This window comes from Melanerpes formicivorus, unplaced genomic scaffold (genome assembly GCF_026170545.1).
Source record: "Melanerpes formicivorus ecotype bairdi unplaced genomic scaffold, bMelFor1.0.p_v2 SCAF_13, whole genome shotgun sequence".
NCBI classification, from domain to species: domain Eukaryota; kingdom Metazoa; phylum Chordata; class Aves; order Piciformes; family Picidae; genus Melanerpes; species Melanerpes formicivorus.
The window spans coordinates 1-288,358 of NW_027142365.1; the positions used below are offsets into that span (position 1 = coordinate 1).

Below are 288,358 nucleotides of genomic sequence, written 5' to 3' on the forward strand. Positions count from 1 at the left end.
ACTCCACAGAGACTCCAAAACCTCACTGAGAACCCCCCAACTCCTTCAGGACCCCCACAGATTCCCCAACTTAGATGCCCACAAAACCCCTTTGGAGGCACCCAAACCCCCCATCTGATACGCCCAGCTCCGTTTTAGGTACCCCCAGACGCTTCTAATGTCCCCAGACCCGCTGGTGGACCAGCCCAGAACCCCCTGACACTATCCCAGACCCTTTCAGGGGGCTCCACACCCCTTCTAGATGCCCACAAAACCCCTTCACACGCCAAAAGAAACCTTTACCTGCCTCCAAACCCCATTTGGGGCCCACTCAGACCCCTTAGCAGCGGGTGGCAGCAACCAAGTCTGTTGCTCTCACCAATTAAACCCTTTGGTGCTCTCAGCTCTCTGACCCTGTGTCAGTGCAAGTCCTTGTCAGCCGGTACCTTTGTCCTGATCCAGGCGGAGAGAGAACTGCCAGGAACACAGCTTCGCCGCTCCGCTTGCGGCACGCCTGCTGCCGAGGGCAGCCTCGTCCGCAGCCTGCCCGAGAGGAACACGGCCCCCGGGGCCGGGGGACAAACAAAAGCCTTCCACAAAGGAAACAAGGGAAGTCTCTTGGCCACTCTTTACGTGCCGAGTGCGATTGTCATGTGGAACACACCGCGGCATCTGGAATGAGTTTAAGTCCAGGTCTATGGCAGCACAGAGGTTCCTGGAATATCCCGGTACATCGATCCACAGGAGGTTGTCTTTCGGTCCCCAGTCTGATGCTTTGCAGCACAGCCATCACACCATTTCTCTCGAGTGCTTTGAACTGACAATTCATACAGGAGAATAAACCCAAACAGGAGTAAGCAGGTTGGAAAAGAACTTTGATCATCACCGGGCCCAGCAAGAGGACACAGTCTCAGGCTGCACCAGGGGAGGTTTAGGCTAGAGGTTAGGAAGAGGTTCTGCACAGAGAGAGTGATGGCCCATTGGAATGGGCTGCCCAGGGAGGTGGTGGAGTCACCATCTTTGGAGGTGTTCAGGAGGAGACTGGATAGGGTGCTTGGTTGCATGGTTTAGTTGATTAGGTGGTGTTGGATGATAGGTTGGACACGATGATCTTGAAGGTCTCTTCCAACTCGGTCTGGTCTATTCTTTTCTATTCCGTTCCATTCCATACCATTCCATTCCAACACCATCTAATCAACTAAACCATGGCACTGAGTGCCTCATCCAGTCTCTTTCTAAACCCTTCCAGTGATGGTGACTCCCTGGGCACCACCTCACTGAGCAGCACATTCCAAAGGCCAATCTCTCTTTCAACCTGCTCTATTCTATTCTATGAAGACCTTCTTCCTAACATCCAGCCTAAACCTCCCCTGGCACAGCTTGAGACTGTGTCCTCTTGCTCTGGTGCTGCTTGCCTGGGAGAAGAGACCAACCCCCACCTGGCTACAACCAGAACTGAGGGGACTGCAGTCTTTGCAGCTTCAGCTTTCCTTCTCTGCTACTTCTTTTTTCAGATGGATTTTTTTTCAAAGGGACTGCTGGACAGCAGAACAGGATGGATGGCCAGGCCCCAAGAGCGGTGGGGAACAGAGTTAAACCCAGCCGGTGGCCGGCCGGGCACAAGTGGTGTTCCCCAGGACACCCCTTGTGAGAGAGTGAGTCCAGAGAAGGGCCACAAAGCTGGTGAGGGGTCTGGATAACAAGTCTTATGAGGAGTGGCTGAGGGAACTGGGACTGTTTAATCTGCAGAAGAGGAAGCTGAGGGAATTATGGTGTGGTCTGGCTTCAGCTCTCAACTACTTCCACGTTGAGCAAGGACAGCTTGTACTCACAGAAGGCACTGGCTGCTTGGGTTCAAGGTTCCTGCAGAGCTCAGGCTATCTCTCTTCATTAGTGAGGTCGTCCTGTCACCTAGGCAGAGAGATGAAAATGCAGCTATGAAATTAGACCACTGGAATCGTGAGACTCGTTCTGTGTGCGACTCCAGGAGAATCCAAACCTAACCTTGGAGCTGCCCTGAAGAGCTCCTCTTTGGAAAGCTCTCGCTGCCGGGCCCCACAAACCCCACACCCTCTGTCAGCAAACCGGATGTACGAGCTGAAGGGTGTCGACAGAAACTGTACATGGACAGCTCAGGAAGATCCTGCCAGTCCCAGCACACCAGACCTGGAATGATCAAAGAAAGTCCGTTAACATCTCTCTGTGTGTCTGCTCATAGCTTGACGAGAACCCCCCAACTCCTTCAGGACCCCCCCAGATTCCCCAACTTAGATGCCCACAAAACCCCTTTGGAGGCACCCAAACCCCCCATCTCATACGCCCAGCTCCATTTTAGGTACCCCCAGACGCTTCTAATGTCCCCAGACCCGCTGGTAGACCAGCCCAGAACCCCCTGACACTATCCCAGACCCTTTCAGGGGGCTCCACACCCCTTCTAGATGCCCACAAAACCCCTTCACACGCCAAAAGAAACCTTTACCTGCCTCCAAACCCCATTTGGGGGCCACTCAGACCCCTTAGCAGCGGGTGGCAGCAACCAAGTCTGTTGCTCTCACCAATGAAACCAGGATGTTAGGAAGAAGGTCTTCATAGAATAGAATAGAGCAGGTTGAAAGAGAGATTGGCCTTTGGAATGTGCTGCCCAGGGAGGTGGTGGAGTCACCATCACTGGGAGTGTTTAGAAAGAGACTGGATGAGGCACTCAGTGCCATGGTTTAGTTGATTGGAATGGGATGGAATGGACCAGGTTGGAAGAGACCTTCAAGATCATCGTGTCCAAGCTATCATCCAACACCACCTAATCAACTAAACCATGCAACCAAGCACCCTATCCAGTCTCCTCCTGAACACCTCCAAAGATGGTGACTCCACCACCTCCCTGGGCAGCCCATTCCAATGGGCAATCACTCTCTCTGTGCAGAACCTCTTCCTAACCTCTAGCCTAAACCTCCCCTGGCACAGCCTGAGACTGTGTCCTCTTGTTCTGGTGCTGCTTGCCTGGAAGAAGAGACCAACCCCCACCTGGCTACAACCTCCCTTCAGGGAGTCGTAGAAAGCAAGAAGGTCTCCCCTGAGCCTCCTCTTCTCCAGGCTAAGCAACCCCAGCTCCCTCAGCCTCTCCTCACAGGCCTGTGCTCCAAACCCCTCCCCAGCTTTGTTGCCCTTCTCCGGACACCTTCCAGCATCTCAACGTCTTGCTTAAACGGAGGGGCCCAGAACTGGACACGGGACTCAAGGTGTGCCCTAACCAGTGCCAAGTGCAGGGGCAGAATGACCTCCCTGCTCCTGCTGGCCACTCTGATCCTGATATTGGCCAGGTTGCCAGTGGCCTTCTTGGCCACCCGTGCACGCTGCTGGTCACGACCAGAAGACAGGGATCGGAAGAGTCTTTGGCCAAGCTGTAAGCCTCTTCCTAACATCCAGCCTAAACCTCCCCTGGCACAGCTTCAGACTGTGTCCTCTTGTTCTGGTGCTGCTTGCCTGGGAGAAGAGACCAACCCCCACCCGGCTACAACCAGAACTGAGGGGACTGCAATCTTTGCAGCTTCAGCTTTCCTTCTCTGCTACTTCTTTTTTCAGATGGATTTTTTTTCCATAGCGACCACCGGGACGCTGCCCCCCTGGCGCGAGCAGAGCCGGGCTAGGGCGCAGGCGCCGGATCCATAGCGACCACCGGGACGCTGCCCCTCTGGCGCCAGCAGAGCCGGGTTAGGGCGCAGGCGCCGGATCCATAGCGACCACCGGGACGCTGCCCCTCTGGCGCCAGCAGAGCCGGGCTAGGGCGCAGGCGCCGGATCCATAGCGACACTCGAGTCAAGCTCTCCGCTCTCCGCTCTTCCCTTAAGAATTTTCGAGCATTCGGCGCAGTTAGGCTGCAGAAATTAGCTCCCACGGGGCGGCACACGCCGCGGCACGGCTGCACTGCGGCCATTACACACAGGGTTGAGCACTGAGCTCCCACGGGGCGCTATACGCCGCGGTACGGCTGCACTGCCGGCCATTACACACCGGGTGGCAGCATTGAGCTCCCCCGGGGCGGCACACGCCGCGGCACGGCTGCACTGCCGGCCATTACACACAGGGTGGCAGCATTGAGCTCCCACGGGGCCTCTGGGTACGGTTGAGGCAGCAGCCGCCACCCCCGCAGAGCCCCACCGGTCAAGCCCGGACACGCCCCCCCCCCCCCCCCCCAAAAGCCCCGCGCTGCCCCGCCGGTGGCCACCCCCCCAAGCCCCGCGCACCTCCAGCGGCTGCTATAGAGAAACCCCACAAAGCAGCAGAGACTGGCACTGACCTGGGACACAGCAGAAGAGCTGCAACCTCTACCAGCCACAACCCTGAAAGCATCTGGCGCCATGTTGTTGAGGGCGGTGCCATGCTGGGGGGTGGGGTTCAGGCTGGGGGGCGGTGACACGCTGGAGGGGGGCGGTGACACGCTGGAGGGGGGCGGTGACACGCTGGAGGGGGGCGGTGACACGCTGGAGGGGGGCGGTGACACGCTGGAGGGGGGCGGTGACAGGCTGGAGGGGGGCGGTGACACGCTGGGGGGGCGGTGACACGCTGGGGGGGGGCGGTGACACGCTGGAGGGGGGCGGTGACACGCTGGAGGGGGGCGGTGACACGCTGGAGGGGGGCGGTGACACGCTGGGAGGGGCGGTGACACGCTGGGGGGGCGGCGCCACGCTGGGGGAGGCGGTGACACGCTGGAGGGGGGCGGTGCCACGCTGAGGGGGCGGTGCCACGCTGGGGGGGCGGTGCCACGCCGGGGGGGGCGGTGCCTGCGTTGTCACCTCACTCTCAGCTTTCCATTGGGTTTTATTCCCTTCCAAGACAACACGTTGAGTTCTGAGCAGCTGAGGAGCCCTGGGGAACACCTGTACAGAAATGTTCCTCCAAGAGCTGTCAGAAAAACGTTCCTTCCGCCAGCAGGCAGCTCTGGCTTCAGAGCAAAAGCCTTCTGTGATCATTCTGTTTAGCTCAGCACCAGCTGCAGCCGTCGGTATTACCAAACTACACAGTAATGGCCTCCTCCCGGTGCCCTCCCGGTCCCAACAGTTTCCCCCCACCAAAGGACTGGCAGAGAACTGGAAGCGACTGGGAAGCAGATCCGGGCTAGGGCGCAGGCGCCGGATCCATAGCGACGCTCGACTCAAGCTCTCCGCTCTCCCCCTAAGAATTTTCGAGCATTCAGCGCAGTTAGGCTGCAGAAATTAGTTCCCCCGGGGCGGCACACGCCGCGGCACGGCTGCACTGCCGGCCAGTACACACCGGGTGGCAGCATTGAGCTCCCCCGGGGCGACACACGCCACGGCACGGCTGCACTGCCGGCCGTTACACACCGGGTGGCAGCACTGAGCACCTCCCTGGGCGTGGCCAGCAGCCGGGCCCCCACGTGGCTTTTATTTTCCAATGCTAAAAGCCTTTTAGAAGCAGAGACGGCAGACAGGGGTCGTTTCCAAAGCTTTCTTACGCACCAGTCACTCCAAGCCCTCCCTCTCCAGCTGCAAACCAGAGGTTTGCCTCCGCCTCGCCTCACCCCAGTACTTACACTTTTAAAGATAGTGTGGTGCCCTCGGAGAATTTGCAGCACTTTAGGGGGGGGCCCCCAGCCCTCGCTCACCTGCTCCTCTGCTGCAGCAGCCCCCTGCCCCACGTGGCAGAACCAGCCCACCCACAATCCCCCCACTCCCTTTGATTCGCCCCCAGAAAGGCACAAAATAAAGCAAACTGCCCAGCCAGCACCTCCTGCCTTTCACAGCAAGGACTGAACATTGCAGCTTTGGCCAAGACTATCAGCCCAAAGGAAGGCCTGGCCCCTGAGGAGCTAAATGCAAGTGAACTGTCTGACACCACCACAGTCCTGTGAATGTTGCAAAGCAGTAGTGCATGCAGTATAATAATTCGAAAGTTAAGGGCTGCTCAAGCTTTACACAAAGTATCCTATTCAGTTTTGGGTTCCACTTAACACAAAGTAAAAGTATAAAAGGTCAGAGGGAAAGCCAACTCTACCTCTGAACTACAGCAAGAAATACTGGAATCAAGGGGCCCTTTCTTCTGCTACTAATAGATGAAGAGAACATGAAAACTGATGGGCTAAACCAACAGGGCAAGATTAGAATAACTAGTAGAGAGAACGGAAGATACAAAGCTTCAACTACATCTGTTTAGCAACGACTCCTACCAGATAACTTCCATGCCATAACTTTACTGAATTCAAACAAGCCAGCTGGCGAAGCGTCTCGCTTACAGGCGGCCGACGAGGACACGCGCAGAAGGAAGAGGCGAGGGAACAAGTCCTGAGCTTTGCTGCAGGCTGTCCTGCGGCTTCCCCTACCGACTCTTTCCCGTACACCACCGCAGAATGAGTTGGGTGAATTTTGTCTCAAACCCATTAAACCCTTTGGTGGTTTCAGCTTCCCGAGGATGTGTCGGCACAAGTCCTTGTCGGGGCACCGCAAACAGGGAGAGACAAAGCTCCGAGATCCAGGAAGAGGACGGCTGAGCAGACACTTCTAAAAGAGAGAAACTTCATCAGCTGAACCTCACACTTCTCCCAGCTTTGCAACAGCAAAGAACTTTGTGAACAACACAGTGGTGCTCCTAAGGAGGTCACCAGCTTGCAAGTTACAGGAGAAATAAAAACCTTTTTATTACAGAAGCACTGGCAAAAATTTACGGACAGGAACAGCAGACGAGGAAATTCTGCGATTGAGCTAACGATAGACATCGGGCCTAGGATCTGGCTACCCTGACAAAGGATGCCAACAGGACAGAGTGAGGCCTCAGCAGCACCCCCAAAAAGCCCCACAGAGAGCCACAGGCTCTGGCCCGTGCCCCACCTACGGGCCGGCCCTCCTGGCAGCAGCGCAACACCACCTCTTCAGGAGCCCAGGGACTGACCTCAGCCCCCTAAGGGCCAGGCAAGGTTGGTTCCTGTCAGCTGCCTAAAGCAGCCTCCCCAGCCCTGCTTACAGGGACCTTGGGCTGCTGCTGGGGACAGAAGGGGGAATGGAGGGCTCCACAACTCGTCACACAGACCCCGAGTACAGGGCTGTTAAGCTGACAGGGTGCCAAGGGAACAGGCTGCCATGAAGGCAGAGACCCGGGCCCTGAACTACAGGGTGGGTCACCTTGCCGCAGCAACACGACCCAGCGGCTTCGCTGTGTCCGACGAATGAAAGGAGGAAGTCCCACAGGAACAGAAGGGAAAACCTTTTCACTGTGTGTGCCAGAGCCCTGGAGCAGGCTGCCCAGAGAGTTAGTGGAGTCTCTGGAGACATTCAAAACCTGCCCCAGGTGATCCTGCACTGGCACAGGGGTTGGACCGGATGCTATTTTGGGGTCCCTTCCAACCCCTAACACTCAGTGATTCTGTGATTAGCTATGCTGGTGACAGAGTCTCACTGAGTGCTCTTTAAAATGTTTTTCTTTTCTTTCAGCCTAGGAGTTTCATATTTAAATAGACCTTCTGCTCTGTCTTCCCCCTTCCTTCTTCCATCTTGCGTCTAAAAACTAGGAGAGCTTGATGAGGTGTATCCTGGGCGTCCCAATGTAACACATCTCAATTGCATACATGGATTTTCTAATCTTTTGCCCCATTGCTTGCACAGGGTGGATTAAGTTCATTACTTAGAGCTTGTCAGGACAGCTGTTGAAGTGTCCTGTGCAATGCAGGAGGAGTTGAATCCCATAGGAAACCACATTACTGTGCTTTGTCAGCCTGGTTATGGTCAGAAACCTCCTTCATTTTTTTTTCTCTTAAACAGATATATCACATGAGTCCCCAGAATTAATTTGCCTCTTCTCATAATTATTTCTTTAAAACTGTCTTAGAAGTGTCACTGTCCTTCCCTCTCCCTCTCTCTAGATACTGGCCTCCTGAGCCCATGGCAGACTTGCACAGAGCTACTGCGAGCACCACTCTGCACGGCCTCTGGGGGGCTTTCAAGCACAGGCACCCCTGGAGAATCCAAACCTAACCTTGCAGCTGGCCTTAGAGCTCCTCTTTGGAAAACTGTCGCTGCCAGGGCCCACAAACCCAACATCCTCTGTCAGCAATCTGGATGTAAGAGCTGAAAAGTGTCAACAGAAATTGTACTTGGACAGCTCAGGAAGATCCTTCAATGAAAGAGCTGGCTCCTCCTGAAGGGCAAGTATGAATGGAGCTCTCAAAGTACCACACTTCAGAGCCTCCTGCTTGCTAGCACTAAGACAATTGTTCATGTAGAACGACTGGCCACTCACTTCAACAAACCCCACAGAACTGGCTCCTATCAACTCTCCAGAAGACACTGCTGCACTAGCTTGGCTGCCTGACCGGCTCAGTTCAGGTGGCTTAGGATCTCACAGAGGGTACCACAAGAACTGAGGGGACTGCAGTCTTTGCAGCTTCAGCTTTCCTTCTCTGCTACTTCTTTTTTCAGATGGATTTTTTTTCAAAGGGACTGCTGGACAGCAGAACAGGATGGATGGCCAGGCCCCAAGAGCGGTGGGGAACAGAGTTAAACCCAGCCGGTGGCCGGCCGGGCACAAGTGGTGTTCCCCAGGACACCCCTTGTGAGAGAGTGAGTCCAGAGAAGGGCCACAAAGCTGGTGAGGGGTCTGGATAACAAGTCTTATGAGGAGTGGCTGAGGGAACTGGGACTGTTTAATCTGCAGAAGAGGAAGCTGAGGGAATTATGGTGTGGTCTGGCTTCAGCTCTCAACTACTTCCACGTTGAGCAAGGACAGCTTGTACTCACAGAAGGCACTGGCTGCTTGGGTTCAAGGTTCCTGTAGAGCTCAGGTCTCTGAGACTTCTGAACAGCTGTGCTTAGCCCAAAATCAGACAGTTTCACATCACCCTGGGAAAAAAAAAATCCAAGAAAAGAATTCAGAAAGATTGTGCTTGAGCAAAAGAAAAGGTTTAACCGCTGCACAGCCTCCTGAGCCCATGGCAGGCTTGCAGAGCTACTGTGAGCACCACTCTGCGCGGCCTCTGGGGGGTTTCAAGCACAGGCACTCCAGGAGACTGCAGGCACTCCACAGAGACTCCAAAACCTCACTGAGAACCCCCCAACTCCTTCAGGACCCCCACAGATTCCCCAACTTAGATGCCCACAAAACCCCTTTGGAGGCACCCAAACCCCCCATCTGATACGCCCAGCTCCGTTTTAGGTACCCCCAGACGCTTCTAATGTCCCCAGACCCGCTGGTGGACCAGCCCAGAACCCCCTGACACTATCCCAGACCCTTTCAGGGGGCTCCACACCCCTTCTAGATGCCCACAAAACCCCTTCACACGCCAAAAGAAACCTTTACCTGCCTCCAAACCCCATTTGGGGCCCACTCAGACCCCTTAGCAGCGGGTGGCAGCAACCAAGTCTGTTGCTCTCACCAATTAAACCCTTTGGTGCTCTCAGCTCTCTGACCCTGTGTCAGTGCAAGTCCTTGTCAGCCGGTACCTTTGTCCTGATCCAGGCGGAGAGAGAACTGCCAGGAACACAGCTTCGCCGCTCCGCTTGCGGCACGCCTGCTGCCGAGGGCAGCCTCGTCCGCAGCCTGCCCGAGAGGAACACGGCCCCCGGGGCCGGGGGACAAACAAAAGCCTTCCACAAAGGAAACAAGGGAAGTCTCTTGGCCACTCTTTACGTGCCGAGTGCGATTGTCATGTGGAACACACCGCGGCATCTGGAATGAGTTTAAGTCCAGGTCTATGGCAGCACAGAGGTTCCTGGAATATCCCGGTACATCGATCCACAGGAGGTTGTCTTTCGGTCCCCAGTCTGATGCTTTGCAGCACAGCCATCACACCATTTCTCTCGAGTGCTTTGAACTGACAATTCATACAGGAGAATAAACCCAAACAGGAGTAAGCAGGTTGGAAAAGAACTTTGATCATCACCGGGCCCAGCAAGAGGACACAGTCTCAGGCTGCACCAGGGGAGGTTTAGGCTAGAGGTTAGGAAGAGGTTCTGCACAGAGAGAGTGATGGCCCATTGGAATGGGCTGCCCAGGGAGGTGGTGGAGTCACCATCTTTGGAGGTGTTCAGGAGGAGACTGGATAGGGTGCTTGGTTGCATGGTTTAGTTGATTAGGTGGTGTTGGATGATAGGTTGGACACGATGATCTTGAAGGTCTCTTCCAACTCGGTCTGGTCTATTCTTTTCTATTCCGTTCCATTCCATACCATTCCATTCCAACACCATCTAATCAACTAAACCATGGCACTGAGTGCCTCATCCAGTCTCTTTCTAAACCCTTCCAGTGATGGTGACTCCCTGGGCACCACCTCACTGAGCAGCACATTCCAAAGGCCAATCTCTCTTTCAACCTGCTCTATTCTATTCTATGAAGACCTTCTTCCTAACATCCAGCCTAAACCTCCCCTGGCACAGCTTGAGACTGTGTCCTCTTGCTCTGGTGCTGCTTGCCTGGGAGAAGAGACCAACCCCCACCTGGCTACAACCAGAACTGAGGGGACTGCAGTCTTTGCAGCTTCAGCTTTCCTTCTCTGCTACTTCTTTTTTCAGATGGATTTTTTTTCAAAGGGACTGCTGGACAGCAGAACAGGATGGATGGCCAGGCCCCAAGAGCGGTGGGGAACAGAGTTAAACCCAGCCGGTGGCCGGCCGGGCACAAGTGGTGTTCCCCAGGACACCCCTTGTGAGAGAGTGAGTCCAGAGAAGGGCCACAAAGCTGGTGAGGGGTCTGGATAACAAGTCTTATGAGGAGTGGCTGAGGGAACTGGGACTGTTTAATCTGCAGAAGAGGAAGCTGAGGGAATTATGGTGTGGTCTGGCTTCAGCTCTCAACTACTTCCACGTTGAGCAAGGACAGCTTGTACTCACAGAAGGCACTGGCTGCTTGGGTTCAAGGTTCCTGCAGAGCTCAGGCTATCTCTCTTCATTAGTGAGGTCGTCCTGTCACCTAGGCAGAGAGATGAAAATGCAGCTATGAAATTAGACCACTGGAATCGTGAGACTCGTTCTGTGTGCGACTCCAGGAGAATCCAAACCTAACCTTGGAGCTGCCCTGAAGAGCTCCTCTTTGGAAAGCTCTCGCTGCCGGGCCCCACAAACCCCACACCCTCTGTCAGCAAACCGGATGTACGAGCTGAAGGGTGTCGACAGAAACTGTACATGGACAGCTCAGGAAGATCCTGCCAGTCCCAGCACACCAGACCTGGAATGATCAAAGAAAGTCCGTTAACATCTCTCTGTGTGTCTGCTCATAGCTTGACGAGAACCCCCCAACTCCTTCAGGACCCCCCCAGATTCCCCAACTTAGATGCCCACAAAACCCCTTTGGAGGCACCCAAACCCCCCATCTCATACGCCCAGCTCCATTTTAGGTACCCCCAGACGCTTCTAATGTCCCCAGACCCGCTGGTAGACCAGCCCAGAACCCCCTGACACTATCCCAGACCCTTTCAGGGGGCTCCACACCCCTTCTAGATGCCCACAAAACCCCTTCACACGCCAAAAGAAACCTTTACCTGCCTCCAAACCCCATTTGGGGGCCACTCAGACCCCTTAGCAGCGGGTGGCAGCAACCAAGTCTGTTGCTCTCACCAATGAAACCAGGATGTTAGGAAGAAGGTCTTCATAGAATAGAATAGAGCAGGTTGAAAGAGAGATTGGCCTTTGGAATGTGCTGCCCAGGGAGGTGGTGGAGTCACCATCACTGGGAGTGTTTAGAAAGAGACTGGATGAGGCACTCAGTGCCATGGTTTAGTTGATTGGAATGGGATGGAATGGACCAGGTTGGAAGAGACCTTCAAGATCATCGTGTCCAAGCTATCATCCAACACCACCTAATCAACTAAACCATGCAACCAAGCACCCTATCCAGTCTCCTCCTGAACACCTCCAAAGATGGTGACTCCACCACCTCCCTGGGCAGCCCATTCCAATGGGCAATCACTCTCTCTGTGCAGAACCTCTTCCTAACCTCTAGCCTAAACCTCCCCTGGCACAGCCTGAGACTGTGTCCTCTTGTTCTGGTGCTGCTTGCCTGGAAGAAGAGACCAACCCCCACCTGGCTACAACCTCCCTTCAGGGAGTCGTAGAAAGCAAGAAGGTCTCCCCTGAGCCTCCTCTTCTCCAGGCTAAGCAACCCCAGCTCCCTCAGCCTCTCCTCACAGGCCTGTGCTCCAAACCCCTCCCCAGCTTTGTTGCCCTTCTCCGGACACCTTCCAGCATCTCAACGTCTTGCTTAAACGGAGGGGCCCAGAACTGGACACGGGACTCAAGGTGTGCCCTAACCAGTGCCAAGTGCAGGGGCAGAATGACCTCCCTGCTCCTGCTGGCCACTCTGATCCTGATATTGGCCAGGTTGCCAGTGGCCTTCTTGGCCACCCGTGCACGCTGCTGGTCACGACCAGAAGACAGGGATCGGAAGAGTCTTTGGCCAAGCTGTAAGCCTCTTCCTAACATCCAGCCTAAACCTCCCCTGGCACAGCTTCAGACTGTGTCCTCTTGTTCTGGTGCTGCTTGCCTGGGAGAAGAGACCAACCCCCACCCGGCTACAACCAGAACTGAGGGGACTGCAATCTTTGCAGCTTCAGCTTTCCTTCTCTGCTACTTCTTTTTTCAGATGGATTTTTTTTCCATAGCGACCACCGGGACGCTGCCCCCCCTGGCGCGAGCAGAGCCGGGCTAGGGCGCAGGCGCCGGATCCATAGCGACCACCGGGACGCTGCCCCTCTGGCGCCAGCAGAGCCGGGTTAGGGCGCAGGCGCCGGATCCATAGCGACCACCGGGACGCTGCCCCTCTGGCGCCAGCAGAGCCGGGCTAGGGCGCAGGCGCCGGATCCATAGCGACACTCGAGTCAAGCTCTCCGCTCTCCGCTCTTCCCTTAAGAATTTTCGAGCATTCGGCGCAGTTAGGCTGCAGAAATTAGCTCCCACGGGGCGGCACACGCCGCGGCACGGCTGCACTGCGGCCATTACACACAGGGTTGAGCACTGAGCTCCCACGGGGCGCTATACGCCGCGGTACGGCTGCACTGCCGGCCATTACACACCGGGTGGCAGCATTGAGCTCCCCCGGGGCGGCACACGCCGCGGCACGGCTGCACTGCCGGCCATTACACACAGGGTGGCAGCATTGAGCTCCCACGGGGCCTCTGGGTACGGTTGAGGCAGCAGCCGCCACCCCCGCAGAGCCCCACCGGTCAAGCCCGGACACGCCCCCCCCCCCCCCCCCAAAAGCCCCGCGCTGCCCCGCCGGTGGCCACCCCCCCAAGCCCCGCGCACCTCCAGCGGCTGCTATAGAGAAACCCCACAAAGCAGCAGAGACTGGCACTGACCTGGGACACAGCAGAAGAGCTGCAACCTCTACCAGCCACAACCCTGAAAGCATCTGGCGCCATGTTGTTGAGGGCGGTGCCATGCTGGGGGGTGGGGTTCAGGCTGGGGGGCGGTGACACGCTGGAGGGGGGCGGTGACACGCTGGAGGGGGGCGGTGACACGCTGGAGGGGGGCGGTGACACGCTGGAGGGGGGCGGTGACACGCTGGAGGGGGGCGGTGACAGGCTGGAGGGGGGCGGTGACACGCTGGGGGGGCGGTGACACGCTGGGGGGGGCGGTGACACGCTGGAGGGGGGCGGTGACACGCTGGAGGGGGGCGGTGACACGCTGGAGGGGGGCGGTGACACGCTGGGAGGGGCGGTGACACGCTGGGGGGGCGGCGCCACGCTGGGGGAGGCGGTGACACGCTGGAGGGGGGCGGTGCCACGCTGAGGGGGCGGTGCCACGCTGGGGGGGCGGTGCCACGCCGGGGGGGGCGGTGCCTGCGTTGTCACCTCACTCTCAGCTTTCCATTGGGTTTTATTCCCTTCCAAGACAACACGTTGAGTTCTGAGCAGCTGAGGAGCCCTGGGGAACACCTGTACAGAAATGTTCCTCCAAGAGCTGTCAGAAAAACGTTCCTTCCGCCAGCAGGCAGCTCTGGCTTCAGAGCAAAAGCCTTCTGTGATCATTCTGTTTAGCTCAGCACCAGCTGCAGCCGTCGGTATTACCAAACTACACAGTAATGGCCTCCTCCCGGTGCCCTCCCGGTCCCAACAGTTTCCCCCCACCAAAGGACTGGCAGAGAACTGGAAGCGACTGGGAAGCAGATCCGGGCTAGGGCGCAGGCGCCGGATCCATAGCGACGCTCGACTCAAGCTCTCCGCTCTCCCCCTAAGAATTTTCGAGCATTCAGCGCAGTTAGGCTGCAGAAATTAGTTCCCCCGGGGCGGCACACGCCGCGGCACGGCTGCACTGCCGGCCAGTACACACCGGGTGGCAGCATTGAGCTCCCCCGGGGCGACACACGCCACGGCACGGCTGCACTGCCGGCCGTTACACACCGGGTGGCAGCACTGAGCACCTCCCTGGGCGTGGCCAGCAGCCGGGCCCCCACGTGGCTTTTATTTTCCAATGCTAAAAGCCTTTTAGAAGCAGAGACGGCAGACAGGGGTCGTTTCCAAAGCTTTCTTACGCACCAGTCACTCCAAGCCCTCCCTCTCCAGCTGCAAACCAGAGGTTTGCCTCCGCCTCGCCTCACCCCAGTACTTACACTTTTAAAGATAGTGTGGTGCCCTCGGAGAATTTGCAGCACTTTAGGGGGGGGCCCCCAGCCCTCGCTCACCTGCTCCTCTGCTGCAGCAGCCCCCTGCCCCACGTGGCAGAACCAGCCCACCCACAATCCCCCCACTCCCTTTGATTCGCCCCCAGAAAGGCACAAAATAAAGCAAACTGCCCAGCCAGCACCTCCTGCCTTTCACAGCAAGGACTGAACATTGCAGCTTTGGCCAAGACTATCAGCCCAAAGGAAGGCCTGGCCCCTGAGGAGCTAAATGCAAGTGAACTGTCTGACACCACCACAGTCCTGTGAATGTTGCAAAGCAGTAGTGCATGCAGTATAATAATTCGAAAGTTAAGGGCTGCTCAAGCTTTACACAAAGTATCCTATTCAGTTTTGGGTTCCACTTAACACAAAGTAAAAGTATAAAAGGTCAGAGGGAAAGCCAACTCTACCTCTGAACTACAGCAAGAAATACTGGAATCAAGGGGCCCTTTCTTCTGCTACTAATAGATGAAGAGAACATGAAAACTGATGGGCTAAACCAACAGGGCAAGATTAGAATAACTAGTAGAGAGAACGGAAGATACAAAGCTTCAACTACATCTGTTTAGCAACGACTCCTACCAGATAACTTCCATGCCATAACTTTACTGAATTCAAACAAGCCAGCTGGCGAAGCGTCTCGCTTACAGGCGGCCGACGAGGACACGCGCAGAAGGAAGAGGCGAGGGAACAAGTCCTGAGCTTTGCTGCAGGCTGTCCTGCGGCTTCCCCTACCGACTCTTTCCCGTACACCACCGCAGAATGAGTTGGGTGAATTTTGTCTCAAACCCATTAAACCCTTTGGTGGTTTCAGCTTCCCGAGGATGTGTCGGCACAAGTCCTTGTCGGGGCACCGCAAACAGGGAGAGACAAAGCTCCGAGATCCAGGAAGAGGACGGCTGAGCAGACACTTCTAAAAGAGAGAAACTTCATCAGCTGAACCTCACACTTCTCCCAGCTTTGCAACAGCAAAGAACTTTGTGAACAACACAGTGGTGCTCCTAAGGAGGTCACCAGCTTGCAAGTTACAGGAGAAATAAAAACCTTTTTATTACAGAAGCACTGGCAAAAATTTACGGACAGGAACAGCAGACGAGGAAATTCTGCGATTGAGCTAACGATAGACATCGGGCCTAGGATCTGGCTACCCTGACAAAGGATGCCAACAGGACAGAGTGAGGCCTCAGCAGCACCCCCAAAAAGCCCCACAGAGAGCCACAGGCTCTGGCCCGTGCCCCACCTACGGGCCGGCCCTCCTGGCAGCAGCGCAACACCACCTCTTCAGGAGCCCAGGGACTGACCTCAGCCCCCTAAGGGCCAGGCAAGGTTGGTTCCTGTCAGCTGCCTAAAGCAGCCTCCCCAGCCCTGCTTACAGGGACCTTGGGCTGCTGCTGGGGACAGAAGGGAGAATGGAGGGCTCCACAACTCGTCACACAGACCCCGAGTACAGGGCTGTTAAGCTGACAGGGTGCCAAGGGAACAGGCTGCCATGAAGGCAGAGACCCGGGCCCTGAACTACAGGGTGGGTCACCTTGCCGCAGCAACACGACCCAGCGGCTTCGCTGTGTCCGACGAATGAAAGGAGGAAGTCCCACAGGAACAGAAGGGAAAACCTTTTCACTGTGTGTGCCAGAGCCCTGGAGCAGGCTGCCCAGAGAGTTAGTGGAGTCTCTGGAGACATTCAAAACCTGCCCCAGGTGATCCTGCACTGGCACAGGGGTTGGACCGGATGCTATTTTGGGGTCCCTTCCAACCCCTAACACTCAGTGATTCTGTGATTAGCTATGCTGGTGACAGAGTCTCACTGAGTGCTCTTTAAAATGTTTTTCTTTTCTTTCAGCCTAGGAGTTTCATATTTAAATAGACCTTCTGCTCTGTCTTCCCCCTTCCTTCTTCCATCTTGCGTCTAAAAACTAGGAGAGCTTGATGAGGTGTATCCTGGGCGTCCCAATGTAACACATCTCAATTGCATACATGGATTTTCTAATCTTTTGCCCCATTGCTTGCACAGGGTGGATTAAGTTCATTACTTAGAGCTTGTCAGGACAGCTGTTGAAGTGTCCTGTGCAATGCAGGAGGAGTTGAATCCCATAGGAAACCACATTACTGTGCTTTGTCAGCCTGGTTATGGTCAGAAACCTCCTTCATTTTTTTTTCTCTTAAACAGATATATCACATGAGTCCCCAGAATTAATTTGCCTCTTCTCATAATTATTTCTTTAAAACTGTCTTAGAAGTGTCACTGTCCTTCCCTCTCCCTCTCTCTAGATACTGGCCTCCTGAGCCCATGGCAGACTTGCACAGAGCTACTGCGAGCACCACTCTGCACGGCCTCTGGGGGGCTTTCAAGCACAGGCACCCCTGGAGAATCCAAACCTAACCTTGCAGCTGGCCTTAGAGCTCCTCTTTGGAAAACTGTCGCTGCCAGGGCCCACAAACCCAACATCCTCTGTCAGCAATCTGGATGTAAGAGCTGAAAAGTGTCAACAGAAATTGTACTTGGACAGCTCAGGAAGATCCTTCAATGAAAGAGCTGGCTCCTCCTGAAGGGCAAGTATGAATGGAGCTCTCAAAGTACCACACTTCAGAGCCTCCTGCTTGCTAGCACTAAGACAATTGTTCATGTAGAACGACTGGCCACTCACTTCAACAAACCCCACAGAACTGGCTCCTATCAACTCTCCAGAAGACACTGCTGCACTAGCTTGGCTGCCTGACCGGCTCAGTTCAGGTGGCTTAGGATCTCACAGAGGGTACCACAAGAACTGAGGGGACTGCAGTCTTTGCAGCTTCAGCTTTCCTTCTCTGCTACTTCTTTTTTCAGATGGATTTTTTTTCAAAGGGACTGCTGGACAGCAGAACAGGATGGATGGCCAGGCCCCAAGAGCGGTGGGGAACAGAGTTAAACCCAGCCGGTGGCCGGCCGGGCACAAGTGGTGTTCCCCAGGACACCCCTTGTGAGAGAGTGAGTCCAGAGAAGGGCCACAAAGCTGGTGAGGGGTCTGGATAACAAGTCTTATGAGGAGTGGCTGAGGGAACTGGGACTGTTTAATCTGCAGAAGAGGAAGCTGAGGGAATTATGGTGTGGTCTGGCTTCAGCTCTCAACTACTTCCACGTTGAGCAAGGACAGCTTGTACTCACAGAAGGCACTGGCTGCTTGGGTTCAAGGTTCCTGTAGAGCTCAGGTCTCTGAGACTTCTGAACAGCTGTGCTTAGCCCAAAATCAGACAGTTTCACATCACCCTGGGAAAAAAAAAAATCCAAGAAAAGAATTCAGAAAGATTGTGCTTGAGCAAAAGAAAAGGTTTAACCGCTGCACAGCCTCCTGAGCCCATGGCAGGCTTGCAGAGCTACTGTGAGCACCACTCTGCGCGGCCTCTGGGGGGTTTCAAGCACAGGCACTCCAGGAGACTGCAGGCACTCCACAGAGACTCCAAAACCTCACTGAGAACCCCCCAACTCCTTCAGGACCCCCACAGATTCCCCAACTTAGATGCCCACAAAACCCCTTTGGAGGCACCCAAACCCCCCATCTGATACGCCCAGCTCCGTTTTAGGTACCCCCAGACGCTTCTAATGTCCCCAGACCCGCTGGTGGACCAGCCCAGAACCCCCTGACACTATCCCAGACCCTTTCAGGGGGCTCCACACCCCTTCTAGATGCCCACAAAACCCCTTCACACGCCAAAAGAAACCTTTACCTGCCTCCAAACCCCATTTGGGGCCCACTCAGACCCCTTAGCAGCGGGTGGCAGCAACCAAGTCTGTTGCTCTCACCAATTAAACCCTTTGGTGCTCTCAGCTCTCTGACCCTGTGTCAGTGCAAGTCCTTGTCAGCCGGTACCTTTGTCCTGATCCAGGCGGAGAGAGAACTGCCAGGAACACAGCTTCGCCGCTCCGCTTGCGGCACGCCTGCTGCCGAGGGCAGCCTCGTCCGCAGCCTGCCCGAGAGGAACACGGCCCCCGGGGCCGGGGGACAAACAAAAGCCTTCCACAAAGGAAACAAGGGAAGTCTCTTGGCCACTCTTTACGTGCCGAGTGCGATTGTCATGTGGAACACACCGCGGCATCTGGAATGAGTTTAAGTCCAGGTCTATGGCAGCACAGAGGTTCCTGGAATATCCCGGTACATCGATCCACAGGAGGTTGTCTTTCGGTCCCCAGTCTGATGCTTTGCAGCACAGCCATCACATCATTTCTCTCGAGTGCTTTGAACTGACAATTCATACAGGAGAATAAACCCAAACAGGAGTAAGCAGGTTGGAAAAGAACTTTGATCATCACCGGGCCCAGCAAGAGGACACAGTCTCAGGCTGCACCAGGGGAGGTTTAGGCTAGAGGTTAGGAAGAGGTTCTGCACAGAGAGAGTGATGGCCCATTGGAATGGGCTGCCCAGGGAGGTGGTGGAGTCACCATCTTTGGAGGTGTTCAGGAGGAGACTGGATAGGGTGCTTGGTTGCATGGTTTAGTTGATTAGGTGGTGTTGGATGATAGGTTGGACACGATGATCTTGAAGGTCTCTTCCAACTCGGTCTGGTCTATTCTTTTCTATTCCGTTCCATTCCATACCATTCCATTCCAACACCATCTAATCAACTAAACCATGGCACTGAGTGCCTCATCCAGTCTCTTTCTAAACCCTTCCAGTGATGGTGACTCCCTGGGCACCACCTCACTGAGCAGCACATTCCAAAGGCCAATCTCTCTTTCAACCTGCTCTATTCTATTCTATGAAGACCTTCTTCCTAACATCCAGCCTAAACCTCCCCTGGCACAGCTTGAGACTGTGTCCTCTTGCTCTGGTGCTGCTTGCCTGGGAGAAGAGACCAACCCCCACCTGGCTACAACCAGAACTGAGGGGACTGCAGTCTTTGCAGCTTCAGCTTTCCTTCTCTGCTACTTCTTTTTTCAGATGGATTTTTTTTCAAAGGGACTGCTGGACAGCAGAACAGGATGGATGGCCAGGCCCCAAGAGCGGTGGGGAACAGAGTTAAACCCAGCCGGTGGCCGGCCGGGCACAAGTGGTGTTCCCCAGGACACCCCTTGTGAGAGAGTGAGTCCAGAGAAGGGCCACAAAGCTGGTGAGGGGTCTGGATAACAAGTCTTATGAGGAGTGGCTGAGGGAACTGGGACTGTTTAATCTGCAGAAGAGGAAGCTGAGGGAATTATGGTGTGGTCTGGCTTCAGCTCTCAACTACTTCCACGTTGAGCAAGGACAGCTTGTACTCACAGAAGGCACTGGCTGCTTGGGTTCAAGGTTCCTGCAGAGCTCAGGCTATCTCTCTTCATTAGTGAGGTCGTCCTGTCACCTAGGCAGAGAGATGAAAATGCAGCTATGAAATTAGACCACTGGAATCGTGAGACTCGTTCTGTGTGCGACTCCAGGAGAATCCAAACCTAACCTTGGAGCTGCCCTGAAGAGCTCCTCTTTGGAAAGCTCTCGCTGCCGGGCCCCACAAACCCCACACCCTCTGTCAGCAAACCGGATGTACGAGCTGAAGGGTGTCGACAGAAACTGTACATGGACAGCTCAGGAAGATCCTGCCAGTCCCAGCACACCAGACCTGGAATGATCAAAGAAAGTCCGTTAACATCTCTCTGTGTGTCTGCTCATAGCTTGACGAGAACCCCCCAACTCCTTCAGGACCCCCCCAGATTCCCCAACTTAGATGCCCACAAAACCCCTTTGGAGGCACCCAAACCCCCCATCTCATACGCCCAGCTCCATTTTAGGTACCCCCAGACGCTTCTAATGTCCCCAGACCCGCTGGTAGACCAGCCCAGAACCCCCTGACACTATCCCAGACCCTTTCAGGGGGCTCCACACCCCTTCTAGATGCCCACAAAACCCCTTCACACGCCAAAAGAAACCTTTACCTGCCTCCAAACCCCATTTGGGGGCCACTCAGACCCCTTAGCAGCGGGTGGCAGCAACCAAGTCTGTTGCTCTCACCAATGAAACCAGGATGTTAGGAAGAAGGTCTTCATAGAATAGAATAGAGCAGGTTGAAAGAGAGATTGGCCTTTGGAATGTGCTGCCCAGGGAGGTGGTGGAGTCACCATCACTGGGAGTGTTTAGAAAGAGACTGGATGAGGCACTCAGTGCCATGGTTTAGTTGATTGGAATGGGATGGAATGGACCAGGTTGGAAGAGACCTTCAAGATCATCGTGTCCAAGCTATCATCCAACACCACCTAATCAACTAAACCATGCAACCAAGCACCCTATCCAGTCTCCTCCTGAACACCTCCAAAGATGGTGACTCCACCACCTCCCTGGGCAGCCCATTCCAATGGGCAATCACTCTCTCTGTGCAGAACCTCTTCCTAACCTCTAGCCTAAACCTCCCCTGGCACAGCCTGAGACTGTGTCCTCTTGTTCTGGTGCTGCTTGCCTGGAAGAAGAGACCAACCCCCACCTGGCTACAACCTCCCTTCAGGGAGTCGTAGAAAGCAAGAAGGTCTCCCCTGAGCCTCCTCTTCTCCAGGCTAAGCAACCCCAGCTCCCTCAGCCTCTCCTCACAGGCCTGTGCTCCAAACCCCTCCCCAGCTTTGTTGCCCTTCTCCGGACACCTTCCAGCAACTCAACGTCTTGCTTAAACGGAGGGGGCCCAGAACTGGACACGGGACTCAAGGTGTGCCCTAACCAGTGCCAAGTGCAGGGGCAGAATGACCTCCCTGCTCCTGCTGGCCACTCTGATCCTGATATTGGCCAGGTTGCCAGTGGCCTTCTTGGCCACCCGTGCACGCTGCTGGTCACGACCAGAAGACAGGGATCGGAAGAGTCTTTGGCCAAGCTGTAAGCCTCTTCCTAACATCCAGCCTAAACCTCCCCTGGCACAGCTTCAGACTGTGTCCTCTTGTTCTGGTGCTGCTTGCCTGGGAGAAGAGACCAACCCCCACCCGGCTACAACCAGAACTGAGGGGACTGCAATCTTTGCAGCTTCAGCTTTCCTTCTCTGCTACTTCTTTTTTCAGATGGATTTTTTTTCCATAGCGACCACCGGGACGCTGCCCCCCTGGCGCGAGCAGAGCCGGGCTAGGGCGCAGGCGCCGGATCCATAGCGACCACCGGGACGCTGCCCCTCTGGCGCCAGCAGAGCCGGGTTAGGGCGCAGGCGCCGGATCCATAGCGACCACCGGGACGCTGCCCCTCTGGCGCCAGCAGAGCCGGGCTAGGGCGCAGGCGCCGGATCCATAGCGACACTCGAGTCAAGCTCTCCGCTCTCCGCTCTTCCCTTAAGAATTTTCGAGCATTCGGCGCAGTTAGGCTGCAGAAATTAGCTCCCACGGGGCGGCACACGCCGCGGCACGGCTGCACTGCGGCCATTACACACAGGGTTGAGCACTGAGCTCCCACGGGGCGCTATACGCCGCGGTACGGCTGCACTGCCGGCCATTACACACCGGGTGGCAGCATTGAGCTCCCCCGGGGCGGCACACGCCGCGGCACGGCTGCACTGCCGGCCATTACACACAGGGTGGCAGCATTGAGCTCCCACGGGGCCTCTGGGTACGGTTGAGGCAGCAGCCGCCACCCCCCGCAGAGCCCCACCGGTCAAGCCCGGACACGCCCCCCCCCCCCCCCCCCCAAAAGCCCCGCGCTGCCCCGCCGGTGGCCACCCCCCCAAGCCCCGCGCACCTCCAGCGGCTGCTATAGAGAAACCCCACAAAGCAGCAGAGACTGGCACTGACCTGGGACACAGCAGAAGAGCTGCAACCTCTACCAGCCACAACCCTGAAAGCATCTGGCGCCATGTTGTTGAGGGCGGTGCCATGCTGGGGGGTGGGTTCAGGCTGGGGGGCGGTGACACGCTGGAGGGGGGCGGGTGACACGCTGGAGGGGGGCGGTGACACGCTGGAGGGGGGCGGTGACACGCTGGAGGGGGGCGGTGACACGCTGGAGGGGGGCGGGTGACAGTCTGGAGGGGGGCGGTGACACGCTGGGGGGGCGGTGACACGCTGGGGGGGGGCGGGTGACACGCTGGAGGGGGGCGGTGACACGCTGGAGGGGGGGCGGTGACACGCTGGAGGGGGGCGGGTGACACGCTGGGAGGGGGCGGTGACACGCTGGGGGGGGCGGCGCCACGCTGGGGGAGGCGGTGACACGCTGGAGGGGGGCGGTGCCACGCTGAGGGGGGCGGTGCCACGCTGGGGGGGGCGGTGCCACGCCGGGGGGGGCGGTGCCTGCGTTGTCACCTCACTCTCAGCTTTCCATTGGGTTTTATTCCCTTCCAAGACAACACGTTGAGTTCTGAGCAGCTGAGGAGCCCTGGGGAACACCTGTACAGAAATGTTCCTCCAAGAGCTGTCAGAAAAACGTTCCTTCCGCCAGCAGGCAGCTCTGGCTTCAGAGCAAAAGCCTTCTGTGATCATTCTGTTTAGCTCAGCACCAGCTGCAGCCGTCGGTATTACCAAACTACACAGTAATGGCCTCCTCCCGGTGCCCTCCCGGTCCCAACAGTTTCCCCCCACCAAAGGACTGGCAGAGAACTGGAAGCGACTGGGAAGCAGATCCGGGCTAGGGCGCAGGCGCCGGATCCATAGCGACGCTCGACTCAAGCTCTCCGCTCTCCCCCTAAGAATTTTCGAGCATTCAGCGCAGTTAGGCTGCAGAAATTAGTTCCCCCGGGGCGGCACACGACGGCTGCACTGCCGGCCAGTACACACCGGGTGGCAGCATTGAGCTCCCCCGGGGCGACACACGCCACGGCACGGCTGCACTGCCGGCCGTTACACACCGGGTGGCAGCACTGAGCACCTCCCTGGGCGTGGCCAGCAGCCGGGCCCCCACGTGGCTTTTATTTTCCAATGCTAAAAGCCTTTTAGAAGCAGAGACGGCAGACAGGGGTCGTTTCCAAAGCTTTCTTACGCACCAGTCACTCCAAGCCCTCCCTCTCCAGCTGCAAACCAGAGGTTTGCCTCCGCCTCGCCTCACCCCAGTACTTACACTTTTAAAGATAGTGTGGTGCCCTCGGAGAATTTGCAGCACTTTAGGGGGGGGCCCCCAGCCCTCGCTCACCTGCTCCTCTGCTGCAGCAGCCCCCTGCCCCACGTGGCAGAACCAGCCCACCCACAATCCCCCCACTCCCTTTGATTCGCCCCCAGAAAGGCACAAAATAAAGCAAACTGCCCAGCCAGCACCTCCTGCCTTTCACAGCAAGGACTGAACATTGCAGCTTTGGCCAAGACTATCAGCCCAAAGGAAGGCCTGGCCCCTGAGGAGCTAAATGCAAGTGAACTGTCTGACACCACCACAGTCCTGTGAATGTTGCAAAGCAGTAGTGCATGCAGTATAATAATTCGAAAGTTAAGGGCTGCTCAAGCTTTACACAAAGTATCCTATTCAGTTTTGGGTTCCACTTAACACAAAGTAAAAGTATAAAAGGTCAGAGGGAAAGCCAACTCTACCTCTGAACTACAGCAAGAAATACTGGAATCAAGGGGCCCTTTCTTCTGCTACTAATAGATGAAGAGAACATGAAAACTGATGGGCTAAACCAACAGGGCAAGATTAGAATAACTAGTAGAGAGAACGGAAGATACAAAGCTTCAACTACATCTGTTTAGCAACGACTCCTACCAGATAACTTCCATGCCATAACTTTACTGAATTCAAACAAGCCAGCTGGCGAAGCGTCTCGCTTACAGGCGGCCGACGAGGACACGCGCAGAAGGAAGAGGCGAGGGAACAAGTCCTGAGCTTTGCTGCAGGCTGTCCTGCGGCTTCCCCTACTGACTCTTTCCCGTACACCACCGCAGAATGAGTTGGGTGAATTTTGTCTCAAACCCATTAAACCCTTTGGTGGTTTCAGCTTCCCGAGGATGTGTCGGCACAAGTCCTTGTCGGGGCACCGCAAACAGGGAGAGACAAAGCTCCGAGATCCAGGAAGAGGACGGCTGAGCAGACACTTCTAAAAGAGAGAAACTTCATCAGCTGAACCTCACACTTCTCCCAGCTTTGCAACAGCAAAGAACTTTGTGAACAACACAGTGGTGCTCCTAAGGAGGTCACCAGCTTGCAAGTTACAGGAGAAATAAAAACCTTTTTATTACAGAAGCACTGGCAAAAATTTACGGACAGGAACAGCAGACGAGGAAATTCTGCGATTGAGCTAACGATAGACATCGGGCCTAGGATCTGGCTACCCTGACAAAGGATGCCAACAGGACAGAGTGAGGCCTCAGCAGCACCCCCAAAAAGCCCCACAGAGAGCCACAGGCTCTGGCCCGTGCCCCACCTACGGGCCGGCCCTCCTGGCAGCAGCGCAACACCACCTCTTCAGGAGCCCAGGGACTGACCTCAGCCCCCTAAGGGCCAGGCAAGGTTGGTTCCTGTCAGCTGCCTAAAGCAGCCTCCCCAGCCCTGCTTACAGGGACCTTGGGCTGCTGCTGGGGACAGAAGGGGGAATGGAGGGCTCCACAACTCGTCACACAGACCCCGAGTACAGGGCTGTTAAGCTGACAGGGTGCCAAGGGAACAGGCTGCCATGAAGGCAGAGACCCGGGCCCTGAACTACAGGGTGGGTCACCTTGCCGCAGCAACACGACCCAGCGGCTTCGCTGTGTCCGACGAATGAAAGGAGGAAGTCCCACAGGAACAGAAGGGAAAACCTTTTCACTGTGTGTGCCAGAGCCCTGGAGCAGGCTGCCCAGAGAGTTAGTGGAGTCTCTGGAGACATTCAAAACCTGCCCCAGGTGATCCTGCACTGGCACAGGGGTTGGACCGGATGCTATTTTGGGGTCCCTTCCAACCCCTAACACTCAGTGATTCTGTGATTAGCTATGCTGGTGACAGAGTCTCACTGAGTGCTCTTTAAAATGTTTTTCTTTTCTTTCAGCCTAGGAGTTTCATATTTAAATAGACCTTCTGCTCTGTCTTCCCCCTTCCTTCTTCCATCTTGCGTCTAAAAACTAGGAGAGCTTGATGAGGTGTATCCTGGGCGTCCCAATGTAACACATCTCAATTGCATACATGGATTTTCTAATCTTTTGCCCCATTGCTTGCACAGGGTGGATTAAGTTCATTACTTAGAGCTTGTCAGGACAGCTGTTGAAGTGTCCTGTGCAATGCAGGAGGAGTTGAATCCCATAGGAAACCACATTACTGTGCTTTGTCAGCCTGGTTATGGTCAGAAACCTCCTTCATTTTTTTTTCTCTTAAACAGATATATCACATGAGTCCCCAGAATTAATTTGCCTCTTCTCATAATTATTTCTTTAAAACTGTCTTAGAAGTGTCACTGTCCTTCCCTCTCCCTCTCTCTAGATACTGGCCTCCTGAGCCCATGGCAGACTTGCACAGAGCTACTGCGAGCACCACTCTGCACGGCCTCTGGGGGGCTTTCAAGCACAGGCACCCCTGGAGAATCCAAACCTAACCTTGCAGCTGGCCTTAGAGCTCCTCTTTGGAAAACTGTCGCTGCCAGGGCCCACAAACCCAACATCCTCTGTCAGCAATCTGGATGTAAGAGCTGAAAAGTGTCAACAGAAATTGTACTTGGACAGCTCAGGAAGATCCTTCAATGAAAGAGCTGGCTCCTCCTGAAGGGCAAGTATGAATGGAGCTCTCAAAGTACCACACTTCAGAGCCTCCTGCTTGCTAGCACTAAGACAATTGTTCATGTAGAACGACTGGCCACTCACTTCAACAAACCCCACAGAACTGGCTCCTATCAACTCTCCAGAAGACACTGCTGCACTAGCTTGGCTGCCTGACCGGCTCAGTTCAGGTGGCTTAGGATCTCACAGAGGGTACCACAAGAACTGAGGGGACTGCAGTCTTTGCAGCTTCAGCTTTCCTTCTCTGCTACTTCTTTTTTCAGATGGATTTTTTTTCAAAGGGACTGCTGGACAGCAGAACAGGATGGATGGCCAGGCCCCAAGAGCGGTGGGGAACAGAGTTAAACCCAGCCGGTGGCCGGCCGGGCACAAGTGGTGTTCCCCAGGACACCCCTTGTGAGAGAGTGAGTCCAGAGAAGGGCCACAAAGCTGGTGAGGGGTCTGGATAACAAGTCTTATGAGGAGTGGCTGAGGGAACTGGGACTGTTTAATCTGCAGAAGAGGAAGCTGAGGGAATTATGGTGTGGTCTGGCTTCAGCTCTCAACTACTTCCACGTTGAGCAAGGACAGCTTGTACTCACAGAAGGCACTGGCTGCTTGGGTTCAAGGTTCCTGTAGAGCTCAGGTCTCTGAGACTTCTGAACAGCTGTGCTTAGCCCAAAATCAGACAGTTTCACATCACCCTGGGAAAAAAAAAATCCAAGAAAAGAATTCAGAAAGATTGTGCTTGAGCAAAAGAAAAGGTTTAACCGCTGCACAGCCTCCTGAGCCCATGGCAGGCTTGCAGAGCTACTGTGAGCACCACTCTGCGCGGCCTCTGGGGGGTTTCAAGCACAGGCACTCCAGGAGACTGCAGGCACTCCACAGAGACTCCAAAACCTCACTGAGAACCCCCCAACTCCTTCAGGACCCCCACAGATTCCCCAACTTAGATGCCCACAAAACCCCTTTGGAGGCACCCAAACCCCCCATCTGATACGCCCAGCTCCGTTTTAGGTACCCCCAGACGCTTCTAATGTCCCCAGACCCGCTGGTGGACCAGCCCAGAACCCCCTGACACTATCCCAGACCCTTTCAGGGGGCTCCACACCCCTTCTAGATGCCCACAAAACCCCTTCACACGCCAAAAGAAACCTTTACCTGCCTCCAAACCCCATTTGGGGCCCACTCAGACCCCTTAGCAGCGGGTGGCAGCAACCAAGTCTGTTGCTCTCACCAATTAAACCCTTTGGTGCTCTCAGCTCTCTGACCCTGTGTCAGTGCAAGTCCTTGTCAGCCGGTACCTTTGTCCTGATCCAGGCGGAGAGAGAACTGCCAGGAACACAGCTTCGCCGCTCCGCTTGCGGCACGCCTGCTGCCGAGGGCAGCCTCGTCCGCAGCCTGCCCGAGAGGAACACGGCCCCCGGGGCCGGGGGACAAACAAAAGCCTTCCACAAAGGAAACAAGGGAAGTCTCTTGGCCACTCTTTACGTGCCGAGTGCGATTGTCATGTGGAACACACCGCGGCATCTGGAATGAGTTTAAGTCCAGGTCTATGGCAGCACAGAGGTTCCTGGAATATCCCGGTACATCGATCCACAGGAGGTTGTCTTTCGGTCCCCAGTCTGATGCTTTGCAGCACAGCCATCACATCATTTCTCTCGAGTGCTTTGAACTGACAATTCATACAGGAGAATAAACCCAAACAGGAGTAAGCAGGTTGGAAAAGAACTTTGATCATCACCGGGCCCAGCAAGAGGACACAGTCTCAGGCTGCACCAGGGGAGGTTTAGGCTAGAGGTTAGGAAGAGGTTCTGCACAGAGAGAGTGATGGCCCATTGGAATGGGCTGCCCAGGGAGGTGGTGGAGTCACCATCTTTGGAGGTGTTCAGGAGGAGACTGGATAGGGTGCTTGGTTGCATGGTTTAGTTGATTAGGTGGTGTTGGATGATAGGTTGGACACGATGATCTTGAAGGTCTCTTCCAACTCGGTCTGGTCTATTCTTTTCTATTCCGTTCCATTCCATACCATTCCATTCCAACACCATCTAATCAACTAAACCATGGCACTGAGTGCCTCATCCAGTCTCTTTCTAAACCCTTCCAGTGATGGTGACTCCCTGGGCACCACCTCACTGAGCAGCACATTCCAAAGGCCAATCTCTCTTTCAACCTGCTCTATTCTATTCTATGAAGACCTTCTTCCTAACATCCAGCCTAAACCTCCCCTGGCACAGCTTGAGACTGTGTCCTCTTGCTCTGGTGCTGCTTGCCTGGGAGAAGAGACCAACCCCCACCTGGCTACAACCAGAACTGAGGGGACTGCAGTCTTTGCAGCTTCAGCTTTCCTTCTCTGCTACTTCTTTTTTCAGATGGATTTTTTTTCAAAGGGACTGCTGGACAGCAGAACAGGATGGATGGCCAGGCCCCAAGAGCGGTGGGGAACAGAGTTAAACCCAGCCGGTGGCCGGCCGGGCACAAGTGGTGTTCCCCAGGACACCCCTTGTGAGAGAGTGAGTCCAGAGAAGGGCCACAAAGCTGGTGAGGGGTCTGGATAACAAGTCTTATGAGGAGTGGCTGAGGGAACTGGGACTGTTTAATCTGCAGAAGAGGAAGCTGAGGGAATTATGGTGTGGTCTGGCTTCAGCTCTCAACTACTTCCACGTTGAGCAAGGACAGCTTGTACTCACAGAAGGCACTGGCTGCTTGGGTTCAAGGTTCCTGCAGAGCTCAGGCTATCTCTCTTCATTAGTGAGGTCGTCCTGTCACCTAGGCAGAGAGATGAAAATGCAGCTATGAAATTAGACCACTGGAATCGTGAGACTCGTTCTGTGTGCGACTCCAGGAGAATCCAAACCTAACCTTGGAGCTGCCCTGAAGAGCTCCTCTTTGGAAAGCTCTCGCTGCCGGGCCCCACAAACCCCACACCCTCTGTCAGCAAACCGGATGTACGAGCTGAAGGGTGTCGACAGAAACTGTACATGGACAGCTCAGGAAGATCCTGCCAGTCCCAGCACACCAGACCTGGAATGATCAAAGAAAGTCCGTTAACATCTCTCTGTGTGTCTGCTCATAGCTTGACGAGAACCCCCCAACTCCTTCAGGACCCCCCCAGATTCCCCAACTTAGATGCCCACAAAACCCCTTTGGAGGCACCCAAACCCCCCATCTCATACGCCCAGCTCCATTTTAGGTACCCCCAGACGCTTCTAATGTCCCCAGACCCGCTGGTAGACCAGCCCAGAACCCCCTGACACTATCCCAGACCCTTTCAGGGGGCTCCACACCCCTTCTAGATGCCCACAAAACCCCTTCACACGCCAAAAGAAACCTTTACCTGCCTCCAAACCCCATTTGGGGGCCACTCAGACCCCTTAGCAGCGGGTGGCAGCAACCAAGTCTGTTGCTCTCACCAATGAAACCAGGATGTTAGGAAGAAGGTCTTCATAGAATAGAATAGAGCAGGTTGAAAGAGAGATTGGCCTTTGGAATGTGCTGCCCAGGGAGGTGGTGGAGTCACCATCACTGGGAGTGTTTAGAAAGAGACTGGATGAGGCACTCAGTGCCATGGTTTAGTTGATTGGAATGGGATGGAATGGACCAGGTTGGAAGAGACCTTCAAGATCATCGTGTCCAAGCTATCATCCAACACCACCTAATCAACTAAACCATGCAACCAAGCACCCTATCCAGTCTCCTCCTGAACACCTCCAAAGATGGTGACTCCACCACCTCCCTGGGCAGCCCATTCCAATGGGCAATCACTCTCTCTGTGCAGAACCTCTTCCTAACCTCTAGCCTAAACCTCCCCTGGCACAGCCTGAGACTGTGTCCTCTTGTTCTGGTGCTGCTTGCCTGGAAGAAGAGACCAACCCCCACCTGGCTACAACCTCCCTTCAGGGAGTCGTAGAAAGCAAGAAGGTCTCCCCTGAGCCTCCTCTTCTCCAGGCTAAGCAACCCCAGCTCCCTCAGCCTCTCCTCACAGGCCTGTGCTCCAAACCCCTCCCCAGCTTTGTTGCCCTTCTCCGGACACCTTCCAGCAACTCAACGTCTTGCTTAAACGGAGGGGCCCAGAACTGGACACGGGACTCAAGGTGTGCCCTAACCAGTGCCAAGTGCAGGGGCAGAATGACCTCCCTGCTCCTGCTGGCCACTCTGATCCTGATATTGGCCAGGTTGCCAGTGGCCTTCTTGGCCACCCGTGCACGCTGCTGGTCACGACCAGAAGACAGGGATCGGAAGAGTCTTTGGCCAAGCTGTAAGCCTCTTCCTAACATCCAGCCTAAACCTCCCCTGGCACAGCTTCAGACTGTGTCCTCTTGTTCTGGTGCTGCTTGCCTGGGAGAAGAGACCAACCCCCACCCGGCTACAACCAGAACTGAGGGGACTGCAATCTTTGCAGCTTCAGCTTTCCTTCTCTGCTACTTCTTTTTTCAGATGGATTTTTTTTCCATAGCGACCACCGGGACGCTGCCCCCCTGGCGCGAGCAGAGCCGGGCTAGGGCGCAGGCGCCGGATCCATAGCGACCACCGGGACGCTGCCCCTCTGGCGCCAGCAGAGCCGGGTTAGGGCGCAGGCGCCGGATCCATAGCGACCACCGGGACGCTGCCCCTCTGGCGCCAGCAGAGCCGGGCTAGGGCGCAGGCGCCGGATCCATAGCGACACTCGAGTCAAGCTCTCCGCTCTCCGCTCTTCCCTTAAGAATTTTCGAGCATTCGGCGCAGTTAGGCTGCAGAAATTAGCTCCCACGGGGCGGCACACGCCGCGGCACGGCTGCACTGCGGCCATTACACACAGGGTTGAGCACTGAGCTCCCACGGGGCGCTATACGCCGCGGTACGGCTGCACTGCCGGCCATTACACACCGGGTGGCAGCATTGAGCTCCCCCGGGGCGGCACACGCCGCGGCACGGCTGCACTGCCGGCCATTACACACAGGGTGGCAGCATTGAGCTCCCACGGGGCCTCTGGGTACGGTTGAGGCAGCAGCCGCCACCCCCGCAGAGCCCCACCGGTCAAGCCCGGACACGCCCCCCCCCCCCCCCCCCCCCCCCCCCCAAAAGCCCCGCGCTGCCCCGCCGGTGGCCACCCCCCCAAGCCCCGCGCACCTCCAGCGGCTGCTATAGAGAAACCCCACAAAGCAGCAGAGACTGGCACTGACCTGGGACACAGCAGAAGAGCTGCAACCTCTACCAGCCACAACCCTGAAAGCATCTGGCGCCATGTTGTTGAGGGCGGTGCCATGCTGGGGGGTGGGGTTCAGGCTGGGGGGCGGTGACACGCTGGAGGGGGGTGGTGACACGCTGGGCGGGGGCGGTGCCACGCGGGGGGGGGCGGTGCCACGCGGGGGGGGCGGTGCCACGCGGGGGGGCGGTGCCACGCGGGGGGGGGCGGTGACACGCTGGAGGGGGGCGGTGACACGCTGGGCGGGGGCGGTGACACGCTGGAGGGGGGCGGTGACACGCTGGAGGGGGGCGGTGACAGGCTGGAGGGGGGCGGTGACACGCTGGAGGGGGGGCGGTGACACGCTGGAGGGGGGCGGTGACACGCTGGAGGGGGGCGGTGACACGCTGGAGGGGGGCGGTGACACGCTGGAGGGGGGCGGTGACACGCTGGAGGGGGGCGGTGACACGCTGGGGGGGGGCGGTGACACGCTGGGGGGGCGGTGACACGCTGGGGGGGCGGTGACACGCTGGGGGGGGCGGTGACACGCTGGAGGGGGGCGGTGACACGCTGGAGGGGGGCGGTGACACGCTGGAGGGGGGCGGTGACACGCTGGAGGGGGGGCGGTGACACGCTGGAGGGGGGCGGTGACACGCTGGAGGGGGGCGGTGACACGCTGGAGGGGGGCGGTGACACGCTGGAGGGGGGCGGTGACACGCTGGAGGGGGGCGGTGACACGCTGGAGGGGGGCGGTGACACGCTGGAGGGGGGCGGTGACACGCTGGGGGAGGCGGTGACACGCTGGAGGGGGGCGGTGACACGCTGAGGGGGCGGTGCCACGCTGGGGGGGGCGGTGCCACGCCGGGGGGGGGCGGTGCCTGCGTTGTCACCTCACTCTCAGCTTTCCATTGGGTTTTATTCCCTTCCAAGACAACACGTTGAGTTCTGAGCAGCTGAGGAGCCCTGGGGAACACCTGTACAGAAATGTTCCTCCAAGAGCTGTCAGAAAAACGTTCCTTCCGCCAGCAGGCAGCTCTGGCTTCAGAGCAAAAGCCTTCTGTGATCATTCTGTTTAGCTCAGCACCAGCTGCAGCCGTCGGTATTACCAAACTACACAGTAATGGCCTCCTCCCGGTGCCCTCCCGGTCCCAACAGTTTCCCCCCACCAAAGGACTGGCAGAGAACTGGAAGCGACTGGGAAGCAGATCCGGGCTAGGGCGCAGGCGCCGGATCCATAGCGACGCTCGACTCAAGCTCTCCGCTCTCCCCCTAAGAATTTTCGAGCATTCAGCGCAGTTAGGCTGCAGAAATTAGCTCCCCCGGGGCGGCACACGCCGCGGCACGGCTGCACTGCCGGCCAGTACACACCGGGTGGCAGCATTGAGCTCCCCCGGGGCGACACACGCCACGGCAGGGCTGCACTGCCGGCCGTTACACACCGGGTGGCAGCACTGAGCACCTCCCTGGGCGTGGCCAGCAGCCGGGCCCCCACGTGGCTTTTATTTTCCAATGCTAAAAGCCTTTTAGAAGCAGAGAGGGCAGACAGGGGTCGTTTCCAAAGCTTTCTTACGCACCAGTCACTCCAAGCCCTCCCTCTCCAGCTGCAAACCAGAGGTTTGCCTCCGCCTCGCCTCACCCCAGTACTTACACTTTTAAAGATAGTGTGGTGCCCTCGGAGAATTTGCAGCACTTTAGGGGGGGGGCCCCCAGCCCTCGCTCACCTGCTCCTCTGCTGCAGCAGCCCCCTGCCCCACGTGGCAGAACCAGCCCACCCACAATCCCCCCACTCCCTTTGATTTGCCCCCAGAAAGGCACAAAATAAAGCAAACTGCCCAGCCAGCACCTCCTGCCTTTCACAGCAAGGACTGAACATTGCAGCTTTGGCCAAGACTATCAGCCCAAAGGAAGGCCTGGCCCCTGAGGAGCTAAATGCAAGTGAACTGTCTGACACCACCACAGACCTGTGAATGTTGCAAAGCAGTAGTGCATGCAGTATAATAATTCGAAAGTTAAGGGCTGCTCAAGCTTTACACAAAGTATCCTATTCAGTTTTGGGTTCCACTTAACACAAAGTAAAAGTATAAAAGGTCAGAGGGAAAGCCAACTCTACCTCTGAACTACAGCAAGAAATACTGGAATCAAGGGGCCCTTTCTTCTGCTACTAATAGATGAAGAGAACATGAAAACTGATGGGCTAAACCAACAGGGCAAGATTAGAATAACTAGTAGAGAGAACGGAAGATACAAAGCTTCAACTACATCTGTTTAGCAACGACTCCTACCAGATAACTTCCATGCCATAACTTTACTGAATTCAAACAAGCCAGCTGGCGAAGCGTCTCGCTTACAGGCGGCCGACGAGGACACGCGCAGAAGGAAGAGGCGAGGGAACAAGTCCTGAGCTTTGCTGCAGGCTGTCCTGCGGCTTCCCCTACCGACTCTTTCCCGTACACCACCGCAGAATGAGTTGGGTGAATTTTGTCTCAAACCCATTAAACCCTTTGGTGGTTTCAGCTTCCCGAGGATGTGTCGGCACAAGTCCTTGTCGGGGCACCGCAAACAGGGAGAGACAAAGCTCCGAGATCCAGGAAGAGGACGGCTGAGCAGACACTTCTAAAAGAGAGAAACTTCATCAGCTGAACCTCACACTTCTCCCAGCTTTGCAACAGCAAAGAACTTTGTGAACAACACAGTGGTGCTCCTAAGGAGGTCACCAGCTTGCAAGTTACAGGAGAAATAAAAACCTTTTTATTACAGAAGCACTGGCAAAAATTTACGGACAGGAACAGCAGACGAGGAAATTCTGCGATTGAGCTAACAATAGACATCGGGCCTAGGATCTGGCTACCCTGACAAAGGATGCCAACAGGACAGAGTGAGGCCTCAGCAGCACCCCCAAAAAGCCCCACAGAGAGCCACAGGCTCTGGCACGTGCCCCACCTACGGGCCGGCCCTCCTGGCAGCAGCGCAACACCACCTCTTCAGGAGCCCAGGGACTGACCTCAGCCCCCTAAGGGCCAGGCAAGGTTGGTTCCTGTCAGCTGCCTAAAGCAGCCTCCCCAGCCCTGCTTACAGGGACCTTGGGCTGCTGCTGGGGACAGAAGGGGGATGGAGGGCTCCACAACTCGTCACACAGGCCCCGAGTACAGGGCTGTTAAGCTGACAGGGTGCCAAGGGAACAGGCTGCCATGAAGGCACAGACCCAGGCCCTGAACTACAGGGTGGGTCACCTTGCCGCAGCAACACGACCCAGCGGCTTCGCTGTGTCCGACGAATAAAAGGAGGAAGTTCCACAGGAACAGAAGGGAAAACCTTTTCACTGTGTGTGCCAGAGCCCTGGAGCAGGCTGCCCAGAGAGTTAGTGGAGTCTCTGGAGACATTCAAAACCTGCCCCAGGTGATCCTGCACTGGCACAGGGGTTGGACCGGATGCTATTTTGGGGTCCATTCCAACCCCTAACACTCAGTGATTCTGTGATTAGCTATGCTGGTGACAGAGTCTCACTGAGTGCTCTTTAAAATGTTTTTCTTTTCTTTCAGCCTAGGAGTTTCATATTTAAATAGACCTTCTGCTCTGTCTTCCCCCTTCCTTCTTCCATCTTGCGTCTAAACACTAGGAGAGCTCGATGAGGTGTATCCTGGGCGTCCCAACGTAACACATCTCAACTGCATACATGGATTTTGTAATCTTTTGCCCCATTGCTCGCACAGGGTGGATTAAGTTCATTACTTAGAGCTCGTCAGGACAGCTGTTGAAGTGTCCTGTGCAATGCAGGAGGAGTTGAATCCCATAGGAAACCACATTACTGTGCTTTGTCAGCCTGGTTATGGTCAGAAACCTCCTTCATTTTTTTTTCTCTTAAACAGATATATCACATGAGTCCCCAGAATTAATTTGCCTCTTCTCATAATTATTTCTTTAAAACTGTCTTAGAAGTGTCTCTGTCCTTCCCTCTCTCTAGATACTGGCCTCCTGAGCCCATGGCAGACTTGCACAGAGCTACTGCGAGCACCACTCTGCACGGCCTCTGGGGGGCTTTCAAGCACAGGCACCCCAGGAGAATCCAAACCTAACCTTGCAGCTGGCCTTAGAGCTCCTCTTTGGAAAACTGTCGCTGCCAGGGCCCACAAACCAACGTCCTCTGTCGGCAAACCGGACGTAAGGGCTGAAAAGTGTCAACGGAAACCGTAATCGGATGGCCCAGGAAGATCCTGCCGGTCTGAACACACCAGACCTGGAATGCACAAAGAAACTCTGTTAACAACTGTCTGTGCGTCTGCTCATAGCTTGAGGAGTAACAGAGCAGAACCAATTCCCAAAAGGTTTTCACTGCGTTCCCAGGGCAAGTAGAGGCTTGCTCTGGCTGTAGTTAATACCTAGAAATTCCTATCAAAATCTTTGCAGCACAACAAGAAAAAAACCAAACCAACCAAACCACAAACTGCTTTATATTATTAAGTAGGAACTCGAAAGCTTACAGGAACTGTGGGGATTTTTTTATGACAAATTATTCCTTTTCTTTTTTTCAGTGAGCAATTGGGTTTCCAACAGCTCCACATTCTGACACCAAAGCACCCCGCTCCGTGTCAGGGCTTGTGGCTGAGGCCGAATACAAATCTGCAACTGGTCCTCAGGCAAAGCAGTTAAGCTCCCTGAAAAAAAAGGAAAGAAAGCAAGAGTGAGTCAACCATAAAAACAAGACCTAACCAAACCCCCAAAGCCATTTTGTCAGGAAGTCGCCTCCACTATCACCCGCCACATGCTGAAATTCCCTTCCCCTGGGGCTCCTGCTTGGCCCACAGCTGGGGAACATAAAGCAAGGCACAGCCCTGTGGGTACCTGCTGCCCTGGAGCCACCAAAACCGGAGCACCCAGTCACTACCAATCCCACAGCAGACCCAAGATACAACAGGGACTCCATAGAGACTCCAAAACCTCACTGAGAACCCCCCAACTCCTTCAGGACCCCCACAGATTCTCCAACTTAGATGCCCACAAAACCCCTTTGGTTGCACCCAAACCCCCCATCTGAAACACCCAGCTCCAATTTAGGTACCCCCAGATGCTTCCAATGTCCCCAGACCCGCTGGTGGACCAGCCCAGAACCCCCTGACACTATCCCAGACCCTTTCAGGGGGCTCCACACCCCTTCTAGATGCCCACAAAACCCCTTCACACGCCAAAAGAAACCTTTACCTGCCTCCAAACCCCACGTGGGGGCCACTTAGCAGCGGGTGGCAGCAACCAAGTCTGTTGCTCTCACCAATTAAACCCTTTGGTGCTCTCAGCTCTCTGACCCTGTGTCAGTGCAAGTCCTTGTCGGCCGGCACCTTCGTCCTGATCCAGGCGGAGAGAGAACTGCCAGGAACACAGCTTCGCCGCTCCGCTTGCGGCACGCCTGCTGCCGAGGGCAGCCTCGTCCTCAGCCTGCCCGAGAGGAACACGGCCCCCGGGGCCGGGGGACACACAAAAGCCTTCCACAAAGGAAACAAGGGAAGTCTCTTGGCCACTCATCACGTGCCGAGTGCGATTGTCATGTGGAACACACCGCGGCATCTGGAACGAGTTTAAGTCCAGGTCTATGGCAGCACAGAGGTTCCTGGAATATCCCGGTACATCGATCCACAGGAGGTTGTCTTTCGGTCCCCAGTCTGATGCTTTGCAGCACAGCCATCACACCATTTCTCTCGAGTGCTTTGAACTGACAATTCATGCAGGAGAATAAAACCAAACAGGAGTAAGCAGCTTGGAAAAGAACTTTGACCATCACCGGGCCCAACAAGAGGACACAGTCTCAGGCTGCACCAGGGGAGGTTTAGGCTAGAGGTTAGGAAGAGGTTCTGCACAGAGAGAGTGATGGCCCATTGGAATGGGCTGCCCAGGGAGGTGGTGGAGTCACCATCTTTGGAGGTGTTCAGGAGGAGACTGGATAGGGTGCTTGGTTGCATGGTTTAGTTGATTAGGTGGTGTTGGATGATAGGTTGGACACGATGATCTTGAAGGTCTCTTCCAACTCGGTCTGGTCTATTCTATTCTATTCCGTTCCATTCCATTCCAACACCATCTAATCAACTAAACCATGGCACTGAGTGCCTCATCCAGTCTCTTTCTAAACACTTCCAGTGATGGTGACTCCCTGGGCACCACCTCCCTGAGCAGCACATTCCAAAGGCCAATCTCTCTTTCAACCTGCTCTATTCTATTCTATGAAGACCTTCTTCCTAACATCCAGCCTAAACCTCCCCTGGCACAGCTTGAGACTGTGTCCTCTTGCTCTGGTGCTGCTTGCCTGGGAGAAGGGACCAACCCCCACCTGGCTACAACCAGAACTGAGGGGACTGCAATCTTTGCAGCTTCAGCTTTCCTTCTCTGCTACTTCTTTTTTCAGATGGATTTTTTTTCAAAGGGACTGCTGGACAGCAGAACAGGATGGATGGCTGGGCCCCAAGAGCGGTGGGGAACAGAGTTAAACCCAGCCGGTGGCCGGCCGGGCACAAGTGGTGTTCCCCAGGACACCCCTTGTGAGAGAGTGAGTCCAGAGAAGGGCCACAAAGCTGGTGAGGGGTCTGGATAACAAGTCTTATGAGGAGTGGCTGAGGGAACTGGGACTGTTTAATCTGCAGAAGAGGAAGCTGAGGGAATTATGGTGTGGTCTGGCTTCAGCTCTCAACTAGTTCCACGTTGAGCAAGGACAGCTTGTACTCACAGAAGGCACTGGCTGCTTGGGTTCAAGGTTCCTGCAGAGCTCAGGCTATCTCTCTTCATTAGTGAGGTCGTCCTGTCACCTAGGCAGAGAGAAGAAAATGCAGCTATGAAATTAGACCACTGGAATCGTGAGACTCGTTCTGTGTGCGACTCCAGGAGAATCCAAACCTAACCTTGGAGCTGCCCTGAAGAGCTCCTCTTTGGAAAAGTCTCGCTGCCGGGCCCCACAAACCCCACACCCTCTGTCAGCAAACCGGATGTACGAGCTGAAGAGTGTCGACAGAAACTGTACGTGGACAGCTCAGGAAGGTCCTGCCAGTCCCAGCACACCAGACCTGGAATGATCAAAGAAAGTCCGTTAACAGCTGTCTGTGTGTCTGCTCATAGCTTGAGGAGAACCCCCCAACTCCTTCAGGACCCCCCCAGATTCCCCAACTTAGATGCCCACAAAACCTCTTTGGAGGCACCCAAACCCCCCATCTGATACGCCCTGCTCCGTTTTAGGTACCCCCAGACGCTTCTAATGTCCCCAGACCCGCTGGTAGACCAGCCCAGAACCCCCTGACACTATCCCAGACCCTTTCAGGGGGCTCCACACCCCTTCTAGATGCCCACAAAACCCCTTCACACGCCAAAAGAAACCTTTACCTGCCTCCAAACCCCATTTGGGGGCCACTCAGACCCCTTAGCAGCGGGTGGCAGCAACCAAGTCTGTTGCTCTCACCAATTAAACCTGGATGTTAGGAAGAAGGTCTTCATAGAATAGAATAGAGCAGGTTGAAAGAGAGATTGGCCTTTGGAATGTGCTGCCCAGGAAGGTGGTGGAGTCACCATCACTGGAAGTGTTTAGAAAGAGACTGGATGAGGCACTCAGTGCCGTGGTTTAGTTGATTAGATGGTGTTGGAATGGAATGGACCGGACCAGGTTGGAAGAGACCTTCAAGATCATCGTGTCCAACCTATCATCCAACACCACCTAATCAACTAAACCATGCAACCAAGCACCCTATCCAGTCTCCTCCTGAACACCTCCAAAGATGGTGACTCCACCACCTCCCTGGGCAGCCCACTCCAATGGGCAATCACTCTCTCTGTGCAGAACCTCTTCCTAACCTCTAGCCTAAACCTCCCCTGGCACAGCTTGAGACTGTGTTCTCTTGTTCTGGTGCTGCTTGCCTGGAAGAAGAGACCAACCCCCACCTGGCTACAACCTCCCTTCAGGGAGTTGCAGAGAGCAAGAAGGTCTCCCCTGAGCCTCCTCTTCTCCAGGCTAAGCAACCCCAGCTCCCTCAGCCGCTCCTCACAGGCCTGTGCTCCAAACCCCTCCCCAGCTTTGTTGCCCTTCTCCGGACACCTTCCAGCAACTCAACGTCTTGCTTAAATGGAGGGGCCCAGAACTGGACACGGGACTCAAGGTGTGCCCTAACCAGTGCCAAGTGCAGGGGCAGAATGACCTCCCTGCTCCTGCTGGCCACACTGTTCCCGATATTGGCCAGGTTGCCAGTGGCCTTCTTGGCCACCCGTGCACGCTGCTGGTCACGACCAGAAGACAGGGATCAGAAGAGTCTTTGGCCAAGCTGTAAACCTCTTCCTAACATCCAGCCTAAACCTCCCCTGGCACAGCTTGAGACTGTGTCCTCTTGTTCTGGTGCTGCTTGCTTGGGAGAAGAGACCAACCCCCACCTGGCTACAACCAGAACTGAGGGGACTGCAATCTTTGCAGCTTCAGCTTTCCTTCTCTGCTACTTCTTTTTTCAGATGGATTTTTTTTCAAAGGGACTGCTGGACAGCAGAACAGGATGGATGGCTGGGCCCCAAGAGCGGTGGGGAACAGAGTTAAACCCAGCCGGTGGCCGGCCGGGCACGAGTGGTGTTCCCCAGGACACCCCTTGTGAGAGAGTGAGTCCAGAGAAGGGCCACAAAGCCGGTGAGGGGTCTGGATAACAAGCCTTATGAGGAGTGGCTGAAGGAACTGGGACTGTTTAATCTGCAGAAGAGGAAGCTGAGGAAATTAAGGTGTGGTCTGGCTTCAGCTCTCAACTAGTTCCACGTTGAGCAAGGACAGCTTGTACTCACAGAAGGCACTGGCTGCTTGGGTTCAAGGTTCCTGCAGAGCTCAGGCTATCTCTCTTCATTAGTGAGGTCGTCCTGTCACCTAGGCAGAGAGAAGAAAATGCAGCTATGAAATTAGACCACTGGAATCGTGAGACTCGTTCTGTGTGAGACTCCAGGAGAATCCAAACCTAACCTTGGAGCTGCCCTGAAGAGCTCCTCATAGCTTGAGGAGTACCAGAGCAGGAACAATTCCCAAAAGGTTTTCACTGCATTCCTAGGGCACTTGAAGGATTGCCCTGGCTGTAGTTAATACCTAGAAATTCCTCTCAAAATCTTTGCAGCACAGCAAGGAAATTGAGGGATGGGAAGGCAATATGTACTTACACGTTAGGCAAGAATTGGCTTTGCAAACTAATCTCTCTGACTGTTGGATATGCACTGAACTTCCTCGAGGCCAAATGAGGACCCCTTTATTTGGGGAAGCCTCAATGAATTGGACTTGGGGGGCATCAGACTGGGTGACTACATCTGAGAGTAACTTCCACAAGTGTCAGCATGGGAAAGATAGCTCAGAAAGCCTGGGTCCAAAGTTTGACTTAAGAAAGTATAGTATAGGAATATACTGTTGGCTGTGAGAAAGGGGGGAATTGACGAACAGAAAAGTCTCATTAACAGAACCACAGAGTTGATAAGAATTTTCCGCTTGTTAGCTGAAATGCTGGAACGCAGGGAGGGGGAGAGGGGTTGGCAGACAGCCTTTGGATAGAGAAGGAATAACAGGATTTGTCAGTGATTCACTTCTGTTAGTCTTGGACAAGATGCTCCTTTGTATACGATAAAGGACACCTGCATGATATGTGTACTTCTGCTCTTTTAGATAGATAAGCTTTGTATAGATAGGCAGCATCTGGACCTCTGTCATTATAGACAGATAACTTTTTGTATAAAAGTTTGCCCAAACCTCTCTGAAGACACACAGCTCTTTTGAAATGATCCTACCTGTGTCAGGCGCCAGAATAGAAGCACGATACAAGAGACTTACTGAGTCTCTTGTGTGTCTTTCTCTAAGTCATTATCAACGCTGTTTGCAGCACAAACCCAAACCCAAACCCACCCCGAGACACCCCCAGCTCCCACGGGAGCCTGCAGAGACCTCCCAAAGGGTCCGACGGAGGTGCCCAGCTGCCTCCCCACGACCCTTGACCCTTTCAGATGGCCCCACTAAACTTTACATATCCCCAGACCCTTTTAGGTGTCCCCAGACCTCCTCCGTCACCCCCAAAAGCCCTGCCGATGGCCCCAGACCACCTTCAGACGCCGGAAGGAACACACCTGGGAGTCCCGGGCCGGCAGCGACACCGGAAACCGCACTGCGAGCTCCCCGAATGCGCCAGCACCCCTTGCCCCGCCAAAGGACGGCGGTTCGCAGGCACCCTGGGGCACAGAACGGCGTCAGGCGCCGAATCAGGGCTCTCCGCGACCGCTCCGGCTCCAAAGCTGCTCAGCGCGGCGCCCGCCCCCAAGGCCAGAAAAGCGGGGCGCAGCCCGCGAGGAGGGCGCGTGCGCGGGACCGGACCCGCTGCGGCGCAGGCGCCGTATCCATAGCGACCACCGGGACGCTGCCCCCCTGGCGCGAGCAGAGCCGGGCTAGGGCGCAGGCGCCGGATCCATAGCGACCACCGGGACGCTGCCCCCCTGGCGCGAGCAGAGCCGGGCTGGGGCGCAGGCGCCGGATCCATAGCGACCACCGGGACGCTGCCCCTCTGGCGCCAGCAGAGCCGGGCTAGGGCGCAGGCGCCGGATCCATAGCGACCACCGGGACGCTGCCCCTCTGGCGCCAGCAGAGCCGGGCTAGGGCGCAGGCGCCGGATCCATAGCGACCACCGGAACGCTGCCCCTGTGGCGCCAGCAGAGCCGGGCTAGGGCGCAGGCGCCAGATCCATAGCGACACTCGAGTCAAGCTCTCCGCTCTCCGCTCTTCCCTTAAGAATTTTCGAGCATTCGGCGCAGTTAGGCTGCAGAAATTAGCTCCCACGGGGCGGCACACGCCGTGGCACGGCTGCACTGCGGCCATTACACACTGTGTTGAGCACTGAGCTCCCACGGGGCGCTATACGCCGCGGTACGGCTGCACTGTCGGCCATTACACACCGGGTGGCAGCATTGAGCTCCCCCGGGGCGGCACACGCCGCGGCACGGCTGCACTGCCGGCCATTACACACAGGGTGGCAGCATTGAGCTCCCACGGGGCCTCTGGGTACGGTTGAGGCAGCAGCCGCCACCCCCGCAGAGCCCCACCGGCCAAGCCCGGACACGCCCCCCCCCCCCCCCCCCAAAAGCCCCGCGCTGCCCCGCCGCTGGCCACCCCCCCAAGCCCCGCGCACCTCCAGCGGCTGCTATAGAGAAACCCCACAAAGCAGCAGAGACTGGCACTGACCTGGGACACAGCAGAAGAGCTGCAACCTCTACGAGCCACAACCCTGAAAGCATCTGGCGCCATGTTGTTGAGGGCGGTGCCATGCTGGGGGGTGGAGTTCAGGCTGGGGGGCGGTGACACGCTGGAGGGGGGCGGTGACACGCTGGGCGGGGGCGGTGCCACGCTGGGGGGCCGGTGACACGCTGGAGGGGGGCGGTGACACGCTGGAGGGGGGCGGTGACACGCTGGAGGGGGGCGGTGACACGCTGGAGGGGGGCGGTACCACGCTGGAGGGGGGCGGTGACACGCTGGAGGGGCGGTGACACGCTGGGGGGGGCGGTGCCACGCTGGGGGGGGCGGTGATACGCTGGGGGGCGGTGCCACGCTGGGGGAGGCGGTGACACGCTGAGGGGGCGGTGCCACGCTGACGGGGCGGTGCCACGCTGGGGGGGCGGTGCCACGCTGGGGGGGCGGTGACACGCCGGGGGGGCGGTGACACGCCGGGGGGGGGCGGTGCCTGCGTTGTCACCTCACTCTCAGCTTTCCATGGGTTTTATTCCCCTCCAAGACAACACGTTGAGTTCTGAGCAGCTGAGGAGCCCTGGGGAACACCTCTACAGAAATGTTCCTCCAAGAGCTGTCAGAAAAACGTTCGTTCCCCCAGCAGGCAGCTCTGGCTTCAGAGCAAAAGCCTTCTGTGATCATTCTGTTTAGCTCAGCACCAGCTGCAGCCGTCGGTATTACCAAACTACACAGTAATGGCCTCCTCCCGGTGCCCTCCCGGTCCCAACAGTTTCCTCCCACCAAAGGACTGGCAGAGAACTGGAAGCGACTGGGAAGCAGATCCGGGCTAGGGCGCAGGCACCGGATCCATAGCGACGCTCGAGTCAAGCTCTCCGCTCTCCGCTCTTCCCCTAAGAATTTTCGAGCATTCAGCGCAGTTAGGCTGCAGAAATTAGCTCCCCCGGGGCGGCACACGCCGCGGCACGGCAGCACTGCCGGCCATTACACAGAGGGTTGAGCACTGAGCTCCCACGGGGCGCTATACGCCGCGGTACGGCTGCACTGCCGGCCATTACGCACAGGGTGGCAGCATTGAGCTCCCACGGGGCGGCACACGCCGCGGTACGGCTGCACTGCCGGCCGTTACACACCGGGTGGCAGCACTGAGCACCTCCCTGGGCGTGGCCAGCAGCCGGGCCCCCACGTGGGTTTTAGTTTCCAATGCTAAAAGCCTTTTAGAAGCAGAGAGGGCAGACAGGGGTCGTTTCCAAAGCTTTCTTACGCACCAGTCACTCCAAGCTCTCCCTCTCCAGCTGCAAACCAGAGGTTTGCCTCCGCCTCGCCTCACCCCAGTACTTACACTTTTAAAGATATTCTGGTGCCCTCGGAGAATTTTCAGCACTTTAGGGGGGGACCCCAGCCCTCGCTCACCTGCTCCTCTGCTGCAGCAGCCCCCTGCCCCACGTGGCAGAACCAGCCCACCCACAATCCCCCCACTCCCTTTGATTCACCCCCAAAAAGGCACAAAATAAAGCAAACTGCCCAGCCAGCACCTCCTGCCTTTCACAGCAAGGACTGAACATTGCAGCTTTGGCCAAGACTATCAGCCCAAAGGAAGGCCTGGCCCCTGAGGAACTAAATGCAAGTGAACTATCTGACACCACCACAGTCCTGTGAATGTTGCAAAGCAGTAGTGCATGCAGTATAATAATTCGAAAGTTAAGGGCTGCTCAAGCTTTACACAAAGTATCCTATTCAGTTTTGGGTTCCACTTAACACAAAGTAAAAGTGTAAAAGGTCAGAGGGAAAGCCAACTCTACCTCTGAACTACAGCAAGAAATACTGGAATCAAGGGGCCCTTTCTTCTGCTACTAATAGATGAAGAGAACATGAAAACTGATGGGCTAAACCAACAGGGCAAGATTAGAATAACTAGTAGAGAGAACGGAAGATACAAAGTTTCAACTACATCTGTTTAGCAACGACTCCTACCAGATAACTTCCATGCCATAACTTTGCTGAATTCAAACAAGCCAGCTGGTGAAGCATCTCGCTTACAGGCGGCCGACGAGGAGACGTGCGGAAGGCAGAGGCGAGGGAACAAGTCCTGAGCTTTGCTGCAGGCTGTCCTGCGGCTTCCCCTACCGACTCTTTCCCGTACACCACCGCAGAAGGAGTTGGGTGAATTTTGTCTCAAACCCATTAAACCCTTTGGTGGTTTCAGCTTCCCGAGGATGTGTCGGCACAAGTCCTTGTCGGGGCACCGCAAACAGGGAGAGACAAAGCTCCGAGATCCAGGAAGAGGACGGCTGAGCAGACACTTCTAAAGAGAGAAACTTCATCAGCTGAACCTCACACTTCTCCCAGCTTTGCAACAGCAAAGAACTTTGTGAACAACACAGTGGTGCTCCTAAGGAGGTCACCAGCTTGCAAGTTACAGGAGAAATAAAAACCTTTTTATTACAGAAGCACTGGCAAAAATTTACGGACAGGAACAGCAGACGAGGAAATTCTGCGATTGAGCTAACGATAGACATCGGGCCTAGGATCTGGCTACCCTGACACAGGATGCCAACAGGACAGAGTGAGGCCTCAGCAGCACTCCCAAAAAGCCCCACAGAGAGCCACAGGCTCTGGCCCGTGCCCCACCTACGGGCCGGCCCTCCTGGCAGCAGCGCAACACCACCTCTTCAGGAGCCCAGGGACTGACCTCAGCCCCCTAAGGGCCAGGCAAGGTTGGTTCCTGTTAGCTGCCTAAAGCAGCCTCCCCAGCCCTGCTTACAGGGACCTTGGGCTGCTGCTGGGGACAGAAGGGGGATGGAGGGCTCCACAACTCGTCACACAGACCCCAAGTACAGGGCTGTTAAGCTGACAGGGTGCCAAGGGAACAGGCTGCCATGAAGGCACAGACCCAGGCCCTCAACTACAGGGTGGGTCACCTTGCCGCAGCAACACGACCCAGCGGCTCTGCTGTGTCCGATGAATAAAAGGAGGAAGTTCCACAGGAACAGAAGGGAAAACCTTTTCACTGTGTGTGCCAGAGCCCTGGAGCAGGCTGCCCAGAGAGTTAGTGGAGTCTCTGGAGACATTCAAAACCTGCCCCAGGTGATCCTGCACTGGCACAGGGGTTGGACCGGATGCTATTTTGGGGTCCCTTCCAGCCCCTAACACTCAGTGATTCTGTGATTAGCTATGCTGGTGACAGAGTCTCACTGAGTGGTCTTTAAAATGTTTTTCTTCTCTTTCAGCCTAGGAGTTTCATATTTAAATAGACCTTCTGCTCTGTCTTCCCCCTTCCTTCTTCCATCTTGCATCTAAACACTAGGAGAGCTTGATGAGGTGTATCCTGGGCGTCCCAACGTAACACATCTCAATTGCATACATGGATTTTGTAATCTTTTGCCCCATTGCTCGCACAGGGTGGATTAAGTTCATTACTTAGAGCTTGTCAGGACAGCTGTTGAAGTGTCCTGTGCAATGCAGGAGGAGTTGAATCCCATAGGAAACCACATTACTCTGCTTTGTCAGCCTGGTTATGGTCAGAAACCTCCTTCATTTTTTTTTCTCTTAAACAGATATATCACATGAGTCCCCAGAATTAATTTGCCTCTTCTCATAATTATTTCTTTAAAACTGTCTTAGAAGCGTCTCTGTCCTTCCCTCTCTCTAGATACTGGCCTCCTGAGCCCATGGCAGACTTGCACAGAGCTACTGCGAGCACCACTCTGCACGGCCTCGGGGGGGCTTTCAAGCACAGGCAGCCCAGGAGAATCCAAACCTAACCTTGCAGCTGGCCTTAGAGCTCCTCTTTGGAAAACTGTCGCTGCCAGGGCCCACAAACCCAACATCCTCTGTCAGCAACCTGGCTGTAAGAGCTGAAAAGTGTCAACAGAAATTGTACTTGGACAGCTCAGGAAGATCCTTCAATGAAAGAGCTGGCTCCTCCTGAAGGGCAAGTATGAATGGAGCTCTCAAAGTACCACACTTCAGAGCCTCCTACTTGCTAGCACTAAGACAATTGTTCATGTAGAACGACTGGCCACTCACTTCAACAAACCCCACAGAACTGGCTCCTATCAACTCTCCAGAAGACACTGCTGCACTAGCTTGGCTGCCTGACCGGCTCAGTTCAGGTGGCTTAGGATCTCACAGAGGGTACCACAAGAACTGAGGGGACTGCAGTCTTTGCAGCTTCAGCTTTCCTTCTCTGCTACTTCTTTTTTCAGATGGATTTTTTTTCATAGGGACTGCTGGACAGCAGAACAGGATGGATGGCTGGGCCCCAAGAGCGGTGGGGAACAGAGTTAAACCCAGCCGGTGGACGGCCAGGCACAAGTGGTGTTCCCCAGGACACCCTTTGTGAGAGAGTGAGTCCAGAGAAGGGCCACAAAGCCGGTGAGGGGTCTGGATAACAAGCCTTATGAGGAGTGGCTGAAGGAACTGGGACTGTTTAATCTGCAGAAGAGGAAGCTGAGGGAATTAAGGTGTGGTCTGGCTTCAGCTCTCAACTAGTTCCACATTCAACAAGGACAGCTTATACTCACAGAAGGCACTGGCTGCTTGGGTTCAAGGTTCCTGCAGAGCTCAGGCTATCTCTCTTGATTAGTGAGGTCGTCCTGTCACCTAGGCAGAGAGAAGAAAATGCAGCTATGAAATTAGACCACTGGAATCGTGAGACTCGTTCTGTGTGAGACTCCAGGAGAATCCAAACCTAACCTTGGAGCTGCCCTGAAGAGCTCCGCTTTGGAAAAGTCTCGCTGCCGGGCCCCACAAACCCCACACCCTCTGTCAGCAAACCGGATGTACGAGCTGAAGAGTGTCGACAGAAACTGTACGTGGACAGCTCAGGAAGATCCTGCCAGTCCCAGCACACCAGACCTGGAATGATCAAAGAAAGTCCGTTAACATCTCTCTGTGTGTCTGCTCATAGCTTGAGGAGAACCCCCCAACTCCTTCAGGACCCTCCCAGATTCCCCAACTTAGATGCCCACAAAACCCCTTTGGAGGCACCCAAACCCCCCATCTGATACGCCCAGCTCCGTTTTAGGTACCCCCAGACGCTTCTAATGTCCCCAGACCCGCTGGTAGACCAGTCTCACTGAGTGCTCTTTAAAATGTTTTTCTTTTCTTTCAGCCTAGGAGTTTCATATTTAAATATACCTTCTGCTCTGTCTTCCCCCTTCCTTCTTCCATCTTGCGTCTAAACACTAGGAGAGCTTGATGAGGTGTATCCTGGGCGTCCCAACGTAACACATCTCAATTGCATACATGGATTTTGTAATCTTTTGCCCCATTGCTCGCACAGGGTGGATTAAGTTCATTACTTATAGCTTGTCAGGACAGCTGTTGAAGTGTCCTGTGCAATGCAGGAGGAGTTGAATCCCATAGGAAACCACATTACTCTGCTTTGTCAGCCTGGTTATGGTCAGAAACCTCCTTCATTTTTTTTTCTCTTAAACAGATATATCACATGAGTCCCCAGAATTAATTTGCCTCTTCTCATAATTATTTCTTTAAAACTGTCTTAGAAGTGTCTCTGTCCTTCCCTCTCTCTAGATACTGGCCTCCTGAGCCCATGGCAGACTTGCACAGAGCTACTGCGAGCACCACTCTGCACGGCCTCAGCTGCAGACTGGGGGGTTTCAAGCACAGGCACCCCAGGAGAATCCAAACCTAACCTTGCAGCTGGGCCTTAGAGCTCCTCTTTGGAAAACTGTCGATGCCAGGCCCCACAAACCCAACATCTTCTGTCAGCAACCTGGATGTAAGAGCTGAAAAGTGTCAACAGAAACTGTAATTGGATGGCGCAGGAAGATCCTGCCAGTCTGAACGCAGACCTGGAATGCACCAAGAAACTCTGTTAGCAACTTTGTGTGTGTGTACATAGCTTTAGCAGTAACAAAGCAGAACCGATTACCAAAAGGTTTTCACTGCATTCCCAGGGCAAGTAGAGGCTTGCTCTGGCTGTAGTTAATACCTAGAAATTCCTATCAAAATCTTTGCAGCACAACAAGAAAAAAACCAAAACAACCAAACCACAAACTGCTTTATATTATTAAGTAGGAACTCGAAATCCTACAGGAATTGTGGGTTTTATATGACAAATTATTCCTTTTCTTTTCTCCCCTCTTTTGGTGTCATACCACCTAGTACACATTCACCACCTAACTGAACGTCACAGTCGTGATTCAAAGCCAAGCAAGACAGTGTATCAAGGGAAAGAAAAGAGAGAGAAAGCTAAAGAATTCTCCTGCTCTTCACTTTTTCCCTTGAGAGATCCAAAACTACAGGAAGGCAGGCCTGAATTTCACGAGCTATGGAAATAATTTTGTTTGCACTTCATGGTTCTTGTGTTCAGTTGTGGAATGACCTCCTTGCAACATGAAATACAGGCTTCTGAAACTGGAGCATCTATCCCACTGAGACCTCCACGACCTTGTGTCCAAACCCTACTTACACGTCAATTCAATTGTTCACAGCTTTTACCACAGGTCAGTGTTAGCACCTGAGTGTCTCAGACTAGATGAGACATCCTGCTGTCTGGCTCTGAGCTCAGGAAAACATGCCAAGCTGCTGGCTACCTGCACACATCAGATCAATAGCACTGAATCAGCCCAAATTTATCTTTCAAACAGGCAGCACCTGTCTGAATGCTGGATTCACATAAGTATGCCTAGGCAGAGCACACAAGCAGGCTCCGTGTCCGGCACAGCCCTGAGGGCACTCGCCAGCTAGCAAACAAGCACCACACAGCAGGATGTGGGGGTAAGACAACTGGAAGGGTAAAAGTGAGAACACTCAGGGGTAGGAATAATAGTAATAGCAATAATAAGAATAGCAGAAGTCCTAAGCAGGATAAGGAATGGAACAACCTCCCTTCAGGGAGTCATAGAAAGCAAGAAGGTCTCCCCTGAGCCTCCTCTTCTCCAGGCTAAGCAACCCCAGCTCCCTCAGCCTCTCCTCACAGGCCTGTGCTCCAAACCCCTCCCCAGCTTTGTTGCCCTTCTCCGGACACCTTCCAGCAACTCAACGTCTTGCTTAAACGGAGGGGCCCAGAACTGGACCCAGGACTCAAGGTGTGCCCTAACCAGTGCCAAGTGCAGGGGCAGAATAACCTCCCTGCTCCTGCTGGCCACACTGTTCCTGATATTGGCCAGGTTGCCAGTGGCCTTCTTGGCCACCCGTGCATGCTGCTGGTCACGACCAGAAGACAGGGATCGGAAGAGTCTTTGGCCAAGCTGTAAACCTTGTAAACGTGCAGCCAGCTTTAAGCAGGGTGGTCACAGTCTCCTCTGTGTAGCCTGACTGGAGGCCCAAGGGCGTGCAGCGGTGTAAATGCAGAGGAAGCCGAACAAGGGAAGCAGATTAACTGCATCGACACAAAGTGTTCTCTCTGATCTGAAAATGTCAGCTCTAAACAGAAAGAACACTGTAAGAAGGTTGTGTTATTCGTCACCTGAATGGGATGGAAAACTCAGGCATAATGAAAAACTCAATTATTCCCATGGAGATTGATAAGAAGTAATTGTGGGACACCTTCTAGAACTCCTTTTAGCTGCCATAAGGATTGCCTCTTGCAGCAGTTCATCTTACATAGTTCTGATGAGACCCTAAGAACTGGCTGAAATGGATACTGTCGGAGAGTGGTTTCAAACTGCTGAGGGCACTACATTTACATTCCTCTGCCCTAGAGGCATGAAAGGAAAAGAGCCATAAAATTACACACACACACACAGAGACACCTATTTAGGTAAACGAGGGGGCCTCTAGAAAAATGAGAAGTGCTAAAAAAGAACAAAGACATGAAAAGGAGAATTTTAAGAGATGAAACTTTTAAAGGTGTAATGGAGACTTTGTAAAGCTCGTGACAAGAAATAAAATCATCTTACTGACAGAAAGCAGAATAAGGAAACTCCCCAAACCAAAATCTTCTTCACACAGTCAACGCTGTAGCCGTGCCAGGAAGATGTGAATATCACGAGCTCTGAAACTTCCGTGCTGGATCAAGCCAAGACTGAAAACGGTTCAGAGGACAAGCTCGTGAAAGGCATGAAACCAGTAACGAGCCCTTTGCCCCTGCCCATCGGAATCAGAATGTCTGCCAGAGTCTGCAGAGCTGACAGATGATGCAGGGCTAAAAGGACAACTCAAACCGAGTTCTTCAAATTGATACCACTGCAGAGCTTAGGAAGATTCCCACAGTGGCTGTATCCTTAGCCAAAGATGGCCTGGAGAAACTCTCTTAAAGTGTCAACAGAAGTGATATGAGACCAGAGAGATCCATGGATAGCAACAAACTGCCAAGACAAGACGGTATAAACTCAGGGCTTCTTCGCAACACTCAACTATGACCTTGTCATTTGATCACAGATCTTTCTGACGGTCTTGTTGAAGTCAGCTCCGGGGTGAGAAGAATAAGCTAGCAAATGTCACGCCATTTTTCTCCAAAGGACCCCGAGACAAATTCAGGAGGGGAAACGTGGGGAAGAAGTAGACCATGAGAACCCAGCGCGTGGCTGAAGAGAGAGGAGGCAGCTTGAGGAGCGCAGCACTGGGAGTTTGGCTTTTGGCTTTGATTCCCTTGCTTTTCAGGCAGTAAGGGGCTGGTGGCTCGGGACTTCCCGAAGAGGAAGAGAGGAGGAGGGACAGGGGGCTCGGATTGCCTACCTGCCAGAGGGCAGTGACGTAGCTGGGGGAGGGGTTGCCGCGGAGACCACACGCAAACCAAACAGAACCCAGCGCGTGGCTGAAGAGAGAGGAGGCAGCTTGAAGAGCGCAGCTCGCCTTCTCACTGACAGGTTACTGCAAGATGGTCACCACTAGAGCAAAGGCTAGCAGAAGGACAGTGGGCACCCAAACAGAGACCACACACAAGCATGCAGATGTTCAGGTAGGTGGCTGCAGTGAGTGCTGGAGCCTGGCACTTGATATGGAGGCTGGAGGGAGCAGCTCCTGTGTCAGGTGTGAGCAGGTCAGTGATCTGATGAGCATGGTGGTCAAACTAAAAGAAGAGGTGGAAAGGCTAAGAGCTAGAAGAGATGGCGAGCAGAAAATTGACGATTCCCATAATGTAATCTCTTCTAAACCAGAACAGGGGGTAACACTTAGGGGAACAGGGAGTTTGATACCTTCCCAGAAGCAAGATTCTCAACCTCCCTGTAGTAACCCACATGAGCAGGGCCAATGGGAACAGGTCTCTGCCCGACGGAAGAAATGCAAACAAAGGAAGTCTGCTCCTGTGAGCAGCACGCTGCCTCCAGTGCAGTTACAGAACAGGTATGAGGCTCTGCAGGAGGAACAGGTCATTGGTAAGGCCGAGGACTCAAGAAGGTCAGAAGCTGCACCAATGACAGGCTGCCTCAGGCCAGCCATCAAAACTTACCCAGAAAAGAAACCTCGCAGGGTCATCGTCATAGGAGACTCCCTACTGAGGGGAACAGAGGGCCCAATATGCAGACCAGACCAATTTCATAGAGCGGCCAGCTACCTCCCTGGTGCCCAAGTAAAAGACGTTGTAGATAGAATTCCCAACCTCGTGAGTCCTTCAGACTACTACCCACTGCTGGTCTTTCAGGTGGGCAGTGACGATGTAACAATGAGAGGCTCACAATCTATTAAAAAAGACTTCAGAACCTTAGGGCAAATGCTAAAGGGATCAGGGGCTCAAGTCGTGTTCTCTGCCATCCCTCTAACGTCAGCAATGGATGAGGACACAGTGAGGAAGGGCCGACAGATCAATTCATGGCTCAGGGGCTGGTGCCATCGACAGGGCTTTGGGTTCCACAATCATGGATTGGTTTTCAAGGCACCTGAGCTGAAAACAACTCATGGGACACACTTGTCCCAGAGGAGGATAAGAATCCTGGGGCAGGATTTGGCAGGGCTCATTGATAGGGCTTTAAACTAGATTTGAAGGAGGAAGGGGTTAATAGTCTCCTGCTGGCTGGTGACAAACAGAGGGGCAGCTCACCAGCAGTAGAGAGAAGGAGAGCTGGTAAGGGCTCTCAACTTGCTGCCCTGAGGCAAGCCACGAATGATCCACCAGGACATTCTGTGGAAAACAGGGGATTTGGCACAAGAGGAGGACAGGGCCAGCCCAGCTGAAGTGCTTCTATGCGAATGCGTGCAGCTTGGGCAACAAACAGAATGAGTTAAGGGCCACTGTGCTGCTGGGATGCCACGACATAGTGGCTGTTACTGAAACTTGGTGGGATGAATCCCATGACTGGGATGTAGGCATAGATGGGTATAAACTCTTTAGGAAGGACAGGCAGGGAAGGAGAGGAGGAGGTGTTGCCCTCTATGTCAATAGCCAGTTGGAATCAGTGGAGCTCCAACTGGGGAGGGATGATGAGCTGGTTGAGAGTGTATGGGTTAAAATTAAAGGCAGGGCAGGGGAAGGAGATATTACTGTGGGGGTCTCCTACAGGCCACCTGACCAGCAGATCCAAGCAGATGAGGCCCTCCATAGGCAAATAGAAGCGGCTTCCAGGTCACAAGCCCTGGTCCTCATGGGTGATTTCAACCACCCGGACATCTGCTGGAGGGACAACACAGCAAGGCACCAGCAATCCAGAATGTTCCTGGACTGCATAGAAGACAACTTCCTCCTCCAGATGGTAGAGGAACCAACAAGAAATGGTGCTATGTTGGGCCTTGTTCTCACCAACAGGGAAGGGCTGGTAAGCAATGTGAGGCTCATAGACGGCCTTGGTTGCAGTGACCATGAAGCAGTTGAATTTAACATCCTCAGGGCAATCAGGAGGAAGTATTCCAAGCTCACGACCCTAGACTTTAGGCGTGCAGATTTTGATGGCTTCAGGGATCTGCTAGCCAAAGTGTCATGGGACAAAGCCCTGGAGGGAAGAGGGACCCAGGACAGCTGGTCAGTGTTCAAGGACCACCTCCTCTGTGTCCAGGAGCTCTGTATACCAACAAAGAGAAAAGCAGGTAAGAATGCTAGGAGGCCTGCCTGGATGGGCAAGGAGCTACTGGACACACTGTTACTTAAAAGGAAACTCTACAGGAAGTGGAGGGAAGGACAGGTAGAACAGGGGGAATACAAGGAAGCTGCCCGAGCAGCAAGAGACCTGGTTAGGAAAGCCAAAGCAGAGTTTGAATTGAATCTAGCCAGGGAGATTAAAGGGAACACTAAGAACTTTTACAGGTATATTAATGGGAAGAAGACGACTAGGGAAGGTGTGGGCCCCCTCAGAAAGGAAAATGATGACATGGTCACAAGTGATGAGGAAAAGGCTGAGGTACTTAATAACTTCTTCACCTCAGTCTTCACTGCAAGGGCCTCTAGCCACACTCCTGATGTTATGGAAGTCAAAGCCAGGGACGGGGAGGAAGAACTGCCCATTGTAAGTGCAGATCAGGTTCGTGATCATCTGAAGAACCTGAAAGTGTTCAAGTCCATGGGACCCGACGGGATACACCCACGGGTGCTGAGAGAACTGGCAGAGGAGGTTGCTAAACCCCTCTCTATTATATTTCAAAAGTCATGGCAATCTGGGGCAGTCCCCACGGACTGGAAAAGGGGAAACATTGCCCCCATCTTCAAAAAGGGCAAGAAGGAGGAACCAGGGAACTACAGGCCAGTCAGTCTCACCTCTGTGCCTGGAAAGATCATGGAGCAGATCCTCCTGGAGTCACTACTCGCTCAAAAGAATAGTGAAGAGGTGATTGGGGACAGTCAGCATAGCTTTGCCAAGGGCAAATGCTGCCTGACCAACCTGGTGGCCTTCTATGAGCAGGTGACAAAATTAATAGATGAGGGGCGAGCAACTGATGTCATTTACCTGGACCTGAGCAAAGCCTTCCACACTGTCCCGCACCACATCCTGGTCTCCAAACTGGTGACACATGGGTTTGATGGGTGACCACTAGATGGATAAGGAACTGGCTTGATGGCCGCACCCAAAGAGCGGCTGTCAATGGCTCCATGTCCCAGTGGAGGCCAGTGACAAGCAGAGTCCCTCAGGGATCAGTCCTGGGACCTGTCTTATTCAACATCTTTGTGGGTGACATGGACAGTGGCATTGAGTGCACCCTCAGCAAGTTTGCTGATGACACCAAGCTGTGTGGTGCAGCAGACACGCTGGAGGGAAGGGAGGCCATCCAGAAGGACCTTGACAGGCTGGAGAGGTGGGCACAAGCCAACCTCATGAAGTTCAATAAGAGCAAGTGCAGGGTCCTGCATCTGGGTCAAGGCAATCCCAGGCACAAATCCAGGCTGGGCAGTGACTGGCTGGAAAGTAGCCCTGAGGAGAGAGACTTGGGGGTGCTGGTGGACAAAAAGCTCAACATGAGCTCTCAGTGTGCACTTGCAGCCCGCAAAGCCAATCAGATCCTGGGCTGCATCAGGAGAAGTGTGGCTAGCAGGTCGAGGGAGGTTATCCTCCCCCTCTACTCAGCCCTGGTGAGACCCCACCTGGAGTACTGTGTCCAGTTCTGGAGCCCCTATTACAAGAGGGATGTGGAGGTGCTGGAACGTGTCCAGAGAAGGGCCACAAAGATGAGCAGAGGGCTGGAGCACCTCTCCTATGAGGACAGACTGAAGGAGTTGGGGCTGTTCAGTCTGGAGAAGAGAAGGCTCTGAGGTGACCTAATTGTGGCCTTCCAGTATCTGAAGGGGTCCTACAGGAAGGCTGGGGAAGGACTTCTCAGGATCTCAGGTAGTGATAGGACTAGGGGGAATGGACTGAAGCTGGAGGTGGGGAGATTCAGGCTAGATGTGAGGAGGAGGTTCTTCCCCATGAGTGTGGTGAAACCCTAGAATGTGTTGTCCAGGGAGGCGGTCGAGGCCCCATCCCTGGGGGTGTTTAAGAGCAGGCTGGATGAGGCTCTGTCCAGCCTGATCTAGTGTGGGGTGTCCCTGCCCATGGCAGGGGGGTTGGAACTAGATGATCCTTGTGGTCCCTTCCAACCCTGAATGAAACTATGAAGAAGCTGCATGTCTGATCCTTTACAGCTAGATTAGTAGAATTAAAGTCACAGACAGAGGTAGAGAGAAATACCAAAGCAGGAACACAACTTAATTGTATTAAGTTGTCAGAAAGAATCAATTCATGTATCGCTAAGGTATTCGACCAATGGCTGAAATGAAGTCAACAGTCGTGGATTATCAACACAAACTTCTGCCTCTGGACTTACAGCTACCTGAGAGACGGTGGATTAACACATACCTAAAGGACAGGAAACAACAGGAGGAGAAAAAGATCACTTAAGTCCCACCAGTTTTGAAAGGTTGCAAAAGCTCCTTGCACAACTATCTGGGCGGTCTAAAGGCAGAGGCAACATAGACAAGGCTACGCAGACGGGAAAAGGACAAATGCAAATTGTCACTGTCTATAAACAGTGGAACCTCTACACTAGCTATCTTGAACCCAGGAAAGGCACTTGGATATCCACTGGATGCACCTAAGAAAATGCCAGTTCAGTGACAAACAAAACCAAACAAATCAACCAAATGCAAAGCCCTAGGGATGATCAGGGCGGAAAATCAGAACACGGAAGTCCTTCCCAGAGCAAAGTCATTGTCAGAGCCTTAGGTGAAAGTATAGTGGAGGGGGTTTCATTTTGGGGTTTCTTTTAACGTAGGACTACACCTTGGCATTCATCGTTACAGCTTACTTTGCATGCCGACAGCGGAGGCGAGTTCAAGAACAAGTTAAGAATATCAATGGAAACTCATAAAGGGCTGTAAACCATGGAGATACAAGGTCTGCTTTAGGAAGTCCCCTAAGCCACACAAAGCTGAAGAAGTACCCTGAGGAGTATGCTAGCCTGCACCTGCTGGTTTGGTGTGTAATTGAAACCGGTAGGGCCCAACACTCGACTCAAAGAAAGGAAGACACGGCTGGGCTCAGGCCTTTGAGCTAATCCTCAACAGCCACCAGTGACACCAGAATGGTGAGAAATGCCATTTCCCCAATAGATGGAGTCACCTGCTCAGACAGCAAAAAGCAGTCTCGGGCACAGGAGGCTCTTGGCAACAGCCAGCCTGCTCTTCTGACCCGAGTGCCACAGAAGGGTATAAGAGTAGATCACCTCGAGGGCCACCGCACGGACCGTAGAGGACATTCAGGTGCTCGTGCCTAACAGAAAAGATGTGTGCAAAGCAGGTGTTGCATCACTAACCTAATGTCCCTCTGTGACCAGGGGACCTTCATCCCAATCCCATCATGGGGTGGAAAAGATTTCCTGCTGGTCGCTGTAAGGCAGGACTTTAACGCTTTCCCTAGCAAGTTGCTCTGAAAAGAAAATGGGGAATGAGACTTGAAGGAGAAAGGAGGAGATGAAGAAGATGGACTGTAGCACAGGCCATCTCACCAGCTACAGACATTTTCCCCTGCCCATGTGCTCTGTGGACTAAGAAGAGTTCCCTTCTTTTGGTGTGAAAGCACTGGCTTCAATGAAAGAGCTGGCTCCTCCTGAAGGGCAAGTATGAATGGAGCTCTCAAAGTACCACACTTCAGAGCCTCCTACTTGCTAGCACTAAGACAATTGTTCATGTAGAACGACTGGCCACTCACTTCAACAAACCCCACAGAACTGGCTCCTATCAACTCTCCAGAAGACACTGCTGCACTAGCTTGGCTGCCTGACCGGCTCAGTTCAGGTGGCTTAGGATCTCACAGAGGGTACCACAAGAACTGAGGGGACTGCAGTCTTTGCAGCTTCAACTTTCCTTCTCTGCTACTTCTTTTTTCAGATGGATTTTTTTTCAAAGGGACTGCTGGACAGCAGAACAGGATGGATGGCTGGGCCCCAAGAGCGGTGGGGAACAGAGTTAAACCCAGCCGGTGGCCGGCCGGGCACAAGTGGTGTTCCCCAGGACACCCCTTGTGAGAGAGTGAGTCCAGAGAAGGGCCACAAAGCTGGTGAAGGGTCTGGATAACAAGCCTTATGAGGAGTGGCTGAAGGAACTGGGACTGTTTAATCTGCAGAAGAGGAAGCTGAGGGAATTATGGTGTGGTCTGGCTTCAGCTCTCAACTACTTCCACGTTGAACAAGGACAGCTTGTACTCACAGAAGGCACTGGCTGCTTGGGTTCAAGGTTCCTGCAGAGCTCAGGCTATCTCTCTTCATTAGTGAGGTCGTCCTGTCACCTAGGCAGAGAGAAGAAAATGCAGCTATGAAATTAGACCACTGGAATCGTGAGACTCGTTCTGTGTGCGACTCCAGGAGAATCCAAACCTAACCTTGGAGCTGCCCTTAAGAGCTCCTCTTTGGAAAAGTCTCGCTGCCGGGCCCCACAAACCCCACACCCTCTGTCAGCAAACCGGATGTACGAGCTGAAGAGTGTCGACAGAAACTGTACGTGGACAGCTCAGGAAGATCCTGCCAGTCCCAGCACACCAGACCTGGAATGATCAAAGAAAGTCCGTTAACAACTGTCTGTGTGTCTGCTCATAGCTTGAGGAGAACCCCCCAACTCCTTCAGGACCCCCCCAGATACCCCAACTTAGATGCCCACAAAACCCCTTTGGAGGCACCCAAACCCCCCATCTGATACGCCCAGCTCCGTTTTAGGTACCCCCAGACCCACCCCGAGACACCCCCAGCTTCCACGGGAGCCTGCAGAGACCTCCCAAAGGGTCCGTCGGAGGTGCCCAGCTGCCTCTCCACGACCCTTGATCCTTTCAGATGGCCCCACCAGAACTTTACATATCCCCAGACCCTTTTAGGTGTCCCCAGACCTCCTGCGTCACCCCCAAAAGCCCTGCCGATGGCCCCAGACCACCTTCAGACGCCGGAAGGAACACACCTGGGAGTCCCGGGCCGGCAGCGACACCGGAAACTGCACTGCGAGCTCCCCGAATGCGCCAGGACCTCTTGCCCCGCCAAAGGACGGCGGTTCGCAGGCACCCTGGGGCACAGAACGGCGTCAGGCGCCGAATCAGGGCTCTCCGCGACCGCTCCGGCTCCAAAGCTGCTCAGCGGCGCCCGCCCCCCGGCCAGAAAAGCGGGGGGCAGCCCGCGAGGAGGGCGCGTGCGCGGGACCGGACCCGCTGCAGCGCAGGCGCCGTATCCATAGCGACCACCGAGACGCTGCCCCTCTGGCACGAGCAGAGCCGGGCTAGGGCGCAGGCGCCGTATCCATAGCGACCACGGGGACGCTGCTGCCCTGGCGCGAGCAGAGCCGAGCTAGGGCGCAGGCGCCGTATCCATAGCGACCACCGGGACGCTGCCCCTCTTGCGCCAGCAGAGCCGGGCTAGGGCGCAGGCGCCGGATCCATAGCGACGCTCGAGTCAAGCTCTCCGCTCTCCGCTCTTCCCCTAAGAATTTTCGAGCATTCAGCGCAGTTAGGCTGCAGAAATTAGCTCCCCCGGGGCGGCACACGCCGCGGCACGGCTGCACTGCCGGCCATTACACACAGGGTTGAGCACTGAGCTCCCCCGGGGCGGTATACGCCGCGGTACGGCTGCACTGCCGGCCATTACACACCGGGGGGCAGCATTGAGCTCCCACGGGGCGGCACACGCCGCGGCACGGCTGCACTGCCGGCCATTACACACAGGGTTGAGCACTGAGCTCCCCCGGGGCGGTATACGCCGCGGTACGGCTGCACTGCCGGCCATTACACACCGGGGGGCAGCATTGAGCTCCTACGGGGCGGCACACGCCGCGGCACGGGTGCACTGCCGGCCATTACACACAGGGTTGAGCACTGAGCTCCCCCGGGGCGGCACACGCCGCGGCACGGCTGCACTGCCGGCCATTACACACAGGGTGGCAGCATTGAGCTCCCACGGGGCCTCTGGGTACGGTTGAGGCAGCAGCCGCCACCCCCGCAGAGCCCCACCGGCCAAGCCCGGACACGCCCCCCCCCCCCCCAAAAGCCCCGCGCTGCCCCGCCGCTGGCCACCCCGCCAAGCCCCCGCGCAGCTCCAGCGGCTGCTATAGATAAACCCCGCAAAGCAGCAGAGACTCGCACTGACCTGGGACACAGCAGAAGAGCTCCAACCTCTACCAGACACAACCCTGAAAGCATCCGGCGCCATGTTGTTGAGGGCGGTGCCATGCTGTGGGGTGGGGTTCAGGCTGGGGGGCGGTGCCACGCTGGGGGGGGGCGGTGCCACGCTGGGGGGGGGGCGGCGCCACGCTGGAGGGGGGCGGTGCCACGCTGGGGGGCGCTGCCTCGCTGGACGGGGCGGTGCCACGCTGGAGGGGGGTGGTGCCACGCTGGGGGGGCGGTGCCACGCTGGAGGGGGGCGGTGCCACGCTGGAGGGGGGCGGTGCCACGCTGGAGGGGGGCGGTGCCACGCTGGAGGGGGGCGGTGCCACGCTGGAGGGGGGCGGTGCCACGCTGGAGGGGGGCGGTGACACGCTGGAGGGGGGCGGTGACACGCTGGAGGGGGGCGGTGACACGCTGGAGGGGGGCGGTGACACGCTGGAGGGGGGCGGTGACACGCGGGGGGGCCCGGTGCCACGCTGGGGGGGGCGGTGCCTGCGTTGTCACCTCACGCTCAGCTTTCCATGGGTTTTATTCGCCTCCAAGACAACACGTTGAGTTCTGAGCAGCTGAGGAGCCCTGGGGAACACCTCTACAGAAATGTTCCTCCAAGAGCTGTCAGAAAAACGTTCGTTCCCCCAGCAGGCAGCTCTGGCTTCAGAGCAAAAGCCTTCTGTGATCATTCTGTTTAGCTCAGCACCAGCTGCAGCCGTCAGTATTACCAAACTACACAGTAATGGCCTCCTCCCGGTGCCCTCCCGGTCCCAACAGTTTCCTCTCACCAAAGGACTGGCAGAGAACTGGAAGCGACTGGGAAGAAACTGGGAGTGACTGGGAGGGCACGAGGTGGAATCTGGGAGGGAAGGAGGAGGAAACTGTCAGAGACTGAAAGAAAACTGGGAGGAAACTGGTAGAGACTAAGAGGTAGTGGAGGCTCAAGTGGGAAGCACTGGGGAGAACTGTGTGAGAGCTCCGAAGGAACTGGAAGGGACTGGGAACAACTGGGAAAAAAGTCCCAAAGAGGATCCTAAATGGGCCCAAACGGCCCCAAAGTAAACAGAGCCCAAACTGGGGTGATCTGGACCAATGGAGCCAGTGGAAGCACTTCCCACCTAAACTGCACTGACCAAAGAGAGCGCGGCTCTGCTTTCCCACTCCGGGAAATCTGCCACGCTGCAAGATGAGAAGGAGACTGGGAGGGATTGAGCTTCTCCAGCATGGAGGCGAGCGTCCTTCTGTCTCGCACTTCAGGCTGTTTACTGCAGTCAGCTCTTCTTTATCATCAGACCGTTCTTCCGTCGTCAGCAGCCTGTTGTTCTTTCCTGTCCTGAAACCTTCCATAGATACTTTCTGCTTTCCTCCAGGCAGAGTCCAAGGGCATGATATTGAACACATGCAAGTGCCAGGTTCTACACATTACCACAACAACCCCAGGCATTGCTACAGGCTGGGGTCAGACTAGCTGGAGAGGAACCAGGCAGAAAGGGACTTGAGGGTGCTGGTTGACACCAGCTGAACATGAGCCAGCAGTGTGCCCAGGTGGCCAAGAAGGCCAAATACATCCTGGCCTGCATCAGGAACAGTGTGGCCAGCAGGAGCAGGGAGGTCATTCTGCCCTGTGCTCAGCACTGGTCAGGCCACACCTTGAGTTCTGGGTCCAGTTCCTGGGCCCCTCAGTTTAGGAAAGATGTTGAGATGCTGGAAGGTGTCCAGAGAAGGGCAACAAAGCTGGGGAGGGGTCTGGAGCACAGCCCTGTGAGGCGAGGCTGAGGGAGCTGGGGTTGCTTAGCCTGGAGAAGAGGAGGCTCAGGGGAGACCTTCTTACTCTCTACAACTACCTGAGGGCAGGTTGTAGCCAGGTGGGGTTTGGTCTGTTCACCCAGGCACCCAGTACCAGAATAAGAGGACACAGTCTCAAGCTGTGCCAGGGGAGGTTTAGGCTGGAGGTGAGGACAAAGTTCATCCCAGAAAGAGGAACTGGCCATTGGAATGTGCTGCCCAGGGAGGTGGTGGAGTCCCCATCCCTGGAGGTGTTCCAAAAAAGAACTGGATGTGGCACCTGGAGCCATGGTTTAATTGTGAGGAGGGGATAGGGATGCAGACATAGGAGGGAATTGATGAGATCTGAGGTCTCTTCAAACCTGGTTGATTATGTGAGACTGGGAGGTACTAGGAGGAACTGGGGGTTACTGGGAAGTACTAGAAGGTACTGGGAGGCTGTGGAAGGACTCTGGGGGGGGAGGGTTACTGGGGGGGAGTGAGGGGCACTGGAGAACTATAAGGGTTAACTGGGAGGTACTGGGAAGGGCTCTGAATGGCACTGGGAAAAACTCAGAGACTGCGGAGAGACTTTGGGGCGGTCTGGAGGGGCTCAGGGGGGCACTGGGAGCTATGGGGACATACTCTCAGTGCTCCCAGTGCTCCCAGTTGGGTTCCTGCTGCTTCCAGTTGTCTCCCAGGGCTCCAGAACTGACTCCAGGTGCTGCAGGTATGGCTCCCAGTCCCGCCCAGTGCCTCTCAGTCCCTGCCAGCCTCCTCCCAGACTGGGAAAGGACTGGGAGACACTGGGAGGGGCTCAGGACAGTACTGGGAGGTACTGGGAGGCTGTGAAAGGATCTGGGGGGGGAAGGTTACTGGGGGGGAGTGAGGGGCACTGGGGAATTCTAAGGGTTAACTGGGAGGTACTGGGAAGGGCTCTGAATGGCACTGGGAAGAACTCAGAGACTGTGGAAAGACTTTGGGGCAGTCTGGAGGGGCTCAGGGGGGCACTGGGGGTCATGGGGAGATACTCCCAGTGCTCCCCCACTTGTCTCCCAGTTCCTCCCAGGGACCCCTAGTGCTCCCAGTTGGGTTCCCACTGCTTCCAGTTGTCTCCCAGGGTTCCAGCAATGCCTCCACCTGGTCCAGGTATGTCTCCCAGTGCCTCCTGGTCCCTACTGGTCTCCTATACTGGGATAGGGGTAGAAGGGATTGGGAGGTACTAGGAGGGACAGGAATAAACAGGGAGGGACTGGGAGGGGAGTGGGACAGTATGGGAGGGGACTTGGAGGGACAGGGAGGGGACATAGTAGGAATGGACTGGGAGGGGACTTTCACAGCTGTCTCCCACTTTTGTCCCAGTTGGGTTCCTGCTGCTTCCAGTTGTCTCCCAAGGCTCCAGGTCTGACTCCAGGTGCTGCAGGTATGGCTCCCTGACTCTCCCAGAAACTTCCAGCCCCTACCAGTCTCCTCCCAGACTGGGAAAGGTGTAGGAGAAAATGGGATGGACTGGGAGGCTGTAAAGGGCTCTGGGAGGGAAATGGGGGGCTGAGGGGGGTACTGGGAATTCCTGGGTCATACTCCCAGTTGTTTCCCAGTTGTCTCCCACGACCCTTGATCCTTTCAGATGGCCCCACCAGAACTTTACATATCCCCAGACCCTTTTAGGTGCCCCCAGACCTCCTCCGTCACCCCCAAAAGCCCTGCCGATGGCCCCAGACCACCTTCAGACGCCGGAAGGAACACACCTGGGAGTCCCGGGCCGGCAGCGACACCGGAAACCGCACTGCGAGCTCCCCGAATGCGCCAGGACCCCTTGCCCCACCAAAGGACGGCGGTTCGCAGGCACCCTGGGGCACAGAACGGCGTCAGGCGCCGAATCAGGGCTCTCCGCGACCGCTCCGGCTCCAAAGCTGCTCAGCGCGGCGCCCGCCCCCCCGGCCAGAAAAGCGGGGGGCAGCCCGCGAGGAGGGCGCGTGCGCGGGACGGGACCCGCTGCGGCGCAGGCGCCGTATCCATAGCGACCACCGGGACGCTGCCTCTGTGGCGCCAGCAGAGCCGGGCTAGGGCGCAGGCGCCGGATCCATAGCGACGCTCGAGTCAAGCTCTCCGCCCTCCGCTCTTCCCCTAAGAATTTTCGAGCATTCAGCGCAGTTAGGCTGCAGAAATTAGCTCACCCGGGGCGGCACACGTCGCGGCACAGCTGCACTGCCGGCCATTACACACCGGGTGGCAGCACTGAGCTCTCACGGGGCGGTATACGCCGCGGCACGGCTGCACTGCCGGCCATTACACACCGGGTGGCAGCATTGAGCTCCCACGGGGCGGCACACGCCGCGGCACGGCTGCACTGCCGGCCGTTACACACCGGGTGGCAGAAATTAGCTCCCCCGGGGCGGCACACGCCGCGGCACGGCTGCACTGCCGGCCGTTACACACAGGGTGGCAGCATTGAGCTCCCACGGGGCGGCACACGCCGCGGCACCGCTGCACTGCCGGCCGTTACACACAGGGTGGCAGCATTGAGCTCCTACGGGGCGGCACACGCCGCGGCACGGCTGCACTGCCGGCCGTTACACACCGGGTGGCAGCACTGAGCACCTCCCTGGGCGTGGGCAGCAGCCGGGCCCCCACGTGGCTTTTATTTTCCAATGCTAAAAGCCTTTTAGAAGCAGAGAGGGCAGACAGGGGTCGTTTCCAAAGCTTTCTTACGCACCAGTCACTCCAAGCCCTCCCTCTCCAGCTGCAAACCAGAGGTTTGCCTCCGCCTCGCCTCACCCCAGTACTTACACTTTTAAAGATATTGTGGTCCCCTCGGAGAATTTTCAGCACTTTAGGGGGGGGGCCCCCAGCCCTCGCTCACCTGCTCCTCTGCTGCAGCAGCCCCCTGCCCCACGTGGCAGAACCAGCCCACCCACAATCCCCCCACTCCCTTTGATTCACCCCCAAAAAGGCACAAAATAAAGCAAACTGCCCAGCCAGCACCTCCTGCCTTTCACAGCAAGGACTGAATATTGCAGCTTTGGCCAAGACTATCAGCCCAAAGGAAGCCCTAGCCCCTGAGGAGCTAAATGCAAGTGAACCATCTGACACCACCACAGGCCTGTGAATGTTGCAAAGCAGTAGTGCATGCAGTATAATAACTCGAAAGTTAAGGGCTGCTCAAGCTTTACACAAAGTATCCTATTCAGTTTTGGGTTCCACTTAAAGTAAAAGTATAAAAGGTCAGAGGGAAAGCCAACTCTACCTCTGAACTACAGCAAGAAATACTGGAATCAAGGGGCCCTTTCTTCTGCTATTAATAGATGAAGAGAACATGAAAACTGATGGGCTAAACCAACAGGGCAAGATTAGAATAACTAGTAGAGAGAACGGAAGATACAAAGCTTCAACTGCATCTGTTTAGCAACGACTCCTACCAGATAACTTCCATGCCATAACTTTGCTGAATTCAAACAAGCCAGCTGGTGAAGCGTCTCGCTTACAGGCGGCCGACGAGGAGACGTGCAGAAGGCAGAGGCGAGGGAACAAGTCCTGAGCTTTGCTGCAGGCTGTCCTGCGGCTTCCCCTACCGACTCTTTCCTGTACACCACCGCAGAAGGAGTTGGGTGAATTTTGTCTCAAACCAGCTCCTAAGACAACCTCCGCTTTTTCCCTGGGTGCCTACGTGGGTGTTGCTTCATCTTTCCCTCACGCTCGGTACGGCATTCGGGTGCAGAGCACGGCTCCGGACAGCCAAACCGAACTCCTTTGCTGAAGAAAAGGAAGCGGAAACACAGGCTGAGCCCCTGAGCTCTAAACATTCACTGAGCCCCAGGAAATGCCTGTACATGCTGGCTGCTGCCTCCTCCTCGTTGCCCCGGGCCTGCTCATTGGAGGCTGCCTGGCAAAAGCACCTGCCCCCACTTTCCTCAGCGTTCTTTGAATACCCAGGTTGGAAACCTAAGAGGTAGCGTACTAATTGGAAAGCATGTTCCAGCGGGCGTGGCTGGAGGCTGGGCGCTGATGTCTTCCTGCCCTGCCAACTTAGCATGGTGAACCAAAGCTCTTCAGCTTTTTCTAGGGGTGGAAACACAACAGGACAAACTTTGTTTCTCAGGTAACAAGGCACAAAACTCATTAAGGGGTTTCTAGGCCAGAATCAACACCTACCCCTAACCTGAAACCCTTCTGGTTGCTTCTGCCTGTCAGCACAGTACCTCTGCGTCTCTCTGGGAGAGATTCCAATGGCTCAGGAGCAGATGATGTTTCCCACTGGAACGATCCCACTCTTAGTCACGCAGCAAAGATCCCCTCTATGCTGGAAATACATATTCTAATAGGGTAACCCATGGTGAAGAGGAAACACTGCCATTTGGCAATGTTGATTTACCTTCTGGGATTTACTACCCCATAGTCACCTTGCAGTTGGTGCATTTCTTGCTGGCAATCAAGCAATCTCTTCCATCTGTTGCTCTCATTGTTTTGTTTCAGCTTTCTGAGCCTGTGTCGGTACAAGTCCTTCTCAGGGCACCGCAAACAGAGACAGACAAAGCTTCCTTTTCTCCAATAGTTCCAGGAAGATTTCCGGCACTCCTAGGCGAGCACCCACGGAGTGACGGCTGTGAGGTGACATCAGCCTGGCACTGGAGCTGGGCATTCTGAGCAGATGAGGAAGCCTGGGCAACACCTGCAGAGAAATCTTGGTTCCTCTGCAGAGAAGCACTGGCCTTAGAGACAAAGCTGTCTTTGATCTGGGTACCAGCTGCAGCTCTCAGCAGTGCCCAGCTGCAGAGCAATGGCCTGCACCTTCATCCTGATCCAGGTGGAGAGAGAACTGCCAGGAACACAGCTTCTCTGCTCCGGTTGCAGCATCCCCAGGGGCCGAGCGCAGCCTTGCTGTTAGTGAGGAACACAGCCCCTGTGAGAAGCTTCTGGGGTCAGGGGACAAACAAGAGGTTTTCCACACTGGAAACAAGGGAAGTCTCTTTGCCACCCCCATTATACCCATCAGAGGACTCCTGCTTACCTACCTGCTCGGTTGGAGTTTACACTGGCAGAAGCCTCAGCTCCTCGGTAAAAGCGTGGACTGAGCAATTTCCTTTTCAGCCTTTCCTTCCTGTCTGACAGAGATCAAACCCTACCTGGAGCCCACACAAGCCAAGCAGGAGATCCCCTGCTAGGCTGGCAGGGCGAGGCTGTACCGTCGCAGCAGCCGTAGCCCTTGTGCCGACACAACAGGGACTCCATAGCCCCCCATAACCATCCTGCTACCCTCCTCGAGCCCCACCCCCTTCCATAGCCATCCTATTGTCGCCCTCCAGCCCCGCCTCCAGTCCTCCTGCCCCGCCTCCTGCAACCTCCCTCAGCCCTTTCCCCGCCCCCTCCATAGCCATCCTATTTCACTCAAACTCCGCCCCCCTGTGACGCAGATGCCCTCTCATTCCGCCCCCTCCCATAGCCATCCTATTGCCGACCTCTAGCCCCGCCTCCAGTCCTCCAGCCCCGCCCCCCATAGCCAGCCTATTGTCTCCCTCAAGCCCCTCCTCCAGTGACGTAACCTGCGCGCTCTTCCCCGCACCCCCTCCCCTCTAGCTCCCTTCCCATCCTTTCCCTTTCCTATCCCCTCACAGCGCCGCCGCCGCTTTCTCTGCTCCCCGCCCCTCCTTTGCGCGGCCCCTAATCACGTGACGATCGCTGGGCGAGTCTGGGTGCTGCTGGGTTCACCCTGGGATCGCTGGGCGAGTCTGGGTGCTGCCGGGTTCACCCTGGGATCGCTGGGCGAGTCTGGGGGCATTTGGGTCAGCCTGCAAGAGCTGGGAGAGACAGAAGAACAGCTCGTGAACTGGGAGCAGACTGCTCCCGACCGCGGCAAATCGACACCCACCCCACCCACCCCCCCTCGCCGCTGGTGTTTCTCGCCCCCCCCCCCGCTGCTGCCCACCCTCAGACCCATAGCAGAGTCCTGCAGCAGGGACAGAACAACTCCAGAGAGCAGCAGAGTCTACACTGAGCTGATGCGGAGCGGAGAAAGCAGAGGGGACGATAGTTACGCTGGCTAGGTCGGAGCCGACGGGGCGAGGGCGGCGCCATCTTGGGAAGGGCAGGCACTGTCACGTGCAGGGCGGCGCCATCTTGGGAAGGGCAGGCGCTGTCACGGGGAGGGCGACGCCATCTTGGGAAGGGCAGGCGCTGTCACGGGGAGGGCGACGCCATCTTGGTGCCCTCACTTCCGTCTACATGCCCCCAGACCTCCTTTGTCACCCTCTAAGGCCCTTGAGGTGCTCGCAGCTCGCCTTGAGATGCCGGGGGAGATGTGGCTGGGGGGTCCTGGGACTGCAGGACACCCAATACCGGGGTGAGACCACCCCAATCCTGCGGGACCCCAAACCCTGGAACCCCCCAGAGACCTCTAACACAACACCACCACTCCCCGCCCCCTCAGCTGCTTCAGGACCCTCCAGAGACCCCCCCGGAGACCCTCCAGAGGCCGCCAGACACCTCTCGATGCCCACAAAGCCCCTCTAGACGCCCCAGAATACCTCTCTGCGCCTCCCTGCAGAGGCCACTCACACCCTTGGCAGCAGGCGACAGCAAGCAGTACCTGGCCGTGCCCACAAGGTGGGAGCAGTGAGCAGAAGAGTCAGGGGCGCTAGGGACACCGAGACTCCAGCAGTGCCACACAGCAACCCACACGCTGTGGGGACCTGACACAGAGACCCCGAAACCACACTGAGGCACAGACCCCCCCACTCCTCCCTGACCCTCCAGACATGACCCAGGAGCCCCTCCAGAGGTCCCCAGACACCTCTAGATGCTCCCAGAACCCTTCACATGCCCCCAAATCCCCCTTTCATACCCCCAAGCCCACTTCAGATGACAGCAGACCCTCCTTAACAGGCCCCCAACGCTCAGCGGGTCCGGTGCTGCTGTGCCTCGGGAGCAGATCAGCTGGTCTCCCTGCAGAGCTTTGTCCAGTCAATGAAAAACCAGCACACCACACACACACATGAAAGACAATCCACTGTTTTAATTGAGAGACAGTTGCTATTTCTGCTTCAAACCACACCCCACACCCCCCCGTGGCTCTGCTCAGGATGTGCTTTTCTCCTCTAGAAGCCTTTCTACAGAACAGAGGGGGGTCACGTCAAGGCCTTTCTGCACACAAATCACTGCCCTTCTGCAATCTCTCAATAAGCAGCACCGCTGTTCCTCTGCTGGAACACCTCACACTCACTCTTACACTTTCCCGGGGCTTTCCCTACCCTCCAAGAACGTCCTGGCATTTCAAACATTTGGCATTTCAGGTCTGCAAGCAGCCTTTGTGGGAGGCTGCCCTCACCCCTCCCTCACTGCTCCTCTGCTGTATCCTCGCCCACCCCCCTGTGGCATCACAGAAGGAAAGACAGCCGAGCGGCTACGCTCCTGTTCTTTTTATCACCCCGAGCCGGGGACAGCCTTCTGGGCAAGGTTTGCAGCTTCAGCACACAGCTGAGCTTTACTCTCACCCATTAAACCCTTTGGTGGTTTCAGCTTCCCGAGGATGTGTCGGCACAAGTCCTTGTCGGGGCACCGCAAACAGGGAGAGACAAAGCTCCGAGATCCAGGAAGAGGACGGCTGAGCAGACACCCCTAAAGAGAGAAACTTCATCAGCTGAACCTCGCACTTCTCCCAGCTTTGCAACAGCAAAGAACTTTGTGAACAACACAGTGGTGCTCCTAAGGAGGTCACCAGCTTGCAAGTTACAGGAGAAATAAAAACCTTTTTATTACAGAAGCACTGGCAAAAATTTACGGACAGGAACAGCAGACGAGGAAATTCTGCGATTGAGCTAACGATAGACATCAGGCCTAGGATCTGGCTACCCTGCCAAAGGATGCCAACAGGACAGAGTGAGGCCTCAGCAGCACTCCCAAAAAGCCCCACAGAGAGCCACAGGCTCTGGCCCGTGTCCCACCTACGGGCCGGCCCTCCTGGCAGCAGCGCAACACCACCTCTTCAGGAGCCCAGGGACTGACCTCAGCCCCCTAAGGGCCAGGCAAGGTTGGTTCCTGTTAGCTGCCTAAAGCAGCCTCCCCAGCCCTGCTTACAGGGACCTTGGGCTGCTGCTGGGGACAGAAGGGGGATGGAGGGCTCCACAACTCGTCACACAGACCCCGAGTACAGGGCTGTTAAGCTGACAGGGTGCCAAGGGAACAGGCTGCCATGAAGGCACAGACCCAGGCCCTGAACTACAGGGTGGGTCACCTTGCCGCAGCAACACGACCGAGCGGCTTCGCTGTGTCCGATGAATAAAAGGAGGAAGTTCCACAGGAGCAGAAGGGAAAACCTTTTCACTGTGTGTGCCAGAGCCCTGGAGCAGGCTGCCCAGAGAGTTAGTGGAGTCTCTGGAGACATTCAAAACCTGCCCCAGGTGATCCTGCACTGGCACAGGGGTTGGACCGTATGCTATTTTGGGGTCCCTTCCAGCCCCTAACACTCAGTGATTCTGTGATTAGCTATGCTGGTGACAGAGTCTCACTGAGTGGTCTTTAAAATGTTTTTCTTCTCTTTCAGCCTAGGAGTTTCATATTTAAATATACCTTCTGCTCTGTCTTCCCCCTTCCTTCTTCCATCTTGCGTCTAAACACTAGGAGAGCTTGATGAGGTGTATCCTGGGCGTCCCAACGTAACACATCTCAACTGCATACATGGATTTTGTAATCTTTTGCCCCATTGCTCGCACAGGGTGGATTAAGTTCATTACTTAGAGCTTGTCAGGACAGCTGTTGAAGTGTCCTGTGCAATGCAGGAGGAGTTGAATCCCATAGGAAACCACATTACTGTGCTTTGTCAGCCTGGTTATGGTCAGAAACCTCCTTCATTTTTTTTTCTCTTAAACAGATATATCACATGAGTCCCCAGAATTAATTTGCCTCTTCTCATAATTATTTCTTTAAAACTGTCTTAGAAGTGTCTCTGTCCTTCCCTCTCCCTCTCTCTAGATACTGGCCTCCTGAGCCCACAGCAGACTTGCACAGAGCTACTGCGAGCACCACTCTGCACGGCCTCTGGGGGGCTTTCAAGCACAGGCACCCCAGGAGAATCCAAACCTAACCTTGCAGCTGGCCTTAGAGCTCCTCTTTGGAAAACTGTCGCTGCCAGGGCCCACAAACCCAACATCCTCTGTCAGCAACCTGGATGTAAGAGCTGAAAAGTGTGAACAGAAATTGTACTTGGACACCTCAGGAAGATCCTTCAATGAAAGAGCTGGCTCCTCCTGAAGGGCAAGTATGAATGGAGCTCTCAAAGTACCACACTTCAGAGCCTCCTGCTTGCTAGCACTAAGACAATTGTTCATGTAGAACGACTGGCCACTCACTTCAACAAACCCCACAGAACTGGCTCCTATCAACTCTCCAGAAGACACTGCTGCACTAGCTTGGCTGCCTGACCGGCTCAGTTCAGGTGGCTTAGGATCTCACAGAGGGTACCACAAGAACTGAGGGGACTGCAGTCTTTGCAGCTTCAGCTTTCCTTCTCTGCTACTTCTTTTTTCAGATGGATTTGCTTTCAAAGGGACTGCTGGACAGCAGAACAGGATGGATGGCTGGGCCCCAAGAGCGGTGGGGAACAGAGTTAAACCCAGCCGGTGGCCGGCCGGGCACAAGTGGTGTTCCCCAGGACACCCCTTGTGAGAGAGTGAGTCCAGAGAAGGGCCACAAAGCTGGTGAGGGGTCTGGATAACAAGCCTTATGAGGAGTGGCTGAAGGAACTGGGACTGTTTAATCTGCAGAAGAGAAAGCTGAGGGAATTAAGGTATGGTCTGGCTTCAGCTCTCAACTAGTTCCATGTTGAGCAAGGACAGCTTGTACTCACAGAAGGCACTGGCTGCTTGGGTTCAAGGTTCCTGCAGAGCTCAGGCTATCTCTCTTCATTAGTGAGGTCGTCCTGTCACCTAGGCAGAGAGAAGAAAATGCAGCTATGAAATTAGACCACTGGAATCGTGAGACTCGTTCTGTGTGCGACTCCAGGAGAATCCAAACCTAACCTTGGAGCTGCCCTGAAGAGCTCCTCATAGCTTGAGGAGTACCAGAGCAGGAACAATTCCCAAAAGGTTTTCACTGCATTCCTAGGGCACTTGAAGGATTGCCCTGGCTGTAGTTAATACCTAGAAATTCCCCTCAGAATCTTTGCGGCACAGCAAGGAAGTTGAGGGATGGGAAGGCAATATGTACTTACACGTTAGGCAAGAATTGGCTTTGCAAACTAATCTCTCTAACTGTTGGATATGCACTGAACTTCCTTGAGGCCAAATGAGGACCCCTTTATTTGGGGAAGCCTCAATGAATTGGACTTGGGGGGCATCAGACTGGGTGACTACATCTGAGAGTAACTTCCACAAGTGTCAGCATGGGAAAGATAGCTCAGAAAGCCTGGGTCCAAAGTTTGACTTAAGAAAATATAGTATAGGAATATACTGTTGGCTGTGAGAAAGGGGGGAATTGATGAACAGAAAAGTCTCATTAACAGAACCACAGAGTTGATAAGAATTTTCCGCTTGTTAGCTGAAATGCCGGAACGCAGGGAGGGGGAGAGGGGCTGGCAGACAGCCTTTGGATAGAGAAGGAATAACAGGATTTGTCAGTGATTCACTTCTGTTAGTCTTGGACAAGATGCTCTTTTGTATAAGACAAAGGACACCTGCATGATATGTGTACTTCTGCTCTTTCAGATAGATAAGCTTTGTATAGATAGGAAGCAGCTGGACCTCTGTCATTATAGACAGACAACTTTTTGTATAAAAGTTTGCCCAAACCTCTCTGAAGACACACAGCTCTTTTGAAATGATCCTACCTGTGTCAGGCGCCAGAATAGAAGCACGATACAAGAGACTTACTGAGTCTCTTGTGTGTCTTTCTCTAAGTCATTATCAACGCTGTCTGCAGCACAAACCCAAACCCATCCCGAGACACCCCCAGCTCCCACGGGAGCCTGCAGAGACCTCCCAAAGGGTCCGTCGGAGGTGCCCAGCTGCCTCCCCACGACCCTTGATCCTTTCAGATCGCCCCACCAGAACTTTACATATCCCCAGACCCTTTTAGGTGTCCCCAGACCTCCTCCGTCACCCCCAAAAGCCCTGCCGATGGCCCCAGACCACCTTCAGACGCCGGAAGGAACACACCTGGGAGTCCCAGGCCGGCAGCGACACTGGAAACCGCACTGCGAGCTCCCCGAATGCGCCAGGACCCCTTGCCCCGCCAAAAGACGGCGGTTCGCAGGCACCCTGGGGCACAGAACGGCGTCAGGCGCCGAATCAGGGCTCTCCGCGACCGCTCCGGCTCCAAAGCTGCTCAGCGCGGCGCCCGCCCCCCCGGCCAGAAAAGCGGGGGGCAGCCCGCGAGGAGGGCGCGTGCGCGGGACCGGACCCGCTGCGGCGCAGGCGCCGTATCCATAGCGACGAACGGGACACTGCTGCCCAGCGCGAGCAGAGCCGGGCTAGGGCGCAGGCGCCGTATCCATAGCGACCACCGGGACGCTGCCCCTCTTGCGCCAGCAGAGCCGGGCTAGGGCTCAGGCGCCGGATCCATAGCGACCACCGGGACGCTGCCCCTCTGGCACGAGCAGAGCCGGGCTAGGGCGCAGGCGCCGGATCCATAGCGACGCTCGAGTCAAGCTCTCCGCTCTCCGCTCTTCCCCTAAGAATTTTCGAGCATTCAGCGCAGTTAGGCTGCAGAAATTAGCTCCCCCGGGGCGGCACACGCCGCGGCACGGCTGCACTGCCGGCCATTACACACAGGGTTGAGCACTGAGCTCCCCCGGGGCGGCACACGCCACGGTACGGCTGCACTGGCGGCCATTACACACCGGGTGGCAGCATTGAGCTCCCCCGGGGCGGCACACGCCCCGGCACGGCTGCACTGCCGGCCATTACACACAGGGTGGCAGCATTGAGCTCCCACGGGGCCTCTGGGTACGGTTGAGGCAGCAGCCGCCACCCCCGCAGAGCCCCACCGGCCAAGCCCGGACACGCCGCCCCCCCCCCCCAAAAGCCCCGCGCTGCCCCGCCGCTGGCCACCCCGCCAAGCCCCGCGCAGCTCCAGCGGCTGCTATAGAGAAACCCCGCAAAGCAGCAGAGACTGGCACTGACCTGGGACAGAGCAGAAGAGCTCCAACCACTACCAGCCGCAACCCTGCACTGAGCCATTTTAAAGCATCTGGCGCCATGTTGGTGAGGGCGGTGCCATACTGGGGGGTGGGGTTCAGGCTGGGGGGCGGTGCCACGCTGGGGGGGGCGGTGAAACGCTGGGAGAGGCGGTGCCACGCTGGAGGGGGGCGGTGCCACGCTGAAGGAGGGTGGTGCCACGCTGAAGGAGGGTGGTGCCACGCTGGGCGGGGTGGTGCCACGCTGGGGGGGCGGTGCCACGCTGGAGGGGGGCGGTGCCACGCTGGGCGGGGTGGTGCCACGCTGGGGGGGGGGGCGGTGCCACGCTGGGGGGGGGCGGTGCCACGCTGGGGGGGGCGGTGCCACGCTGGGGGGGCGGCACCACGTTGGAGGGGGGCGGCGCCACGTTGGAGGGGGGCGGCGCCACGCTGGGGGGGGCGGCGCCACGCTGGGGGGGGCGGCGCCACGCTGGGGGGGCGGCGCCACGCTGGGGGGGCGGCACCACGCTGGGGGGGGCGGCGCCACGCTGGGGGGGCGGCGCCACGCTGGGGGGGCGGCGCCACGCTGGGGGGGCGGCGCCACGCTGGGGGGGCGGCGCCACGCTGGGGGGGCGGCGACACGCTGGGGGGGCGGCGCCACGCTGGGGGGGCGGCGCCACGCTGGGGGGGGCGGTGCCTGCGTTGTCACCTCACGCTCAGCTTTCCATGGGTTTTATTCCCCTCCAAGACAACACGTTGAGTTCTGAGCAGCTGAGGCGCCCTGGGGAACACCTCTACAGAAATGTTCCTCCAAGAGCTGTCAGAAAAACGTTCGTTCCCCCAGCAGGCAGCTCTGGCTTCAGAGCAAAAGCCTTCTGTGATCATTCTGTTTAGCTCAGCACCAGCTGCAGCCGTCAGTATTACCAAACTACACAGTAATGGCCTCCTCCCGGTGCCCTCCCGGTCCCAACAGTTTCCTCCCACCAAAGGACTGGCAGAGAACTGGAAGCGACTGGGAAGAAACTGGGAGTGACTGGGAGGGCACGAGGTGGAATCTGGGAGGGAAGGAGGAGGAAACTGTCAGAGACTGAAAGAAAACTGGGAGGAAACTGGTAGAGACTAAGAGGTAGTGGAGGCTCAAGTGGGAGGCACTGGGGAGAACTGTGAGATAGCTCTGAAGGAACTGGAAGGGACTGGGAACAACTGGGAAAAAAGTCCCAAAGAGGATCCTAAATGGGCCCAAACGGCCCCAAAGTAAACAGAGCCCAAACTGGGGTGATCTGGACCAATGGAGCCAGTGGAAGCACTTCCCACCTAAACTGCACTGACCAAAGAGAGCGCAGCTCTGCTTTCCCACTCCGGGAAATCTGCCACGCTGCAAGATGAGAAGGAGACTGGGAGGGATTGAGCTTCTCCAGCACGGAGGCGAGCGTCCTTCTGTCTCGCACTTCAGGCTGTTTACTGCAGTCAGCTCCTCTTTATCATCAGACCGTTCTTCCGTCATCAGCAGCCTGTTGTTCTTTCCTGTCCTGAAACCTTCCATAGATACTTTCTGCTTTCCTCCAGGCAGAGTCCAAGGGCATGATATTGAACACATGCAAGTGCCAGGTTCTACACATTACCACAACAACCCCAGGCATTGCTACAGGCTGGGGTCAGACTAGCTGGAGAGGAACCAGGCTGAAAGGGACTTGAGGGTGCTGGCTGACACCAGCTGAACATGAGCCAGCAGTGTGCCCAGGTGGCCAAGAAGGCCAAATACATCCTGGCCTGCATCAGGAACAGTGTGGCCAGCAGGAGCAGGGAGGTCATTCTGCCCTGTGCTCAGCACTGGTCAGGCCACACCTTGAGTTCTGGGTCCAGTTCCTGGGCCCCTCAGTTTAGGAAAGATGTTGAGATGCTGGAAGGTGTCCAGAGAAGGGCAACAAGGCTGGGGAGGGGTCTGGAGCACAGCCCTGTGAGGCAAGGCTGAGGGAGTTGGGGTTGCTTAGCCTGGAGAAGAGAAGGCTCAGGGGAGACCTTCTTGCTCTCTACAACTACCTGAGGGCAGGTTGTAGCCAGGTGGGGGTTGGTCTGTTCACCCAGGCACCCAGTACCAGAATAAGAGGACACAGTCTCAAGCTGTGCCAGGGGAGGTTTAGGCTGGAGGTGAGGACAAAGTTCATCCCAGAAAGAGGAACTGGCCATTGGAATGTGCTGCCCAGGGAGGTGGTGGAGTCCCCATCCCTGGAGGTGTTCCAAAAAAGAACTGGATGTGGCACCTGGAGCCATGGTTTAATTGTGAGGAGGGGATAGGGATGCAGACATAGGAGGGAATTGATGAGATCTGAGGTCTCTTCAAACCTGGTTGATTATGTGATTATGTGAGACTAGGAGGTACTAGGAGGAACTGGGGGTTACTGGGAAGTACTAGAAGGTACTGGGAGGCTGTGGAAGGACTCTGGGGGGGGAGGGTTACTGGGGGGGAGTGAAGGGCACTGGAGAACTATAAGGGTTAACTGGGAGGTACTGGGAAGGGCTCTGAATGGCACTGGGAAAAACTCAGAGACTGCGGAGAGACTTTGGGGCGGTCTGGAGGGGCTCAGGGGGGCACTGGGAGCTATGGGGACATACTCTCAGTGCTCCCAGTGCTCCCAGTTGGGTTCCTGCTGCTTCCAGTTGTCTCCCAGGGCTCCAGAACTGACTTCAGCTGCTGCAGGTATGGCTCCCAGTCCCTCCCAGTGCCTCTCAGTCCCTGCCAGCCTCCTCCCAGACTGGGAAAGGACTGGGAGACACTGGGAGGGGCTCAGGACAGTACTGGGAGGTACTGGGAGGCTGTGAAAGGATCTGGGGGGGGAAGGTTACTGGGGGGGAGTGAGGGGCACTGGGGAAATTCTAAGGGTTAACTGGGAGATACTGGGAAAGGCTCTACGTGGCACTGGGAAGAACTCACAGACTGTGGAAAGACTTTGGGGCGGTCTGGAGGGGCTCAGGGGGGCACTGGGGGTCATGGGGAGATACTCCCAGTGCTCTCCCAGTTGTCTCCCAGTTCCTCCCAGGGACCCCTAGTGCTCCCAGTTGGGTTCCTGCTGCTACCAGTTGTGTCCCAGGGCTCCAGCAATGCCTCCAGCTGGTCCAGGCATGTCTCCCAGTGCCTCCTGGTCCCTACTGGTCTCCTCCCATACTGGGATAGGACTAGAAGGGATTGGGAGGTACTGGGAGAGACAGGAATAAACAGGGAGGGACTGGGAGGGGACTGGGAAGGGAGTGGGACAGTGTGGGAGGGGACTTGGAGGGACAGGGAGGGGACATAGTGGGAATGGACTGGGAGGCTGTAAAGGGCTGTGGGAGGGAAATGGGGGACTGAGGGGGGTACTGGGAATTCCTGGGTCATGCTCCCAGTGCTCCCAGTTGTCTCCCAGTGGGGATGCTACTGCTTCCAATTGTCCACCAGGGCTCTTGCCAGGTAGTGCATGTATGACTGGGACCCGACGGGATACACCCACGGGTACTGAGAGAACTGGCAGATGAGGTTGCTAAACCCCTCTCTATCATATTTCAAAAGTCATGGCAATCTGGTGAAGTCCCCACAGACTGGAAAAGGGGAAACATAGCCCCCATCTTCAAAAAGGGTAAGAAGGAGGAACCAGGGAACTACAGGCCAGTCAGTCTCACCTCTGTGCCTGGAAAGATCATGGAGCAGAGCCTCCTGGAGTCACTACTCGCTCAAAAGAATAGTGAAGAGGTGATTGGGAACAGTCAGCATGGCTTTGCCAAGGGCAAATCCTGCCTGACCAACCTGGTGGCCTTCTATGAGCAGGTGACAAAATTAATAGATGAGGGGCGAGCAACTGATGTCATTTACCTGGACCTGAGCAAAGCCTTCGACACTGTCCCGCACCACATCCTGGTCTCCAAACTGGTGACACATGGGTTTGATGGGTGGACCACTAGATGGATAAGGAACTGGCTTGATGGCCGCACCCAAAGAGTGGCTGTCAATGGCTCCATGTCCCAGTGGAGGCCAGGGACAAGCGGAGTCTCTCAGGGATCAGTCCTGGGACCTGTCTTATTCAACATCTTTGTGGGTGACATGGACAGTGGCATTGAGTGCACCCTCAGCAAGTTTGCTGATGACACCAAGCTGTGTGGTGCAGCAGACACGCTGGAGGGAAGGGAGGCCATCCAGAGGGACCTTGACAGGCTGGAGAGGTGGGCACAAGCCAACCTCATAAAGTTCAATAAGAGCAAGTGCAGGGTCCTGCATCTGGGTCGAGGCAATCCCAGGCACAAATACAGGCTGGGCAGTGACTGGCTGGAAAGTAGCCCTGAGGAGAGAGACTTGGGGGTGCTGGTGGACAAAAAGCTCAACATGAGCTCTCAATGTGCACTTGCAGCCCGCAAAGCCAATCAGATCCTGGGCTGCATCAGGAGAAGTGTGGCTAGCAGGTCGAGGGAGGTGATCCTCCCCCTCTACTCAGCCCTGCTGAGACCCCACCTGGAGTACTGTGTCCAGTTCTGGAGCCCCTATTACAAGAGGGATGTGGAGGTGCTGGAGCGTGTCCAGAGCAGGGCCACAAGGATGATCAGAGGGCTGGAGCACCTCTCCTATGAGGACAGACTGAAGGAGTTGGGGCTGTTCAGTCTGCAGAAGAGAAGGCTCCCAGGTGACCTCATTGTGGCCTTCCAGTACAGGAAGGCTGGGGAAGGACTTCTCAGGATATCAGGTAGTGATAGGTCTAGGGGGAATGGAATGAAGCTGGAGGTGGGGAGATTCAGGCTAGATGTGAGGAGGAGGTTCTTCACCATGAGAGTGGTGAAACCCTGGAATGTGTTGTCCAGGGAGGTGGTCGAGGCCCCGTCCCTGGGGGTGTTTAAGAGCAGGCTGGATGAGGCTCTGTCCAGCCTGATCTAGTGTGGGGTGTCCCTGCCCATGGCAGGGGGGTTGGAACTAGATGATCCTTGTGGTCCCTTCCAACCCTGAATGAAACTATGAAACTGGGAGGGGACTGGAAAGGGATGGGGAAGGGACTGGTTGGTGACTGTGAAGGGACTGGGATGGAATGGGAGGAAGTGGGATGGACTGGGAGGGGCTGGGATGGACTGGGAGGGCACTGGGAAGAGACTGGGATGGGAGTGGGAAAGGACAGGGAGGAACTGGGTGTACTCGAATGGGAATGGGAGGGTACTGGGAGAGACTGGGAAGGACTGGGAGTGCACTGTGACGGGACTGGGAGGGGAGTGGGGAGCCAGTGGGAGGGGAGTGGGAGGGAACTAAGAAGGGAATGGGAAGGGAAAAGAGTTGGAAGGGACTGGGAAGGGAATTGGATGGAAAGGGAGGGCATTGGGAAGGACTGGGAGGAATGGGAGGGGACTGGGAGGGAACTGAGAAAGGACTGGGAAGGGACTGGGAGGGTACTGGAAAGGGCTCAGGACAGTACAGGGAAGGACAGGGAGGCTGTTAAGGACTCTGGGGGGGAATTGGGGGGGCACTGGGAGGTACTGGGAGGCTGTGGAAGGATCTGGGGGGGTGGGTTACTGGGGGGGAGTGAAGGGGCGCTGGGGAATTCTAAGGGTTAACTGGGAGGTACTGGGAAGGGCTCTGAATGGCACTGGGAAGAACTCAGAGACTGTGGAAAGACTTTGGGCAGGTCTGGAGGGGCTGAGGGGGGCACAGGGGGTTATGTGGAGATACTCACAGTGCTCCCAGTGCTCTCCCAGTTGTCTCCCAGTTCCTCCCAGTGCTCCCGGTTGGGATCCTGCTGCTTCCAGATGTCTCCCAGGGCTCCAGAACTGACTCCAGCTGCTGCAGGTATGGCTCCCAGTCCTTCCCAGTGCCTCTCAGCCCCTGCCAGCCTCCTCCCAGACTGGGAAAGGACTGGGAGGCACTGGGAGGGGCTCAGGACAGTACTGGGAGGTAGTGGGAGGCCGTGGAAGGACTGTGGGGGGGCAAGGTTACTGGGGGGGAGTGAGGGGGCACTGGGGAATTCTAAGGGTTAACTGGGAGGTACTGAATGGCACTGGGAAGAACTCAGAGACTGTGGAAAGACTTTGGGGTGGTCTGGAGGGGCTCAGGGGGGCACTGGGGGTCATGGGGAGATGCTCCCAGTGCTGCAGACTGGGGGGTTTCAAGCACAGGCACTCCAGGAGAATCCAAACTTAACCTTGCAGCTGGCCTTAGAGCTCCTCTTTGGAAAACTGTCGCTGCCAGGCCCCACAAACCAACATTCTCTGTCCACAAACTGGATGTAAGAGCTGAAAAGTGTCAACAGAAACTGTAATTGGATGGCCCAGAAAGATCCTGCCAGTCTGAACGCACCAGACCTGGAATGCACAAAGAAACTCTGTTAGCAACTGTCTGTGTGTCTGTTCATAGCTTTAGGAGTAACAAAGCAGAGCCAATTCCCAAAAGGTTTTCACTGCATTCCCAGGGCAAGTAGAGGCTTGCTCTGGCTGTAGTTAATACCTAGAAATTCCCTTCAAAATCTTTGCAGCACAACAAAAAAAAAACAAAACAACCAAACCACAAACTGCTTTATATTATTAAGTAGGAACTCAAAATACTACAGGAATTGTGGTTTTTTAATGACAAATTATTCCTTTTCTTTTGTCTTTCTTTTGGTGTCATACCAACTAGTTGTAGTCCATTGGCCATCCTGCCCTCCAGCTTTCTGGCTGAGCATGTGGCATGGCCTTGCTAAGTTAGAAAATCCTTGCTGAGTATGCAATGTGCTCAGCAGGAATTAAAACATCCCTGCATTATCAACACTGTTTGCAGCACAAATCCAAATCCTAACCCCTAACCCTAACCCCTAACTCTGACCCCTAACCCTAACCCCTAACCCTTGAGCCCTACCCCTACCCCTTGCCCCCCCGACCCTTGCCCTCCCTGACCCCCCTGACCCTTGAGCCCTGATGCCCCTGACCCCCAACCCCCCGACCCCCCTGACCCTTGAGCCTCAGACCCCCCTGACCCTTGACCCCTGACCTTTGACCCTTGATCTTTTGACTTTTAACCCCAGGCTTTGCCATTTGACCCCTTACCTTTGACCCCCCCAGCCCCGACCTTTGAGCCATGACCTTTTGACCCTTGATCCATGACCTTTTGACATTTGACCCCAACCTTTGACCCTTGAACTTTGACCTCTGATCCTTGACCTTTAACCACTGACCTTTGACCTTGACCCTTGTCATTTTGCACCCTGACCTCTGGCATTTGACCCTTGCCCCCTGACCTTTGACCCCCTGACCCCCCAGCCCCCTGACCCTTGCCCCCCCGACCCCCTGACCCTTGTGCCCCCTGACCCTTGCCCCCCCGACCCCCAACCCCCTGACCCCCCTGACCCTTGACACCCCTACAGCCTAACCCCTTGGTGGGGGGGTTGAGAGATAAGGCCTAGCTTTCCCTCCCCCACAAAGAGGAAAATAAACCTCAGCTAACTCAGTTGGAGAAGCAAAACGGATGCTATATTTACAAGCAATGTGAAAATGCAGGTTGTGTATCTACACAATATATAGAGTATTTACAATATATACACAGAAATATACAGCAAAGAAAATAAAGAATACAGGAACAAAATTCCCTCCTCTGGAGAGAGGCTTTGTTCAGCGCCTAGCAAAGCTGCTTCCCCCATGCACAAGGGCAAGAGAAGCCCCTAGCTGGGCTGTTAACACACCTTTTAAGGGGTTCTGATGGCATCTGAGGTGGCTCTGGGGGCATACGGAGAGCCAAAGGGAGCCGAGCCACCCTTTCAGGGGAAGAAAATCCTCCCGCTTCCCTGAGAGTGGAAACAAATTTTGACAACATACCTATAAAAGGTGAATCAATTACAAACAGTGGACTTACCTTTGTCTGTACCAGGGAGAATTTGTCATTCTTTATTTCTTTTTTATTTGTTGGGGTGTTATTCTTTGTTTCTTTGCTTTTGGATGGAAAGCCCTCTGAACAGAGCCTAGCAAAGCTGCTTCCCCATGCACAAGGGCAAGAGAAGCCCCTAACTGGGCTATTAACACGCCTTTTAAGGGGTTCTGATAGCATCTGAGGGGGGTCTAGGGGCCCCAAAGGAATCTTTTAGTTGGACATTTCAGGGAGCCTCCCCCCACCCAACGGCAACTACTCCTAACCATCCAACAAAAATACTCACAGGAGACCCTCCATTGGCACCCACATGTGCCTAACTTCCCTTTGGATAGCCCCACACCCATCACAGATGCACACAGACCCCCTTAGGAGAGGTGGCAACTGAGCAGTTAGGGGGGTGTCTCTTGCCACCGTGCATGGGAAGCACCCCGCTGGCCTCTGTTCAGAAGGTTTTACATTCCAATAAAAAACAACCCAACACCAAAGAGTGATTGCCCATTGGAACGGGCTGCCCAAGGAGGTGGTGGAGTCGCCGTCATTGGAGGTGTTCAGGAGGAGACTTGATGGGGTACTTGGTGCCATGGGTTAGCTGTTTGGGTGGGTTGGATTGGTTGATGGGTTGGACGCGATGATCTTGAAGGTCTCTTCCAACCTGGTTTGGTTTATTCTAAATAAAGGTTTATTGAAAACCAATGAGTATTTAAAAACCCTACAACACAGAGAAAGGAAAATCCATTAGTTGTGTACCAGAGATACACACTGTAAGTTTACATATTTCAGAACCCCATGTAGCTCATTTCAAAGCGTCTTTTCAGACAAATTAATACCACACTTCTACACCTAGTTAAACAGGAGAGCTATGAAGTTGGAGGTGGGGGGGTCAGGGTTAGCTGGCCTCTTCGGGATTTTAATCCCCTCCAAGAACATGCAAGCATTTCAAACAAGCTGATACAGAAGAACCCCAGAGAGCAGCAGAGGCTGGCACTTACCTGGAAGGGAACCCAAGGAAACCAGGAAAAAGCTGAGCAAAGAGCCAACCTCAGCAAAGCCGGGCACCACCAAGAGGAGCTGAGCCCCACCAAGCCCACACCTTTTCAGTTCAGTTCATCTCCTCTCTATTTCATTTCAGAGAGTCCCACACCATTTCAGTTCACCTCAGTCTCAGGCTGCGCCAGGGGAGGTTTAGGTTGTATGTTAGGAGGAAGTTCACAGTATCACAGTGTCACCAAGGTTGGAAGAGACCTCGAGGATCATCGAGTCCAACCTTTCACCACAGACCCATGACTAGACCATGGCACAAAGTGCCACGTCCAATCTCCCCTTGAACACCTCGAGGGACGGTGACTCCACCACCTCCCCAGGCAGCCCATTCCAATGACTAATGACTCTCTTCGTGAAGAACTTTCGCCTCACCTCGAGTCTAAACCTCCCCTGGCGCAGCTTGAGACTGTGTCCCCTTGTTCTGGTGCTGGTTGCCTGGGAGAAGAGACCAACCCCTTCCCGGCTACAACCCCCTTTCAGGTAGTTGTAGAGGGCACTGAGCTCTCCCCTGAGCCTCCTCTTCTCCAGGCTAAACAATCCCAGCTCCCTCAGCCTCTCCTCATAGGGCTTGTGTTCAAGGCCTCTCACCAGCCTTGTTGCCCTTCTCTGGACACCTTCAAGTGTCTCGATGTCCTTCTTAAACTGAGGGGCCCAGAACTGGACACAGTACTCAAGGTGCAACCTAACCAAATCAGAGTACAGGGGCACAATGACCTCCCTGCTCCTGCTGGCCACACTATTCCTAATACAGGCCAGATGCCATTGGATGCCTTTCTCCCTCAAAGGGCATCCCCTTACGGCTTACAGGCTACCTCTTTCCCTTTAAAACGTACCTTTTCCTGCCTGGAGACTCTTCTCTATTCCTGGGGTGACCTGAGTGAGTTCAAGGAGTTCTGCCCAAAAAGCCTCGGAGGGGGTGCCTAGAGAGATCCTGTTCCTCAGCAGATCCAGCAGCCAAACAGAGGGGTGGTTCTGCCATGGTTACCAGAAACTGACCTGTGGAAAAAGATGAACTCCACAACTCAATTGATGGAGTTTTTCAGGCTTTACTACAGTGCTGGACACAGGTAGGACCTCTCCTAAAGGCCTGCGTGCCAAACAATTTTGGAAACTCAACACATTTTCACAGAGGAGGAAGTGGGACTGTTGCAGTCCCAGAAATCTGTTTCATGTTTTCCTATTTACTGTGGGTTACTGCGTATGTTTTTCATCTTTTTTTATCAGAGCTGCAATCCACCCTCCCCAAAGGCCAAAGCTGAATTCTGTCCCCCCCGCCAACAAAGGCCAAAGTTACATTCTGTGCGCCCCACCCACCCTCCCTAGTAACTAACCCTAACCATCTAACTAAAATACCCCCAGGAAACACTCCATTGGCGCCCACATGCCTCTACATGCCCCTAAATTCCCCTTTGATATGCCCACACCCACCATAGATGCCAGCAGACCCCCTTAGGCAGGGTGGCAACACTGACCAGTTAGGCATCCTCTCCTGCTCCTGTGCATTGTGAGCGGCTCAGCCGGCCTTGATTCAGAGGGTTTTCCATTCAGGTAAAAAACAACCAAACAACAACAAAATCAATACATTTAAAACCCTACCACACAAAGGGAAATCTACTGTTTGTATATTATAGAAGCACACTGTAAAATTGATTTCACAACCACACGTACCTCATTTGAAAGCCTCTTTTCATACTGATTAATACCAATCTCCTGGATAACCACATGAGCTAAGGAGTTGGATTCATATGGTTGGAGGGGGAGGGTCAGGGTTAGCTGGCCTCTTTTTATTCACCTCCAAAAACATTCAGGCATTTCAAACATTCAGAGCTGCTATAGAAGAACCCCAGAGAGCAACAGAGGCTGGAACTAACCTGATGGGGAGCCGAGCAGCTGAAGGGAGCCACCAAGGCACCCCCCAACCCAAAGGCCGGAGCCATCAAGGCACCCCCCAAAGGCTGGAGCCACCAAACCCACCCACCCCCGCCTCCCCCCCCCCCAACACAAAGGCCGGAGCCACAAAACCCCTCCCCCTCCCTGCCCCCCCCAAACACTAAAGGCCGGAGCCACAAAACCACCCCACCACCTCCGAAGGCTGGAGCCACAAACCCCCTCCCCCCCCAACCACAAAGGCCAGAGCCACAAACCCCCTCCTTCCCCCCCCCCCCAAACACAAAGGCCGGAGCCACAAACTCCCTCCCTCCCCCCACAAAGGCCGGAGCCAGAAACCCCCTCCCCCCCATCCCAAACACAGAGGCTAGATCTGCAAACCCCACTCCCCACAACAACTAACCCTAACCATCCGACTAAAACACCCCCAGAAGACACTCCATTGGCCCCCACATGCTTCTATATGCCCCTAAATTCCCCTTTGATACCCCCACACTCACCACAGATGCCAACAGACCCCCCTTAAGAGGTGTGGCAACACTGACCAGTTAGGGGTCCTCTCCTGCCCCTGTGCATGGGGATCCGCTCAGCTGGCCTCGGTTCAGAGGGTTTTCCATTCAGGAAACAACCAAACAACAACAAAATCACTACCCTGCAAAAACTCTACGACACGCACAAAGGAAAATCCTCTGTGTCTTATAGATGTACACTAAGATTCCAGAGCCACATGTACCTCATTTGAAAGTCTCTTTTCATACACATTAATGCCCATCTTCTACACCTAGTTAAAAACATGAGCTATGGAGTTGGATTCATATGGTTGGAGGGGGAAGGTCAAGGTTAGCGGGCTCTAAGTGTTTTATTTCCCTCCTAAAACGTTCAGGCATTTCAAACATTCAGAGCTCCTACACAACCACCCCAGAGGGCAACAGAGGCTGGCACTAACCTGGTGGAGAGCTGAGCCACTGAAGGGAGCCCACGGAGGCTGGAAAACATGGAGCAGAGAGGCGACCTCAGCCAAGCCAGGTGGCACCGAGCCCAGCCAGATGGAACTGCTGTCCTTTTCATGGAAGGAAATCCTCTCCCTTCATTGACTGGTCCTAAATACACCATTACTGACCACACTCCCACTCAACATTCACTTCCTGTGTCTCTGGCCACGATCTTCATGGAGACGTGGAACCGCAGATGGGGACTCCCGCTCGCTTCATAGGTATTTCCTACGTCTCAGTCACGCCCACACTCAAAACTTCAGCAGGGTGTCAAACGTTCAGTTCTTGCAGGAACCTCCCCTGCTTCAACACAGACCATCCTACAATTCATTAAGTTCTTAAGGGATCCACTTCATATAACACAACACCCTATATAATACAACATCTGAGCCAAGCCCCCGCAGGGAGCTGAGCCGCCCCCGCAGACTAAAAATCCAATTACAAAACTCTCTCCTCTCTATACAGAGAGTCAGGAATGGTATTAATTGCTATGCAAAAAGGCTTTGAAATCACCCCCACTGGATCTCTTCTGTTAGATGCAAAGGCAAAACAGACTTTGCAAACATACCTATAAAAGGTATATCAATTCAAACCAGGGGAGCTTCCTTTGTGTGTATCAGGAGGCATTTGTCACCCTTTAGTTATTTTATTTGTTGTGGAATTATTTGTTCTTGGTTTCTTTTTAATTTGAACGCAAAGCCCTCTGAACAGAGCCCAGCAAAGCTGCTTCCCCACACACGAGGGCAAGAGAAGCCCCTAACTGGGCCATTAACACGCCTTTTAAGGGGCCATCTGATGCCATCTGAGAGGGGTCGGGGAGTATCAAATGAGAATTTGGGGGCATATGGGGGGATGTGGGGAGCCTCTAGAGGGCCCCAAAAGGATCTTTTAGTTGGACATTTAGGGTTACCTGGAGCTGTCTCTCCGTGTATTTGCCATTAAGAGGTTGTTGATAAGGTTGTTCAGCGATCCAAGAAAAAGACTAAATTTAGCAGTGGTTTCTGAGTCGAAAGCCTTTGGGAACACATTTAATTTAGTAGGGATGTATCTTTAGACCCCACGGAACTTTCACTGGCCAGCCTACTTCACTCCAGAATCTCACAGTTACATCACCAAGAGATAGCAGAAAACATTCTCCATGACTTGATGTGATCAATAGCATCTTTAAAGTCAAATTTTGGCAAAGTAACAATTTTTCAAATAATTACTAACTCAAATGATACTCACCATGTAAAGGCGTAAAGGTTGGTGTCGCGTAACAGTCTGGAAGGTTACATGGAATAACCACTGGAATACGTTGCCCAGGGAGGTGGTAGAGTCACCAACCGTCCCTGGAGGCGTTCAGAAAATGTCTAGATGTGGCACTGCACGACATGGTTTAATGGCCATGGTGGTGTTAGGCTGACAGCGGGACTCAGTATTGGAGGCCTTTTCCAACCAAAACAACTCTACGCTTCTATGTTTCACAGTTACCTGTTTTGCAGTACTGATGTAAACCACAGGGCCTTTGCTGTCTTTGGTCTGACATAACTTTGTATCACTGAATGGTAATCCCCTTGAAATAACTCGTCTTTGATAAACTGCTAAATAAAATCAGAGCAAGAGGTGTATGGACACTTTGGTGGCTGTGAACAATATTCCTACTACTGGTAATATTTTCAAGAGTGTAGATGTATGCCTGTCAACTCACACCCATGCTGCTGTTCTTCCCCTTCCCTGGCACTAGTATGGACCTTGGATTCCACTGTCTCCATACTACCTATTATTTGAAACATCATGGCAATTGCTTTTATGGTTCAGGGGTACCTATGAAAATATGTATTATTACCACTTGCTCTTTAGGGTGAACATGGTTAAACAGGACAGAGGAAGTAAACATTACTGGGGTTATTTCTTTTAAAGCGTGCAAATGTGCTGTGTATGTTTATAGGAATCTGACAGTTCTATGCTTTTTTTTCTTTATGTGGCTACATAAGAGGCTTGGCACTGTTGATAATTTCATCTATTTATGCCTTTTATGGTAATTTTTAGAGATTCTATCTTTTTTTCGGCTGGAGTCACGGTCATGGCTACTTTTTAATTCAGCTCAGATAAATACAGAAGAGAATTAAGCTAAAACAATTTGCACAATTCCTTAAATGGCAGTTGTAAGTATATGAAAACATTCCTTGTTTTAGCTGTCAAGTATGTAGTTCTAGAGAGATATTTATATTATTAAAAATTGTATTTTTAAAGCCACGGCTGTTTATCCTATGCCAGACTGCTCTAGCAATAAAGGACCTCTTCAGAAAATTGTTTAATAAAAGATCAACACAAAGCTCTTGGATTTTAAAGAGAAGAGAACAACTGGAGATTGCAACCACACTATTGGAAATGCTGATGTTGTAATTAAAACTATTCACAGTAGTCTTTTCTGTATGGACTATAAAGGTAGCCCTGCTTTCTGCACATAAAGCCAGGCACTTCTGAAAGGAACAGAATCAGAATCAAATTCTGTAGAAAGCAATCTCTGAAAGTTACACAATTAAAGCAAGTGCTACCTATTTTCCCTCCAAATAAATAATGGCACTGATTTCCTGGATTAGCACACTAAACTCCCAGTGTGGTTAATGATGGCCTTACACTTCTTTATTTTCACCTTGTTTTCCATAATTAGTAAAGAATTTCTTAATCATCAAGGAAATAAATGTTTCCTTCAGTATAAAGAAAAGCGTAAGAACTTTTCTTTCTTTCCATCTTACCCTTTTCAATATGTACCAAAGAATCTGCATTGAACATGATACCATGTATATATCTTGTAGTTATGTTGGAGGTAAAGAGGCTACTATAGTAAATGAGTTCTTGAATAGTTACAGCCAGCAAACAGCAAGAGAACCTCAGAATTAATGAGTCCCCTTTAAAGAAAACAAAGGCATTCATGGGGTAGGTGTCGCCATTATTAACTGGCTGGCTGCACAAACCCATTTCCCAAACACCAGCGCGTAGCAAAGCAAAGCACATTTTATAAAATATCACATCAACCTGCACAATGAAAGATACATCCCCCAGTTTTTCATCTTTTGAGTGACCTAGCTGATTCATATCATGGTGGTCTCGGTCTGCATAAATGACTGAGCCCGTGAATGCCGATGGAGCCGAGAAACGCTTTCTGATCCATTTCGAGAAGTCGAAGAGCTGTGGAGTCTGTAATCTCTGCCTGCTGTCTGCTTCCAGCACAAACTCCGCCATTTTCTTTTCAGTTCCCCTTGCACCTGTGTTAAAAACAGAATGCACGAGAGGAGATGAAAATGCCCTTTTACATGAGAAACTTTTCCACATTTACTGGTTGTCAAATGGGAACCTCTAGGAACGGAATCATAAAATGGCTTGGGTTGGTAGGAACTTTTAAAAATCACCTAGTTCAACTTCCCTGCCACAGGTTGGAACATCTTCAGCAGGTCGTGGTGCTCAAAGTTCCATCTAACCTGATCTTGAACACTTCCAGTGATGGAGCATCCACAACTTCACTGAGCATCCTGTTTCAGCATCTCCACTACCCTGACAGAAAAAATGTCTTCCTTACTTGCCACCTAAAGCTCCTCTCAGTTTCAAGCCATTGCCCTTTGTCCTGTCACTGCACGCCCTGCAAAATGTCTTCCTCCATCTTCCTTCTAATCCTCCTTTTTATACTGAAAGTCCACAAAACATCTCCCCAAAGCCTTCTCTTCTCCAGGCTGAACAATCACAATGCTCTCCATCTTCTATAGGAGAAGTATTTCAGCCTTGTGATAATTTTGATGGCCCTCCTTTGGATTAAGAGACTCTAACAGCTCCAGGTTGTTCTTGTGCTGAGGACAATCACCTCTCTTGACCTGCTGGCCACACTTCCTTTGATGTAGAAAATAACAACTGGCTTTCTCAGCTGCAAGCACACACTGCTGGGAGCACTTATGCATTTACTGAAAACAATATTTAACATCCTTAGTTGGAAATGTGAGACTTACTTCACTGTTCAGAAAACAATAGAGGACTGCAACAATCAACCCCTGGAGAGAGAGACAATATTCATTAGTTAGTAGGCAGCACCAACCTAGGTCAATAAAACTTCTTTGGAATAAAAGCCTTAAAATTTACCTGAAAAGATCCCAAACACAACTCAAAGATTATTTTATAATTATTGGAACTGCGGTCAGGAAATAGAGCAAACACTGTGTAGTGAACTCCAAATAATGGAATAAGCAACAATGTGGATTTTGCAAGTCTCCTGGACAAATAAAAGAGAAAAAGCTGGAATTTAATAATAAGCTCTTGTTTTAGTCAGATAAGAACCTGATACAGTGTCATTTATATAAATCTTGTATGATTTCAGATTTATAAACAATCTCAGTCCCAGAGGCTGCATTTATTTGCGTTGAAATCATCAGACCTAACAGCCCCTCACATCTAATGGTGCTACCAGGAAGCTGGACATATGGATTGCCTTAGCAGAAGAAATTAATTTACAACTGGATGAGATGATGATAGCAACAAATTTCCTGGTTTCCCAAGTGAAATTGAAATTGATTTTATTTTAACCTATCCTTGCCCACTGCCAAGGTAAATTGAGCAACAAAAAGGTAGAACCAGGAACAAGCAAGTGGGGCACAGAAAAGGAAGAAAAATGTTGACTTGCATGAGTAGTATTCACGTGTCTCATTTCACCCCATTCTCATTTTAGTAATTTTTGTGTAGGGGATGTTACTTTCTCTACACTACACTTACATCTTAGTGAATGAAAGGGGCAGACAAAATAGCCTTGTTCTTCTCTGTACTGTAGAAAATGAATTTGCATTCTGAAAAATGAGACTTCCAGACCCTTAATTTGCTCTTGAAATGCAGTATTTCTTGAAGTTAATCTACTGTTCCCATGGGTATCTGCTAAAGAACATCCAATCCAAACTTAATAAGGCAATCAAATGCTAAAAGCAAAGAATTCACAAGGCTGAAGAATGATTAATGAGGTTGGTACTAATTAGTACTTTACACTATGAAGTGCTAGAGTAAACTGTGGAGAATTATGGGACTGATGGGAAGTAAATGCCTCAGTTTTCACAACATACATAAATACCACACAGAAAGAAAAAAAAGTTCTTATCACAAGGGGTAAAACTGAAGGGATTTCCTGGCCACAGGTCAGTGCCATAGTGTGACAACTGCATGATTTCGCCTAGGCTGATTTAGTTCTCCCATATGCTGAGTTAATTCAAGTCATAAACTCCCACAAAAAAAGACCCTTGCAGCTCTTTGAAGTAAAGCCTTGCAGCACATTAGCGTGTTGCTTTTTCCATGGCGCATGAGAATTGAGAATTTGTTACGTTGTGAATCAGGTATGTCATACTGTTTATCAAACACTTAAGGTCCTAGTTCTCTTGGCTTTAAATATGTGCTTTACCACATCACGTTTTAACTGCATTTAGGACAGGAATGAATAGAATGAAGAAAACTTGTTATCCAGGGACATATTTTCAAAGGCCACTTGCACAGTTTCGATTTCTTCAGCATTCATACTAGGTTTTTGCCACTGAAATATCACATTAACATCCTGAGGTATCAAACTCAAGTGTCTCCATCTGGAATTTAAAATTTAAGATCTACAACTACACTCTTTGTTCTGTATTACAGTGCCCAGCAGATATTTTAATAAACAACAATAGCTGATATGGCAATATAATGAAGAATAATTCATATTTTGGACCTCCAATGTTCCTTGATTCTAAAGCTGTGGAAACAATGGATGTTAGGATTTAGATAGTCAAAACAAAAAAAAGAAAACCTAAACAGAAATGACGTTGATCTAAATAAGAAACACTCTGTTTTCCTCTAGAGAAATAAACATGCTATTCCAAATCAACATGAAATACTCTTTTTTTTACTTTTTGAGAACAACATAACTTCTTTCCAGTTCTTAAAATATATGTAAATATTACAATAAAAAGTAATTTAGAAATGGAAAAAAAAAAACTTAAAATGGTTACAATGAGGTTGAAGTGGTTTGATATTGAAACTTTTTTTACATAAAAAATAAATATTTATACATTGAAAGAAAGGTGTTTGACTCCATGATTTTTGTACCAGCACACTCATTTATATGGATTGAACTCAAATTCAAGAATAGCTTCTTGGTCTTCAGGAAATGGCTTATTTTTAATTGGACTTGGTGCTTGACAAAAAACAACAACAAAGTTAATGTCTATTTCAGGATAGTGACAGGATCTTTTTAAAACCATATATAGAAGTACTTGTGTATTAAATGTAATTATAGCATCACAGAAATTGTTGGTAGCTGCTTTCAGCAGAGGAAATCTTAGATAATTTCTGCTGTGTATATAATAGCTAAAAAATTACTCACTTGTACTGTGACTGGTCATTTCCTCCAACATCTGGAGATCTTAGCTTCTGCAGTAAGATTCTAATAATACTAATGAAAAGTATAAAATTCACCTGCAAAGAAAACAAATATAATGGTGATTTCTTACTTCTCTACTCATTAGGCGCACAAAGAAATGCTTACCGAGTCAGACAACCAGCTCAGCAGTGGGTGTTGTGTACCTCCCGCCAGAACACATCAATCTTTGCACTGTCACATCTGTCATCTTTATTTTGCCCCGCTAACTCTGCTACATCCGGTGCACCTCAGCATGGCCACCAGTTCTAGTACAGCTGGCAAAACGTTTGAAAGCTTGGTTGTCAGAAATGCCCTCCTTCCAAAATCTCAGCTGAATACAAGCTTCCTAGCAGGATGCAATTTGTTGCAATCAAGCACCGTCCGAAATCATCGTGTGAATTCACAACTGGAATTCCAAAGGAAAATGTGAGTCCCAAATATAGTTTTGACCATCTCTCATCCTTTGGTAATTTTCTGTCCAGTTAGCATGAAAGGGCCTCTCACAAGAATCTGCCTGTCTTAGTTATTGAGGCAGACATTACCACTGAAGGAACTGATTCCTTGCAGTCTCTTTCTCATGACAGCCTTCTGAGACAGAGCAGTAGTATTATTTCATAACACACATTTGCTTAAAAACAGTTATTATCAGACCTTGATCAATCTGGAAAACTGAAATGTTAAACTCAGCAGACCCTGTCTCCCATTATTTTTTCATACTTGGTTTGGCATCTTGCACTCACCAACCCTTTTGGTGCTGGACTGTTTGGCTCAGTCTCGAAAACCATGCACTGAAGTACACACCCGCACTCACATGAAGCAATACTCAGAGGTCACATGTTCACGGCAACAACATGGGCTGAAAGCTACAGCTACAAAACCATCTTCACCAAATGAATAGAATAGAATAGAATAGAATAGAATAGAATAGAATAGAATAGAATAGAATAGAATAGACCGGAACGGACCGGACCGGTTTGGAAAAGACCTCCAAGATCACTGAGTCCAACCTATTACCTAACATGATCCAATCAACTAAACCATGGCACCAAGCGCCCCATCCAGTCTCCCCTTAAACACCTCCAATGATGGTGACTCCACCACCTCCCTGCACATATTTTAGGAGAAATCAGCCAACAGAATAACTTCTATCACTGAAATAAGCATTTTATTAACTAACACCATTGCAAAGGCCAAAGCCAGCAGGTTGGTTACCCAGCTGGACAGTGTGTGCCTCACTGTTATAAACTTTCAGTTTCTGCCTTCACGTATTGCTGGAACGAGTTCAATCAATTTCTGTGTCTTCTCTGACGTACCCTGTACAATTTATGATGTTAATAAACGAGCCATGATCACAACAACAGCACACCCCTTTGTATTTAACATTTTCTCTGAAGTGACAAGGGAAGGGAAGTGATGGGAACTGACAGTGATTAAATAAAATATTAGGAAATGTATATGTAATGTTTTTTAAAAAAGAATTTTTAAAAATGTTAGAAAATAGAGGCCTTTACTGAATTTTACATTTATTTCTTCGGCAGATAATTACTCAGAAAGTTTCCCTCAATGCAAGTTGCCTATAAAAGTAACAAGAGGAAGCCAGTTATTGCTGATTGTTTCTGCAGGCTTACCACAGCACCATGTACAGATGCAGTCTGCCATATGCACTGGAGCCAGTATTAGTGGGTCAGGCCAGAGATTCCATTTAATTGTGTATTTGTTAGCCACACAATAGGAAAAGGAAAAATCTTTGCAAAAAGACTGTCAGAGTAACTTCTTGTTCTTCGCAGGCATTCTTACTTTCTACTGTAACAGAATAAACTGTCATCCATGTGGTTTCTGAGCATCAAATCACCTGTGGATGACACTTAGATGACTCACATTCTTCACTGACATTCATGTACTACTTTTAAGTCTATTTTTGACTGCATCCCCTCCTGTCTGTAAGCACAACCCTAGAGTCATCAACAACAGACACTTGTGTTTGAGTTTGTAACAGTCCTTGGCACTACTGAGCTTGTAAATCCAGTCAGCTGAAACTGGGTACCAAGATCTAAAGGTGGCAACTGCCACTCACTTACCACAGTGAGGCAAGTCAATTTCTCTAACACTAGTACTGATGTGATAATTTATTTAAATCCTTTGAAGTAGTTATCTGTTTCACTAAAATGCAAAACGAGTAGTGTCCTAGAATTTTACTTTCAGTATTGTAGCTTTTCTATCCCATAAATCAATTTGAGCATGATGTCTTTAAATAACCTAGAACATGTATACTGTTCAGTGAACATTTAAAATAAGGAAAATGATAAAATAATGTGAATGCAGAGAAACTGCAAGAGAGTGATAAATGCTGCCACTTTAGCAGAGGTAGCTTTTTTCATCAGTTGTCTTTCTGATAATAGGCTTTCAAGCGTAAACACATCACCTAAGCATGTATCACTTAAACTATCTTCATGTTGCTTCTTTCTTGCTGTTTAGGCCCTTGCACTCCCTGCAATGTGAGATAACGAGATAAACAATGTTCAGTTACTTTGATATGACAGAAGTACTCTTTCTACCTGAACACTGTTTCTTCCTATATGAGACCAGCTTATGCAAGTGTTCAAATAGCTGAAGAATCATCTAACTGGGAAAGGAGATGGCTTCACACTATACACACTGCAGAATCACTCGACCACCCTTAGCTTACTGCGATAGTTTCAGGCTGTGCCTTTAAGAAAAGGGAAAACAAGATATTGTTCTAAACGAATTTTCATTGGTAGGTGCATGGGATGTAGTAATGGCAACATTCATTTCCAGGTCTATGACCTCTGTGGAGAAGCATCGCATTCTGGCACATGAAGTCCTGTCTGTTTACCAGATGTTTAAATTGAACTTCCAGAGAATAGACTTTGATCTTTCAGCATGTCTTCTTCACTCAAGAGACCATCCCCCATTCTCCACCTCCTGAGGTACGCCTATTCTCTTCATGCTGTAGCTCTGTGACATTTCTTCATATCATATCTTATCTTAGGTTATGTCATTTCACACATACCTCAGCTCTGCTTTCTCTTTCAACATTGTAGAGTTCACTCTGATGAAGATGATGGGAAGTTGTCTCAAAATTATTTTCATCAGGACAGATTGAAAGGCAAGCCCAAGCTTCAAATCTCATGTAATCTAATAATGGTTTTTGGCTTTTTTTACTAAAACATTAAAAATAAAGCAAGTGTATCTGCAATGTACTACTTTGCACTGTGACTGTTTTCAGAAATTGATATATAATATATTATGACCATCACAGTGAACAGGAATTTTATTATGCTGCTTCAGTAATTCTAATGAGTGCCACGTAAGAAAAGCCCCATAAAACACTCTGAAATGCTATTCTTTTCTGAATACTTCATGTTCAATATATATTTCAGTGGGCTACCAATTAAAGAAAGGTATACACAGGCATAGTCTTTTATGACTGCAATAATATCAGATTCTCAGTTGCCAAACTATTTACATACAAAATCAACTCTGCAATTCATTGAAAAGTACAATTAGATTTTTGCTTCCCCCAGGTTCATAAACAGGAGAGACATTACATACAAATAAAAGCAAATGCTTGTTTAAAGAGGAGATAGATAAATTTTGAAGGCAACAAATTTTATTGGCCTTGACATCTGCTTAACATTTCTACTAGAGCACAATTTCATTTCATTAAAACAGAATTCTTGCCTATTTGTAACCAGCAGTAAAGAATAATGGCTATATGTACTGCACAATACTGAACTGATCTATAATTCATTCTTTGAAGTTCACTTACTATAATAGAAATTAAGATCGGTATTCGTATAACCCACCATGGACCACCATGCTCATTTGTATCCCAGCAACTATAAAAAAAAAAAAAAAAAAAAAAAAAAAAAAAAAAAAAAAAAAAAAAAAAAAAAAAAAGAAGGAAAAATAATGTTGACATCAGTATCTGTCAAGCAAAACCTATGAAGAGAGGTATTTCTTACACACAGGTCAAAGCACACTGATATAATCCCTTTTCTAACCTAGAATGTGACACTGAATGTTTTTCTGCTTGTCCCTGGTACACATTCAAATCAGCTAAAACATCAGGCACACTGCACTGTACCATTAAGCATTATGGAAGACACTGGCCTTCAGGAAAACCAAACTCTAGAGTTTCACTTCGTGTCAGGACACTTTCCCAACAAGCACTTAATCCCAGTGATAACATCAGGAAGAGCTACAGCACCTGACAAACTCAACTGAAATTGTATCATGGCAAGAACTGGTTTAGAAAAAATGTGAGACTAAATCTGAAGCTTTGTCTGAAAACTACAAGTTTCACTTTGACTGCAGGCTCAGCACTTTTGGTTTGAGGATAAGTCTTTCTCTGAGAATAAGTTATCTGAAAGACTTATCTGAAGCACAGGTAATGATCATAATCACAAAAGAAAAGGGAGCTAATCTTCAGTTTATGTTAGAGTTATTGCAAAAAAACCCTTAACAATTATGCAGGACACAATTAATTTTCCAGTTTCATTACAGAATCAATTGAAATATATTAGTCATGTTGAAAAAAAGGAGTGTGAAATCTGTTTGTCCCACTGTGCTCTCCCAGGCACTGGGGCCAGCACAGACCACAAGCCTGAGCTTTGACAGAATTCTTACCTCAGTTCCCCTTAACATGCCAGGAGCTGTGCTTAGCTGTAATCAGGCGTAGCGTTACTTGACTATTTGTATCTGACATATTTTCCGTCACATTGCTTCACATCTGGGAGCACAATTTAGATATACCCCAAGTTATACAGTTTTCAGTCTTTTGAGTTGCTAGCCAGAAAATCCAAATGCCCAGCGTTTTACTGCAGTGAACTTCAGCACCGAACCCAAGGGCTCTCATTGCCATTTGAAGTACTGTTTTGACTTCCAAGGCAGATAGATCTAAATGTGAGTCTAATGAGTTTTCAAATAAATAGCAAGCATAAAGAGCAAGCTGAAGAGCTCCTAAACACCTGTTCCTTTAATGGGCTCTCTGAAATTTCAGTTCTGTGCTTGTCCCCTTCAGTTCTGTGCTCATTTGGGTGAACACCATCACATCTAAGGCAAAGATTGTATCGGCACTGGAGGAGGCTTTATGTTTTCTCCCCCACACTCACTTACCCTGTGTCCTCTAAAATGATCCGTGTCACTGTCCACGTAATAACGAATACGGTAGGAATCCCTGAAAAATCCCAGAGAGTTTTAGAGGATGATAGGAAAAAAAATTACAAAGTAGCCTGCTAGTATCCTTTTATTCCCTGAATATACAGCATATAATAAATTGTTTAGTGAATGGAGGGAGAGGCCCATCTGATGAGCTATATGATGCAGGCAATTTATTACAAAGACTGCCGGGGAGTGGGTTCATTTCTTATCAAAATGACTGATAGACAAAGAATATGCCTTTCTTAGGTTTCTTTCAAGATGACAGTGACCCACAGGGAGACCGATACAGGTTATGCATTTCCAGTGCACTTCCAGTGACTACAGAATTGTAAATTATTTCATAAGGAACCATTCCCAAACACTGTGTTACTCCCCTTTCCCAGCAATACCTAGGTCTTTTATGACCATCTAATACTGGAAGCTTTAAAACGCTGTACAAGTGTCATTGCACTTTCTGGTAATGAAAGGAGTACACATTTAAAACCAGAGGGACAATATTATTGGGCTTTTCAAAAAGCTCAATAGCATGACACAGTCCATAGCTATGTAGCTAAACTTTCTTTTTCCTCCCATATTAGGACATTCTGAATCATACGGTTTGTGGCGGCAAACCTTGCACCATCCTATCTCCCAAACAACCTCTGGGCATTGTGCAGATTGGCACAGGTCAGAGCCGTGCCGAGGAGCAAGCTAGAAGTTTTGTGCCTGTTCTCCCTCATGGTGAAGCAGCTGTATACTACACTGGAGGTGAAGTAAGGATCTAGTGAGTGAGGAGTCAGCCAACAAAAACGGCATGACTACCTTGGCATGAAATGCTGAACCTGACTAAGACATACACACATAAAAGAGATGTTCTTACCCCATCCAATCAGCAGGTAGATCGTGAAGTGTCTGTTGGGGGAGAATATTAGCACGAGGAGGATGTGGAGGTAAAGTCCTTCAACTAAGAGCCAGTAAAAATTTGCCATAACACCATACTGAAAAAACACCAAGATAGCCTTGCAGCCCATCTGAAATACCAGAATAGGGATTACAGCTGTGTAGGGAAGAAGTGGTATTATTCTGTTATTAGTATATCCTATAGGTCTTAACTGGTAACCCAGGTGCAGTAGAAAACTTTTTCTTCGGTAAAGCAAACTGAGATATTGCAAATGTTATTGTATATATAGAAAGAAAATTATAATAAATAAATCACTTAGATGACTCTCATAGGAAATTAATTCTGAGATTTTGAAAACTTCATCACATAAATATTGTAACAGGTGGTGATTATCAATAAATGCACACATTTGCAATAGTTGATGAGTTGCTATTAGATCAAATGATCATCTAGTATGAGGCTAATACATCAAAATCCCAGTTGGGTTCCTAACATAGTAAAAATTATCAAAGAAAATGCTTTATGGTTTTTTCAAAGAAAAATGGGAAACTGAGTGAAAAGCGTAACTTTACATGATGAACAAGCAGGTTTCAAAGAAAAAGGCAATTGGACTTCAAAAAAATTATGTTTTCCCTTAGAATGTGCTTTAGTATTTCTGAACTAACAAAACACATAAGCATGTCATTTTACATGAAGTCCAAATATACTTATAGCTTGTGTGCTGCTCTTCGGAACTGATTTTCAGATGCCTGTTCTGCTGATGTTCCACAGTGCTGGCTTCTGCTACCTTCCCAGCAGGAATCTGGGATGTAAGAATTGAACATAAAAATGCTTCTCTGGAGATTGAGTTGAGAAACATGATAATATACTGACTATAACAGACTTAACAAAATGGACTAAGTAGAACTTCTGGTTTCTGCCAGCTTTACTCCCTTCCTCATTTAAAATACCTATGAAGTGTGATGCCCTCAGGGACCCGAGTCACCAGCTGCTAAACCAGAAGGGCATAGTCCTAGAAACACTTCTTTGTGTTGATCAGCACCTTGTGGTGTCTCAGATATCTCAGTGCATCCCAAGTGCAAGCTGAAATTTACTTTTATTCTGACTACTTACTACCAGACTGGCAATATCTAAAATTTTTGCAGTCTCTTTAAAATTCCAATACTGCCTTACATTATACTCTCAATTTACATGCTAGAAACTCCAATCAAAATATTTGCCCTTCCTCCTGCAGCTAATCCCATATCAGGTGTACATCCACACACTGAACAGTAAAGGTATTTTTCAATAAAGAGTTAGCCAAAGTTATGGTTCTGTGTCACTCAGACCCAGGATCTAGTTACATTGCATTTTGAACTGTGTGCTTTTAGACATCTGTGTGTGAAGCAGACCAGTGGAACATCATCACAGGTGACAAAAGGGGCAAACCCTACAGGCTGCTATGTAAGAAAAGCACTATCCAGCCAACACAAGGTGAACTAGCCTTGCCAAACCAGTCAGATCATGTCACATATCATGCAACAGAAATTACTCAATAGCCCACAAAACTGGAGTATTCAAACAGGAAAGTATGAGACTTTGTTATCTCATAACTGCAGAATTCGAGAAACTGCAGGAATCAAGGAATATTTCAAGAGCTCACTGACTAATCTTTCAAGGACCTAAGAATGTTTTATTACCTCTGTCAGTCTGTCCACTAACTACTTTGTCTACTTGGGGTCTGCTAAATCAGAGGTTATTTGTCTTCACTGGAATTACCCCATATTACAAATCGATACATACAGCTTGGCAGTCAGTGCTAAGAACTTTATGCTTTGGGACAGTATAGTTTCATCACTTTAAAAACATCTTCCCCACCCCCACTCCTGTTCCCCCAAACTTAAACTGTAGCAAATTAAATTCAGAAGGTATTCAGCAATATTTGTAGGGTTCTTCTACAGCACTTTTGACTAAAACAATAGAGGCAGAGAATGTGAATATTACATAGTGATCAGTCTTCTAACAGCAAGATGAGATTGTATTGCTGGCTAAGGCGGCAGATGACAACACTTCTGTCGTAGCCAGGATCTATTCAACTCCTGCAAATATTTAACTCCCTGACTCACTCCTCTCCCTCCACTGATACCTGTCCAGCTCCTGGACCCCTGATAAACTGCTGGAGCATTTCCAGAAAAGCTGCTTTAATGGTTCCCAGCTGATGGCACCCGTTTGTCTTAACCTCTCCCAGTTGATTAATGTAGTGGACATGTTTATTCTGAGCTCCAGTTGCTCATGGTTTGTTTTGGCAGACGGCATGTTGTCCTTTCAGAGACATGCAAAACAACATTAACTTCTCTTATTTATTCTTTAAACTTCTTTCTCTGGCAATGTCCCACAGACTATTTTGCTAGCCCCTATGTTCTCTGCAAAACTGTCTACACTGACATCTTGGCATTCCTAATTATTTAAAAGGATCATGGAGGCAAAGGTGGTGATGCAACAGTATTATTCCAGGTAGCAAATGAGGTTTATTACCCATGAGGTTTGATCCTCTGGACAGTGAGATGTGTTGGAGCTGGAATAGAGAATATCATCCTTGACTAAAACAGAGATTGCTCTTAGAATGAAAGAGAGGAACAGGTTCAGATGGATGTAGTTCCGAGTACAATGAAGTTTTCTAAGAAGAGATTTAAAAACAGGCATTTTAGAATTTGGGAAAGCTCTAGAACAGACTTCTGTTACTCTTTGGTTGTTTCTTACTACTATGAACCTTGAGTAAGAACCTACCCTTTCCTCCTCTGTCATACTGCCAGTACTGTTTTCTTTTATCATCATCCTCATCATCACTACTACAGGCTGTCCAAAATATACAAATAAATTATCTCTTACACCTTTTCAGTATCACAGACCAAAGCATCTCAGCGGTATTCCTCTCACACTTTAACATAAGCTGACAATAAGTACAGATTATTATATCCTTCTGTGTGCACTCATCCCAGTATGCTTCTTGCAATGAAAATTTTATTATACTTATTATACTTATATTTCAGACATGTTTGCATCTATTATTTTCTGCTATAAGGTTATTTTGGTCAAATGAGAACACTGAACTACACCTGGATGTTAAGCCAGAAGCCAGAGCATTTTAGCAAGTATGAGCAATGCAAGAACGAAGATACAATAAGGTGTCGTGGTGGTCTGCAGTGACAGCTTCCAAGTGGTCTTCGCATTTGGATTTTTATTGAAAACCAACAAATAATCCATTTTGAAACTACTAAAGTAAGGGCAGTTATACTGAGTGTAGGGGAGTAAGTAACAGATCCGTCTCGCTAGCCCCCAGTTTGCCAAAAGATGTAGTAAGAGGTAGAACTTCAAGCAGTTGTCAAAAATCCAGTAACTTCTGTGGCTGTGCATAGCCTTTGCTGAAAAAGGTTCCAAGAAAAACTGAAACACTGCTGTTATGCTGGACAACAAGTTGTGATCCTATGGAATTCAGAGATGCACAATGGTGCAAACAGGAGGAGAATATTTTTCTTGTGCAACTAATCTAGAACTGATTATGAGATCTTAGTTCCATTCAGTAGATGAAAGAATAAATGCAAGGCCAGCAAACCAACATGTTGGAAGTCATGAGCAAGAAAGTGGTTTTATTTGAAATGGGCATGACAATGCAAGCTAACAAAGACATGCTGCTCTTTAACAATGAAACAAAACCTATCATGATTATTCCTTTGATACAACTGCCTTCTGACACAAAACTGCCAGGGAGGAATGCTTAGAGGCAGTTAATGCACATGAGCACCTTACTGAAATGACAGATTCATTCTTTTCTCTTTGGTAAGACGCATCTCAGAAAACGGACATCTCTGTGTGTCTTATGTAGAACTAACCCCAAAGCTAGTAAGATCTACAGTAAGATCTAGAATGTCAGTGTCATGTAGAAATATGATGATCTACAGGGTTTTTTCCTACTCTGGGTTGTAATAAACCAATCTGACAAAACATCTGAAAAATACTATTCATTTTCAATCATTTGGATTTCCACTTTTTTTTCTAAAATGTTATACTATGTTAAAACTTAGGCATTCAAAATAAGGAAATGGAGCACTGCATTCTAAGATGAATAAAGCAACTGATTTTGACCAAGTAAAAATTACTAGTTTTGCTCTTTATAAAATGTTTACATAAGCAAGATTGTGCCTGACAAACTAACCTCCAAGGGGAAAATGTTATGCCAGAAAGTTACCTATTAGCTTTAATTATAATAGGTACATAGAGTATTATGTACTGGACAGTGAGACGTGTTGGAGCTGGAATAGAGAATATCATCCTTGACTGTGGAACCACAGTAACTTTGTTTTAAGGTTGAAAGATTAGATAGATATAAAATCCTTTCCTTTTACAATGTGCCCTTTACAGGTAAAAAATCCATATAATGTTTCAGTAAAACTTAAAATCAAGCCCAGTTCGTTGGAAGAAATGCGAGCCAGAGTATTGCAGAAACAACTTTCCTGTCCCCATCCAACAGTTCTGCCTTTCTTGTGCAGATATTGTGAACAACTGTAAAGCCCTGAAGCTGTATCTGTTCTGCCAGACGGTACATAGAGGTAACCTAAACATCACCTGCTATGGATGGCAAAAGTCAAGTCACAGTATTTTAAAAGAGAATTTCCAGTTCCTTATCATGAACACACCACCTACAGTTAAATTAAACTCCACATCATTCCACATTTCCTTTCATTAAAAATACTGCGCATATCCAGGATTAAATGCAGTATAATTTGAAGCATGCAAACCCAGCAATGCAGAATTTAAATAATATCTTGTGTTACTAATAATCAGAGTTCAAATCCTAATAATCTTGCTCAATGCGCCCAGGATTCTTGTACCTTCCCATTTCTAATTACCAAATCACCTTGAGATAGCTTCACTTAGAGTTGTTCTTTGCTCTTCTTTTTAAACACAGCAAGGTAAAAATTTGCTGGTTCCATTGAAAGGTGAAGGTGTTTCTGGCTGATCTTTATAAAAAGAATATTGACATTCTCTAGACAGAACCCTGGGACCTTTCAGGCAAAATATATTTCTTGGATAGGAGGAGGTACCAGCTGAGTAATAAAAAGTTAAAACTTACAAAAACATTCTTATTTTCCAAACTCTTTCCTTAGAAATTACTATATCATACAGGATGCCCTACAACACGTCTGGGCAACAGACAGACATCAGCACTTCTGTTATTGATAATTTACAAATGTTTCAGCTGCAGCCTTCCATATTAACTGTCTGCTTGCTACATCCTTGGGAAATTATATACTGAATGCAACTCTGTGTTAGGAGGCCCCTGCACCCCCTGCAGATAACAGAGAAACCGCATTCTCTAGGGGAAGACGAAAGAGCTTATGTTCCTCCTGGAAAAAAAGCTTGGGTCTTTCTGCTGACTCAGTAGAGAGAGTGGGGAGTTCTCAGCTTGGGCATTTAAAACGAAGCTGAAAGCTTTGAGTACACTGCTGAAATTCTTTATCTGTTTCTCGTAACTAGCCTCTGGTGATGAACAACATTCAGTCGTCTATATCACTGTTTTGAATGTGCTACTAGTTGTGAGCGGTTTTGAGAACGCAAAATCTGCCTCCAGCATTTGCTGGTAGAAAGAAGATAATCATCAGTCGCTCCATTTTTTTTAAAAAAAAGTTATTCCATAAAATACTTATGGGCTATGTATCCAAACTGAATAGTCTCTGAACATTTAAATGCTGGGAAAATTCAATGGGAGACTAAAAGGCTTACAGAACTCACCATCAGAGGAATGAGGCCCTGACAAACAACATGCTGCCCCTTGCAAATTACACATACTTCTTGTCTACCAAATCTGAGGGATGTATTTTCTTGTTTCTCTTGGTGCAGAATGGAATGGAAAACGTGTGCGCTAAAGATATGAAGGTGAAGAGACTGTCAAAAACTATGACACTGATAACAGCATTCTGCAATCTTTAAGAGGAGACAATCTATAAGAGGAGACTCAGGGGTGACCTTATTACTCTCTACAACTACCTGAAGGGAGGTTGTAGACAGGTGGAGGTTGGTCTCTTCTCCCAGGCAGCCAGTACCAGAACAAGAGGACACAGTCTCAGGCTGCACCAGGGGAGGTTTAGGTTGGATGTTAGGAAGAAGTTCTATACAGAGAGAGTGATTGCCCATTGGAATGGGCTGCCTGGGGAGGTGGTGGAGTCACCATCATTGGAGGTGTTCAGGAGGAGACATGATGGGGTGCTTGGTGCCATGGTTTAGTTGTTTAGGTGGGTTGGATTGGTTGATGGGTTGGACGCAATGACCTTCAAGGTCTCTTCCAACCTGGTTTATTCTATGTATTATCAGTTGGATATTGCTTTCAGCCTCAACTCCCAGGAATCAGGCAAAACCAACAGACATATTGCCTTCCCTAACCACTGCCTAACAAGAACATTGCATACCCAGCACAATTAGCCATATCTTTACATCCTATCCTAATTAGAGAAATTAATGATTATAATCCCCCTGGACACCACTCAGAAGCTTTTATAAATTATAGCTGCCCACTTGTCCAGCATTGATATTAAGCATACTATTCCTTTTCAAGAGCGAGTCAAGGCTTTATATAATCCATTCCTAAATAGTTATTCTTTCTTACAAGGGCTATAATGCCTCTACATTTGTAAAATCAAGTTAGCATGACATTGTTGTCAGCTGTTTACTTGAGAAAAGGGTAAAACTGATCCATTTTCTAGACGTCTAAGCCATCAGACAACACTTAAAACCATCTTATGACTGTTTGTATTTACTCAAGAAAAATACATACCTGAAAAGGCAAAGAATTATACTTCCCGTTGTAAGAGCAATCAGAGATACGCTGTGTCCAAGGGTATAAACTGCCTTCACCCTTACATAGAAATTGACCTGCACAGAAAATATATATGCAGAAACTACTTACTGATATGTAAAATCAACCATGAAATGATATAATTTTCTGTTAAACAGCTCTGAAGGCTAAATAAATAGCATTATTATTACTCTTTGCTCTAGAATATGTGATGGGAATATCTTTATTCCAACATATTTTTGCAATGCAACATTTTAAGCCAATTGATCTCGGAAGAAAATGCAACCTCAGAAGCTCAAGTCTTAGTCATACAAGCTGGTTCAGTTTCAGCTGATTATCCCCTGGCACTGAGGTCAAAGAAAGTATCATATTCATCAGCCTCCATGGACACAATCAAACTGGGAAGGATGAGCCATAGTTTGAAAGACTGCGTTATCTCTGAAAGACAGAACCCTCTCAATCCTTCTGCTCTAGTGTATTTTGTAATGCAGTTATACAAGTTTCATTTTAAAGACACTGCTAAAGTTTGGAAAGGAAACTGTCCAGCAGAGAAAAAGCAGACTGAAGTCTACAGTCATCTGATTAACTGATTATCTGTTGAGATCACTCTTGTAGCATTTTGCACTACCAAAAGATTTGCCTATCTTATTCTGGCTTTTATAGCAACAGCATCCTAGCTCCCCTCCTTACATAACTAGAGAGAGAGATTATAGAATTAAGACCTGAAAAAATGCAGTCAAGAGAGTCATTCTGTTCACCCTTAAGCAGACGTCATTGGTATGGTCAACACCAAGTTCCACTGACCATGAAGAAGCCATACCTACTTGCCTAAACGTAGTCATCCAGTACTACTTGAGATGCCCTGGAGCAATCAAGATAGGTACATGGTAAATATGACAAAGGACATCTTTGCTGGAATTGCAGTGGTGAGCCAAACTTGCGCTAGACAATGCCTAGGCAATCATATCAAGTCCTGTTTCCACACACTACTGATTAGGCACCTAACTTAAGGAATTTTGATTTACAAGTTGAATTTCAGCCTTTCAGACTTTAAAATATGTGGAATGTGAATTTAAAACAACCATGAAGAATTTGATGTGATTGATTGCGTTGGCATGGACATGACTGAAAGACCCAAGAAATGTGTTCCTGCATCTGTTCTGATGGTTTCAGTACAGACTTAGTTCCTAGCAGATAAGAAAACCTGCTCTGTAAGGTGAAGGATTTCACATTCAGCTTCTGTTCTGAAAGGGTAAGAACAAAACACTTGTCTTCTAATCACTCCTTCTGATGCAGTTACCTGCAAGCCAATCAGATCCTGGGCTGCATCAGGAGAAGTGTGGCTAGCAGGTCGAGGGAGGTGATCCTCCCCCTCTACTCAGCCCTGCTGAGACCCCACCTGGAGTACTGTGTCCAGTTCTGGAGCCCCTATTACAAGAGGGATGTGGAGGTGCTGGAACGTGTCCAGAGAAGGGCCACAAGGATGATCAGAGGGCTGGAGCACCTCTCCTATGAGGACAGACTGAAGGAGTTGGGGCTGTTCAGTCTGCAGAAGAGAAGGCTCCCAGGTGACCTCATTGTGGCCTTCCAGTATCTGAAGGGGGCCTACAGGAAGGCTGGAGAAGGACTTCTCAGGATATCAGGTAGTGATAGGACTAGGGGGAATGGAATGAAGCTGGAGGTGGGGAGATTCAGGCTAGATGTGAGGAGGAGGTTCTTCACCATGAGAGTGGTGAAACCCTGGAATGGGTTGTCCAGGGAGGTGGTCGAGGCCCCGTCCCTGGGGGTGTTTAAGAGCAGGCTGGATGAGGTTCTGTCCAGCCTGATCTAGTGTGGGGTGTCCCTGCCCATGGCAGGGGGGTTGGAACTAGATGATCCTTGTGGTCCCTTCCAACCCTGAATGAAACTACGAAACTATGAAACTGAACAAGTTTGCTGCTCACAGTCACCGCTTATATAATTCTCTAATTTACATATTGTTCATTTATTATTTTATTAATCGTTTAAAAATATACCAGATCTAGAGACAGACTGTAGAGTCTCCTTAAGTTTTGTCTTGCCTGGGAATATTCCTGTATAGGAAATATGTAAATTGTTTGGTGCCAAGTATATGAAATTTGTATCTATGTTTAGTCTGTGTTGCCTTTGCTCACTTTTTCCATATTTTTGTCCATCTGCATTTCAGAATGAACTGCTCACTGCTCCTACACTTGTCTCCTTCCCTCCTTCCTGTCCTATACACCACACCTATTACACTTTCCTAAATCAAGAACACAGAATCAACTGATTTACAGACTTCAACAATCCACAGATATCTGCTCTGAGCTTGACAGTAACTGTCAGGCAGGCTGAATGTAAAAGGACTCCTGTCGCTTCTTCCCACTAGGCAGAACAGAAGAGGTTGTCTTCCTCTAGAAGAACACCATAGTATTTAGAATACTGTTTCTGACATTCTGTACACTTCATGACCCCTCCCAGAAATAGTCTGACCAGAAGCAAAACAAGAATTGTGTGTACTTTCAGTCCAACCTAATGTCTGTCAGCATCAGCAGGACTGAATCTACCTGCTGGCCATTCATTTGCCAACCAGACGAACATGAAATAGCTACCTAGAGATGTAACTCGGCATAAAAACTACTCTGACATTACCTCAGCACTGACCATGGTTATTTTTTTCAAACTAAGCAAATAAGAAAGAATTACACAATCATCATACAACACAGATTTTTAACTGTGCACTTGAAATTCCCTCTTTCAGACCACTTTACTGGCACAGTATTGTCATGGCCAGAAAAATTTAATGAGTTAGAATTTTCTACTGATCAAAAATTAACCCTGCTTGACAAACTATTGCAAAGCTAAGTAAACAGTACTACATTTGGAAACCATTAGATCAAAAATTGCTATTAACTTCAAAAACAAGCAAAAACTTTATGATTAGCATGAAACACTTTATCAGGCTCAGCATCAAAGAGGATGCAATCATACTGCAACTTAAACTTCCTGTATGAATGTAAACAGAAGTGTCTGAATTTGCCTGTAACACCTCTATACCCGCTAGTGACTCAAGACAACATTTGGCAAATGATGTTCTGAAATGATATGTTTATTAAATATACACACAGTCCCCATAAAGACAAAGGATTAAATTTGTATTGTGGTAGTTGAAAAGCAAGGAATTAATTTAGAATAAAACTGACTTAGTTATAGCTTGCATATTTGACAGCACTTTGTATCTTGCATAGCACCATTTAGAAACAAACTCCTCATACTGTATTGCTGCAAATGAAATAGGCAAAGCAATACCAAATCTAATAGCACATAGATGTGATATTCCTGCAAGACTGGAGTGCGAAGAAGGCATGGATTGACCAAAACTTAATTTGAAAATAAACTGTATTTTAATAAGATTTCACACCCATTAGGTATCGAAAACTCTCTAGATTTTATACCTGTAGTTCAAGCATAAACTGATCCAAGACATGCACATGAAACTGCAAAACCACCATGAAGCAGAAATTATATGACATTTTCTGCAAGTCTAACAAATGGTACTTTCGCAGCTGCAGCAAGAGCAGCTGGCTTCTGAAAAATATTCACAATTATCTGAGCAATACTGATTCCAAAAATGAAATCCTACCATTTCATGTTTTGAGGATAATACTCAAATTACAACCGCTAAACTAAACTCAGTGCATACTAGGCACAGCAAAAGTCAGTGGCTTATGATCTGCAGAACAATTTTATGCAAAAGTTTGCAGGATCTGTAACTGCTTTCTAGACTATACGGATCTAATTCTAAAATGTTTACTCTTTCTTTCTGGCTCCCTAATGTTATCAGGTATTAAAACCCCCATACATGTAAGAATAAACTTGATTAGTACAAGTTTGTGTAATTAGTATTATCTCCAACACATGTTTTGCAGAATCTGTTCTTACACACACTTATGTTCTGTCTTCTTAGAACAGGCACCACTTTTTTTCTGCTAATGTTTCCTTTAAAATTAGTTTTGTGTTACTTTGATTAAGTTCAGGATACAGAAGTCTTCTGTTTGTTTCACAGAATAGTCAGCATAGAAACTCCCAGGCAAAACTGTTACCCAGTGGAGCTTTCTACCTCAGCCTCGGTTTGGAAGGACCTCTAGGGGTGAGAGGACAAAGCACTGAAGATTTTTAAATACAGAAAGAGGTGGCAAGAACTGTATGTTTTAGATAGAATGCCAGCACCTCTCTGTAAACCAGACAGAACAGATCTGCTAGAGCTATTGCACGATAAAATTCCATTCTAAAATCCAGAAAACTCAGCCAGCCAAGTATCTTTATTTGTGAGAGGAGTCTGTCTGTTCATGATAACAAGTGTTTTACTGGCACCATAAACTCATGCTTGCAAACAAAATTGTGCCATGTTGGTCTCAGCAGGAACACAGAAAACAAGTAAAAGTTATGATGGGAAAAACACTTCCCTCAACAAAAAGAAAATAAATACTATATGCCGAGTGAAAGCATTTTTTTTCTACTTATGATGGTGTATTCAAGATACTTTGATAACTTTCACTTGTAACAACTGACACAATTTAAAGTCCAGTATAAAACTACATTAATTCCAGTGACCTAAATTCATTCTGTTTTGCTCACAAACACAAAGCAGCAATCAAGTGGTGCATGTATTACTAACAGATTTTCACAGTATTAGAATTTGCTATTATAGACATTTTTAGAAATAACATCATGCAAAAATACACCATGCACAAGCCGAGTAACACCGCAACAGGAAAAACACAGATACATTGCTGCAACTATCTACTTTTTAAACCCTTGAATTTCAATTACTGAGTTTTATGTTTGTATTTTTTATCTTAAAGGACATTTGAAAACCAAGCATATGGGAATCAATGCTGCCAAAAATTATTACAGAGGTTCACTAGTTCTGATAGAGTAAAATGGGAATTAGTAAGAAGCAGAGTATGTTTGGTAGATAAATAAATAAATAGCACCTAAATAAATAGAAGAAGTGTTTTTTCATACCTTATAATCATCTTCATAGTCATTATATCCACAAGAACTTAAGATGTCAGGAAAAATGTCTGACCATCCACTACTCGTACAATTTTTGCTAATATTTCCTGTAAAGAAAAAGTTCAGACTTTAAATTAGAAAGATTCAAAAGTCTTCTCATGAACAAATCCTTAGACTTTGTCACTCTCTGTTACCACCCTGTATTTCCTAGCACTCCTGTTAAAGCACCCAGACATTTCCCTTCATTCATTCTACTTTGGCTTTTACTCTGAGTTGTCTTGCACTAAACAGAAGTAATTCCAATTGTGGTGACAGGCTTCTCCAAGAAGAAAACAGGCAGCTATGGAAAAAGTAGTACACAAGAAAATTATAGCAAACAATAAAATGGAAGTGATCTTTCAGTCTTGATGCCATGGCCAAGTGAGATGGAGCTGTAACACATCATGGGAGTTTCAGTTCTAAATGTTTATTGCAATCCTTTTAAAGGAAAATTATAATGTTATTGTAATACAAGATACTAAGACCTTTTCAGTACCAAACACCTGAACTCCAAGGGAGCGGGCACACTCTAGCTTTTGGCAAATAGAGAGAAGCAGCATGATTTAATTCAGATTTTGAATTTTTAATATTTATTATTCTGCCTTGTCTCATGGCAACATCTGAATATCTTCATTTAAGTCACAGCATCACAGTATCACCAAGGTTGGAAGAGACCTCAAAGATCATCGAGTCCAACCTGTCACCACAGACCTCATGACTAGACCATGGCACCAAGTGCCACATCCAATCCCTGGAACACTTTTACAGATTTCAGAAGGTTTAGTGAAGATTACACATACTTTTCCCTTCATAAACTGTTTAGGCTATCCATGATAAATTAACCAAGACTCACCAGCTCCAGGAATAAAAAAAAACTTGTTCCTCTGTAGATTGTTTTAGTTATCTATTTTTAACTGGAACAACACTTAATCAACAGTTTTGACAATAAAGGTATTTTATTATAACCCAAGTTAGCCTCAGTGTTAAAAGTAATATTGTTAAATAGCTCTCCACAGAGACCTCAAAAGCTGATCTAAATCACTGTGGTAAGTTTTGCACCTTTCAGAAGCTCACTCACATATGTAAAATGCTGTATGTGCATCACCTGTTTTTAAAACTCCACTAACAAGCCAATTTGAAAAATTAAACCATTGTGAAGTAGTGATGAGGTGGTGCAGAAAAAGATGGTAGATGGTAGACTTAAAGCAGTTGAATGCTTCAGTAGTCTCAGACATTGATGAGCTCTTTTCAAGTTCCATTAAAAAGTAAAAGGTTTCATAGTAACTACCTTAAATTATAATAGTGGTAACCTCTAGGTATCAGGTGTTAGTGCTGGCTCAGTACTCTCATGAAGGTGAGATAGAGCTCCCACTCAAAGGACAGAAGGAACAACTTACATGTGATCTACTGGCAGCTGTTAAAGGTATCACACAGATGCAAGTGCCTTAACTAACACAAATAGGTATAAAAAGAGCAAGCAATGTTTTCAGCCTTGAAGAGTGTTACTACACCAGATTGGTGTTTTGTATGTGACTCCAAGGACACCATATGGCCCACAAAGACAATTAGTTTGTCTTTTCATGATCAGTTAATTTAAAATCTATTATTGTAACTCTTTAAAAAGAAAACATTTTTTAGCAATATTACATTAGAAAATACCAAAAAAAGGCCCAATAGAAGTACACCTTAAAATGGAATACCTGGTTTGCCAGAAAAAAGGCTAAATACTTTTGGACAAGGGACAGTGACAGTCTCTCCAATCTTCGCAGGACGCCAACAGGTGATGTTATCCCAAACTCCAACACATCCTGAAACAAAACCAGCAGGAGTCAGCAGGAATTTCCCCCTGGCGGGGTATGTCCCAGGTGCAGCACGAAGCTAGTGGCATTGCATTCCCATGGGCCTTGCTTTCCTTTGGAAGACATCTAAGTGGGATCGTTGGGAAGAAGCATCTTTGGTGTAACAAGAATGGGTTTCGGAGATGAAAAAGGATGATAAGAGGATTACAGAGTTAATTCTGCATTTGGTTTCCTATTCCACAGAGGCCTCTTTATACAGTTTCCCAAGGAAATGCTATTCTGCAGGAGTCACTTGCTCATGAGGGCTGGGTCTTTCTTCACTCCTCTTAGGGATGACACAGCTCTAAGTGCAGCAGCCATTCTATAATTCTGTAAAATGATGCCAAAACTAAAGGATTACTCATGGGAACACTTCACAAAGTTTATCTGTGACACATAAAGCCTCATCCTTCACTGCCTCTTATGCTGTATCAACTTCCAAAGAGATATGTAATAAATGTATTAATCACTTGTGACCTCCCACATCCAACAATACAGACATCAAAGCCTTTTCTTGTGAAGCATTAAAAATCTCCAAAGATGAAGATATTATAGACTCTGTGGGCAACCTGCACATACAAAACATCTTCCAGGATGAATTTCTCTATGCATCTAATTAGGATTTCCTTTTCTGTAGGTTTTCAATTGTGTCCTGCTGTGATTCTTACGCTTTTTTTTTCTTTTCCCATCTGAGAAGAGCCTGGGTCCATCTTCTCTACAAAACCACCAGGAAGATGAAGACAGCAATCAGATCACTCTTCTTCAAGCTAAACAAACCAACTTTCAGCTAGTCATTATATATTGCATATTCCTGTGCTATCTCCATACCCACTGCTGAGCTGATTAATGATCTTCCTGTATGCAGGAGCCCAATACTGGTCACAGTACTCTGCTGAAATGCAGTCTCAAAAGTGTCAAGGAGAGGTGGACATTGCTTCTTTTGATCTAACAGTTTGTTAATGTAGTACATCTCTTTACAGGTGCATTGCTGCCTCATATTTAAATTAATGCATTTCTAAAGCAGACTCCTAAAATGGGCTAGTAAAACTTTGTCCTACAAATGTCCATTTCTTTCCAAGAGAGCCTGTAGTTGTTAACCCAGCTGCAGAATCTAAGCTCTAGCCATCTCTATTTACTCCAATCAATTCCATCCTTACTTGCTTAATACCATATGAACTAACCTCAGCTTGTCAAGTTCTCCACTTACATGAATAATACTTACTGTTTTGTTTCCTTTAGTAATTCTGACTCCCAGAACAACTGTGGCAGTTTGGGCTGGGTGCCTCCTGCTGCTGCCACACGGGGTGCACCTCTGGTGCCCCGAGTGTACAGCTCAGTGGGTGGACACAGGAAATAGCACATTTCATTCCCATAATGTCCTGCTCCCTATGAATCTATCAGCAAGGTCTCACACTTCCTCTTTCCCCTTGCTGCTCCCGTGGGAGATGCTCCCCATATGGTAACAGAAGGGGAGTTATCTCAAGGCCTCTTGGGCCTGGCTAGGCCTAATACCAGGAGGAGAAGGGGGAAGGGCAGTCTCAGATCTGGCCAGCTGAGATTAGCCTAACAGCGGAAGGGGGGAAGAAGGAGCCCTGGGGGTTTTGGGTGTACCCTCAGGTAGGGAGAAGGGGAGTGCTAGGTTTCTGGGTATGCTATAAGGGACTCTGTATGCTTTGGGATCTCTTTTGTCACTGTGCTTGTAGCTATCTGTAAAACATTCACTGCTTTTCCATTTGAACTTTCCATCACTTCTGCAATCCATTTGTGTGAGTCTCATCATTTTTCTGCTCCGGTGGGAGGCAAGGGAGGATCTGCCTCAACCTGGGACAACAACATATATGACTCCTTCCTTTAGCCTTACCTTAGGGTAAGGGGGACTTACTCAGGAGCAGAAACAGTGAAAGTGATGCTCTTTCTATCTGTATTCTGCAGCTGGCTGAGAAATTCCTGTTCCCATGATAATTCACTCATGTCAGGTTTCTGGTCCTTACCTCCTGAATGTGTGTTTGTAGCAACTGACTCAGAGTGTTATACTCTCTGAATTCCATAAAGTCTCCTATTTTCCTTGATGATCATGCAGAGTTTGTCCATTCTAGTCTATAGGCCCCTACAGCTGGTTCATCTGTTTCCTTAACAAGTTTTATTCTATGCTGTTCTACCTGTCTACTTTGTACTCCATTGTAGCACTTGTCTTTTAGTGTTAGTAGTAATATCTCTAAGATGATGTTGATTTAGTCATCTGTACATAATTGTAGAGGTTTATGTCTGAGTGAGTAATCTCCATAGCCTTTGAAGACAATGGAACTTAAACATGCTGAGGTGCTCCCCAAGCTGCAGTACTAGATCAAAATCAAGTCCAGTTCTCTATGATGAAACACAAGGGCTTATGCAAAATCGGAGAAGGTTTATCTCAGCCAGTTCAGGTCATGCTTCATTCCAAATTGATTTCAAGCCAGAAATAACATCAACAATGTGGCATACAAGTAATCTGCAAGACAAAGAAACTATTTTCTTCAACTGCCAGCACTCAGAACTACAGTGACAAAATGAAACTCTTAAGGCTTTGATGGATGCACTGCCTGAGCCAGCATAAACAAGCCCTGGAGTAGACAAGAAAAATTAGCATCTTGTGCCACTTCAGACCTTTTTAGTTCATACCCATTTCCACTAACAAGTCAGAGTTGAGATGAATCATGAAAGTATTCCTGCACACCCATTAAAGCTGGTGCACTGCTGAAGCCTGATGTAAGTACAACTTTTAACAATACACACTCTATGGGATTTCAGATCCAACCTTTCCTCATCTCCTTCTGTTACTACAGATTTTTTGATAATGTCACCACCACAGATACTTTATGCAGAGGTGGGATAAAATTAACAAGTCTGTCCTTACTACACTTGCATCACTTTGTCTCTTCCATCTCAAAAGTCTCTCTTTTGTACAGCAGGAGTTTAACTGCGCACAGCTGAAACCAGCAATTAATTCCCCTCTGATCCTGGAAATTCAAGATGTGTCACAACTGGAAACTTTGGTGAGTTTCACAGATCTTCAAGTTGATACTGCTCTTTACCCACAACAGCATCCCTTTAGAAAAATATATGCAATATTGTCAGAGAGTGGAAGAGAATGATTTAATTAATCATAGAACTTTGAAAATTGGCCAGGTTCATTACTCACAACAATTTCCTGTTTCTCCACAGTGACTATAGAGCAGCCTACAGCATTATAAATACCTACACTGTCAGAAAATTAAGGTGTGATAAATGCTGCATTAAACGTGTCTCTTTCTGCACACAGAATATCTAACTCAGTCAAGTTTGATATTCTGCTCTCTTTCCACTACTCTCTGTCCAGTCATCAGTTCAATCAGTATTATGATTTCTGGACAGTCATCCATCACTGCTGCATTTCATAAAAACATTAAGCATTATTCTCTGGAAATGTTACCCATCTACCACATACAGATGCCAGTTTCCTAATAGCTCCAAAGGACATTAATCAAAAGCACTTTAATTTTTAGTTTTAAACAAGGGTTTATGTTTTAGTTCTAGTAACTATTTACCAATAATTCTACAGAAAACATCCCACATTTTACATGAAATTTAAATTGTTCGAATATTTCATGTCTGCAATTTTATTTGTTATATATTAAAAAATATTTTAAGTACCCATTATATTCATTAATGGATTTATTCTCTACGTTTGCATCCCACTTCACTAGATTCATAAGACTTGAATGTATTTGTCCTTTTACTTATACACACACACATAGAAACAGTCCAGCTCTTCATTTGTCTTAGCTTCTCAACAACTTCTGCACATCACTTTACCACACACTTTACCTTCTTCTATGCCTATTAATAAATTTAGCAAAGGAAAAGAAAAATGAAGTTCTTCATCTCTACTTCTGAGGTGTCTAGAAGAATGCTCCTGCACCCTACATACAATAATATCTTTTCAGTCTTTTAATTTGCATCATTTATTTTTCTGGTGTTTCTCTTGCAGCATATCCCAGGAAACAACTGATCCTCCCAAGAAACCTTTGCTCAATGGCTTGCTCAAAAGTGTGGCCATGGGGACACTCCTCTACTGTTTTCCCCCCCTGTTCCTCCAGACGATGTTGCAGATGCTATTCTTAGCACTTAGTTTGTTTGAATTCTTGGTCTTTAACACTTGTAATGCATTTGCAGACACTTCATAATGAAAGGAAACATAACAGACTATAATACTACATTTTGCTTCTCTTTTTTTTTCAGTTTATATAAGTACTGTCACCACACTGAGCATCCTGCTAGCTGAAATTCAGGCACTGAGCAACAAGTTTTCTTAAATACATATACTTTTTCATCTGCAAAAACGTGTCGTGTGGGTTTATACAGGAAGGGTTTTGCTTCTGCCTGCATTTCCTCTATGTATTAACCACCAGGTGGCACTTTGCATTTGGAGTTTTAAAACTGACAATTCAAAGAGAGGGCTTGCTTCCTCCAAACCGTCTAGTCCTACCTGATGCATGAAAGGGAGAAAGCTTTGGAAGTTCACCAGAAAGTTGCCAGCTAGTCGAGGGGGGTTTTTTGTTTTGGTTCGGTTTTTTTTTTTTCCAAATAGGGAATCCTTTGGATTTTTGCACTTAACCTGACAGAGCACAAGCAGTACCATCTCTTACAGGCAATGTTTCCTAGACTGTAGGTCTGAATGCTGCAGCATGTCACTTAGGCTCTGCGTATGGACTGAATTCTTTCTGCATTTTTACACAAGTAATACAAAGAAAGGAAAAGGAGGGACTGGAGAAACAGCAAGCTAGAGAACTGGAAGCAAAGCAAACAAATGGTAGAACTACTTAAAGTGTCAAGAGGAGTCTGACAGTAGCAGAAATACTGTTGCTCCAAGCTACTTTGCTGAATTTATTTCCTGTCTGCTTTAGTCGGGGTCCTGAATGCACTGATAGCTCTTAATAGCCCTGAGCAGCCTCAGCCCTTGCCCAGGGGCTCTGGTCTTGGCCTTCAGTGATGCTGCCGGTGCACCTGATTTCAGCTTTAGCACAGTAGTGCCAGTGCCTGCCACTGCCTGGGCCCTGCTTGGCCATCTCAAGACTATGTCAAATACTGGTTCCCTGCAACAGGGTGGACCCTGACCCCCCACCGCCTGCAGGTTAGGTTCTCAGCTGTCCCTGCCCAAGGGAGAAGCCCGATGTTCACAGCTAGGGCTGCCCCTGGCTGCCCTCCCAATGCCTTGGCAGAGGTGGGACAGGTTCTGCCAGTCCCTGCCTGCCCACAATCCCCCAAACCCCCCTTTGTAGCCGGCAATCACATGAAAATGAAAACACTGGCTGAAAATGGTCAAGAAGCAGCTCCAATGTGCCTATGTTGAAATTTATTAGGTCATATTCACCTAAAACATTTGCAGTTTGTAGGTTTTCAAAAGCCAGTCCTGTTACCAGGACTGGCAAAAATACTGAGATTTCTAAAGGGATTAATGAATTTTCCATTGGATGAAGCATTTCAGAAGATATGTCTTATTTCCTTTCTGAATCGCAGCTTCCCATCAGAGAATCAAAGATCTATAAACCAATTTGATACAATTTACATCTTCTTAGGATTGTATAAGGAAATACAGAAATTGCCAGCTACAAACTTCAGGGGGGGGAAAAAACAAATAAACAAAACAAAGGTAAAAAGGTTTCTGAACATAAAACCACATTTTCATCCAAATTTTCTGCAAAGTAAATCCTGCTTTTCAATTACTCAAAATGCTCTTTGGAGACTAGACCATTTATGTTTGTATGACTACAGAGCACTCTAATTTTGCCACAAGAAGATCATTTTCTATTATACTGCAAATATATTAATGGATGCCCTAAGAGGTACCTCCATCTCCATGTGGCCCCAGTGCAGACATGCTGTACATTATTCAAATACACCATTAAATATCAATCTGCTATTCATACAACCCCCACCACAAAATATTAAAAGTCTCTAAAAAGTATTCGGACCACATACTTATGTTAGGTTTCAGTGTCTAACCCATGTGCTCTTTGTGGTATTAGCTTAGGCTTTTTTTGTGCTTTGGAATTCCAAATGCTTCCTCATGGCCTATGAACCATGAATGTCGTGAAGAGCAGACTGCCGTGTTCACAGCTGCCTCTATCAGGACTCACGTGTAAAACTACACATGGCAGTACTTCTTGCAGAATCTACTGAAAAACACAATGAGCTCACTTACGGCTGCATACTTTCCAGGTTCCAAATGCCATTTATTAATGTCTACTGCTGATTTTCTATTTGCATTGGAGGGGAATCAGAAATTTCAATTGTACCAGTGATGGCATGTTCTCTCTCTTCTTTCCAAAACAGTTTGTTATTGTCAGGCTTAGTAACTGTTATTATGCAAGATATTTGAATGAGGCTGATCAGGACAATTTCTTTGCTGCCACTGCTTTTCTCCTGTTGGCTATTTTTCAGGAAGTAATGCCTTTCACTCAAGATTCCTGTCACCTGGTCTCCTCAGAAGATAAGCCAGTTCTGTCTCTCTTCACTCCTCAAATAATTAAATATAACTCTTTATATATTTATTTTTTTCAGATATTGTCAGCACTATAAGGATGGTCATCTTTATGTGGTGTCATAGAATTGTTAGGGTTGGAAGGGACCTCAAAGATCATCTAGTTCCAACCCCCCTTGCCATGGGCAGGGACCCCTCACACTAGACACTTCAATTAGTGGAAGCCAAAATAGAAAAACATTCGAAGGAGACCCTTCAGCTAAAAAAGCAGTACCACAGACACTGAAGAAAGCTAAAGTTTTTGCCAAGGGCTACTGGTGCTGCATGAAAGGAAATTCCATAATGCCACTATCTTGTTTACTTCTGCCTTTAGTGCTACCTCAGATAACTCTAAGCAATGCTGCAGTCTGAACCACTGACTCACAGAAAATACCTGCAAAACCAAATGAGAACTTGTAGATGACCTTAATGAGATTGGGAACATTAAGAAAAAAAGGAAGCTTAAGGAGGTTCCTTTTCAAGTAGCAAAAGAAAGGCCTCATCTGGCTTTGTGTAAGTGTCCTATTGACTGATGTAGAGAAGAGAACAATCATCACAGTGAATTAGTTATGCCAAAGTCTTCTTGTGTGATGGGGGGGGTGGTGTAGGGGATGGTGTAGGCGTGGATTTGGAATGCAAACCAGGCACCTGTCCTTCTGGAGAAGTAACCTTAGTAGCAGAGGTTCCTTGGATAAACTAACTTTTGGACAAACTTGCCATGAGTCCTACATTGAATGTTCATCCCACTGTGCTGAAGACCTCGCAGAAAAATGTGCTTTAGTCCATCCACAAGATCATGAGCTCTATGCTGCAGTCACCGAGTGACCTCTACTGGCAGTGTCATTTGGGAGACTGGATTATGTAGCAACATTTGTTCTTCTTGCCTTAAATTTATGAGTAAGAGCATCATTTTGGTAGTTCTTTTTAAGTCCCCACCACCAGCTGTATTATAAAGCCTCTCTTTTGAGTGGCTTATGAAACATCTTTCAAAACCCATTTCTCTTTACATTTGCATCCCTTCCTCCAAGTTAGAATAGAATAGAATAAACCAGGTTGGAAGAGACCTTCAAGATCATCGCGTCCAACCTATCACCCAACACCACCTAATCAACTAACCCATGTAACCAAGCACCCTGTCAAGTCTCCTCCTGAACACCTCCAGCGACGGCGACTCCACCACCTCCCCAGGCAGCACATTCCAATGGGCAATCACTCTCTCTGTGTAAAACTTCCTCCTGACCTCCAGCCTGAACTTCCCCTGGCACAGCCTGAGACTGTGTCCTCTTGTTCTGGTGCTGGCTGCCTGGGAGAAGAGACCAACCTCTGCCTGTTTACAACCCCCCTTCAGGTAGTTGTAGAGAGTAATGAGGTCACCCCTGAGTCTCCTCCTCTCCAGGCTAAGCAGCCCCAGCTCCCTCAGTCTCTCCTCACAGGGCTTGTGTTCCAAGCCCCTCACTAACTTTGTTGCCCTTCTCTGGACTCGTTCCAGCAAGTCAACATCCTTCCTAAACTGAGGGGCCCAGAACTGGACACAGTACTCGAGGTGTGGCCTAACCAGTGCAGTGTACAGGGGCAGAATGACCTCCCTGCTCCTGCTGGCCACACTGTTCTTAATGCAGGCCAGGATGCCATTGGCCCTCTTGGCTGCCTGGGCACACTGCAGGCTCATGTTCGTCCTACCATCAACCAGCACCCCCAGGTCCCTCTCTGCATGGCTGCTCTCCAGCCACTCTGACCCCAGCCTGTAGCACTGCATGGGGTTGTTGTGGCCAATGTGCAGAACCCGGCACTTGGATGTGTTAAATCTCATGCCGTTGGATTCTGCCCATCTGTCCAGCCTGTCGAGGTCTCTCTGCAAAGCCTCTCTACCTTCTAGCAGATCAACTCCTGTCCCCAGCTTGGTGTCATCAGCAAATTTACTGATGATAGACTCAATGCCCTCATCCAGATCATCAATAAAGATGTTAAAGAGGACGGGGCCCAGCACTGATCCCTGGGGGACTCCACTAGTGACTGGCCGCCAGCTGGCTGTGACACCATTCACCACCACTCTCTGGGTTCGGCCATCCAGCCAGTTCCTAATCCAGCTCAGAGTGCTGCTGTCCAAGCCATGGGCTGACAGCTTGGCCAGGAGTTTGCTATGGGGGACGGTTAAGTTAAGAGGTCCTAGTCAAAATTAAAAGTGTCTGGCACATAGGTCTCTCAAAAACATATTTTGCAAAGTAGATTTCATGTTTTCATAATGAAGTACTGTTAGAACTTTGTCATAGAACCCTGTTATAAAGCCGACCAACTGAGCTTTAACACTTATTTTACCATAAGAATAAAATAGAGCAGAATAAACCAGGTTGGAAGAGACCTTCAAGATCATTGCGTCCAACCTATCATCCAACACCATCAAATGAACTAAACCATGCAACCAAGCACCCCATCAAGACTCCTCTTAAACACCTCCAATGATGGTGACTCCACCACCTCCCCGGGCAGCCCATTCCAATGGGCAATCGCTCTCTCTATGAAGAATTTCTTCCTGACATCCAGCCTAAACCTCCCCTGGTGCAGCCTGAGACTGTGTCCTCTTGTTCTGGTGCTGGCTGCCTGGGAGAAGAGACCAACCCCCACCTGGCTACAGCCTCTCTTCAGGGAGTTGTAGAGAGCAATAAGGTCTGCCTTGAGCCTCCTCTTCTCCAGGCTGAGCAACCCCAGCTCCCTCAGCCTCTCTTCATAGGGCTTGTGTTCCAAACCCCTCACCAACTTTGTTGCCCTTCTCTGGACATGTTCCAACAAGTCAACATCCTTCCTGAACTGAGAAGCCCAGAACTGGACACAGTACTAGAGGTGTGGCCTAACCAGTGCAGTGTACAGGGGCAGAATGACCTCCCTGATCCTGCTGGCCACACTGTTCCTGATGTTCAATAAGAAGTTCAATAAGAGCAAGTGCAGGGTCCTGCATCTGGGTCGAGGCAATCCCAGGCACAAATACAGGCTGGGCAGTGACTGGCTGGAAAGTAGCCCTGAGGAGAGAGACTTGGGGGTGCTGGTGGACAAAAAGCTCAACATGAGCTCTCAGTGTGCACTTGCAGCCCGCAAAGCCAATCAGATCCTGGGCTGCATCAGGAGAAGTGTGGCTAGCAGGTCGAGGGAGGTGATCCTCCCCCTCTACTCAGCCCTGCTGAGACCCCACCTGGAGTACTGTGTCCAGTTCTGGAGCCCCTATTACAAGAGGGATGTGGAGGTGCTGGAACGTGTCCAGAGAAGGGCCACAAGGATGAGCAGAGGGCTGGAGCACCTCTCCTATGAGGACAGACTGAAGGAGTTGGGGCTGTTCAGTCTGCAGAAGAGAAGGCTCCGAGGAGACCTAATTGTCGCCTTCCAGTATCTGAAGGGGGCCTACAGGAAGGCTGGGGAAGGACTTCTCAGGATATCAGGTAGTGATAGGACTAGGGGGAATGGAATGAAGCTGGAGGTGGGGAGATTCAGGCTGGATGTGAGGAGGAGGTTCTTCACCATGAGAGTGGTGAAACCCTGGAATGGGTTGTCCAGGGAGGTGGTCGAGGCCCCGTCCCTGGGGGTGTTTAAGAGCAGGCTGGATGAGGCTCTGTCCAGCCTGATCTAGTGTGGGGTGTCCCTGCCCATGGCAGGGGGGTTGGAACTAGATGATCCTTGTGGTCCCTTCCAACCCTGAATGAAACTATGAAACTATGAAACTATGCAGGTCAGGATGCCATTGGCCCTCTTGGCCGCCTGGGCACACTGCAGGCTCATGTTCAGCCTACTGTCAATCAGTACCCCCAGGTCCCTCTCTGCCTGGGAAGTGAATAAGAATTCACTTTTCATTTAAATGTGAACAGAAATGAGTCAATTTATTCAATATTTAGAATTTTTCATTGTAAAATAAGAGAGAAAATTGCAATAGGACAATTTTGTTGTGTTTTCAATTACTTTTATTAAGAGATTTCTATTTTTCGTACGAGAAGCCATGGGTAGAAGGTAAGAATTAATCTACTGGTTTTCCATATGGATCCCAAAATTAACAGTTCTTAGGACCTATTTAGAATACAGTTCATCTTCCCTCAGAAAAGTTAAATGCTTGCAGCTAAGGCGCATCCATACCTTGGGTGTCAGACTGTAAGAGGAAAGAAGAAAATAAATGCGGAGAGAAGCTAATGCAGTATTCATAAAATATACAATTTGATCTGCTAGAGAGCTCTAGACAGAGGAAGGCATTGCCACAGATCTTTGAAGAACAGCTTTCCTCCCTAAATGGAGTGTAAGGCTCTCCACTAATGGGAGACTATGTACTAATACATGAAAATTCCCCCAAAGGGTAGAAAGCAGGAGGGCCAGATTAAAAGTTTGACATCGCCAAACAGACAGAATTTAAACAAACTGGGTCCTGTGGTTTTAATATCCTTAGCATTGTTCAAAGGATATTTACAAAGCATTTATACATTGCCTTGTAAAACACACTACTGCTTTATTAAGCCATGAAGTAAGCAAGTTCTTTGTAATCTTCATAGCGATTTTAGGTGCACTACAAAAATTACACAGTTAAAGTCTTCAGCCTGTGGTTCAAGGTGGCTCGGGTAAGATGACTGTAACATCATTTTGTTATGTTAAAAAAACCTCACCATAATCACCTTTAAATCATCCCTTTGTGTCTCCCTAACTGGGAGCTGAGTGCAGCTTTGTTTCCAAATTCAAGCCAAGCCCTTCACTAAATTTCTTAAGACAAGTAGCACATGCTACAGTTAGAAAAGCATTACAAGGGCTGCATACCCACCCTTCCCATTCAGAAAAAAAAAACCAAACACAAACCAAACAAACAACAAAACCCATGATTTGTTAAATTATCTTATTACATTTGAAGCATTAGCCATTACACGCTTTAGGTGTTTTAGGTGTGGAGCTAGGACTTGGACCAGTACCAGCTTGACAATTTTCATTAGTAATTCTTCTTTATCAACACTCAGAGTACCACCGTGACAGTCTGCAAGTCTTACATCCTTGTATTAATACAGACGGCTTATTAGGAAAATAGGGACAGAGAGAATGGGCATTTCTGCTAGTGCAAATTTAATGTAGGCTTTCATGAACAGGTTCTTGCTATCTACAACATATTCTTCACGTACCTGCAATATGAAGCATAGGATAAATTCTCCTATAACATTAAATATACTATTTTTAAGAGTTCATTACTACAGAGGCTTTATTCCAGTATCCTCCAAAATGATAAACTCCCTTATTTTCAACCAGGCATTCAATCCAATAAATCCTTCCACTGCTGTTTTATCAGTACCTGCAGGGCTGAATCAACACTATCAGACATACCATCTCCTTCCAAGACATGAAGTTGTTCCATAGCAGTTTGACCTCAGGAGACACTTCTTTTCCAGTGAAAAGAGCATATGAAGAAAACATTGACAGAAACCTTTCTTCCCCTAGGGAACCCAAAATAAAACAGGTGTGCATCACAAGCACACCATTGAAGCAGCTTGGCACCTGGACAGAAAAAGTGATTCTTGAAGAAAGCTTAACTTGCAAAGCCACATAATAGCTAATAGTGAATTTATTAATTCAAGATTTAATTCATTGAGATGGGCTAGTAATCATTTCTCCATCTGGCTTCACACTCGTATTACTTGTGTAACAGCTGTCACTTTTCACCACTCAAATAAATAATCTAAATGTAGATTAATTATTCAAGTAAGATTTTGCCTGAAGAGATATTAATGTAAATTCTTCACTGTTACCATAATTTGCCTAATTAATGTGGATTAATATAAAGGAGAAATTAGAGTGACATATAAACTGCCTCTGATCCTTTTCATTACTTTATTGCATAAAAAGTAGTATCAGAGTATGGACTGAGGGAGTTACAAATTTAAATTGAGAGGTGGAGAAAGCATCAGGTGTTGGGATTCTTGTTTATGCTGGAAGTGCACTACAGATACCACCCCCTCACCACTGCTGCCTCTCCCCTCCACCCCCCTTCTTCAGAGCACATTCAAAACAGAATTAATATGAATAAAACAAATACACTATGTATCAGCTCATTCAGCCAAAGGAAAACAAGTGCACTGCAAGCACTGTGGTGTTGCAAGGAGCCCAGTTACCCTAACACAATACCAACCTGGACTGCTACATCAAAAAGCAAGTTTAGGGCTTTGTAGAACTATTTGAAATTAAATATTTCAAGTGACTAAAAGACTGTTTAAACAACAGAAATTAAATTATTAGTCTTAGATATGGCACTATTTTGTAACAATTAAAATTGTGTATTGAACCAAAAGACATTCAGTTGCATTTCAATGTAAAATTTCTTTCCCTTTTACATAAACCTTACTGAAATCCAAGGCTCTGAACTCTTCCTCAGACTTGTTCTTTCTGCTGATCCTGTCATCAGCAGCCTACAGCCACTCCTGCCAGTCAGAAAATTCTAGTAACAACAGTTTAAACCATGAGAATGTGTTTGCTCCAATCTGGTGTCCCACTGAGTATGTGCGTAGTGCCTGGCACACCTCCCAGCATGTTTGCTTCATCTGTACTTTTTATGCAGAACCTGCATAAACTCTAAAATATGTAAAATTATAAGCACAGTACAGACAAATATGGCAACTGCAACCACAACAGCAAAGTAAGTAAAGGGAGAAAATCTTGAATATTCCAGTTGTCTCCATGTTACAGTTTATAATTTCTTACCTCTGTAGTCCACTGGCTTTGTGTTCTTTAGAAGTTCCATGCACCTTGTTTCCTCCTTGTGAATTTCCAGATGAAATCTGCATTCTGGATGAACACCATTCACCTGTGTTAAATTTACAAACAAGCCAGGGTCTTTCAGCATGAATTACAGTGTTTTGTGAAGGGTGTAACTAACCAGTAATTAAAGCCACAACAACCTAGAACTGGTTTTGCCCAAGTCTGTGCTAGGCATTTGACACAGTCATTGCCCATTTTAACTTCTCACATCAACTTTTCAAAATGAAATGGTAAAATAATCTGCTAGAGCATTCTCTAGCTCCTTCCTGTAGCATTTTAAGGCCAACTGTCTTTAATCAATTAATTACTATGACATATTTAACTTTCTGGTGCCTTCATCAGTATCTTTTTGTGAAACCTTTTCTCCCTCCCGAAAACCCATGAGCTAAACAGAAGCAGGAAAATTAACGCATTTACTTTTTTGATTTTGTATTAAGTTATGAAGCTGAAAGTTTAGTATGAACCAAAGAACCTGAAAGACAATGAAACTGCATTCTGACATGTTTATTTTGCTTTTCTTCTCTTATCCACCATGCCTTTGTTGTTTGTTTTTCTTTTTGTCTCCTGAGGCCCCCAAAGCATGATTGAAGCAAGTACCGCACCCCCCATCCCTTAAAAAGGAAAGCACTATTGCCTTTTCTCATTACAGCCCTGCTCCAGTTCCTTTGTTTTCAGAAAGTGTTATTTATGTTTACAGGAAGAGACAGGGATGTAGCAGTATTGGGGAGAGGGAAAGCAAACGAGAAAAGGGGGGGAGGGGGAAGAACCACAAAAAAAAAAAAAAAAACCAAATCCAAAAGGCCCCCACCCCCTGAGAGTTATACAGAAGTGAGCTGAAATCAGAGTGGAATAGAGAAATACATAGAGTTCCTAACAGCCTGCATGGGAGAAATGACTAGTGAGTGACAAATGGGAAACTAAAAAATGTGGCTTGAGCTGAAAGATCAGTGAGATTAGCTCATACAAAGTACCATTATAATAAAATAAACCAAAACGTGGGTATGCAGTATATCAGTCATCCTCACGCTTGTGTTAACAAGGGGGATCTCCAAGTTCCTCTTTTATCACGATCTTTCTTAGGAGACAGTAACAGAATTTGGTAACAATCTCTGATTCATGGAACTATATTTTCATAATGGCAATGCTTAATTAAGCTGTGATCATGGCCCCTGAGTTAGGTCTGAGAGCCTGGTCGTTCTGCAGTCTCTGCAGCTGGGCAAGCCACTTGCACAGCTTTTAAAAATTCAGTGTAATAGCCATAAACATAACAGCAGAACTGTTAAAAAAAAAATAAAAAATTCACAAGAACCTGTTTCTTCTCCCAATGTCTCATTTCACCATCTGAATCTGACTTCCTTGTCCCTATCTTATCTCTATAATGGTTATTGAAATTATATGTTCTCAGGGCATATTGTTTTTCATTTTTTAAATGAATTTGTACAGGTCCTTATCATAAATTAGAATTTCTAGCATTTACAATAGGAAGTTCAGAGCTATACTGAAAACATCTGTGGCTTGTTATGCATTATCCACTTCCCAGATAGTTCCCATGTACAATTATGTCCCGTGTATACGTAACACTTTAAATTGGATTTTTCCTTTCCCATAGTGGTTTGTTTAGATTTTTTCTTCCAACTGCAAATATTTGCAAACTGAAAGTAGATCTCCTACTCATCAAAAGTTATTGCAGTTACTGAGTCTTAGAAAGTGTATTCCAGTAAATGGAAACATTAACTGAGGGATAAATCAAATCAGCTACTGCAATTAAGAAACTCAAAGAAGTGAATTTTCTCTCTCTCCTACTTCCAAAAACTGTCCCAGTATCAGTGATCTAATAGTAAAGATTAGTTTGAGAAGATAAATCTGTTAGTACAAAGGTAAACATACATTACTTTTCAAACCTAGGATATATGCCAAATCACATGTGTGCTTCTACCACGTACGCCTGCTTCGTTCAGATGCACCTCACTGAGAGATTTAGGGCTCAAAACTACGTGGCACCGACCATCCCGAAACACATCACGAACCCCAAAATGGATTTTGAAGGGCACTCACCACATCTGACGGCTAGTACTCATCCATCCTTCCCTGGTTTACCACAGGAAGGTTATCCTTTGTAATACGGGACGATGTGCATTGTAAAGGTGCACAGTTAGCTACAAATCTGGCACTTTACATTCACCGTCGGCATAATTTCCTTTCTCTCAGAGAAAATGATCTTTCAAATTTACGGGGGGGGGGGGGGGGCGTGGAGGGAAGGAGGGAAAGGGTAGACGCCGTAAATTTGAAGGCTTCACGATTCTGAATGCTTTTCATGCTGTTATCTGGTTGCACATATCAAAGAGAAATCAAGCCTGCAGGTTTTTTCCCTGCGTTGCAATCCCCAGCGACCCTCTAGACCGTAGCAAGGCAGCCCTCTGTTAAAAGTCGGCAAACTCGTGGTGGTCACCGGCTACCAGGGAAATCAGGGGGCAACCAGTCACGCGGTGATAGTCGGCCCGGCGCCAGCTGCCCTCCGCGACGTACCGAGCCCTGAACTTCGCCCGGGAATGAAAGGCTGCGCCCCGCGCCTTCCTGCGCCGGGCGGCCAGGAAGCCTGTCCCGAGACGCGTCGGAGGGGCGATGGGTAGGGAACCTGGCGGGGTCTGAGGGGCCCGTTCCCTGCGAGTCTGTCGCCCGAGAACAGCCGTTAAGCGCGACGGGTTGCAGTCACTTGTCTCCTGAAATCAGGGCGGCGGGGCTGCGGTCTCCGCACCTGCTACAGCTACGGCGGAGCTCCCAGCTCCGGGCAACGGGGAAAGCCGCTACCTCGAGGAGCGGAGCAACGGGAAGAGGCAAAGAGATCACCCTGTCCACAGCCTGGAGGGGGAAGTTTTATCCTTCTCCAGGTCTGGGGGTGAGAATAAGGTGACTTACCAGCCCCAAACTCCAGCAGACAGAGAGGAGAAGGACCGGCAGGTTCCTCATGCCAGCGAAGCACCGGGGCCGGTGGGCTCCGCTGCCCCCTTTCGAAGGCAGCAGCCAGGAGCCGGTTCCCGCCGCGGCACCATAGGGCTCGGTGTCCGCCGGGCTGTCGGGGCGCTGAGTCGAGCCCTTAGCCCACCGGCGGAGCCGCCGCCCGGCGGCTGTCGGCGGGTACCGCACCTGTTCCCAGCCGCCTGCCGCTCGCCTGCCCTCTGCTCCGGCGTCTGCCGGCTCTCAGCCCGACGCTGCCACCCCGCGCTCAGCTCCTCCCTTAGACCCCGGCTCCCTTCCCTTTCGCTTCTTCTTAGCCCCGCTCCCCGGCTTCCTTTTCTCCTCCTCCTTCTCCCTGCCGCGGCTGCCCGTCTCTCCCCCCAAGCGGTGCGAGTCGTTCTCGTTAGCCACATGGATGCCCACGCCCATCCCAGCATCTCACAGGTGCTCCCCGGGCTGCTGCCGAGTTGTAGACGGCATTTACCGCACTCAACCTACTTCGGGGTGCTGGAGAAGACTCCTTTTCGCATGCATACACGTCCAGAGGGGCCTGGGTGCCCATCCTGATGGTGTACCAGTGCCAGCACTGGGTTGGTTGCCTTTCGCCCGTGAAACCATCAAGATAACGAAGCAGGGTTCCCCCATGTCAGACACACACGAAAAGCCAGACACCGAAGGAGGGTAAGTGAAGGGATCACTGGCAGGATGAGTCTCATCAAAGGGCAGCTGACAGCTATATTATAAAATAGGTCTTTACCCCAAGCTGATGTTCTTGGTGTCTCAACAGAGGACAGACAGTTTAAGCAGCTCCAAGTTATTGCCTGGCAGTTTACATGAGGCACGGGTCTTGGTTTTGCCTCACAAGGCATATTGACATTCACGTTAGCCCGAGCCTTTTGTTACAGAAACAGCAGAGTATGTGCTAGCTTTTAGCTGAGAATAAGAATAAATTAGAGTCATGTTTACTCTGCACTGTAATTTTGGTACTACATATTAAAAGTGCCTGAGCAAGCAGCATAGTAATTTCCTATATAGCATTATGCCACCCAAAATAACCAGCTGTAAGCACAACTAAGGACACTGCTAAGAAAAAACATGTTAATGCCTTTGGAAAAATACAGGCATTGAGAAGAAAGGCCTGATTACCACCTCTGTGATATCACTAAAAATAAATACTACGAACCCTAAAGGCATTGTCATAACCTGCATCCTGAGAGCAGAGGGAAACATGAATGTGGACAGAACTTCTTGTAGTGTGGCATATGAGGAAGTAATGAAAATATTCTCACTGTAACAGAAAAAAAGTATCCTTTTGAACTGACTTTGATCTGTATGCGACAAATGGACTGAAATGCCAAATTGCACCTACTCCTGGAACAGCTGATTTGAGGAAGAGCATAGTTTTATGCTTCTAGGTCTGAGATTCCCAAGCAGATTCTCAGGTCAAACCTCTTGGGAACAGAGAACTGCACAGGGCAACCCCTGGCTTCCTGAGACCAGCGTCTGAGGTTTCTCTTTGGGCTTTTAGTTATTGTAAACACATGCAGTCTGGGGGTGCTCCTCACAATTTTGTAATCTCAAAACCATTTTCTGTCACAAGAATCTGATGCCTTTTAATCATCACAAGACTTTGGAAAATCCTTTCTGTCTTTTCTCTCTATAGAAGTGACTTCTTGCACTTTATAATGACTGGCATCCTCCTAAGACTGCAGTCATTCTCATGAGCAGAACTTCTACATGTTAAGGCTCTTCAGGTCCTTCAGCAGTTAAACCAACAACAGTTCCCTCATAGAGGGGCTCTCAAGGCAGACTGTACACTAGTTGGACTGCCCAGGCAGCTGAGGACACAAGAGTTGCCAGACACCAAAACTCAGTGTTTGATTCTTCAAGCAAATGATTCATCAGGCTGTTAAAGTTGAGTAGCCTGGAAAAACAATTAACAAATTAGTTTTACCATTCTGTATAAAAACAATCTTGGGAACTGTCATCAGTATTCTTTCTGTGGAATGACAGAAACTAGTGTTTTGAGTAATAGGCAGTCTAAGTATCCCAGAACAAGCAAAGAAATTTTGAAACTTGCATCTGTTCTGGAAGAAGATTGTCCAGAGTCAGATTTTTGTGTTGCTTTTTTTTTCCCCCAAAGAATCAGCACTTTTAGATTAAAAGAAAAAATCATTGTTCTTTTCCCACCATTTCTTCTGTCGCTATTTCCAGTGACTCTTTGACACGAGACACCAGATGAAAAAACAATGCATCAAATGCTAATATTTTTGTTTAGATATAGCTAAGTTATTAATTTTTACCTGAAAACAATACAAATTATTGGTGGTTGAAGGCCAGAAAACGTAGTTCAAGTTCTTTTCACTTCAGCATAGTACGTCAGTGCCCCGTTGTAGCACATGCAGAGGGGGAAAAAATAATAAGAATTGAACTAGCTGTTGATATCTAGAGATGCACACAAATGAGACTGATGCTCCCATGGGGCAAAGAATGGACAGGGTTTTGAAGGAACCAAGGACCTATATACATTTAGAAAGTCAGTGCAGATTTGATGCCATTTCCAAGGATGAGCTGTCAAATTCAAAGGAGAGAAAAAGATTTTGTGGAGTTAACCATGAGGCACAGAAGGGCTGCACAGACAGAGGAATAAGGAGGAGTCCAAACATCTTGTCACAACAGAGGTTGTTAAAAAAGTAAATACAGTTTACCTGAAACAGATAAAATTTTGAATCAGCAGGGTCTGAGCTTTACAGGAAGGGCAGTAAAAGTGGAAATAGAAAGTTCAGCAGCAGGTAATGGATGTAGTGTCAAGCAGTGCTGAGGTACTGTGAGCTCTTTGCTCCCACAGCACATGGAGGAGCCAAAAGGTTTCCAGCTGTTTGAAAAGCCTGGTTACCAAGGAACAGTACGTCAGGAATGTTACAAGTACCTTCTGTCTGGAAGTCTGTCTCTCCAGAGTCCTCTAGTATAGTGTTGGCAGTAAGTAGCTGATGTGATTTTAATCAGGCCTATGAAGAAGCTAACTCTCTACTGTCATCCTGCATTTTGTTAGGCTTTTTTTTTCCCCTGCAGTCCAAGTATTTAAGGCAAGGTTTCATCAGCCGTGTAAATAGAAGTTAGAGAAGGTTTCCAAGAAAAGGAATTGTGACTTTAATGTATAGAATAGAATAGAATAGAATAGAATAGAATAGAATAGAATAGAATAGACCAGACCAGACCAGACCAGACCAGGTTGGAAGAGACCTTCAAGATCATCGTGTCCAACCTAGCATCCAACACCACCTAATCGACTAAACCATGCAACCAAGCACCCTGTCAAGTCTCCTCCTGAACACCTCCACTGATGGTGATTCCACCACCTCCTTGGGCAGCCCATTCCAATGGGCAATCACTCTCTCCGTGTAGAGCTTCCTCCTGACCTCCAGCCTAATGTGCCATTTGGATCTAGATTTGCTGCAGAGCTTCAGGTTTAATCAGTGATTTTTGAGTGTTTTTCTGAACATTAAGAAATAAAATCTTTTTATACTGAAAATTTGAAGTATTTTTAATTCTGATACAATGGGAGCAAAATTGTCCCTTTCTTTTTTCTTTTTTTTTTTTTTTAATGGTTAGTTACTATACTGCTGGTACAACTTCAAGTAAAAGATAGACTGCCTCAAAACTCTAGAGGCAAATATCAAAAACTGAAAGAAAAAAATTAACTCATTAAGTGGTAGGCAAGCTTCTAGATAAGTAGAGAAGACTAAATGCAGAAGAGAGGACAAATGAAAACTGCAATAATATACAAGTGATATTTATCAGGAGGAGTCAGTACCAGCTTAATTCAATACTTCTTTACTAAGAAAAAGTAAGAAAATGTCTTTCTACACAAAGACAAGACATTAGATTTATTCTAGATAGTTGTCAGTAAAGCATTTGGTACCAGGCTATAGAAATTGCTTGTTAAAACTGAAATGATAGATCTTAATGAAAAATCTATTTGGCCAAAATGTGGTTAAATGAACCTGATGAATAATGCAGCTGTGTAAAAGGAGGATAAATGAAAATTGCAGTGAAATTACTCACAGGTCAGACTGGGGTCTTATTTTGTTATTTTTAGTACTTAATTTCAGTTTTGACAAAACAAAATTTGCTAATGATTGAAGGTGTTGTCTACAGTAAGCAATATCTGTGTATCCCACAGAGCCAGATCAGCTGAAAATAAAGCACCAGAAATAAGTTGGAAATTTAATAAAGCTAAATGGAAGGTCATGCTCTGAAGAGCAGCAAATGAGTGTTTCCACCATAAGCTAAAGGGCAACAGCGGGAAGTCCTGTGTGTACACGACAGTGTGTGGCAAATCTGAGTATTCATGTGATATAGCTGTGAAAAATAAATATGATCTTAGGACATATGGGAGAGATACTCACTATAGAGTTAGAAAAGCAGTGAGGGTAGGTAACATGCAAAGGACTGGTCAGTTTTTATCTGGAGTATTCCATATAAATTGATCTATCTGCAGTCAAGAAGAATGAATTCAGCAGGTGCAGAGCAAATAAATGTAGAGCTAAGAATTTAGAGAATGCTTGGTTCGATGGCTTGTTAAGATAATAAATGAGAGACAATATGTCATCAGAAAAGGACCTATGCAGACTAAAGGAAATTTGGCAAAAATACAGATGGATTAACTCAGGTGAGAGTAAATACAGAGATTAGTATCTGTTAGCTGTTCTGGACAAATATTTTAACAGTGAGGGCAGAGAAAGAAATTGATTTTCAAGATAGAACTTGATTAGCCAGTGCAAAGAATTTTGTACTGTGGCTCTTATGCACAAACAGTATTCTGTCAAAAACTTTGAATAATAACCAGCCTAATGAGATAAAGAATTTTAGAAAGAGAGAGAATATTTAAATGTGGTTGTCAACATGGGGTTTGATTTCTATTGCTTAGCTCAAATCTGCCCAGGAGATATGAAAGGAGAAACTTGATTTTTAGTCTACTCAAAATTTTAAACCATCTAAAATTTTGTACTGTGGCTCTTATGCACAAACAGTAAACCAGGATCTCCTAAAGGTCTTTTCCAAGCTCCAGTCCTACTTTCTGGTAGATAACTGCTCTCCAAATTTTTCCATCAAAATAACAATTCTGTAGAAAATTGGTTGCCAGAATTTTTGTCTTTTCACACAGAAGTAGTTTTCTGTACAAAGTGCTCATCTTTGCAGAAAATTTCTATTTTCCGTCATAAATATGACTATTCTGGGCAGAAGCACAAACACTTCCTTTGGAGAAATGTTCCCATTTGGAGCTTTTCAAAACAACCATAAATTTTGCAAGAGGGGAAAGAAAAGTCTCCACCAGGATGTGCTTTCTGAAGGCTTTTTGTTCAATGAAAGCTTTTCTTGGTACAAAGCAGGTTTGGGACCAATTTACAGAAGCTGGATCTGGATTTTATTTTTTTGATAACCTAGGAGTATTTGTATCAGTAACTCTGTACTGGGCTCCTCTCCAGAAATGGAAAAATTAAGCATTAAGCCTTGTCTTAAAGAATGATTAAAGAAGAGATGAAAAACCAGGCCATGCTTAATCTTTGTAAAGGGAGAGGGAGAGATATTGCATTAACATAGAAAAAAGCCTAAGTGCTAGTTTTGCATGATTTAAAATCTTGGAATAGAGCCAAGAAAAAAATATTGTGATTCGGAGTAACTTACAGCTTGAGATTGTTTTGATTGTTCATTTTTTGCGTCTTTAAGCTAGAATCTTGCTTATACCATGAGAATTTTTTTTGGCACACTGCGAGGAAGGCTGAAGCTCAGCACACTTTAGAAATCCAGAACATCATTCTGTCAAAAACTTTGAATAATAACCAGCCTAATGAGATAAAGAATTTTAGAAAGAGAGAGAATATTTAAATGTGGTTGTCAACATGGGGTTTGATTTCTATTGCTTAGCTCAAATCTGCCCGGGAGATATGAAAGGAGAAACTTGATTTTTAGTCTACTCAAAATTTTAAACAATCTAAAACTGATGTCTCCATGAAGTGAAAAATTCAACAGCATATAGTAATTGAAGCCTAATTGTCCAGTGTAATGTGATCTGAATGATGTTCTGTCCAGGAATGGATTGCTGAAGTTTGCAGGAAGATTTTTCCCACATAGCAGGAGGGCAAAACAATTACATGTTGATGAAATGAGCCCCTGTAGCCCATGGGAATGTTCCAGAGACAAAAATCAATACCACCCACTTCATGTGCCCAAGCTAAACGGAAGACATCTTAAAAACAGGAAAAGGCAGAGCAATTGTGCCACAGACTGCCAGTGTTAGTGGGTGAAGAAAGAAGGGCATCTGGGTGAGCAGGCTTCTATGTCTGCAAAATGAAACACTGAGAGCTGACATGTGTGCTCTCCTTCTCTAGAAACTAGATCATTTATTATTTCTGTTTGGTTGAGATGAGCTACTTGGTTTGAAAGTTGTTAGATGAGTAGAAAATGACAGCTAGATTTGTGGCTGTGTAATGGCCCAGCATCAGGAGGCGATATGAAGCATGTTTGAGCAGAGAATGTGGTTGTGAACTGGATGGCCAGGAGTTGTGCATTAAACCCTCCCAGTCTTAAGTGCCTCTAGAAAACCACATTTCCCACTTCTGGCAAAGTGTGCTTACTGTTGTGGTATTACACAAAAGATGGGTTGAACACCTATCGCTTTGAATAGAAGTAATAAAGTGCTCATCTGCCCTAGCTGCTTACATTTTGCTGGAAAAAAAAGTTTGTCTGTGGGCCCAATCTTACCCTGTATTTCCTGATGATTCTTTAACAGGTGCTAACTGAGCCCTGAGACTCTAACTCTCAAATCTCTCATTGGCTTCATTTGGGAACACAATCAAGCCTGTGAAACCATCTAAACACTGCTCCAACATACAATTTCTGTAAGTCACACTGCTTTTTTTTAAGGTAAGCATATAGTATCATAGTATCATTCAGGGTTGGAAGGGACCACAAGGATCATCTAGTTCCAACCCCCCTGCCATGGGCAGGGACACCCCACACTAGATCAGGCTGGACAGAGCCTCATCCAACCTGCTCTTAAACACCTCCAGGGACGGGGCCTCGACCACCTCCCTGGACAACCCATTCCAGGGTTTCACCACTCTCATGGTGAAGAACCTCCTCCTCACATCTAGCCTGAATCTCCCCACCTCCAGCTTCATTCCATTCCCCCTAGTCCTATCACTACCTGAGATCCTGAGAAGTCCTTCTCCAGCCTTCCTGTAGGCCCCCTTCAGATACTGGAAGGCCCCTGGCTGTGCTTCTAATCATCAAAGCAACAATGGCACAGTCTCCTCCTTTTTTAAGTATCATGTAGTAGCTGTAGTGCGAGGGATCACAAATGTTAAGGAGCGATAAGCACTGACTAAATATGCCAGCAATTACCTAAGAAGACTCCCAGACTGAAAGGCCAGTTCAGCTTTTCCACAGCCACAATGCTATTTTGGATTGGAAACTTGGGCATTAATCCTAAGAGATTTAATATCCCTGCTTTAATATATACTGTTTTTAATGGAATTGTGCAGAATGATTAGTGAGAGGCAAACGTCAAAGTACAGACAGAAACTGATTCACCAGACATAGGATTTAATATTAAGGTCAGGCTATAGAAATAGAGTGGTTCTCAGTCTGTATTGCCTTGCACCTAATGTAGTCATTCATATAGGAGCAAAATGACTGGGGTGAATGTAATGTCATCTTTTTCCAAATCTGATGGTATTTTACATATTCCTTCCACTGTTGTTAGTGATTACAAAAGGCACAGAGCAGTTAAGACAAGAACCCAAAACAGAGGAACAAGCTCAGAATGTCCTAGAAGATGATTGTGTACAAATGTCTGCAGAGATTTTAAGGTTTGCTGTTTGGGGGTTTTTAGGGTGGATTGAAATGTTGAGATTCTGTCTAAAGAGAGCAAGAGCGCACATAGTATACACTTTTCCTTCCTAGTTATCCCTCCCCGGCCCCCCCCCCCCCCCCCTTGAATGCATTTGCATATGCCAACTGGTAACAAACCTTTACCTTTGATAGGTTTTGTTTGGAAAACAGCTTTCATCACAGACCTGTGATTGCATGGATTGCTATATAGTAAATGAGCTCCAAATTATATTATACTTGAACTAACTGCATACATTCACTAGAAGGATCTCAGTCCATAGTGGCACAGGAAGACGTGAAAGACTGTGAGATCAAATGCTAACAGCAGGTTTCATGCAATAGTAAACTTACATGTTGATGTTCATTCACTTCTCTATTATTGAAACAGCCCCCAGTTCACACATCCTTTAGGTCTTTGCTGCAGTTCTGTCCCTTAACTTGTAGTCACCACCTTAGGCTGCTGATTCGCATTTCAGCTGTAGTGTGTTGATGAGTCACTAGGATCAGTGACATCTACCTCTGTTCTCCGAGTTTATTGTTTTGTTAACTGGCCTTTCTGCATTGCTGTCTGTCCACATTGTACTGACTGAACACTAAATAGCATATGGTAGTAATTTCACTCTTTTTTTTTTTTTTTTTTTTTCTTTTTTTTTTTTTCTCAACAGCTTCATAATTTTCCAAGTCCCACTTGCCTAGCCTGATGTTAGCTTACCTGGAGAGTGCAATGTTGTGTCTGTATCTGAATTTGAAAATATTATGCTGATTTTCTTATTATTATATTATTTGCTGCTGCTGCTGCAGAAATAGAGTGTTGGATTAGTATGGAAGTCTTGCTGGTATTAGATTTTATATTTCAGCAGATCCAATATACAAATGTATGTTTCCTGGTTCTTCTGCAGGTAGTTAACAGGAAGACTGCAAATTCCTTCTCCAGGATCGTCCTCAGTAACCTGTAGCTGCACAGGATCTAGGATTAGAAGTGATCCCCTGGGAGATGAAGAAATGAAGAAAATTATTTGTTTATTTATATCCTTTACAGGTAGAAGAAACTGAAAGTTAAAGAAACAACAGAAAAAGGGCAAGTAGCACCAAAGCTCTGCCTTTTAGTTATTTTCCACATTAGTTTTAGTTTTAATTTGCTTTTTAGATTTTTCATACATTTTATGTAAGTGTCCATACATTAATTTACTGGTTTAAAGTGCACATTTATTTCTTGTTGATAGGCCAGATTATGAATGATTTATTATGAGAATATATTCACCATCTTAAGTTTGCTTAAGCACTTTTTGGTGTCTGTGTAATTGTAAGGAAATGGAAGACTGAAATCACATCAACCTCAAAAGATGGTATTGAAGGCCAGGAACTAGCAATATGTATTAGCCAGGTCCATAGTATACTGTTCCTGAACTATTGAGATCAATTTAGATTGATACTTTATTTGGCAAATAAATTGATTCTTATGCCACTTATTCCATAAATTAATCAGGTACAATGTAACTCACACAGTTTAGGAGCCCACTCATACTCAAAATTTAAAATTATATTCACAGCAGGAGCTCCAAAGACTTGCAGTGTATCAGGAAAGACCCACAATATTTCACTACTCCCAAACCTAAATTTGTATTAGCAGTCAATTACTGTTGCAGCATGGCTCACCTGTGTCAGAGCTAGAACTGAAAGATCTTCCAAGATGCTCTTTATTAGCTCTTGGCAGCATAATGTGCTATTTCTTTGGTATATCATGTTCTCCTGTGCCAAACAAATGTGAGGAATGTCCATTAAACATCACCCCTTACACTGACTGAACCTTATAAAATGGCAGAACAAAAATAAGGTAGAATGTGAAGAAAATAGACCATATACTCCTCTAAAGGAAAACAGTACACTGTTTTGAAAAAGGATGTGAGGAAGAAAAGAATGATGCTCTGAAATGTAATGCTATGGGCAAAAGCACACTCAGGAGAAACAGGCTTCCTCACAACTCAACATGGAGCTCGTGAAGGAGAGCTGTGTTTCGCGGATGCTGGTTAGGACTGAAACGCTGAAATGCTGAAGAGCATATCCCCAGAGACTGCCTCCTGTAGGGGCACTATCCTCATACCAATGTCAGCAATGATTTGGGGCAGTCCATAAATGTCATCTTCAGAAAACTTCTTGTTGCTTTTATCAGTAAATGGAAAGTCATTGACTTAAGCAACACCAGTGACTTTTGGGGAACGTCCTTTTCCACAGGGATTGGTAAGTAACTTGATTAAAGGAGCCATTGGTGTGAGAAGGTTGAATATTTCACAAGTTTGGTCTGGTATGTCTAACGCAGCAAAGCAGATTCACAGATTCTGGAGATAGAATAGAATAGAATAGAATAGAATAGACTAGAATAGACTAAACTAGAATAGAATAGAATAGAATAGAATAGAATAGAATAGACCAGACCAGACCAGACCAGACCAGACCAGACCAGGTTGGAAGAGACCTTCAAGATCATCGCATCCAACCTATCATCCAACACCACCTAATCAACTAAACCATGCAACCAAGCACCCTGTCAAGTCTCCTCCTGAACACCTCCAATGATGGTGACTCCACCACCTCCCCAGGCAGCCCATTCCAATGGGCAATCACTCTCTCTGTGTAAAACTTCCTCCTGACCTCCGGCCTGAACCTCCCCTGGTGCAGCCCGAGACTGTGTCCTCTTGTTCTGGTGCTGGCTGCCTGGGAGAAGACACCAACCTCTGCCTGTTTACAACCCCCCTTCAGGTAGTTGTAGAGAGCAGTAAGGTCACCCCTGAGTCTCCGCTTCTCCAGGCTAAGCAGCCCCAGCTCCCTCAGCCTCTCCTCACAGGGCTGTGTTCCAAGCCCCTCACCAACTTTGTTGCCCTTCTCTGGACTCGTTCCAGCAAGTCAACATCCTTCCTAAACTGAGGGGCCCAGAACTGGACACAGTACTCGAGGTGTGGCCTAACCAGTGCAGTGTACAGGGGCACAATGACCTCCCTGCTCCTGCTGGCCACACTGTTCTTGATGCAGGCCAGGATGCCATTGGCCCTCCTGGCCACCTGGGCACACTGCAGGCTCATGTTCGTCCTACCATCAACCAGCACCCCCAAGTCCCTCTCTGCTTGGCCGCTCTCCAGCCACTCTGACCCTAGCCTGTAGCACTGCATAGGGCTGTTGTGGCCGATATGGGGTGCCTTGGTTAAAAAACACCTGTGTGCACACAACAAGGGCTATCTACTTGCTTGAATCTCATCAGGCATGTATGGATGTGCTGGCAGTATGGCTGGATTTGGTTGTATTAGTTCAGAATATTCTGAGCTCAGTCCTCGTTCTTGCAGACTGCATTGATGAGAAGAGCTGCCAGCTCCCAAGGTGTTTGTTTTACTCTGTTAATTCTGTTTTCCAAATGTGATGAATGTGGAATATTTTTTTAGAAAGTTATTTCAGTTTCCAAAGTTAAGTAATGAACCATAAAGAGCCCTGAAAACTCAGAGCATTCTTGTTAGCATGGGAGAAAATGCTTTCTATTCTGAATAGCTCCCATTTCACTGCCTTTGGTCTCAGGATGTCACGTCTGATCTAGGATGTGTCACTGTTCTAATCTTTCCAGACAAACTTTATAGTCTGCTCATACTAGAATAAAATTATATTGCTTTTTTTTTTTTTTTTTCCTAGTTGCAACCTCATTAAACCCCATGTACTCTAGAGAGAAGAAAATGTATTTTAGCTTGCATTGTCTAGCAAAGCAAATCCTAGGGGGAAGGGGTTGAAACCAGTCCCCCCAGGCTGGGGTCTGGGGGTGATAAGCCAGAGCCAGAGGTGAAACCAGCAGCCCAGCTGAAGTGCATGTACACTAATGCACGAAGCATGGGCAACAAACAAGAGGAGCTGGAAGCCTTGCTGCAGCAGGAAAGTTATGATGTAGTTGCCATCACAGAGACGTGGTGGGATGACTCACATGACTGGAGTGCTGCAATTGATGGCTACAGGCTCTTCAGGAGAGACAGGCAAGGAAGAAGGGGTGGAGGGGTGGCCCTGTACGTCAGGGAGGCACTAGATGCCATTGAGACGGAGATTAGGGACGATCGGGTTGAATGCTTGTGGGTAAGAATTAGAGGGAAGGCCAACAGGGCTGACATCCTGGTTGGAGCCTGTTATAGACCACCCAACCAGGAGGAGGATGTTGATGAGTCATTCTATAGGCAGCTTCAGGCTGTCTCAGGATCGCCTGACCTTGTTCTCATGGGTGACTTCAACTTGCCTGATATCTGCTGGGATCTTAACATAGCAGAGAAGTGGCAATCTAGGAGGTTCTTAGAATGCATGGAGGACAGCTTCTTATCCCAGGTGCTGCGAGAGCCTACCAGGGGCAAGGCTATGCTTGACCTCCTCTTCACCAACAGGGAAGGACTGGTGGGCGATGTGGTGGTCGGAGGGTGCTTAGGGGCCAGTGACCACGAGATAATTGAATTCTCATTATTTGGTCAAGCTAAGAAGGGTAGCAAGAAGACCTCCACTCTGGATTTCCGGAGGGCGGACTTCAGGCTACTCAAGGAACTAATTCAGAGGGTTCCTTGGGATAAAGCCCTTAAAAACAAAGGGGTCCAGGAGAGCTGGTCCTACTTCAAGGAAGAACTGTTGAAGGCTCAGGGACAGGCTGTGCCAATGTGCCGGAAGATGAGCCTCCGGGGCAGACGGCCAGCCTGGATGGTTAAAGAACTTTTAATGGAACTAAGGGAAAAAAAGAGGGTGTATCACCTTTGGAAGAGAGGGGAGGCAACCCGTGAAAAATTTAAGGATGTTTCTAGGTCTTGCAGGAAGAAAATTAGGGAGGCAAAAGCGCATTTGGAGCTTAGTCTGGCCTCTGCTGTGAAGGACAACAAAAAGTCCTTCTATAAATACATTAATAGTAAGAGGAAGGGTAGAGACAACCTCCACTCCTTGGTGGACACGGAGGGGAACGTTGTGATAAGGGATGAGGAAAAGGCAGAGATACTTAACACCTTCTTTGCCTCAATTTTTACTAGCAGGACAGAATGTCTTCCAGACAGCTGGCCTCCAGAGCTGGCAGAAGGAGCCGGGGAGCAGCATAGTTTTCCACTGTTCCAAAATGGGGTAGTTGGTGATCTGCTCAGCCGCCTGGATCCCCACAAGTCCATGGGACCAGATGGGATCCATCCTAGGGTGCTGAGGGAGCTGTCAGAGGAGCTGGCCAAGCCGCTCTCCATCATTTTTCAGCAGTCCTGGCTCACTGGCGAGGTCCCAGAGGACTGGAAGCTGGCCAACGTGGTGCCCATCCATAAGAAGGGCCGGTTGGATGAGCCAGGGAATTACAGGCCTGTCAGCCTGACCTCAGTGCCAGGCAAGATCATGGAACAGGTCATCCTGAGTGCAATAACACAACACTTAGAGGATGGCCAAGGGATCAGGCTCAGCCAACATGGATTTAGGAAGGGCAGGTCCTGCCTGACCAACCTGATCTCCTTCTATGATCAGGTGACCCGCCTGGTGGATGTGGGGAGGCCTGTGGATGTAGTTTACCTGGACCTCAGCAAGGCCTTTGACACTGTCCCCCATAGAAAACTCCTGGCCAAGCTGTCAGCCCATGGCTTGGACAGCAGCACTCTGAGCTGGGTTAGGAACTGGCTGGATGGCTGAACCCAGAGAGTGGTGGTGAATGGTGCCACAGCCAGCTGGCGGCCAGTCACTAGTGGAGTCCCCCAGGGATCAGTGCTGGGCCCCATCCTCTTTAACATCTTTATTGATGATCTGGATGAGGGCATTGAGTCCATCATCAGTAAATTTGCTGATGACACCAAGCTGGGGACAGGAGTTGATCTGCTAGAGGGTAGAGAGGCTTTGCAGAGAGACCTCGACAGGCTGGACAGATGGGCAGAGTCCAATGGCATGAGATTGAACACATCCAAGTGCCGGGTTCTGCACATTGGCCACAACAACCCCATGCAGTGCTACAGGCTAGGGTCAGAGTGGCTGGAGAGCAGCCATGCAGAGAGGGACCTGGGGGTGCTGGTTGATGGTAGGACGAACATGAGCCTGCAGTGTGCCCAGGCAGCCAAGAGGGCCAATGGCATCCTGGCCTGCATCAAGAACAGTGTGGCCAGCAGGAGCAGGGAGGTCATTGTGCCCCTGTATACTGCACTGGTTAGGCCACACCTCGAGTACTGTGTCCAGTTCTGGGCCCCTCAGTTTAGGAAGGATGTTGACTTGCTGGAACGAGTCCAGAGAAGGGCAACAAAGTTAGTGAGGGGCTTGGAACACAAGCCCTGTGAGGAGAGACTGAGGGAGCTGGGGCTGCTTAGCCTGGAGAGGCAGAGACTCAGGGGTGACCTTATTGCTCTCTACAACTACCTGAAGGGGGGTTGTAAACAGGCAGAGGTTAGTCTCTTCTCCCAGGCAGCCAGCACCAGAACAAGAGGACACAGTCTCAGGCTGTGCCAGGGGAGGTTCAGGCTGGAGGTCAGGAGGAAGTTTTACACAGAGAGAGTGATTGCCCATTGGAATGTGCTGCCTGGGGAGGTGGTGGAGTCGCCATCGCTGGAGGTGTTCAGGAGGAGACTTGACAGGGTGCTTGGTTACATGGGTTAGTTGATTAGGTGGTGTTGGGTGATAGGTTGGATGTGATGATCTTGAAGGTCTCTTCCAACCTGGTTTATTCTATTCTATTCTATTCTATTCTACAGGAAGAGCTGAGGTTTTCCATAAGCATCTAATGCAATTGATTTAATTACATAAAACTTGCTACCGAAACTAGGAACAACATTTTCCAAAGTACAAAACTTTTTTCTAGGGAAAAGTATGAGCTCTTAGAATTTTAACATCTCAGCCACAAAGAAAAGTTAATGCAGGACAAAAGGAAGAGAAAGGGTTTTTCAAGGATTTATGTTTAGCTTTAGCATTAGTTGAACATTAGTGCAAAGAAAAATCTCACATGGAAGAAAAATCTTGAGGAAGGAGTGCATTCATCAGTGCCTAATAAGGTAAAGTTCCCACTGACATTTTTCCCATGGTTAGAATATTTCTAACATTTCTGTCTTCTGTGAATTCTTTTCATTGCATCGAGGCCTGAACTGCTACTGCATTCTTCTCATGTGTGGGGATTGATAGTCTGATGGAGCTATTCCATTTTTGATTCATCTATTAAAAATAAAATTTAAAAAAATCTAGCAACTTAGTCTCGATCTTTCCATAGTAACTGAGGTGGTTTGTACTTGAATGCAAACCCTCTGTCCTCAGTATACTATACTGCAGTTTTGCTACAGTCTGTCTTTGCTACAGTATTCACTGTAGCAAAGAAAACGTAGTGAAACTTCTTTTTTTTCTTTTTTTTTCCCCCTTTTCTTTTTCTAGATATGACATTTTTATGTGACAAGATGGATTTACACTGCTCTAAGAATACATGTTTTCAGCTTTAGCTGCCATTTGCTTCAGAAAGTGCCGTTACTCAGAAGAGACTAAACTGAAAATAAAACCATTGAACGGCACTGGTTCTGTTCTGGCTCAAACCATGACATCTGTATGGGAAGTCAGACTTTATTAATAACAGTCCATTCCTGTTTTAAAATAGGTTAGCCTGGTTTTTAGTTATAAGTATTTTTAAAGTGCTGACCAGAAGAGCAGAGCAAGGAGAGTTAACATTCTATGTAATCATTTAAATGAAAACAAGGAGCCCTGCTGAGGCCTCACCAGCTCTTCCACTGTAAGATGCTTCATTTGCTGTGACATGGAAGCCTTGAATATTTAGGAAGTATTACTAGTGCTTTACAAATGCTGCCAAGCCTTTGCAGCGAGATTCGGCAGAGCTCTAAAGTTAATAGCAAGTCACAGATAGAGATGTCCTAGGACAGGCCCAGCCCTGGGCTCCATGCTGGTGGGCACTATTCAGACATGGACTTTCAAGAACTGTGGTCAGAAAGAAATGATCCCACAGCAGGCAGACACTATATGTCTCTTAATACTTGATGGTAGAGGATGGGTCTGTGTGTCTGCTGCTCAGAAGCAGTAAGACTTGGAATTGCTGTGGTTGAAGTGTGCTTTGCCTCCCAACTGCTCAGCTGTCTGGCAGTGAGCTAGCTGTGCTGCACAGGCAAACTTTTTATGAAGAGCAGAAGCAAGCTGCAAGCTCATTTTTCATCCCACTCTACAGCTCACCATTGCAGTCTTATCTAATTCTTTCATAACTCTGCCTTTTGGGCACTGTGCAACTGATTGCAATTACAGTTTTTGAAATATTTTCTAAGCCATTTAGTGTGGCTGTATGGATCAGCTGCCCAAAATTTCTCTCATTGTGTTAGGAATTTTATTCCTTTAAAAAATATGAGCTAACAAACTCGAACTGTCACTTTGGTCTGTCGTTCCCTAATTCCTGGATTTAAGTTCTGCTGGATCTCAGCACACAGTAGAGTCACATGCTCAGCACATGTTAGAGCAAAAACATCTAAGTTTTCTGATTTGTTTTTCTGGATGTTATCAAGCTCTAAAAAAAATTGGCAAAAATCCAGTTTCAGACAAAGTACTTCCCTTCTAAAAAGCTTTATAGTTGTATGTGTAGAAGTGACTTTTATCATGGCAGGAAAAGTACTGCATTCAGAAATGCTATTTTAGAAAGAGAAAGAGAGGAAAAAAAGGGGGAGGTAGGAAGGGTGGAAATAAAAAAAAAAAAAAAAGGAAAGAGGAAAGGAAAAGAAAGGAAGTGCTTTGGATTTGACTGGTATAGAGCTAATTTTCTTCACAGAAACTGAGATGCTACTGTGTTTTACATTTGTGCTGATAACACATTGCCCTTTCAGCTACTGCTGAACAGTGTTTCCACAGCTGCCCTGCCAGCAAGTAAACTGGGGGTGCACAAGAGGCTGGCAGGGGACACAAGAGGCTGGCATGGGACACAGCTGGGACAGCTGACTTCACGTGACCAAAGAGGGTTTGTCTTCTCAAGCTACCAGTATATGTGATGGAGCCCTGCTTCCCTGAAGATGGCTGAATTAAGGATTCAGCAAAGCCTCCACATCAAGTATGCAAAAGTTTCATAACAGAAGACTTAAGGTTGCTTGTAACTTTATGTTGGTCTACTGGCTTGTGCGTTACAGTTCTGACTTTGACTGCATTACTCTGTTTTTTCCTCCATTATCTTTGCCTTATTCCATGCATGAATATATAAATCTTTTCTTTCAGTTTTATTCAGTATGTGACCTTAGAGATCTTACTTAATTCATGCTATCTAAACCCTCCTCAGACCAGAGATTTGTCAGTTTTCTCAAGGACTGTCCTGATGTGCTCAGTTTCAGGGTATTTGGATACTTCACAAATGTAATGGATTAATCTTCACCCCACCTAGCTGAGGTGCCACATTATTAGTAGCCCTTTGTAGGGACCCAGAGATGAAGGTCCAAAGCTAACTACTTAATGTTGTGTTGCAGGCTGAAATGCCTGGAGACTAATTCCTTAGGACGTCCTGCAGTACTTTCTAGCAACCTACAAGCTCTAATTTTACAACACTTTAGTGAGAGTGCTTCAGAAATTCCCAGTGAAATCAACATTGAATGCAAGACAGATGCTCCCAGAAAGCCATCACTGCCTTTCTACCATCCTGCAAGGGCTTTCCAACACTTTCTGACACTTATTTCTTTCATCTCCATTCAGCACACCCTGTGACCTGCCATGGAGCCTGCCACACCTGCAGGGGTGGTTTTCCTGCTTTTGACATAAGCAACCAGGCTTTTGTAGCACAGAGACATCAGACTTCAGCCCCTGTGATGCCACTTATTTCCACTGTACCTCCACAGGCCTGACTGAACCTACAGGCTGCCAGCAAGAGAGACAAGTCTTTTTCATCATGGTCTCCATTTTATTGAAGGACAGCATGGGGAGAACCACTCCAACATCCTAAGCCATCAGTCCAGGCCTGCCAACATGACCTATGTGCAACACGCTCTAGGGACTGCATGCTGCCTCCTGCAGGAAGCCTCCATGCCTGGCTAAAGCCAACAGAAGACATCAGCACCTTGCAAGGTCCCTTAGTGACAGCAGTCAGGCAACCTTCCATGAGATTTTGTGGATGTTGAGGGTCTATCCAGGAGATAAACTGTTATTACATTAGCCAAGACAGAACACTTCTGACAGAATCATAGAATACAATCATAGGTTTGTTTTCACTGGAAGAGACTTTGAAGATCACTGTGTTCAATCATTTAACCAAACATTGTCAAGTCCCTACTAAACCATGACCCTAAGCACCATGTCTACAGGTCTTTTAAATACCCCCCAGGGATAGTGACTCCACCACTTCCCTGGGCAGCCTGTTCCAATGCTTTACAACCCCTTCTGTGAAGAAAGTTTTCCTAATATCCAACCTAAACCTCCCCTGGTGCAACTTGAGGCCACTTCCTTGTCTTCTATCACTTGTTACTTGGGAAAATAGGGAGAACAGACTGATCCCCACCCTGCTACAACTACCTGAAAGGAAGAGAGTGACAAGGTCTCTCCTGAGCCTCCTTTTCTCCAGGCTAAATAGCCTGGAATCCTTCAGCTGCTCATCAAGAGACTTGTGCTGAAGTCCCAGGTGACTGTAGAAGAAAGAAGCCCTCATAACCACCTTTAAATTTTAATAGATGCTTTGCTGCTACCAAGAAGACACTTTGCTCTGTTACCTAAGGCAACAAAACAGGCAACCACCTTGTCCTAGCTCAAGATTCCCTTTTCTTTTAGTTCACCCTTCATTTCAGGACAATGGCTTGTTTCCTCCTGTAAAAAACTGAACCAGGAAGAAAAAAGACAAGGCAAGCCACTCTCAAACAGGAAAACAGCAGATGAACTACAGCACAACTACACCTCCAGTGTGGCAGCCTCCCACCTCTACATTAACCCTGAATATGCATGTATGCTTGATGTATGGGTCTGATTAGATATTTTAGGCTGATGAAATAGTTGTAAATATATGCAGAAGAAAAACAACATCTCTGTGGTGTTGCAGCAGAGCACGGATGCAACAAATAGGAAATAGTGCTGTATTTGTAAGCTCAGTGGAGCAGCACTTTCTCCAGCTGGTTTGGTCCAAACTGCAGGACTTCAAATACTTTCTCTCACTACCATGTCCCAATTCTCAGCCCTGGAGAGAAAGTGGAGTCAGGAATGGAGGAGGAGCAGGGCAATTGCAAGGGAAAAGTTGGATTTTTCCCATGAAAGCCAGAACCCTGCCTGCTTTTTGTGTCCACATGGCAAGCCAAGACTTCAGTCTTCATCATTGGCCCAGTAGAATAGAATAGAATAGGATAGGATAGGATAGGATAGAATAGAATAGAATAGAATAGAATAGAATAGAATAGAATAGAATAGAATAGAATAGAATAGAATAGAATAGAATAGAATAGAATAGACCAGGTTGGAAGAGACCTTCAAGATCATCACATCCAACCTATCACCCAACACCACCTAATCAACTAACCCATGTAACCAAGCACCCTGTCAAGTCTCCTCCTGAACACCTCCAGTGACGGCGACTCCACCACCTCCCCAGGCAGTCCATTCCAATGGGCAATCACTCTCTCTGTGTAAAACTTCCTCCTGACCTCCAGCCTGAACTTCCCCTGGTGCAGCCTGAGACTGTGTCCTCTTGTTCTGGTGCTGGCTGCCTGGGAGAAGAGACCAACCTCTGCCTGTTTACAACCCCCCTTCAGGTAGTTGTAGAGAGCAATAAGGTCACCCCCGAGTCTCCTCCTCTCCAGGCTAAGCAGCCCCAGCTCCCTCAGCCTCTCCTCATAGGGCTTGTGTTCCAAGCCCCTCACTAACTTCATTGCCCTTCTCTGGACTCGTTCCAGCAAGTCAACATCCTTCCTAAACTGAGGGGCCCAGAACTGGACACAGTACTCGAGGTGTGGCCTAACCAGTGCAGTGTACAGGGGCAGAATGACCTCCCTGCTCCTGCTGGCCACACTGTTCTTGATGCAGGCCAGGATGCCAGTGGCCCTCTTGGCTGCCTGGGCACACTGCAGGCTCATGTTCGTCCTACCATCAACCAGCACCCCCAGGTCCCTCTCTGCATGGCTGCTCTCCAGCCACTCTGACCCCAGCCTGTAGCACTGCATGGGGTTGTTGTGGCCAATGTGCAGAACCCGGCACTTGGATGTGTTCAATCTCATGCCGTTGGACACTGCCCATCTGTCCAGCCTGTCGAGGTCTCTCTGCAAAGCCTCTCTACCCTCTAGCAGATCAACTCCTGTCCCCAGCTTGGTGTCATCAGCAAATTTACTGATGATGGACTCAATGCCCTCATCCAGATCATCAATAAAGATGTTAAAGAGGATGGGGCCCAGCACTGATCCCTGGGGGACTCCACTAGTGACTGGCCGCCAGCTGGCTGTGACACCATTCACCACCACTCTCTGGGTTCGGCCATCCATCCAGTTCCTAACCCAGCTCAGAGTGCTGCTGTCCAAGCCATGGGCTGACAGCTTGGCCAGGAGTTTTCTATGGGGGACAGTGTCAAAGGCCTTGCTGAGGTCCAGGTAAACTACATCCACAGGCCTCCCCACATCCACCAGGCGGGTCACCTGATCATAGAAGGAGATCAGGTTGGTCAGGCAGGACCTGCCCTTCCTAAATCCATGTTGGCTGAGCCTGATCCCTTGGCCATCCTCTAAGTGCTGTGTTAATGCACTCAGGATGACCTGTTCCATGATCTTGCCTGGCACTGAGGTCAGGCTGACAGGCCTATAATTCCCTGGGTCATCTAACCGGCCCTTCTTATGGATGGGCACCACGTTGGCCAGCTTCCAGTCCTCTGGGACATCTCCAGTGAGCCAGGACTGCTGAAAAATGATGGAGAGCGGCTTGGCCAGCTCCTCTGACAGCTCCCTCAGCACCCTAGGATGGATCCCATCTGGTCCCATGGACTTGTGGGGCAGCTGAGCAGATCACCAACTACCCCATTTTGGAACAGTGGAAAACTATGCTGCTCCCTGGCTCCTTCTGCCAGCTCTGGAGGCCAGCTGTCTGGAAGACATTCTGTCCTGCTAGTAATACCAAAAAGCAGAGCTCAGGTGGTGAACTCAAGTTTTGAGTGAACTGATGCCTTTTATGAAAGACTACCAATCATTGTAAAACACGTTCTGGAATTCAAGAATGGGCCAAGCTATTTGTACAGACACAGCCAACATGTTTGGGTTTTTCCCTAAGTAAAAGTTTGTGTGAAGACATCTGTTAGCTGGCCCTGAAATTTTGCCCACACAGCCTGTCTGAAATCCAACGAGTATAGGAAGAAGACAAAGGGAAAAAAGGGGAAGTATTATTCTGAAATAATATGAGAAGATTGTGCTGTGAGGCTTAAAAAGAAAAGGAAAAAAGGGAAGGGAAGGGAAGGGAAAGGAAGGGAAGGGAAGGGAAGGGAAGGGAAGGGAAGGGAAGGGAAGGGAAGGGAAGGGAAGGGAAGGGAAGGGAAGGGAAGGGAAGGGAAGGGAAGGGAAGGGAAGGGAAGGGAAGGGAAGGGAAGGGAAGGGAAGGGAAGGGAAGGGAAGGGAAGGGAAGGGAAGGGAAGGGAAGGGAAGGGAAGGGAAGGGAAGGGAAGGGAAGGGAAGGGAAGGGAAGGGAAGGGAAGGGAAGGGAAGGGAAGGGAAAGGAAGGGAAGGGAAGGGAAGGGAAGGGAAGGGAAAAATTAAAATGAAAACAATAAAATAAAAGACATGACTGTTTGGCTGTATTGCTGACTGCTAGAAGCTATTGGTCCCTGTTTCATTAGCTGCAAACTACATCTGGACTGACATTGTATACAGAGTGAAAAACATTTTCAGATGCTCTGAAATACTAATGTGGAATATATCGAGAAACTTCTGCAAAGTCTCAGGGTTGCACTGTGATACTATAAAAGAAGTCAGTATAGCTGAGCTTTACTCTCCTGTGTACATTCATAGCCATGAGATGTTTAACTATGTTTCTGCAGCACGGTCGTTATCATGTTTCATCTGCAACACGAAATCATGAAGAGTCCAACAGTCTGGAAACAGCTAAAGGAGAGTTGTGTTAGTTTGTAGCTAATGTTAGCATTGGATAAATTTTTCCATGAGCCATTTATGAACTAGAAAATAGGCTGTTGAATAACCCCAACCCCCTTATAACTGCAGATTTAATTCAGGGAAAAGTTATTAATTAAAATTATTACTAATTATACTCTTACTGCATATTATTAAAAGTTACTAGCAAATTATTTTCCCTTTAGTACTAATCTGATCAAAACAGTGAAGCAGAAGTCATCAGTTAGATTTTTAAAAACTGGAAAATGTGGTATCCCTTGATATAGCAGTTAGGCTGGAAATGGGGAACCTGGGGAACCAGGGAATGGGGGACATACACCAAATTACCTCTTCTCCGTGAGAAATCTGTGCCCACTGCTCCCACTTTCCAAGCTTCTCACTCCCCTGTTGCTAAGATATAAAATACTAATCACAGAAATGTCTTTGGTGTCTTCCTCAACATACAAAAGCAGGGGAATTGACCATAAAGAGAGCTGATTTCAGGAACAGTCTATTGCCTTTACTCCAAGATCACAAGGAACTGCAAGACAGTCACCAACACAGCTGAGACTTAAGCATAAATCATCTAAGGAAGGTAGGAGGAAAAGGTGAGAGTATGCTGCAGCTTCTGGCCTAAGTCTTCTGTGCTCTAATCCAGACAATGCTCACCAGAGTGCTTATTCCTGTGTTAGCCAAACAATTCAAAAAGGATTTTGTCAAGCAGGTTAACAATACTAACATATTAGCAGTGTTTGATTTATGTTTGTGTTAGAACAGCACCCACCAGAACAAGATCATCTTATGCTGACTGTGCAAACAAATGTTTCAAATCTGTAGAGCTAACAGTCTGAATTCAGACACAATAAACAAATAAAACAAATGGAGAGAGTGGAGGACAGGAGGGAAACAATTATAAGAACACTTAGTTGCACAAACCATGTACATGCATAATTGCAGCTCTATTTATAAGCTAGAACTGAGAATGAGATATTAATGAGGTTCTTAATCCCTGCTGGCCAGCTGCCTAGCCATTAAAGGAAGGACAGTTCATCTGTAAGGAGAATATTCCTGCACCTCTCTGTGTTCTGAGCCGGATTTCATAAATGCTGTGCAGTTTATTCAGTTTCTTCCTTTTGCTCATCTTACCTCCTTGAGCCAGCTATGCAAGAATGGAAGCCTCTTATGGCTACGTATTCTTTTTCATCCACTTTAACACTTAGAGCAACTAAGGGAGTTCTCTCCCACCCCATTCTCTACAAGAAGATCACTTGACCCTATCAGGATAGAAAGTACACTTGTAGCCCAAGTGAGTTAAATGTTGCCTTGTTTTGTCTGACAGGACTTTTTGTGATTTCTCTTTTAGTAGTAATATAATCTGTTATAATATGTAGATATATTGCATGGTAATAAACATGGTTTAATAATAAAAAATTTGAATGACTGGTCTCATCCCTTCTCTGTCTCATGTGGCTTAAACCTGATTTAATGGACTGTAATGGCTTCTTACAACTTCATGATTTGCTATTAATGCAAAGCTCCATGCATTTTCCACTTTCCATGTGAGCCTCAGCTCTAAACACAGATGCTCTTGCTATCTGCAGGCTGACATTGCCTCTCCCAGAGAGCAGTGGCTGTGGGGCTGGGGTAAGCTGTGCTGATGGATGCTGCAGGGCCAGTGTGTTTGCAGTGACTGAACACTTCCCTGACGGGTAAGTCTGACTCCCAATTGTCATAGCTGCCTTTCTCTGTGTTCATGTCTGTCTCCCAAATGACAGAGCTCTCCTCCTGTTTTTGTTCACACAAGCCAGGACCTGAATATTGGGAGAAAATGTGAGGAAGTTTCATCTTCCATTTTCTCTGTACCCTTCCCTCATTCCACAGTGGTTGTGAATTGTCTTGTAGGATGGCATAAAGATGACAAATCTGCTCCCAGTATTCTTTGCTGGTAAGAGAGTCACATCCCCTGAACCACCTGCTGTACATGGAAAAATCAGCTCAGAGCAACAGAGGTGTTGTGTGCCTTATGAGGAAAGTTGCTGGTAGGTAGGCTGTGAATTTGCAGGTAGGAAAATGAGCAGGAACTGTAATCTCCTTGAACCCCTTGAGAAGAGCCTCCTGTGTAGAGCTGTTTTGCATTTCTATGCTCTTAGGTATCATCCTAATTTCTTATACTAGGGAAATAATCTCAGATCAAAACATTGGCCTCATCATAGATCCATAGAATGGTTAAGCTTGGAAGGGACCTTAAAGATCATCTACCTTACTCTTATCTCCTCTACTCTGTTATCATGCAGATCTCTTTAAATTTCAAGATTTTAAGCAATCTTAAAAATTAGTTTCTATATTTGTTTTCACACTGCCCCAGGTCTCTTGGGACTAGAATGGGAATAGCCAAAATACTATGAGAAAGCCTTTTCTCAGGCTATTTACAGCATATCCAGAAGCAGGAAAAAACTACCCAAAAAAACCCATAAAAAAACCCAGTTCTCACAACACTGTCTAACCTAATTTAGCAGATAAAAGGGATTCAAATAGCTTTGAAAACTATTCAGTGGTTCTCAGTCCTGAACGATTTGAACAATTTGAGTTTATGGTTTTGTGAACACAATCTGTATTTAATATCACTGATAGGAGATCACTGTTACTTGCTTGGTCTTCCTGCATGGAAGAAAATGTTACCCTTCTTTGTGAACACAGTGAATTTAGAAGTCAATATTCCCTAGCTTAAGTGCATCACACCATCTTGTAGAGTCATCAGAGATAATATATTGGACTTGGGCTCCTGATTTAGGCACCTGCTACATGTGTAATGCTCTGAGTGTCTTATATTCCTTTCAGTCTCAAAGTATCACAGTATCACAGTATCACTTAGGTTGGAAAGGACCTCGGGGATCATCGAGTCCAACCTATCAACACAGACCCCATGACTAGACCATGGCACCAAGTGCCACGTCCAATCTCCCCTTGAACGCCTCCAGGGTCGATGACTCAACCACCTCCCTGGGCAACCGGTTCCAATGACGAATGACTCGCTCAGTGAAGAACTTCCTCCTCACCTCGAGTCTGAACCTCCCCTGGCGCAGCTTGAGACTGTGTCCCCTTGTTCTGGTGCTGGTTGCCTGGGAGAAGAGGCAAACCCCCTCCTGGCTACAACCACCCTTCAGGTAGTTGTAGAGGGCAATGAGGTCACCCCTGAGCCTCCTCTTCTCCAGGCTAAACAAGTAACACAAGTCTTGCCCCAAAACCAGAGACGTCACTGTGGGAAGTAGCAATAGTCTTGTTCCACTCAACTAAACTTGCTTTTCAGGCCATAATCAACACTGCTTGTGAAAAAAAGGACAGTTTTCAAGCTTCTACATAGTGGCTTCTCAGACAGATGGATGAGAGGCTGTCCAGGAGGTGAGAAGAGCACTCATTTTTATATCTGTGTAGGGTTGGGGGAAAGGCCAGGCCTTCTCCCCGCCCTGTAAGCAAAGGAAAGAAAATTGAAAGGGGGGAAAAAAAAAAACCCCACACAGCCGCATTAGCAAAAGGAATGTGCTATATTTACAAAGCAGTTTAGGGAACGCAGGGAAATATATACAGAATTTACAGTATTTACAATATATATATAAATATACAACAGATTGACACAGAAATGAGATTTCCCTCCTCTGATGAGGAGGGTTCACCACCCCTGTACCCCCCTTCTCTCCCCCTTTTCCCCAGAGAGGGTTAGAAAGAGAGAAAAAGAGCAAATGTTAAAAATGTTAAAAGCAGTTAGGCGGTTATGTGTTAGAAGAGGCCTTATCTTATCGGTCAGTCTGGCCAAAAGCCCAGAAAGCTGCGAGCTGCAAGCCACCAAAGGAGGGGAAGAAAAACTGAGACTAGTCCCACTGGGAATCAAAACTTAAGGCAGTGCTTCTGCCTCTCCACCAATAAAATTAGTTTAGACCTGTCTTTGTTTATAAACATTCAGCTATAGTGTCCCTTTGTTAAAGGCACCGCCTCAAACGGTCACAATATCTCATGCCCTTCTTGGAAGCTAACAGGGAACTGGTACTAGAGAGGATCCAGTATGAATAAATGCTTTAGGTCCTGTGTTTACCCTAACATGAAATTTCTGATCAGATGTAACAAGAACAGATCCAACAGTGTTGTAAGATAGCTAGAGTCCTCAAGGTGCAATGCTTGTCACAGTGGCAGAACTCCCATTGACCTTAGCTGGATCCAGTCAGAAACTTTAGATGAGGTTTCTCTCAGATAAATTTGTCAGGAAAGATCTTTTCCCCCGACATGTCCCTAAAGACCAAACATTGGAATGGGCTGCCCGGGGAGGTGGTGGAGCTACCATCACTGGAGGTATTTAAAAGGGGACTGGATGAGGCACTTGGTGCAATGATTTAGTTGATAAGATGGTGTTGGGTGATAGGTTGGACTTGATGATCTCAAAGGTCTTTTCCAACCTGGTTAATTAGAATAGAATAGAATAAACCAGGTTGGAAGAGACCTTCAAGATCATCGCGTCCAACCTAGCATCCAACACCACCTAATCAACTAACCCATGTAACCAAGCACCCTGTCAAGTCTCCTCCTGAACACCTCCAGTGACGGTGACTCCACCACCTCCCCGGGCAGTCCATTCCAATGGGCAATCACTCTCTCTGTGTAAAACTTCCTCCTGACCTCCAGCCTGAACTTCCCCTGGTGCAGCCTGAGACTGTGTCCTCTTGTTCTGGTGCTGGCTGCCTGGGAGAAGCATTCTATTCTATTCTATTCTATTCTATTCTATTCTATTCTATTCTATTCTATTCTATTCTATTCTATTCTAAAACTTATATTATAGAAATTCTGAGCAGGGACATGATTCTAAGGAGACTCCAACCACCCCCTACCAACCAGACAATTGTCAGCCTCAAACCCCTGAATCTTACACAAAAAATGAGCTTTTAAGTTTTGAGCAGGGGTATTGCAGCCTACTCAAAAGTGCTGCTAGGTATGGAAGACCTTAACAAAGGCTGATTTTTCTTGTTGAGATGCAGCCTGCATTGTAGTCATACCTATCACCTCCAATCATATCTCTACAAGTGATTAGGAGGAAGAATTGAATCGACTGTTAACAGTATGGGAACAGTCTGCAGCTCTGCAACAAAATGACAGAATAGGAAACGGCAGTGAAGCTGATAAATTGGGGGGATTTCAGGATGAAATACAAGATGCTTGGTGGAGTGCAGTGCATTATTTCCTACAGCCAAAACTCACGCTGAAACAAAATCTCCTTTCAGGTTACAATTTGCAGGTAACACGGTAGATACTAACTACCTCAGAAAAACAAACAAAAAGATTGTTACCAATTATTTCAGCAGCAGATTTGGGGACCTGCTCTTTTCACATATTGCTTGTGTAAATAATGCTGCTTTTTTGTTTATGGCATAGTATAATGATTTTCTGAGCTAAGTTAATGCAAAGTCCTCAAACTGTCCCTTTGAACAGTATGAATTTGTTGAGCAAAATTTAATTAGACTCTAGACTGTGACAATCAAGGGAGCTGGGTAACAAAAGGAGTAAATAGGCCGAGCAAGGTTAAGTTTGGATTTGCAATGATTCTTCCATTGCAGATACAGCTAAAAGAGACTGAGCCGGAGACTGGAAGGGAGAGATGTGCAGATTCAGTGGAAGTTCATCGAGTTAATGGCAAATTCCCACTGTGCCTGCCTTTTCCTTTTTTTTTTTTTTACTGAGTCATTAGTTTAGTGAGGATACAGGCAGGAGTTTCCGAAGGGTGGGTGGGATTTGGATACAGTGGTGGAGAAGGGAGGAATGGCAAGAAGCCATTCCCCATTTGGAGGTGGGGAGGGAATTTGAGGCCAGTATGGGTGATGTCAATTAGTTTTGAAAAGATGGCGGCAAGGAGGTCATGGAAAACTTAGGCTGCATGCACAGATGAGGAGACCGAAATGAGGAGACTCGAGAGCAGACTTAATTATGTTTGCTCTTACACTGGTTCAGAAAAAATCCTTGCCTGACTGATACAAATATCTGTCGTGCTCTATTTCTAGTACTTTCAGTAAAAATTATCTGGGGCAGGAGAGAATCATGTAAGGAAAGGTTTGCTTATGACAACGGTGTCTCCTGCCTGTACATAATTTGTATACAAACCCACATGCTCACAGGTACATAACAACATCTCACAGACATTTTCCTTAAAGAGGCTCAGTAGAGCAACTACTGCTGATAATTTCTCACAGCTTTGCTTACTAACAGTGTTCAAAACAAAGAGTTCAAAGTCCATTGGAGTCTGTGGAAAGACGCCCATTGACTTCACTAAGATTTGAGTCAGGTCCCAGGTCTTTCCTTATTTAGAAGGTGTATATGCTGGGCTAAGTGAGCTTGAAACTAAAGTGCACAGAAGAGCCGCACATCCCCAAGGCTGTACCTTGCAAATGAGCCTTTTGTTTCTCTCTGCTCACGGATCATTGAGTTCTTCAAAGTCAGTCAAACAAATAATGCTTCCAGTCATTGTTTTTTCTGTCCTTACAAGGTTTGGCAGCTCTCTGAGATGCTATCTGCAAGATGTAACCATCCCTGTGGTCATGCCAAGAGATACAGATTTGGTCTTCTGCAACAAGGAAAAGTAGTCTTTTTCTTCCTTCCTTTTTTTTTTCTTTTTTAATTGATGAAAAGAGACATCTATTTAGAAAAAAACTTCTTTTTTCAGAGTGTCTTCTGCAAAATGGATATTCTTAATTCCTCCGATAGGCTTGAAAAAAAGAAACTTCCGTGGTTTGATCTTTCATTAGCACTTAAATTTCTTCCTAAAGTAGCGTTTGTCAAAACAGTCTTGCAAAGGATTTAAATGAACAGCCAGTGGAAGCTTTTCAAAGGTGAGCGATGTTGACTGCTGGTTCTCATACACTTGATGAAAATTAACTACCTTCATCATGTCTTTGTTTTTCCAGACTTCATTTCATTTCATTTACTGCAAAAGATTTTTGTTAGGCTTTAATTGAGATTTTAAAATTACTACTTCAAGCTTAGAGTAGGAATGAATAATAGGCTAGATTCTGTCTTTCAGGAGGTCTGCATTATTTTGAGGCTTTTTAGCATCAGTGAGAGTTTTCCTATTGATGTCAATGTGAATTTGATTGATTTAAAGCTCACAGGAAGGGCTGATGAGGGATAAAGGTAGCTTTAAGCTGGATGTCAGCACTCTGTTACTTCTGCACCACAGGAAACCATTCCAAGTCTGTTATTTTATGCAGTGATACATTACTAAATCAAGTGACAAGATTTTGTGGATTGCATAAGATTTACAATGTCCTTAGTTATTCATGTAAATATTTGGGGGTCGCTCTTATTGTGACGGATGTACACACTTGTCAAGGCACCAGCTGAACTGTCTTTTTGTTAAATAAGGTTAATTTCTTTGGGGGAAAAAAACCTCAGATGTAGATAGTTGTCTACTGTTTTCAGTTTAAATTTACTTATAAGAGAGTTTGTTTAATTTTCTTATCTTCCTTGTATTTTGATGACAGCTTAATTATCTCAGAAAAATTAATACTTCATCCACTTCTCTGTATTAACCACAAGAAATTAACCACACTAATTATAAGGACAACTGACAACTGACATCAACAGAATTTATGGTACTGCACATATTATAGAATAGAATAGAATAGAATAGAATAGAATAGAATAGAATAGAATAGAATAGAATAGAATAGAATAGAAAATAGAATAGACCAGGTTGGAAGAGACCTTCAAGATCATCGTGTCAAACCCATCATCCAACATCATCTAATCAACTAAACCATGGCACCAAGTGCCACATCAAGTCTCCTCCTAAACACTTCCAATGATGGCGACTCCACCACCTCCCCAGGCAGCACATTCCAATGGGCAATCACTCTCTCTATGAAGAATTTCTACCTAACATCCAGTCTAAGAATTAAATGAAATTGGAAATTAAATGGAATATTGGAAATGAAATGGGAATTGGAAGTTAGATTGGAATATTATACAACAGCTGGAAGAGAGTCAAAGAAATAACTTTTTGAATGTCTTGTTAAGGAACATGCTGACTAGCACATTCATTTAATTCAGGGATCTGCAGGCAAATAGTGTTCTTGTCTAGTGACTTTTGCATAGCCTGGAAAATGTAAATGAGCTGATTTCCTTGCTCGGTCTGCTCAAATGTAGTGATTCATACTTAAATACAACAGTTGCACTCTGATTAGAAATTGTCTTAAACTGTAATGAAGCCTGACATAAGCGAAGTCTGAAGAGCTGCCACACCTATAATCACCATGAGTGAGCATATGAACTAGTGTAAAGGTGAGAAGGAAACCCATCATCACCTCCAAGATTTTCAAAAGTAGATAAAGTCCAATGTTCTCCTCTTGCTGGGCACAAAAGATCATTTTAATAATTTGTGATCAGCTAAAGAACATTCTAGCTTTTGTCCTAGACTGCATTTATCCCATTCCTTTCTGGATATTCTTTTTTTGCAACACTACCTGAGCAAGGCCCATCTGGGTGTTAGGGAAGTTCCTGCAGACAGGAATGGCAGGCTCCAAAGCAATCTGTGGCATGGAAGACCATGGAGAAAACAGTAGGCTCATTTCAAGGATAAGTAATTACTTAAAACTTGAAAAAGTGAAACAAAATTTTTCTATTAATGTATGTGATCTCATAATCTCATACTCCACAAACTAGCAGTATTTGTTGCAGATTCCAGTGATAACATACAAACTAATTTGTGCAGACATTTGAGAGTAAAAAGCCCCAGTCTGTAAGGTAGATAAAAATAACATCTGTGCAAAGTGCAGATAGTAACTATAGAAATGTAACTAGTCTTTACTGTGAAGCCTTCATAGTCATTAGCACACTGACATTCATTATTCTGTGAAACAATGTGTTAGTAAGAGAGTAACAGAAACCAAGTGACTGTCAACTGAGGATCTCTTCCAGCTGGGTGCACTTAATAAAATATAGCATAAATCGTCCACTGATAAAAATGCCTTTTGTCATTTGCACAAATCATTGCTGTGATTGACAAGGTTATATTGGAAGCTTATGTTACCAGGTGCCTATTCATTATATATAAGGTGACATCACCGACCTTTGTTTCTCAGTATTTTTAGGGGAAGGTTTTCTTCTCCTGCTGCTGCTGTCCATTCTTCATTTGTCCCTGCAAAGGATTTACTTTGGTAAACTTCAAAGTTGCTTATGACTTTGAGATGTTGTAATGGGCTGGGGCAAACCCCCTCCCCACCACGCGCAGAAATAATGACTCAAACAAACAGATTGCAAAAGTGATGGAAAGTTTAAATAGAGAACAGTGAGTGCGTGCAGAAAGCTAGAAACACAGTGACAAGAGAGACCCCAAAACAGTCCCAGAAAGATCCCATCCCCACCTGAGGGTGCACCCAAGACCCCCAGGGCTCCTCCTTCCCCCCCCCCTAGGTTAGTCTCAGCTGGCCAGATCTGAGACTGCCCATCTTCCTCGTGGCCTTGGGCCCAGCCAGGCCCATGGCCGGGAGATCTCTCCCCCAGTTACCGGGTGGAGGAGAGGAAGGAAAGAGGAAGTGCCAGACCCCACCGTAAAACTTATAGTGGTGCAAGGGATCATGGTAGGAAATAACCTAATTTCCAGTGTCCACCCACTGGGCTGGACTTCTGGACACAGGAAACACCCCTGTAGCAGAGGGCGCCCAGCCCAAACTACGACAGATGTCAATTCATTCTGTAAAATAATTATACTTTACTCCAAAACAACTTGAGTTTTTCATTTGTCATACATATATAGCACTGTGTGCCCTGGGACTCACAAAATCTCTGACCAGATAATTGCAAAATCTCTGACAATGATATAACTCAGGTATTTGCTGTTAGGGTAGGACCACTATAGTGGATGTTCATTAATTTTCAAGAGGTTGTTAAAACTCTTGGCAATCATTACTGGAGAAGCAGAGAAGCCAGTCTTCACTGTGGTATTTTATAAATCCATTAATGCTTCATAGTAAATCCAGCGATGTTCAAATCCCTGAACACCCCTAACCTTCAACAGGAAATGGCTGAAGCAAGATCTTCTGTTACCAAGACTCATTCATCTTATTAAAAAAAAAATAAAATAAAAAATTAAAAAATAGAGACCTTCTTCTTATTTTAATTTCCTCATACAGGTATAAAATACTCCCTCTAAAATTAAAAAGAAAGGAGTAGGAGGGTTTCCTGGGATTGTAATTTAGATCTACCCTTAAAAATAGCTTACCTGAACCAGGTTACCTCCTTCCTCCTTTTTGTAATCTGTCATATCAAAATTGGTATATGAACAAACAGAACAATCAGGCTGAAGATGAGGGAAAAGATCCACTCGCTTCTCTGTAAGAACCATACCTGACCCAGGCCATACCTGTTAAGGCCATGGTGTTTAGAGAACTGCACAGGCTGATCAGAAAATTGTAAGCAGATTACAACAGTAACATGATGTACTTCAGCCTTTTTTTTTTCCTTTTTTTTTCCTGGTTCTTTTGCCATTCTTCCTTCCAGTTCCTTCTTCCATGCCTCCTTTGGAAAAGCTTAATGGAGAAGACAGTAGAAATATAATTCATTCACTTAAAAAGTAATATTATCATAGGGGGGGAAAATTACAATAAAACCAAAAAGCTATCAGGAAGAAAGAAAACCAAAGAAACCTTTCAAAGATGCCCTGTATGCTAACGTAAATCATAAAATAAATGGTAATACAAAGAGTGGGAAAATGACTTTTCACTCAAATAAATAAATAAATTCATAACATGGCTTTCCAGACTGGAAAAAAAGTCAGAATGAAAAACACAAAAGTCCTTTTCTGTTCAAGCCATATAGCACAAAGTGAGAAAAAGGATGCATCCTGACTGATGGGTGGTCTAAAAGCGCTGGGAATGTCCACATTTTTCACAGGTAAGCCTGTGTAGACAGGACTTAGCCCTGGTGCAGTACTAAGTGAAACATTAGATGGTGTTTTTATTATCACAGAAAGAATTGATGCACTTAGAGCTGACAGCAGTGATAAAGAGACCCAAACTCCCACAGAAAGTTGAAACAAGGTCTCTAGGTTTCTGGTCAGCATACCCAAGTGATTCAGCCCCAGCTCTAGGCACAAGGCTTATACAGGCATGATGCTTCTGTGGCTTCAGAAGATGCAGCAATGACTAGCTTCTCAGGGCTCAAAGGCAAAAAAAGTAAGTTGTAATCCCACTGTGGCTCAAGGTAACTGCTTGCTTCACCTGTGTCTAGAAACTACCCTGCCCAGCAAGTCCCCTGCAAGGCCAATTCTGCAACAAACAGGTCTGCATTCCCTGTCTGAGTCCATCCATTAGTGGAGTGTTACTGTAGGGCTCAAGTAGCCACACGCTTGGTATCTATAACATCACCAACAAAAACAACTCTTCTGGGCTGCATGTGGGGAGAGAGAAGGGAGGATGAAGTCTTCATTTCTGCAAATAGTTCTTCAGAAGGATAAGATAACCCTAATGACTTTCAAAAATTAGTGCTGCATATGGCAAATAGAAAAAGCTAAGAACTTGCAGTAGGCACTCCAAAGTGCCACTTAGCACTATAATTCAACTAGAAATTCAATTTTCCAAGGACTCAATTCAAAAGACATATGAATGAAATGGAAATAGAAGTGTGGGTGATTCATTCCATCAGCATCATCAGTTTTATAAATGCAGGTTCAAAATACCCAAGGTCAATATTTCCCAGTTACATAAAGGAAAGGAAACTGCATTGGTGAACATCAGAGCTGTAATGAGTGATCTTGCAAGAGGTGACTTACATTTGTGACAGGGTTTCCATCTGATTATTTATCGGATCTACATGAAAGCAAATTATCTTAATATTCATTGCAAAAATTAGAAAATATTTGGTGCTCCATATTGGTTTTATGACTGTTTATTTGCCTCTCTTGTTTGTTTGTTTGTTTGTTTGTTTGTTTGTTTACAATGTTCTATTTTGCTTGCCTGTTAGCTGGTCATCTCATGCAAGAGCTGAGCTGTATCATTAACAAAACCCAAGTGATGCTCACCCTTTTCTCGCTCCATCTTACAAATTTACCACTGCAGTGACAGATGCCACAGTGAGAGAACCTCTTTGACACCAATACTAATGCTATCATTAGCTGTGTCTGTTGCTTCTGTGCAAGATGTACCCTGATGTAAAACCATCGCATCATGTTTCTTTTTGCTTATTCCAGGAAGGAAGCTGGCAAATACTTTCTTAACACTTGTAGTGCATATTTGAAGTTGTTGGTTAATGCCTCTCTGATACGGTCTTCTGTAGCCAAAAATGTGGTTGAAGACTGGTTAAGATTTACTCTGGTCTTGCTGAGCTCTGTGTTTTTTCTGTTTAGGATGCTTTTGTAGATACTTGGGTTATTAATTCCACTGCTGAACTTTTCCCAGGTTGAGCTTTATAATTTATTTAGCCTTCACAACTTAGGAATATTACAGATGAATGTAGTAGGCCTTGTGATTTACTATTACCTCTTTCAATATTTGTATCAATTTCCTTATTATTCACATAAATCCTCTTGGATTTTTCTGTGATGCTTTTATTGATGTGATTTTTATTGATTTTGCTTCCCATGGAAGAGTTGTGGGGTTAGAGGTTTTGAAAAAAAAAAAATTTTAAAGTTATTTTGGCTGATTTCCTTTTGTTGTATTTTCTCATTTACACAGGCTGAAGGATTGCTTCTCTGGAAACTGGTTGGGTTTTTTTCCAGAATTTATGACACTGTAATATAGACAGTCCTTCAAGATGTCAGCATTGATGTCCTGTGGTAAGTTAAGCCTTGCTGCATGTGAAATCTTTACTTCAGTTTGAAAATGCTGCAGTAAATAGCAGTACTTTTGGTCTACTGTGGTTGATTTTATCTTTTATTTGTCAGAGCTTTGTTTTCTTATGTTTCCTCTGCTTTCTTAGCACATATAGTTTCTTATCCTTGGTTTGAGGATTAAGATTGTGGCAAATCCAGGTATTCATGTAAGTTTTTTCCAGTATGTATACAGTACCTGATAGTTCTGTTGGGAAAACTCCAAATTACTTCATTAATTTCTTCATGAGGAACTCTAATTCATGAGCTCCTGTGCCAGAAACAATTCAGACATCTACACATTTATTTATTTTCTAACCTAGAAAAATGCTCCTTGCAGTTAGCTTTAGATTCTATTACAGGAATGGAACGAGAGGCAGGCAGGAAGACAGTATTTCCATGAATTAATCATTCTTTCACTATCTTTGGCAGTACATGTTTATTTATATATAGCAAGTTTTGAAATAAAACTGGAAAGATCCTCATATCACAACACTATGTGCTAGTTGGTGTAATCAGAGGAGGACAACAGAGGTGCCATTGCCATAACCATGTTAACTTACAATATTTCATAGCTCTTTTTTTTCAGTTCTGTATTGCTAATATAAACTAGAAGTTGGTAGTACATGTCTTAGTTTCTCTTATCTCTAGTGATCAATTTGTATTTCACCTGCTACTATATGTGGCAAAACTCCATGTATTGAATAGGTACTGAATACAGAGTTAACCAAGAGCAAGTGAAAGTGGAACGAGGCCTTTGGAATGCACTCATGTTCACCATATGGTAAGAATTATTATTATGCAATTTACAAAGGTATTGTTTTAAATTAAAACATTTAGAAGGACCTTCATAAAGCTCTAGATGCTTTTGGAAAATTCACCCAGATTCCTAATTTCTGAAAGACCTTTTGGACCATTAATCAAGCCATGCTGCCTTTTGCCCTTTACGTTTTTCTTCAGACTAATCCACAGAAACAAGCAAATAAATTACAAATTAAAATTTATGAGTAAAAATTTTTCCTTCCCTCTAGCTAATGTGTCTGATTTTCCCTAGAGAAATTCCCTCCTGCATAAGAAATTAAAGCTTTTAAGCCAAGAGTAGTTCTACTCTCAGGATGAAAAACAAAGCCATTGCCATAACCTCTTTGGTGTTTTTTTTCCCAGTGTGTTTATAATTTTCAGTACTAGATTGTTCATGTGCATGAGGGCTTGGTAGCAATATATAAGCATAGTTAGACCCTCAATGTTGCAGCATTATAATACAGTATGAAAAAAAATAATTATGGGTTAATTACTTTTTTCTGCCAGCAAAGGGGTTTTGTAACAGTTTATTCATTAAAGAAGCCTCAAAAAGAACAAAACTCAAAGGAGCAAACCTTTCAGTTCCTTTGATCTCCTGACAGCTGAAATCAACACCTGCAGTACCTCTAGACAGAACAGCATTTGCAGGAATTTATCTGTTTGTAGGGAATAAACAGACAAACCAGACGCATGACTTGAGAAGGCTGACTCAGTTCAGACAGGAATTTTCACCAGTTTCTGAAAAGTCAGCAAAATGCACAAACAGGTTGTTATTTTGGTCAGGAGTAACACTTTGAGGTCAAAATGGACCTTTTGGAAATCACACAAATGCAGGTGTAGACATTGCCTTTGGAGGTTACCACAGCACACATTAACATGATTTTTACATTGGAATGCTTTTCAAAACCAGAGTATTTGTGCAGAGAAGTAAGGGCTTCCAAGAATACATGCAGTGAAGTTATCTGCTACACTATAAATACACATTTTTCAAGCATAATTGTCTACTGCCAGCAAAGCTGATTGTTAGAGGATAGTAAATCTTCTTGGGTCATGTCAAGATGGAGCCTTGATTAGTTCTATATTAAGATAAATTATTTTATCGTATCAAACATTTGAGGCAAGCAGGCCCTAGTTTTAGCATAATGTATGTAAGAATGTTATCTGTATATTGCTAACTTGACTTTCCAGTTGTAGAGTGAAAGGGTCCAAAAAGGAAAAACCAGCCCAGGGCTGCTGAAATTTCATCTGGTACTTGCCCAACGTTTTAAATATACAAGTTTAGTTGTAGGCTCTCAGCAATAAGAAGGCTTACAAAACAGACAGCCATGGACTGGCACTCTTTGCAATCACCCTTGTCAATGTAATTATACCTTGCTGTTGCTCAGATAGTTTTCTTCTTCTAAAAAGGCAGAACAAGGAGGGACTACATTTTACTTGAATTATCTGGAAAACAGCTTTACTGAGATCAGTTTGGTATTATACGTGGAAGGAATAAAATAATTTTAAAATCCTAATTAGAGAATGAGTTGGAGCCAGACCTGCAATAATTTTATTCTATACAAGGAAAAATCAGAAAAGTTCACTGTTTCTGAGTTATGCAAAAATGGAAGTTGCTAACAAACTTCTACTTTCTCATTTTTTCTTCGAGACATCTATCTCAGGGACTTGAGTTTTCCAGAATAGGGGTGCTTTTAAGGCTGGATTATCAGATGAATCACCCAGATGTTTTCTTAGTACCCAGATACCAAAGCAAAAGTAAGAAGGGAAATGCAACCTATTTGTAATGCAGTATTGTAGTGAGTCTTAAAACTACAGAATTCAGCATGCAACTCCCTTCAGTCCTGGCTGCTCAGTTCCAACTTTTCAATTTCAAGGTAAATTTGAGGGTTTGGTGCAAAGAAGAGGTCTTTGATGTTCCACAATGTTCAGAAGGGAGCCTGTGATCCACAAGTTAGTGCTGCCACTTTCACTGGGACCATCAATCTCTATTTGTTCTCTGGACATGTTGAAAAAATTTAGAGGATGTGAAAATCTTCTTGACTTAGCTCCTGAGCTTTCATCCAGAAAAACATTTAATGGTCCCAAGAAGAAACATAGATTCATACTTTTGGGGAGAAAACAGGTTTCAGGAACAAAGAGGGTTTGTTTTATTGAAAATACTCAGTGGCCCTTTGAGGTACATTGGGAATAAGAATGTCTTTCCCATGGGGGCAAAAAAAAAGGTATGGATACCCAAGGAGTTAGATGAATCTGTTTGACATTGCTACATTCTCACAATTTAGGGCAGGAATTGAGGGGTTTTGGTGGTTTGTTTTATTTGATTGTAAACTTCAATATGAAAATTGCCAACAACTGTGGGAATGGGCATTCATAATAACAGCTTTCCATGTTTCTCTTGGTAAGCTTAATCAAAGTATCCGATTATAACCCTTCCCTTAGCACTTCATGTATTGTCTCCATTAGTCTGAGCACTTCCACTCTTTCAGACTAAATGAATTTCATGGTCATTTCATTGCCCTTGTCCATCCCACACATGGTCCTTTGGTTTATAAATGTGTCTGACCCATGGCTTCCAACTAGTAGTCTATAAGAAAGGTAACTTTTAAACATAATAAAAAGGTAGAAGTCATAGCAGAGCTAATAGCATTGAGTATAGATGAGAAGACAACTTGGACACAACAGATTTGTTGCATAGAAGCTGAGTCAGGGCAGGATTATGGGAGCATAACCAATTACTCTTTAAACGTATCACAGTCTTGATAGCTGCAGTGAGCCACAGACAATGCTGCTTTCTGTTTATTCTTGGCCCTTTTCTTTCAAAAGACTTTGGGGAAAGCAGTTCTTGAGCCCACTCTCACGTCCTGGGTGAACATCTAGGTGAGAATTAGAATAGTCATGAGGTGTCCCAGAGCCCCCTAGTCCCTGTGTGACAGCTGATGGGCTGTCATACACTAGTCCATACAGGGACTGTGGTCATGGAAACAAAACTACATGGAAATGATAAAAATAAAGCTGGCCAAGTAAGCCTGATAGTTTTCAGGCAGAAAACCAAAGTGAGAGAGTGCCAGGGATACACTTGGTTTTTAGCCAGATGTTTGATAAGGAGGCATATGATAGTCTAAAGAGAAAATGAAAACATTTTTATTTAGGCAGCAATACAATTAGTCCAATCAAAAGCTGGCTTGTGAGCTACTGACAATGGCAAATTATAAATAACTTACTGAAGAGAAAGAAACTGGCCAGTGATGTCCCACAAGTATTGGGCTACCTGTTTAAAGTTTGGGTAAGTATACTTACAAAATTCTATCAAGAATAGTTAAAGATATTATTATATATTATTATTATTATATGTGTATATGATATTATTATATTAATCAAGATACACATAGAAGAGAGAACTATTTGGACTGCTTCACTAAAGGAGAAATTAACTAACTGCTGTGAGGTGTGTGGGGGTGCTTGTGAAAATACATCACCAAGTTTTCCAGCCTTTACAACCTTTACAAGCCTTTGGGTTTTTACCTGTCAGTGGAAGTTTTTTGCACCTAAGCCTGATTTTACATGTCTCCCTTCCAGCAGAATTTTGGATGGAAGATCCAAAAATCCTTCATTCCGAATTTTCTCACATTCAGATGCAGTATTTATTTTATTAACAACTACACCAAGTAGCAGCATAACTACTATCCCAGGGTGGCAGGTCCCTGCTCTGGTATCCAGCTATGCATTGAAAAATACACAAAATCCTTCTTCATTGTCAGGTAGCAGAATATATATAGTGCCAATTTTATTCAGCTGGTTTAATAAGTATGCTTAAGTTAGACTCCTGATAATAATATCTATGATAGAAAAAGGTAATTATTCTTCTTTACAATAAGGATATTTTTACTACCTAGTCTCCTATACTGACATCGCAACTGTACTAAAAAGGTAAATGAACTATATAAGAACATTTGGGATGCCTGCAGTTACCCAGTCTCTAGCTATACTATTAACCATTAAAGTCACTCAACTTTTGCAAAAATTAACTCAAAATAAACACCAACAGCTAACTCATAAATAACATCAGCAGTCAAGACATGTTTACATTTGAAAATGTGGTGAAATAACCAGAATAACTCTTTCCTTGTAAATCCTCAAATGGCCACTTTTTTCTGAGACAGCTATATCACTTGGTTTCTGAAGATGGACAACCTCCGAGTCATGAAAACTAGCTCTTCTGTTACTGAACAAAGTTCATCTGATAACTGGTTTTATTTTAGATCTCTTCCTCACAATCTGCTGATTTATCTGTTATCCAAGTAACTGCACTTTCCTCTGTCCCTGAATTAAACTGCTGTGCATCCAAACACAGTTTCCCAGCTGCCCAGTGATATTATGTGACAAGCAGGTATCTGTGCCTAATCGCATGTGTTAGTGAAGGTACCTAGCCTACACCCAGCCCATTGCCTTTCACGTCTGATGGGTGCACTAACAACAGAAGAAGGTCAGTCTGTAATCAGCTAATTTAACCAGATTTACTTCAGAGCAAAGAGGAGATGAGCAGCAACAAGCGACAGCCAGTGCACTAGTTTGCATGATGTGCAGCGCACACTCCCATTGCATCAGGTCTGCTCACAAATTTGCTACTTCAGCATTGAAAAAAAGGGGGGAAAAAAAGGTTAAAAACATGAGGATCACAGTGTTGACTGCAGGCAGTTGGCACAGAACCCCAAAGAGGGCTTAACAATGAACACAAGACAACATTATTTATAGCAAAAGTCACAGTGGAACTTAGTATGGTGCTTTATCCCTGACACATCATTGTACATATAGTAACATGATGTATTTCTAATCCCACAAAAGCATATCCATGGAAACAACCCAAAATATATGGAAAAAAAAAATACTGTGCTAGATATTAGCATTCCAAATCCACAGGCCTGGACTGAAAGGTGTTCAAATAGTTTTCCTAGAAAGGGAAGTAGATTAGTGTTATAAAATAGCATGCATAAAAGTTCCAGAGGGCAATGTTCTTGTAATTGCAGTAAATCAATCTGTTTCCTTATAATTAGGAAAACATTTCCAAATTGGCTTCCTTTGTAGTCACAAGTCTAAAAATAGATGTCTTTTGGGTTTTGAAGAAAATGATGACCTTATCTTAGAATGCAGTGATGTAAGGCGGACTGTAGTTCTCATGCACTTGAGTGATACTTTAGATATGTTTATACAGCACAGCAGAAACAGGTTTCATTTCAAAAAAAATATTATTGTTTTCACTGACATTTTCAAAAACCTTGGAAGTTTATCTATCCTGAAGAGTCCATTTTAGGAAAAAATTTAAATTTCCAGGGTTTAACACTACCTGAAAGCTCTCTTATCAGTGTCCATGTTACTAGCAGTAACCCAGCTAGGGAGTTCACTCTTTAAGGAAGAAAACCAAATATTTCTGTTTTAGGTGACACGTGAACCTCACTGGAATTAAAACATGTGAAGTGTAAGCCCTGCAGTGGCAGGAGTCTCTGTAATGCTTTGATGAAGTTTCGAAGAATCTGCAAGTACAAGTACATTTACTGTTACTGCAAGTCTGCCAAGCCCTTTCAGTCCAACATCAAAGTCCTGGTAAATATTTTTTGCCAAAAAGGTAGCAGGTAACAACACCTAAAACAGAATTTCAAACCTGAAAACAAGTCCCCTGCCAGGCTTAGAGCCAGTTACACAGTATTTTTGTCAGCTAAGACCCTACATAAGTCAGAGTTTCCTCCAAGTGGAGGTGTACTTACTGTTTTGCTCTGGATTTTTCTCTCTTCCCATAGTACAAAAAGATGGACTTGCTTAAGTGCCTAGGTCAAACAGACACAAAAAAGTGCTACTGTTTTTCAGTGACTGTTTTGACTGTGCCAAAGAATAGACCAAAGAAATAGTGTCCCACAGTACAACAGGAAGATGCAGCAGACAGCATATCTCACAGTATCACAGTATCGCAGTATAACTAAGGTTGGAAGAGACCTCGAGGATCATCGAGTCCAACCTATCAACACAGACCCCATGACTAGACCATGGCACAAAGTGCCACATCCAATCTCCTCTTGAACACCTCGAGGGATGGTGACTCAACCACCTCCCTGGGCAGCCCATTCCAGTGACGAATGACTCGCTCAGTGAAGAACTTCCTCCTCACCTCGAGTCTGAACCTCCCCTGGCGCAGCTTGAGACTGTGTCCCCTTGTTCTGGTGCCGGTTGCCTGGGAGAAGAGACCAACCCCTTCCCGGTTACAACCCCCTTTCAGGTAGTTGTAGAGGGCAATGAGGTCACCCCTGAGCCTCCTCTTCTCCAGGCTAAACAATCCCAGCTCCCTCAGCCTCTCCTCATAGGGCTTGTGTTCAAGGCCTCTCCCCAGCCTTGTTGCCCTTCTCTGGACACCTTCAAGTGTCTCGATGTCCTTCTTAAACTGAGGGGCCCAGAACTGGACACAGGACTCAAGGTGCGGCCTAACCAGAGCAGAGTACAGGGGCACTATGACCTCCCTGCTCCTGCTGGCCACACTATTCCTAATGCAGGCCAGGATGCCATTGGCCTTCTTGGCCATCTGGGCACACTGCTGGCTCATATTCAGGCAGCTGTCAATCAGCACCCCCAGGTCCCTCTCTGTTTGGGAGCTCTCCAGCCACTCCGACCCCAGCCTATAGCTCTGCATGGGATTGCCGTGGCCAAAGTGCAGCACTCGGCACTTGGACTTGTTGAATGCCATCCCATTGGACTCTGCCCATCTGTCCAGTCGGTCGAGGTCCCTCTGCAGAGCCTTTCTACCCTCTAACTGACTAACATCTGCTCCTAACTTGGTGTCATCTGCAAACTTGCTGATGACTGACTCTACCCCTTCATCCAGATCATCAGTGAAGATGTTGAAGAGGACAGGGCCCAGCACTGATCCCTGGGGCACACCACTGGTGCCTGGCTGCCAGCTGGATGTGGCACCGTTCACTACCACTCTCTGGGCCCGGCCCTCCAGCCAGTTCCTAACCCAGCACAGAGTGTAGTGGTCCAAGCCACGAGCTGACAGCTTAGACAGCAGTTTGCTGTGGGGGACAGTGTCAAAGGCCTTGCTGAAGTCCAGGTAGACCACATCCACAGGCCTCCCCACATCCACCAGGCAGTCACCTGATCATAGAAGGAGATCAGGTTGGAGAGGCAGGACCTGCCCTTCCTAAATCCATGCTGGCTGGACCCGAGCCTTTGGCCATCCTTCAGGTGTGCAGTTATTGCCGCCAGGATAATCTGCTCCATCACTTTCCCTGGCACTGAGGTCAGGCTGACTGGCCTGTGGTTTCCAGGTTCCTCCATCCAACCCTTCTTGTGGATGGGGACCACATTGGCCAGTTTCAGTCATCTGGGACATCGCCGGTGAGCCAGGACTTGAGGAAAATGATGGAGAGCGGCTTGGCCAGCTCATCTGTCAGCTCTCTCAGCACCCTAGGATGGATCCCATCCAGTCCCATGGACTTGTGAGTGTCCAAGTGGCTCAGCAGGTCCTGAACTAATTCCTCATGGATTACCAGGGCACTACACTGCTCCTCAGTCTGCCTCATTCTGTTGTGCCCCATTCTTTCAACTGTTCCTACTCAAGGTAGGTGTTTCTTTTTCACAAAAACAAAGATAAGCAGCTTCTGAGCAGAGCCCATACTGACATCCCTGATACTGCAGCAGGCTACACGTGGATTCAGTTCTTCAATGTTATCATTACAAAGCAGAGTGGCACAAGGCCAGCAATCACTAATCAGGGAACAGTGGAAGTAATTACACCTAACTACACACTGAACAGTCACCAGACTTCTGTTATGACTGAGTCCCATCTTGAATTTAATTTCAATTCAATCTGTTCCAAACAGCAAAAAGCTGGGTTATGACAAAATCCTCTCCAAGGCAGTTCCTGAAGCACCAGCTATGGTGCCCTATGCTGCCGGTACACAACAGCCAGGATTCACTGTGCTGATATCCTGGTTCATTACCCAGTACAGCTCTCCTGAACTGCCATGGAGACAAAGCCCATTCAAGTTTTAAAAAGTAACAAATTATGCTGATCTTCAAACACTCCAGGTGCTGACAGACTTCAGGAAAAAAAAATTAAAAAAGGTAGATGGACTGCTAGACAGAGCTGTCTACCCTCTAGGTGAGAACACCTTTGTTTTCTTGTCTGCTTTCCTTGCAGGCAAGACTGCAATTCCACAGCACACATTTTAGTTTACAAAGTGTGCACAGGACTTTACTAATGGAAGACTGCCCTTGTTATTTCAAATGTTATTCCAGGTGAATGACTCTTTCAATAGGAAATTTTGCATTTGTTTTCCTCTTTTATGGATTTTCTGTGACCAAAAAATGGCCGTATTACCAGCGTAGAAGACAGCATCTGGAAAACAGTTAAAAGGGGGGAAATTAAATGCTTTAGTTTGGGTTAGGAGTTTTGTTCTTATGAATTCTAGAATCACAGAATGCTAGGGGCTGGAAGGTGCCTTCAGAGATCATCAAGTCCAACTGCCCTGCAAAGCAGGAAAACTTAGGGCAGGTCACACAGGAGCATTCTGGAGTAGGGGGGGTGGGGAGGGGTTGAATGCCTCCAGAAAAGGAGGCTCCACAACCTCTCTGGGCAGCCTGTTCCAGGGCTCCAGCAGCCTCACAGGAAAGAATGTTTTTCTCATGTTGAGATGGAATTTCCTGTGACTGAATTGATGTCCATTTCTCCTCAACCTATCACTGTATATCAAGGAAAAGAGCCTGGCTCAATCCTCCTGATGGCCACCCTGCAGGTATTTGTAGACAGTGATAAGGTCCCATCTCAGCCTTCTCTTCTCCAGAGTAAACAGCTCCAGGGCTCTCAGCCTTTCCTTGTAAGAGAGATGCTCTGGCCCCTTAATTATTCTCATAATGAAAATGGATTCAAAGGCTATTTTGGTTCCATAAAATTGGAATCAGAAAAGCCTTCCATAACAGAAGAAGTACAACAAAATATCTTTCCACACACTTTTAAAGCTACTGCTATATCTAGATATAGAAGTGGGAAATTACTGGTTTCATTTTTCTGTGTAGCAGAAACTAGATTAAACACTTTCCTAAAATGAACTAGATTACAAATTCAATCAAGACTCAAAAGGACTCTCTTCACTGAGTAAACAAATGGGATTTGTCCTATGATTTGAGTTGATGTATTTTAGGCATTTTAAAAAAATTTAAAACCCACATTTTAAACAAGGCAAAGCCTGTTAGTGCAGGGGCAGAGGGCTGACCTTGGCCAGTTCACCTCTTAGTACAATTACGATTTTATATTTTTTTAAACCATTCTTCCTTGGACTAGCACCCACATTAATTATTAGACAATAAATAACATGAAATTGATAGAAAAGCAGTGTAGTTGTTTTTAAATAATCCATCATGTTCCCAATTCATCTTTAGGAGCTGTTTTTTAAATACATGTACATGTACAATGTAGAAGCAAATGCTGCTTAGAATCCACAGAATATTTTTGACTATTTTCTATTTCCACAGAGCTGATGCTCAAACTCAGTGATTTGAAACAAGTGAATGTAATGATAATAACAACACTCATGAATGCTCTGTTAGCTTCCCACAGCCCAGAGAAGGAAATGAAAGTAACCCAAGATGGGCTTATACATGATTTGCTTGTACTGAGTGATGTGTCATGGAACTTGGCAAACTTTTTCAGGTCATAGACTTTGCTACCACAGTGCAATGTGAGAAGTTTATCCAACTGAAATAAAAATTATCATTTCGTATTCTTTAACCATAAAATGTTCCTGAATAGACCACAGGTAACCCCTTCAGTTTACTACAGAGCAATGCTTGCAATTTGGATTTGTTCAACCCATGCAGTAAGAATGCACACAGCTCAGTGGAGTTTGGGATGAATTTGCATTTCCAAGGACAACCTCCGGTTATGCCTTTCATGTCTATAAACTGAAGAGGAGGACTCCAGGCATGTAGGAAATACTTCCTTGGTAGCATCATCCCTGCCTTGGGAGTCTGTATCAAAACAGTATCAAAACTGAAGAAGATAAAACCACCTGTAATATTTTGAAGTTTAGGGTATTGTTTGAATTAATCCCAGTGGGATGCTGAAGGTAAATTATCCTATGCTCTTTGGAAGGCAATACTGTCTCTGAGGTCTTTTCCCACTTTGAGAAGTCAATAATCATTAGCATTTTCATTATGATTTAAAGATTGGGATTACAACTGTTTGCAATCCATGGAGAATGGGAAGTCTAGGAAAGTTCTTCTAGGCTTTAATTACAGATAAAATACTGCAAGCATTTAGAAGACAATGAACAAGAAGCTTAGCAGATGAGTATTTCTGGGGGGGGTTGTTCTTTCTAACATCTGCTAAGTATTTAAAACCCAGCAAGATCAGTTTGGCCTGCATGTGAGAGTGCAATGACTGCGCTGTTAATCATTCAGAAATCATCTGCTTGGGACACTGTGATAAATAACAAACTACCCATCCAGTTCTTGGAAGCAGAGCCTCTCTTTGGAACAGTGTAACACCACAAATAGTGTCCATGTGCAAACAAATGTGACTTACAGTTTATCATTTATATTCAAGCTGCCCTGAAAATGTCTTTCCTCTTCCTGAATCATTAACTTGTCTGAAAAAAAAGTGGAATCAGACAGATATTAGAGGAGGTCAATATAAGAAAAGCAAATGACAGAAATTCATCAAAACAGTAGATTGTGTTATATTTCTATGGAAAAGCAGCAAAGGAAAAGGCCCCAAAAAGAACAAAGGTAGGATGAACCAGAACACAAGCAATATTGCAGTAATGGTGGCATGTTTCTCTTCCCTTTGAAAATGTCACTCATAGGTCAATAATTACAGGTCTTACCACAGGCAAGCTGGGGTGTGCCCACTGCTGAGAGCATCTCATCTGTCCTCATCACACACCAATGTTACCTTCAATATTTTGAAGATTGTGTTTTGTCATTACCCAAGGGCCTCCTCCATGTTCAGGAACATGTTAACCAAAGAGAAAAAGCTGATTATTGCCACCTTACCAAGTCATGGATGATTGCTACTGTGAGTACACCCACAGCCTGCTTTGTAGCATATTGCCCCCTCACAGCTCTGAAGTCTCTCAAATCTGAGAACTCTTCTGAGGAGATGTTTAACTGGCCATTATTTTTAGAGATATGGCTGAGTGAAAAAAAAGCTGTGGATGCTTCTGTTAATATGGAAGCAGTGGCAAACTGAATCTAAGGCAGATTTTGCAAAATACGTGACCCTGGTAACTGCAGAGGTGACAAACTGTGTGTAACTGAGACCAGTACCAGTGGGCAAACAAAACAGACAACTGTTGAACGTGTCGTGGTGCCAAGAGAATGCAAAACTAGGACTTGACACGACAACATTTACTCTGTGGTAAAGGTTCAAGGAACAGGCTTGTGCTACCCACTCTGATTACACCTGGAAATCCATTTGTTCAGTGTGCTTATCTGGTTTTCTACGTGGTATTAACACAATAGTATTTTGGAGACTCAGAGCACAGCTTGCATTTTTTCCACATGTGCTCAGTATGAGTGGCTATTTTTATCAAGCATTAAAGCCATAAACCAAACATGAGTCTAAATATTTGTGAAAGATCTTTTTTTTTTCCCCATGCTGCATTTATATATATTCTTTTACATTTTATTTCCATTCTGCTGGTTCCTGTTCAGAAAAGGAGCTAAAGGGGAGAGAAGATGATAAAAACCAGATATCATACAGATTGTGTTTTTCTTGCATTTTACATTTGTTTGCTGGCTATGCATAAATAACTGTGGAAATCAGGATATATCTTCCTTTAGGAATTTAAATTTTAAAAACACAAACAAACAACAAACACAACAACCTGTGATGCCTATTTCTCGTGGGTTGTTTTCAAAAAGATAAAAAGAGATGGATTTCATCCATTGTCCTGATAACACAGAGACTTGTCCTGGAAAAGTGCAAGTTGGATGCCTCTTAGAAAATCAGGGGAAAAGATCATGGCCATAGTAGGTCTATCAGTAGTCTAAACCCCACAAAACTCTCTCTGATGTAGCTCTGATGTAGCATTTGCAAGAGTTGTGTCTCCAGCCTGAATACCAAAGACCACCCCCTGCATCTGCTCTCTCCCCTGTCTCTCAAATCATGCAGACAATCTCTTGGTTTCAGCAGTGCAGACCCTGACACACCTTTCCTGCACCATGACTCAAACAGCCAGTGTGAACTAAAAGGGTTTCCTTCAGTCTGCTAACAGAAGGTTAAAAAGAAGCAACCTTGAAAAAGAAATGTGATTAGCTATCTGTGTTCTACAGAAATTATTTTCATTGGACTTTCAATTGGCTTTTACATCATGGCAAATCATGATTTTCAAGAAGAATACAGGCCTAAAAACCCCACCACCATACCCTAGGATACACTGTTACATGTCCCAGCAGCTGATACCTGCCAGAAAGCTCAGACATGCCCTAGTACAGGTAACAACCAGATAACTTTCTTTCCGGTAACTTTTCTCCTGTTCTCTCTTTTCCAAGGAATTAAGAGCTTGCTATTGACCCAGAACTAAGTAAAAATGAGACCAGGATGAAACAACTGCAAGAAACCAGCTAGCACCTGTGGTGATGCTAGCCTCTCCCAGCTGAGCTGGGGTAATTGCACATGGTCGCTTTATTCTCTCCACAATGTGAATTAACTGTTTCTCACTTAAGCCCTTGCTACCTTGCAGAATGCTACTTGCAGCACATTATTTCCCCCTGCAACAGGCTTGGTTTCTACAGAGCCAGTCTTCATGCCTGGGCTGCAGGTAGTTCCTTCCAGCTGACACTGGCAACTTCCAAAGAAATGATGCTGCAAGTACTAACAAAGAGCCTACCCTCTTTTGAAACCTCCAGCCCTTTACCTCAAAGGAATGGCTCTGGTTTTGAACGCAGTCTCTCCCAGTCCTTGCAAGGCAGTGTGTAAGGCAGTCACACTAACAGAAGGGAATATTGGGTGCCTTTCTTCTCAGCTTCAATCAATGTTGGTTTTGAAATTGCCATAGAAGTCATACAGAGCCATGCTGCTGATGTTCATGTTCACTTACCCTAGTCAGCTGAGCAAGCTGGCTTTATTGTCATTACCATGTGGCCTGCTCAAGGGGTTGGATTCTATCTTATATTTTAAACTTTAATTAACTTTACACATACTTGGACTGAGATGCTTCTGTGGCATTTCAATAAAATAGCTTATTATTTCCAATTTCCCATGGTACACCTGCTTCAAGAGCTCCTGTCCCTGGATGGTCCGTGCTTCAGGTACAGAGAACTCCAAATAAATAATTCTGACATTAAATGTTTTATCCTGGAGAATCAGATTTACTGCAAACTCCAGTAATGGCTCAGAAAATGATTCAAGTGTAATGTAAGAATTTCTGTGATCCTTCTAAAGTCATGAAGTCATCCTTAAGGAAAAGAAGAGAGTGGGGAAGAGGGCAAGGAGGAACTGCTTAGTGCCCTATGGGGCAGGGTCCTTTTGTTTACTCTTCAGTCTACTGAGATTTGAGCTCATCTGTACTAGATTGTAAATAAAAAGGCACACTCTTTGCACACAGTAAGGGCATTTACCCCTTTAGCTTAGCACCTTGATTCCAGTAGCTGTTGACTGCAGATGCTAAGGAAAGACAACAGGAACAGGACAGGCATAAAGTGCCTGCTCCTGTGATGTGCTTTCCTACCTCCCAGCACTCTGCAATTTTGGAACTTGACCCACATAATCAACAGGCATTACAAGATATGCCTTCCAGGTATTGGTCTCATTGATTTTTGCTCCTTAGGTACCCAATATAGCAACAACTATATTATGCAGGAAAAAATCCTAACATCTGCGTTGTACACTTTGAACCTGTCATCTCATAGTATGAGAATCAGAGCACATTAATGAAACTAAGAACAGTGAGGGAAAGAAATCTTTTATATCTTTGTGATCTTTCTGATTTTATAGACTTATTTAGAAATGTTTTTCCAAACTGATGAACCCAACTTCTTGTATTTACTCCTTGTACTGAGGTCATTCAACACTTCTGAACACATATGTCTACATCCTTTTCAGACTGGGATTGTCCATATGCCTGATCAACAGCTCAAAAGATAAAAACCCCTCAACATCTGTTAAGTCTCAGGGAAGACACTGAAAAAGTGAAAAACTATGGTATCATCTCTTTCATGAGATGTCAGGGGAGCCTTTAAAACTCACTTACTACAAGGTTAACATTTTTAAGGGCACTCAAAGTAAGCATCATTCGATGAGCCATCAGCATTCATTCTCAACTGCACCTCTGGATAGCAGGGTAGCCACAGCCCCAGAGGAGCTAAACTCCCTTGGTGGGATTTGTCTCACTAGCTGTGGACATCTGCTTCTACATGTCTGCTTCTGATTTGGCCACCTGCTAACTCTGTATAGGCAACAGAAAGAAACTGACATTATCATGAAACAATTAATCTAACCTAAGTAAGATTCCTTCTCTGGGACAAGTTAAAATATGTCACTTTCTCTCCACTATCCAGTGATTCTAAGTGAGTCACTCAGACCCTTACTCTAAATTTCATAAGACTAAATTTATTTCTTGTGTCCTCAAAAACGTGTGAGAATTCCTAGTTTTAATATTGGTAGTTAGATAGCACTGCAGCATTGTACTCTTGTGTCTTGTGTGGTTTCAACAGCCCTTTGCTCATGCCTGCCTGTTGTTTGCCACACTTCCATTCATTTGTGGGATGAAAACCAATGTAAGTTCTTTGCATCAAACAAGAGAACCTTTCCTTTTATACACAATATTGCACTATGTGTATTAGCATTTATGTATGCAAACCATAATGCATAATATATGTGCTATACAATATAGCAACACTGTTTATAGTATTAAATATTTGCCTTTCCCAGGGCTGGCAATGAAATTTCTTCCTTGTTGCCTGTAAGATTAAAAAACTTAGACTCTTGATGGTGGAGGGAGGAGCCATGGTCAACTTCTGTTCACTGCTCCAACTTTCATTCATACAATGGAAAAATAAAGTAACGCTTCTGGATTCTTGGCCTACCATAACACTGAGGTCAGCACCCAAATTAAAGGGCTAACATTTTTTTCTGCAGGAGTGAAAACTCTGGGTTTCATCTCTGATGCATGATTAAATGATTTAGTGAAGTGCTTTTCTTTTACACATTAATTTATTTCCAACACACCTTATTTAGACCAGTGCCTTTAGTCCAGAAGCCATCTGCGACTCTCAGAAATGATAAGTGAATTCCAAAGAATAAAGAGAAAGGGCTTATTCACTATAGATTTTTCGATCACATCCATTTCACTTACAAATTTATATTGTAAGTTGGAATTCAAACAGGTTTTTATTTACTTCCCCTTTCATATTAAATCAATAAAGCAATTACTTTAACTAATAGAGATAATGGAATAGGAGAAAATTAAGAACAACCAGAAGAACACTCTCTATGCAGACACTAAATTAAAGTTGCACGGAGAATGTCAGATTGCACAGCTGTGGAAATATGGGGTATGAGTCACTACAGAAACAGTTAAATGTTACCTGGAGAAATAAGAGGTCTAATAAGAGATGAATCTTAATGGGATATGTGCCCTTAATTCCTTCCTTTTACTGTTTCTTCGTTCTAAAACAAATCTGACAATATGTCTTCAGATTATCGAGTTTATGGAAGATTTGGGTACTGTGAAGGTCAAATAAAGCCTCTGGTTAGAGAAGTTTCAACACAAAAGCCTGAAGCAATTTGAATTTTTCTTGTTTTCCCTATTTCCTCACACAGCCACTAAGGAGGCAGTTTGACAAACAAAGTGCTCAGGGCTTTTTCTCCACAGTTGTCAACCACTTTCTGTTGGGTAAAAGCCCAGTGGAAAGAAAGGGCTTTAAATAGTAATTTTCTTAACACAGAACTTGGATTTAATACACAAGCATCTGTACTTGGTGGTGCTTTTTGCACTGTTCTTTGTGAACTGTAAATCCCCCATATGAGGAATGTGCACTCTCCATTTGAGAGCTCATCCACCTCCTCATCTTGCTCCTGCTTCTCTTTAGGAGTCATTAGGGGAACAGAGTGTAAAAAGAGTTTCAAAAACAAACAAGTGGATTGTTTGAAGTATTCTTACTTGCGCTTTTCCTAACAAACTTCATGTTTCTGAGTGCACACATTAATCTTTATGCATCTATTTTAAAGATTTATTTAAAAGATTAAATAGATTTATCTACCAACATGCAAAGAAGAAAAAATAAACAAACTATATCTCCAGGAACATCATTTAAACAGGTGGAGTTACAGAACTATCAGTAGGAAGGAAATAACTCACTGGTTTGTCTCCTGTTTCATTTTTTGAAGTCTTTGTTCCTTGCTTCCATTCATGCAGAAAATAAGAATACATAAGAGCTGGTCTATCAAGTAAAACTAGTGGTTCATTAAACATGCTTGCCTCTCTTCAAGCAGAAAATGTCAATTACTGACATGAAGACCCAGGACAGATAATTACGGAGAGAGATATATGATTTTTTAATATTTTTTTTGTGGAAAACCCAACCACCAGGGAAATACCAATTTACTTTCCTACTTTACCAGCATCTCCTTGCAAGAATACTCTACAAAGCAACGTGTGAAGCCTTATTAAAGACACCACACAGGATATCTTCCACTCTTTCATTCACATATTTGCAGAAGGAAATTTGAAAGGTCTGACACTATTCGTTCTTGCCAAGTCAGCTCTGACTGTCGCTCAGCTCTGTCTTCAGCTCTCACCTTTCTTCCTTTCCTCTGGCTCCTGTGCAGTTGCTCTCAGCTTTGGAGCTTTTCTGCCAGCACACTGAGGTTCGTTCCACTGACATTTTTTGCTGCTTGTGGAATGCAGTTACTCTTCCCCTGATTTGTCATCTTCACACTGCAATTTATGGGTTTTTTCTCACCCCCTTTGTGGCAAGCATTTTAACGTTTTTCTCTCTGTTGAGAAAATCAACCCAAAGGCTTTCATTCTTTGCTTCTAATTATATTCTACATCTCTGTCTGCATCCTCAGTTTTATTCTCACTGCTGTGTCTATGTTTTCCACTCTAGCTCTAGTCCTTCAGACCACCCTCTGACTCCTTTTGTTTCTTCTTTTCCAAGAACCCCCACAGCTATTTCTATGATCTTTGAAGTCTATCCTTTACTTGCCCTTCTTGCTAATTCAAAACAACACCCCCCACCCCACCCCCAAATCCCTTTAATTTCATCTGCATTGCATTATTCTCCATCACTGAAAACTAATGGATGGAAACCTTTTCAATATCTTTCTCACCTCTGAAAATGAGAAGGAGAGATTAAGCCATTTTTACTGGTTCAATCTGAGACCCATGAGTACTACTGTAATCCAGGATTAGATTCTCACAGTCATTTCTTAAAGCATGAGTAGCAATATTCCAGTTTGCTAGTGTGACAGATCACAGCAACACAGTCATCACTTTTTACAAATTGACAATCCCAAGGCATCTGCCTTCCAAAGAAGGCCATTCTGAGTTTCCAGCTCTTATAAAGTAATTATGTTTTGTGCTACATTTACAATGGAAATGGATTAATTCAGTCTAAAGAAGGAGGCCTTTTCAAAGGAAATCAGACTGAGGGAAAGTAGCTCTGCAGTCTCAGAATTCACACAAAGCATGCAGCTGATCTTGCCTGCATACACTGGGAATTTATTTTAAAAGGAAAGGTCTAATTAAAACTGGCACATTATCTGAAATCAAGTAATTCTGCTCTGCTGAAATGTTCTTCTCTCACTGCTATCATAGGGCACAAAGTACAGCAGTCCCCATCCTCTGACCTCTAGTTAAAAGTAAATAAAGTAAAATAGACTTTTTGTTTAATTGTTGATGTCTGAGCTTCAACATTTTCCTTTGCATCACTGTGTCAGGGAAAGGATTTAGAGAAACTTCAGGCCAAGCAAACTAAAGGAAATCAAAGGGCTCGATTCATTCCCTGCATTGTGGTAAGAAGCTCAGAGCAACAGTATTTACGCTTCAAGAGCATCACTGGAAGAATTTGTAAATGGTATTTTTAAAATCTGACAGATTACTTCAAGAGGTAAATCCACTTCAACAACTCATGTGCTTTTAAAATAAATGTCGTTCTCCCCACTCTCAGCAACATTCTCTGCTCCCTTACCAGCACTTCCTCTAACAATCCGAAAAGCTCATAACACTGACTTCACCAGTAATCCAACTTGTTCCTTGGGGTGTAGGAAACAGCTCTGTGCCCAGAAAGGAGAGTTTCTCACAGGTGAAAAATACTGTTAGTTTATTCCTATTATTTGAAAGGAAATAGGTGAGGGCTGTTTACCTGGCCCCAGTCTTAGGCAGGGAAAACTCATGCCTATCATCTAAGAAATCTAGCAAAACTTATCATCAGAGTTTTCACAAAAGAAGAAATAGAGTCTCAGTAATTTCATCTAGGATAATTTTCCAAATCTCTTCGAACTGTATGTTAAAGCTTGATAACCCGATTTAAAATGTATGTGTGTGTGTGTGTGCAGATAATAACAAAACTTCCGTTTCTTCCATGTCTGGCTCAAGGTGAGGAGAAAGTTCTTCACCAAGATAATTGTTCGTCATTGGAATGGGCTGCCCAGGGAGGTGGTGGAGTCCCTATCCCTGGAGGTGTTCAGGAGGGGATTGGACGTAGCACTTGGTGCCATGGTCTTGTCATGAGGTCTGTGGTGACAGGTTGGACTCGACGATCTTTGAGGTCTCTTCCAACCTTGGTGATACTGTGATACTATGTGATACTGTGTGAATGACATAGTGCAGGCAAAAACTCAAAGAAGAAGACAGAGCGAGCGAGCGAGTGAAAAAGAGAACCTGCTTTTCTCCATGCTTACCACTGTGCCAAATTATCCTGCAGTGGGGCTCACTCCTTGGAACAAAAGGGACTTGCTTCTGGCAATGCAGGCACTACCTTGGGACAAAGCACTTCAAGGAAGAAGTTGCTGTTACTTTCAAACCCTACACACACTTCAAATTCTAATGTCATATGTAAACTGATCTACAAAAAGGATCAGTCCACTTGTAGAAATGGAAAGTGTTTATGTGTGTTCAGATGCCACATCCCCAAAGAGGAAATATGCTCCTTAACTTCCCTTGCTCCAAGTGAGGAAACTCTTGGAACAGAATTGCCTAGTTTCCAGAAGCTACATAACCTCAATGGCCATGTGTGTTTTGGCCATGCCCAGAACAATGTGTCTCAATAGTCCTGAGTAATTAAGTATTTCTGTTCCAAAAGTTCTGAAAATATCCAGATTTTTTCCTGAAAATATCCAGATTTTTTTTCTGAGGTCTGAGTTGGAAGTTCTGCTCTGAAAACCCTCATCTGTCAGAACTCATGCAGTGCTCAGCTTTAGGTAAGGCATAGCCATGGTGCAGAATGGGAGGTGAAGGAGAATTTCTGTGCCAAGACATCTCATCCAACCTTGTCTAACTGATAGTCCTAATTTCCCAGGTTGGAAGATAGACTGGGTTTGTGACCTGACATGTGGAAGGAGTTCTTCATTGCAAGGGAAAATTAAATGTGCATCAGATATATGGGGAAAAGGAAAGGGGAAAGAGAGAAGAGGAAAATAATTTTTCAGTCTTGTGGCTCATCCCTGAGGTACCAGTGGTATCTGCTGTTCTCCAAAGAATGCATAAACCTTCTCTTTCAAGGTGCTGGTGTTCTGGCTTGTAATACAGTGTGTTTTAAACCCCCAGAAGTGTTGGACTACACAGTGAATGTGCACTTAAAATGACTGCATTTGGATGTGATCATTTTTAAACAAGATAACATCTGTTTGAAAGCTGAACAAGAACTGAGCTCATGCACTAGCAGGAACTGACTAAATGACATAAGACAGACTGTCTTTCATACAGAGATTTTTCATTCTTCAACATGAGAACTACAAGCACTATGCCAAATCAAGTCCACTCTACTAGTAGTGTTTGCTAGTAATCATTTGCTGGATCGAGCTGGTAATAGAGCTGGTGTGTCCCCACTGAAATAACAACCATGCAATTTTTAACTCCTATGTGTGATTGTCCCTTCTCTCTATAGTCTGCTTTAGCTTTACATTTTCTGTCACCAACAGAGCTTGACAATGACTCGCTGCTGGTTACATTGGGATTTCAGCCTCCTCATTATGGTGTTTTCTGTTTGCTTCATATCTGTACATCTATTGAGTTTTGCAGGTTTGAGTTTAAGAAAGGGAAAGAGTGAAGATTTCTGTATGACTATTGCAGCTAGGATCTTTCCTTTTATTCTTCCAGACATTTAGGCTTACAAACATTCCATGGTAAATAATGTACAATAAATAGCCTGTGATCCATAATAAATGAAATCATGACCTGTACTCAGAAACAGTGTGTGTGCACATTGCCTTCCACATAGCGAGAAAGACAGATAGGTCTAAAGCCTCCAGAGGGACATCCAACTTGCCTAATTCAAACACTCACATTTAGGGCTAATTCCATATTCAAAATTAGGTGTATATCTACTTACCCTTAATACAAAAGTGAAAAAAAGCCTTTCAGTTACAGTGAGAAATTAGTTTTTCCTCATACATATGCAGCAATGTGTTTGGTATATTATTTAGATTATAAATAAGTATAAAATGTTCAGTGTAACATGATTTGAGGACACAAGTGTGTGAGAGACTGCTCTTTAGATGACACTGTCATTATTTTCAGTACTTTGAACAAAAAACCCCAAAACAAACCAAACCAAAGCAAAACCAACAGTAACAACAAAACCCCACAACAAAACCAAACCTGTCCCAGGAAGATAGTGTGTGCAAGGTGGGGCCCAGAAGAGACTCAGGCTAATAGTAGAATGGATGCAGCACCATTCTGTCAAGGCAGGCTCCACTGGCTGGTCAGAGCTCTATTCTTGCTGTCCCCCACAAACAACACGCACATAAGTGAGTTAGGGACATGGAGTCTCCTGGAGGGCCTAGAGACCTCCTCTCCCCATTGACAAGGTATTTACATATTTCATTTATGTCTAACAAGAAATTCACTGTGGGATGAAATTAGTTACTCAAGCTTACAGATGGGTGTCTCAGTAGATGAAGGTAGTGGCAGCAGAGGCATGCATATTGTTGCAAAATGGGGACAGAGAAAAACTCTAGTTTCATGCCAGAAAGACTGGCCTTCAGTGACTCCAAGCCTATTTGTTCTACTTACTCATTCTTACTTTCTTTTCATCTTTCTTTTTAAACTAATTCCTTTAGTATCTGCACCCAGAATATTTTTTTACACATTCAGCTGTCTGCCTGTGGATGCTTTTCTTTGCTTCTAGGTCATTTTGCACCAAGAAATCAGTATTTTGCTTTTTGAGATTTCCTCCTCAGTAGACACAGGGACCTCTTTGCCCAGCACTGGAGATTCAGGATGGAGAGGGTGGTGGGCCATCTTATCTAGACTCTGCTTTTCAAATGAAGGATTAGACCAGATGATTCGTGTGGTCCCTTCCAGCCTGGTATTCTATGATTGGTGTGCCCACTATTGACATGCACAATGACTCCTAACCATGAGAAACTGGGGATAGCATGGGGATTGCAAACTAAAAACCTGCTGAGGACTTCTTAGCTTAGGAGCACCAGCTCTTCTCATACCCACATCTTTGGTGCTGGCAAGAGATCTGGGGAGCAGAAGCTATCCTAAGAGAGGACAATCCCAATTACTGGGATGAGCAACCTCATAGGAGGGAATAGGGAGAGGTGGCAAAGAAAGGCAAACAAAAGGAAAAACTAATTTGGTCACGCCCACATAATAAAGTTTCTGGTAGTCTCCACCCCTGAACACACTTCAGCACTGGAGGAATTCATCACAGTCATGTAGTAGCACAATGATTCTTCCTATTGTATAATAAATGCTGTTAGCTGCATAAAGTGACCACATTTGCAACTCGCAGGGAGAATTAGACCATTTTCTCAACTCAAAACAAAGACACACATTGGACAAGAACAAATTATGGAACTTAAATGTATTTATTTTAATTTATTAAGTGTTATTTTATGAGTTGAAAGGATTGCCTATATAAAAAAATTAATCACTGGGGAAAACATTTTTTTCCTGATAAGTACCTTACACTGCTGAAAGTTTCTGCTAACAACATATGCAAGCAAATTCAACAGTCACTTCTTCTTTTTCTCTCTCAAAGTAATCTTTCTCCTGCCTTTTACCTTTGACGATGTGGCTGGCAAAGGTGAACTAAAGATTCTTCAATAATGCTGTTCTTGTTGCTTAGTTTATTAACCTTCCTGTAATAATCAGCATCTGTTGTGGGTCCTACACTACTGGGCACATCTTCAAGTGTGCAGCACAGCTCCAATTGAAGCCACTTGTTTAGCTGCCTGAGTACAAATCAGGAACGCCCTTTTCTTGTTGCTATGGATTTGCTGTTCATGTGCTCGAGCAGTGATGCTTTTCCTTTCCCAATCCAGCCACCTTGGACTAGGAGTGACTAATGTGCCTAAAAAGAATAGTTTCTCTTAAGAGGATTATGGTTTAATCCACAATAAATTCCTGTGCCCTTGTTCTTGTCAGGGACTCCAACTTCCCTGACATCCACTGGAAATATAACACAGCAGAGAGGGAACAGGGTGTGTGAAGGAAAACTTCTGAGAGCTGGTAAGGGAGCCAGCTAGGGAAGGTGCCCTGCTGGACCTCTGCTTGTGAACAGAGGAAAACTTGTGTGTGATGTACAGTGATCACACAGTTGCTGGAGAAGTAAAGAGGGGGTCAGCAGAACTGACACTTGGCACCGCCAGTGGGCAGACTTAGGCCTATTTTGAGATGGGTCGAAAGAGTACCTTGGGAGGCAGCCCTGAGGGGCCAAGGAGTCCAGGAAGGGAGGACACTGTTCAAGAAGAAAGTTCTAAAGGTGCAGGAATGGGCTATTTCCATGTGCCAAGAGACAAGCTGGCAGGGAAAATTCTGTGATTCTGTGACACTGAGTTATGATTGAAAATTATCTGTACTTCACAGAGTATACAAAGCCTCACAGAAAACTCATCTTAAATTTCAGTGATCCACTATTAAAGGAATGATTTCTGGTGAAACTCCCTCAGTTGCTGTGACCTGCTATTCTCTCAGGGACATCCAGGTAGATGCAGTATGAACCACTTTAATATCCATTTCTGGTAGCAAAGATGACAATATGACACCTGGACACAAATGGAAGGAGGTTATTCTGTGTACTGAGACTTATCCCAGTGTTTCAGCAGCATGCTGTGTTTGCTCACTATCCATTGCCAGGATTTTCGGTTATGTAAAAGGATTCTTGAGATATTTTTAGCCAGTTTTTCTTTCTTTTTTTACCCTTTCCTTTAGGCCAGAGATTCAGAACTTCTCTAGCATTTAACATCAGGGTAGACTTTCTCTCCTTAACTTCCTAATTCAGACAAGAACTTTTCCCTTTGTTTCTTTCCTCCTGCCTGTTGCACAGTTACTGTTCACAGGTATGTACTCAGCAAAAGAGGAGCCTTTGTAAACCTGCTGAAGACCTGCTCAGGGCAGAGGCACTTGGCTTACAACAAGGAGTAAATTGGTGAATTTCCATTAAATTAATGGAAAACTAAGCACCTCATTCTTCCAGACTCCTTTGAAAAACCAGTCTACAAGCCTTCCAAACGTCATACTATGCTGACTTCAATCTTAGTATGAAGTCTCAGTTACAGACTCCATTCACATTGCCAGTCTAGGGAGGGTAAAGAATAACAAGTCATTTGGCACTTACGAATTACCTAAATTCTCAATGTCCTGCCAATACTTTATTTGCCTTTAGACCCCAAACTTTGCTGATTTCATTTAAAAAACCCCACAACTTACTACAGTGCAGTCTCTTAAATGCCTGATTGACTAATCACGAAAAAAATTAACATCTTCAGATTGATTCGAGACTCTAAAATCTGTCCCATGGGTTTGAAAGGAAAGTAACAGAAATGTCTGTGGCTGGCTCTCCATAGTGTGCGCGTACCGCCCTCTTTAACACCAAAGGAATTTTTTATGATCTCTGTTATTCCTGAGAACACATAAATTAAAATAATAAGACAGTTAAAATAAAGTGTTATCAACTCTTAATCTCAAAAAGTGGTGTGAAATATTTTCCAGTAAACGAAAGCAGAAAGAACATATCTAGAGCTTTTAGATTATTTATGTGAAAGACTACAATAAACCTATATGCTACATTTTGCTCAATAATAAAAATGTGTGGTCTAGAAAACAGCCAGCCTGACAAATTCATACATTGGTCTCCATCTGAAAATGGGGATATTTATTAGACAAACATTTTGCAGGAGGAGATTTACTCTGTATTTTAGGGCTCTGGGGTTTAACTTCAGAGGAAATGTAGCTGGTTTTGGTTGCCATTACAAGAAATCACTCATAGACCTAGACCTCTTTAGAAAGAAAGCTAAAAATCTGAAATGTCCTAGGCCAGTACTGACACATGCTTTGAAAAGGGAGCAGTGTAAATCATAGAGCCAAGAGATTTCTTTCCAGGTGTAGATACTGACTATTTTTTTTTGCTTCTCCTTATACAGTATCATTCTAGGAGAATGAGTACACTCACATTTTCATCAGTCAGAAAGAGCAGGGGGGTTTGGTTCATAATGAGGACTTTGAAGCTGACACTGGCAACCACTGTTTCAGATACAAAAGAAATCTTAAAAATCTCAGTGAACATAGTTCCTTGTCTTGTCCCCTGCAGTCACATCTTTGATGCCTTGCCAGAGTTTATACTTTTTGTCATTTGTTCTTGGCTCAGCAAATGAAGATTAGTTTAGAAACAGATGAGAGGAGTAAAATGCAGATGTTCAAGTAATGCATGTTAATGGCCAGCATACAATTTCTTCCTCTTCAGCCAAAATTGTATCTAACGGTGAATGAAAGGAAGAGGATGAGAAGCAGATGTTTCTACTGTCTGCAGCAATGGCTTGTAAATTGGCCTGACATTTCCCCCAAACAGTTTGTCAAGAACATTTGATTCAGTGAATGAGTCCCAACTGTTGAAGCACCAGTATCTCAGCCAAAGTGATCAACTATGTAGACCTAAAGGGAAAAAGCAACCAACCAGAGAAAATATTTCAGCTTTACATAGATACACTTTGTTTGCCACAGGTGAAGAGTGAAAATACTGAAGCAATCCTGTAGAATAGAACAGAGTAGAATAGAATAGAGTTGAGTAGAGTAGTGTAGAGTAGAGTAGAGTAGAGTAGAATAGAATAGAATAGAATAGAATAGAATAGAATAGAATAGAATAGAATAGAATAGACAAGGTTGCAAGAGACCTTCAAGATCATTGCATCCAACCTATCATCCAATACCACCTAATCAACTAAACTATGCAACCAAGCACCCTATCAAGTCTCCTCCTAAACACCTCCAATGATGGTGACTCCACCACCTCCCCAGGCAGCGCATTCTATGAAGAATTTCTTCCTAACCTCTAGCATAAATCTCCCCTGGTGCACCTTGAGACTGTGTCCTCTTGTTCTGGTGCTGCTTGACTGGGAGAAGAGACCAGCCCCCACCTGGCTACAACCTCCCTTAAGGTAGTTGTAGAGAGTAATAAGGTCACCCCTGAGCCTCCTCTTCTCCAGGCTAAGCAACCCCAGCTCCCTCAGCCTCTCCTCATAGGGCTTGTATTCCAAACCCTTCACCAACTTCGTTGCCCTTCTCTGAACTCGTTCCAGCAAGTCAACATCCTTCCTAAACTGAGGGGCCCAGAACTGGACACAGGAGTCAAGGTGCGGCCTAACCAGCGCTGATCACAGGGCAGAATGACCTCCCTGCTCCTGCTGGCCACAATGTTCCTGATACAGGCCAGGATACCTGAGAGTTAGATGTAGACCTTGGTGAATCACATTTAAACTTCACACAGAGGTGAAAGAACTGCAGAACATGTTCTCTTGTAAAATAAAACTGTACCATTTGGGAGGAGCTGTTACCTCCTTTAGGCAGAAGATAATTAGTTGTGGGGTGTGTGCTGAGATAAATAAAAAGAGAAAACAGCAAAAAAACAACCAAGCAGCACATGTCCTCATTATGAAAGATGAGAAAAAAAGGAAAAATGGTCAATGAAAGGCTAACAGAGAAAACAGCAAGTCGAGAGAAAGGTTTACGAAATGGCTTATAAACACTATTGCCATAACGTTGCATCATGAACACTTGATGAACAAACAGAACTGAAAATGTTGCCCTCTTGCTTTCCAAGAAAATTCCAGCAAGTCAGGACTGTGATTAAAGAGGAGGATAGTCTTTTGTCTCTGAAGCAGTGAGTCCTTTTGGTACTCTGAGAAGTACACATGCTCTGCCAGCTTTTCAGCATGCCTCATGTTCTCTCCATGTTCTGTCAGCTCTAGCAAATTGATCAATGCACCTTAATGATTCTGGAACTCAAGAGTTCATTAGAATCAAATTTCTAGAGAGGTAAACAATATAATAAACAAAGTCTCTTCCATCAAATCTGGGAAATTGTAATCACATTTTTATTTTCTTGGTTTTTTCCTGATCTCCTTTCTGAGATAAGAGGAAAGAGACAGACTCCATGGTGGGAGGAGTTGTCCTACTAAACAAATAGTGGTGCAGACTGCTGCCTTTCATGCCCTGCAGTACATCTACTGAGGGAGATAATAAAAACTGAAGCAGGTTAGGTTCTGCTAACAAAAGCTTGCAGCCATTCAGTTCCCAGCCAAAGGGAGAAGAGAGAAGAGATTACCACTGCTGATGCTGATGCAAGCATATGTTCCTCCTTCTCCTGCACCATCTCCCCTCCTTTGGAAGAAACTGCTTACTGACAAACATGCCTGACATGGCAGGCATGAACATTGCAGCCAGTAGTTTGCAGGCTGTTCCTGGACAGTGATTTCATGCAGTGCATTGTAGTAGCCCTGCCAGGCAAAGAAACACATTCTATATTCACACCCCCACAGCTGAGCTGTGTGCTCCTCGCTCATGACACCTCACTCCCACCGTTGTGCCTGGACCATGGCTTCCCCATGCAGGAGAGTCTGTGCTGAGGTAAATACACCTCAAATTGTTTATTTCAATGACAGAAAAATATTTCTTTGGTGGGTTGGAATCTGAAAGAGACACTGGAGTCCTATGGTGGGGAAAAGGTGGTTAAAGGAGGATGGATGAACCAGAAAGGAAAATAGGGATGTAACACACCTTAGGATGTTTTTCTGGCTTGGCTAGGAAAGACGAACAAACATGCATTTATATTCACAGAGGCAAGAGTTTCTGGTCAAGTTACTAAATAGGTATGTTTTGAGAGAAAATAGCCCAACCTGCATCAAGAATAGTCTATTATGATTTATTTTGCAAGAAGGCCCAGTGAATTTCTCTGAGTTAATCTAAGATAAAGTCTACCTCAGTGGAATAATCAGAAGATAAAATGTGATATGATTGAAAGGCTATATCTGAAAGGGCAGCTGAAGGCACAAGAGATGCAGAAACATGAAACAAAGCAGAGCAGCTTGGTTGAAATGCATTAGGGATGAGCAAAGTGCAAAGAGAGAGAGGTGTTGAAATAAGATCCCACGCAGCACCTACAAGAAAGACATCCTGTCCACAGGTCAAAAGAATTCAGATGAGCATACTGAGACTTTGGGGTCTACTTTCCAACGGATCTGTATGCTTATTTCCTAAGTAACAAATGATCCTTTTAAGAAAGAAAGAGTATACTCTGGACTATGTTCTTCCAAACAAAGGAGACAGCTGCATGGAGCGCTGGAGGACAGAGTGAATCAGTGATGACAGGGGAAAGAAAAAGAAAAACAAAACTGCAGTAGGCAGTATGATAAATGCAACACAAAGGGAGACTGATTAGAAAAGTCCAGATTATGCCAGACGACTTATTGAACTAAAATGAATGTAAATAAACCCCAAAGTCACTCTTTAAAATAAAAGTACAACAGATATGTACATTAATGTTCCCCAGCTGTGCTATAAATAGCACAGAAAAAGTAGCTGAAGGTCAGACATAATGGGAGTTATCCAAGAGTAGAGTCAAGGCTGAGAAAAGGCCAGATTGTGCAAACTACAGAGACCTGAATTTAGGTAAATACAGGAGCACAACACTAGCATCAGAAATTATATCTTCAGAGGAGGGGGAGTGGCAGTTCCCCAGACCCCCTCTGGTCACTGTGTCACTTGGAAAGCTTATTCTTACCACCAGCACAAGGTGAACAGCTATGCACTGCACAGCTACACTTTATACTTGACGGTATCCTCTCAGACGGATGCTTTATCCCTAATTCCAGTTGTGCTGTTCTCAAAGTAGAGTAAACAAGATCTCAATGGCTGTTTCCCTCCCTCCTGGATCTGTTCACAAGATCTGTCACCCTCTTAGGAGCGATTGAGGTGACATCTCAGAAGCAGCATGGTTAAGCGCTGTGTGCTAGATCAAAGCTAGATCAAGCTAGAACGGAGACTTTTCTAGCAAGAGGAAGGCAGGGTTTGAGCATGGTGGAACAGAAGAGAAAGTAGAGCATGGCACTGACTCCATTTCTGCCAAATAAACTTGCTGAGGTGGCATGGATTTGCCACAAATCCAGGTCCCCTGCCAGCAAAGAATTCCATGCTTGAATTTGTGGGGTCGGAAAGTCGTGCTGTTGTTGTTTTGATTCCCAGCGAGATGAGAAGCACAGGAGACAGAACTTGCACTGTCCAGTTCAGCACACGGAGAGAGACCATTAGTCAGTCAGCTGTGAAATGTAAATAATTTTTGCCTTTCAGAATATCCCCCCCTGGTTCTGTCAAAATCCATCATACACAACTGCTTATTCAAGCAAAAGGTAACACAAAATAACACTAAAAAATTCCCCAGACCTACAGCCTAGCAGTGAATATCTTCATTTCAGTCAGTCATTATTCTCATGACACTTTTGCAAACCCACTGTTTTATCAATGTCAGTCCGCCCTGAGCAATTTTCAAATACCAAAAGCTAAACCTTCTGAAAATCAGAGGTCCAACCTCTGGTCTCCCTTATGAATTGTGAATTTGGAGCCACACCACTGCCTTCACGAGGCAGGTAGGCTAAATCTTAATTACAAGCAAGAGTAACATTTAGCCCGCAATCAGCAAAGAATCAGTAAAAGGCAAACCATGACCCAGATTTATGCATCAGCAGAGGCACTTTGCTGGGTGTAGAACAGACTTGCTAGCAGGCCCATGTCTCTAAAGAGCCTCCCAATCTCCTTTCCAGGGGTGGAAAAGGGAGAAAAACAGTAGAAGATCCATGTGTTCTCTGGGTCTTAGTTTCTTATTTCCCCCTTTGGATTCCCAGACTGATTAAACAGAAAGCTGAATCTGATTAAATTTCAAAGATGCAGAGTGGTATAATAATGTACACTGCTGGATACTTTCAAAGGTCCAGAACAGCGAGGTGAATGAGAAATTTACTCTATGTTTGTTTTCCTCACACTTATCAGAAACCTGTGCACATATGTATTTATGCTACATGTTTAAATACTTCCAGATGTTTATATATTTTAATAGATAAAAGTAGGAAGTACTTTACACAAATAGCAGAACTTACCTTGCTGCTTAAGTCCCACTGTCGGGTTGTGCTGCAGCTGTCTGTTCACTTCTGCCATCATGTGGATTCCACTGAAACACAGAATTACAGCAGCTGTTAGAGGAGGATGCCCCTGCACCTCGGGCAAACTGGTACAGCTGCCTTTGCACTTCAAAGCTGTGGCAGGACACATGAACTTCGTAGCATTTCTCCATACCTTCATCTGTCTCACTATCTAAACATTCCATGCATGCACATTAAAATATAATATAATATAATATAATAAAGCAATAATAATATATAATAAAGCAACAAAAATTACACAAACAAACCTCACTCCCTCAAAAAAGGTCACAAAACAAAATCACCACCCAACAAACAAAAACCCCACACATAAACCCAACCCAGCCCAACCTACCAAAAAACCCCAAACCAACCAACCAACCAACCAACCAACAAACCCCTACTAAACCCCCACCCACTGTCTCTCCTGCAGGGCCGTTTTGTTGGTGCACAGTGCTCTTTGGGATGATTGTGATACTCTGGGTGCTGAACACCTCCTGGCTGATTTCTGCTTGTCTTCAGGGACTATCCATATCTCCAGAGCTACTCCTTTCTCACAGAGACTAAGGGCACAGCTATACAGTTATCTTTTAAATCTACTTCTTTTAGTTTAATGTGATTGATGTGATCTCCCTGTAATTGTGCTGGTTTTACTTAACAAATACTTTAAGAATTTTCCATCTAGCTCTTGTCTCAAAGAAGTTCTGCAAATTCTTACTTCTCTAGTAAAGTCATAAAAAGGATAATAAAATGCTATTAATATTTCATTTCTTAAAAACACCATCCCTCCAGATTTCCTGTATAATGACATTCCACTTGCTATAGAATTCCCCAAAACTGGTGGAAAAATAAACTCATAGACATTTTGGACCGTTCTGAAGGAGCGTTAATGTAGTATATGGTAGCTTTAGATGCTGCATTTGTAGAGCCAGTGTGTAGGGATTTTGCTCTTACACCAGCATAGTGAGTAAGTGCATGTTGTATCTTCCTACTGAAAATAAGAAAAGAAGGAAAAGTAAACTTATGTCTTTCCATTAACAAAGGATAAAATAATGTTTAGAAATCAGCTTGCAGAGGTGTGGTTTTCTTCCCCCTGAGTGTATTCCAGCTTGCAAATTGTTAATATTTTCTTTAACCTATAAATATCTTTTTGATCTCTGGATAACAGCAGGCTTAATGTATCTGTATGTCAAACACTGCCAGTTTTACTTCGATTCACCTACTTCAAGATAAGCCATCCTGTGTGCCAGACAGCTTTTTTTTTCTCATAGCTTCCTACTTTACTAAAACTTCTGCATAGTTACAAAGCAAAAAATGACACCAGAACTGCAGAGATATGTGTGCGCTACCCAGGACTAAATGGCTTCTGCTTACTTGCTTCACACAAGTATAAACCATGAAAAAATACACTAACTTAGAAATGTGGTGGGTTGAGAGAGAAGGCCTAGTTTTCTCTCCCCCACAAAGGGAAAAACACCACAGCTAACTCAGCTGGAGAAGCGGAAGGAATGCTGTATTTTACAAGCAATGTGGAAAGGCAGGTTAGATATACAATATATACAGTATTTACAATATATATACAGGAATACACAGCAAAGTAAAAAAAACAAGAATACAGGAATGAAATTCCCTCCTCCGGACAGAGGAGGGTCCCCCCCCCCAAACCCCCTTCTTTCCCCCTACCTCCCCTTTTTCCCAAAAAGGGCTAGAGAGAGAGAAAAGGTAATTAATAAGGATGAAATTTGGTTAGGCCTTAAAAGAGCATGCAGTATTAGTGATTAGCGCTTATCTGGTGTCCAAGGTCGTTCTGGCTAGGAGCCCAGAAGCAGACAAGCTGGAAGGGAGAAGGAAAGGAGCGAACTGAGAAAAAAATCCAGCTGCACTAAAACTTAAAACTTCGTTCTACCAATCTACCAATGAAATTCGTTTAGAACATCAATGTTTTCATTGTCTTCACCAAAACATTCAGTCAGAGTGTCCCAGCACTGTCCCTTTCTTAAAGGCATAGCCTCAAACGGCCACAAGATTCTAAAAGCAAATGTCTTCTCAGAGTGTTTCACTCCATCGTGGTAGGCTGAACATGAGCCTGCAGTGTGCCCAGGTGGCCAAGAAGGCCAATGACATCCTGGCCTATATCAGGAACAATGTGGCCAGCAGGAGCAGGGAGGTCACTGTGCCCCTGTACACTGCACTGGTTAGGCCACACCTTGAGTCCTGTGTCCAGTTTAGAGAGGATGTTGACTTGCTGGAAGGTGTCCAGAGAAGGGCAACAAAGCTGGGGAAGTGTCTGGAGCACAGCCCTCTGAGGAGAGGCTGAGGGAGCTGGGGTTGCTTAGCCTGGAGAAGAAGAGGCTCAGGGGAGACCTTCTTGCTCTCTACAGCTACCTGAAGGGAGGTTGTAGCCAGGTGGGGGTTGGTCTCTTCTCCCAGTCAAGCAGCACCAGAACAAGGGGACACAGTCTCAAGCTGTGCCAGGGGAGGTTTAGGTTGGATGTTAGGAAGAAGTTCTATACAGAGAGAGTGATTGCCCATTGGAATGGGCTGCCTGGGGAGGTGGTGGAGTCGCCGTCATTGGAGGTTTTCTGGAGGAGACTTGGTGGGGTGCTTGGTGCCATGGGTTAGTTGTTTAGGGTGGGTTGGATTGGTTGATGGGTTGGACGCAATGATCTTGAAGGTCTCTTCCAACCTGGTCTGGTCTGGTCTGGTCTGGTCTGGTCTATTCTATTCTATTCTATTCTATTCTATTCTATTCTATTCTATTCTATTCTATTCTATTCTATCAGCAGATGCTCCATCTTCAGATTTTTCCTCTTTCCATAAGTGTCTGAAGTAAATAGTAAAAACTGCAACTTTTATTCAGGGTGACTTTTATAGGTGCACACCATTTTGAAAAGCTATTATCAAAGCTTCGTAAACTCATCAAGACCTAAATAATTTAAGAAATACATCAAAATCCAACTGAGAACCAAAAGCAGAACTATTTTATGTTTACTGTGCAATATACACCAAAACAGACTTTAAATTATTTGGATTAAAAATAGGTCTTATCTTTTCTAGAGCTTTCACGAAAGGGGTACATACTACATCTATTCATCATCTTCTTCTGCCAGATAGGTAGCATGCCTCAGAGAGATGGCACCCATTGCCATGGTCGGCTTAGCAAAAAAACACTTTGCCTGTCTAAGCTATAAATAACACTCACTTTACCACATGCTTTCTAAGCAAGGTTGTACTTTTACTCCATCTTGGTTTGGTGAGAGACAAACAAGGAAATACTGACAAAGGTTAATAGATCCACTTGTGATCTCAGCGGACTCAAAAGCTCAACAGGAAGGCAGAAGCAACCTTGCCAGAGAGAGCACACTTGGGGTCTGCGCACTGCCAGCATCTTAACTCACACATTTTACATGCAGTCAGCATGGTATAAAAAATATGGCAACTAATAAACACAAAGATAAATACTGCAAGGAGAACGTAAGGCCAAACTTCCCCTCAGAAAGAGGCTAGAGTCAGTTTATTAACTTTTCTCCTTCTATTTTGCATTTCTTGTGTTTGAGGTTACACTATGCTTCATTTCAAGGGGAAAGTTGTCTTGTGAAACACCTTCTATAATCTGGGCAGAGTCCTGCAAGCCCCACTGCACAGAAAAGATGTGTTTCAGCTTGCTGGGCCTGTGCACTACTAAAACCCAGGTTCATTATGAAAAGGAGGGTAGTGGTGTCTCCTCTGGACTCCTCCCGCAGAGAAATCAGTGGCAGCTTTCATGCCCTACACTGGATTCAGGCATCCTGATGCATGTTACAATGTTAGGAGTACATAAGACTTGGAGACCTGATCTTTGATGGAAAACTGCAAGCATCTCCTGAGCAGAACCGCAGCAGGGTTTTAGCTGTGAGTGAGGCACCAGTTTACTCAGAGGACTATTTCTGCCATGGCTAGTCTAAGCTCTAAATGGGCTTTTGCCTCTCTAATTTTTTTCCTACATGACCTAGCAACATCCTTGAACATTCCATGGGTTATCTCACCTTTCTTCCAAAGATGATGCCCTGACACTGTCTGCAAGTGGGGGAAGAGGGAATGGGGAAAGAAACCTTTCCCCTCTTTCCACAGGAACCAGTCACAGGGACCCGCAGGTGAGGCTGGCAATATTGTGGCATCAAGGCTGTTAGAGGACAAACAAGATGCTGTGTTCTCACAGTGCCATCTGGTGACACACGGGGGTGAAACCATACTCAGAACTGGCAAATGTAAGAGATGTAGTGTAATCACCTTTAAACGGGGCCACAATTTCCAATATCTTGCTACTGAAAGCCAACACATGCAGCCACTCTGCTAACTAGCTACAGGCCATTCATTAATTTTATTACTCTGAAACTTTGAAAGTCCACTCATCACCATAATTTTGAACATTTTTCCAAACAAATTCAAAGGCAATAACAGTGACAAAGTCGTCACAAGCATTGGTGTCCCATTTTGGACAAAGGTCAAGTCTGGGAACATTGGCTAAATTTTGGAAAAGCCATTTGAAAATGCCAATTTAAAAAGTCATTTAACTTCATTTTGTTTTGGTTTTTGTTTTGTTTTGCCTTGTCTTCTGAGGGGGAAAGTTGGCAGAGTTTGAAGACTTCAAATGCCCTTCATTTACTGAAAAGGCCTCTCAGAATGCAGTGTTTCTCAGAAAGGGTAGGGCCAGTATCACAGTATCACTAAGGTTGGAAGACACCTCAAAGATCATCGAGTCCAACCTGTCACCACAGACCTCATGACTTGACCATGGCACCAAGTGCCACATCCATTCAGCCTATCTCATGGAAATTTATTTGGAACTTTCTAGCTGCCAGTGCCTTGATTCCAGCTCTTGGATGCCAATTTCATGTTCTATATTGTTCTCATGGCACATTGCCAATTTAATAGATTGAAATACAAAATAATACCTCCTTCATGAAGGAGACAAGACTGACTGCTTTGAAAATTAACATTAAACCTTAAACTGGCACTGGCTGGAAGCCAAATGAGGGGCTACAACCTGGGGCTGCTGCTTTTACTGTGACCTAAGCCATGGGAAAGGTTCTGTATCAAATTCTCAGTCAGATTCAAATACTAGTAGCCCATTTCAAATTCTTCATCAAAACACCAGCAATGCTGGGATTTGAGCCACCTCAGATTAAAAACCTTAACCTGTGTACTGCACCTGCTGGGAGTCCTCATCTGAGTGCTGTTTTTAGACAAATCAATAACTGAACTGCTGATTATGAGACATTCTCCGCCAGCCTTTGCGCAGACCATTCTTCCAGTGCACGTGCTGTTGCCTCAGTAGTGTTAATGGGCTTTGGAGCCCTGTGTCCAGAGACCATGCCTGTCTCTGTAACCGCTCTGAGAGATATTGAGCATTTGCAATTCTCCTTGGCATTAACAAGTTTTGGGTTTTAAACACAGCAATTTTTTTAGGTTACACATAGTAGTGTGTTTTGGCAGAAGACCTGGCCTGTGAAAAACAAAGTGGAAACATTTTTAAAAGATGTGAGCTAGATCTTACAAGCATGTGTGGTCTGTACTCATTGGAGCAGTCACACTGACATAGACTTGCCCTACCAGCCAGCGTAAGAGAAGAACAAGAACAAAATTAAATTATGGAAGAAATAATCACAATTCTCTGGAACATCATCAGTGACGTGTTTTATGCCATTTTAAAAAATATTTCTTCACATTCTGTTCAATTCATCTTCCTTTAAGTCTCCTCCAGTAAGGTCTCACTCCCACTCCCTCCACCCGGAATATGCATTTAATACTTTCTGAACTTTCTCTTCAACTTGCATTTCAACTCTGTCCCCAAAGCCAGAATGCTTATAAGCCTACCTTGTCCTCACTGGTTTGACAATGTTCCTGTGCTCTGGTCATTAGTACAGCATGACCCTGCAGAACTCCCTCAGCCATGAAGCAAGTTAATCAGTAAATGAATAGAGTTCTTGAAGAGGGAAGTTTTAACCTGAGTTCACCAAAGAAATTATGTATTAATTAATTCTCTGCCAGGCACAAAGTAAGACAAATATAGGAAGTATGATCTTCAGAGAAATAATTTAATTGGAAAGTCAAATCCTGAACTGATGTAAATTGTCAGAGTTTACTTTACTTACACTGAGCCATTACAATTTATACCTTTTGAGCATCTGGCCCTAGTATAAGAGGATTCACTATTTTGATTTTATCCTTAATCCTAATAAGCAATAGTAAAGCCGTGGGAGTTGAGCCTTTCTGCAAAGAAATAATGAGTTTCCTTTAAAAAAAATGCTTCATAGGACTTACATTATGAATAAGAAATCCGCTGTATCTCCATTGTCTAAATACATGTAGATTTGTCTCCTATTAGGCAACATATAAATATATATCCAGATCCTGACTTTCCTAATGTTGAATTCCTTACACATTTATACATGTAACTTACTAAAAAGAGACAGCACGAAAATCCCTGGGAATAGTCAAACTAAGACTTGAAAGCAAGCTTTGGATTGTGTATCTTCTTATGTTTGAAAAATTGACTTCTATGAGCATAACTCAAGTAGAACATAGTTCAGGTTGCTGCACAAGCAAACTGGCTTGTGAGTCTCAACTGGAAAATACAGCCAGAAGTCTTGCTTTCAATCAGTAAGATATTTACCATTGATTGCAGTGGAAACCAAAGCAGGTTTTGAATCAGGCAAGCTCTTCATTATTTCAGAACCCTTTTTTTTTTTAATGGGCACTGGCTGGGGTTTCCCAGATGTCCCTTTTGTAACCCTTTTAACAGATTTAACATTCAGAGGATTCCCAAGTTTGTTTAATAAAATTTCAAGGCATCATTATCTCAAATAATTTTGGAAAGAAGAGGCCATCAATACAACAGCAGAACACTGTGTTACACCTCACTGACTGTATACATCTCATTGGTTTTATTGCTAAGAGTCTAAATAAAAATTGATCATTATCAGATATTTTTTAAAGTGAAAGCATTTCATATGCTGACCACACCAAAGGTGCTGCTCAGTGTGTGCTGTCTAGGCTTTGAACTTTCTCAAGAAGCAATATGTGAAGTCTTTGTGTTCCATTGTACTTCAGTTGTGCTTTCAGTTCTATAAACATACCTAGGTGACAATATGAGAAAAGCACTGCAGGCTATACTCAGCTGAATTGCTTCATGCCAAAAACCTTGTATTGGATGTGCCTCAGGGCTTACGATGAACACAGGCTTCTCAAAAGCACAACACCCTAACACCACTGGAACACTGAGATGTTTTCACTGCAAAATTCTTTATAATGCCTCAAAGCTAAGCCAAGTCATATATTAGACATCTCATCTAGAACTATCCTATAAAATCTCTTGTTATCTTTCAATACTTTTTGCATTCCAGAGAGCCAAATATGAACAAAGCTGTAGTGATAGATGTGTCTTCTCAGAAACAGCTCTACGTACACTGGAGCCACTGCAAACTCTCCTCTCTCCATCTTATCACGTACTTTCACTGAATTTGTCATAACGATTTTTTTCTCTCTTTTCCTGTCCTTCACACAAACAAAATGTGATTGAGTGTTTCCTTAGCAAACAGGGATGAAAGAAAAGTTGGAATTCTTTTATCAAGTAAGAGTAAAAGGAGATAGGAAATACCCAAAAAGTTTGGGAAGGAAAGCACTGTAGAACAAAATAGTGAAATAACAATAAGAGTTTACATATAATCCAATAAAATGCGAGCAAAATTCAAAACTGAAGTTGCACACTGCCTTAATATATCCACATACATATTCCATCAGTTGTCTCTGCCTTTTCTTCCCCTGGCCCTAAGAACAACAAAATAAGATCTTCAGGGAGGAAAAGCATTTTTCTATATATACTTGCAGAATTTAACACAATGTGGGCCTAATACTTTTATGGCTTTGGAGAGTTAAAAATAACTCCTAGCTGTCACAGTGGCAGAGTGTACTGAAGCCAAGAACAGGGACTACCATGTGTAGGAATCAACAAGTTTCTTAGAATCGTGTGTGCCAACATTTCATGTTTCTGCCTGTTTATACTGTGTTTAAAAAAAAAATTACTTCCTTTTTGGTTTTGCTTTGGTTTATTTCCCCATAATGTTCTGAAACGGCATGTCGCTTCCATGCACAGGCAAGCCTGCTTTTGTGATAGCTGCTATGGTCAAGAAATGTAAAGCCAGGAAGACTGTCGTTCAGCTGCAGCGCTTGTCTAAGGAAAGGTAGTGGAAGATTACTGAAAGTCATTGTTAGTTCTCTAAAATAAACTCTTAGGCTGTTAAAACAATCACTTGCCTATAAAAGTAGGTTAAAATATTTTTTCCATTTGTATTGCCCCTTGACCATGCCATAAGCAGCCTTTCACAGTATTTTGTTCAGAAGAAATCACGCATGTTTTCCTAAAAAAAGTATGTCAAGTTTTCTCCTTTAACAGATGGTAAAAGCAGTTCTTATCATATTCCTTCATCCTCTTATGTTTCTAGCAAAATATTTTGGCAAATCAAGAGGTATAAATAAAGATTCAGATGTTTATTGAACAGCATATAATTTAAATCAACCATATTTATAAATGTCTGGCTGAGCAGAATTGATTGCAAACACACACCCTTTGGGCCTGAATTTGTTATCTGATGTTTATCTCAGACTGGAATACACAGTGTGTGAATCGTTTATCCATTTTTTGTACTCTTCTTTCTCTTTTCTTTTAGGATTTTTAAAAAAATTTTCCCAATCGCTGAAGTAAGGCCCCCATCACTTCAAAATGTACTAGCATGACAAAAAACCCAGGCATGTGGGAACCCAAAATAGTTAACAAACAGTAATTAACAAATAAATGATCCATATGTTGGGGAAGACGCAAGGACTAACAATGTGCTAGGACGCACATAATATAACACAGCTGAAATCTGAAAGGGAAAATGGTCAAACAACTGATATACCTACAGATAAGAAATGAAATACGAGGATGCTAAATCTTTCATTCTTTGTTAACAAATAAACAAAATTAGTACCAGCCCAGCAGCAAGAAGAGGCTACGAACCATGCTAGTACTAGAAGAAGGTATTTCTCAGCGAGAAAAATTCAGTAAGTGCAGGCATCCAACACAAAATGTATTAAGAAGAATGCCCTGAGTGACACATGCATACAGTTCAGCATATGAAAGTCTGATTCTGTGTATTTCTGTATTCAGGACTGAGGAAATTTGTTGAAAATGTTTAAATTCAGCAATTAGTGATATTCAAAGTTAGTATTTCAATGGTAACTGTATTTTACTTACTCTGCTACTAGCTGACCATGACTTTGGAATAGTATGCCTGGTAAATTTAAGAGATATATCAAAACTCCACATTATTCTTATTAAAGTTAATAGAATGTTAATATATATATATATATATTTTAATGAAAAATCTTTTAGGTTAAATGATTGCTTTGACATCTGCTGAACATAATGCAGCTATTAGCTAAGAAAAATAGACAAATATATAAATAATATCTATTACTTGTGAACTATATGTAACACACATCCTGCGGGACATGCAGGATCAAACAAAAGCCAATCGATTTGGACCAGCTCTCTTTTCAAGTCCCACAATTTCAAAAAGTGCCAGTGTATAAATTCCATTCTGGTTAACTTGTCATGGCATTCTCTTCCAGTCCCATCAGTGTAAGAAGGTTGTTAGTGATAGGACAATTAGACATGGATATTACGATTGGTTTCTTACAGAATGCAATGAAAACTATGTCGACAATACTGCATCAAAATGAATTTGTCTTATCTGACATACTACTTTTAACTCTGGATAACAGAGGGTGCTTTCAAATAATGGCAGATGCGGATTTTCTTTGTTCCTACATTAGCTACATTCAAAACTGACATTAGCACTGCTATTAATTGTGCCTCTCCTGTATAGCCAGTCCGTGATACATCTAGGTGACTCAAGCTGCAGATGACATCAGGGCTACATCAAAACTGCAAGCACATCAAGATGGCTTCATGCCAGGCCAGCATCAGCCTTGGTAGGGATCCTTGGCTCCAGCAATATGTTAGATCTGAGAGCAGCTCTGTTCCAGAAACAATTTTGCTGCTTTTGCGCAGCATCACAAGGGGCATAATAAGCTGTGTGAGACTGGAGCTAACACCATGCACAACACTATGCTCTTGGAAACTGTAGCTTGGGAAAAAGCTGCACTGAGCCACAGCTGGGTATCTCTGCACATGATCAGCTCAGGTCCAACAAGACTTACTAGCTTCAGCTAAGTACTAATAACAATGCATTATCTCTTTCAGAAACACTTGGGTGTCCCTGCTCTATGCATCACAGAAGTCTGTTTACTGTAAAGGCTTTTGAATCCCAGAGAAATGCCACATGAATGCATGGAACCAGTCTAGGTCCAGCATTACACTGGAGTTAATGGGCCAATTTTGAACATGGAAGGCTTTTAAATGCAGGGTAGAGATAGAGTATTTCTGCAATAATTAGCTCAAAGCCAATGCTGGACCAAACCTGGTCAAATCCAGCCTGTCATGAACTGGCAAAGGTACTAGGATGCTCCACATGCTTTTAAAGCATTCTGTAATATTGCTCTCATCCATATAGCATGATGTACCCCCGTTTACTACAAATACAGGAATTATTTTTTCTTATTGTTGGCTATTCTGGCATTTAATATGATGCACAATGTAACTGACATTTTCCTGCAATTATGACTTTCATAATGTCTCCTTATGTAAAACCTCTAATTTTGTAATTATTTAAATAATAAAAGGTACCACTTAATTCTTCAAAGTCACAATAGGTTTGTCTGGCAAGTGATATATCTCCATTCACTGCATCCTCATAAAATAATAACAGATCCCATTTCAGCCTAAAAGCAAATGTAAGTTTTGTCTATTTACTTTCATAGATATAAATTATTTTATATATTACAGAATTCCAGGACAAATCTGCATGAGATAAATTGATGCACACTTGGACAAGGATGTTACAACTTTCTTTGTGTTACATGTTATGGCATCTGCTTTCATACTGAAAGTACAGTAGTCAGATGACACAAAGCATGAAAATGGTACAAACTCACTCTGTTATTTTGAATAAGTTAAAAAATACAGAGCTCAGTTTCCTTTGGCAGACTCAGTGCTGAATCAGGCACACAGTTCTCATGAAGCATAATGCTGGCATAAACACGTGTCATGTCATATGTCATAAACATATGTCAGTTTATTCACAGGTAAACTTTTTAGGGTAAACCTCTATTCCCAGTTGTGCACGAAAATGCAAAGAGAGAAGACAGTGGGAAAAACAAACAAACAAACAAACCACCACCAAAACATGTTGTATCTTAATCTACATTACACTTGTCTATACTTAGCAGACTTTTCTGGTTTTGTTGTTACCAGTTATGATACCCATAAGGTACTTGCATGTGTGAGTGTACTGGCTACAGACGGCCAGGCTGAAGATCCACCTCTCTACAAATGTAGTGTCTTCAACAAACACCCTAGAACATCTTTATAATTCCACCTGTGCTTTCCCTCACATTTATTATTTATTTTCAATATCCTTACTTCCTCTAAGCCCCTCTAGTTGTGGAAATCTTCACCGAGCTCCTCTGAGCACTGTGGTGTATCCAGCACTGCACAGCCAGCCTGCAAGGCCAGCTGCCTAGCAAGAGTTCAAGCCTGCAGTGGGCAGTAGTGTCCTCCCTACTCTAGTCATGAGGTCTGTGGTGACAGGTTGGACTCGATGATCTTTGAGGTCTCTTCCAACCTTAGTGATACTGAAAGTAAATACTGAAAGAAGGAAGCTGAAAAGGGAGGAAGGATCCTGGATGCTGTGGGGTCTACTTCAGTTCTCATGATGGATGCAAGAATAGCAGCTCTGGGTGGCAGGTCAGGTGCCATCCCTTAGACAGCTTCATAGAGCAGCAGACATTATTGGGGATTCTCTGTTCTGTGTCCCCATATTGAGCCTTGTATTTTATTTTCAATGCCTGGGGGGAAAAAAAGGAACAACACAAGCTTTTCCCAGCTTCCAACTGCTTTCAGCTCAGTTGATTTCCTGAGCCTGTTGTTTTTAAGGTTTGTTCCCTTCTCCCTAGTTTCCTAAATTAAATACATTGGTGAGATTCTTATTGCAAAGAAAATTATGTTGTTAAACTTTGTTCTGATTAAAAATGTACTCATTTTCTGCATTAATACTTCTATGATCACAACTCTACAGACCTGCCTCTCAAGAAACACATTCAAATTGCTTTTGTTTCAGTGTGGCTGAGAGCAGAGCACACAGTGATGTGGGATGTCACCAGCAGCATGAGACAGGTATCTTACAAAGCCAGATAAAGACTCGGGCACATAGCAAGTGGGTTTGGTTCTGACAGGAACATGGTATAAAGGCCTGGAGAAGGAGGCTGGGCATGAGTCCTGCCATGGAGAGGACATGCTACTCACTGCACTACCTAGAACCTACCAGCAATGATGCACTTGTTTGCCTGTGTGTCTGATAGTTGTACCACAGAACGGAGAGGATGGCAAAAGAGTGTAAGAATAAAAGGGCATGGCCACACAGGATTGCTTTGTTCAGTATTTTAACAATAAAATTATCTTTTGTAAAGGAGTAGAGGAGTACCATTGAAAAGGCAAACGGAGGTGTATTTACTAGCAGGCATGTCAGTAGGCAGTGTCAGTCTTCTCACGCACAACAAGCATACTGGGCAGTGCCCATACTCTGGGAAACACAACAGTGAAGCACCTATGGTGCTTGTGTCCCAGACTCCAACTGCTCAAGGATTTTCCAGGTCATGGTTTGTGTGTCTCCAAAGTGCAAGGGATTTCTTTCCCGCGAACTTGCCCAATAGCCTTTTGAATTCTCAGCAGCAGCAGCAGATTCTTAGGATGCTGCTTATTCTGGCAAAACTGCTTCTGCCTAGGCAGTTCCTTCTGCCCTCCAAACGGTACCCAGGAACCAACTGTTTACACACCAGGGCAGCAATACTAGCAAAAGCATAGAGCCTGTTGTACTCCTGTGGTAAGTACTCTACTCAAAAGTAGAAGTAACTTTATCTTGTTTTCTTTTTCACATTGCATTAGCGGTGTGTTCTCTTTCCCCACAACGACGTAAGCGAGCCGGTGGCTGGACTCCACACCATTACACCCTTAACCGCCGGTTGCAGCCCTGCAGTCTTTTTCCACAAGCAAACTCCTTCCCCATCTGAGCTACTCCGGCGAGAGACGTGCCCGCCCCGTTCCAGAAACCCAACTCCCTGCCCGTCCTTCCTAGGGACCTTCCCAGCCGGGGAGGCATAAAAAGTCGGAGCAGCCCCACGGCCACGCACCGCCCCCGGCCCTCGCCGCGGGGAAGGGGGGAGCTGAAGACCGCCCACAGCCCGCTTTTTGTTTTAACAAACATTTCCTCCTGCCTATGAGGAAACCCGCCGCTGCCCAGCGCCGGGAGAGGGTGGGATTTCCTCCCCATTGTCTGCCGGGCTCGGCCCTCCCGGCGGCGGCGGCGCTGCTCATCGCTCCTGTGCTCTGTAAAGTCAAGGGCCAAAGGAGGTCCGTTACAGGGCTCAGATTAGATACTGAGTTAAATGCAGGGAAATGCAAGAAACGGGGCAAACCAGGAGTAGCTAGCAGGGCGTCAAACCTATGAGCATTAATGAGCTTTAAAAAGTCTTTCCAATACAGATAAAAATAATTCAAAACGGCTGAGAAATCACTCTGGTTTATCCTGAAGGATATTTAATGCAGTTACTCCAGGAGACCTTGTGAGGATATCAAAATATTTCAAAACAAGGCCCACAAACACATGTATGAGCTACGTGCTTGTCTTTCTCCACTTGATCAATTCACTGCTCACCAGCTCAGAGAAGGTAATGTTGCTACAGTTGGAGACACTCCCTACATGTTTGCTTTAGGATACCTTGTTCTTGCCAAAATTAAATACTAGTATCCTGAAACAAATATTTGGAGACAGTGCAGGCCAGTTTTTACATGCATGTAAAGTATAGCAAACTGCTGGCAAGCAGTAGAGTCCAGGTAATGATCTGTAAGGTAGGCAAAACCGGCGGCTGGCCGGGCCACTCTCCATCATTTTTCATCAGTCCTGGCTCACTGGAGAGGTCCCAGAAGACTGGAAGCTGCCAACGTGGTGCCCATCCACAAGAAGGGCCGGCTGGATGAGCCAGGGAATTATAGGCCTGTCAGCCTGACCTCAGTGCCAGGCAAGATTATGGAACAGGTCATCCTGAGTGCAATCACACAGCACTTACAGGATGGCCAAGGGATCAGGCCCAGCCAGCATGGATTTAGGAAGGGCAGGTCCTGCCTGACCAACCTGATCTCCTTCTATGATCAGGTGACTGCCTGGTGGATGTGGGGAGGCTGTGGATGTAGTCTGCCTGGACTTCAGTAAGGCCTTTGACACTGTCCCCCATAGCAAACTCCTGGCCAAGCTGTCAGCTCATGGCTTGGACAGCAGCACTCTGAGCTGGGTTAGGAACTGGCTGGAGGGCTGAGCCCAGAGAGTGGTGGTGAATGGTGCCACAGCCAGCTGGCGGCCAGTCACTAGTGGTGTGCCCCAGGGATCAGTGCTGGGCCCTGTGCTCTTTAACATCTTTATTGATGATCTGGATGAGGGCATTGAGTGCATCATCAGTAAATTTGCTGACGACACCAAGCTTGGGGCAGGAGTTGATCTGCTGGAGGGTAGAGAGGCTCTGCAGAGGGACCTCGACAGGCTGGACAGATGGGCAGAATCCAATGGCATGAGATTGAACACATCCAAGTGCCGGGTTCTGCACATTGGCCACAGCAATCCCATGAAGTGCCACAGGCTGGGGTCAGAGTGGCTGGGGAGTGGCCAGGCAGAGGGGGACCTGGTGGTACTGGTCGATGGTAGGCTGAACATGAGTCTGCAGTGTGCCCAGGCAGCCAAGAGGGCCAATGGCATCCTGGCCTGTACCAAGAACAGTGTGGCCAGCAGGAGCAGGGAGGCCATTGTGCCCCTGTACACTGCACTGGTTAGGCCGCACCTTGAGTCCTGTGTCCAGTTCTGGGCTCCTCAGTTTAGGAAGGATGTTGACTTGCTGGAACGAGTCCAGAGAAGGGCAACAAAGTTGGTGAGGGGCTTGGAACACAAGCCCTGTGAGGAGAGACTGAGGGAGCTGGGGTTGCTTAGCTAGGAGAGGAGGAGACTCAGGGGTGACCTTATTGCTCTCTACAACTACCTGAAGGGAGGTTGTAGCCAGGTGGATGATGGTCTCTTCTCCCAGTCAAGCAGCACCAGAACAAGAGGACACAGTTAGTACACTACTACTGTTTGGTATTTGCCCAATCTCTCAAGCACCCTTTGAAAGCAGATTGCCAGCACTTTCTTTCCTTTTTATTTATTTTAGATAATGTAAAATGTTCTCTCATATTTAAATATGTAGTAGAAGTAAAGCTTTATCACTTCTGTGCAACTAACTGTCATTTACATTTTTGTTTTAAAAAGAGAATGTAGAGTCCTGGTGCAACAGTCTCAAACAGAACGTGTTTTAAACACTACTAGAAATCTTATTTACCAAACACACAGGAAAAAACTTTCATGTGCAAACTCTGACCAGGCACAATTGCTGCATCTTTTTGATCATTAGCAGTCCACTATTTCAGTAATACCAATGGGTACTCATATGACTATGATTATTTGCATGCGTAAGTGTCTGTAGAACTAAGTTTACAGTGTGTTTTAACAAAACATGTCATATCTAGGAAGATTAATTAATTGTGAAGTATGTTACTTTTCCATTAAACAATTCCTTAAATATTTCAGAAACTTCAGCATGTACTTGCCTAGATATTTATTTTTAGTGCACAGTCCATATAAAAACAGGATAAAATGCACATTTTCTTGCTACGTGCACACATGTGTGCATGTAAAGTATTTTGTATTATTGCATATCCCTATCCTGCAGTGAAATTCGTATCTACAACTTGCAACAAATAACCAACTTTGAGACAGACTACAAATTCTGTATGTTGCAGTTTCTGTTGCTCAAGGTGCACATTCACTTTCAAAAACATTATCTGGATTTCCCCAAGTTAAAACTTGGAGAAGCAGCACATTTTTCCTCTGCAATACTATAGGGTCCAGATCTAAGAGTATGATAGAATACGTATATAATAAATAAAAATCCTTTTCAAACGTATTATTAAAAAAAAAAAAAAAAAAAAAAAAAAGGAAAAAAAGAAACAAACGGCAACTCCAGGAGACACCACTAGAGTTCTCCTTCTCCCAAATATCCCTAGCACCATCCTAAACCCTGTTTACCCCAGAAACCTGAACTGTGGACAGACAGAAGAGGAGAGAGAGAGAGAGAGGGAGAGAAAATTCAGACACAATAAAACTCTGAGGGAAAAAATATGTGGAAGGAGGAGGCAGCAGCGGCCTGGGGAAGGGATTGAAAAGTTTCCCCTGGCTTAACTTCTCCCTCCCTGCAGCAGCAGAATCGGCGCCAGCAGCACAAGGTGAGTGAGACTTTAAAGTGTGGGGAGGAGGGGGGTGTGGGGTGTGCGGGAGGGGTGTGTGTGTGTGAATTTACAGCCCTGTGGCTATTTCTGTGTTTGCCTCCCCTGGCTTTGGGGTGCGAGAGATGCCGTGTCTCATGCTGGGTGGATTTTTAATATGATGGAGGATTATAAACATGGCGCCTTAAAAAACTACAAAATCATGTACACACTGTTCCAAGGAGATGGGGGAGAGGGGACAGGGGAAGGGCTGGGCACCAGGGGAGGGGGGGGGTAATCCTGCGCCGCAGGGTGCCATATGGGGCTGGGGGAGCAATTATACTTCATAATAAAATGCATGGGGCTGGGGGGGGGGGGGAGGAAGGGGGGAAGATAGAAGGTGGGATATTTTTATTATTATTCTTTCATTTTTTTCGGAGTGGGCAGGATTATCTGGCAGCCCACTTGGAAATCGAGGAGGAGAAGGGGACAGCGGCGGAGCGCGTGTGATTATTAAAAGCGATTATTTTTTGTCCCCACACCTTTCCCGGTTGGGTTTAGGCGAGGAGGAGGCGGCGGCAGCGCGTCCCCCGCGCCCCCCATGCCGAGTTGCAGCCTGCTCGGGGTCGAGGCGGGAGGAGATGGGGTGGGGAGAGGGGCGCGTTAAGGGAATCGCTGCATGCAGCGCTCCGCGCGGGCCTGCAGGAGCGGGGGAGCCGGGGACTCGCGTGAGCGGCGAGGCCGAGCGGGGTGTGGCGCAGCCCGGCCTCAGCGCTGCAACCTCCCTGGGGCTCCCCCGCGTGTTTCCCACACACGGGGCGACCACTTTGCTCCCCACTACATTTCCCTTTCCACTCCTTTCCTTTCTCTCGCACAGTCCCCACATTTCCTCGCTGGAACAGGGGATGTCTGCTTGGAGGACGAGTCTTGGCCCGAGTAATGGCAGCTGCTCGACAGCACCGAGTCGCTACTCGAGAGAGGCAGCAGGCCCCCGCAGGCCGGCCGCGGCGGGAGAGGGGCCCTGATTCCCTTCCCTGCGGGGAGGCAGAGGGGGGCAAGGGGTGAACTTAGAGCCCCAGCCCTCCTCCCCCAGGGCGGTTGCGGACGGGCTGCGCCACCCCCGCGGCGGGGACAGCGTTGCCGAGAAGGCAGAACGGGGGCCTCTGGCTCCGAGGGTCACCCTGCTGCCCTAGCGCCTTGTCTCCCGCTATAGCCCTGGGGCCTTCTTCACCTTCCCCATCGGCTCCGGGCACTCGCTCCCCAATCCAGAAAGGGTCCTCCCAGAGCCCCGCCGGACCTGCCCGTCGTATCTTAGCAGAATCTGAACGACGGAGGGTCTTGCTTTTGGTGTTTTGGGGGGGTTGTGTGCACCTGTCCTTGAAAACGCGTCGCGATATAACCATCCTGGGTTCACTTTGTGAGCTGTTTTGCTTCATCTCTACCTCAAAGGCCTATCTCCACTCTTGTATTTCACAGGGGATGGACGCAAGCTCAGGTGTGGGATTTCCTATGGTAAAGATGATGGGAGCTTGAGTGTGCTTTCCGGACTTTCCTGTATTTCAGAGGGCAGTCCTGCTCTAAAATACTGATGTTAAGGACTTGGGGAAACTTTTTGTGTCTTTTGGAGCTTATTCGGAAAACAGCAGACTTAGGGAATGTTGTGGGTTTTTTTGTCTTCTGTGAAGGTGGCAAGCAGAACTTCAGAAAACCTAGACCTGTGATCGCTTGAAAAGAGGAAAAGGAATAAAAAATTCAGTTCTGTGCCAGCTGCTTTTCTAATTGTGTAATTTGTCATCTTAACACCGTGGAGTCATCTGCCACAGCTTCTGTATTGCAGGAGTAATACTATTTATTGCAGTTTTGAGATCTCACTGCAGTGGAAAAGAACAGAAGTAGAAAATGCTTTATTGTCCAAGATACGCTGATGTTGTTGTACTTTGTTTGCTGTCCTTTGTAGGAAATTGTTACATTCTTTAGAACTAGTGATCAGGGAGACAGGTGTTGGAAGGGGGGAAGTGTGGGAAGGAAAATGCTACTTTTGTTGTTCAGATTGCAGTGCCCTGGGTTTTTCTAGTTCTCCATCCTTTGGTGTGAAGGATTTGGCCTCTCTCCACATTTTAGTATTTCTTTTTTTTGAAAGAAATGTTGCTAACCATTCTGAGTGCTCTGTAGAAAGTCTTTGGGGAAGTAGACTGTTGACTGCTATTTTGTATAGAAGTGAAAGTGCCCACAAAATAATTTTCTGCATGAATTTATGCTTGATGCTGGCTTTTCCATACTTAAACAAACCCTCTGCTTTGACCAGATACTTGTATGGGGAAGGGAACGGTACATCTTTCTGCAGTGATAACAGAAAAGTTACTGTGTTGATGACTGTTAATTGTGCTATGGGTGATAGTCTCTGCAGTCCAGAAGAGTCTATTTGGTATCAGATTGAGCACGAAAGGACTGAGAAAAATGAGTCTTTCACACTGTCTCATGAGCTGGATAGTGTGTTGGAAATTACCTAGTGATGAAGTCAACTGTGTAAGGGGAGTTGTGAGCGTGTGGGTGTTGGGTGGTGGTCTTAAGACTTCTGTGGTCTGCTGGAAGATGCTCTTCTTCCACAGTTTGGAGCTTTATAGCACTAATTTAACAGGGAAGTGCCCTCCATAGCAGTTAAACTGGTGTTTTGATTTATTTTTTAATCGAAGCAATCACAACTATGACTTTATAATGTAAAGGTAAGAAAAAAATTAGTTTGTTGACCATAAATTAAAATTATTTGTAGTTGGTGAAAATGCTTCTATAGTGCAGGCTAGAAAATACTTCTTTTGGGGGGAAAATGAATGCTATAGAGGTAAGAAGAATTTCATGACTGTAATTGCTATGCATACAACATGTGACTCTTAGGTCATTTGCTGTAACCTGGTACTGTGTGTCCATCCTATTGGTAGGTAGTAGGTGATCTGTATGTAGCTAGTGTGCTGGTTATTTGGGGGTTCCATCTGCCCTTGTAGCAGAAAGTAGAAGGAACTGTTTAGGAAAAGACTTAAGACTTCTGCAGGAGATGAGCCTGAATCATCTTTTCAGCCTAAAATCATTTCGAGAGCAAATGAGATGGTGAAATGCTGTGAAATGTGCTTGGCATTTCCAGCTTGCAGGTAAATACAACCTACTGGGTACTGTTAGTGATGTGGTGCTCCTGGAAAAGAAAATTGTATGGAATGAGGTCTGAAACTTGCCTTGAAGCAGCTTAGGCTACATCCAGAATTTTGTGCATTTCTACCAGTGAACCATAGCTTGGGGACCACTGAACTGTTTTATCTGCAGTCTCTGAATTAGAATTAAATACTTCAAAAATATATCAATTAAGAAAGCATTTGAAGAGGTGTTTTTTTATTTTTGGTATCTAAACCTCTCCATAGGTGTCTGCTCTGGTCCGCACTGGTTGCTAGAAAATCAGCTCATTTCACAGTTTGAGAATTGGTGGAAATTTTGGAATTGGGAGAGTTGTTTTGAAATTGACTACCCAACACCAGTGAACCTAGGTTCACTAATTTGGGACATATCTGTAACTAGATTTTTGTAGTTACACCCTTTCACAATCTTGGTTCATCAAATGCTGGGTTGTTTCACTGGCCAGGTGCTTACTTCAAGGGTAGGCTTTTTGTGTAGGTTTTTGGTGGGGTTTTTTCCTGTCAGGAGCAGGATGTGATGAACACACCCATAGTACTTGTGTAGTACTTGCAGCATGGTGCCCTTAGTAGCTGCACAGAGCAATATATGTCATCTTCTATATAGCTTTTACATTTTAGTGTTGCTTGTGTTAAATGTTGTGAACAAAGGTTGTTCTCCTCAGGTTCTGGATGATTTTTCATCAGCTGAATAAATTTAGCTCATAATTGGGTTATTGTTCTAAAGTTTAATCTGCCAGTTGAGAGATTATAGTCTGCAAAATAGGTAGTTTATAAGATGAGGTAATAACTCCACTTTGCAGGAATTTCTCACGAAGTGAACTCTCAGATTCCTAAAAAAAAATAAAAAAATAAAAAAAATAAAAATTAAAGTGATTTTCAGTACAATACTAAAAAAGCAAATTTGGTAGTGGTGAGAGAGTATCTTGTCATCTATAGAAAATGCAAAACAAGTGTGAAAAATGTTTTCTTGAAATAAAGCTCTAATTTGTCTTTAAATGGTGGGAAATAATCTTTTTTTCAACCCTGCTCCTGCTGCCCCCCCCCCCCCCAAATTCCTGGGTGTAGTGGAAGTAGACTGCTAGACACTAGCATGGCTCTATACAGTCTAATGAACACTGCAGCCTCTAGCCTGAATGGGTGAACTCCTGCAGCACACAGACCTCTCTGATTTCAGAGGCCTCTTCACGTGCATCTCCCTGTGACACCAGGGCTGGGTCAAGCCAATTCTTACCTGTATTTTCATTTCTAGTCTTTAAACTTAATTTTGTCATCTGTTCAAACCAGTGTCTGCTGCCAAGTTAATTGAGCCAGTCAGAACTCATTCATTTATTTGTGACTGAGCTGCGGACATTGACTTGTATGACTTTTATGCTGTTTTTAGTAAACCAAGACAACTTTATAATGGATTTTAGCATTGGTTTTGTTTCAAAAGGAGTAAATAAGCCACTTGCTCCAACTATACTGTTCTACCAATTGTTTGAAGTCATGCTGTAATACACTGTGTCTTCAAATTCTTTTTGGTGTAAGATGGCTGCAACTGGTTCCTTTAAATACACAAGTTATTAAAGGGTAAACTACCTTGAATCAGAAGCTGTGTTTGAGACTGATCTTTTTCCATATGTTTTAGTAAGGTTTCATTCATACCTCTTATGTCTCTCTTCTGTTTTCTTCTCCCTGAGACAAATAGGGTATTTTAGTCTTGTGGACAGGTGACTGCAGGCCCAGCGGTGATCTACTCTGGCATGTCCGTGAACCCTAGTTAAAGCTTGTGAGAGCCTGATCCTACACCATGTAGATAAATCCAGAATGTAGTTACTCAGAGTTTTGTGTACAAAAATACCAGTTTTGATTCTCTTCCAATCTCCCATTCTCCACTTCACTAATGATCAGAAGTTTCTGCTGTGAAAGTGTAGAGACATATATAATTGGAGCTTAGAGTGTGGCATTAGTTAAAATGGCTGCGCCAGATAGTTTGTAATTTCAAAATTAAAAAAATGTTGAAAAACACAAGTAAAATACTGGTGTGCCAACAGTCAGAGTATCTTTTTATATACCTTTATACTCTTCAACTCTAAGTAGTTGCAGAATAAAACATTGTGAATTAGTGGTTATGGCTCTTCATACAACTCTCATTTCTAGTATTAAAGGAAATTGATTCTTAACAAATAGTTGTAGCCACAGAGATAGTGAAGTCTGAAGTGCTAAAATCCACTTACTGGTTAAAAATAAAGTCAAGAATGCCTACAAAAGTACCAGTAACATCCCACTCACCTTGTCTGTGGAAGCGAAACTCTCTTGTTTGCATGCAAAGAGCTGGCCTCACTGTGTTAATTTCTTTTTGTCCATCACAGAATACTGTTGATTTCAGATCTAGCCACCTAAAAAGAGGAGTTAATCATACTGCTGTTTACCTCTCATTTCTCTAATGCTTTATTTTCTTTTCCTTTGTTAGCATGTTAAAAATAAACATGAAACCAGCTTGCCTTATATCCCATGATTTTAATGCAGCTAACTTAACTAATCTTTGGTCACAGACTGTAGGAATCTACTGGTAGGTGCAGTACTCCAAAGCAGCGCTTTGGACAGTGGGCATTTGTTCTTCCATCTCATGCACTTGCAGCATGGCATTTTTGTCAGGTCTTCCAGAGAGAGGTGGCTGGGAGTCACGTGGGATGTGTTACTTAGTTCACTGATTTTAGCAGAGTGATTCTTATCTTTTAACGTTAGGCTTATTGGAACCCTTTGGAAAAGCAATGAAGTGAAACAAAATGGATCTGAGAGAAAATGGCAATCTGAATCTCAAAGCAGCTGGAAATCATCATATACAGTGAAAAATAAATTAAAGGGATGTAAGATATGTTTATTGCTCAACAAATCTTTGACAAGATCTGAGAGATGAGAGAGCTTTATCTTTCGTAGCACACTATCTCCCGGGCGGCCAGCACCAGAACAAGAGAACACAGTCTCAAGCTGTGCCAGGGGAGGTTTAGGTTGGAAGAAGTTCTTCATAGAAAAAGTGATTGGCCATTGGAATGTGCTGCCCAGGGAGGTGGTGGAGTCACCATCACTGGAGGTGTTTAGGAAGAGACTGGATGAGGCACTTGGTGCCATAGTTTAGTTGATGAGATGGTGTTGGATGATAGGTTGGACTCGATGATCTCAAAGGTCTTTTCCAAACTGGTTTATTCTATTCCATTCAGTTTGAGAATTGTGCAAAATCAAAACAAAAGAATTGCTGTTTCTTAAAGTGCAATCATAGGCCACTGATTGTTCACTGATGAAAACTGATGTTCACTGAAGAAAATTCATTTCTACCAATAGATTAATGTAAGGATGGACACCTTGAGCATTTATATATATCATGGCTTGGACAGCAGCACTCTGAGCTGGGTTAGGAACTGGCTGGAGGGCCGAGCCCAGAGAGTGATGGTGAATGGTGTCACATCCAGCTGGAAGCCAGTCACTAGTGGTGTGCCCCAGGGATCAGTGCTGGGCCCCATGCTCTTTAATATCTTTATCGATGATCTGGATGAGGGCATTGAGTCCATCATCAGTAAATTTGCAGATGACACCAAGCTGGGGGCAGGAGTTGATCTGTTAGAGGGTAGGAGAGCTCTGCAGAGGGACCTCGACAGGCTGGACAGATGGGCAGAGTCCAAGGGCATGAGATTGAACACATCCAAGTGCCAGGTTCTACACATTGGCCACAGCAACCCCAGGCAGCACTACAGGCTGGGGTCAGAGTGGCTGAGAGCAGCCAGGCAGAGAGGGACCTGGGGGTACTGGTTGATGGTAGGATTCACATGAGCCAGCTGTGTGCCCAGGTGGCCAAGAAGGCCAATGGCATCCTGGCCTATATCAGGAACAATGTGGCCAGCAGGAGCAGGGAGGTCACTGTGCCCCTGTACACTGCACTGGTTAGGCCACACCTTGAGTCCTGTGTCCAGTTTAGAGAGGATGTTGACTTGCTGGAAGGTGTCCAGAGAAGGGCAACAAAGCTGGGGAAGTGTCTGGAGCACAGCCCTCTGAGGAGAGGCTGAGGGAGCTGGGGTTGCTTAGCCTGGAGAAGAAGAGGCTCAGGGGAGACCTTCTTGCTCTCCACAGCTACCTGAAGGGAGGTTGTAGCCAGGTGGGGGTTGGTCTCTTCTCCCAGTCAAGCAGCACCAGAACAAGAGGACACAGTCTCAAGCTGTGCCAGGGGAAGTTTAGGCTGGATGTTAGGAAGAAGTTCTTCATAGAAAGTGTGATTAGCCTTTAGAATATGCTGCCCAGGGAGGTGGTGGAGTCACCATCACTGGAGGTGTTTAGGAAGAGACTTGATAGGTTGCTTGGTTGCATGGTTTAGTTGATTAGATGGTGTTGGATGATAGGTTGGACTCGATGATCTCAAAGGTCTTTTCCAACCTGGTCTGGTCTGGTCTGGTCTGGTCTATTCTATTCTATTCTATTCTATTCTATTCTATTCTATTCTATTCTATTCTATTCTATTCTCACTTGTTTCCCATGGACATAGCAATGCCTAGGCTTTGGAGCATGCTGCTGAATCAAGTTTATTTTCATGAAATATTTTTTACAATTCAAACTTACATACAAGTCCCACATTCCAGAAGAGCAGTGTTATAATTAGGGTTGCCTGTGTGATTTTCTGTAATGTTTTATTTTTGTTTCTTCTGCTGGAGTACGCAGTGTTGTGCAGGCACTTCTCGTGCCCTTCGGATATCAGCGGTGTGACTGTTGGTTTTGCACATGCTGCACGTTACATTTGATGATTGTTCCTGCTGAAGTTACGGCACCTTGTCTACATGAATGTTAAAGGAAGTTACAGCATCTGGGGAAAGAGCAATGGAAACAGGGAGAAGAGTTTTCTATTAGTGAATTCTAACATTTTCTCTGTATGTTACAGAAAGCCTCCATTATAAATAAACTAGTAAAAGAAGAAATACAAAGATTCTTACTGGAAATGCTGACAGCAGTATGAGAAGGAAGAGTTTACTTTTACATTAAGAAAGCTAGGAACATACATTAGGAAAGAGAGAATTTTAACAGTTTCAAAATGATGGAAGTCATGTATGTGAAAGCAAGCTTAATAATCACATCGTGTTATGATTTCTGAGAACTACCTCAACTCACCCTGTTCATTAACACCTGCAAAAGCTAAGCAGTTCTTTTTGCTCCTGGCAAGGAAGAGTTTAGAAAGAGTAATGTACTCACCCTGTGCTTCTATTGTTTCTGTGCTATGCAGTTCAGAAATCTCAGAAAGCCTTTTTCCTGTCTCTATTAACTAAAAGCAAGGGATATTTTTTTTTTTCCCTACTGGAACCAGACCAGCACCATCTTCATGTAAGTGTACTTGAGACTTTAGGATGTTGCTAAGAACTAACTGCATGAACTTTCTCTCAGGAAACTGGGTGTTTCATGTGCAAACTGACACTTGAAGATAATACAGCATACTGAATAACTTGACATCGACATGAACATTTTCTCAATGAAAAAGAATTTGGAATTCTTTTCACCAATTGAAATAGCCTTCTGAAAACTTCTTGGTCTTGGCAAAGTGAGAAGGGACACTTGGGTCATCTGTGACTCACTGCATCTGACCTCCTCTCAGTCTAAGCAGAGTGTACAATCAGGTTGTTTAAAAGCTACTGTATGAAAATCTTCTTTGTTTGCATCTTTTTGAAGGAAAGTGCTGAGGCATGCCTGAAAGCATTTCAGACTGATAATTTTGGAAAGCATGAAACATGGCCATTCTCAATCTGTAATGGCATCTCAGTTTTGTAGCTTTGTCTTCTTTTTCTTCTGACCGCAGACTTGAAGCAAATAGACATACAGGAAATACTTGTTGTAAGAGAGAGATTCTTCTATTTCTTCTGTGCTTTCCACTCTGCTTGCTCCCAGAAGGCTTCTTTCTAAAGCCTCCTAATTGGAAGCATACTCCTGAGTTCTCTCTGATTCCATACAGGAGATCTCCTCTTGTTATTCAACTTGTACCTTTTAGGAAATAGGTTTTTCAGTCAGTATCTCCAGGTGTCAATTTTATTAGGTTTTCTAATGCATGCTGATGCTCTTTTCCTCAATGATTTTAAAGTTTTCTAAAAATAACCATCCAAGCACAATCCTCGCTGGTAGCACTAATTTCTGAAGACATGTAACTTTCAATAAAATGGAATGGGTTTTGTCCCCTTATAGAGGCCCTGGAAGTATTGATAAGTATCAGCTAAAGCTAACTGATGGTGAGAAGGGGGTTTGCTCTGCCAGGTTAGTGAATAAGCAGTTACAGTGTTTCCTGGGCCAGAAGGAAGGAATGATAACCAAGTTTCTGCTTGGCTCTTAAAAGAGAACTGTCCTGATCAAACCAGCATGCCATGTAATCCAATCTTGTCTCCAGCCATTGCCAACAGCAAATATCTCCTAAAAAGCTGGCAAAAAAATCAGCCAACTTCTGGTATAGAAAGCTATCGAATACTTTATTTTCCACACTAGTTCTCAAAGAGTAGTCATGAGGTCATGGTTTCTGCTTTTACATATGCAGATTTATTTCTTTCTTTTTTTTTTAATTCCATTTTGGAATGTTTTACTTTACTGCAATAAGTGAACATTTTAGTTAATAATCTTAAAACCTGCTCCTTTCTAGGTCAGGCCTGTTCTCCTCCTCTCTGAATGCCTTGCAGCCTCCCACTGCAGTGCTTTCTCTTCAAGCTCATTCCTTTGTTGCAGAAAAGAGCCATATCCATGCAGTACATGGTAGAGAATAGGAGGCCCAGGGGAGAGCTTATTGCTGTCTACAACTACCTGAAGGGTGATTGTAGCTAGCTGGGGTTCAGTCTCTTCTTCCAGTCAACCAGCAACAGAACAAGTCTCAATCTGCATAGGGGGAAGTTTAGGCTTCATCTTAGAAAGAAGTTCATCACAGAGAGAGTGATTGCCCATTGCGGTGGGCTGCCCAGGGAGGTGCTGGGGTCAGTGTCCCTGGAGGTGTTTAAGAAGAGACTGGATGAGGCACTTAGTGACATGGTCTGGTTGATTAGTTAGGGTTGGGTGATTGGTTGGACTTGATGATCTTGGAGGTCTATTTCGAACTTGGTGATTCTGTGTTTCTGAGATAAGAGACCTTGAGGGGCCAGGTAGTGAAAGGCCATGGCGGTTGTTGAGTGCAGGTAAGATCTGGGAAGTGCAGGTGTGAGGGGAAATAAGGGAGAGCTTGGATTGAAATGCACATGAAGTGCAAGTCAAGGTGCACATGTCACAGCAGTGAGATGGGACCGGTCTCTTCGCTATATCATTTGGTGCAGCACTGTTGACTTGTATTAGTTTACACAGAAAATGGGAATGAGAATTGATAATGAAGTGTTCATGGCTGAGTGACCGAGCGAGCAAGCCTGTGAGAGGAAGAGCGCATGCACGCATTTCCAGGCCTGATTGATCATCTGAACAAAACCCTGGAGTTGAAAGAACATTTTTCTAAATTAACATTCATTATCTTCACGCCTGAGATAACGGCTCACTTTGGACCAGATCCTAGCACCATTGTGTTGCTTGAGGAGAGACTGCTTTTTCCTTGAATCAGTTTGCTCGGCATAAGAACAGCAAAACGTAGTCAGGTCTTTGACAATAAAAATACATGGTTTAGTAATGATGTATTAGAATAACAGTGTGTTATTTCTGTCAGGAAAACATGGTGGAGTTTTTTAACAAATGGTTACATTTCCTTTCAAAAGTAAAAAGTAGGAAACCTGTTTTTCAGTCTCTGATATTACGCTTGGAGAAGCTCGCAGCCATTTTAATTCATGCTGCGTTCATTGATCTAGCAGTTAGATTGCTTAATCACACTGCAGCTAGGTCATCTACCTATTGGACACTGTTAAAGAGTTCAGTTGGGTTATTGGCTTCTAAATGTCATTAAAAAAAAAAAAAAAAACCAACAAGAAAAAGGAAAAAGAAAGCAAACAAGCTATAAACATCCCAGTTGACTTATAAACACAATAAAGGAGAACTCTGTGAATTTGTGCTCTGATCACCCAACTCTTCTTTTTTTGGTACATAACATAAACAGAAAAAAATGTACAGCATAACAAAGGGATAAAACACCCTGATTTTGATGTTCTTTGGCAGTTCTTTTGCTTTTAACTACAGTTTGCTACATTAAGTCATTTAATTAGGCAGAAGTTTGCTATTAAATATTTTCATAACAGATGTAGTTTGTGAGCAGGAAAATGAAAGCCACGTTTTAAAGTTAAAACTACATTTTCTCCAAAAATACTCTAAAAATGGCTTATTTGTTAAGTATAATCCTGTAAAAATGTGGGGAAAGTTGGTCTTTAAAAAACTCTGCAGCAGGAAGCTAGTTTCCTAAGCTGTTAGCACTGCTGTTGGGCAATAGTAAAAGCCCAGTGTAAAAAGGAGAAAAAAGTGGCAACAGCTGATCTGTGGCAGTGAAAATAAGATACTCTTAAGTGTCTGAGATGGAGCTACTCACAAGGAAATAAAACCTTTTGTTGGTATGGAGTTGGCAAGTGTCTTGTCTTAGATAGCAGGTTATTTGGCAGCAAGGCAGCTGGCAGCAACAGTTTTTAAATGGTCTCCTGTGAGCTTCTCAGTTATTTCCCTACAGAGCTGAAAAGTTCACACTCTTTGCACGTACTGTCCTAGTCTGTCTGAATGCAGATGGAGCAAGAAAGTCCTGTTTCATATGAAGATGGGAACTGTATTTCCATGTCGTTAGGTTAAAACTAAGCGTCCAGTGATGCTAATTCTGATCTGCTGGTTAGCTGTTGTCAGAGGAGCCCCCGTCTTGGCAGAATGCTGCTTTACAGTTGCTTTGTCTTGAATTTAAATGATGACCTTCACATCTTGTGTCTCAAGCTACAGCAAGCTGCAATGGGAGGTAGCCCTGAGAAGGTGTTTGCTTTAGCACTCTTGGCAGGTGTGCTAGATAACAGCAAAGTGATAGATGATGTGTACTGTGTTTGGAATTTTCCCTTATATATCTATGTAGTTCCAGTTTTGACTTACCCAAGCCATTTGTGATCTGTGGGTACTTTCCACAGGAGCAGGGATGCTTGCTTGCTCGTCATGGCCAAGTTCCAGTTTGGATAATTGCATTCCGACTACCTACGTTTCTGCAGTTTCTTCTGGATTTGGTGCTGTTTATTTACATAGCAATGATAGGTCTGTGGCAGTTTACAAAACAACAGCACAGGAGATAAAAGTCACAAGCATCCCTGTGCCAAATTACATTTAGTATTTGTGCATGAATAAATACAGTCTGGAACAATACAGAAAACACCTGAAGTGATACGTTAAGTAATGGCATTCCTAGGACAGTTTAGGTTTTCAGAGCTTGTGGAACAAGAGAAAGTGCAATCCCTAAAGTGCAAGTGTAAAGGAATAGAGCACAGGGGTAATGGAGACAAAGGAGAGAGAAGGGAAAACTAAAATCTAGGAGAGATGAGGAAAGAAATGCAAGATGAGGTGTAGTTCAAAAGTGCTTGGTAGAAAACATTCCTGCAAAAGCTGGTATACCATGGTTTAAGTTGGTGATTTGTGTGCATTGTGCAGCAGGAATGGCTATCATTCATTGGTAGGAGAGATAATACCTATTTGTATTGCAGATAAAACTATATCTGTATATTTGCAAAGTTACTTGGCGTGGATTTTACGTGTGTACCAAGGGGGGGGAAGTCAGTTTCTGTGGTGGCGTGTATACATGTCAGTAGGCCTTAGGCAGTAAGAGATCTGCATGTGGCAGTCATCTGCTTCTATATATAAAGGCACATTTTCTCATTTGTCACTCAGTATCTCAGGATCCTGCTTAAATTAGGAAGAACTTAAAGTAGGAAGAACTTGCTGTGTGTCACTGTAGAGTAACAAGTAGCTGAGAAAAAGAACCCAAGCCACATCCTGTTGTGGAGAGTTGTTCTGTAGAAATACAAACTTTTTAAAGCTGCAAGCTTAGTCTTAAAACTGATTGATACTAATAATCAATATTAACCTGGAATGGATTTCCAGAGGAGTTCCAAATAATCTATTATTAGCCCATATTACATAACTATAGCAGTCTAATATTTACGAGAACTGTTTCAGTGTTCTTCCAAAAATACTGAAGTCTGCTTAGATATGCTTCATCCACACCCAATTTGGCACAGATATAAGTACGTGGAAGAAATTTTTTAAAGGTTTGTATTTTGAAAATGGCATCCAAAAATGTTTCTGAATAGTACTTGTGAGTGAAATCATACTCAAATAGATTGTTCACAAAAAGAGTGGGGCTTTTTGTGTTTTATTTTCTAGAAAGAGAAAAAAAGGGCTTTGAAAATACCTTGTAACTTGCATATAAATGTGAATGTTCCTTATTGTTAGTGGTTGTTTTTACATGACTTCATTTGCTAATAAAAAGTACATAATGTGCTATGCCCTCATGCAAAAAAGAGATTCAGGATGATGCACTGCTTTTGAAAGTTGTGGTTCTCCCTGGTTCTAATTTGGTCTGTTCAGCATTTTTTAGGTATCTGTCTTGGCATTGTTTTTGGAAAGCATTTCACCAAAAATACTTTTCACTTTAGGTCACATACATAGCAGTACCAAGCCTTTAAGCTTTTATTTAGCAGAACTATGCTGATCACTTTTTCTGACCTCCCTTAGCTCCTCCATAACCCAGCTTAAATAGTTTTGCCTGTTTCTGCTGGATCGAGCCCGCTGAAAATGCCATCAGGAAGCCCTTGTGATAGCAGCCAGCCTGTTCTGTGTAAGTGAAAGGGTTGAAACCCCATCTTTCAGCAGAGTGGGTAGACAGGGTTCTTACCCATTTAGTGACTTCTGTAGAGTTGGCCCTTTTTCAGTCATCTGGGGCTTTTGTCATGTAAAGGGTCAGGAAGACTTCAGTGAGGAAAGCCATCCAGCACCCACATGCCTTGCATTTTGGGAACTGATTCATATGGCTTCTTAGTTTTGTTTTGGGTTTTGTTTTTTTTTTTTTTTTAATTATTATGATTATTTCCTTTTTTTTTCTTCTTTTTTTCTTTTTTTTAGGGGGTGTGTGTGTGTATAATTTACTAAAGCTGTTATGGAATATCTGCTTAAGGCTAAAAGAGTTTGAACTCTCAGCCTCATTAAGGTCTTGGGCTTGGTGCTCACTACTTGTTCTTTCATCAAGACTGTTTCCTCTGAGGCTTTTGCAGGAGGTGCATATGTTCTTATGAATGGCTCTCTTAATTTTTGCCTCAAATCGGAGTCAAATTACAGTTTTAATCAGCAGGCTTTATTTAACCTCCGAATTTTATGTCTGGTGTTCTCTCTCTAAAGCAGAATTTTGTTCTTACACTTTTATGCTGTCTACTTCTTTATTCACACATTCAAACGCTTCAGGCTATTCATATGTTTTCTGAAGGGTTTAACAGTTCAGCCATTTCCACACAGACTGTTGAAGTCAGCTGGAGCCTGTGTCAGAATCTGCTATCAGATTGTGAAGCTGAATTTCCTACTGTTCTATAGAGTATTTTTCCAGAGCACGCAATGTTGTTAAGGAATAGTTGGGATGCTGGAGATGATGTTGTCTGGGGCTTCATCCCTACCTTCACCCTGTGCTGTAACATCACTCAAACCTATTTATTGGTAAAGGAAAGAAGTGCTACAGTGGTTTGCAAAAAAGAACCACAGGACCTCAGGGTACTTAGTGGCCAGGTGTAGTTCTTTAAGTCCCTGCAACAAATGCTACTTGTGCAGTCTCTCAGAAAAAGAGGTGGTTTACCAATAGGTAATATTTTTTTTAATACATGTACAGCTCACATTTATGTTTTCTTTTTGATTACTTTGCCTTCCCTGTGTTTTATTTCTATGGCTGGGAGGGAACTGGAAGTGCTACAGTAAGTTGGTACCTGAGGTACTTACTTAGATACTCATTCCAAAGACACAAGGGTAGTCTCAAGCGAAAGAACATGTATGTAGCTCATTAGTTTGAATCTACATGAAGAGTTCGTGCCTCAAGTTCTGGTGGCTGGCAAGCAGCCTCTCTTTTTATTTTAACTATAAACTTTGAACAGAGAATGTGCTTAGACTAATGATGTGCTTATTAGGTTAAAAAAAGAACAAGCTTTTAATAGGGAAAAATTATCACAGGGCAGACAGCACTAGATTTCATTAGCATTTATGGATTGCTAGACTGAAAATTCAGAGTCATGTTTCTGTCTAAAAAAGTTTCCCACAATAGTCCTATAAGTAGCATTAAACAATGTCTTTGCAGTTTGTTTACTTTGGGTCAGATTTTCAGTGATTAAAGCAATTAAAGTTGCAGGGACTGTCTGTGAAGGCTGCACTACTTGGCTGCCATTGATTTTAGTAGGACTTTGAATAAATGTTAGTTCTGGACAGCAAACAGCATTCACTGTGCTGCTTCAGTGGTTTTCCCTTACCAGCTCCCCATTTTACTCTGCGCAGGAAGGTCCATCAATTACAAGCAGCATTGTGTAGTAGTTTTTGAACTTACTGTTCATACCCAGTAAGAGGAATAGACTGACAGAGACCTGGCCCTGGCTTTCCACATAGTATTGTAGTTCTTTAATAACAGAAATAGCTCTTAGGATAATTCTTTTCATCCATAGATGTCTAATTGCTGCACAAAGGGGATTAGTGTAATTAGGTTTGCATTTGGAAATGGTAATACAGATAGGCAGTGACTTGCCTAAAGTTAACCAGCACAGGAGGAAACTGCACCAAGTTAGGAGCCCTCGTGCTCAGTCTAGTTTCTTCAGCAAATACAATGTCAGAGTGCTTGATCTATCCATATAACATGTCCAGACAGGAATCTTCTAAATGTAATGTTCTGGTACTTAGGCAGTGTGAGTCATGTTCTGTGATGCTGGCAGTGGGTTTTGTGCTATTTCCATTTCACATTCAGCTTTGGGGGCTCAGAGGGGTCTGTTTACCATATGAGGTTCATCAGGGGTGACAAGCAAAAGCAGCTTAATGTGCTCCTGTTATTTTTGTCTGGGGTGGAAATTGGTGATGGAAACTATTTCTGTTTTGCATAAAGACACCAAAATAATGCAGTGTGTTGTAAGCTGACTGGACATGCCCAGAACTATTCACAGCCTGGATAGTTTCAGTTGTTGGAGGTAATAATTTGATTTCACTGATGACAGAGGCTTGTTAGACTTCTTAAACTGCGCACGCTGGTAACTGATGCTGAAATCTGGTACCTCTGTGGGGCCTTCCAGATGCAGCTTTTTGTGTATGTGATACCCCAACTGTAACATTTTAAAAATGAAAACTTAATCTTACAAAGTGCTGCAAGAATTAAAGTGTGTCTGTCTATGCTGTAGGTACTAGGGGAGCTCTTGGCCCAGCTTGTTTGCCTTTCTTTACCCTGTCACTTAGAGTGCATTACAGTAAACTTTTCAGGCAGGACAACAGACATGTGGCCTGTCTTCCTTAAATTTTAATTTCCTGCAACTTGCTCAGCTGAGGTTTGTTCCTGATCCTAAAGGCTAGAGATCATTCCCTTCAAGGATTCAATTAGCCAGTTAGCCAGCAACTACCTTGAGAGCCCCCAAGCTTAGGACCCGTTTCTTCTTAGGATTCTTTCTCCTGGGCACTGTAAGACCGTTCTTAATGGAGTGCAAATGTTTCATGTCGTCTTCAAAGTGAAAGATTCTCAAGATTTCCCATAGTATACCCAGTACTTCTAGTAGGAGCTTGATTTAAAGAAAGAAACAGTATTTGCAGGTATGTTAGGTGGGATGGCAACTGGTTGAAACATGAAGGTCTGTTTGCTGAAATAGTAAAAATATCTTTATTACTCTTATTTACAGTCTGCTTATATTAATAATCAATTATTTAGATTTGTTGTGAATTAGATATTACCACTTCCCTAGTGCTCCAACAGAGAGGCTGAAACTGTGCTGTTACCTGTGTAACCTTCTCCATCTTTAGCTCTTGAGTATCCCATGTGTTTGGGTAATTTCATGCCATACTCAAGGAATTCAGTAAATATGTCTTTGAGCAGTCCCTGTGTTTTTTACAATCTCTGTGAATGTGACCAGAAGGAGATAACTGTGGAAGAGAGCAAAAATCCATTTAAGCCACCAGCCAGTATTGGTGTGATGCTGACTGTATGCAGCCAGTCTGAGTAAATGTGGATTGGAAGCCAGGCTGCAGTTTCCAAGCATTAGCATTTTGGATGGAATGACTTGTTAGGACGTCTGTGTCAGGTGCATGTCATGTCATCGCTCCTTTGCATGTTTGCTGATCAGGACAAGTATAGCCAAACTTGCTTACACTATGGACTACACACTACCGTTCCTATATGAGTAAGAGACAAATGCCCTTTATCATACACTTGGGAGAGCTGAGAGCTCCCAGAATGCAGGTTGGGACTTGTTTCAGTGTTGAGTGCTGGGGTCACGTTTTCTTCAGCAATCCTGGTTGACTTGTTTCTTCCAAATCCAGTAACTGAAATGTATCCAGCCAGTGCTGCATCAGCACGACCCTGTTGCCAGATGCGTGGCTGGCAGCCTCATGGGAAACACCTGAAATATTTTGAGCCAAGAGTGGTTCAGGAGTTGGGCACTAGCCACTGCTGGCTTCAGCAGCTCTGCAGCTCAGTGTGGAGCAGGTGGTAATAACTCGTCAGGTTTCTGAAATGATGTAGCAGTCATGCTGCCTCACTTTTCACTTGCAGCAGGTTTTGAACATACTCCTCTATGGCAAGATTTCCTCCCTGTAAAAAGAAGTATCAGCACTTTGCTCTACAGCAAGGCACTTGGGAGTATAAATTAGAGGGAAATGGTTGCTAAGGTGAACAGTTCCATTTTATTCTAAGCACAAGGTCTGTTTCTGAGACCAGAAGCAGGTGAGGTAATATGCCAATACTTTTAGCTCTAGAAAAATAGAAAATAATGCATGTTATTTCTGTGGAAGCAACAAAGGAAGAGAAAGGGGTCTTGATAAAAAGAAAGGTCAGTGCAAAAGTAAAAGGCAAGCAGATTTAATGCACTGAGTTGTTTAATAGCTCTGAAAATGTCTGGAACTTCAAGTTGTTGGTGCTGTGTGGTAGCAGGAAATTAAATCATGCTTAAGCCCTAGAAATCATTAAAAACACTTAACTGCTATGATTTTTGGATTAGTTTTAAAGTAAGTACTACATTAATGGTAGCAAATTTTGTGCTTAGTAACTAAGTGAATAGAATTTTGAAATTGAGAAAGTGCTGCTATCTTGTGAAAGAACATCACAAGAAGTAGGAGCATCTTCCGCACAAGAAAAGCTCTAAAATCGTCACCGAGGAACAAGTCTCACTAGTGATTTTCTTACCAGTACTCTGCTCCTATTTCTGTGTTCAGACTGAATGTCTCTTCTCTGGGAAGACAGAAATGTATTTCAATTTATGTTTGCTCATAGCCCATGATTTTTACCATGACATCACAAGTTCTGCTGTCATCAGTGAGTGGAGGCACTCACTGCCATAAAATCTGCAACTGTGCTCAAAGATTTTGAGATAAATGAATGTTCTCAACAATTTTTTCAGGTTTCATCTTTCAGCACAGAGAGTGCTTGTGCTACAGAGCATAAGCCTGCACTTGCAAACACCCTCTTGGATATCTTCCTTGGGTGCAATGAAACAGAAATGGTGTCTTCAGTGCTGGTCCATCTGAATCTTTCAAGAATGGCTGAAGAATGCTCCAGTCAGAATGGATATCTTGGGGAGGGGGAGTTGCCATTGTATAAAAATGAGGACAATTTATGAACTGCTAAAACACAGAGATGTGGTATCTTTTATCATGTAAGCTAAGGGAACTTCCCTGGTGTCACAGCAAGTCCATGGCACCACCAGGACCTGAACTTGGACATACCAGCTTTTCCATACTGTTGAAGCTGACTGTGGGCAGCTGGCCATGCAGCGCGAGACAGGATGGGCACATCAGACAGGAGACTTAGTACTAAAATAATCAGGGCAGTCTTCCTGCAGTCCAGCTTTTCTGTTTCTCAGCATTGTAGTGGATTCTTCCAAAGGGTTTATGAGGTCAGGCAGTCTTTTTTAAATTCTTTCTCAAAAAATGGTTGCACAGTGTTTATACAAGCTTTTTCTATGGTAAAGAAAAGCAACAAAAGGAAAACACAAACAAAACTTTCTTATCTAAGACTATAACTTATGATTTATTTTTTAATTGAACAAATGGAGACAATATAATTTTTTTGTGTTTCTCCTGCAGCTGACTTGAAACATCATCTAAACGACTCCCAATTAAAACAAAAAATACCAAATTTTCCTCCCATTGTGGACTTCTGTTGCTTGCTTTCTCCTAGCTGTTAGCTATGGCCAATTAAAAACACAAGTCAGCGTAATTTTTCTTCCTGGGAATTAGCATTGTCACGCTCATTATGTGCACTAAACTTCCAAAGCAGTCTTGGGGTGATTAAAAAAATAATTGTGATTTATCCATCAGTACTGCTGTTTTGTAAAATCCTTGGGCTTTTTGAGATGCTGGCAAATAGGAAGTAGAAGAACCACCAGGAAATCAGATCAGATTAAAATGTCCCATAGCCCTTTCGCACGACTGCAGGAAACAAGATCTAACAAGGAATGGGGAGGATGTTAGGGAGGTTGCCTATGATCCATTAAAATCTATAGCAAACCAGCTGGACAACTGATGAGGCTCTTGGTGTGGGAAAATGGCTCAAGGAACTGTAGTCAGCAGGGAAGTACTCAGAGGCTGTGGCTGAGTACAACAGCAGCAAGCAGGTCATGAATGTTGATGGCTTCACAGAATTAAGCATACAAAAATTACATCAGTCTGTTTGATTACCTGAAGGGACTTACTTGCCCTGAGGTACCCCTTGCTCTTTTTGGAACCCAGTGATGATGTGCCTGTTGGGTAGCATTCTGAGTACCTTTACCCTGTTTGTAATTAAAGTAGATCTGCACCTTGTAACACCCCAGAATTGTTGGGAAGGCATTTCATGGTAGGAGTTGCAGTTTAGCTGTTATTCTCTGCTTCAATCCCTTTCAGAAGTCCTGAGAGGTCAGTGTGCCTTTTCACTAGCTGCCCTAGACCAGACAGATGTCTTTTTACCTTCAAGAGAAAAAAACCCGAGTGTCTCATTTTTTTGTACACTTGTGCATTTATCATCTAAATGGTAAGTCCAGTGCAAAATGCATAGAATTCTTCATGCCATTGTATTATTTCTTGCTTCACCATCTGCTGCCCCCTTTGCTGTAAAGGTGCAGTGTCTTTGTAATGCACTTGGATTTATCTTTTCTTTTCCTTCGGATTAAATGACTCCAAAGATATTACTTAAGTGAGAAGCAATTTATGTGATGTGGCTACATTCTTAAGCTGCTGCAACGATAAATTAGTAACATTGCTTAAGGAATTTTCCATCCTTTTGCCTTTGATATGATTTGAAGAACTGTATTGCTTAAACTTGTTTGTTCTGCACGTACCAGAGAAATCCAACAGTGCGATTCTGTACAGATTCTTGACTGAATTATCATTGGATTTGTTCCTTAGTCTGTTTTGCTGGAATACAGGAATGTGTATATTGTTGATTTTGTTGGCAATGCTGTACATTTCTATTTATATTTGGATTTATATTTGGTTTATATTTACAAAGGCAAAATAAACAACAGAACCAAACTACTTGCATAGCTTTCGTCTTGATCCTTTTCCTTATCTGCATAAACATTACTGCCAGCTCCTGGACTGATACCTGCGGTAAGTGGGTATCTGACATCTTTTATTTCTCTACCACCTCATCTGCCTGTTGATCCAGCCATGTAGTCCAGCATCTCTTCCAGAACATGCTTTTTCATAAAAGCTGTTGACTGTGAGAGTAGAGGGCTGGAGGCAGTGGTGAGATGTGAAACTTGGAAGGCTTATCTGAGAGATCCATCAACCTGATTTGCTGCTCTGATGAAAAGAGTGTTTATTCATTTTGAAATTAGTTTCTTGATTTTTAGGAGAGAGAATGTAACTGGAGCTGAGAATTGAACAGAAACTGCTTTTCTTAAAACAAAATTATTTAGAGTTCATGCCAGAAATTTTGATTTATGTATTTTCCATATGCAATCCTTTAAAATAATTCCTTTAATCTCTGGGATGAACTTCTGCTGCAGTATTGTTCTGATTGGTGACACTTAGACTAAGGGGTAGAAACAGGAGGAAAGCTTGGAGATTTTTCTTAGCTATTTACAGATCTTGGGCACACCCTTTAACCTTTCAAAGACTCCTTTAGATTGTGGGCAGGGCTTTGAAATCCTTTGGAAGATCTGACAAAAAAGTCCAGTTTCTTCCTGGTACTGGGAATTATACAAGAGAAAATGATTTGGCCATCCAGCCTTAGTATCTTTTCTTGGAAGGACATATGTGAGCTGTGGAACTGAAAGGTATTTCTAGGTTTTGGATAATGCTTAGTAACTTAGAGGTCTCTGAACACTATGGCAAATCTAGTACTGAGTGTCCTGGCCAAATACATCCATGGAGGGTTTGAGCCAGTTTGCAGTGGAAGCAGTTTGTGTACGTAAGCTGCCTAGTAACTGGTAGCTGATGGGGACAGTGTTTGCTCTTGGAATTAGTGTGAGTCATACCACAGAATATTTCTCCTGCTGTTTCTACCTGTGTGCAGCTCCTGTTAGCATCCTCATGATCGTGCTGCTCTTCGAGGACAGTTGTGCCATGCTGTCTCCAGTGAAAGCGTTTGCGCTCCTGTTCTCATGGGGAGCTGCCCCATTTTAGGCCCTGTCTTTGAGAGATTTCTGCTTGGCCAGGCATGGGTAAAGAGGAGCCTTTTTTTGGTGTTTGTCTTTATGCTCCTGTGTGGTGGCGTTGGATATGTCACAAACATTTCCTTCCTTCTCAGACTGGTTTGGACATACTATCTTCTGTCCTGGTTTTCCTTTTGAAAGGAATCTACTAGAGACTTTTAGGTGACATTCATTAACTTTTGTTGGTATTATCAATATATGCATCTGAAAGCATTTTGAAAGAATCTTTAAGCAATTTATTCCTCTCTGGAATATGTTCTGTGTTAGCTGAGTTCCAATACATTTTATTCCCCTATGGAGAACAGTTGTGTACAATTATCTGTGGATTAATCAGGTTTTTAAGTCTTTCCAGTGATATGTATGGAGAAGATTAAAAGAGAGATTACCAAAGCATCGAGAGTTTTTCTAGCTGTTTTTAAGAAAGAATCCTTGCCTTAAGTCAATTACAAAATTATTTCCTTGTAAGAGACTGGTGAACAAAATTGAAAAAACATCACCTATAGCAGAGGTTTTGTGTCCTAGGGCTTGAGACAGAGGTGTGTAACAGTGTGGTCCTTTGTCACGCACCTTCTTTTCTAACCCTTCTGTTCGTTGTTGCATGGTAAGGCAGAGTTGTCTGTCTTTTCCTATTCCAAATATTGAAGTTCCTTTTCTCTGACTTCTATTAGATAGTCAGCAGTGAAGGAGAGGAATAATAGCCCTTCTCACATCCACTGCTACCATTTTTCACTAGGGAATACTTTCGGGGTTTGTGTGCTTGTTTTTTCACGGGTATTAACTTGCTCTATAGTGTTCTCTTTATGTTTTGCTTTGGATTGGGTCAGAGTGATGATACAATTTAGATGCAGCTCTGTAAGGTTGTTCTAATTGAATGTTTGAGTAACTTTGTGCCTCAGTAATGAATTAAATTAACTTGGTCAGGAGCTTGGGAAGATTGTCCTATGTATTATTTCATAATTTAAAAAAATAATTGATATAATGTTCCATTGAACAGATACTACAGTTCATTCTATTTTGGCACCTAAGTGCAGGCTCACCCTGAGTTCTTGCTGCTGAGGGGTTGCTTCCAAACATCTTGTTATAACAAAAAACGGTGTGTTACATAGTTCTAGCTCTGAGAGTCACAAAGTAACCTTGTTTTTAGCATCTGCTTTTGAGTAATGATGACTTATTGCCTGCCTACAGTAGTCCTGGCTTGGCGCTGGACTGTATCGCATCAAATAAGCCTGTATGGATATTGTTAAGTAGCTCTCTTATAATATCTCCATTACTTTCATGCCTTCAGGGCTTCTTGCCTGGGTGGGTCTGGTTTGTGTTTCAAATTTATTGGAGAGGCTGAAGAATAAAGTGTTAGAATGGCTGAGACCAAACTCTACCTAGAAAAGTGTTACTGAATTAATATGCAGGATGAGGGCGTGGGCTGCTCACCCCTGCTCTCATCATTCTGCTGGTACATCTCTATTGATAAAGTGTGGAGGCTGATCAGTAGCACTGTCTTCAGTTTGTCTTTGCTTCATGGAAAGTAGTTCTGCTTATCTAAGCCGCTTCTGCTAACATGCATCCATGGTTGTGCATGAGAAGGAACAAATTTGTCATTTTCATTATTCTTCCAAAGTGGCAAAAATTTCTATTTTAAGTCAGTTTTTATTGCAGCTATCTGAGAGTCATACTCAGATCACAGACATACCACCAGCTAAACAACATAGCATACTCACGTAAGAATAACATATATGTGAGTCCTAAACTATAAAGGCAGAAAAAAAGAACAAGCTGTCACTTGAGCCATCAGCCAAGACTGACATTTTTAAAGGTTTGAGATGCAGCTGATTGTAAGACCAAGCCTTCACCCTTGTCTGTAGCTCATGGCTTGTGACAAGTGGAAGAGGTGAGGCTTGCCTATGGGTCTAGCCAAAATCTAGATGGAACCAGACAAGACACTTAGCAAAAGGCCATATTTCATCTGGGTCATAAACCTTGAAGAGGCAGTCAGAAATCATAATCGAGGCTTTTCCTTTCCTTGATGGTGTAACTCTTGAGAGGTGGAGACTGCAACTGTTTACTGAAGCCATTTTTTTTTTTTCTTTAGGAAACCTGAACTGGGGTTTATTAAGCATATCTGTGGGAGACAAAAGAAAGAATTGTTGGTCTCCAAGCAGCATTGACCAGCTGATTGATGTGGTCAGAAGGGATATACTTCTCAGAGGATTAACTACAGGATTCATTTTTTCTTTTTATATCTGAAGTCAAGCTTGCCTGGTTTATGCCTTACCTAATTTAACTTATGAGAACTGTCAATTTAGCTATGTTAAGCAAACTATTTATTTTGTTTTAATTCCATTTTCTGTTTGTTTCAATAAGTCTTACTTTTGTTAAGGTTACTGTTGTGTGGGTAATTTTATACAGATGTCTTCAAAGAGTAAAGAAAATCTGTAACTCTTAAAGAAAAGAACTGAAGGGGGGAAAAACTCTGGAACTCCTTTTCATTCCTTTGCAGTCCTACTGGAGGGGTTTGGATTAAAGTGTTCTATCAGGAAGTCATCTTGCTGTAGTTGGCAGCCATGAAAGAAAGCCCAAAAAATGAAGGAGAGAGAGTTAATGGTTTCAGCCCATAAAATTTGAAGATTTTTCAAAACTGTATGAAGTGCAGAGAGGAGTAACAGGTCCTGTCTATGGGATGACAGGGAGAAGGGTGGGAATGCATTTCTTTTTTGGTTCAGGAATGACATGATGGGGGCGGGGGAAAGAGTTTTGAGTTACATGTGAAATAAGGGGATACATTCTAAGGTCATGTTGTTTTCTCCTTATCCATCTTCATAAAACAAGATCAAGAAATCAGGTATTTAAGAGTGACTCGTAATTTATAAGGTAGAAGTAGTGTTTTCAGACAGTGTGCATTTAGCCTGTGGAATTCACAGTGGAGGTCATCCAGTTAAATACAGTGGTTCAGTTTTCCAGCAAGGCTTGATGCTGTAAAAGGCTAATAACGGCGGCAGCAAAGCATGCTTGGAGAAGGGTAATCAAATCTCAAGATGAGATGCATACAGCATGAGTGCATTACCTGTGAGCATCTGTAAAGACCTTGTTCCTCTGTGACCTACCAAGCCTTCTGCAATTAGTGAGGTTCGTGGTGGGGGTCTGTGGTGTCTAGTTTTTTGGAGGGGTAGGATACAGCCTCCTGTTTGTCATCATACCAAGTTCTTGCACTGAATGCTGCCCTGCTTTTATCTGCTGCTGTGCTGAATGACACCAGCATGCTCTGAAACAAAGAAAACTGCCATCAAATGGCAGTGAACTCAAACAGTTTTCACTGACTACTCTGGTAGTTAAAGGTAATTTTAAATCAGTGGCTGTAGTTCATGCAAGAAACCCCTGCATTTATAAGCAGTAGTAAGAGAAGAACGCATGGAAGTAGGCAAATTCTTTTTGAAGTAACAACTGCTGACATTTAAATATTTAAAATTCACTATGAGGTGTAGAGAGGTAGTTAAATCACTAGTTCCTCCTTTACAGCTAGAAGCTATAGGGAAGTTAGGAAAGAATAACAAGTTAAAGAACATGCTGTTAACTCTTAACAAATCACAGAAAGAGAGAAAGATAGCTTCCAAAGCTAAAGGTTTGAATTACAGTGTCAGATGAATCCCAAGTGTTTTGAACTGCTTTTCCATCACCCTTTCTAAAGGGGAGTCCTTGAAGGGATCAGGGCATTGCCTGTGATCAGAATGACTCCTTGCTGGTCTGCTTGCCAGCCCATGGGCTGTAGTTCTACATACAGCTCCATGGGAAAGGGAGGTTCTACCTTTGGTTTTCACATTTTTGTTTATAGAATAGAATTAACCAGGTTGGAAAAGACCTTTGAGATCATTGAGCCCAACCTATCATCCAACACCATCTCATCAACTAAACCACGGCACCAAGTGCCTCATCCGATCTCTTAAAGACCTCCAGTGATGGTGACTCCACCACCTCCCTGGGCAGCACATTCCAATGGCCAATCTCTCTTTCTGTGAAAAACTTCTTCCTAACCTCCAGCCTAAACCTCCCCTAGAGCAGCTTGAGACTGTGTCCTCTTGTTCTCTTGCTGGTTTCCTGGGAGAAGAGACCAACCCCCACCTGGCTACAACCTCCCTTTCAGGGAGTTGGAGAGAGCAAGAAGGTCTCCCCTGAGCCTCCTTTTCTCCAGGCTAAGCAGCCCAGAGAAGAACATTGCTAAACAGTTTATCAAGAAGAAAACTGTCACTGTCTCTGGACCTCAAGTTTCCATCCATCCAGTTAACATGCACAAAGGAACCTGAAACAGCTTTTGAGATTAAAATCCCTTATTTCTGAAAACACAAAAAAGATGTAACACTGTACTCAACCCCCCCCACCCACCTGAAAAAAAAACAAACACACACCACAAACAACAAACCAAAACCACCACACCCCAAACCCCCCAAAACCTTCTAGGCAGCACATCTACATTTTCCAGAACTTGAATTTCCTACTTTCTGCTTCTGGATGGTCAAAGCATTGCTTTTCATTTTCCTTCTGGACCTTCTTCATTGCAGGATTTCTTGGTTTTACAGGGTGTTACCATTTAAAATTGCTTCTCACAGGTGGGATTGACATTTTAAAGCAAATTCAGCCTGCAGCTTGTAAATTAAGGGCAGCTGTAGTTTTTCAGGAAGTATCTGCTTGTGCAGAAGTAAATGTATGTAGAATTCATTAAGAAAACAAAAGGGAACAACTTGAAAGGTTCTGGTAAAGTTTTTTTTCCCCCTTGTAGCAGAGGGACAAAACTAGAATTACTTTGAAGGTGGAGGAGTTGCACTTTAGGATTGGTAAGAGCTTGGATCAGAAGGAACTCATGACACAGCTGGCAGGCAGCAGTGAGTAGACATGCAGCAGTGCACAGAGGAGAAATTCTTCCTAAAAGATAATTGTAGAGTTACATTTGAAAGCCACAGCTCTGCCAGACCTCATTGCTCTCTACAAGACAAGAGAGGCACCTTAACACAAAAGAGATGTGAAGGTGCTAAAGCCAGTGCAGAAGAGGGCAACAAAGCTAGGGAAAGGCCTGGAGAATAAATCTGATTAAGAGCAACTGAAAGAGCTGGGCAAGGTTAGTTTGGAAAAGAGGAGGAGATAATATCTAACACATATAAAATGGTATTTACATAATTCCATCAGGGAAGGAAAGAGCAAGTCTATATCAACCTTCCTTGGGGAAAAATAGAAGAGAAAGGGATACATACAAGGAAATTGACTTGAAAATCCATTTCAGCCTCTTGCTTCTGGTAGAAAGGGTCTCGCAAGCATGTCATCCTATCTGGCAAGTTGATGTAATAGAAGATATTGTGCCTTGCATATTCATAAGATGTAAAGAATGTCAATGTGTCCCTGTATAGTCCAATCATACCTAGAGATAGGTTATCCTTACCTCAAAAATTCAGAAACACCAGGAGAAGCATAAGAAATTTTTCCTTTCTACCTGACACCTGATTGTCATAGCAGAACTACATCTTCATCTCACTTGCATCTCTAGGCATAGAACTAAAGACCATGGAGCTGTGGAGCTTTATAAAGCAATTTCAGATCCAGAGAGTTTGAAGGATAAATCAAGAGGTGGAGGAAAGATATTGGAGGAGCCATCAACTATCTTCCTACCTAACCGGGGGGCCAGCAGGCCCCCCGGCCTTTGTCACCACCACCACCACCCAGTGTGCACCATGGGGACTCACCAGAGATGAGAGGAGGATCCTCAGCCCAGATGGGCTCAGCTTAGGGCTTCTGCTCTTCCTGGGGGGGATTTAAAAGAGGAGTGGGTGGGGAGGGCCAAATAGCCACACCTGTGGTGGGAGGAGACTCCAACAAATCCCAGGTGCTCTGGGTTCGAGGGGAAAAAGGGGAAGGTGAGGGACTTTTAGGGTGTCAGGTATGACAGGACCCGGGCAAATGGAAAAAAAAATAGAAATGGGTAGATTCAGACTGGATGTTAGGGAGAAATTTCTCACCATGGATCAGTTTGTCCAGGGAGGTGTTTGGAGCACCATCCCTGGAAGGTTTTAAGACCAGGCTAGATGTGGCTCTGGGCAACCTGATCTAGTGTGAGGTGTCCCTGCCCATGGCAGGGGAGGTGGAACTGGATGATCTCTGAGGTCCCCTCCAACCCCAACAATTCCATGATTCTAAAACAATTCTAAAACAATTACTTCACATTCCATTGTAAAGCTTTCTTAAAAGTCAAGGTCAGATTAAAGGAACTCTTGTGACTAAAAAGAGGCATTTATTGCAAATAGTTAAAGGCAGAGACGTCAGTGGTGAAAATTTCCACTACTTGTATATTTGCAGCTTCTATTCCATGTTTGGAATTAGTTGCAGGCAGTGCATAGAGAAGTCAAACTCAGACTAACCAGAAGAATTTGATTGGCTGCATGCTGATAAAGTCAGGAGGGTGAGATGAAGGTTTCAGTAGTTACACGGTATGGAGGACATAGAGGACATTACAGAAAGGGGTGAAACATTTGTGCTTTACCTTAGATGAAGGTACCGCTGATCTGAAATACTCTTGTGACTTGAGGAGACACAGTTAGTCAGCATTAGCCTTCCGAAACAAGGATGTTGATTTTCTTGCTTTGCTCAGTTTCCATTTGCTCAAGGTACTGTAAAACACTGAAGAAAATTCTGTGGTTATGCATTTGCAGTTTCCTTTTGTCTGGCTAGACAGCCACATTTACAAAAGTCACGGTTCTTGTAAGAAAAATGAAAAAAATGTCTTACACTGCAGCTTTGCTTTAATTAGAAACTCAATCTGTCCAGGAAAACATAATTTTAAAATACACATTATTCACATTGAAAATTAGAATATGTATCAGACATTGCCATTAATCAACCTCTTTGTTAGAACTGCAATGATATTCCTAGGGTTATAATTGAATTCTCTCTGTTTATTTTTGAGGGGAGGAAATGCAGTTATTTAAGCCTTTCTCAGTGAAAAACACAACTGCATATTTTACTTTAAACAGATGGGTTAGGTAAGATATCTTCAGTTATTCAGAGATGTCTGTATGGAAACTGAAAACATGTTGATGAAGTTTTTCATCCAAAAAAGGCACAGCAACAAAAAAATCAATAACATGGTGGCTAGAACCCTTAGCTGAGATGTAAGAAAATCACTTTCAAGCAGGACTTTAAACTAAGAAAGTGCAGGCACTGGTTAAAAAATACAGCCTGGGTGGTGTGAATGTGAGTCAAATCCAGCCACATGAACTGTAGTCATCCTAATCTCACTTTGTCTTCTGTGGAGAGAAATGGTTAATTTTAGGGCTTAATTCATCTGACCTATTTGCTCTGTCTGCTTCACAACAAGATGAATTGTTGCCCTGAGTAGATCATGTCAAGTGTGAAGGGAGCGCGGAGTGATTAGCTCAGAAATAGATGTCTGCATTTAATCCGTTTTTTCCAGTCTCTCCTTGGGGCTCGTATTAACAAAGTAACAGACTGGCTGTAGGACATTGCCTACAGTGTGGCTGGATTTCTACAGCATTCAGCTATGGTGCTGGACACGGTGGTGAAGGGATCTAAGGTACGGTTGCAAAGCCATGTGAGTTAGAAACAGTGTATTTATGCCAACCAGCTTGGTACCAGTAAACCAACATTTTTTGAAGGAGTGAGCTTTGTTAAAAAGTTTTCATCTCAATGTGCCTTGCTACTCACCATGATTATCTGCTCTGCTGAAAGGATTGTAAACCAGCTGGATTAGGAGGAGAACACAAGCATTCAGCACCCTTGCCAAAAGTTGAATAAACACTTCTTGATTTGGGAAGATGAAGTTTCAGATGTCCTCTTCTGAGCCGCCATGCTGTGGAAAGAATATCAGCTTGTTTGTCAGTGCTATTTGCTGTTGTCCAGTTGCTTAATGTACTCTTGTTTTCGCAACACGGCACGCAGGGAAAAGAATGCTCGGTCCAGTGGCTCTGCTCTTGCCATACATCAGAAATGCACTCTAAAACTCCAGCAAATGTGCAGTTAGGGGTTGAAAATGCCTAGCTGAACATTTCAGCAGGTTGAGGCAAAGAAGTATTTTTGTTTTGAAGGAAGGTTTGCACATTGCCTTGTTCGCTGGCTCCGGCAAGCAGCAGTTGCTGCTGTGCAAGAGGAGAGTGTAATGTAGCTTACGCTTTCTCCTTGGAGAACCAGATTTTCAGTCATGCCACCACATTTTGGGACTAAATAGCTGCTTTCTTCTCTGAACAGGTTAGGCAACTTTTGTTGGCTGCAGGATTTTTCCCAGTTACACTTCAGGGGCCCTGTATTACAACTTCTGCCTTGAACTACTTTTATAGAGCAACTGACAGTGCTGCTGAGTGGGGATTTGGTGCTTTCCGCTCTCTGTTCGCTCCTCCAATACTTCCACTTCTCATAAAGGCTGCCCATTTTGATAGTCATCATGTGTTGGACTTTTTGTGTAGTACTGAGTTTATTTTTCTGTGTGGGAAGTGTTGGCAAGAAAACACTATAGTTGTTTAACCTGTATGAAATAGTTGAATGACTGTAATGTGATTATTAAGTAGCACAGGAAGCACAAAGAAAGGGAAGAGAAATGAAAGTGCAAATGGAACTACCTTTTTTTTTTTTCTCATCCTCTCATGGCATTATGTAGATCCCCAGCCAGATGGCTACTGGCTATAAGCTGTGTGTGGATTCACAGGATTTTAACTCCTCTGTTGGCTTCCCATCTGTCATAAACTCAGAAGCTACAATCCAGAGACTGACATGACTGTCAGTGTCTCCTTTAGCACACCAGAACAGTTACACTGCAAGGCTGCAGAAAGCACATGAACCCTAATGAAGACAGGAGTGTCTGGTTTAACAACCACACTGCTGGACTGGGAGGTAGCTTTCCTTGCAGTCACTTTAAAGCAGTGCTCTGACACATGGGTGGCCACTGTGGTGGCAAGAGCCTCAGACAAACACTGCCTGGGAGGTTTCCACAAATGGAGGTTTTTTTCTCCTGTTGAAGCTCAGTGAAGATTATAAACCCACAACTAATAGAGCAGGTTGTCTACACGAGAAAGGAGGCGGTAAAAGTCAGAATCTCACAGCACTGGAACAACAGATGAAAAATGGGTAAAAGCAATGCTTGTGGTCTGTCTTTAAAATGACAAGTTCGGGATTCCTTATGTTTTCCCTTCAGCATTTGTCGTCACTGGCACAGACACATTCTGCTTCTGTTAATGGAGGTGAAAACAGTGAAAACTCTCTCAGAGTTCTTGGTATAGGGTAGAAGAAGGATTTGGTCACTGACTCTGGGCACCCAGCAGGGCCCCAGCATCACTGAAACAACGAAACCATGTTCCTCATAAAGGAGCTCTCACAGTCTCACTTTATGTCATGTCATACTCAAGAAAGCAAAATGAAACATTAAATTAAACGTTTATGAAAAAGGCATCAACAAGTGAAATAGAAACAGAGACTGAGCACAGCCTAAACTCTTTTAGAATGACTTTTAGTACATAAATGTATCAAAATCAAAGCATGTGTGCAAGCCTGCAAGGGAATCACTACTGTTATGGTATCTTTCCTAATTTAGAATTAGTTTTCTTAATGCATTTGACTCAAGTGAGAATAAAAGTTACAGCCCTGTGAGAAAATAACTACTTTCCTAAGGAGTAACTCTTTGAAAACAAGAAACCTCTTCTGCACCTGCTAGAGGAGGGGCAGAACATCATTTTACCTGTGAGAAGTTTGTAATCTCACAGAGCTGCTGAGGGCTCTTGTCTCTCTGACCTGTAGCTCTAGCATATGCCATGGATATGCATTACAACATAATAGCAAACCAATGGTCAATGTAATAAGTTTTCCATAGAAATATTCTCGAGCAGATATAAAATGCAAGAATCACGCTGATGTGAAATAGACTTTCAGTATCAAAAAAGTGCATAATTCAGTTCACCCTCCACTGGTCCTGGAGGAGACTTGAGAAGAATTCTCTGCATTAAAAAACAAAGATCTCTTAAGTTGGCTTCAGGTAAGAAGTAAGAAGTTGGAAGCATCTGAAAGTCACAGGTAATATAAAATGTATCAAAAAAAGATCACACTAGAACTCCCACCAAGATCTTTAAAACAAATAGCTCAACAAATTTAGGGACTGCAGTCTCAGATACCATATATGGTACTGGAAAAAAATTCTGTGCCAGAAAAGCCTATTTGCCAGCCTTCACTGTGGCATCAGCCACACCAGGAGCTAGTTAGAAAATTCAGCAATATATTCCTCTTTGTAATGGTTTCCTGCAAGGGCTAACCTGCCTGCTCCCCCAACACAAATTGAGGGCAAGATAACACACAAAACTCAGCGCTGAGATAAAGAGGTAAGAGTTTACTGTAACATAAGATATAATAAGTGCAATGCGTAATTACCTTAGTTAATAATCCAATTAACCTAATAATACAATGCATGATTACCTTAGCTTAGCCTATTTGCAGAAGAAGCTCAGTGACATACAGGAAAAAAACAGCATGAAACAGAAACCCAAAGCCAGCAGCTCCCTGAGTGCCCCCCCCTTCTGCTGCCATGCCTGCAGAAAAGAGACCCCACCCAGGAACCTGGAACCCAGAAGTAGCAACTGGAACAGGAAGCCTCCCATGGGGCAATCTGAAGTTCCAGCCCCATCACACTCTGCTGCAGTGAGTACTTTCATTTTGAAACTGGCATGGCTGCAGCATGGTCTGGGTCACAGCAACAGGTTCAAGTCGGTTCATGATGCTCTTGTCCTGACTCCTGTCTCTCTACAGTTTTTCATGGGAAGCAAATGCTAACCTGTAAGACAAAGTTTTCTTCACATTTCCAGGTTTGCTGAGAAACTGATGTTAGCTGAAGTGATGGCAACACATTTTCATCACCAGACCAGTTCATTTGGAAGATCATTGTTTCTTTGAATATTTGTTTCTTGCTTTTAAAGTTTCTCTTCATAAATTTTCTGGGTTTGAAACTTAATCTTTTTTCTACTTTTAATTTACCAGCATTTGCAGCAAAGATCATAAGAAAAGGGTCATGATTTTACTTGTCTGTGTCCTGCTTAAGGGTTTGTTCAGTTATGAATGCAGTTGTTTATCGCTGTACAGTGTTTTTCATGAAAACTGCGGTTCTCATGTGGCTGTAAATTGTCCTCTAGACAAGCTGTGTCCTTGTCCAGACATGAATGTTTTGCAGGGAGATCTGAGGGCAATCTGAAGTAAGAAAGTGCAAACAAAATAAATTACCTGCTTTTGAGGTATAAAGAATTTTTGAAATGTCAATGGAAAAAGATATCAAAATGGACCTTTGAAATGGGTAGGGATTAAGGTTTCAGTAAGGAGTGATGAATGGAGCAGTAGGAGAGGAAAGCTTTCCTGGAATGTGTATAATTGTTGAGTTTGGGTACCTCCTATGAAGGAGAGCACGTACAGTCCAAATATATTTCGGAGTGTACTTTTAAGACAGATGTCTGTTCCTAACTTAGGAAATACACTCTCTGAAACACACAGAGAATAAAACCAAGCAAAGTGAGGACTTGGGGAAAGGTTCCAGTTCTACAATGTAATATTCACTCTATTGGTCTTGTTTTGTTGAACTGTCCCACAGCTGGGGAAGCATTGCATGAACCTTTCAGGTCCATTGTTTCTGACATTCATCTTGAATTTCAGAAGCAGGATCTAAAGCTCAGATTTTACAATTTGATACTCTCCATGCCTTAAAGTTTCTTTTGATTAATGCTGCAAAAGCCTGCAAGATTTGGTGATTTGTCTTTGGCTCCTCTTACCTGTATTACAGATCAATGTATTTTAACTCCATACGTTCTGAGCGTATTGTAAAAGTTTTGAGGGGTGAGCACAGGCATTATGAGCTTGAAGGAGCTTCAGTTTGGAAACCTTAGTTGATTTAGAACTTCACTGGTTTTCTTTATATAGTATTAACTATCCCTAAAAGAGCTGTTGATAAGAGAAAGTCTCTTCTGGCTAACGCTGCTTATGGCCTGACTCCTGGAGAAAAGTGGTCATGCCTGCACAGCACATTGGCTTTCAAATAATTCAGTATCTGAGCAGTTTCAGGAGTTGTGCAGTTCGTGCTTTTATTTATGGAGAGGGAGAGGCTAAAGAGAATGGCTTTGAAAGAAACAAGTTCAGGCAGTCTTCATTTTTGTTAAAGAGCAACAAAAATTGATTCAGCTGCCTTTTGTCAATAAAAATTCAGCCTGGTAGAGGAATAGTTTTTTAAAAACATCTAAGGTTTAAATCCCACTGCTAGCAGCGGAATCACAATTTCTACTTTAAAGATACTGTCAGTTTTGTGCAGTTCAGAGAAAGAGAAGAAAACCTGGCAATTTGGAGTCTTATGCTACACTGCCAGAAGCCAACATCAAGTCCTTATTTCACCATATTGCTTACACAGTCTGCAATGGATGATTTAGTGCTTCTCCAAACATTCCTAGTTCTCCAGCCTGGAAAATGTATCTCCTTCTGATCTCTTAGTGTGGAACTGACTTTATGCAGTTACATTCCCTGCTAATATACCTTGAAAACCCCTTCATTTATTTATTTATGCTAGCATACTGTACTTACTATACCTTACTTAGTGATGGAGAAATTTATTGTATCAGTTCAGTTAGGCTTACAGAATAACCAGCTCCTTAGCTTTCAGAACAGAAAGAAAGATGATGATCGGAAGCCTGCTTTAGGAGAGAGAGCTGCTCTTCTCATTTACATTTCTTAGCAGTTTCTAAGATGTCTTCCACCTATCACTTTTACTAGAGTTGCAGAATCAAAGTGGCATCTATTTATCATCCAAACTGAAATTCCTACCCGCAACGTCAACCTTCTTTGGCTGTGTCTTTTCCCCTTTTACGACCAAGTGAGCACTGGAGCCCGTCAGGATGCATAGCTGCGTTAATCATCTCTGCTCGCTGCAGCCAAGCGAGTGGACAGGAAGCATCTATTTACTAAGGGCTTGTCTATATGGGGAAATAGCTCAGACTGCTCATTAAGCGTTAACTCCTTCCATGGATTCTCCTCGAGCATCTTCCTGTGGCCTAGCTGAAGACTGCCTTGGAACACAGGGAATTTGGTAGTGTGTATTATTAAACCACAGAAAGCCTGTATTAGTGTGCAGCGTGGGTTCAGAACATGATCCTACCTCCACATGTCACTTAATCTTCTGTAACTGACGCTCTTCATGCTCTTAGTGTGTGGCAAATGGAAGGTAAAATGTGTTAGTTCAAGACTCTTGAAGGATATGTGCATAACTTACTTGTGTGTCTGTGCATCTGTGCGTTCCTTCAGGAGAGTCAGTGCCACTAGCAGCAGCTAGGGAGCTCGTATGGTTGGTGACGAATCTGCTGAGAACTCATTATTGCTCGGTTGTGACAGGGGACAAGAAGTGTGTAGGACAGTCTTCTATACTTTGTATGAGTTTTCTGTTGTTTAGTGATGTTGAAGTTAGTTCTGCTGGACTGTCTTGTATACAGAATGTCTTTGAACAATGATGAGTAGTCTTCTGGACATGAACACTCTAAGGGCTGTGTAATACCAGTGTGTCATCATCCTGGATATAAGGGGCTTGGTTACTATGGCAGCTGAAGCTTATCTCCATGAGAAACTTGCATCATTTTGCAAACCCCAGATTTTTAAAAGCAATTGATACTAGTGCATGCTCCATTATGGAAACTATTTATTTAGTGTAGCTTAATTTCATTAACTAAGCAAGACTTAGCCAAACCACAACAAATCATAGTATCATAGAATCAGTCAGGGTTGAAAGGGACAACAAGGATCATCTAGTTCCAACCCCCCTGCCATGGGCAGGAACAGCCCACACTGGATCAGGCTGGCCAGAGCCTCATCCAGCCTGGGCTTAAACACCTCCAGGGACGGGGCCTCAACCACCTCCCTGGACAACCCATTCCAGGGCTTCACCACTTTCATGGTGAAGAAATTCCTCCTCACATCTACCCTGAATCTCCCCACTTCCAGCTTCATTCCATTCCCCTTAGTCTTATCACTGCTTGATATCCTGAGAAGTCTCCCATAGCAAACTCCTGGCCAAGCTGTCAGCCCATGGCTTGGACAGCAGCACTCTGAGCTGGGTTAGGAACTGGCTGGATGGCCGAGCCCAGAGAGTGGTGGTGAATGGTGCCACAGCCAGCTGGCGGCCAGTCAGCAGCGGAGTCCCCCAGGGATCAGTGCTGGGCCCCATCCTCTTTATTGATGATCTGGATGAGGGCATTGAGTCCATCATCAGTAAATTTGCTGACGACACCAAGCTGGGGACAGGAGTTGATCTGCTGGAGGGTAGAGAGGCTCTGCAGAGGGACCTCGACAGGCTGGACAGATGGGCAGAATCCAACGGCATGAGATTGAACACATCCAAGTGCCGGGTTCTGCACATTGGCCACAACAACCCCATGCAGTGCTACAGGCTGGGGTCAGAGTGGCTGGAGAGCAGCCATGCAGAGAGGGACCTGGGGGTGCTGGTTGATGGTAGGCTGAACATGAGCCTGCAGTGTGCCCAGGCGGCCAGGAGGGCCAATGGCATCCTGGCCTGCATCAACAGTGTGGCCAGCAGGAGCAGGGAGGTCATTGTGCCCCTGTACACTGCACTGGTTAGGCCACACCTTGAGTCCTGTGTCCAGTTCTGGGCCCCTCAGTTTAGGAAGGAGGTTGACTTGCTGGAACGAGTCCAGAGAAGGGCGACAAAGTTAGTGAGGGGCTTGGAACACAGCCCTGTGAGGAGAGGCTGAGGGAGCTGGGGCTGCTTAGCCTGGAGAGGAGGAGACTCAGGGGTGACTTTATTGCTCTCTACAACTACCTGAAGGGGGGTTGTAAACAGGCAGAGGTTGGTCTCTTCTCCCAGGCAGCCAGCACCAGAACAAGAGGACACAGTCTCAGGCTGTGCCAGGGGAGGTTCAGGCTGGAGGTCAGGAGGAAGTTTTACACAGAGAGAGTGATTGCCCATTGGAATGTGCTGCCTGGGGAGGTGGTGGAGTCGCCATCGCTGGAGGTGTTCAGGAGGAGACTTGACAGGGTGCTTGGTTGCATGGTTTAGTTGATTAGGTGGTGTTGGATGATAGGTTGGATGCGATGATCTTGAAGGTCTCTTCCAACCTGGTCTGGTCTGGTCTGGTCTGGTCTATTCTATTCTATTCTATTCTATTCTATTCTATTCTATTCTATTCTATTCTATTCTATTCTATTCCCTCCCCAGCCTTCTTGGAGCCCCCTTCAGATACTGGAAGGCCACAATTAGGTCACCTCGGAGCCTTCTCTTCTCCAGACTAAACAGCTCCAACTCCTTCAGTCTGTCCTCACAGGAGAGGTGCTCCAGCCCTCTGCTCATCCTCCTGGCCCTTCTCTGGACACGCTCCAGCACGTCCATATCCTTCTTGTAATGGGGGCTCCAGAACTGGAGGCAGTACTCCAGGTGGGGTCTCCCCAGAGCTGAGCAGAGGGGGAGAATCACCTCCCTTGCCCTGCTGGCCACACTTCTCCTGCTGCAGCCCAGGCTCTGGTTGGCTTTCTGGGCTGCAAGTGCACACTGAGAGCTCCTGGTGAGCTTCTCCTCCACCAGCACCCCCAAGGCTCCCTCCTCAGGGCTGCTTTCCAGCCAGTCCCTGCCCAGCCTGGATTTGTGCCTGGGATTGCCCTGACCCAGCTGCAGGACCCTGCCCTTGGTCTTGTTGAACCTCATGAGGTTGGCTTGTGCCCACCTCTCCAGCCTGTCCAGGTCCCTCTGGATGGCCTCCCTTCCCTCCAGCGTGTCTGCTGCACCACACAGCTTGGTGTCATCAGCAAACTTGCTGAGGGTGCACTCAATGCCACTGTGCATGTCCCCCACAAAGATGTTGAAGAAGCCTGGTCCCAGGACTGATCCCTGAGGGACTGCTTGTCCCTGGCCTCCACTGGAACATGGACCCATTGACAGCCACTCTTTGGGTGCAGCCATCAAGCCAGTTCTGTATCCATCTAGTGGTCCACCCATCAAACCCATGTGTCACCAGCCTGGAGACCAGGATGTGGTGTGGGACAGTGTGGAAGGCTTTGCTCAGGCCCAGGGAAATTACATCAGTTGCTCGCCCCTCGTCTATTAACATTGTCACCTGCTCATAGAAGGCCACCAGGTTGGTCAGGCAGGATTTGCCCTTGGTGAAGCCATGCTGACTGTTCCCAATCACCTCCTCACTGTTCTTCTGTGACAATAGTGCCTCCAGGAGGATCTGCTCCATGATCTTTCCGGGCACAGAGGTGAGAATGTTTTTTTTAATTGAAATTGGGTTAATTCAGAAGTTTGCTAAATGCATTCACAGTGTGTGTTTTCTTGGTGGAATGGAATGGAACAAAATGGAATGGAATAGAATAGAAATTAGAAGACTAGACTAGACTAGCTTCCATTTAGAGGGCACCTATAATGTTCATCTAGGCCAATTGCCAGGCCAATTCACAGGTGACCAAAAGCTAAAGCTTGTTTTAAATGCACTGACCAAATGTCTCTGAAACACCTACAGGCTGGCGGCATTGACCACATCTCTAGGAATCCTGTTTGACCTCCCTCAGTAAAGAAATGTTTCTTAATGTCCAGTTTAAACCTTCCCCAGTGCAGCTTTTCTCATGTAAATGAAAACTCTTGTGCTTCTTGATCTTCCTATCTAACTACTAATTTTGTTACTAGCTACTAACAGAAATTATAATCTCTGTGCATTTAGTACCAATTAAAAGCTGAAAAACATTGTTTATTTTAAATTATTAATGTGGAACCTCTATCCACCAAAAAATATATTAAGACAAGTCTTTATCGGAAAATACCTCATGTGCTTCAGCTTACCTAGGCAGGTTGTGTGGGGTAAAGAATGATGAGTACTGGCAACAAAAAGTAGTCAGCTGAAGGAAGTTGGTGTAGCTGCACTACTAGTAATAGATTTGGCTATTTACTTTCAGCCCTTTCAACTTTCTGACTTCCCTTGACACCTATGTTGTTCTCCAAACTGACGTTGCTAGATAAAGTTTTTTTCCCTGGTTTCTGCCAGATGGGAACAAAGGATATTTGCTTTTTTCTGATTTTTAGGACAGCATTTGCTATGGTCTGTGAAATTCCAGACTGAGCCTCGCTGGAGGGCAGCAGAATACAGGATTGCATTTTAGCCCTGTACATGTATTTGTATGAGGTAGCAACCCCCCTTGCCCCAATTTTGACAGCCTTTGTTTTGGATTTGTGTCCGTTATTCTGTCCTCAGCAGCTGTTGTGGGTACTCCATCTCAGGTTTTGTTATACTGTTTACACTGACTTGCACTTACACTTGTTTAGAGGATTTCTTTTAACATGGCACCTCAACAGTTTTGTCAAGTTCTCTCTACCATGGTGACTCTACATGTGTAATGGGTTGGGGCAGGCCCCCTCCCCACCACGAGCAGAAATAACGACTCAGACAAACAGATTGCAAAAGTGATGGAAAGTTTAAATAGAACGGTGAGTGCGTGCAGAGAGCTAGAAATACAGTGACAAGAGAAAAGAACCCAAAACAGACCCAGAGAAATCCCATCCCTACCTGAGGGTACACCCGAGACCCCCCGGGCTCCTTCTTCCCCCTCCCACTGCTAGGCTAGTCTCAGCTGGCCAGATCTGAGACTGCCCATCCCCCCGTGGCCTTGGGCCTAGCCAGGCCCAAAGCCAGGAGATCTCTCCCCCATGTTACCAACTGACGGAGGAGGAAGAAAAGAGGAAGTGCCAGACCCCGCTGCGAAACTTATAGTGGTGCAAGGGATCATGGTAGGAAATAACCTAATTTCCTGTGTCCACCCACTGGGCTGGACTTCTGGACACAGGAAACACCCCTGTAGCAGAGGGCACCCAGCCCAAACTACGACAACATGGGGACAGGAAAATTCAGGTTTGGTTGCAAAAGTAAAAGAAAGAGAGTTCTACTATTTGTATACTGATGGTTCAGAATGTCTGAGTTTAAAATTCAAGTATCATATGCCTTAGCATCAGTGAGGGGTGCTTACCTAGTCATTTTGAATGAAATGCAATAGAGATTAAGTAAATGCAATAATCAAGGCATTAAAATATAACTTACACATATGTGTAGTAAAAGTATTCTTGGGGCCTTCAGTTCTCTACTGTCCGTGGCTCTTGATTTCTGCAGTGGCTCACTGCCATCTTGGAATGACACCAGGTAACAGCAAAAGCTTTCTTGTATTCTGTGTACTGAAGTAGGGGAAAAAAAAATTGCAGAGACTACAGTTTTGATTTCATAGAGTCCTATTTTTTGTCTGTACTGCACTTTACGGAGCTATGCAAAACCTCACTCAATGTTGCATGCCACTGAGGTTACAAACCTAGCAATCAGAAAATGCAAAGGTGTGATTGCACATGCTAGCAGGATTATTTCACTGGCAGATGTGAAATATTGAGGATAATTCTGCTAATAAATTCCACTTTTGAATAGGCAGTGTATACACCTTAATCTAGCAGTGAGAAGATTTACATTAGGACTGAAACACATTCAACATCCAAAAACATTCTGTAGTTTCATAATTTCCAAAATGACAGCATGAATCAATCAATACAAAAAGATGTAGTGAAGAATTTGGTAATTTGCTAATTTATACTCTGACTTTCTGAGTTTATTTTAATTAACAAAAAAATTTTGCCTGGTTTAGCCATGAGCCTTTGTTACACCTTTCAGCTTCACTAATAGCATTGAACACCGCGTTGTGAGGATGTGTAGGAGCAGTCAGCAGCTAACAATTTACTCCAAAACCCTGGGAAGTCAGCAGAAATGCATTTCTGAATTTAGTGGATTGGGATTAAGTCCAGAAGAAATATCTAATGATACAAAAAATATTTACTTGACCATTAGAAAATTACTTTGCATGCAGAATCTTTATTTCTGATAAGCTGCGCTCTTGCAGAAGAGGGTCTCCTGCTGCCAGGTTCGTAGCTAGTGCTAGGTGATGCTTGCAGTACTGCACACTCGGGAAGACAAGTCAATGGTAAGCAAAATACGAGATTACTCTTCCCAAAAGCTTTATCCTTGGCCAAGCAGCTAATCCCCACACTTCTCAACTGTGTGATCTGGAAGACAGACCTAAAGTTAAACTTTCTTGTTTTTTCTCCCCAAGCAAGACTTTTGCTGCCGCTCAGTCAAAACATCTGAACGTGCGCCTTCCATAGGTAAAATCAGGGTAGTTAACACTTGCTCTCAGTTGTTCTAGGAAGGGAAGACTAAAAAAGTTTACCCTCTCACTAAACTGGTGATGAAAGATACTTTTTAACAGCAATTTAAATTGTAAACTATAAGCTTGCAGAATTTTGGAGTACATCAAAGACTCTGAAGTCCAGGGACCTGAGCTCTACATCAACTCACCAATTTATAATCTGGATTTTGACAGGAAACTCCTCTTTAATATAAGAACAGTGCACTAAACATTTGGAAGCACTTGTACTGCTGATACACGCAGTTTTATGCCTACTATAAAAAGTTACACTTCAAGAAGTTGCACAGCCCATAGTATAATGTGCATATAAATATTAGCAAGTTTCCAAACTGCCCAAACTCAGCCAATCTAACAGCATGAAAGCCAGAAAAAGTAGGACTGAGCCTAGCTTCCTCCTCCTCTTGAGCCTGAAATCTTTTCACCATTTCATGTGGAAGTGATGGTAGCAAGCCCCAGGGATGTGGGGCTGATAGGCAGAAGCTAGTGGCAAGGATCCACTGCAGTTAGCAGCATACCAGTTCTCAGCCAAATGGGGCTAATGGCAGGGATGAGGTTTAACCTGTTTGACTTTGCTCCGAAACCGACAAGCACCACAGGTAGCCTGGCTTGCGGCGAAGAACAAACAGAAGATTTCACAAGCTACTACTTGTCAGCTCTTAATTAGCAGCTCCCATCAGAGCAGCAGCACCCAACTGCAGCACCGTCTGCTTCAGTGCAAGTCCAATTCATTAGTTAAATTTTCAGAAGCATCATTTTGCTGGGACAGTGGTGTTCAACAGCTTAAGTGTGGCAAGATTTTACTACCTTTCAGTTGTTTCTCTCTGCAGGAAGAATTTCTGACCAAACTTAGTACCTTAGTACCTTACATCAGCTAAACTGAATGAAGCATCAGGTCAGGAGGTTCCTTGGCTAAATCCCTGGATGTGCTGCAAGGTGATTTTTATTTATTTTGACTTGCAGTGCAAATTCCCATGTCCACTGCTGTTGCCACAGACAGCTGTACAGCATTTGATCTGGCCAAGTGTGTCTAATACCTAGTAGCCTTGCTGTTTTGACAGTAGGTCTGGTTTGCCACTGCTGTACCGTTGCCACCACCAAGCAGTGCAGGCTTAGCTGGGGTGCTTTGCCAGGGTAAGCCATTCTGCCTGCTGTCACAAGATAAAGCCCACTTTGCTGACCCTGTCTGTAAGAAACATGGTCACATTGAGCTCTTGAAGAAAGTTGTGTACAATGAGCGGTGTACTTTCCAGAAAGTTGTACACAGGATATTGCAGAGAGATTTAAAACATAAAATAAAGTAAAGCCTTACTCAGGTTGCTCTCAGGAACAGTTAGGGAGATAGAAATTGGGAAGATAAATTATGCCCTGTGTGGGTGAGTGTGTGATGGACGTGTGTGAGCTGGCATGTCAGCCACACAAAACTTCCTTGGTTAGCAAACCCCTTATGTTCTGTATGTCCCATGGATGTCTGCAAAACCTAAGGCACACTATGCTGATACAGATGCTTAGATTTTTAGCCACCTTTGAGTTTTGTTTGCCAGCCTTTTTCCAAGGAGCTGTATCCTACGATAAACTTGCTAGTGGATCAGGACAGAAATGACATGAAGCAAATAATTTGGTGTGGACAGGGGATGCTGTAGCTAAACAAGCTGATGCTTGGCAAGTCACAAGCAGGAAATTAAGGTTTACCTCAGGTTTTAGTGTTTGTCTCCACAATATTGAAATGAAGGCTATAGTGAAAGAGGGGCATGAGAAGCATTTTAAAGTATTTATATGTAAATGTACATTTCAGTATTGTGGTTTCAAAGAGAGTCTCTGGAGTTCCAACTTCTTTAGAACACTGCAGGGATGAATCAGCCTCTTGTGGGTTTTAACCTCTAAGACACATTTTCTTACACCTACTCACACACTGGACATTTGTGCTGGTTCTCCTGAATCTGGAAGTTGACAAGCAACTGTACGTCCCATGGACTTGAAAATTACATTGCTGCAGCTGAGGGAGTACTCGAATCTGCTTCATTTTTCTGAATTTGAGAGGGGGGACACTTTTAATGCTTAAATCCCTATAACATTGCACAGATGGTGTAATGCTTTTGCATTATTTTGGGTTACTGAAGTTAATGTTCTGCTACCTACACATATCTGCACATGTAACTCACAGTTCACTTTGAGGACAGACCTCTAAAATAAACTATAGACCTTGGTAGCAGTCATAAATCAGTCATTTTTTCCACTGAAGAAGTGGTGGCACTGGAAGAAAGTTACTTAGTGATCAAAATGCATCATTAAGCTTTTAAAAAGGGATTCTCTGCCTGTAGTAGGGCTGTAGGCGATTTATGGCTTGTCTGTACTCATTGCTGTGAGCCTTTGGAAAATGTGTAAACAAAGCCAGATGCTCATTATGTTCCCGTTCAGGGTTGATTAGATGGGTAAATGCCATCAGAAGCACTTTGGTCCTGTTGGGTTTCAGTGTGTGACAGCAAAGGGAATGGCTCCAAAGTATTTTTTTAAATATTTGTTACCCATGAATATACAAATTCTAGTTTCAGCTCATAGAATGGATTGGTTTTTAAAATAATCCTAAACGATAACTATGTGAAAGTAATCTTCTGAGAACAGTATTTTATATGAAACTGGGGGTCCAAGTGTTTCTCAGTGTCAGAGTTCATTCTTACACTGTGTGATGTAGTCAAGCACCTCTCACAGTTTTTAAGTGTTTTGGGCAGCGTGGAAGCTTCAGGCTAGGAAAGATTCTGCTTTCTACCAAATTTTAGGGAACTGAGATGTGAGCTATGTGACTCTTTGTAATCTTTTTGATAAGTTCAGTCATTTCCTATTGATTTGATAGTTTTTACTGCTTGTCTTTTGTCCTTTACAGATTATGTGATGTGAAAGGGGTTCTTCTAAACTGTGTTGTTTCTCATGTTTGCATTACTGCTCTTCATGCATACAGAGACATGCTGCAGCATACCAGTTGGGTTACTGTATGTTAACCATAGTTACTGCAATGTGATCCCCATGGAATTCATTTCATCATTAACGTGTTGGTGTCTGTTTCCATTTCTGGGCTGCAGCTGATCACGTGCGCAGGTCATGGCACGCTTAACGAAGAGGCGGCAGGCAGACACGAAGGCTATCCAGCATCTTTGGGCAGCAATTGAAATCATCCGGAACCAGAAGCAAATTGCGAACATTGACCGTATTACAAAGTAAGTGATCCCTTCCAAACACAGTCTTGATGAAGGGGGAAGGCTGATGCTGTTAAATGCCCTGGGAGAAGGCATTACTGTCTCTGTTAGAACGTAAAAGTTGTGAGAGACCGTGAAATGCTTACAGGCATTTCTGTGTTGCTAATTATCTACTGATAAAAACCCCAAACTTACAGAACTAAGCACCTGAGGATCCTAAAGTGAGGTTTAATCTATGCAACTGAGATTTTACTCACCTTGTATTTGTTTTGTATAAGCATTTTTAGGAAATAGACATAATTTATAGTAATTGAGTTTAGAATGGCTGAGTTGTACTCACTGGGTAGTTTGCTCAACTTACAAGGAATGAATATAACAGTTAAGGCGAAATGGGAAATAAAAACTCTAAATATTCTTAATTCTTAGAAAAATGTGATAGACTGATGGAGAAATCTTTTCCAGGAGGCAAAGACAAATCTGAAGTGTCACATTGCCCAAACAAATAATAAGCCATGTTTGCTGAAATGGCCCTAGGATGCTACTAAAAAAGATGTGATATTGTTGTTAATATTAAAATGTCCTTCAAAATGTATTAGGTAGTGCACACGAATATATATTCTTTGTTCTGTGGAGCTTGCAAGGTGTAAAATAGTCTACAGTATTAAAATACCTTCTCAGATACCTTAGATTAGCCACAGGAACCAAAACTGAGGGAGGCTTTGTGTCCCTCTCTGATTTATCTGCATTTCCAGCATGTACATCACTCCTGTCAAAGTAACCAATATGAATAATTTAAAAGAGCAAAAGTAACCACCTGGCAACTCTTCAGTTGCCATAACCGATGTGAACTGATAATAAGGTCACTAAAAGAGAGAGTTAGAAACAAAGTGAAAGTCATTATAAAATTACTTTCACCCACAGAGCTTGGAAGCTCTCAGTGGAGGTGGCAGGCAAAACTAGCTTCAGAAGTGGAAGTAAAAGTTCAGGTTCACAAATCACAGTGAACCATAAACAAGATAAAGAAAACAGATGATATCCAAAATGAATTAGTGTGTATCTGATTTCTATAGTTAAGAAAAATGCACCATTAAACCTCAAAGCACCTTCCCAGAGAGAGAGCGTTCCCAGGCGGGCCTGAGGAGGAGAATGTGTTTTAGGGAATTTTGGTTTTGAGGTTGCACTTGAATTTCAGCCTGCTTTGAAGCATGTATGTTTGCATCCTGTCTCTAAGGAGACAAGTGGGTAAACTAATGCCATAGACTTTTGTTTCACTTGCTCCAGGCCATATATTAGCTGAGTTTGTTAGCTGTTAATGCTGGTTTTATATGTAATGAAAGGAGACAGGCATGTCTAGCTGGTGACCCATCCCTGCGATGAGAGAGGCCTTTTTTAAGACAGAGTGAATAACATTTAGCTGGGTAAAGTTAGGTAAGACAGATCCTGTCATAACAAACAAGGTTGAGAAAACAAGTAATTAGATCTTAGAAAAGGAGGTACTTGGTAACTGAAGGGCAGTTTGATTTTTCAAAAAGTCTAGATTGTGTGACTCATCTCTAATCAGAAGAAAAATAAGTGACTAAACCACCAAGATACAAGCAGCCTGAGTTCTGTGAGAAAAATGTGCAAGGTGTTTGCAGTGAGGAGTAGTCCAAAAAGTGCTAGGAGCTTATAAATGCTCCAAATGCACATCAGTGACAAGAACGATGAACAGCGATGTAGTTTCTATTATATAACATGTTCAAGGCTATAACTCTTCACAAGGCAAAGCTAAAAACCTTTGAGTTGCTTTAGATTACAGTCACTGGAGAGGAATCACAAATGACTTACTAAATGAGTATGCATATTACATAAAAGTAAAGTTCTGAATTTAGCTGGGCATCAGAATATCTATTCCTATGAAAACTAAGCAGCTTATATATTCTTCCAGGCTTGAAGATCATTTGGTCAAGTACAACTGGAGTTCCTTAAAAGATCCATCAGTGTCTGGGCACATAGGCAAAAATACAAATAATAAGAAGGCTCAAAACCAAATAGTGGTCAAAAGTGAACATTATGATCACATATACGTAAGCTAAAAGGAAGATTCTCATACTTGGATTAGTAACATTAGGGCTCTTGGGACTGACTGAAAGAGTGGCTTTATAAGTATTTGCAATTAATAATGAAATGTATGGTAGCATATCTTGTTTCTGAATAAGGAAATAGAAAGCCAGCAAGATTATCTTTTTATAAATGCCTGTTTAAGGTAAGTGGCAGTCATCCTACCATGTCATATAATGGGTGACAAATGTGTACTTTCAGACAACTGCAGAAGTTGGAAAGATGATTCACAATTCAGTTAATTTGTTGCCTAAGACAAATTGTCCTTTATATTCGGTGACCTGTTAGTCCAAACGTATTCACAGCAGAACCTCTGTTGCTGCTTGTTTTCATCAGACATTGAAATATGTCAAATGCAACCTGTGCACTTAGTATGCAATTGTTAAAAAATACCTGGGGTAAAGAAAGACTGCACAAGATGCCAGCAGTGGAAGGTATGCAAAAAGAATCTACAGACCTAGCCACACATTTTCTGTAGGGAGTTTAAGAGTAGGAGGATAGCGTAGGAGGACCCAAGAGCACTAGAAGGTGCCTCTGATATTTTCAGGAAAACCCTATAAGGAAAGAGGCCCTTTAATTAAAAGTAGTCTAGATCAAGTACGCTTTACTTTTTAAATTGAAGAGGGGGAAAAGCAAGAACAGGAAAACGCATGATTAGGAAGTGATTGAAACCTGTCCTACACTGAGGAAGGAGGCATTGAATATGCAAGTTGGGCCTTTCAGACATTAATGAGCTTACTGAAGTTTTGGCAGTTGTTTTAGAAAAGTCACTGAGTGCAGAGAAGTATTAAGAAACACCAAGAATTGTGTCTGCTTTTGAAGGAATTAAAAATGTGCCTGTAAAAATGGCAAGAATGTGACATTTATTTGGAGTATTGCAGATAGACTTAAATAAAAGCATTGGTAAGCTAAAGACAACACTGCACAGATTTGGTGCCTCACATGAGAAAGTAAATCAACAAATCGTTACAGTAAAGGGATTCTGCAATTTGGGAGTACATTACTCTTGGAAAGGTACTTTCCATTGGTTGGAGATAAGCGTTCTTCAGTAGCTTGAAAACTAAATGGAGGACTGCAAACCAGTAGTAGAAAGAAGAAGGAATGTAGTGAATGTAAAGAAAGGAGCACTGAATGTGCAACTGCCTTCTGCCTTTCAAATGAGGCCCTCCTTGTACAGAGGCCTCTGTGTGCTCACAGCATTTTTATTGATCTGTAAAGCTCATCAAAGACAGTGGTATAATTTCTGTAAGAATCTTAGGTTTCCTACTGTGCCTCAAGTCAGGAATTATAATAATTGAAAACCGAACTGCTCGGAAAGTCTAACACTTCTAAACTACCAAATTCCTTAATAACAAAATTATGTTTCTCAGAAATGTTTTTTCCAAGAAACATTAGTTATTTTTCTGTCTGGACTTGAGGCTGGAATAATCTGACCTGTAAATGTCAATTATTTAGATGAGTATTGTTGATATTAGTTATGCTGTAAACACTAGCAGAGAAATCACTTCCCCTGTCTTGTGACTTCCCTGTCAAGAGCACAGCTTGACAAATGGTTCATTCCTAAAAGTGTGTTTAAAAGTTGTAATTACATTTTGACTTTCTGTTTTTCCCTCATTAGCTTCCATCTGTTTTGGATTTGGGATAACCTCAGAAAGTGATTCTGTGGAATAAAATGTCTTAAAATATACTGGCACCTTTCAGTTTTCTCTTTTTATCTCAATATTCTCCATTGGCTCAGTAGGTGAAGTCATCTCTGGGCTGAGCATGAGTATGATTCACACAGACAGCACAAACACATGGTTGTTAACAGCCATACACTGTGTTTGATGTTTGCTGATGAGTAAGCCCCCCACAGCCACTCACTCCCTCCCTCCTGGTAGGGTGGGGGAGAGAATAGAACAGAATAGCATTAACCAGGTTGGAAGAGACCTTTGACATCATCGACTCCAACCTATCACTCAACACTATCTAATCAACTAAACCATGGCACCAAGGACCCCATTCAGTCTCTTCCTCCAGTGACGGTGACTCCACCACCTCCCTGGGCAGCACATTCCAATGGGCAGTCACTCTTTCTACAAAGAACTTCTTCCTAACATCCAGCCTAAAACTGCCCTGGTGCAGCTTGAGACTGTGTCCTCTTGTTCTGGTGCTTCTTGCCTGGGAGAAGAGACCAGCCCCCACCTGGCTACAACCTCCCTTCAGGTAGTTGTAGACAGCAATAAGGTCTCCCCTGAGCCTCTTCCTCTCCAGGCTAAGAGGCTTCCAGGCTTTCAGACTTCCAGAATAAGAAGAATAAAAGTGAGAAAACCCATGTGCTGAGATAAAGACAGTTTAATGGGTGAAGCAAAAGCAAAGCAAGGAATTTGTTCACTGCTGCCCATCAGCAGGCAGGTGCTCAGCCATCTCAGTGAAGCAGGGCTCTGCCGCATGTGGTGGTAACTCGGGAAGGTAAATGCCTTTGCCTTTCCTCAGCTTGATGTGATGAGCATGACCTCGTATGAGATGGAATATCCCTTGGGTCAGCTGGTCCTGCCTGGGTGTCTTCCTTACATGCTGATGGGGCAGTGTGAGGAGAAGAAAAGGCCTTGACTCTTTGTAAGCACTGCTCAGCAGTAACTGAAACGCCTCTGTTTGCAGCACAAATCCACAGCCCCACACTAGCTACTGTAAGGAACATGAGCTCTATCCCATCTCAGCTTAGCACACTCTCCTTATTGTTACTCTAAAAACTGACGTGTTCAATATTTAATTTTATTTTCTTAGATAATAGGTTGAGAAAGAATCCCAGTATAAATACTGAGAAGGGAAGTTTTGGAAGTGTAACTGACTTGGAAATCACGATCTCAGTTTTTAATGTTAATGAATATTCTCGTGTACTTCATACTTCATATTTGTGTTGAAGCTGTGTAAGTTTACACAGAAGAACACATAACAGGCTATCTGTATTGGTAATTACTAAAAGCAAACTGACTTACTTTCTGTGTCACAACCGGTATTGATTTTTGCTTGAATCATAAGATTTTTGTTTTATTTGTAAATGAAACTTCTAGATTATGTTTGGTTTCTTTGCTGTTAACAAATTTGGCTTTCTATGAGAAGTAAAAGATAAAAATAAGTGTGACATGGCCATTTAATAGGTTGCTATCTGGCCTGAAGTGCTCATCAAGGCTTTCTCTCTAATCAGTGGAGAGAGGATGATCTCCAAAGCACTGCTCAGAGCTTTGGTTTCATATTCCCATTCATACAAACAGTATGATCACTTAAAGCAGCAGCCATCCCCTGATGGCTTTTCCAGTCATTGTGCTGTTCCCTAGCTGGTTATTAGGTGAACATTTGTGTGACAGTGTGATAGTTTTGAAAGTCAGCCAGGATAAACAAATGTGACCCCAAATAAAAACCCAAAACAAAAAACCAACCAGTTTTTGTTACTTTTAACCCAGATAAGACTGGAAATCATGTTAGATAGAAAACTCTACAAAAATGCATCATGAAAGCACTCGAATGGATATTTTGTAAAGCATGCTTTGAATTGAGACACATGATATGAGCTGACTAAATACTTTGTTTGCAAAGTGTTACCTAGGATGGTATGTTCTGAGCTGTGTGTCAGTTGTTTGTCTGTGCAGTACCTCCACAGAGACGTGCTGGGTGAAGCAGCAGCTTTCAGGCTCATCTTCATGCAGTGTCTCTGAAGGAGGCTGGCTGCTGCTGTCTGCCAGTAGTGCTCCGTGCACCATGTGAACATTACCACCAGCAGCATATACAGATTTTTAGCTTGGAAACATGGGAGTAGAGTCCTTTTTTGTATAAGCTCCTCCTTGAGAAAGTGGCAGGAGTAAAGGGAGATTTTTGTACGCAAGGGTTGGATATCTTGATGCCTTAAATGCTTGTTTTCCATGGCCATGTAGTGGAGTGCACAAGTGGAAGTATGTAGTGAAGTTGTATCAGTCAGAATTTAAGTTACTGAAACAAGGAATTACCTGAGTTACAGTGACTCTAGTTTTGGCAGAAATGACCCAGGTGGATAACAGTATGGGGAACTGTGCGGTTCATAGAAACACTGCACAACATCATTTCTATAGCTATGCAGATGCTGCATTTCTAGACTATGAAGGAGAGCTGAAATAGATTTTAAAAGTGTTTCCTACTTAGTGTGTTTTCAGAATGAATGTTGCAGATCCTCATGGCAGAGGGAAGAGAAAATTCATCATTTCTCTAATTTAGTTTCTCTGTGTTCTCCCCCACTTGGAATTTTGGACTTTACAAAAGGTAGATCATATAATCAGTACTTTATTGCACAGGCAACAGCCCCGTGAATGCCTGCCTGGTCTACGCAGTGTGCTGCTGTTGTGCAGAGTGCACTGGAAATCAAATGCAGCCTGTTTGTATACACGCATCTCTCTTTGTGAAGGGTACATACAGAGGAAGGATGTTATGCTTTGGATGACTTTATCTCAGTGAATTTAATCCCAAATCAAAACTCCAGGAATTGTAAATGTTGAAAGTATGCTGGAGAACAAAATTGTGTTGCCATGTCCCCACTGTAAACAGTTGTACTTTTTTGGAGTCTGTATTTTCTTCAGCTCTCAGTTAGTGGCAAGCAGGGAATGTGCATTTCAAATACATTGTTTGGGGACCCAAATAACTATAGTGTTTATCCTGTGCTTTCTGAAAGTTGAGTTGGGCTACATCTGGTGGTAGCAGCCATCCTGCATTTCTCAGTTGAGACCTTAAGATACAGTTGTCAGCACAAATCTTCACCTGGATCTCCACAAGGATAGTCAGTGGGTTCCTCAGCTTAGGCAGAGTAACTCAATTTGTTAAAAATAAAATGAAATTAAAAAAAAACAAATTACAGAATGCAGAATACAGAATTAGCCAGGTTGGGAAAGACCTCAGAGATCATCAAGTCCAACCTAGCACCCAACACCATCTAAGCAACTCAACCATGACACCAAGTGCCTCATCTAGGCTCTCTTTAAGCACCTCCAGGGATGGTGACTCCACCACCTCCCTGGGCAGCACGCTCCAATGGCCAGTCTCTCCTGCTGGGAGGAATTTCTTCCTCACCTCCAGCCTAAACCTCCTCTGGCACAGCTTGAGACTGTGTCCTCTTGTTCTGGTGCTGGGTGCCTGGGAGAAGAGACCAACCCCCACGTGGCTACAACCTCCCTTCAGGGAGTTGGAGAGAGCAAGAAGGTCTCCCCTGAGCCTCCTCTTCTCCAGGCTAAGCAACCCCAGCTCCCTCAGCCTCTCCTCACAGGGCTGTGCTCCAGACCCTTCCCCAGCCTTCTTGCCCTTCTCTGGACACCCTCCAGCATCTCAACATGCCCCCTAACCCGAGGAGCCCTGAACTGGATACAGGACTCAATGTGTGGCCTAACCAGTGCTGAGCACAGGGCAGAATGACTTCCCTGCTCCTGCTGGCCACACTGTTCCCAATGCAGGTTTGGGTTGGAAGGGACATGGGCAGGGACACCTCCCCTGAGCCCCTTCTGCTCCAGGCCTCATCCAACCTGTCCTTGGACCCCTCCAGGGAGGGAGCATCCATGACCTTCCACTGTTCCTTTCAGTAAGACCAAGTGACCTTCTCTTTGCTAATTAAAAACAAAAAAGTCTTAATTTTTTTTAAAAGCCTTCTGTAAAACTGCTGTCATGCCCTGAATCTAAAGCAAAGGCTTCATTTCTCACCAGGGGTAGGAAAGAATATAAGATTCAGCACAGATTTTTGCCTGCTTTCCCTCCATTTTATGTATTGTTCCTTAAGGTCTGTCCCTGAATCTAGGTAATTTTTATATACCTGTAGGTAACATTGAAAATGTAGGTAACATTGAAAATTAATGGCAAATCTTTCCATTGAGTGTTAATGGGACCTGCTATATGTCGCCAGATCTCAAGTATGAGGTGGGCTGTGTGCACAAGGAACCCGTCAGACCTTTGTTTCTCCCTAGATGAGTTGTAGTAGACAGCGTGCTACTGACAGCAGATTGCTACTTCCCTTTGTACCGTGGAGGGTGGAGGCTTCCAGCACAGAGAGAGATAATTGATCAGATTACAGCATTTGCCACTAAAATTAGCATCTACCTACACTTGTCACACTGTTGTATTTTATGTGAGGCAGCTATTTACTGAGATATTTTACAGTAGTCTCTTACAGAGATGCCTGTGTCATTTTATCAATATTTTCCTTTTGATGAGTTCAAATGGCTGGAAATGCAATTCCTTAAGATTCCAGAAAAATGTCAACTTCCCACCCATAGTAACTTTACCTCCTTCCTTCCTTGGCCGGCTTTGTTTTTTAGGGCCACAACACAGCTTTGCCCACATAAACCATTTGCTGTGCCTCAGTAGACCAGACAGTTGCCATCAAGAGGACTTTTGGGGAGCAGAGTTAGATATTTTGTGTCCATGTATATTAAGCTCTTTGTGACAGGGTTTGGTTTCGTGTTGTGTCTTAACACAGCACCAAGGAAGAGTTGTGAGCTGTGTGACAGCTGTAGGTGAAAAGTTCCCCATCTGATCCCCTGCAAGTGCCAGCTACTCTTGTATCTGTTTTGCTCCCATGGTGATTGCATCTTTACAGTCTGCTTCCTCCACACCCCTCAGATCAAAACAAACTTTTGCTTGAGTTTGAAGGTATGTTATGAAGCACATATATTGGATGTAGGCTTCAAATAGAAAAGACATGCTGAACACTGGCCAATTCTGATTGATAGATTGTTTGTTGTTGTTTGTTGGGGTTTTTTAGGCGTTAACTGCTCAGATCCTGTCAGACTTCGGTGCTTCTATAGCGTCTCCTGTATATTGGACAGACAAGCAACTTAAAGGTGCCTTAAGGCACCCCTGTGGTCCAGTTGTGTTTAGCAAAGGGGATGGCAAAATCAAGTTTCACGTAGTAGTGGCATGAGTTATAGGAGCTTCTGCAGTTTGTTTCTGTGAAGGAGAGAGATTCTGGAGGGGAAGTGACAGGTTTCCCCTGCACACCATTCCTTCATCATCACAACAAGGCTCAGGGGGGTGTGCAGCAGGTGGCTGTGTTGCTCCTGGATGCTGAGGCCTGTGAGAACTGCTCAGATCCTCAGCTCTGATAACCCTTTAGGCTGTCCCTCTGGTGTCTGAGAGGTGGTCAGGGGTTTAGGTTGGGAAATAAGTTATATAAACAAGAATAGGATGGGATTCTATTGCAGCTGGGTATGAAAAGACTTGACTGCTGTTCACCTGCAGACCCAGATAGGTCTGAAGTTACTGTTTCCTATGTTTCTGGTTGGTATTTTACGTACTAAATGCAGATGCACACACATGCACATGAGCAATCTACACATCTATTAGTGAAGATCATCTGTTGTTCTCTGTGATGCTCTTGGACATGTGTGCAGATCTCTTTGCTGTCTGCACACATGTTCTGTATTCTCTTGGTAAATGAGTCTTGTTTCTGAAGGTCAGCACATTTACATCAACATTGATGGTATAATGATGCTGAGGTTTGTTTAAGGGTGATAATGAGCAACCTGCACGCTTCTCTTTCCAAGGGGTGCTGCAATAATTGAAAGTAGGTTCTTAGAAACTGATTAAAAAACCTGATTTGCTAGATTTATTAGATTCTTCAATGATAATTTCAAGGAGGTTTATGCTGCCAGTTCATAAATGGAGAAAATACTGAACCATAAACATTGCAATACTGAGCAGCAGCTCAGTTGGTTCTGTATCCTGCAGACAAGCAGCCTCATTTGGTGAGGTTTGGAATTTGCCATGCAGATTATCAGGCCAAAACTCCTGTCTTCTCTTTTTTTTTCATTTTTTCCCCATCAGACAGACCTCATTTTGCATTGTAGGGATTATAGCATACTTACTGTATTTTGAAATGGTTGTGTCAGTCTGCTATCTGATTTGGGGTGGTTTGCTGATTTAGTGGATTTTACTTTGTATCCGTGTTTTAGTCTCATACATCTGAAAGTATATTTGCTTTACTTCTTGGGGCTGGTCTCATAATGGCAGCAACAGGGATTGTATTACACTTCCCAATATGTTGATACAGAGAACTGGGCAAGAGCATAAAGACCCAGTATTGCTTCAGCTCCCTGTCTCCCAGGTAAGGCTAATCAGCTTTTGTTGAAAACAGCAGTCAGGGATTGCTTTGTCTCTTACTTGTTCTTTAACTTCTTGGTGCCAGCTCCTTCGGTGCAGGCAGTGCCAGGAAAAGACTCACACTCTCTGGATTAGTGGTGTCAGACATTGCAATACTGCTTTTTCCAATCCAATAGTGAGTATGATGTAGTAGTTAGGACTCCAGACAGGATGCTTTCTGTCTCTAGGCTGGAGTTAAACTTATTTTTTGTTGCCAGCATTTTTCACCTGCTGTGACAGTTTTTCACATTTTGTTGTTAAAGAAATTTAACTATATTTTCTGGTTCAAATCCTGTGCCTTAATGTCTTCTTAGTTTAACTGCCATGCTTCTGGCTGAAAAGAAGCACACAGGGTTCCATCCATACCCTGCCAGTGCTGTTTTATAGTCTTCATGAATATCTAGCCACATACACCTCACAGATGGGTTAGGAACTGGCTGGAGGGCCGGGCCCAGAGAGTGGTCGTGAACGGTGCCACATCCAGCTGGAGGCCAGTCACCAGTGGTGTCCCCCAGGGATCAGTGCTGGGCCCTGTCCTCTTCAACATCTTCACTGATGATCTGGATGAGGGGGTCGAGTCAGTCATCAGCAAGTTTGCAGATGACACAAAGTTAGGGGCAGATGTTAGTCAGTTAGAGGGCAGAAAGGCTCTGCAGAGGGACCTCGACCGACTGGACAGATGGGCAGAGTCCAATGGGATGGCATTCAACAAGTCCAAGTGCCGAGTGCTGCACTTTGGCTACGGCAATCCCATGCAGAGCTATAGGCTGGGGTCGGAGTGGCTGGAGAGCTCCCAAACAGAGAGGGACCTGGGTGTGCTGATCGACAGCCACCTGAATATGAGCCAGCAGTGTGCCCAGGTGGCCAAGAGGGCCAATGGCATCCTGGCCTGCATTAGGAATAGTGTGGCCAGCAGGAGCAGGGAGGTCATAGTGCCCCTGTACCCTGCTCTGGTTAGGCCGCACCTTGAGTCCTGTGTCCAGTTCTGGGCCCCTCAGTTTAAGAAGGACATCGAAACACTTGAAGGTGTCCAGAGAAGGGCAACAAGGCTGGGGAGAGGTCTTGAACACAAGCCCTATGAGGAGAGGCTGAGGGAGCTGGGATTGTTTAGCCTGGAGAAGAGGAGGCTCAGGGGTGACCTCATTGCCCTCTACAACTACCTGAAGGGTGGTTGTAGCCAGGAGGGGGTTGGCCTCTTCTCCCAGGCAACCAGCACCAGAACAAGGGGACACAGTCTCAAGCTGCGCCAGGGGAGGTTCAGACTCGAGGTGAGGAGGAAGTTCTTCACCGAGCGAGTCATTCGTCATTGGAACCGGTTGCCCAGGGAGGTGGTGGAGTCATCGACCCTGGAGGCGTTCAAGGGGAGATTGGACGTGGCACTTGGTGCCATGGTCTAGTCATGGGGTCTGCGTTGATAGGTTGGACTCGATGATCCCCGAGGTCCTTTCCAACCTAAGTGATACTGTGATACTGTGATAAGTAAAAACTTGGGGGAGCAGGACACTTTTCTAACAGCAGTTCTACATTCTTTTTATGTGTATGGTTTTCTGTGAAAGTTGATAGTATTTTATTTTAAGGGTGGAGAAGGTAATCCTTGTGCATCTCCAGACTGCACAGTCTGAACAGTGACTAAGGTATTCTTCAAAAAGCCACTGGAAATTTATTATCCCTGTTGCATGGCTGAAGAAAGTGAGGTGATCGTTTAGGTGGTGGCAGTACTTTCACGCTGGTTGAGAACACAGCCTGGATGAGAAATGGGAGATTCTGATCCTTGTGATTCCTTTCACCAGTGCACACCCTGCCACAGTTGAAATAGGCAGGTTAAACCTCTTAGTTGATAAGTTATTTGAAGGCTTTGTGGTTTGTACTATATATCTCTTCTGTTCAGAGATGTGAGGGAGAAATAATCACAAAATATGCGCAATCCGTTTGAGAGTTTTATTGGACTGTGGTTCTGTAGCTGTGGATAATGCAATAAGAAGTAAATGGCTTCACAGACACGTGGGTACACCTCCAGGCTCATTCTGCAGCGTGCATGCTATAGGAAGTATAACAGAAGTGCAAGCTTCAGTTAGTTTGAAGATGTCTCTTAGGTGGGCATAAGTGGATGTGGGAGCTTAGCAGGGACAAGTGTGCATCTCAGTTTTGGGATGTGATAAGGTTTTTTTTGGTAGAAGATTACTGGTTTATTACTTTTCATCTATGTGTAGATGATAACTTCAAGGGAAAGAAGAGATTATTTGGAGTAAAAGGGGAGACTCTATAATTCTAGAGGGTTTAAAAAGAATCCACAATTTAGATTGTGTGTTATTTTAAATTATTTGAATACAAGTACTTTTTGCTGAAGCATTTTGTCCTTTAACACTAACACTTAAAGACTGATGTGCTTTGTTTGCAGGTACATGTCCCGAGTCCATGGTATGCATCCCAAAGAAACCACACGTCAACTGAGCTTAGCAGTCAAGGACGGGCTCATTGTTGAAACCCTGACAGTGGGGTGTAAAGGGTCAAAAGCTGGTATTGAACAAGAAGGATATTGGTTGCCAGGAGATGAGATTGTGAGTATAAAGTCTATGAGAAAATAAATCATGCTTTCTGGTATCTTAGCATGAAACTTGCTTTAATTTCTGTTTACAGTTATTTATAGCTGCTGTGCTGGTGCTCATGAGGGAAGTAATGCACTCTTAAACTTTTTAAACCTTTTCTGTTCTAATGAAGCTCTTTCTTCTTGAATTCTGAGTTTTCTGCTATATAGTAAATAATATTGGTATTACTTGAAATCCTCAGACAACCTCAAACCCCAAGGAGGTAATATTTTTTTAAAAACCACCATTTTGTATTTATCTTGCTGTTACCTGAGTCTTTCAAAAATGCAACAAGAAGTTGTTACATGACCACACATGAAAAGATGTCTTTTACAGATACCTGTGAACACAAGGGCAGTTAGGAAGGATTTTCCTAGCAAATTCCTTATGAGCATCCATACATTGTTCTACTGGATGTGCAAAATAAATATTTAAACTAAGTTAAACATATTGAATGTTCTGTGAAGTGAAGAAAACCATCTTTCCTCTGTCCCTCTGTAGCTGAGATGGAGTGTCCTCACAAAGTAGGAAGAGTCCCATAGGCTAGGAAAAACCTTGCACAAGGGCTTTGCCTAGTTCAGAAGTGTGATCTCTTATTTACAAGACCATGTTTTCATGCAAAAAAACCACACTCGAAACTCGAGCTAGTAACTGATGCTTTGGAATATGAATTGGATAAAGTACCAACAAAGTGGGCAGCCATGGCTCAGACATAGATAATCATTGAAATTTTGAGGAAAAACTGTTTGGGAAAGTGAATTCTAAAACCCAGTATAATACTCATTGCATTATCACAGGCATCAGTAAGAATGTAGAAGTGAAGCAACAGCTTATTTTTTGTTTTAGAATGAGATAAATAGAAAACAGAAACAGGCAGTACCTGTAACAAAATGCAGTTTGCTTAAAATTATCCCAGGTACACCAATTTAAAGTATTGAAATATGTGTTTAATGTACATACATCACTGTTGAGATTCTCATTCTAATTTCATTGGACACTCTCCAGGGAGCCTTCAAAGGGTATGTAGCTTTGTTTTTACTGTTTTTCCTGGGAGTAAAGGTCTCAAAGTGACAGCTTAGCCCTTTAAAGTATTGCTTATGTCAGTTCTATCTGCTTTGAGATAATGTTCACTGTGTAGACTCAATATACAGTTTGAGATCTGTAGTTATCTCGAGCATTCAATGTGTTTGTTTCCTCTATTGCTAAGGGAAAAAAAGGGAGAAGAATGCAAATGCCTCACAATAGCCATTTCTTAAACAGCCATTCAAAAAAATGTTCCTCTACTCAGTAGCAACATTTGTCTAGCAAAACTTGTCTGATACCCAGCGTGTAAGTCCCCAGTGAGTCATCTGAGTGACATAATTGTTCATCTCGGAATGAAAGAGTTGTCTGCCTCAACTGAAGATGCTGCTTAAGTCACACTGTAAATAACCCCTCGGTCAGAAGTATTGACTGTGTTTTCAGCAGGACTGCTAATGACTGCTGCACTATGCTGTGTCCATGTGTCTATGACCATCTCAGTTGTTCACAGCACCAGTCCATGTGTAACAGTTTTATGCCAAAGTAGGAATCAGCTTATAATCCAGGCCACGTTATCCAACTTGCAACTTCTTGATCCTAATACTGAACTGAAATGCTGCAGACAGAAGAAGCAAAATACAATGACTTGGTATAAAGTCATTCTCTTTGTTCCTTTATTCAAAAAGTAGCAAAGGGTCATTGTCATCACTCAGCGTCAGATCAAGCACTTCCTGTTCTCCAGCAAGTGGTGCAAACCTATGAAGTTCAATATGTTTCCTGCATGGCACACTGGGTAGTTTTACAGGTGCTTTGTGTGTGGTGGATCAAGATGCAGTGTGTAGTTTGTACTGCTCAGATCTGGCACTAATGACTGTTGGACCACAAGCTCAAGTTACATTTCAGTGCGGGTAAACAGAAATCTTTTGAGGGATCTACTTGTAGGAGATAGAACTCTATGAAATAGGACTGTTCAAGATGGGTGAGGGATTTCAGGCTCATCAAACTTTAGCACTTGCACAGATCAGTGACACATTTGTCAAATTTGTTTCACCTGTACATAGGAACTTGGAAAGCTCATAATGTGAAGGAGGCTTAAGAGCCAATGCACCACTTACTGACATCAGTACAGGAATGCCCTTGGATTTTTTATGTTCTTTTGGCACCTCAGTGGAAGTCAGTAAAGACCAGCTATTCTAAGGAGTTAGCAAAAGGTTGCATTGCAGTTGTCCCTCCCCTGTTTTTTATTTGAGCATTTACTGGATATTTCTTTACATTTTTTTAAAGTTTTGAATCAAAGTGTTCACATTTTTAATGCACATTGAAGCCTAGAAATGACTGGCCTGGGCCACAGAACTGCTGAGCACCTGTATCTGTTACTCACCTAGGTGCCTGACTGAAGGTTGCTACAAGGCCTGGAGGTACTGGGTTTAATGCTGCCTGTGGGCTGATTGCTATATGCTATCAGGAAGTGGACACAGAGAGTGTGGGAGCACTAAGCAATTATTAGGTAAAATCCATGGTGATTACTTATGTGTTTCCAAGCATTCTCCCTCTGCAACACGTGGACATAATGATGGATCTCCACAGTGAGGACATGATTTCTTACAGGGTAATGCTGAGCCGTCAGAGAACATGTTAAAAAGTGGTGCTACTTTGCTATCATTATTCTGTTGGCATCTTGAAGCTATGGCAACAAAACAAAGCACAGTGTCAGATATTTAGAGATACCATAGAACAGAACAAGCTGAGATGGAAAGACGAAACAGTCTCCAAAGCATCAAATGGGACAACTCATGTCAAAAGGGGAGTATTCTGAAAAACTTGCAAGAAGAATTATCAGATTTAACATAGTATAGAATTTTTCTCTCCAGTGTATGTGGGAGAAATATTTTCATGTAAGTTGCAAAATTTAGAACATGGAGTCCGTGGCCAAATGTGCTGCTGTATTCCAGCTGACACCGAAGGGTTGGTACCTATGCATGAAATCTGCTGCAACTCCTGCTCTGGGGCTTGTGCTTGTATTCATTTTGCTTGCTCATGTGCCATCTGTACAGGTGATCTGCGCATCTTCAAAATGTGTTCTCATCCTACAGGCTTTCTCATCTTGCAGATTATCAATGAATTTGCCACAAAATAAATGAGAGAAGAAATTATTTTCCACCGTTATCCATGATTTTAGTTAGTAATTTTGCATTTTCACTGTTTGTTGATGCCATTATTATGTAACATCAAAATCTCTGCAGATTTTCTTCTTTACAAGGGAAATATCAGTCCTGAAATCTGGTAATGGAAGCTTACTTTCTTTTAGTTCTGTTTCTCACAGAACTTATGGAATTTGAAACTGCTATTTATTATCAGCATAAAAGAAATTATCTTTGTGCTCTTCAAGTGTAGGAAAAAAATTGCAGATCAATGTTCCTAGCTGTTTTTAATGTAGCCAATAAAAGAGATGGGAAATGTAGATCCTGAAGACAAGAGCCACAAATCTCCTTACCTGGTCACTTCTGGTTTCAGTTATGTCATGATTTTTATGTACTTTTATCTGTCTAAAATAGTGCTCAGTCGATTCCCAACAGAAGAAACAAAATTAAAGCACTGATGTCGTGAAGCTTTGTGGAGGGAGAGATACAGTTCTTAGAGTTAGTCTTACTCATTTTCATATTGTGTGATTCTGCAGACATGTGTACATGGAGCTATTTTGAGCATGTAATGTGCTAATTCTTCTCCTCACGATTAAAGTCATAAAGCTGCACTGACCCAAAGACAGACATTATGGATGTATAACTTCAGTTTACATGTGTTCATAAAGCCACACAATATTGTGATCTTCTAAAGTAAACCTGTGTCACTAAGACATCCCTGTTGTTTCCATCTGCATGGAATGTATCTATGACTGGAGTTGTTTCACAGTGGCTACCTTGTCTAATGAGATGTGCAGAGTAAGGATTCACACTTAGTTAAGGCACTTGGAGCTATGTCTTTGCTGACAAAACACATAGGAGGTGATTATGTTTTCAAGAAGTTACTCTTTTACAGAGTTCTATTTTCTGATTGTGTAATTGATTGCTGGTAGAGAGAGACAGCAATTTTTCTGGCTAAGTGAAGTCTGGCTTTGGGGTTTACAGTAATTTTCCTGTGCATTTTGTCCTCTCCACTTCTAAATTATTGCCTCTCCAATTCTTGTGTTGCAGAGTTTTGTAAGGTGTAGTGGAGAGCGTGCTGTTTGCAGGGGCAGTTTACTTGCTCTCCCATGCCTTTCCCTGACACACTCACGTATTCGTAACTTGCTAGATCATTAGTGCTTGCTCAGAGTTACTCCAGATCCTTTCAGGTCTTGAGGCTGTCTAAATAATCCATCTCTTCACTCTGTCTGCTTTCCCATCATTTTAACCTTTGTTGTAACCTACTGTGAGTTTTGAAGGTGATTCCGTTAACCCTAGTGACCCTAGGCACACACCCAGTGATTGTTGTGATTTGATGTATTGCAAGCTCAATTTTGCTAGGATCAGTCTATGAAAAAGGAATATTTTGGCTGTTATGTTTGTGTTAATCTATATTGCTTTAGATTGAACAAAGGCTGTACTCCTTATTTGCCCAGCTTCATTGCTTTTATAATTATATTGATTTTTGCATACTAGGTCAGTATCGGTAGCCAGAAGCTGGTTTTTGAACTGGCTATAGCATCTTGAGTCCCCATAAATATGAAGATAATTGCAAATAGCTTAAGAAAAGTCACTGTGAGGGTTTGATTTTTTTTCTGTACATAAAATACATTTTTAAGTAAAACTAATCAAGTAGCAACCAACCAAACCTCAAACCAAAACCGACCTATGTAGCTCCCAGTTATTGCTAACAAGATAGGGAAGGACTTCTAGCTAACTAAGTTGAGGAATGCTTTTAAAGTGCATCCTGTTCATTTCAGCTAGGAGCAGAAGGATAATGTGAAACAGAATAGTGACAGCCAGTGATCATGAAAGCTCTTAGAACTAGAAAGCACAAGGAGGAAGAACACTTCACACCAAATGAAGAGAAATTCCCTTCAGTGTTGAAAAAATTCTCCATTTGTCTTATCTGTCTGCATTGCCTTTAATCTGAAGTCCTGTGTGAATTCAGTGATCCAAAGCCAAACATACCCCAAACCATAGGAGTTGCTATTTCCTGTATATTTTAACAAATTGAGGATTTTCCAGGCTGGAATGTTACAGATAGATTCCTACTCATTGTGGAAGCACCAATGTTCTTTACAGTTGGTGATTAACTGATGCAAATAGTGAAGGGTCCTGTGAAGAGAAAATCTCATACTGACTTCCATCTCTTACTCCACACATCAGGCAAAGTGTGTGAAGAGGCTTTGAGTATCAGGCCACATCACAGTCTGGTCATGCAAGGGCACTCCAGGGGAACGAGCTTCTGGAACTCTTGGAATCTTTCTTTTCCATTTGTCTTTCCATCCTCTACGGTCCCATTACTCAGGGCTTATTCTGCTGAGAGGCTGCCATCCTACCAATCCCCACCGTGTACTAAAAGCAGAGATTTTTCTTGCACAAAATTCTACTTATTAATGAACCTAAAAGTAGTGCCCACTGGTATAATATGTGAAATTTCAGAAATACTTTCAAATTGCCATATCAAAATGTAGAATATTTTGTCCTTGTGAAGCAAGTTAGAATTCTGACCTCCCACCTCATGTATGTGAAATTCTTGCTGTGTTAAAGCCAAGCCCCTCCGTTCTTAGTGCATTAAGGCTGTTAGCATGCAGCTCGTGAGCATGGCCTCACTGCTGTTCCAGAGGCTCTCCCTGTCTCCAAGTGGGTTAAGAATCACCAACAATTCTCTGCATTCCTTTTCCAATCTTGTTTACCTCTTTGCATCTGGTTGGGAGTATTTCTTCTCTCTCCTTTGCTCATCCTTATTTTCCGCCCCTAAAAATAGAGCTCACAGTTCACACTGGTTTTGGGGATTATCCTATTAGCAAAGATACTGTAGTGTCTTTGTCATTACATAGCTAAGAAATGAGGCTTCTTTTAAATATCATCAAGATCTTCACTTGTCTTTCTCAGCTTTCTCAACTTGTCTTTCACAAGTTAATTCAGCATAGTGCTATATTCTTCTTTGAGGCTTTTACTCACTCTTCTGGAATTGAGGTACTGATTATGTTGTTCATAGATTTGACAAAAAGTTTTTTCTGATGGGAGGGATGATGGTTTGCCTACGGGTTTGAAGTGAGCTAGCCAGCCTGTCATGGGGCTTAGATGATACTAATGGACTAGATGACATAGCTCAGCCCATCTTGAGTTTGTCCTGAAAGTATGGATCTTTGGTTTTTTCCACTTCTATGCCAGCCCTGACCTAGTAATGTTTGGTTTGTTAACTTGATGTGTTCAAAATGCTCTGCAACTCTGGCAACTGTTTTGAATCTTTTATTGTTATGTCATGCTGGTCAGTGAATGAAACTTCACTGAAGCTGATGGGCTTATTAGTATTCATGCTTCATTCACAATAAATGCAGCCCTCATGCCTTTGTATCACTGACAGCTGAAACTGTTCCAACCAGTGTCACCTACAGCACAGGGAATGTGGACAAGAAGCTGGAGATTTAAAGTGAATTGTGTGGGAGACTCTGCTGTTGGTTCAGATTAAATATTTCTGTGCATGTAGAAATGTCAGCCTAGGAAAACACCAAAAACTCCATGGACAAAATTAGGCCAGAAAAGCAATGTAAACATATTTTAAGAAAGAAGAGGGAAGGGAGACCCTATTTGTGCCCAGATCCTCATGGAAGGAAACTTGGAACTTCAAGAAAAGTGATGTTTTCTTTCTGGTCAGGATTCGTGCTCCTTCTGAAGGAATTAAACTTTCCCATACAGAAAGTGGAAATAAAAGGCATTGCACGTAATAGATACCTCAGCCCATCACTGATACATCTCTCTAATGAGAACAGCCTACAAACCTCCTCTTGGCTCAACCTCAGTGATAAATGGTGACGTTACTAGCAGAAGCGATAAATTGAAAGTTTGCATCAACCTTGAACTCACGTAAAAGGTGAAGAAAGAAAGGATTATTTTTTTCATTTGAAAGTATTTTGTGTTTCTAATGTCCTGGAGGAGAATATTTGTATTGTCTTACCTCACGTCATGTCAACTGTTGCTACCCAGACACAATCTTCTTGAGAGGGAAACTGAAATGTATTTATTACTTCAGGAATACAGCTCATAGGCAGAGGGTTTGGCAGTCACTTTGGCTACTGGCATGCTACTATACTTCTAATGGGACAGAGACTGGAGTCAATACAGCTGACCAATATGATCGAGTATTGTTCCTTTATTGTTCCAGTATTGCAGGCCTTTCTAATTTTTCTCCTACATGATCTAACAACGTCCTTAAACATACCTGGAGTTGCCTCCCCCTTTTCCAAGGGCGATACAGCCTCTTTTTTTCCCTTAATCCCTTCAGGAGCTGTTTGCTCATCCAGGCCCAGAGCCTTCCTCACCAGCTCATCTTTCAGTGTGTGGGAACTGCCAGTTCCTGTGCCTTCAAGAGCTCCTGTTTGAAGTAGCTCCAACCATCCTGGACCCCTCGGTTCTTGAATAAGTTGCTTGAACAAGCTGAAGTTTGCCCTCCAGCAGTCCAAGGTGAAGGTTCTGTTACTGCTCCTCCCTATCTCCCTGCATGTTGAAAACTTCACTATCTCATGATCGCTGCACCCTAGACAGCCTCCTACCATCACATCTCGCACCAGCATTTCTCTATTTGAGAACAGCAGGTCAAGCAGAGCCTGACCCCTGGCAGGCTTACTTAACAGCTGCATCAGGAAGCTGTCCTCCATACACTCTAGGAACCTTCTGGACTGCCTCCTCTCTGCTGAATTAAGTTCCCAGCAGATGTCTGGCACCCACAAGGGCAAGATCTGATGAGCTTGAGATGGCCTCCAGTTGCTTGTAGAATATTTCATCTGCCTCCTCATCCTGGTTGGGTGGTCTATAACAGACTCCAATCAGGATGTCATTTTTGTTAGCCCTCCCTCTGATTTTAACCCACAGGCACTCGATCCTTTCATCCGCACCCTGAAGTTCTGTGAGATTCCCTAATGTACAGGGCCAAGATTCCCTAACATACAGGACTCAGAACTTCTGTCTGAGCCTGTTTTGGACTTGGCACAGATTCCGACAATGACACTTAGAGAGAAGTGTTGGTCAGCAGACAAGTAATTGAAGTGTGCAATAGTCATTTACAGCAGGTGTGTAAGTAAGAGGCATTTCCTTCAGGTTTTGCTCTGGAGGACAGGAGTGCATGTAGGTAGCACATCACAGTGGTTCATTATATTCCTCATGAGGACTGTAGAATGCACTGTGGAGTTTGAACAGTTATCTGTAGTAAACCTCATGTTTAATCAGGAAGGTTTTGATGGGAACAGATGCTTTCTGAAAAAGGCAGAAAGGAGTCAAGGAATTAAGAATTGAGGAAGTGTTTAAAAAGAAATAGATGCTGTTTCATTTAATGTGAATGAGGGCAATAAGTTCCTGTGGCATACTCTGAGACTGCCTAAGGAGAGGACTCAGATTACAGGGAAGAGTGATGGTATGGTAGATCCACCCACGCTAGCATGTAGTACCACCACTTATGTATTGTAATAAAGGCTTTTAATTTAAAGCAATTTGTACTTCTTGTGGGAGGCATTTCTTTCAGTGAGTCTGTCTACTAGATACAGACTGGTAGCCAGCTGAATTGGGTTCCAGTGAAGAGTTGCTGAAGACCAACAGAGAAACCATAGCAGCATCCCAAGATTTTAAAAGCTGCTGTTTTAGCTGAAAGTGGGGAAATTGAAAGATCTCTGAAGTTAAAGCTGTGAGAGATGGGGAGAAGATAAAGAAGTGTTCCTAATGGCTGTTCCCAAATCCTAAAATACCAGGATGCAGAACATTCACCTCGGAAATTACATTTTTCAGTTGGGCTTGGCCTGTCTCATTAGATGTCGAAAAAGAAGGCGGCAGTCTGAGAAATGGTAAGAATTCATGCATTGAGATACTTTGGAGTTTTCTGACAGGTTATGAAACAGGAGAAGATAAAACTAAAGTTTTGGGTTGATGATTTGAAAACATCTTGAAACAGCTGTGGAGTGCAAATACTACTGAAATGGTTTGTGTTTTGTAAACAGCTTCTTTCTGCTGACATGGACCTTGTTGCCATTCTAGGTTCCAGCACTGACTGCTGCAGACTAAAACTGTTGTTGCAATGCTGCCTATCTGCTAATACTCTTCCTTTAGACTAAATGTGAAAACTTGTTGTGAGTTTTCTGTCTGCTAGACAGCTGGAGCTCTAGGGACTGTTAGACACTGCAGGGCTGCCCAAGACACTGTGCACAGGTGGGTCCCAATGAGAATCCAGGGATCTGGGAAGAGCTGTGTGTGCATGGGTGTGGGGAAGATGACTCCACATGGGTGTAAGCAGCAAAGAAACTCTGGAGAAGCACTTGAAACACCTGGGAGAAAAAAAGCCCAAAGAGTACTGTGGGGCCAGTGCAACAGAAGAAGTGCTGGGAGCCCTGTGCTCTGTTGGAAGAGGCTTCCCTCCATCTCCATCACGTTGGATTTAGGGTGACAGAACTGTGTGTATGCTGCTCATAGGCAAACATCAGTGCCCCAAAGAGATAACTGAATTACAACTCATCTTGCCATCTCTGTGACCCTTTTGTTCTTTTAGCTTACTGGTTTGGTCCCATAGTTGGAGTGATTTGGGAAATGTAGTTCAACAGTGTGAAACCAGCGTGTCCCCACAAAGGGGAGTTTGATGAATACAGTTGTGCCTTTTTTCCCCATCCCTTTTCCTCTCCCCACCTCCTGAGAGTACAGTGACTTAGTACCGAGTATCTGGGCTACCATTAAGAGATTTGGAGAAAACAGATTAACAGGTAAGCAATGAGCTATGTTAATGGAATATGCATTATAAAAAGGCAAACTGGTCCTTATAGACAAAGTCTAAGAAAGGAGGTTTTATTGTTTTCATGTGCTGTACCTATGTGGAACTTAGAAGAGAAGAAAAATTCACTAATTGTTTTTACCTCTCTCTCTGTTTTATTTCTTTAACAAGAATTATGTGCTTTCTAAGCCGTAGAAGTGACCCAATAGTTACAATTGTGACTTCTAAGTTATTGTTAATTTTACTGTCAGTATATGCTTCACATCTCCTACTTAATGGTATGCTAATTGTACAGCAGGATGTCACTTTTTCCAACATACAGATTCCCTATTTCAATTACAGCTAAGTAAATCTCCATTACTAATGAGTAAGCATTTCTTTTCCATGTACATTTGCATTATAATGGGCATTTTCTTTATGCAGTAAAATTATCCTTTCCTTGACAACAACTATGTATTTTATTCCACAGCAGAGGCTATGACATGATGATTCATTCCTTTCTGTTGGGTTTATCTGTATTTAAATTGTCAGATGCACTGGATAGCCTGACATTGTCTATCCCATGTTATTTTTCTGTGCTTCCAGAATAAATTTATGTATTTACTTTAAGACAACCTACTTAAGACAAGTCATAAAAAAGTAAGCTTATGTGTTGGTCATAAACTAAGCTGTATTTTGAAGTTGCTGCATTGTTTCATTTGTGTTGCTAAGAAATCTCAACTATTTATGTCAGTGCAAATTCACCTTTATGATAAAATGTTTCACTGACTTGAATACAAAGAACAAGTGACACAAGTGACCCATATCACTGCAAGGTCCCACTCTGCTTAACAGATCCTCAGCTATTAAATAAAATCCCCAAACAGATATTTGTGGCCCTGCTGATGTATGTATCTACAAATGCAATAGGCAGTGGATCAAAATGAAGGGGGAAAGCCTCCTGTTACATCTGAGCTATGCGGCTTCACTGACAAATCTGCTCCCTCTTGGGGGTTTTGGCCACACTGGGGGCCACTGAACTGCTGAACTTGGGCAGCCTGGTGCTGGATTTCCTTTGTCTGCCAGCATGGTGATCCAAGAGGCTTTCCCTGCCCTGCAACAGCAAATGAGGATATTGGCAAATTGAGTCCCTGTGGCAGAAATCCTTCCTGCATCCCACATGCTCCCAGGAAAATGTGTTGCTTTTTATACACAAACAAGGCCTGTGAGTTTTATTGATAAAGTGCTAGCTTAATCTTTGGTAACAAGCAGCAAAGACGGTGTGGCTTTGATTTCCGCGGGGCCCCTCCCTGTGCACTAAGTGGTTCCAGGGATCTTTAATGTTCCCCGAGAAGGTTTGTGTTTCAAAGAGAGTGCATTAATTAGCAATCATTTATATTCTTCACGATTTCTAAATTGGCCTGGTGGTGGGTGTGTATATGGGGAAGATGATGGGTGTTGGGTTATTTCAATGATACAAGCACATGGGATGTTTTAAAGAAGGAAAGAAATGTGGCGCAAGCATTGGGTTGCATTCCAAAAGTGCAGGAGGAAATGTATGCAACCAGATGTTAGAAGTAACAGATGATTTCCTGGTCATTGTGCATGAATTCTTTCTAGCCTTGTGTATGTCCTGATAATCGCATGGCTTACAGTATAGATACAAAGTTTGTTTTGTTTTTATTTTGAAAGGCCTACGGTATGCAGCCTTTTTCCCAGACAGCAGCAAAAAACAAGGTGAACAATTTTTGCACTATGTGGTTTTGAATTCTGTCATATTTTCTATTACGTTTCTGTCTTCCATTAGGATAGCTTAGTTTACTATATTAACCACCACCATCATCCATATCACTTCCTAGTTCGAGTTCAGTCCGCATTATGTATGTTTGTAGTTGGATGGTTTCCTCTCTCCCGGGGGCTGGCGGTGCTTCCTTACACGTTACGCTTGGAGGTGGTGGTGCCGCGGGTGCCCTTTAACCAGGCATCTCCGGAGCGCCTGCTGCCACCTGGTGGTATGCTTGGTAAATGCAGACTTAACCATGTTTGCAGCCGGTGGGTTTGACCTGTCCTACCCCGAGCACCGGCGGTCAGAGTTGGAGCTGATCTGCACGTTCGACTCCCGTTCAGACTTATGTAAACCAAGAGACTAAACGACATTTCGTTGCTGTTGGAGCAAAATGAATGCCTCTGACCTTGCTGTTGAAGTCGATAGTGTAGTTGTTCACAAGGGTTTGTACCTTTGTATTTTATTAACTATTCAAATATGTTACAGAAATGAATGTTTTTTTATATACTTATGCACTAAATATACTGCATTCAACTAAAGATATTTTCTGTGAAAGCTGAGTGCTTTTATTTAGAAATACTGATGTTTGCAAAACTTTGTAGTGTGAATACCGAAGGAAACTTCTTCTGGTGTCTTATTTAATGTCATGGTTTCTGGCTTGAGCATATGATCTTTCTTGCCAGCAAGTGTGTTTATGAAATTCTACAGCATAATTCCCAGCAATGGAATATCTGAGGTGTACTAATAAGTAACTACTGTGAATTAAAATGAAGACTCCTGGGATCCTGATTCCGTGGCTAAATTCCTCAATAGTCATGACCCTTTGGGGTCTTCTCATTTTGATTTTTATCTGATGGATCTTTGATCAAAACTGATTCTTGCTTATTTGGCCCTTTATTACCATATGATTTTTTATTTTTTGTTTCAAAAAGAAGATAGATGTTACACTTAACATGAAAGAAATATAAAGCAATACTTAATTCTGATTTTTCTCAGAGTAGAGGCAAATCAAGTGCATCCACAATGCAGTATCTTTAGTTGCTTCCGAAATATTGTAAAGAAAGTACTCCGCAAGTGCAGTGCCACTTGGCTTTGTGTAAGGGGAAAGAGCTGGTGAAACGAGCATGTGTTCTTTATATCCAGTTTGGTGGTCATATTAATTATGCCATTCTGAGACACACAGAATTGTCAAATAAAATTAAATCAGGGGAGATGATAGATTAATCAAGTTACACTGTTAATCTGAACTAAGGAGTTCAGAACTCACTGGTTAAGGGTGGTTTGGTATTTTTTTCACTTAAATGTACTGCCCCTGCACTCCAGCATTCATGGGATATAAGCTTCAGTATAGGCAGTCTGAGGTGGGGCTGTTCCTAAACCTCTTCTATTCATGGGGGCTCTGGTCAGATGAATTATGTGCACAACATGGCTGCTCCTCAGCAGGAGGGACTGAAGTGCAACTTCTGTGTAGCACTTGCTAACGCTGCTCCATTGGAGGAGACCTCTCACACAAGGACTCAGCTGAGCCTAGTTCCCAGGCATGGGAAAGTGGGAATCGGACAAATGCCAGTCTGGCAGTCGGTGGGAACTGCTCACTCCACTTTTACAACATGACGTTAAAAATAGCTGGGTCAGATTTTTATCAAGATAATTTATTGAATAATAGGAGTAACTTTTTTTTCTTCTGAGATCTGAACCCATTGAAAAGTGATATCTGACATGAAAAGGCACTGGGAGTTTCATCTGAGATATGACAGCTATTTTATCTCCTAGGTGTAGGGAAAAGTGTGGCGTTTCAGCTAGCAAACATAAACAGTTAATGGTGGCCACTGGCATTTCTGTCTGGTTTTAGTGCTATAGATTCCTAGAGAAAAATTCTGCCTCCAAATTATATGCATGCTGCTCTCATTTACTTCAGCAAAGCCTGTGCACATGTTTCAAAGGTCAGAATTTGGCCGTTGTGCCTGAAATTTCAAGGAAAAATGTATTAAAGACATCTGTGCATCAGCAGAACCATATCCTGTGTCTTCTGTAGAGCATTTCAGGAGTAAAACCAGTGCTGTTGGGCCCTGCAAGTGAAACATCTTCTAGTTTTTTAATTGCACTGCGATTGCTTAGCAGAAACATTTATTGCAGTAATAGATTTATGATTTCATGGCTTTTTTGTAACTCAACACTTTGATGCTGAAAAATTATCAGTTTTAAGAGAATAAAGAGTGGAAGGCACACCCTTCATAAAATTACAGTTGAAAGAACACTGTAATGATCAACCAGAGGGGAGCTGGCCCAAGGAAATAGGTATGGTCCATTGAGGTGCACAAACTTCTGTTTGTAGTCTAATGCAGAGAGGTCAACAAGTGTTTTACACAAAGGTAGAAGACAAACCCACTTTTCCTTGTGGGCCGAGCTCGTATTTGAAATCGTTACTAATCAGACACTTGAAAACACTAAAGCTTGGCATTCGTTTTCTGTTTGAGGTAGTGTGTATTGAATTGATTAAGATCTTTAAGCATGTAGATTTTCCCGGTTTTTAAACATTATACGCTTCTTAAAATGTTTATAATGTCTAATTGCTGCTGAATTTCAAGACATATCAATTTTGTTTAGTTTTTTCAGATTTTGACAGAATGTCATACCAAAATGTTTTGTATTTTTTGTAGGACTGGGAAACAGAAAATCATGACTGGTATTGTTTTGAATGCCATTTACCTGGAGAGGTGTTGATATGTGACCTGTGTTTTCGTGTGTATCATTCCAAGTGTTTGTCTGATGAGTTCAGGCTTAGAGACAGCAGTAGTCACTGGCAGTGCCCAGTTTGCAGGGTGAGTACCTATGAGATTTCATGTGCTGATCAGAGGGTTGATGTTCGTTCATAGATTCATTAAGGTGTCCAGATGGTCTGGCCAGGTTAATGGACAAAGAACTGTGTGTTGAAATGCTGATACATAGCTGGAGCATCTATGCAGAGATACCAGCACACAGTGCATGTAGCAGATGGCCCTTTTTGAAGGCTCCAGCAAGTTCTGCCTGTGCACCTGAACACACACAGGATCCTGTGTGGTAATGTGTGTCCATGTGCATGCCCTGTATGAATGGAGAGTGTGGAAATCGCCAGTAAACAAAGTGCTGTGTTAGATGCTACTGCTTTTCCTTAACATTTTAATGAATCATAATGTAACATTTTTGTATTTTGATGACTGCATTCTTAATATTTTATTGGGATCATATTTTACATTCTAAAGCCACAACCATGTCACTGATGAGGGCAATATAAGAAGAAAAAATCAGCAGTGAAATCCTGCTTCTCATTTAGTTCTGTGAATTCTGTTGGTGCAAACCCCAACAGTCTGGATGTCATCAAATCCATGCATCCATATCGATACTGCTTTTTGTTTGAAATCGCTATACTTGCGAGTATGGTAGGGAGCCAGCAGAGTATCTGTAGCTGCTTTCCAGGAAGGAGCAGGTGTGCTGTCTGTGTGCCATCTGAAGAGTAAGTGTTCTAGACAAGATGGTGCTTATTGGTGCCTGGCCTTGAATCAGCCAGGTACTTCTGGCTGTTGTCATCTCCACATCACCTCCCCCAATCGAGCATGTTTCTAGACATCCTTAAATGGACAGAATAATGCATATGAATGTTTAAGATAAAATTAGTGCTCTAGAAAGACATAAAGCTGCCAGTTGCATTCTGCCGTGGATTGCTGGAGGAAGAGGAATTTCCCTTGCTAGAAGCTTAGATCTAGCTTTAGAGAAGCAGATTGACTCTGAGATGATCTGTGCTGCAAGGAATACAAGGGTTCATGCACTCCATAGTGCAGAGAAGCAGTTTTTGGAAAACACATGGATTATTTTGTTTCAAAATGGCACTTTGTGAGTGCTGTTACCTTAGAACCAGTTGTAAAAAACCTGTAGCCTGTTAACTCAGATTGGGAGTTCTCAGTGTTTAGGGGGATAGCAAGAAAATCAAGCCTGCCTCAAGGAAGTGAAAAGGGATAGGGAAAAAATAGTTAAGAATAAGGACATGTGCCACATCTCTCCAAATTAAATTGGTAGCATTAAATTTTGCTACTAGTGTTCCCCCTGTTAAAAGCAAAGAATGACCTTAGATGTGAATTGCTTTCAGACTTTTAAGGAAGTTGCTTTAGTAATTGTTGGTTCTCAGCAATAGGTAGAATGCAAAATGCAAAATTAACCAGGATGGAAAAGACCTTAGAGATCATCAAGTCCAACCTATCACCCAACACCATCTAATCAACTAAACCATGGCAGTAAGTGACTCATCCAGTCTCTTTTTAAACATCTCTAGTGACAGTGACTCCACCACCTCCCTGGGCAGCCCATTCCAACGGCCAATCGCTCTTTCTGTGAAGAATTTCTTCCTAACATCCAGCCTAAACTGCAAAATTGTTTTAGAATCATAGAATTGTTAGGGTTGGGAGGGACCTCAAGGATCATCCAGTTCCAACCACTCTACCATGGGCAGGGACACCTCATACTAGATCAGGTTGCCCAGAACCACATCCAGCCCGGATTTAGAAACTCCCAGGGATGGGGCTTCAAATACCTCCCTGGGCAACCTGTTCCAGTGTCTCATGGTGAAGAATTTCTTCCTGTCATCCAAACTGAATCTACCCATTTCTATTTTTTTTTTTCATTCCCCCTTTTCCTATCATTACCTGACACCCTAAAAGTACCTCACCTGCCCCATTTCCCCCTTTTTTTCCCTTCCAATCCCAGAGCACCTGGGCTCTGTTGAAGTCTCCTCCCACCCTTGGCCCACCCCACCCACTCCCCTTTATAATCACCGTATTGACAGTTGTTATAAATAGTTAAAATTAAGTAAACTGGATCCAATCCCACTCTAATTTATCAATAATTTTAGATGACACCTGCATATGAAGTGGCTTCTGACATCTGTCTTGTAACACAGATGTCATCAAAGTGGAAATGCTGAATCATTGCGTGAAATATACACAGATGCATAGGGTGCTTTAAGAACAGTTTGGCTTTTATCCTGGAGCCTTGAAATCCTTTATGGCAATAACAGTAAACAAATGCCTGGAAAAATATCCTGTGAAACTCAGACCATTTGCACTGTGTCTTTTTCTTTCTGCATATTGATGCCCTTTATATTATACAAGGACTAGGGAAAGATTCTGGCGACTCTTAAATGCTTCCTGCCCCATAGATCTTTGGCTTACTCGATGCCTCAGGTGACGATCAAGATGGGTTTGTGAATATTGCCATTTTGAATACCATGACATTGTTTCTGCCCTCTGTGTTGTCTGCTTCTATTTTCCTTGAAATTAATCCATATTACTTCAAGCCCTAATTCTGCAAACTTGGACTAAGGAGCCTTGCACAGTCCCTGTAAGCAAGGAAGGTTTAGTCTATCACAGGGGTTAGCATCCTTGTGTCAGTCTTCATTATTCTTCTGCAACTTTCTCCCCACCTTCCTAGGAGATGACCTGATTTTATTTTAAAAGCAAGAGAGGCTTGTAATCAAAACACTATGGTAATTTGGAGAGCCCTGGCTGATGTCCAGAGGACATAAGAGGGTTTAACTCTTACATAAGGGCACTGGGATTTGCTTTGCATTCTCGGCAGTAAATATGTATGCCCAAGAAAACTAAGAGCTGAGGCTCATCTGGGCATTTCAGAGCTCTCGAAAAAGGTGAAGTAAAAGTATGTTTGAAATTTAATATATTGACAGAAATAATCTAAGAACACTTCATTCTTATGTAAAGATTGCTTCTGTAAAGCTGCCAAGGTCAGCAAGCCTTTGGGTTATTCATTTCACAATTGCTGGTTGTACTAGTTCAGTCAACCTGTGCAGCTTTGCTTTGCACTCTTGGCTACTCAGAAACATTTTATAAAGGGCACTGCCAAGCATTTGTTCACAACTTTAAAATATTTTTCCTCCTGTAACACAACAGTTTTGTTTCGCTCTTAGTGGATTTTCTCCACTGCATCCATAAGCAAGAATGTCCAGTTCCTGGCTTTTATTTTAACTTGACAGTGCCAATCTGAGTGTTTTGTACCCTACATAATTCTCATCAGGAGTCAAGAGTCAAACAAAGTTCAATTCAAACCACATTGCAGTGACTGAACATTTTTCCTGGCTGTCGACTAATCATTGTCCTAAAGAAATTGATATTATCAGCAAAATTCCTGGTAGACAGGACACAAGAGGAAGCCTCAATGTTGAGTGAACTTAGGGTTGCATTCCCCACTACTGGAATGGTCCATTTGAGACAGGGTCAGTCAACTTGATCTCTGAAGGTTGCAGGAGACTTGTTCAATTATTGCTGCTCTTTGGTTAGATAAAGGGAGGAAATTAATTTTCTCCAGCTATTAATTTAGCATGTAAAGATTAAGTACTGCAAAAATACTGGTACTAGTGGATGTTTCAGTATTTCTGAGGTTTACATATATGGGAGTAAAGTGAACTGTAGAGCTTAAGATCTTCAATGCTGTGCTGAGAAGTATTCTCTAAGTAGGCTATTTCTGAGTTCTAGTACTGTACTAAGCATTTCATACAGCACATAATACAACACCATGCAGTTCACATGCAACTTTAGACAGAATCTGACAAGTGAGAATGACAAACAGTAAAAAGCCAGAAGCACAGAAAAATGAGGGTTACTTGAGTTACTTAAGTGCTTAGGTCAGAGGGGTTTAGTACTAGCCATCAGTCAGAATGGTTAATGTAAAATGCAAGGAGAAAAGAAAGAATCTGACTGTATTGCCTTGCTTCATGGGCTGCTATGGTAGGAGTTTGCTAGATGGCTGTGGGATGAAACATCCTATAAAGCAGGATTCGGCATAATCAGGCAAGTAATAGCCATGGATTGGTGGGTGAAGGGTGGTCCTAGTAAAGGAGCAATGCCAGCAGCACATGGCTCAGTGCACAGAGCCTTCACACAGGAGATTGTGGTGCTCCTGTGCACATTGCAGCCACATACACCCTTGAGTAAACAGGGAGGCAGCAGAAGTCGGCACTGCATAGGACATACTTAATAAAGTAGAAAGGAATTTGTTCACAGCAATGAGGAAACTGGAAAGCCTCCACTTAGAGCCTCCTACCAACTTCTCTGTGTGCAGGCAAGCATATTTAATTCATAGGATGCTTCATATTCAGAAGGTGCTTAATGTACCATGCAGGTGCAAACTGATCTGTGGATTTGACTGTAACATTTACAAAAGCAGGTAACACTTTGGAAAGCTTTGAGAGGCAGATCTTATGCTGTATTCTGCTTATGCAGATGCTTCTGGCTATGCTGCTTAGGACACTGGTTGCTCTAAGACCCATCCCATGTGCCTACATACCTTTCTTAATGGTACAGAAAACCTGAGGGTTGGAGGTTTAAGAGGGTGACAGGGCAGCAAAGCTTTCCATATGTAGCACCAAATTCCTCTGGAAATTTAAACCCTAAAAACGTCTAAGGGACAGTGGGTAGAGCAAGGAGGTACTAAACAGCAGTGGTAAATGCATGTTAGATTCATGCCCATACTTCTCCGTAGATATACTCCTAGAAACCTAGATTGCTTCTGAAATGATAGTGGTGCCTTAGAAACATGCATCTGTCACTGAGCATCTTTCACGTTCTCCATCACCGAACTGAAATGAAGCTCTTTGATCTGTATAAAAAGATGACAGTTGAGAGAGGAAAGGAAAAGCTATTAGTTAATGGGAGATTAGAAGGGAACCACTGTCCATGGAGAAAATAGAATATAAATGCTTACAGCTAGACAGAATGCTGGCACTGTCACCTTGCATTACTTTGAGTTTCCTAGCTTTTTCTCGTAAATGAAAGATTGCAGCAGCTGCAGCATAGTGACTGTTGCCACCCTGGGAGCCAAGTGCTGCATGCTAACTTGGGTTCCAAAGGATAATCACTTCCACGGTAAACAGCACTACTGTAAGGTGACATGTTTCTAGCTGCTGCTAACCTTGGGATTTGTAAAGTCTTGCAGTGAATTCCTGTACTATGAGCATGCCACACCTGCACAGTGCAATATATTGCTAGCCTCTGTAACAGCTGAGTGCTATTAGTATCTGGAGGAATGAATATGAACAGCAATGTAAATGGAACCTCCAGGTAGCAGCTCCTAAGAAATAGGTGTGCTGCAGAAAATAAAACATATGTAAGGTATTTCCTGTACCCACAAAGCAAGGAGTTAGATTGAGGCCTTGACCTTCTGCCTGCCAGATTCCATTAATCTTCTACATCAGGATTGGTATTGAGAACTGGAGTGTAAATCCAGATGCCTGACCAAGTCTTTCAGTTTACCTTGATTCAAAGAAGAAGATTTGCAGATTTCTTTTAAAGATGGCCCTGTGGTGGGTTAAGCACAGTAGGAAGCTAAACACCGCACACCAGCTCTCTGATTTCTACCCAACTCTCAGTGGGACAGAGGAAGAGAAAAGGAGGAGTTAAAGCAAGGACAGTTTTGAGTTGAGATTAAAAAATGTTTAATGAGTGAAAGAATGGAAGAAGAGAAAAAAGAAAACAAGTGATGGAAAGGCAATCATTCTCCACCCTCCTTCGGTAGACTGATGCCAATTCCTGAGCCAAAGATGCTTAACCCCCTTAACCCACCATGGTTTATTCTTCTCATGGAATATCTCTTGGTTTAGTTCAGGTCATCTGCCTGGTTGTGTTTCCGCCCAAACTCTTGTGTATCCCTCAGTCATTTGTGGGGCAGAGTGAAACAGCAAAGGCTTGAGGCTCTGCAAACACTGTTCAGCAAGAGATAAAACATCAGTATGTTATCAGCACTGTTTTGGTCACAAATCTAAACCACACCACCATATGAGCTGCTATGAGGGCAGTTAATGTCATCCTAGCCAGACCTAATCTAATTCCATATTAAGATAATATGTCCCACAAATAGGATGCCTATAAGTAAAAAGAATCTGATAGTCTTTTGGGGTTGGACTGAATCTTAGCAGTCTCCTTGAAAGAAATTTATACTCAAAACAAGGATTTCAGTAGGGTATCGTGGTAGATCTGACTGTGGGACAGTGGATCTTGCCACTTTTTACAGGTTCACAAACCACCATTGTTGATTTCATTTCCCAAAAGTAGTAAATTAAAAGACCTAATTGTCATTTATACATGCTTCTGTATCACTGTGGCTATAAGGGGATCTGAAAGCAGGTACATTTTCCTGTGTCACTATAAATAGTTTTCATGCAGATCCTATGCCCCATCTAGTATTACCTGTTTTCTTGATTTAAATGGCTCTGGGATGGCTTCTCTAAGAACACTGCAAGTCTTCAGAATAAAAAGTGTGTGTGGGTGTTAGTAAAAAAGTACACAATTTCCATTATAGCTTCTGAAGACTGTGAGTAGTACCTCCTAAAGGCTAAATTCTGCTGAAAAGAAAAGCAGTTGGATTATAACTTGCTTTCTACAAAGGGTGAGCAGCCTTGCCATAAAAAGACTTTTTGTTGGCTCATAGGCTTCAATTCCCTAAGGAACTTGGAGATTTCAGTGTGGGGAATTGAAGGAAAACTGTAGACGGTCAAGTTTTCCTGAACTGGCACATTCATTGGTGCTTAAGATGGTATTAATTGCTGACATCAGTAGTGACAGAAAACATGCTATCTTTTCTTGTGATCTGAAGGATAAGACTGTAAGCCATCTATCTCAACACAGTCTCTTCTAAACTGTCTTGCCCAGCAGGGCATGAAAAATGCTTCACATGAATTCTGAAATACTTTCAAAGGGTGATAAATTCAGAACCACTTCAGAAAAAGAAGTGCAGCAGGACTAGTCAGTGCAAGTTTTCCTGTGTGCTAGTAAGCTTCAGGGTTTTAAAATGCTGTATCATTAGTAAGCACACAGCACTCCAGGCCCTAAAATGACAGCAGTGCTTCATGATGCAGATAATTTAACGCACGTTTGGGTTTGCATTTGTGGCAGCAATGTTGGTTTATGCAAAACTGAATCCAGGGATTGAATTCCAGCAGAATGCACACTGTCACAGCAGGAATAGTATACCATGAACATACAGAAGGTGATTCAGGTAGACAGGACAGGGTAAGGTTCTGTCTCATTCCAGAGTTTGGAAAAAGGATTGGGGAGCCATTAATATTAATAATGCTTAAATGCACAGCAAGTGTTAGGAAGTCCTGTGTTGGCCCTTTCCAGAGTAGTGAGTTTTACCCAACAGCAGTAGTGCCCTGTGAGGAAAAAGCTATAGCATTGTTCTGCTGCGTGTGGTGTCTGTATAGGCTCATAGCTGAGCTGTTAGTGCAGCCCAGATTGCCGTGGCTCTGTGCATGCTGCTAAACAATCAAATAAACAGCTTCACTGGTAGTGCTGTGTACAGTTTTGATTTAAGAA

General features: G+C 45.5%; 2 protein-coding genes and 8 long non-coding RNA genes across 20 annotated transcripts in view; 1 reads left to right on the plus strand and 9 right to left on the minus strand.

Annotated features, from left to right (window-relative positions):
- Nucleotides 1-397: 397 nt before the first annotated feature.
- Nucleotides 398-2,210, minus strand: LOC137444769 (uncharacterized). The gene is made up of 3 exons (XR_010988278.1): nucleotides 1,984-2,210; nucleotides 1,812-1,890; nucleotides 398-796 (listed from the first exon to the last, which is right to left on the minus strand). It is a non-coding gene; the product is annotated as an uncharacterized lncRNA (long non-coding RNA).
- Nucleotides 2,211-5,695: 3,485 nt separating this feature from the next.
- On the minus strand, nucleotides 5,696-20,204 carry LOC137444766 (uncharacterized). Its single transcript, XR_010988275.1, has 7 exons — nucleotides 19,978-20,204; nucleotides 19,806-19,884; nucleotides 10,981-11,142; nucleotides 10,809-10,887; nucleotides 9,423-9,793; nucleotides 8,721-8,822; nucleotides 5,696-6,491 (listed from the first exon to the last, which is right to left on the minus strand). It is a non-coding gene; the product is annotated as an uncharacterized lncRNA (long non-coding RNA).
- Nucleotides 14,692-18,920, minus strand: LOC137444768 (uncharacterized). Its single transcript, XR_010988277.1, has 3 exons — nucleotides 18,420-18,920; nucleotides 17,717-17,818; nucleotides 14,692-15,487 (listed from the first exon to the last, which is right to left on the minus strand). It is a non-coding gene; the product is annotated as an uncharacterized lncRNA (long non-coding RNA).
- A 3,489-nt stretch (nucleotides 20,205-23,693) lies between the features above and the next one.
- LOC137444767 (uncharacterized) lies at nucleotides 23,694-29,205 on the minus strand. Its single transcript, XR_010988276.1, has 5 exons — nucleotides 28,979-29,205; nucleotides 28,807-28,885; nucleotides 27,421-27,791; nucleotides 26,719-26,820; nucleotides 23,694-24,489 (listed from the first exon to the last, which is right to left on the minus strand). It is a non-coding gene; the product is annotated as an uncharacterized lncRNA (long non-coding RNA).
- Nucleotides 29,206-33,084: 3,879 nt separating this feature from the next.
- On the minus strand, nucleotides 33,085-80,092 carry LOC137444764 (uncharacterized). 6 transcript variants are annotated; one of them, XR_010988270.1, is made up of 15 exons: nucleotides 78,963-80,092; nucleotides 71,020-71,098; nucleotides 57,669-57,830; nucleotides 57,497-57,575; nucleotides 48,138-48,296; nucleotides 47,176-47,337; nucleotides 47,004-47,082; nucleotides 44,452-44,782; nucleotides 40,062-40,140; nucleotides 38,159-38,320; nucleotides 37,987-38,065; nucleotides 36,477-36,981; nucleotides 35,759-35,932; nucleotides 35,355-35,514; nucleotides 33,085-33,893 (listed from the first exon to the last, which is right to left on the minus strand). It is a non-coding gene; the product is annotated as an uncharacterized lncRNA (long non-coding RNA). The 6 variants fall into 6 exon arrangements; XR_010988274.1 differs by lacking the exons at nucleotides 33,085-33,893; nucleotides 35,355-35,514; nucleotides 35,759-35,932; ... (9 more) ...; nucleotides 57,669-57,830; nucleotides 78,963-80,092 and adding exons at nucleotides 64,346-64,934; nucleotides 65,381-65,481; nucleotides 65,582-66,059; ... (2 more) ...; nucleotides 68,669-68,792; nucleotides 73,292-73,387; XR_010988273.1 differs by lacking the exons at nucleotides 33,085-33,893; nucleotides 35,355-35,514; nucleotides 35,759-35,932; ... (9 more) ...; nucleotides 57,669-57,830; nucleotides 78,963-80,092 and adding exons at nucleotides 64,346-64,934; nucleotides 65,334-65,481; nucleotides 65,582-66,059; ... (2 more) ...; nucleotides 68,669-68,792; nucleotides 73,292-73,387.
- On the minus strand, nucleotides 74,120-77,368 carry LOC137444771 (uncharacterized). Its single transcript, XR_010988280.1, has 3 exons — nucleotides 77,129-77,368; nucleotides 76,939-76,988; nucleotides 74,120-76,458 (listed from the first exon to the last, which is right to left on the minus strand). It is a non-coding gene; the product is annotated as an uncharacterized lncRNA (long non-coding RNA).
- Nucleotides 80,093-80,605: 513 nt separating the features above from the next.
- Nucleotides 80,606-84,084, minus strand: LOC137444770 (uncharacterized). The gene is made up of 3 exons (XR_010988279.1): nucleotides 83,638-84,084; nucleotides 82,999-83,161; nucleotides 80,606-81,833 (listed from the first exon to the last, which is right to left on the minus strand). It is a non-coding gene; the product is annotated as an uncharacterized lncRNA (long non-coding RNA).
- Nucleotides 84,085-87,101: 3,017 nt separating this feature from the next.
- On the minus strand, nucleotides 87,102-127,794 carry VIPR2 (vasoactive intestinal peptide receptor 2). Of its 4 annotated transcripts, XM_068145734.1 has the most exons (14): nucleotides 127,447-127,794; nucleotides 124,474-124,576; nucleotides 111,096-111,203; nucleotides 109,366-109,463; nucleotides 104,320-104,417; nucleotides 100,026-100,167; nucleotides 98,219-98,313; nucleotides 97,491-97,522; nucleotides 96,587-96,647; nucleotides 95,238-95,307; nucleotides 91,412-91,503; nucleotides 89,158-89,287; nucleotides 89,028-89,069; nucleotides 87,102-88,295 (listed from the first exon to the last, which is right to left on the minus strand). In XM_068145734.1, the coding sequence occupies exons 1-14, from the start codon at nucleotides 127,495-127,497 to the stop codon at nucleotides 88,122-88,124; spliced, it is 1,296 nt and encodes a 431-aa protein (XP_068001835.1). In that variant the 5' UTR covers nucleotides 127,498-127,794; the 3' UTR covers nucleotides 87,102-88,121. The 4 variants fall into 4 exon arrangements, with proteins under 4 accessions (XP_068001835.1, XP_068001836.1, XP_068001834.1 ...); XM_068145735.1 differs by lacking the exon at nucleotides 98,219-98,313 and having other exon boundaries at nucleotides 97,491-97,608; nucleotides 127,447-127,793; XM_068145733.1 differs by lacking the exon at nucleotides 98,219-98,313 and having other exon boundaries at nucleotides 97,491-97,641; nucleotides 127,447-127,792.
- An 81,111-nt stretch (nucleotides 127,795-208,905) lies between these two features.
- The window catches only part of ZMYND11 (zinc finger MYND-type containing 11), a 98,149-nt gene continuing 18,696 nt past the window's right edge, over nucleotides 208,906-288,358 (plus strand). The window contains exons 1-5 of one of the 3 annotated variants that reach the window (XM_068145737.1): nucleotides 208,906-209,165; nucleotides 253,377-253,511; nucleotides 266,116-266,275; nucleotides 277,910-277,954; nucleotides 280,664-280,825. In XM_068145737.1, coding sequence (XP_068001838.1) covers nucleotides 253,396-253,511; nucleotides 266,116-266,275; nucleotides 277,910-277,954; nucleotides 280,664-280,825 — 483 coding nt within the window. In that variant the 5' untranslated portion in view covers nucleotides 208,906-209,165; nucleotides 253,377-253,395. The remainder of the gene's footprint in view (nucleotides 209,166-253,376; nucleotides 253,512-266,115; nucleotides 266,276-277,909; nucleotides 277,955-280,663; nucleotides 280,826-288,358) is intronic. The other 2 variants (XM_068145738.1, XM_068145739.1) reach the window with 2 other exon arrangements.
- Nucleotides 216,923-239,184, minus strand: LOC137444773 (uncharacterized). Its single transcript, XR_010988281.1, has 3 exons — nucleotides 238,774-239,184; nucleotides 237,593-237,729; nucleotides 216,923-217,151 (listed from the first exon to the last, which is right to left on the minus strand). It is a non-coding gene; the product is annotated as an uncharacterized lncRNA (long non-coding RNA).

What these genes read in the sequence shown, in the direction of transcription:
- VIPR2 (XM_068145733.1), bottom strand. Translation starts at nt 127,497, where the DNA reads ATGAGGAACCTGCCGGTCCTTCTCCTCTCTGTCTGCTGGAGTTTGGGG. An exon ending in TGTGTTTGGGATCTTTTCAG is followed by an intron (nt 89,070 to 89,157) that starts GTAAATTTTAAG and finishes CTCTCTCTCCAG; the next exon opens with GGGTTGATTGTTGCAGTCCT. An exon ending in ATTGTTTTCTGAACAGTGAA is followed by an intron (nt 88,296 to 89,027) that starts GTAAGTCTCACA and finishes TTTTTAACACAG; the next exon opens with GTGCAAGGGGAACTGAAAAG.